The 280,543-nt window shown below is 43.3% G+C and overlaps 18 protein-coding genes, 1 long non-coding RNA gene and 4 gene segments (V, D, J or C); 12 read left to right on the top strand and 11 right to left on the bottom strand.

The window, feature by feature from the left end:
- Positions 1-2,067: 2,067 nt before the first annotated feature.
- LOC131140348 (F-box only protein 46-like) lies at positions 2,068-4,621 on the top strand. Its single transcript, XM_058090675.1, has 3 exons — positions 2,068-2,268; positions 2,639-2,727; positions 2,816-4,621. The coding sequence occupies exon 3, from the start codon at positions 2,823-2,825 to the stop codon at positions 4,347-4,349; it is 1,527 nt and encodes a 508-aa protein (XP_057946658.1). The 5' UTR covers positions 2,068-2,268; positions 2,639-2,727; positions 2,816-2,822; the 3' UTR covers positions 4,350-4,621.
- Positions 4,571-6,785, bottom strand: LOC131140349 (bifunctional peptidase and (3S)-lysyl hydroxylase Jmjd7-like). Of its 2 annotated transcripts, none has more exons than XM_058090677.1 (9): positions 6,315-6,785; positions 5,912-6,065; positions 5,698-5,836; positions 5,524-5,608; positions 5,373-5,429; positions 5,209-5,304; positions 5,072-5,148; positions 4,818-4,977; positions 4,571-4,759 (listed from the first exon to the last, which is right to left on the bottom strand). In XM_058090677.1, the coding sequence occupies exons 1-9, from the start codon at positions 6,361-6,363 to the stop codon at positions 4,671-4,673; spliced, it is 906 nt and encodes a 301-aa protein (XP_057946660.1). In that variant the 5' UTR covers positions 6,364-6,785; the 3' UTR covers positions 4,571-4,670. The 2 variants fall into 2 exon arrangements, with proteins under 2 accessions (XP_057946660.1, XP_057946659.1); XM_058090676.1 differs by having other exon boundaries at positions 5,524-5,638; positions 6,315-6,783.
- Positions 6,390-22,005, top strand: LOC131140697 (microtubule-associated protein 1B-like). Its single transcript, XM_058091363.1, has 11 exons — positions 6,390-6,411; positions 6,456-6,647; positions 9,078-9,173; positions 9,801-9,883; positions 10,564-10,698; positions 10,757-11,249; positions 12,635-12,721; positions 13,537-15,719; positions 15,950-16,097; positions 16,166-16,383; positions 16,646-22,005. Exons 1-11 carry the CDS (start codon positions 6,390-6,392, stop codon positions 16,799-16,801), a joined length of 3,813 nt encoding a protein of 1,270 aa, XP_057947346.1. The 3' UTR covers positions 16,802-22,005.
- Positions 22,006-22,832: 827 nt separating this feature from the next.
- On the top strand, positions 22,833-25,672 carry LOC131140192 (growth arrest and DNA damage-inducible protein GADD45 beta-like). The gene is made up of 4 exons (XM_058090389.1): positions 22,833-23,044; positions 23,941-24,042; positions 24,139-24,355; positions 24,967-25,672. The coding sequence occupies exons 1-4, from the start codon at positions 23,001-23,003 to the stop codon at positions 25,069-25,071; spliced, it is 468 nt and encodes a 155-aa protein (XP_057946372.1). The 5' UTR covers positions 22,833-23,000; the 3' UTR covers positions 25,072-25,672.
- Positions 25,673-27,320: 1,648 nt separating this feature from the next.
- On the bottom strand, positions 27,321-35,193 carry gng7 (guanine nucleotide binding protein (G protein), gamma 7). Of its 3 annotated transcripts, none has more exons than XM_058091171.1 (4): positions 35,079-35,193; positions 33,176-33,278; positions 31,069-31,184; positions 27,321-30,928 (listed from the first exon to the last, which is right to left on the bottom strand). In XM_058091171.1, the coding sequence occupies exons 3-4, from the start codon at positions 31,147-31,149 to the stop codon at positions 30,803-30,805; spliced, it is 207 nt and encodes a 68-aa protein (XP_057947154.1). In that variant the 5' UTR covers positions 31,150-31,184; positions 33,176-33,278; positions 35,079-35,193; the 3' UTR covers positions 27,321-30,802. The 3 variants fall into 3 exon arrangements, with proteins under 3 accessions (XP_057947154.1, XP_057947153.1, XP_057947155.1); XM_058091170.1 differs by lacking the exon at positions 35,079-35,193 and adding an exon at positions 34,688-35,031; XM_058091172.1 differs by lacking the exon at positions 35,079-35,193 and adding an exon at positions 34,800-35,031.
- A 10,557-nt stretch (positions 35,194-45,750) lies between these two features.
- Positions 45,751-60,426, bottom strand: diras1b (DIRAS family, GTP-binding RAS-like 1b). Of its 2 annotated transcripts, none has more exons than XM_058091187.1 (3): positions 60,106-60,426; positions 49,009-49,339; positions 45,751-47,941 (listed from the first exon to the last, which is right to left on the bottom strand). In XM_058091187.1, the coding sequence occupies exons 2-3, from the start codon at positions 49,315-49,317 to the stop codon at positions 47,654-47,656; spliced, it is 597 nt and encodes a 198-aa protein (XP_057947170.1). In that variant the 5' UTR covers positions 49,318-49,339; positions 60,106-60,426; the 3' UTR covers positions 45,751-47,653. The 2 variants fall into 2 exon arrangements, with proteins under 2 accessions (XP_057947170.1, XP_057947169.1); XM_058091186.1 differs by having other exon boundaries at positions 60,156-60,424.
- Positions 60,427-62,466: 2,040 nt separating this feature from the next.
- On the bottom strand, positions 62,467-69,506 carry zgc:101744 (Receptor expression-enhancing protein 6-like). Of its 2 annotated transcripts, none has more exons than XM_058091123.1 (6): positions 69,362-69,506; positions 69,149-69,282; positions 66,854-66,947; positions 65,334-65,472; positions 63,652-63,842; positions 62,467-62,863 (listed from the first exon to the last, which is right to left on the bottom strand). In XM_058091123.1, the coding sequence occupies exons 2-6, from the start codon at positions 69,261-69,263 to the stop codon at positions 62,857-62,859; spliced, it is 546 nt and encodes a 181-aa protein (XP_057947106.1). In that variant the 5' UTR covers positions 69,264-69,282; positions 69,362-69,506; the 3' UTR covers positions 62,467-62,856. The 2 variants fall into 2 exon arrangements, with proteins under 2 accessions (XP_057947106.1, XP_057947105.1); XM_058091122.1 differs by having other exon boundaries at positions 63,674-63,842.
- Positions 69,507-70,719: 1,213 nt separating this feature from the next.
- Positions 70,720-71,316, top strand: LOC131140577 (Ig kappa chain V region 3547-like). The segment is given in 2 exon segments: positions 70,720-70,870; positions 70,938-71,316. Coding segments are annotated over 2 exon segments (363 nt in total).
- A 4,834-nt stretch (positions 71,317-76,150) lies between these two features.
- Positions 76,151-76,669, top strand: LOC131140219 (Ig kappa chain V region 3547-like). The segment is given in 2 exon segments: positions 76,151-76,212; positions 76,280-76,669. Coding segments are annotated over 2 exon segments (363 nt in total).
- A 2,062-nt stretch (positions 76,670-78,731) lies between these two features.
- Positions 78,732-80,796, bottom strand: LOC131140696 (Ig kappa-b4 chain C region-like). The segment is given in 3 exon segments: positions 78,732-79,164; positions 80,199-80,274; positions 80,764-80,796. Coding segments are annotated over 3 exon segments (438 nt in total).
- Positions 80,797-80,810: 14 nt separating this feature from the next.
- Positions 80,811-81,377, top strand: LOC131140253 (Ig kappa chain V region 3547-like). The segment is given in 2 exon segments: positions 80,811-80,874; positions 80,942-81,377. Coding segments are annotated over 2 exon segments (363 nt in total).
- Positions 81,378-82,478: 1,101 nt separating this feature from the next.
- Positions 82,479-91,819, top strand: LOC131140461 (excitatory amino acid transporter 5-like). Of its 2 annotated transcripts, none has more exons than XM_058090916.1 (11): positions 82,479-82,746; positions 84,275-84,354; positions 84,443-84,658; positions 87,355-87,397; positions 87,480-87,693; positions 87,759-87,858; positions 88,819-89,052; positions 89,119-89,313; positions 89,393-89,527; positions 89,612-89,759; positions 90,583-91,819. In XM_058090916.1, the coding sequence occupies exons 1-11, from the start codon at positions 82,498-82,500 to the stop codon at positions 90,727-90,729; spliced, it is 1,761 nt and encodes a 586-aa protein (XP_057946899.1). In that variant the 5' UTR covers positions 82,479-82,497; the 3' UTR covers positions 90,730-91,819. The 2 variants fall into 2 exon arrangements, with proteins under 2 accessions (XP_057946899.1, XP_057946900.1); XM_058090917.1 differs by having other exon boundaries at positions 82,599-82,921.
- Positions 91,820-92,670: 851 nt separating this feature from the next.
- Positions 92,671-101,893, bottom strand: elavl1a (ELAV like RNA binding protein 1a). 2 transcript variants are annotated; one of them, XM_058090928.1, is made up of 7 exons: positions 101,552-101,893; positions 100,767-100,826; positions 99,258-99,444; positions 97,752-97,855; positions 96,056-96,209; positions 95,751-95,976; positions 92,671-94,476 (listed from the first exon to the last, which is right to left on the bottom strand). In XM_058090928.1, exons 2-7 carry the CDS (start codon positions 100,800-100,802, stop codon positions 94,167-94,169), a joined length of 1,017 nt encoding a protein of 338 aa, XP_057946911.1. In that variant the 5' UTR covers positions 100,803-100,826; positions 101,552-101,893; the 3' UTR covers positions 92,671-94,166. The 2 variants fall into 2 exon arrangements, with proteins under 2 accessions (XP_057946911.1, XP_057946912.1); XM_058090929.1 differs by having other exon boundaries at positions 99,258-99,438; positions 101,552-101,888.
- Positions 101,894-102,864: 971 nt separating this feature from the next.
- LOC131140462 (serine/threonine-protein kinase PAK 2-like) lies at positions 102,865-120,346 on the bottom strand. Of its 3 annotated transcripts, none has more exons than XM_058090918.1 (15): positions 120,036-120,346; positions 113,513-113,706; positions 111,628-111,734; positions 110,827-110,974; positions 110,725-110,741; positions 110,546-110,656; positions 110,193-110,316; positions 110,042-110,105; positions 108,870-108,918; positions 107,515-107,627; positions 107,307-107,424; positions 105,615-105,714; positions 105,276-105,472; positions 105,045-105,182; positions 102,865-103,900 (listed from the first exon to the last, which is right to left on the bottom strand). In XM_058090918.1, the coding sequence occupies exons 2-15, from the start codon at positions 113,688-113,690 to the stop codon at positions 103,814-103,816; spliced, it is 1,551 nt and encodes a 516-aa protein (XP_057946901.1). In that variant the 5' UTR covers positions 113,691-113,706; positions 120,036-120,346; the 3' UTR covers positions 102,865-103,813. The 3 variants fall into 3 exon arrangements, with proteins under 3 accessions (XP_057946901.1, XP_057946904.1, XP_057946902.1); XM_058090921.1 differs by lacking the exon at positions 120,036-120,346 and adding an exon at positions 115,806-116,078; XM_058090919.1 differs by lacking the exon at positions 120,036-120,346 and adding an exon at positions 115,714-116,077.
- hltf (helicase-like transcription factor) lies at positions 119,689-132,871 on the top strand. Of its 8 annotated transcripts, XM_058090910.1 has the most exons (27): positions 119,715-119,740; positions 119,953-120,145; positions 120,964-121,163; positions 122,001-122,167; positions 122,230-122,354; positions 122,891-122,973; positions 123,866-123,937; positions 124,876-125,067; positions 125,138-125,212; positions 125,294-125,318; positions 125,392-125,440; positions 126,549-126,616; positions 126,685-126,726; positions 126,805-126,918; positions 128,053-128,147; positions 128,249-128,392; positions 128,496-128,634; positions 128,804-128,875; positions 128,965-129,100; positions 129,249-129,428; positions 129,499-129,614; positions 130,242-130,423; positions 130,489-130,611; positions 130,687-130,799; positions 131,747-131,927; positions 132,484-132,564; positions 132,646-132,871. In XM_058090910.1, the coding sequence occupies exons 3-27, from the start codon at positions 120,969-120,971 to the stop codon at positions 132,787-132,789; spliced, it is 2,913 nt and encodes a 970-aa protein (XP_057946893.1). In that variant the 5' UTR covers positions 119,715-119,740; positions 119,953-120,145; positions 120,964-120,968; the 3' UTR covers positions 132,790-132,871. The 8 variants fall into 8 exon arrangements, with proteins under 8 accessions (XP_057946889.1, XP_057946888.1, XP_057946896.1 ...); XM_058090906.1 differs by lacking the exon at positions 119,953-120,145 and having other exon boundaries at positions 119,689-119,740; positions 126,685-126,720; XM_058090905.1 differs by lacking the exon at positions 119,953-120,145 and having other exon boundaries at positions 119,689-119,740.
- Positions 132,872-133,927: 1,056 nt separating this feature from the next.
- LOC131140463 (glycogenin-1-like) lies at positions 133,928-141,637 on the bottom strand. Its single transcript, XM_058090922.1, has 7 exons — positions 141,476-141,637; positions 139,373-139,508; positions 138,462-138,636; positions 137,273-137,435; positions 136,740-136,866; positions 136,347-136,584; positions 133,928-135,086 (listed from the first exon to the last, which is right to left on the bottom strand). The coding sequence occupies exons 1-7, from the start codon at positions 141,615-141,617 to the stop codon at positions 134,892-134,894; spliced, it is 1,176 nt and encodes a 391-aa protein (XP_057946905.1). The 5' UTR covers positions 141,618-141,637; the 3' UTR covers positions 133,928-134,891.
- On the top strand, positions 141,265-156,727 carry pls1 (plastin 1 (I isoform)). Of its 2 annotated transcripts, XM_058090914.1 has the most exons (18): positions 141,265-141,759; positions 142,295-142,564; positions 143,364-143,657; positions 146,609-146,684; positions 148,235-148,395; positions 148,462-148,591; positions 149,302-149,434; positions 149,520-149,601; positions 151,193-151,358; positions 151,443-151,585; positions 151,671-151,763; positions 152,919-153,114; positions 153,194-153,272; positions 154,731-154,845; positions 154,919-155,052; positions 155,854-155,977; positions 156,038-156,171; positions 156,249-156,727. In XM_058090914.1, the coding sequence occupies exons 3-18, from the start codon at positions 143,652-143,654 to the stop codon at positions 156,385-156,387; spliced, it is 1,911 nt and encodes a 636-aa protein (XP_057946897.1). In that variant the 5' UTR covers positions 141,265-141,759; positions 142,295-142,564; positions 143,364-143,651; the 3' UTR covers positions 156,388-156,727. The 2 variants fall into 2 exon arrangements, with proteins under 2 accessions (XP_057946897.1, XP_057946898.1); XM_058090915.1 differs by lacking the exons at positions 141,265-141,759; positions 142,295-142,564; positions 143,364-143,657 and having other exon boundaries at positions 146,680-146,705.
- On the bottom strand, positions 153,846-156,779 carry LOC131140468 (uncharacterized). Of its 2 annotated transcripts, XR_009132418.1 has the most exons (4): positions 156,204-156,779; positions 156,041-156,139; positions 155,879-155,935; positions 153,846-155,787 (listed from the first exon to the last, which is right to left on the bottom strand). It is a non-coding gene; the product is annotated as an uncharacterized LOC131140468 (long non-coding RNA). The 2 variants fall into 2 exon arrangements; XR_009132417.1 differs by having other exon boundaries at positions 155,879-156,139.
- Positions 156,780-157,123: 344 nt separating this feature from the next.
- Positions 157,124-182,896, top strand: atr (ATR serine/threonine kinase). Of its 4 annotated transcripts, none has more exons than XM_058090903.1 (48): positions 157,124-157,311; positions 157,446-157,537; positions 159,266-159,418; positions 159,490-160,361; positions 160,708-160,850; positions 160,915-161,091; positions 161,164-161,321; positions 161,434-161,586; positions 163,512-163,710; positions 163,785-164,041; positions 164,384-164,571; positions 164,664-164,764; positions 165,273-165,444; positions 165,527-165,685; positions 165,818-166,012; positions 166,096-166,191; positions 166,274-166,363; positions 167,204-167,299; positions 168,028-168,158; positions 168,245-168,388; positions 168,494-168,587; positions 168,656-168,781; positions 169,622-169,828; positions 171,937-172,050; positions 172,125-172,240; positions 172,317-172,437; positions 172,527-172,664; positions 172,740-172,905; positions 173,050-173,234; positions 173,305-173,469; positions 173,546-173,637; positions 174,835-174,926; positions 175,352-175,529; positions 176,508-176,693; positions 176,918-177,077; positions 177,143-177,322; positions 177,391-177,533; positions 177,660-177,757; positions 177,839-178,068; positions 178,144-178,278; positions 179,318-179,518; positions 179,586-179,729; positions 179,933-180,083; positions 180,163-180,319; positions 180,377-180,530; positions 181,085-181,236; positions 182,447-182,552; positions 182,627-182,896. In XM_058090903.1, exons 1-48 carry the CDS (start codon positions 157,259-157,261, stop codon positions 182,798-182,800), a joined length of 7,794 nt encoding a protein of 2,597 aa, XP_057946886.1. In that variant the 5' UTR covers positions 157,124-157,258; the 3' UTR covers positions 182,801-182,896. The 4 variants fall into 4 exon arrangements, 3 of the variants coding, with proteins under 3 accessions (XP_057946886.1, XP_057946887.1, XP_057946885.1); XM_058090904.1 differs by having other exon boundaries at positions 164,384-164,580; positions 173,068-173,234; XM_058090902.1 differs by having other exon boundaries at positions 164,384-164,580.
- A 335-nt stretch (positions 182,897-183,231) lies between these two features.
- Positions 183,232-199,425, top strand: LOC131140464 (endophilin-B1-like). Of its 3 annotated transcripts, none has more exons than XM_058090924.1 (12): positions 183,232-183,707; positions 183,817-183,958; positions 184,699-184,827; positions 184,907-185,040; positions 185,107-185,199; positions 185,436-185,519; positions 185,585-185,608; positions 185,685-185,774; positions 185,959-186,059; positions 186,721-186,794; positions 193,668-193,753; positions 199,312-199,425. In XM_058090924.1, exons 1-12 carry the CDS (start codon positions 183,651-183,653, stop codon positions 199,408-199,410), a joined length of 1,113 nt encoding a protein of 370 aa, XP_057946907.1. In that variant the 5' UTR covers positions 183,232-183,650; the 3' UTR covers positions 199,411-199,425. The 3 variants fall into 3 exon arrangements, with proteins under 3 accessions (XP_057946907.1, XP_057946908.1, XP_057946906.1); XM_058090925.1 differs by lacking the exon at positions 199,312-199,425 and adding an exon at positions 195,547-195,633 and having other exon boundaries at positions 183,234-183,707; XM_058090923.1 differs by lacking the exons at positions 193,668-193,753; positions 199,312-199,425 and having other exon boundaries at positions 183,234-183,707; positions 186,721-188,762.
- On the bottom strand, positions 188,200-192,670 carry LOC131140465 (decapping and exoribonuclease protein-like). Of its 2 annotated transcripts, none has more exons than XM_058090927.1 (7): positions 192,527-192,670; positions 192,163-192,455; positions 191,863-192,089; positions 191,572-191,788; positions 190,026-190,161; positions 189,862-189,956; positions 188,200-189,786 (listed from the first exon to the last, which is right to left on the bottom strand). In XM_058090927.1, the coding sequence occupies exons 2-7, from the start codon at positions 192,447-192,449 to the stop codon at positions 189,678-189,680; spliced, it is 1,071 nt and encodes a 356-aa protein (XP_057946910.1). In that variant the 5' UTR covers positions 192,450-192,455; positions 192,527-192,670; the 3' UTR covers positions 188,200-189,677. The 2 variants fall into 2 exon arrangements, with proteins under 2 accessions (XP_057946910.1, XP_057946909.1); XM_058090926.1 differs by having other exon boundaries at positions 188,201-189,786; positions 189,862-189,959.
- Positions 199,426-200,723: 1,298 nt separating the features above from the next.
- Positions 200,724-201,821, top strand: LOC131140264 (pentraxin-related protein PTX3-like). The gene is made up of 2 exons (XM_058090526.1): positions 200,724-200,892; positions 200,989-201,821. Exons 1-2 carry the CDS (start codon positions 200,760-200,762, stop codon positions 201,558-201,560), a joined length of 705 nt encoding a protein of 234 aa, XP_057946509.1. The 5' UTR covers positions 200,724-200,759; the 3' UTR covers positions 201,561-201,821.
- Positions 201,822-203,592: 1,771 nt separating this feature from the next.
- Positions 203,593-207,441, bottom strand: LOC131140263 (solute carrier family 35 member G2-like). Its single transcript, XM_058090525.1, has 2 exons — positions 207,210-207,441; positions 203,593-205,746 (listed from the first exon to the last, which is right to left on the bottom strand). Exons 1-2 carry the CDS (start codon positions 207,233-207,235, stop codon positions 204,360-204,362), a joined length of 1,413 nt encoding a protein of 470 aa, XP_057946508.1. The 5' UTR covers positions 207,236-207,441; the 3' UTR covers positions 203,593-204,359.
- Positions 207,442-280,543: the final 73,102 nt, after the last annotated feature.

Genomic DNA, 280,543 nt, shown 5'->3' with positions numbered 1-280,543 from the left:
TCATGTTTCTTTAAAAACAATCACATCGTGACACAATGTGTTACTACATTGGAATAGAAAAGGACGGTCATGTGATGTACTGCTATGGCGCCATTTATCGTGTCGTCGCCTCTATTCCACGAGGGGGCGCTATAGCACTTGTTTTTACATGAGTAACAAAGGTTAACCTTCCGGTTGGCAGACTAACCACAAGGAACAAAATGGATCTGAAAAGACGACTAGAAACATTAAAAAGGTTGATTGCAACGTTGATGAAAAAGCTACAGAGAAGAAAAAGATAATGAAAAGGCAGGAAGGTTGGCATAGACATTTATTGTGACATTTACAGTATGTCACAAAAGTGAGTACACCCTTCACATTTCTGCAAATATTTTACTATATCTTTTCATGGGACAACACTGAAGAAATGAAACTTTGCTACAATGTAAAGTAGTCAGTGTACAGCTTGTATAACAGTGTAAATTTACTGTCCCCTCAAAATAACTCAATACACAGACCTTAATGTCTAAACTGCAGGCAACAAAAGTGAATACACCCCTAAGTGAAAATGTCCAAATTGGGCCAAAAGTGTCAATATTTTGTGTGGCCACCATTATTTTCCAGCACTGCCTTAACCCTCTTGGGCATGGAGTTCACCAGAGCTTCACAGGTTGTCACTGGAATCCTCTTCCACTCCTCCATGACGACATCACGGAGCTGGTGGATGTTAGAGACCTTGTGCTCCTTCACCTTCAGTTTGAGGATGCCCCACAGATGCTCAATAGGATTTAGGTCCGGAGACATGCTTGGCCAGTCCATCACATTCACCCTTAACTTCTTTAGCAAAGCAGTGGTTGTCTTGGAGGTGTGTTTGGGGTCGTTGTCATGTTGGAATACTGCCCTGCGGCCCAGTTTCCGAAGGGAGGGGATCATGCTCTGCTTCAGGATGTCACAGTACATGTTGGCATTCATTGTTCCTTCAATGAACTGTAGCTCCCCAGTGCCGGCAGCACTCATGCAGCCCCAGACCATGACACTCCCACCACCATGTTTGACTGTAGGTAAAACACATTCGTCTTTGTACTCCTCACCTGGTTTCCGCCACACACGCTTGACACCATCTGAACCAAATAAGCTTATCTTGGTCTCATCAGACCACAGGACATGGTTCCAGTAATCCATGTCTTTAGTCTGCTTATCTTCAGCAAACTGTTTGCGGGCTTTCTTATGCATCATCTTTAGAAGAGGCTCCTTTCTGGGATGACAGCCATGCAGACCAATTTGATGCAGAGTGCGACGTATGGTCTGAGCACTGACAGGTTGACCACCCATCCCTTCAACCTCTGCAGCAATGCTGGCAGCACTCAGGCGTCTATTTTCCAAAGACAACCTCTGGATATGACGCTGGGCACGTGCACTCAACTTCTTTGGTCGACTATGGCTAGGCCTGTTCTGAGTGGAACCTGTGATGTTAAACCGCTGTATGGTCTTGGCCACCGTGCTGCTGCTCAGTTTCAGAGTGTTGGCAATCTTCTTATAGCCTAAGCCATCTTCGTGTAGCGCAGCAATTCTTTTTTTCAGATCCTCAGAGAGTTCTTTGCCATGAGGTGCCATGTTAAACTTCCAGTGACCAGTATGAGAGAGTGTGAGAGTGATAAAACCAAATTTAACACACATGCTCCCCATTCAGACCTGAGACCTTGTAACACTAATGGGTCACATGACACTGGGGAAAGAAAATGGCTAATTGGGCCCAATTTGGACATTTTCACTTAGGGGTGTATTCACTTTTGTTGCCTGCAGTTTAGACATTAAGGTCTGTGTATTGAGTTATTTTGAGGGGACAGTAAATTTACACTGTTATACAAGCTGTACACTGACTACTTTACATTGTAGCAAAGTTTCATTTCTTCAGTGTTGTCCCATGAAAAGATATAATAAAATATTTGCAGAAATGTGAAGGGTGTACTCACTTTTGTGACATACTGTATGTCGGTGCCTGCCAAAATTATACTGAAGGGGGCGGTAATGTACCAAAATGATGGATAGCAACCTCAATAAAACCGAAGAAGAACTCGATGTCATCAAGACGCCGCAGTTCCAGCTGGACGTCAGTCAGTGCCCAGAGCCTTAGCTATGTTTACGCCGCCATTTCTCATTTAAATACATTTAATACAATTTACTCACAATCAATGACAATTAATTAGTATCCAAGAACGATTGTCAGAGGAGAACAGTCTTTGTCAAGCGAGGTTTTAGAACTCTTACACAGACTTTAACTCAAGTCAGGTGAGTTCGATTGCCCTCTTCTGCTTGTTAGCTTCTGATGCTAAATAACAAAATGTTACGCAGGCGGATTTACTCAAACTTGCCTTTTACGTCGACACTGGCGTTCCTGTCGACGCCGTGCTTTCCAATGCACCACTTAGCTGCGGATGCTAGTCAGTTAGCTAGGTTTCATGCTAGGTTACGGTAGCATTGGTGCTGGCAAACGCGGAAGTGTGTTGTTTTCTCGTGAAAATGCGCAAACTCAAACTGTGACGACATAACGACTAGAGCTAGCTAGCTAGCTATTTTTCCTTGTTGATGTAGTTTTTTTAAAATTTATTGACTTTGGAAAAAAAAATGTTGTAACGCTTTTGACCTTTGAACCCTCCAGGTTGTCTCAACTTCTGAGCGATGTGAAGACCTGTCCGTCAAGCCAGGCCACGCCTCCTCACTCTCAGTCAATCAAGGCACAGTCTGCAGGTAAAACCCGCCCCCTTCAGTGCCCAGCACACCATTGTCCAAGTCGATGGCCGTGCTGTGAAAATGTACTTCTGCTTCCTGTCGTCAGGACTGTCATGCACATTAAGCACGGGGCGCCGCCGCGGACCATCAAACACGCCAAAGGCGTCATCTACAACGACACGTTGTGGTACGGTACAGGGGCAACGCGCGGTCTCAGAGCCCGGCTGCCATGTTTCACTTTGTACTCGCCACCAGCCGAGGACACCGCCGCCCTGCTGGACAAGTGGGCTGTTATCAAGCCGGGACACGTCCGCGAAAAGATCGCCATTTTCGCTTTGGCGGCAGGGCGAACTGTAGCTGCCGGAGAAAGAAACCACGCCCTATCTTTGGGGGTGACACGGGCTGGGAAGGTCAAGAGTGGGAACGCCAAGCGACTGAGGAGATCTGTAAGCAACCTGACCCTCCAGCAGAACCAGAACTGGCCCGTCCGAGTGCCACCCTACAGCGCCGCTCGGCGTCCAGGAAACGGACACGTGGATGTGGAGGGGGAGGAGTACAACGTCTCCGTGGGCGAGATGGTGACGTTCCTGGAACGGCGAGCGAGTGAGCGCCAGGCTGACCCCAAACCTGTGCTCACTCTCCACAGGAGCTCCGCGGCCCCACCCCCTCAGGACAAAGGGGAGGAGCCAGAGTGTGTCAAGGTTTCAGACATGGTAGCCAAGCTTGAGTCCAAGTGTCTGCGACGGAGAAACGAGGGAGGCGTGTCCAGAAGCGACACACTGGGGAGGACGGTGGGGCGTGTTCTACTTGCTGCCGCCCAGCATTGCCCCGCCCTCTCTCTTCATTTACCATCATGTCTGCCTGGGGCCTCGACACAGGTCACGCCCCCCTCCATCTTGTCAGCTGTGGTGGAGTCGGGCGCAAGTTGGGGTCTTGAGGCCCCGCCTTCGCTGCCCGAGGAGGCGGAACCGCCTCCTGGGTTGTTGTTTCGGTCTCCGCCTCCTGCTGCTTTCTCGCCGCTGACATGCACGCGCTTCGTCTCCACTGCTTTAGTATGCACAGATTTGACATTTGACCCCGACACCAACATCCAATCAGAGAAGTCCTTCAATGTTGACGTTGAAGAGAAGGTCAGTGTTGCGAGCGACGGCGCGGTGTGCCGTGCTCCGACATCGCATGCTTTTCTGGAGCTGCGGCAGAGACTCAGGCAGCTTCTGGAGCCGCCGTCAATGGCGGCGCTGCCGCTGTCGGCGCTGCCGCAGGACATACTGGTCAACATCTTCACGCTGCTGCCCACGCGCACGCTGGCGGCTCTGAAGTGCACGTGTCACCAATTCAAGTTCATCATCGACAACTACGGCGTGCGGCCCGCCGACTCGCTGTGGGTGTGTGACCCTCGTTACCGCGACGACCCCTGCAAGCAGTGCAAGCGGCGCTACGCGCGCGGGGACGTGTCGCTGTGCCGCTGGCACCACAAGCCGTACTACGAGGCGCTGCCCTACGGCCCAGGATACTGGATGTGTTGCTATAGCGGCCGCAGGGACGCGCCTGGATGCAACTTGGGTCTCCATGACAACCGCTGGGTGCCGTCCTTCCACAGCATCAACGCTCCAGTCTGCGGCGGGAACGCGGGCAACTGAGCTGCTTGCAACAAGTCAACTTTTTAGCTTCCTTTAACAGGTCGGCACACAGGCAAGCTGTCTTGTGGCCTTGGCGATCAACCGCCAGAGTGGGAGGAGTCTCGAGCAGGACTCACCCACATTGGAGGCGCTCAGAGCAGGAAGTCTTATGAAACGTGAGGCTGATAGACATTCATGAAGTGGTTGCCTTGGAGACAGTAAATATTTTAAATAAGTAAGATTAAAAAAACAGTTTGCTTTAATAAAGAGCTTTTCATCACTTCCTGTTTGACTCTTCATCACAATCACGACCTCGTCTCGAGTTCATGTTCCACTCGGAGGTCACGGTGGATCTGTGAGGTCCGACAACGCGTCTAGAAGCTGGAAGTAGTTGTACTTGATGTCGAAGTCCATGTCGTACCAGAAGTTGACTGCAACACAACAGCGTTTCTCACAGATGTCCTGTCATGTGACCTACTGTTAGCGTACCCGCCATGCAGCCGTGCGACTGTTGGACGTGGTGGAACCACAGTGACGGCAGGTACAACATCTCGCCCGCCTTCACGCTGCAGTGGAGCGGCCGTGCTCTCCTGTACATCGGATAGCGCTCCAGATCTGGATTCAGGGGGTCCAGAGGGATCCAGGGCACCTGGTGGTTGGGGGGTTGGGGGGTTGGCGGGGCCGGGAGCAGCGGATGTGAGGACAGAACTAACGCAGGGATGACGCATGACGTGTGAACGCACCTTGTCAGAGTCCCTCTGGTCCACCACCTCGAAGTCACCGTTGTCCTGTTGACGGTAAACGGCAGGTTGATAGCGGCCTGGAGACACGCGGTTGCCATGGTTACCGGATGTAGATTTTGTGGCGTTATTACAGTTACCGTAAGGGATGAAGGGTCGGTCAGTTGGTGGCAGCAGGATAAAGTTCTTCTGTCCGGAAATCACACAGTAGATGTTCTCGTAGTGATCCTTATGCACTGGAACAAGAGTACGGGAATTAGCCGCTTGTTCCTTGTCGAGCGTCGAACAGGAAGTCTGATCTTACGCGACGTGATGGCGTCAGCTTCGCCCAGCCAGAAATTAACCGCATCGGGTAACTTTCCTAAAACACAGGAGGAGAAATCAGCTTTGTGTGCTCTTGTCGACAGGAAGAGAAGACGCGAGCAGCACACGAGCGCACGCACGCACCCACCCACCCAGCGCCGCGCTCATCCAGGGAATGTGCACTTCCACATCATCCGTTAACTCGGGAAGTTCATCCAGCAGGTTGGAACACTGCTTCTGAACGTAAAACACTCCTCGCTGCTTCACCTGTCACGAGGAAATGATGAATGCGTACAGGATATGCTGCCGGGAGACGCCGTTCTCACCTTCCCTTCGAGGATGTCCAGCACGGCGGAGAAGGTCATGCGGCGTTCTTCCGCCATCACAAAGCGATCGTCTCTCACGGCGTCGGCATAACCGTTGGGAGTCACCGCAACGCTGATGACCTTTGACCCCACCTTTTCCCTGCAGCGTGGGAGCAGTCACATGATACGTGGACAGCTTCACGGGGGGGGGGGGGGGGGGGGCGGAGCTTCTTACCTCAAGTACGCCGGCGTCCACCTGGACAGGGCCGCCCAATGACTGAAGGCCTTGCGAATGATGCAGGGTTTGTTTGGACCAATCCAGTGGCGGTAGAAGTGCAGCGGGTCAGGTGGTCCGTCCACGTGATCCACTGATTGGCTCAAATACAAATCTGAAAGGTCATTGTTTTTTTTTTTTAAATATTGTCTCTTTGTACCCAACAATAACGTTACATTGCAGTATTAACAGCAATACTGTAGTTCAATAACACTACTTACTACTACTACTACCCACGTAAATCATAGTGTAAATAGAATATTGTAAGTAGTAGTTTTAACGTGCACGTGCTCAGTCGTCGCTAATACTACAGTAAATAGTACTGTTACATCGTGTACGTGCTAATACTGTTGGTAGTAGTCACCATGAGCCTCCAGTGAGAAGTCAGCAAGTCGTTCCTTGACGGCGTCCATCTTATTTATTTACTAATCCATACACGATGTGTTCAATAACGATCAAGAGTTTCTGTTCGGTCTTCCTTCCGTACTCTTGTGTTGACAGGCAGTCGTGCGCCTGCGCACTGCGTCATTGACCGAATCGCTTCCCGGCCGGCTGCGGGAGAGGGAGGTCCAGCAGGAGGCGAGACACTGCGTGGACTTGAGTCTCCTCCAGCGCAACAAATACTCGCTGCTCATCATCATTGGACGCACGGCTCACCACCGACACGCACGACACGTCTGCCAACACATCCAGACAGGTATTTCCACCACATTTTACACACAAAGAAAAGGCTTTAATTCTTCTCAGCATTGCGGCATCCGATTGACCATGAATGCGTCATATGGCCACCAGCCAGTGTGTCCTTTATTGGACATCGCAGCTTGAAAAACACGCGTTATGTAAGTTATCTATGTATGGTTTTATTCATTGACGAATAGAGGGACGGATGGATTATGGACGCCATTTTCACTGAAAATGTTCAGTAAATAAATATAAATGTCTTGTTTAAGTCTCCCCACAGGCCTCACTATTAGGAACACCTGCGCTGTGTCATGCGATGCAACATATCACAACATATTGCTCAGAGATATGACCATTATTTCCACTCATTTCAACCTGCTAAAACACTTGGGAATAATTAATAAGCAGGTTGTTAGGTGCAAAGCTCAAAGACGGGTGCTGTTATGTCAAAAGTGAGCCCAAAGCTTGACTTATACAATAGAGGAGCAGGGGTGTTCAAAGTGTGGCCCCGCACAATAAAACTGTCATTTCCATAGAATGTGAAGTGCGTTTTAAATTAAGTGTATTATTATACATGTAACGTCCTGCTCGGCCATTTTTTTAAAATTTCACCACTAACTACTCCCACAGTTTTCAAACGATTTTGCACAATTCTGCATTTCCTGAGACATTTCTCCATTGAAAATGAAAGTTCCAAATTTCTTAACCGATTCAGACCACGTCCAAGACAGAATATTCTTTTCGGCCTGGGCCACAGCGTTTTGGGAATTTTCTTTCAACAATCCCTCAGGTGAGGCTGTACAATACGAGTTAGCTTTTTTGTTTTTTTAAGGGTATAGACTTATGTTTTTATTTTCTGTGTTAGCTGGCTAACTATTAGCATGCTAACATTAGCATATCAGCTATTTTCTGATTTTCTTTTTGCCTATGTAGACAGTGTTTGGTGTTAACAGCAAGAATGTTACCATTATTAGCATGCTAAAATTAGCATATTGTTTTTTGTTGCTATTTTCAAAACTATAAACTTACATAGTGGTTTTATGTTAGGTGTTAGCATGATAACTATTAGGATGTTAGCATTGTCAGCATGTTAGCTATTTGCAAAGGTATAAACTTACATAGACAGTGTTTTCTTGTTCAATGTTAATATGCTAACAGTATACAAATGTAATACTAATGCTAACAGTATAGTAATGTTAGCATGTTAGCATATACAACATTTTTATATGTATAAATTAATGGAATCAGTAAGTGCTATTATGCTAGCATTTTTAAAATGAGCATGTTAGCTTTCTTCTTATTTTCAAAGTTATGAACTTATATAGACAATGGGTTTTTTACATATTACTTTTTTGCTATTTTCAAATCTATAAACTTACATAGACAGTGGTCTCATGTTAGTTGTTAGCATGCTAACTATTAGCAAGATAACTATTAGCATGTTAACTTGTTAACATGTTAGCTATTTCAAAGGTATAAACTTACATAGACTGTGTTATGTTAAATGTTAACATATTAACAGTTAGTGTTGTTAATATGCTAATGTTAGCATATTAGCATTTGAGACATTTTATATGAATAAATTTATGTAATAAGGCAGTGCTATTTTGATAGCATGCAAAAATTAGCATTTTAGCTTTATTTTTTATTTTCAAAGTTATGTTTTCATATTGGGTGTTAGCACGTTAACCGCAAGATTTTTTGCATTATTATTAGCTTTTTGCTATTTTCAAAAGTAGAAACTCAAATAGACAGTAGTTTCATGTTAGGTGTTAGCATGCTAACAGTTTGCATGTCAGCAATGTTAGTATGCCAACATTGGCATGTTACCATTTTTTTCAGATATTATCTTTCAGTGACACTGGTGCTATAATGCTAGGCATTAACATGCTAACCGTTTCCATGCTAACTACAGCATTATCAGTTCTGCGTCAGCTGGTTTAGATTTGTTATAAAAAAGTATAGCAATAGTATAAAACTATTTATTTGACGTTTTATTAAAAGTAAATACAAAAACGTAAAAATGTATATTAAAGGCCCCGAGAGAGGTTGCACAAAGCTTTATTTGTAATTAAGTTGGTTATTTGGTTGTTTTATTATCCGAATGTTTCCGTTTTTTAGGCAGTAATGAATCAACTAGCGCTACTAGATCGCTGTGTTTTCCATCCAAACAGGGCGTACTTGAGTGAAAAAAGGATGAGAAGCACTGCATTCCATTGTGTAGGGGTACCTAATAAAGTGGAAGCCAAAGAGGAGTCACTCTTCCCCTCCCGGCCTGTGAAAAGCATTTTCCACCAACGCATCAACTTTTAATGACTTTCAGCTTAAGTGCTTTTGAAATGTAATTAAAAGCTCAAACCTTCAGCCCACTTTGCTGCACGCCCTCAGTTGAGTATTTTAGCGTCTTGCCGCATCATCATGTGACCTCTCCCGTCCGGCCTGCAAGGGATTCGCTCGTGGGGCGTGGACTTGGAAGACTGCGACCTGGACGTTTACCTGCAGGAGTTCCTCTCCCATCACACTGCCTCCTTCAAGGGTGCAGGTACTGAAAAATCATGTAAAGAAACAAACATGGGTTCTGATGTTGCCTCAGTAACACGCCAGCTTGGCTAAGGGGGAAGGAAGGAAGGAAGGAAGGAAGGAAGGAAGGAAAGTGAGGGGCAGCGGGTAGGTGATTGTTAGAACCTTAGGACACAAAAACAATAGACGCCCACACCCCTCCAGTGCACAGAGGAATATTTACATGCTTACGTTACATGAAAATGAATGTGTGTGTCCTCGGTTTTTCTACCATTCTGAGAATTCCGGGGGAATTTTATGGATTTATATTTGGTCACAATTAAACATTGCATTCTGTGCAATAAGTAGCACAACTAACATACGCTGTTATCACAGCGTTAAGATTGAACCTATAGCACCCCCGCTGGTCACAGCCAAGTAGGGCACACCATTGCTTCAAGGCACCATGCATCAATCAAAACTCTATGAATCTGGCTTTAATGCATCCACTTCCTCTTCTCATCCTGAGTCAACCTGGCATGTCATCCCGGGGGCTCTCCCACTTTCATCTGACTTCCTCTGCTCCCTCCACTTCTTTCCTCCTGTCCTCATGTGCCTTGACCGTCTCTTGCATTTTTGTCTTCTGCTTCTCATGTCTTTTCCACACAAGGACACAAGTGTCTGCGCCACAACGGCCGAGGGTTGGACATTCATGTTGTGATCGCTCCATCTCAGGAACAGGCCCACTCGGAGGTGAGAGATGGAAGGAAGGAGAACAACAATTAACTGGGAACATGCAGTACAGGAGTGGTCAAAGGAGACACTTGCTCATGCTATTAATTGAGAAGGTGTCTCCAAACTTTTGAGTGGTGCTGTAAATTGGATAAAAGACATCTCACACTACTCCTGATGCGTGTTGGCCCATTGATTTCATGTTTGCATAAGGCGACATGACTCATTTAAGTAGCAGGGCAGAAAGTACAAAGAGGGAGTTGTCAACATTAAACACATTATACAGTCATTCAACTATAAAAAGTATTTTAAAAAGAAACAAAAGACATGAAACAATTGACTGTGCTGAGGTTTGCTCCGTGTTGGTGATGAGTTCTGCCAATCGCAGTCCAGTAGTTTTGAACTCGGTAAAAAGAAAGCACAGTACTAATATTGGGTAATATGAATGTAAGGGTGTATTTCTTGTCTAGAGGGCTGTAACAATGTTAATAACGACATTTAAAAGGTTGTCAACAGGTTTATTAAGCTCTACTACTAAAATATTCCATAAGGAATCCTACTTGGTGGAAATTCACTTATGACAGGAAACTGGTTCGGGAATTGTATTCCTTTCCGGTTGATTTCACCGTGTACAATAAAGATGGTGTGTCTCACGTCTTGACGTCTTGACGTCTTGACGTCTTTCCTTCTCACCTGGTCAGGTGAGCGCTTTGTTGTCCCGGGAATCGGCTCACAAGCTGCTGATCTTGGCTGGCCAGAGTGTGGAAGACAGCGGCGACCTTCTCTTTCACCGGGGCCTTTTCTCCCCCAAACAGCTAAAAGACATACTAGACCAGGTAAAACTGTTTTGGACAATCACATGCTTGCAACTAGAACTAATGGTGGGAGTTTCAGTTCCCAGATGAAGACCACCTTGCCTGCCGGAAGCTCAACCTGACTCTGTGCTGCCCCAACAACGCAGCCCACTGGAGGAAGACCCTTCAGCCTTGTCGGGGTCCTGTCACACTTCACATCAACCCCCCAGAGGTCCTTCCTGCCATGTCTGCCTTGGGGGAGTTCACCTCCTTCGTCTCTGGTACCCTTTCCCCCTTGTCACCATTCGAGCTCCTGCCCCCCCCGGCCACCGTTGGCTTCCTCAAACTGTCCCGCCCCTGTTGCTATGTCTTCCCCGCCGGGCATGGCGACTGCGCCTTCTTTGCCGTCAACGGCTTCACGATGCTGCTTGACGGCGGCTCAGACCCGCAGGCATGCTTCTGGAAGCTGGTCCGCCACCTGGACCGCATTGATGCTGTTGTGCTGACGCACGTGGGCACGGAGAACCTCACTGGGGTCAACAGCTTCCTGGAGAGGAAGGTGGCAGAGTCGGAGTTGGCTTCTGATGTCAAAGGTGACGTATGGCTTATCAGTTGTTTAACTCAACTTGAACTTGAACTTTTAAAGTGCAGACTTTCAGCAAGTCTTTCGGTGGCAAAAATGGCTCTAGTAAAACCATATTTTTGATCAGCAACGTTGGACGTGATTTCATGCAAAGCAGTGGTTTGAAAGCGGAAGTCATCAGGCAATAAAACCTTGCACCGTCTTTCTATTTGTGGAAAAAGAACTTGTCATGACCGATCAGTTGCTAAACCAAGTAAAGCCAACTGAAGTGATGACGTTCATCATGCTTTGAAATGACACTTCAGTGTAATTGCATAGTTAATAAATGGCATCTATTTATAATGGCTGCACGGCGGCCAAGTAGTTAGCGCACAGGCCTCACTGCTAGGAGACTCGACTTCGATTCCACCCTCGGCCATCTCTGTGTGGAGTTTGCATGTTCTCCCCGTGCATGCGTGGGTTTTCTCCGGGTACTCCGGTTTCTTCCCACATTCCAAAAACATGCTAGGTTAATTAGCCACTCCAAATTGTCCATAGGTATGAATGTGAGTGTGAATGGTTGTTTGTCTATATGTGCCCTGTGATTGGCTGGCGACCAGTCCAGGGTGTACCCCGCCTCACGCCCGAAGACAGCTGGGATAGGCTCCAGCACCGCCCGCGACCCTCGTGAGGAAAAGCGGTAGAAAATGAATGAATAATTAGAATTTCACTGTTTGTGACATTTCAGTTTTTGAATTATACATTTTATATTGGCATTGTAAGTTAGAAGGTTTTTGTTTGACATTTTTACACACAAAAAAAGTCTGTTTTGCCTCATGGAATTTTTTTCTTTTTTTTGCGGTAACAGCTTGCCTCCACAGAGCAAAAATTGGTTGGATATGCAGCATTTAATTTCCATCTTCAACAATGATCCGTGGTGTTTTTTTAAAAATAAAATGCTAATATCCGGTTCTAGCTAATGTTGCTGGAAACTAGAGCTGACAGTTGATTCAAATATTTAATTGTGATTAACTGCATTTTGGAAACGGACTAAATACTAAATACTGACTTAATCTAAATCCATCACAGATAGAAATACGGTTTTTTAATCTATGATAAGTAGCAATGTACGGTGAGTGAGTGGTTAGCATGTTGGCCACACAATCAGGAGATAGCAAAGCCCTGTGTTCGATTCTCCGCTTGGGCATCTCTGTGTGTACGTGGGTACTCTGGGTACTCCAATTTCCTCCCACATTCCAAAAACATGCATGTCGATGTAGACGTTAACCGTAAAAATAAAGATGCCAAGTCCATAAAGGTGGCATTCTTACAGTAGTTTCAAATGTGTAACCAGATATAAAGGTAAACACAAAAATTTGTAATTTTGTCTTTACTGGATGTTGTGGTTGTGAACAGAGGACTCGTCCAAGAGGCTCATCTCCCCAGAGCTTGGAGTTGTGTTCTTTAACGCCCCCAGTAAGTTGCAGGTGGAACAGCAGCCTTGTGAGTATCAAATTCAACCTGAATATGTAAAGGAAAAAAAAATATATCAGTAATATTTGATGGTATATTCATAAAATCATGAAAATAACTTTGTAGTTACAAAATGACATTTTCTGCGAATATTCCAACGGAATTCTCATGATGTGAAGACCATTGCAGCTTTATGTAATAAGATAAATAACATTATTCCCAAGATATTACCACTAATTTTTTTCTTTGCATATTTTGGCTTTATTTTTATCATCTTAGAATTATTTGTAATTATGTTTTTTGTTGAAAGTTAACATTTTTTTTAAATCATATTCACTGGAAGGATTTTTTTTGATCGTCAACATAGGACTTCTGTGATTTTTATGATAAATAATGACTCTTTTCTTCATAACATGACTTCTTTATTTTTGAGTGAAAATGTCTTTTTTCTCTATATATGACATTATATGGGAAAAAACGTTGTTGTGTTACACCATGAAAACCAACATAAAACAAAAGCTAAACACAACACATATGTGTTCATTCCACCACAGGAGATATGTCATGTCTACATATTGGTATCGGCTCATATCCGTAGGGGAAATTGATAGTTGGACAATATCAGCATATCGGACATCCTGAGTTATAACTTTTTTCTCATTTAACAATTAAAAAAATTCTACTTAAAATGAAGTCATAGGACATTTCTATGATTAAAAATATGTAATAAATAAACTAAAAATAAACAAATATATATATTATAAAATAAATAGAGTAGACCTACGTACATTTGCATGCAGGGTCATCGTAGTCGTATGACGTCATGGTGTCCTATGTCTCATCAGGTGTGGACAGTGTCCTTAAGAGCACAGACCAGGCAGCTCTCACCGTACACTTGTTGAAGAGGTTAGACATCCGACCCCAGCCTATGTTTCGACCTGAAGGGGTCGCCCCCGAGCCAATAACCCTGTTCCAAAAGATGGGAGTGGGGCAGTTGGATTTATATATCCTCAACCCCGCCAAAAACAGCCAGGAGTACCAGACGTTCATGCAACACTGGCCTGACCCTGTGTCATTTGGACCCCAATCCCAAGCGCTCCCTCTCACCGCCCTTGAATCGGTGTCCGCCCTGCTTGTGTGGCATCCAGCGTGCCCCCAGGAGAAGGTGGTCCGAGTGCTGTTCCCCGGTGTCACTCCGCAGGCTAAACTGCTGCAGGGGCTAGACAAGCTGAAGACTCTTGCCTTCCTCCAGAAACCCACAGTGACCACCGGGGAACTGGAGAAGTTGGCGGACACGGGGAAGACCAAAAGGGCCGAGAGCCAGAATATTGTCAACTCTAATGGGAAGGAGGTGCCTCCCAAACATGGGAAAGACGCAAAGGTGAAATCAATTCATGGAGATTTTGATAAAGCCAAAAAGCAAAAGGTAACAGAGAAGAATAGTTTAAAGAAAGCTAGCGGGAACGACGGGAAGAAGAATGGAAAAACCAACAGCAGGGAAGAGAATGGCGTGGTGAGGAATGGTACAGGGAAGAAGGAGTTGCCCATCTCCAAACCAAAGAATGACAACAAGCAAAAAAAGGAAGCGAAGAATGACTCCAAAGCAGGACCCAAAAAGACCCAGAAGTTACCCGGCAAGAATGTACACAGCAAGACTGAATCAAAACCTGACAATGAGGCGGCAATGGAAGTCCCAAAGCCAGATGGCCTCGGTGCGCAGGAAGATCCTATGAACGAAACTCGTGCCTCAAAAATATCTACCCCTGAGGACATGACTGCTGATTTTCTCATCCTTGGAGAGGAAATGGAGAAAGAGGCGGGGGACAAGGCAGATAAAGGGAAGCAGACCGAAAATCAGAAACAACTCGGATGTTCGGGTGACCAGACTGTAGTCCAGTCAGGACTTTGTAAGAAACCAGCCAAGGTGGTAGGATTCCCATCCCCATTGAAGGAGACGCCAAAGGACGAGCAAGACATTCAGTTAGACTTGACCCCCACTGAATACACCCTCCTGGACGGAGCTTTGAGAACCACCCCTCCATCACGATCCTCCCCAGAGAACCAGGCAAGCCCAGATGAGGAAACCGTAGAGAACGCTTCCCCGGATTCAAGACCCAACAGTGCAGGTCACACGCCTTACTGTCTGTCTCCGGATGACGTGTGGTGCAACAGAGACACTCTTAGCAGGCTACAAGCCCAGCAGGAACCAACTGAAGTCACCCAGCCCAAGAACTGGCCCCGGAATGCTCCAGAGAACCCACAGAACCCCAGAGAGAAACACCTAAGTTTCTCTCTGGGTTTCTCTCTGGCTCCACTAAAAGACGGAGCCTCCGACCCATCCCCTTCTGTGGCCAACACCTCCACCTCCACCCACTCCATGCCGGCGGAGGTTAGCTCGCCTCAGTCCACAGAAGTGGACGAGTCGCTGTCCATGTCTTTGGAACAGGGGCCAGCTATAGGGAGTCAGAGAGAGCTAGACGACGGCATTCATCACCCTCACACCAACGGAGGACAATTTGTACCGCTACCCATGAAGAAGCCCGTAAGGTCTTTGGGTTCGGAGATGGGGCGTCCTCCGGCCCCTAGCACCCTTCACTTTGAGGCGTCTGCAGTTCACGATGTAGACCTGTGTCTGGTGTCCCCGTGTGAGTTCAAGCATTTCAAAGCATTCGACTCCAACTCGGGTATCAGCGAAGCCTCCAGAGGCGCTTTTGGACCACAACATCACAGCAGCAACCACAACACCACCCCTGCAAAAGACGTGTCACCCAGCGAATCAAACACCCCGGTCTGCATGGAAGATTGCCCGTCCACAACGGCGGATGGAGTCCTGGACTCCGATGAAGAGGAGTCGTGCAGCATGCTGCCACACCTCCGCAGCAGTCAAGCTCTGCCCCGTGACCCCCTTCCGGCCCGGCTCAGGGATAGCCCACCCCCGCCTCCTCGTCCGGATGCCACCATGCCTGTTCCGCAGTCTGACGCCGCAAAGAAGGTTAAATCAAGTTCAGTGCGCGGAAAAACAGCTGGGGTGAGTTTGATGTGAATATCAATAAATAAAATATATATATTCATTGACCTCAGAGGATTCTATATTGATCTATACACACGCAAACGAGTACATGAAGTAGTGCGTGACTTCATTGTGCCCTCTGGTGGTTGCTGCCATGTACTGAAATCTGCTATATCTTCAGACCCTCATTGATTGTTGGTGTTTCAACCATAAAGAAACATTTGATAGTCAAGCCCCGTATGTTTCAGGTGATGGAAGGCTCCCAAAGAGCAAGCTCATTTAAAAGCAAGGCAGGAAGTGGCGTCCTGAAAGGCAGGAAAGACAATGCTGTACCATCACGCACGTCCTCCGCCAGCAGCCAGCGCCCAGCACCAGCGAAATCCTCCGTCAATGCAGGTATGATCGATCACCTGAAACGTCTTCTTGCTGCCTTGTTTATGGACTCCTTTGTGTTCCCGTTCCAGACTCCAAGCTGGTCTCTGCTGAGGATGTGAGCGTCTATGTGGACTTGGCCTACGTTCCCTCCGGGGCTTCGTCCCCAACAGTCAGTGTGGACTTCTTCAAAAGCGTACGCTCCTCCTGTTACATCATCAGCGGCGACTGTCCTGAGAGGGAGGAGCTTATGAGGCATACGCTGGACGCTCTCCTTGATGGCAAGTCGTGCTGGCCTGGCGCCATGCAGGTGACAACACACACATCTTATATTGCATCATGATGTCAGAAAGGACTTGTTACATGTTGCTAGGTAGACTTCATGACAGTATCATGAACCCAGTTCCCTGGTAACATGGGGCAGAGGCTTCTACTGCCTCACATAGTATAGAAAGGAGATGGCGAAGCGGCAGTGAGAGGAAGTTGGATACACTAAAACAGTACAGCATTGTAAAGATTCAATATAGAATCAATGGCGAGACGTCACCTGTCTTTTGGTCCGCATCCACCAGGTGACGCTCATCCCCACGTTGGAGTCCGGGTCCATGCAGGACTGGTACCAGCAGACCCTGGAGAGGCAGAGGGAGCTGGGAATCGTGGTCCTGGGGTCCAACAGCACCGTGGCCATGCAGGATGAGACCTTCCCGGCCTGCAAGATTGAGTTCTGAACAGTGAGCAAAATGAGGATGAGGACGTACATTTTTACATGTTTACCTCCAAAAAGCCTTCATTTGCTTCCATCCCAAAGCACTCTTTTACCGACGACAATAATAGGATTGCATGATCTTCTGGTCCGGTGACCCTGTGCTAAACAGAAGAGGAACACACACACACACACACACACCAGGAAAAGACAAGCCAGAAATGTCTTTTTAGCACCGAAGGCTTTTTTTTAAAAAAGGCTTTCCAATAGCAGGCAGGCTTTAAGTGTGTGAAAGCATCGTTTTTGCTTTGTGCGTCTAAATATCAATATAAAAAAGAATAATGCATCCATGATGACATCACATGAGCACTCGATAGTCTGATGTTGGACATGTGATTCCAAACAAGCCAAATGAGTTCCTGTTATCCTTCAAGAAAAGGAAACTTTCCAATGACATGAAGGAGAATATGTGGATGTTTCTGCCATTTAGTGGAAGGCCATATACGTACTGTCGTTATACGTGGTGTAAAGATACATTATTTATACTCCTCATTTTTAAATGAGTGGAATTGACAACCATTCATTAGCGCTCACGTGCCGAGGCACATTGGTTGGGAATCACAACCGCATAGGAATATCTGATAGTGGCATTTTTGCCAAAAACTGATATTGTCCAACTCTCAATTTCCGATACTGCTATCAGCCGATACCGATATATATAACATGACATATCTCCTGTGGTGGAATGAACATGTGTGTTGTATACAGAATTTTTTTCATCTCAGTTTTCATGATCGGGGGAAAAAAATCCAATACCGATTTCGCATTTTTATGCTGATATTGGTACCGATAATTGTCCCTCCGTCCCTCCAACAGCTGACTTACATGTAGTAATTATTACTTAAATTAAAGATGGCATTTTAAGAAAATAATTTAATTAGATTATTTAAAGAAAAAGAAAATGTTGAATTTTTCATGACAACATTTCTTAGCTAAATTTCCAGTGGAAATTGACTGGATTTTTCCCCCCCAACTGCTTTTGCATTCCTAGCTGCTTGTAGCTTCATCTGACAGTGTCCATAAGCTAAATGTAATGATTTATTTTTGTTCTGTGGAAAAAATGATTTTAATATATAATAGTGTATTCATTTATATAATAGAATAAGTATATTTTATATATATTAAATTGTAATCATTAATCAAATTAAATTAAAGATCACATTGAAATACTTGCTTACTTTAAATTTTCATTTCATTTCAAAATTTGAGAGTTAGAATTTTTTCATTTCTTTAAATATGACCTACAGTATATAAATTACAGCACAAATAATTATAAAAAATATATAAATGTTTTATTAAAAATTGTCCAGTACTGACAAAACAAAATATGAACTCTGCCACACTTTTTTTTCATTCTCAGGTGTCCAAATTGGAATATTTCCAAAATTCCTCTGCTAAATTTCCCATGGAAATTGATTGGAATTTTTTTCTCCAACCAACTGTGCATTCCTTGCTGCTTGTAGCGTCATGTGACAGTGTGCATATGAATAACGTTTTTTTAAGTTAATTTTAGTTTATAAATTGGATTTTATTCAAATGTAATTAATGTTTAACGTGAGGGTAAGCGGCAGAAAATGAATGAATAAATATAAGACAAAGATGTATAAATGACAGCAAAATTAATGGTAACAAATGAAAATATTATTTTCTCAATTAGAATTTCCCATGGAAATTTACTGGTCTTTTTATCCAACACCATTTACATTCCTAGCTGCTGGCAGCATCACCTGACAGTGTGCATAATTGTAATTGTAATTATTTAAATGATCGTTTCAATGACTTTAAATGGAGCATAAAATATTGAGATCAAAGCTTGATTCATCCAAATGAATTCCACATGTTTCATTCAAAAACATGACCTGCTCAATGCCAAAAGAAATATTTATACTTCCACAATTTCTCAGCTAAATTCTGTTTAGGAAATGTACAGGATTTTTTCTTCCAACAGACTTTGCATTCCTATGTGCTGGTAGCATCACCTGACTAGTGTGCATCATCTACATACTGTAATCAGCGGTCTGACGACAACATCACAGCATGTGATGAAATGAAAGCGCATTGTTGTTCTAATCACAGGCGGTACTGAGGGTGTAATCCACTTTACCGCGGGTGCTTGAGCCAGGCCTGGATTGTATCACAAGAGAAAGTGATAGCGTGCGTAGATGACAGTGAGTGGTATTTGGTATGGGCGCTCCAGTTTCGCTTGATTTGACACTTTCCTGAGGGGTTTCTATTGGAACATATGATCTAATTCCACTTCATCACTTCCCACCACCTTCCACACATGGCACTGCGAACACGGAAAAAGCTTCATTTCCTTGACTGTTGATCAGGGCGTGGACAGACACCCGGAAACGCCTCTGGATTTCTTACACTGCCGGTTAAATAAATGGAGCAGGAGATCTGATAAAATAGCAGCTTTGTCCTCATGGGAAAAAGGATGAATCATTTCTAATCGTTTTTGTTTTCCTTTGTTTTGTTTTTATGTTCTATGCTTAAGCCACAGCTTTAAGTCTTACGCTTGAGCCACAGCAATCAATCAAATCAAATGTACCTTATTTTCAAACACGAATGTTGCCAGGTGTGGCGTGAAGGTGAAATTCTTCAAAAGGCCTCTACAAGGAAGAGACTTTCTATAAATTTAGAATTAATTTTTCATGTTTGATGTGGAAAAAGTGTTTGCCCACTTCCCGAGTTCTTTTTTTTTTTGCATGTTTGCCACGTTTAACAGTTTCAGAACATCAAACAAATTTCAATATTAGTCAATGACAATACAACTGAACGCAAGATGCACTTCTAAAAGGAAACTTTATTTTTAAGGGAGAAAAACTGGTTGGGCCACCCTTAGCGGCAACAACTGCAATCAAGCGTTTGTGGTAACTTGCAATGAGTCTCTTACAGCGCTGTGGAGGAATTTTGGTCCACTCATCTTTGCAGAATTGTTGTCATTCAGCCTTTTTAAGGTCATGCCACAGCATCTCAATAGGATTCAGGTCAGGACTTGGACTAGGCCACTCCAAAGTCTTCATTTGGTTTTTCTTCAGCCATTCAGAGGTGGACTTGCTGGTGTGTTTTGGATCATTGTCCTGCTGCACAACCCAAGTTGCTTTCAGCTTGAGGTCACCAGCAGATGGCCGTACATTCTCCTTCAGCAGAATCCATGCTTCCATTTATCACAGCAAGTCTTCCAGGTCCTGAAGCAGCAAAACAGCCCCAGACCATCACACTACCACCACCATATTCTACCATTCATATGTTCTTTTTCTGAAATGCAGTGTTACTTTTACGCCAGATTTAATGGGACATACAGCTTCCAAAAATGTTTAACTATTGTCTTGTGAGACCACAGAGTATTTTCTCAGAAGTCTTGGGAATCATCAAGATGTTTACTGGCAAAATGTAAACCTTTTTGTTCATCATGAACACTGACCTTAACTGAGGCAAATGATGCCTGCACTTCCTTGGTTGTTGTGGGGTCTTTTGTGACCTCTTGGATGAGTTGTCACTGCGCTCTTGGGGTGATTTTGGTTGGCCGGCCACTCCTGGGAAGGTTCACCACTGTTCCATGTTTTCACCATTTGTGGATAATGGCTCTCACTGAGGCTGGCTGAAGTCCCAAAGCTTTGAAAATGGTTTAGAGCCTTTTCCAGGTTGATAGAGCTCCATTAATATGTTGAGTTGTGCTGTTATTGACTTATATTTTAATTGGTTTGATGATATGAAACATTGAAGTGTGGAAAACCCCCCAAAAAACTAAACTAAAAACTAAAAAAATGTCATTCTATTGTAATTCACATTTTTGTTGTGCAATGATTTATCACTCTGTCTTTTTTAAAACATAATTAAATCTGCTATTTAACCAGATGTCTATGTATTGCAGGTATAACTGTGTGTGTGTGTGTGTCATATATTAGACCAACACACTGTATGTTGTTTCATTTCATGATATTCATGAGGCGAGTACAGGCCGTGATGATGATGTGTATCTATGTTGTAGGGACAGCTGGAAGGATGTACCAATAATAAAGGTGATGATAATAATAAAGAATGCTTATCACAGGTTTTGCACATTCAACAGCTCTTCCTTGTTGTAGTAGTTATGAGAGATGACATCATTTTATACATTGATATAATCACAGTATGATGTCATCTTAAATCCAAACAAGCAGGAAGGTGATACTACATTGATTCCACTGATGTGTGTGTTTCTGCTATTTAGTGCAATATTTTGTTGCTGTCCAGTGAAATAACTAAAAAAAAACCCCAATACATCCATCAATTTTTTTATGCCGCATATCCTCACTCACCCTGGACTGGTCGCCAGCCAATCACAGAAAAAACAATACATAATACAAAAAAACTACATTCATTTTCTACCGCTTTTTCCTCACAAGGGACACGGGGGTGCTGGAGCCTATCCCAGCTGTCTTTGGGCGAGAGGCGGGGTACACCCTGGACTGGTGGCCAGCCAATCACAGGGCACATATAGACAAACAACCATTCACACTCACATTCATACCTATGGACAATTTGGAGTGGCCAATTAACCTAGCATGTTTTTGGAATGTGGGAGGAAACCGGAGTACCCGGAGAAAACCCACGCATGCACGGGGAGAACATGCAAACTCCACACAGAGATGGCTGAGGGTGGAATTGAACCCTGGTCTCCTCGCTATGAGGTCTGCGCACTAACCACTCGACCGCCGTGCAGCCCAAAAACTATATTGTTTTTTGTTTTTAAATGAAACTTTGAAAAAAAATTACTTAAAATTTACCATTAAAAAGTGCCAAGAGTCATGAATTTATGAGAACAAAGTCACAAATCTACGAGATAAAAATCATAAATTTATCAGAATAAAGTCAGACTTATGTGACCTTTGGCCTTGGTCAAAGTCTCCCCTTTCCACAGCTGTCTCAGGCAACACCTCCTATTAAAATAATCAGAGATTTAGAGAACATTTACATGGTACATTTACGACAAAGTCATCAATTTACAGCTATGGAAAGCGGGGGACTTATGTGACTTTTGTTGGCGCTCAACCGCTCTGTTTTGCTGCCATGTTATAAATAAAAGTTTGTTGGAAGCAAAAGGAAAGCTTCCTTCTTTCCCGAGACTATTTTGTCAATGAATGACAACATTTTCTTGTAAATTTGCTACATTCTCATAAATGTACGGCTTTATTGTATAATAAATCATTTATGTATAATAAAAATCGTATATTAATCATTTTTTCTCGTACATTTACAACTTTGCTTGAATATTTACAACTTTACTCTTGTAAATTATAGCTTTATTCATGTCATATGACATTTTTGTCATGAATTCCCCACTTTATCTGTGTAAATTTTAATCATAATATTATGATTGTTTTTGTCATACATTTACGACTTTACTCGTAAATTTACAACTTTATTCTCATAAATGTACGGCTTTATTCTTGTAATATTATGACTTCTTTCTCATCAATTTACCACTTTATTCTCGAAATCATTTCCCCCATATTAAAGCACTATTAATGAAGTGAAAATGTCACACTATTTTGTGTTTTTTATTTAAATTCATAAATTAAAATGTATTTATCTGATCTATTCCACTGTAACCTGATGCATGCATTAAATTACATACAAATGAAATACATACAGAAATTATTAATATTGTAAATATTATTGAAAGAAATGTAATTAGGATTTATTCATGATTTAAGTTTATGGACCACTACTACTACTAATAATAATAATAATAATAATAAATGTGGGTTACAAAAATGCCAATGCCATGTTTTTAATACTGTGAAAAATAGTCCAGATGTCCCGCCTCGTCCTTTCATGGCCGCTGTATTCCCCATTTAGCATCCAACGTCGTCTATTTTTACAAACCTTATTCTTCTGTGGCATCACATGACAGCGTGACTAATGAAATCACCCCAACAAAACAAAAACAGCCAAGCCCTTCAGTTTCTGATTGCATGCATGCAGAGTCAGGAGGGAGACGTTGACGTTTTCCCGGCAGCCAATCGGAACACGCGGCTGGTTTCGGTCCCGCCCACCACCCCCTCTCCTTCGGGCTAAAGCTCTGCGAAGTGTCGCCACACGCGCCACTACACGCACACGACTGCACGCGAGGACTTTAGTCACTCTCAGCTGATGTTTTTGTTGTTGCGAGAATGATTCCCGAGGAGAACTTTACTTCCAGCGTCATGGAGAACAGGTGAGCTCAAGCCGCCTTTCATCCTCTCTTGCCGGGCTAAAGGCTGGCGTTACTGACGAGGGGCGCCGTGTGGAGGCTGAGGCGTGACATGTGCCTTCATGTGCATTATTTCCCACAAGGAGAGTGAAACGCATGTTATAATTTGCTGCAGTAGATGAAAACGTGTGCAAAAAGCATGCATGGGTGCACTTGCATGTTGCACACGTGCACTGGACACTATGGAAATATTATAAACGTCAAATTATCACCCAAGAAAAAGGTTTTGCTGCATTATTTACTGTTTATTTTCTACTTTAGCGGCATTTTCCATTTTTTTATTGAAGAAGATATTTTTAAATCATTAAATTTTACGATATTATTTTCCCCCTTTTTATAGCATAGTGAGGCATTGTAACCAGATATGGTTTCATGCAGATTTGATTGAATTTTTTTACAACTGATTTTATTTCATACCATGTAGCTGTGGCTATTTAATATTTTTGCAGGGAGATTTGACAGCGAAACTCTCAACTTGCAACAAAATACGAATCCATGCAGGCTGAAAGCATTATTTCATTTTTATTTCATTATTCATGTTTGCCCCTTTTTATGAAAATTAATTATTCATCATATTTAAATAAATTATTTAATTGTAGTCATTACAATTTATTATAATTGTATTTATGAAAATTAAATGAATATATTATTTAATTGTAATAAATTTTTGTTTTTTTTTTTAAATAAAGTAATTAGTTGAATTTAATTCAACTGCTATTATTTATTATTTTCGCAGAGAAATTCTTCTATTATCTCATTGTTGGGCCCTTGTGACCAAACACGGTACCATGCATTAGCCTGCATGCCCTCTTGTTGCTGCACAATGCACGGTGCTAACAACTTTTTGGTCCGTCTTTTAGGATGCAATCAGCAGGTCTGGCCCTGGAGGAGCTTCTAGTGACGGCTCAGAAACAAGACTTTCTGACTGTCGGCATCTATGAGTCGGCTAAACTCCTCAACGCGTGAGTTGCCTGCCGGTTACATAACGCACAACAACACGACTCTCCTTGTTACCTAAAGCTCACCACGCTGCTCCTCCTCTCCCTCCTCCTCTCCAGGGACCCGGACAGCGTGGTCCTGTGCGTCCTGGCGACTGACAACGAAGACGATGTGGCGCTGCAGATCCACTTCACCCTGCTGCAGTCGTTCTGCTGCGACAGCGGCATCACCATCCTGAGGGTGTCCGGTGTGACGCGGCTCCGCCAGCTGCTCGGAGCTGTGGACGGCAACCGCAACCAGGAAGAGCCCAAAGACCTGCACTGCATGCTGGTGACGGTACGATGACTCAGACTTGTTTTTTAAACCGGGCTTGCGTCTGCTGCAACAGAACACATTGCTAACCAAAAGTAGAAGTAAATGAGTTGGCACGAACTTTGTCATTTTTAAAGCAAATAGTTGACCACTTTTCATATCTGTGATTTCTTGTTGAACAATTTGGAATGCACATTACTGCCACCTACAGGACTGTAGTGGAATACTTTTACTATAATTTACTATATTTAAAAAAATTATTTACCATACAATATTTAGTTTTATTTTTTTTTACAATTTATTATTATTTTTTTAATCACATGGCTTCTTTGTTAGTCGTTCTGATTTGTAGGGCTCATTACTGCCACCTATGGGACCGGAGTGGAACAATTTCAACCACAATTTTTAAAATTAATTTACGACTTAAACTACTAATAAAAAAAATTGGGGGGAATTTTTTGTACATTTAGACTTCGTACATTTAGTTGTTTTAAAGCATTTGAATGCACATAAGCGCCATCTACAGGACTGTAGTGGAAGTATTTTGCCTGCAATTTACGATTCTAATTGTTCTTGTCTATGACTCAAATGTTAGCCTCATTTTCTTATGTTTTTTTTTACATTTCTCCTCGCAGAACCCCCAGGCTGAGCACTGTAGGCTCCAGGAAGTGGGGATCTACTGCCAGGAGAGCCGCCGCATGAACCAGTGGGTGCCTGAACTGGTCCTGCAGGAGCGTTGAAGTGCTCCCTAACACCACAGCAAAAACGGAGGAGCGCTTTCTGGGTTCACGTACAGATGATGAACTGTACAGATGAAGATGTTGCAGCTCTGCAAGGGGACGGCACAGCGTGGCCACGGCTGTCCCGATTTATGTGAGAGAAGCTGGAATGAAGGACACACGACGAGCTTGGAGGATCACATTTCCAGACTATTTGTTATATGCAGGCCAGGTTGTCCTGAGACTGTCTGTACTTTGTGCTGCTAATCAGCTCTCGCCGCCTGCTCGGTGCAACATGAGGGCTGCTGAGAGGAGAAATTCCACACCCCAGCTGGTTTCTGGAGGGGCCGCGTGGTTTCTTGGAACCAGACAGGAATGTCGCAATGCTGAAACTATGCCGAGCATTCCTGTGTGTTGCTACGGCATGGAAGATTCCTTGCAGAGGAGTGTGCTTTGCAGTGTCAGAGAGGACTTTGCAAGAGGAATTGACTCCATGGAAACAGAAATGGTGTTCACTTTCTGAGTATTGGGTATTGACACCTTGATGAACTAGTGAATAGTACATGTATTGTCTTTGTTGATGGAGTTATTTATGCCTTCAACTCTTGTTAATAAATGATTTTGTTCATATCAGCTTGACTGTCACAATTGAATTGAAATAACATAATGCATAATTGCACTGTTGCTAAGCTCCATTGCACCTGCATGAGCGTTTTTATGCACGCAAGCCCCATTAAAACACATTCCTTTGTCGCCATGCAGTGCAAAAAATGCAGCAAAACTGCCATAATACAGTTATACAATGGTCCACGACTGGGAGACCATTGGTTGCTGAGCTGTTTAGCTTGATGGTGGCCATGTTTTTCCATCAATTTTGCTCAAATTTAGCACACACGTGCTTGTCGGCCCCCTTAAGGTGTGCACCAAATTAGTCAGTAGTCCGGCTAAAGGTGTTTTGTAGTGCTGCATGAGAACTTTCAAACCAATCTGACTTCTGCAGGTAAATAATAGCGCCACCATGTCGTGTATTTGTCAGAAAAATAATAGCACAGGCGACACAGCAGGGGAGCATGTTTTGGCAAATTTGTGGCGGTTCAAGAGGAGAAGAGTTAGCTTTCATGAACAAATACAGTCATTAAAAAAAAAGGCAGGCGCCTAATGCTGAGTCATGGAGGTTGAAGTCATGGAACAAAATAGGAATAGGGTTTCCCCCCACCTGTAAACAAGACAGAACCGTGGGCGGAGGCAGAAACTCCCAATCAGGCAAAGCAAGCTGATGCAGATCAGCCACTCCGTTCCTATTTCAGCTTTTTGGTTTTGATGCTTTTGCAGAAATTTGCATTTGCTAATTCCTCAGGGCGTGATCCTTCTGCCCACAGAACACGGTATATTGACACCGTGTTCCTACGGGATCCTCTCATCGTCCCTCCTTGGTGCCGCTCCCCACCCTTACCGCTCACGTTTGCTCACTGATGTGAGGCCGTGCAGCCGGGAGAAGGGAACACTCCAGCACATGCGCCTCTCGTTTGTTTACTATCAGACAGACAGGAGGGGGAGGGACTGCACCCGGGGAATCTGAGGTCTGATTGGCTCCGGCTCATCCGCCCTGACTGTAGTTTGAAACTCTGTTGACCGGTGTCTCGCACGCGAACAATGACATTCCAGTGAGCAAACTAAAGCGGGAGGCCTCGCCTTGCTGCTCTTTTGTGGCTTTCACAGGAGAAACAATCACAACACAACACTTCCATACAGTATCTTGCAAAGAGCAGTACAACGCTCATGTTTCAGCCACACATACAACTACTATCCAGTGAAAATGCTAGCAAGGAGTGAGATAACGGTGACTTGCCGACAGCCAAGCATGCTAGTGATATCGTCACTGGCTGATGAGTGCTGCTGGCACTGGGGGAGCTGCGGTTCGCTGAGGAGAAACATGAACTCCAACACGTACTGTGACATTGTGAAGCAGAGCATCCTCTCCTGCCTGAGCCAAGATGAACCTCTGGGTTTCTCATCTGCTTTTCTATTCAACTCCAAATGTTCTGACAAATACTGTTTGAAAATGGATAAAGAGGCTAAAATGCTTGCATGCTAACACATAGCACCCGAAACGATAACCCTAATTCTAACCCAAACTCTAAGTTTCAGGGAGTTTAGGGGACAAAAAAAATCCCTACTGTGAATTGGATAGAAAATGGAGTGTCATCTGCTGGATCTGTTGGGTCACCACCGCCCACCCATCGCACACAAGTCACCACTGAAACACAAACGTCGTTATATCATCTTTTTATTAATGTTATCTACTTCTCAATATCTTTTTTTTCTTTAACAGCGATATCCACAAAATATTAACAGTGTGCAAGAAAAACAAGAGTTATGGCACATCAGAAGACAGTTACCGAAAAATAGAGAGATTTTCCGTCATCAAGGCAAAAAGGAAAAACACAGAATGTCATAATAAAAGGAGATCCAAACACAAAAATAAGATGAATCTCAAGGCGGCGCTTCCCAGCAAATGGCGTGGCTGATATGAAAAGTGTGAAATGCTTTGTTTTAGTCTCCGCTGTTTGGTCGCTCTGTTGAGTGGAAGGACATACGACGACAAACACCCAGCACGAGAAGGCAGATTCACGATGAACCAATCAGAGAGCTCAGACAATGGGTGTCTTTCTCTGATTGGAAGAAAAAAAAATCTTAAAAATGTCGGACTGCTTCAGGACAACACGTGTGTGTGTGTGTGTATGCACTATATGCATTTCTTTGTGGATGCTAACTCTTTCTGAAACGGTGTACGCAAAGGGCTGAAAATGTGCCAAAAAATGCACCCCGACTGTGTTGCCTGTGCTATTATTTAACTGACAAATACGACACATGGCGGCGCTATTATTAAGTCGATTTGACTTTTTGAAATTTGAAATTCCTCACACAGCTCTACACAACACCCACTGCAACGTTAATGTGTTTCAGTGAATCACCACCAAATCTGGTACACACCACTAGGACGCTGACAAGCATATGTGTGTAAAAAGTTTAAAAGCGTGGCTTCCAGTAAGCAAAACGTCCTACCAACTTGACCCATAAGTCATTTAGCATTTTTGACCACAACCCAAGGGGGCCGCCACTAATGTCATTGACCGTTGTAGAACCATCTCGTAAAATTCCCTCTCATAACATTATGACTTTAATTTAAATTCAATTTCCTCCAACCTAATTTGACAAAAATGACAACTTTTTGTGTCATGTTTGTGTGTCATAATAGCACCAAAATAATATCTTAATGCAGTAGTTCAACTATATGCTGCTAAAATGGCATTATTTTTATTATTGTTGTAAAAACACACCCCTTTGTCATTATATTTGGACTTTATTCTTGTTTGATTGCTGATGATTTTGACATTTTTGCTGTATTTTTACTGTCAAAATGTTTTTTTTTGCTTAACCTAATTTCCGCCCAAATTTGTTTGGTTGTTTTTCATAATATTACGACTTAAAAAAAACATATTATGATATTATTGTTGTAAAAATACACCTTTCTCATTAGACTACAAATTTTCTCATAATATTTTGTCTTTTGTCTGGTAAAATTACTGATGATTTTTCCAATTTTGGAATTTTTCATTTGTAGAATGTGTCGCGGGCAAATAAAAGGGGCCATTTCTGGCCCAGGCTGCCCTTTGGAGGCAATTGGTTTAAGACAATGCTGTCTAAGGGAGTGGAGGCCATTAGATGACATGTTTTGTAGACTCTGAAGACACTTTCAAGTGCAACTTACATGTGAACTTAACCTACAGGCTTATGGACTGTGGGAGGAGACAAGCACAGCGAGAAGATGCAAATTCCAGCAGGCCAGGCCCTTCTTATTGTGAGGCGACAATATAAACCACTAGATCACTATGCTATTGATCAGTTTGTTGGCCAAATTGCAGCTCCTCAACAGTCTGTGTAAAACCGATCGTCGGGTCATCTTCACTCCTGTCCGAAAACCCCCAAATAATCATCGTTTCCAGCAAGCGACTGCCGCATGCCTGCACCTCCCGACGCTAGGCTTCCCAACAATGTTGACCTCTAGGCAATCATTGCTCTGACCTACAAAGCTGTTCCAACTATGTTTGCATGTGCGTGTGTTGTCCTGGTAGTCACAAACAGACATTTGAGAAGAAAAAAAAAAGACAGAATGAGGTCAGTAAAAAGTTGAGACGCCGCTGTGGGAAAGTCAATGACAAACAGATAGGCCGAACTCTGACTGACAGAGTAGAGAAAAAAAAATCCACATCTGGCATTTCTGCGTTTGAGATTGTGTATCTTCCAAACACTATACAGGGTAATTCATGAATACTCAAGTGAGCAGGTTTCATTTAAAAAGAAGAAGAAATCAAGCCAAAACAGCTACTCTTCAACTTATCACATCTGCACACAGCGGAGGAAAGAAAGTTTGTACACACACCTTCACCTCTTTTTTGTTTTGAAATCATCTTTCGGTCTTCCTCTTCTATTTCCATCTCCACTTTTTACAATCAGCTTTTTTGTTCAGAGCGGAGGAGATCAGCTCCTATTCAAATGTTTCTGTATTCAAAGGAATGCTGGTTCTCGTTAGGGACAACCTACAAGCAGGAAGTGGGGTTGTATATTTCTTCCCCAGGAGAAGGTGGCTTCTTTTGTTTACTTTGTTACAACTTTCTTCCAAAATGAAAGTGCTGGTCGGCAGTAAAAACCTCCCAGCATGGCTCTACAAACAACTTTGCTCATTTAAAGATGGACATACACTGTAGGAATGTACATAAATGCTCCTATGAACACCTCTACAGTCTCCTAGGTAGGCAACCTCCTTACGTTGTTTATTATTAACTCCACAAGGTCTATGCCTTTGAAGTATCATCAGCTTTGTCCACCTCTACATGCGCTTTAAAATGTCAATTGTGCTACAAGCAGTCGGTGCGAAACTCTCGCCATTGACACACAAATGTCAACATTTGCATTGTAAAAGAAAAGATATGTTCTGGGAAAATATGGGAAATTCTCATCTTGCACAGGCAGAAAAACAAGTAAAAGGTGAGGATGCCAGGAAAGGAGGGCAAAATAAATTAGCTTCTTGGTTGACCGATATGTATTGACAACCGTTTGAAGCTGAGTGGAACATTACGCAACCCAAAGTCGGCTGCTGGCGCACTTATGAAATCTTACAGTGTATGCTCAGCCCGAGACGACATTAGCGCATCAACGGAATACCAAAATGGCACATAAAAGTCCAGAAAAGGATACATCACTGTGAGCATCGAGAGATGACCGCAGTGTTGTGGTGGGAGGCTTTGGGTGGGAACACGCCCACAGAGTGCAAAGCTCTGTTCATCTGTTCAATTTTGGAAGCAGTAAAAGATCCTCTCCGTGGACTTCCTGTTGTCCCTCCACTTGCCCCCAAACCCCCCGCCCCATGCTGCTCCTCCAGTTAAGATGACACTTGTTAGATAGTTTACCAGCATTATGTGAATATTACACCAAAGCACCTTAGCTCACACGGATCTCAGCCACTGTGAGGACAAAAAAAAAGACCAACACCTCCACATTCCTCACTCCGGCTGCAGGTTATGGCGCTTTTCCAGAGAGGCTATTTTGGGACTGTGTGTGTGTTGGTTTGGGATTTAATGGCCATATGTGTGTGTATCTATCTATATATGTATATATAAGTGTGTGTGTGTGTGTGTGTGTGTGAGAGAGAGAGAGAGAGAGAGGGAGAGAGAGAGACGGTGGAGAGCAGCTATAGGATGATGCAGGGCTTCTTGTCCTTAAAAGGGTTTTCGGAGGTGGGAACGCCGACCAGCAGAGGGTCGCTACGAGCGTGCTGCTCACAGTAACTCATCAGGTCGGCGGCTGCTTTGGATACCTGACAGGTGGCAGGTGGGTAGGGAGTGAGTGGAGGTGCGTGGAGAAGGTGGAAGAAGACAGAAATAGTGAGCCAAGAATGACACGAGTGAGCAACATTACCGTATTTATCTTTCAACTAGTCAGGGCGTTGCGGAGTACCTTAATCCGTTCAATACCCGCCTCGATCCTCAGCTGTTCCACCAGTTTCCTGGCCTGGGCGATATTATTAGTGGTGGACATACTGATCCATCAGAATGCACCAACTCTGGAGAAAACTGAATAAGAGTCAAAGTCAGCATATACATGCACCTCAAATGTATGACATTGCAAAGATAATAAAGACAAAGCCCATCTTTTTTCAATGACAGGTGCCCTGTGCTGCCACCGCTGGGTTATAGCGCCGCTGTGTGGTGACTACACAAAAGTTCACAACATAAGTCATTCAAAATGAATGAAAAAAATAAAGCATGCGCCCACGGAACACACAAGTCAAGACTGGAGGAAGGCATCTCAAATAGCACCAAGATAAACGTGATCAAAATGAGTTGTTGTTCCATATGAAGAACAGATGCATTGTTGGCAACCTCATAAAAGACAAATGTAACATTGTCATGTGCTTTGTCATGTGTGTGTTTAGGCTCTGTTATAACTGCATTATAGACACATTTAAAATCTAAATTAGGGGTTTAAAGGAAAACTGCCTATCATCATATCAACCTCTAATGTTTCAGGTCATCAAACTAATTCAAATATTAGTTACTGACAACACAACTGAACACAAAATGCAGTTTTTAAATGAAACTTTTTGTTATTAAGGGAGAAAAAAATCCAAAACTACTTCAAGGCCCTGTGTGAAAAAATGATCAACACCCCCTCCTCCACAGTAATTTAACTCGGGTCAATAGAGATCTATCAGTCTGTAAAAGGTTATAAAAGCCAATTCTTAAGCGTTGGGACTCCAGCAAACCTCAATGAGAGCCATTGTCCACAAATGGCCAAAACATGGAACAGTGGCAAACGTCACACTGTTCGCGCAGCGACGACTCTTCCAAGAGGTCACAAAAGACCCCACAACAACATCCAGAAATGCAGGCCTCATGCCTCAGTTAAGGTCAGTGGTAATGTCAGACCTGGAAGACTTGCTGTGATAAACTTGCAATGAACATTTTGAAGTGGCCTAGTCAAAGTCATGACCTGAATCTTGTTGAGATGCACTGGCATGACTTTAAAAAGGTGCTTCATGCTGGAAAGATATCACAAACGCTGGGTGGGTTGCAGTTGTGACTGCTAAGGGTGGCCCAACTAGTTGTTAGCTTTCAATCACTTTTTCACACAGAGCCATGTAGCTTTGGATTTGCAAGATAGACCAAAAAAATAGTCTTCAGGCTTAGGCTTCTTCGTGACATTTAACCTTCCTGGTACATTGTGCTGTCATGCTTGGTGTTAACATGTTAATGTTAGCATGTCAAAATGCTAAATGTTTTTAGCATTGCTAACATGCTTACATGAGCATACTAGCATTTTTCATGAATATCAACTCAAGCAGACACTCCGAGCCGTCATGCTCGGTGTTATCACGTTAATATAATTAGACTTATATTATCGGGCTGCACAGCTTGGAGACCAGGTTCAATTCCATTAATTAATTGGCGACTCCAAATTGTCCATAGGTATGAATGTGAGTGTGAATGGTTGTTTGTCTATATGTGCCCTGTGATTGGCTGGCCACCAGTCCAGGCTGTACCCCGTCTCTCGCCCGAAGACAGCTGGGATAGGCTCCAGCACCCCCGCGATCCTCGTGAGGATAAGCGGTAGAAAATGAATGAATGAATGATATTATCCAAGAATTATACATATTAGCATTTTCAGAGGTAGGCACTTATATAAACAATTAGTAGTATGTGTTAGCATACTAATATTAGCATTTTAGCATTGTTAGCATTCTTCAAGTCAGAAGACTCCAGCATACTCCACGTCCATAGTGAGTACAAGCGGTACAGAAAATCAGTGCATTATTCTAAACAGGATGGGAGAATCTCTATGGATGTTCTGAACTCCCATTGCTAAAGAGTGCTTGGAGCTCATAAACTGATGCCACGTTGTTCTTGTAGTGGTGACTGAATCAACATCGTGCCTGCTGGGTGCAGGCAAGCAGTGCATTCCATTTTCCTACCACTGACAAATCAACCATGTAGTTTTATGCCCATCTCTAGCATGTGTGGTGTACCAAATGTATCTGCGGCAGCGAACGCATGGGAAAGGCTACCTGAATGATAGCAAGAAACAGGACCGTTTGGATGGAAATGCAGGAGATGATCAGTCAGCGGGATACATAGACGGCCAACAGGTGCGCTCACACTGATGTCTCCCTGCAACAAAGTAGAAACACGGTGAGTTGACACCTACTCGTCATTTTTATTAGGTCTGAATGGAGTAAAAACTGCAGTACTTTGCAATAATGTGTTGGATTCATTGTTGTAATATACTTAAGGAGGCGGGTGAGCCACACTGGCACAAATACACATTCATTGATCCCACAGGTGGGATCTCCTCTTCCCTGCCAAGTTGTCACACAGCACAGTTACGATATCTGCCTTTGCATCCTCACACTCTTTTTTTTCTTCTTCACTCCTCACCAAGAATGCTACACAGGCAGCCCTCGCGCACACACTATTTCCTTCTACGTGTACAGGTGTACTCGCTGCATGCGTGGTGTCTCTCACGTCGTGTCTGTCACCCTCTCCAAACCCAAGGGGAGAGTCCAGCTTTAATTACTCCCCTCTGTAGTGTGTGTGGCCTACTGCCTCAATGATGTGTTTGTGTGAAATCATCATCCCAATGTTAATCTTGACTCGTAGCTATAGCGAGCATTCAACGTACTTGACTTGTGTGAATGTACACTGGGAACTTATGACTTACACCCTAATTGTACTGCATAGAACAGCAGGTTTGCTGTTCAAAATCTCACACGGCAAGGGGCATTTCTTGGGCACAGCCCCCCCTTCAGGTCACCACATTGACTTCGGATTGGATTGAGGTCTGGGTTCTAGATGGGCCATTCCAAATAGTGCTAAAACAGTTGCATGCATCATTATTTTGTCATAATTATTGTGCTCAGCCTGTTGATTTTTTGCTTTTTTTCTCCAAACTTTCTCTGTGCTATCATAAACTGGCTGGGCTTTGAGACATACAAGCAATACAGATTAGCAACACAGCAATATAGATTTTAAATATAATTCAAAAATATATTATTTAAATATAATCTGAAACGTCAAAACCAAAATGCATGTTGTTTGAACTTCCAACACCAGCAGCTCTGCTCTGCACAACGCCCCACGCAGAGAGCCAAGGAAGAAGCACACATTACTGCTGTCAAGACAAATGCATCAATCGTGTATCGATCCAATCCGGCCTCCGAACCGATGTGTCAGTGCACACGCAGGCCCTGCTCGCCTGCACTGGCTTGTGCAAAGGAACACGATGCGGGGTTTTCGTGGCTAGAACAGCGTGTCCTCTCGCTTAACAGTCGATGTCCACGCATACGTAGACACACACACACACACACACACGCATAAACACGAGTGGAGGTTGTGCACACATGAAATAAAGTGAGCTATTCTTCCAATTTGAGAAGGTCTGCAACAGGCCCTGATGGGTGCAGGGTGCTGACACGTTAAGGCAGCGGGGTGCAGCTCTAAAGCCAGACATCTACAGCAGCAACAAGACCGGGGAACACATGCCTTCATGTTCGGCTGTTATGCAAATGGTCCCGACCTACTTGAGCCACCTTCGAGAGTCCAGTCCGGTCCAGTCAGCCCAGCAAGGAAGGCACTTGAGCAAAAAGGGGGGAGGAGGGTACAGTAAATAATGTAAAAAAATCTTCCACTGACCCAATCCCCAGTACTGTCCGGCCCACCACCACTATCACCACCCTCTCTTAGCCGGGAAAGCGTTGGGGAAATCCGGCTTCGTGACACCGATGGAGTCCGCCTCCGCTGCAGCCGCCCTCGGTGGGGAGAAGCCGGGCATGCAAGGGTGCTACTGCTGAGGGTGTGTGTGCGTGTGTGTGTGTGCGTGCGCGCGCGCACACAGCACGCACAGGGAGAACCACACGTACACTAAAAAAATGAAAAATTACAAAAAAATCCCGATTAATGTTCGCAACTCACCTCGGAATGCGCTGGGTTGATTTAAAGGGCCAGTCCGCTGTTTTGTCAGCCTCTCTGCTCTCTTGCTGGCCGTCGACACTGAGCCAAACGCCTCCCTCCTCCTCCTCCTCCTCCTTCCTCCTCTCCCCCAGCGACTGTCCACTGCACTCCCCTCCCTCCTTCCAAGCCAAAGGGGCTCCAGGCTACAGCATTTGCAACATAGCAACCTGCATGCATCCACAAAACCAAACCTTACTGAATATATTCTCCCCCTCCCACTCATAATGCAACATGCAGCTGCATTTGCAAGAAAAAAAGTCTTAGCCTCGTGTCATCTACAAGAGATGATGGCGGGTGCAAGATGGTGAATGAATACTTCATCTTACCACACATCTGACGTTAGGGCCATTGCAGGCTTCCTTAGTCACATCACAGCCTATCACAGCAACCCCTCATAGAACAGGACAATGTTCCAATCACATAAACACTGCAAGAGCAAAGACAAATGCAACACAATTAATACAAATATCACAAAACACACATACAAAAAAGCAACATAAGAAAGTTCATTCGTATTTCTAGGATGTTTCGATAAGACCAAAACATTATTGGTGTTGCTGAGTTGAGTAATCACGAAGTACGTCGCCTCTTTGTTGCCAGGGAGAAGAGAGACGTTGGTGCACTGCAGGTATTTTTTTATTGTCATTTATACAGTGGTACCATGGCATACGAGTGGCATAAAATGCGAGCCATCTTGGACTTGGAGCTGTTAGTTACGGGCAGGCATAGCCAAGGACTGCTACTTGAGGGCTTGTGTCAAGAATGAATATAAATAGCATTAGCAGCACGCTAATCGTCACCGGGCAAAGTTTTCAACACATCAGTATATGTACATTATAGTGATCTTGATGATCTTATTTATCATGTATTGTGCAAAACTATGACAACAACATCTCATTAAAAGCACAAAATGAATACAGACATACCGTCCACCAGTCTGAGCCTGGACTTTGCTTTTTGGAGAGGTGAACTACATAAATATGCATATTGGCACTCAAAAAGGTCATCAAATCTGACCTTTATGCATTCCCACATCGTATCTCTCTGTAAATAATTAGTAGTTAACTATGGACAAAATGCAATTCATCACGAGTAAATATTTGACAGCCCTAATTTCTCAATTGTTTGACTTTTTATGTATTTTACTCACTTTTTGTCCCAGCCACAACCTAATTTGTCGCTCCTACAGCACATTTAGCCCCCCCCAAATGTTGAATGAATGCTGAGAAATACGTATAAATTCACAGCAATGTCAAACAACACGTGTAAATGCTGACAATCAAGCACAATGACACTCATGTGAACTATTGAGTATTAGCATTGACATATACGTATGTACACTAGTGTAAATGCTGACAACCAGGCACCCTTATACGAGCTCCATGACGGACGTAAGTCTGAATAACAGCATCCGTATTACTGCTTGAATCCCAGCATTGACTACCAGCAACTTTTACAAAGGCGCATCAACAATTGCTTTTTCCATCCAACCCTGACTTGATGATCCCCGGATGAACTGTTCACTATGATCTCCCACAAGGGGACGCTATGGCCCCACTGGCGGTGCTTATCATCCTGCCAGGGGGGAGGGTGCGGGCCGCTCCTTCTATTCCTGTCAGGCGCAGCACAAACACATTTAGCTTCCACAGCATTTGGAGTGCTGAGAGACCATGGAGATGAAGGTGGACTCTCATTTTCACATCTTTGGTGTTGACAAAGAGTGAGACGGGGGGGTGGAGGTGTGCACACAATCCATATTTTGTGGCTTCCTGGACACCTTGCCCAGCATTTTCTTGTAAGCACATAGCATGATGGTGTTGGTGGGGCTTATTTATAAGCCTGTATACCGCATTGGCCTCATTTCCACTGATATGTGACGTGATGCCTGTACATTGCGCCTTCCTTCCTTCCCTCCTCACCTTTGCTCTCATCCCCTCCATGGAATGCATTTCAGCTCATATTTTCCCACCATCCCTTATCCTCTTGTAAATGATGCTGTAGGGGATTACACCTTAGTTTTCAAACAAAATGAGCGGTGGAAGCCCCCTGCCCCATGACTCACCACTAAAAAGATGTACTGTATGTCTAAAAGGGTCACTCTCCCCCGCCTATGCTGCTTTTTTGGTCTCTCGCTCAAGTCTTTCCCAGATGTCTGCAAGCACAAGTAGATGATCTCATTAAGATCCAGGAGGAGGGAGCGATGATGGTGATGGTGGGGGCAAGGGCCAAATCCCATCCATCCTTCATTCGGCGTCCACCTACGAGCAGGTTGGGAGACCTGTGCGAGTGTGTCGTAACGCATCCCTGTCCCCAGCGGGGTCATGCTGCGCACGCATGCGACCACGTCACGCTGTCTCCATGGCAACGGCACCAGGCTCCGGCATCAGCGAGCAGATGTTAGGGGTTAACAGGAGGAGGAGGAGACGGCGAATGCGTGGGCTCTCTGTGCCAGCACAGAGCTGTGAATTCAGAAAAAAAATGGGATGATGACATCGTGGAGGCCCTTTTTCTGCACATTCACATGATAATGACTTTCCAAACCTTCTGACTGGGCTCCTTTTGTGTGTCTATCTCTATGTTACAATACAACTTCCTGTTTATATCACAGAACGCCGATCAGTTTGAATAAAGACTGAGAGAGGGTGATGTTCTGCATGACAATTTGGATTTTTGGTTGGGTTATCGCTCTTTCTGCAGTTGTGCCTGTTTGGCGATTTTATTTTGCTTGCTGTCTGTTTCCTATTCGGACGGAATGCATTACCTTACTCTGATGAGAGAGGGCTGGGGGGCACACCTGCCTATGATTTGTAATTACGGTTCTATTTAGTTCGGTTGGAGCTTCTCCTAAGTGCAGGTTCCCTGTGCTACGGTTTTCTTGGTATTAATCTTAGTTCCCCCCTCCCATGGTGAGTTTCATGTTTGCCTTTTGGTGTCATACCATTCCGCGTGAGCTTGTCTTTTTTAACCGCAGTAAATCTGGTTCTTGGGACATGAAAGGAGCCCGAACTTGTGCCCAAACTTGTGCGAGTTTGAGGCATTCCGACCTTGTTCTACTCTGGAGTCGCTGCAGGGGAGAGGCGACGAGCTGGTGTGGACTTATTAATAACAAGAGGGTTATTTCCCAACTGTTTTGGGGAAAGGGACCTGACTGTCGTTTGTGCATATGCAGCAGGACAATACCACCCAGAGGGGCGTGATTGGGAGGAATGGCATCCCTGATCTGAAACCGTGCGTTGTGATGTTTGTAACATAAGAATGGCACTTGGCACCAGGACGCCCGAGGCCACAGGTCTCCGATCGACACGTTACACAATACGTCCACATGTTCTGGGCACACGGGTGAAGAGAGAGGCTGAGCTGTCAAGTTGGATTAGATGGCGGGGGAGGATTCTGGACAGACCTGGGAAACCCAAACGTCTGGACATCTGGAAGAGTCTCCAATTTGGTGAGTCTTCAACTCTTACCTCTGGCAGAGCTTCACCTGCATCCAGGGGGAGTACCGGGATATTGAGTCCGAATGGGCCATATCCTGTGTCTTCAACCAATCGGAACTGCAGCCGCAAGGTGATCGTGGCAGTTGTAGTGGTGTCCCAAACCCAAAGGTGGACACCAAAGGTCAGGGCTGCCGTCAAGCTGAAGAAGGAGTCTTATCAAGCATGGATGGCCTGTGGGACTCCTGAAGCAGCTGACAGGTCAGACGGCACACAGCTTCGGCGATGGTCGAGGCAAAAATTTGGGTCTGGGAGGAGTTCGGTGAGTCTACAGAGCACTACTTTTGGTTGGTCTTGAAGAGGTTAGTCTCAAAAAGGGGAAGCAATGCCCGGTCCACACATTTTACAGTTGGGACTGGGGCCTGCTGACCACGACTGATGTCATCAGACGTTGGAAGGAATACTTTGAGGCTCTTCTCAATCACACTTACATACCTTCCATAAGCAGAGCAGAAGCAGAAGTGGAAGTAGAGTCCGAGGATACGTACTTTGGAGGGAGCATGAACATTTTTGTCTCATCTGACCACATGACATTCTCCCATGACCCTTCTGGATCATTCAGATGGTCCCTGGCAAACCTTAGATGAGCCCACATTGCTGACTTCAATAATCATAAGTATTTACACCACCTGCGATTTTGCAAGTTCTCCCACTTAGAAAATAGGAAGGGATCTGAAATTTTCATCATAGATGGATTTCCACTCTTAGAGACATAATCTGAAAAAAGAAAATAAAAAAATCACACTGTATGATTTTTCAATGATTTATTTGTAAATTCCTATGGTTCACAAGTATTTGTGCTAATATTAATATTTAGTGCAGAAGCCGTTGTTTGCAGTTTCAGAGGTCAAACGTTTCCTGCAGTTCCTCACCAGGTTTGCACATACATCAACAGGGATGTTGGCCCACTCCTCCACACAAATCCACTCTAGATCGGTCAGGTTTTGGGGCTGTCGCTGAGCGGTTTGGAGACTGGCTAGGCCACTCCAGACCCTTGATGTGCTTCTTACGCAGCCACTCCTTGGTCATCTTGGCTGTGTGCTTGGGATCATTGTCATGTTGGAAGATCCAGCCACGACTCATCTTCAGTGCTTTGGCTGAGGGAAGGAGGTTGTTGTCCAAAATCTGGCGACACAAGGCCCCATTCATCCTCTTTTTTTAATACAGTACAGTCGTCCTGTCCCCTTTGTTGAAAAGCACCCCCAAAGCATGATGTTTCCACCCCCATACTTAACAGTAGGGATGGTGTTCTTGGGGTGCAACTCAGCCTTCTTTGTCCTCCACACACCACGAGTGGAGTTTGAACCCAAAAGCTACATTTTTGTCTCATCTGACCACTGTCCACTCCCATGACCCCTCTGGATCATTAAGATGGTCCCTGGCAAACTTTAGACGAGCCCACATGGGCTGACTGAAACACAGGGGAACCTTCTATGCAACGCATGGTTTTAAAACATTACGCCGTAGTGTTCTACTGACAGTAGACTTTGAAACTGTGGTTCCAGCTCTCTTCAGGCGATTGACCAGCTCCTGTCATGTAATTCTGGGCTGATTCATCACTTTTCTAATCACGAGTCATGCCCCAAGAGCAGGGATCCTACACGGAGCCCCAGTCTGAGGTAGATTAGCAGTCATGTTTCGCCTTTTCCATTTTCTAACAATTGCAGCAACTGTTGATTTATTCTCACCAAACTGCTTTCCATTTGTTCCGTAGTCTTTTCCAGCTTTGTGGAGCTCTTTAATTTTGTCTCTGGTGTCTTTGGAAAGCTCTCTCGTCTTGCCAATGGTAGCAGTTGGATTATGACTGACTGTGGGGGTGCACAGGTCACATTGATGAGCTCAAAGGGGGGGTAGGTGGGGGGATACTCGGTGGGTAAAGGTGGACTTTTTTAGGGTGGACTGAGCGCTCCTTCATTCATTCATTTTCTACCGCTTATCCTCACGAGGGTCGCGGGGGTGCTGGAGCCTATCCCAGCTGTCTTTGGGCGAGAGGCGGGGTACACCCTGGACTGGTGGCCAGCCAATCACAGGGCACATATAGACAAACAACCATTCACACTCACATTCATACCTATGGACAATTTGGAGTCGCCAATTAACCTAGCATGTTTTTGGAATGTGGGAGGAAACCGGAGTACCCGGAGAAAACCCACGCATGCACGGGGAGAACATGCAAACTCCACACAGAGATGGCCGAGGGTGGAATTGAACCCTGGTCTCCTAGCTGTGAGGTCTGCGCGCTAACCACTTGACCACTGTGCCTGCCACTGTCCCTGAGCGCTCTTTGAGAGTCAAAATATTGCTGATTCTCAAGGGTGCAAATACTTGTGAACCATAGGAATTTACAAATAAATCATTAAAAAATCATACAATGTGATTTTTGGATTTTTTTTAGATTATGTCTGTAAGAGTGGAAATGCATCTATGATGACAATCTCAGATCTCTTCCTATTTTATAAGTGGGAGAACTTGCAAAATCGCAGGTGTGTAAATATTTATGACCCTCACTGTATCTGGGGTAGTCAAAATGCTCCTCAATGGCAAAGCTCCATAGGTGGACGTGTTTTGCCCTGAATTCCTCAAGGATCTGGATCTCCCAATGTAGTAGAAATAGTCCGTGAAAATACGCCCTTTAAGACACAGATACAACTTGTCCTTCAGTGTGCTGCAATAAATGCATTCCAGATGTTTGCAGGACAGGAAGTGACCTCAGGGGTTCAGAGCTGAGTTTTACCTCAGTCTGGGTTGCGGCCACAACGGTAGCCTGTGTTGTTATTATGATTATGATATTATTACTGTGCCTGTTGGACAATAATTGAAACCTGCAATAAAAGCCTGTAATTCTGGCGATCATGCCTGACGCTTATGTTTCACCAAACATTACTGGCACCTTGTGACCAGTATAGAATGCTACATACCACAATTTTCATTTGTATGTTAGTTCACTATATGAAATGTAAACTATTAGGCCGTATTCAACCATGACACAACATGATTCATATTAATATACAGTTAATATATATAACAAATATTTACATTTTATTCTCTCCCTTTAAACTCCAGCTTTACAGATGCCATACCTGCGCTATGTGTTGTGGTGAATATGTCTACTGTGACACATGGTGAAAGTGGACGCAGTACTAATCTATTGAAGAGGAAGTGACACATCATTCAATCATTCAAAGTATGTAGAAACATTTGACATAAAGTATGTGACATTTTCATGATACAAACTGTGATGTCCAATGTTTAAAAAGACAGAAGACACGGCTAAGTTCACAATTTTATTAGAAAAATCATTTTGCAGATTTGATTATTATCATCTATATACTGTATATATTATTTTCAGTTATTCAGAGGATGCATCAGCACAGTATATCTTAATAGGAAGACTATTGCTAGAATAAATATCTATACATTATAATTAGTTAAATTATTCTCTTTTTCTTAAAAAATAAAAAGCCCAACAGAAAAAAAAAATACAAAAAACGTTGAATGCCAAAAGAAAGCAACCATCCGCAAAAACCAAAGCCGTTTATTTCTTTAAATGTTGCTGAGGAGGAATTTATTTTAGAAAATACAAAGATGATTCACAGTTTGTGTCCTTGTTCTCATGCTGGCAGGAACACCAATGGGGGACCATGCAGGAATGAAGGGCCAGAACCACACGATCCGACCAGAACTTCACGCGGAGACCACACGCCGCCCCGATTTTACACATCCATCATCGCCCCGGCAACCGCATCCTCGCAGCCCTGTGACGCTGCATTCGATGCGGCGGGCGGGTGAGCGTGGGAGGGGGGCTCTAATGCCGTAAAATGGTTTCATGGAACCTCAGAAATAAAAACCAAGGAAAACCACACCACATTTCCTGCGGACTCTAACCGACCGTCCTTTGTGTTATTTCCCATCCAGCTTTGGAAGAACACATTGCATCTTTTTCTGCACCCTCACGTCACTCAATAACATTTGTTATTCTGTGTAGAATTTTTCCACTAGATTCCATCTGGTCGTAGCACCTTCATCAAGCCTCTGATTTCATTTGCACACTATTTACAACTATCTACAATTAGATGTGAGCGGTTCGCCTCTGCCTTCGCTCTTTTTTTCCAGTGCAACCAAATATTTGTTCAAAAAAATAGATAAAGACAAGAGGGATACATGTGAGGAACATCGGAATGAATGGTCATGTGTTTCTGATGAATGTCAAGATGTGTGTATGTGTGTGTGTGTGTGTGTAGATGTGTTGGTGACTCATGCAGTGGAAAGCATTGAATAGGCAACAACAATAGCACACATACATACACACACACCAGTGCACAAACAAATGTAGTAGGCTGAGCGTGTACACATGGAAGTGAACATCACAAATAGAAAAATAAGACGAACAAAGGGCAGTGGCACTGGTGAATTAGGGGCAAGTGGGCCAGTGCCCCACCTCTCTTTCCGACTAGTACTTCATATTTAATACCAAATTCAAGCTTTGAAAGTGAAATTATTCTGTCAAGAATCACTTCCTGTTCCTGCCGACTCTCCCTGATCCCTGGTGATTACTCCCCGACCATTCTGCCTATCAACAAGACCATTCAAAAATGAAAAAAAATGAAAAAAAAAATGAAAAAAAAATTGATGGCTACCATATTTCTTGTTTTTTGCAACAGTGGCTCGTTTACTTCCAAACAAACAACAAAAACTCCTTTATATATATTTTTTATCTTTACATATATTGCACCCTACCAAATTTGGCACCGCGGTGAGCACACCCCTACAACCTGCTATCTTCGTTGTTTGCTTTATATTGTCACTGACGAATGAACAGGACGTTTAAAACAAAGAAAAAAATCCCATACACTGCCTATGCCCCTGCAAGCATCACCGGCCAGGTCAGGTTGGCTTTGATGCCCTGGTTCTTCTCATGTAGCCAAGTCGCAATTCGGCCTTATTCATTAGTTTGTGGGTGGAGTGTTCACATTCATTAATGGACTTTTCTTTTCATTTGTCTAATCACGTGTATGAATGTACCGTTCAGTGATGTGCAACAATAAAACAAGAAGTCTAATAAAAAGAATGATAATAAAGAACAAGGTGACTTACAGTATGGGAAATAAGCAAGAAAATCTCAATTCACATTTTTTCAGTATCGTGCTAAATAGGTGATGAGTGTCACGTCTCCTCAGAAAATCAGTTCAGTGAAGAACTACAGGGCAGATTCATGAGGCATCTGTATTTGGTGACCGCCACCCAACCACCCCCAGCTGTGCCACTGGACCCCGCCTGCACCTGCAAGCCAGTGTTGATTTTGGCAGCCATTTTAGTTTTAGTCTTATAGATAATGCTTCTTGTTTTAGTCATTTCTATATGCGATAGTTGTAGTTCACATTTAGTCAACCAAAACTCAAAAAACTTTTTAGGTGGCGAAAACTAAAAATGTTTCAATCACTTTTAGTGAAAAAAAAATAATAACTTAAAACAATAAGTATATACATGCATATTATATATTAATGTCAATAAGTACTGGAGATTAGACGAGTAAAAAACATGACTCCCTCTGTATACAAAGTACCCCTGAAAAGTATATCTTAACAAACGTACTGCCCGCAATGTAGGCAGAAATGTCATGAATTGTAAATGTCTGGTAGACTAGGGGCTGAAAAGTTTCGGCAACCAAATAATGACGTCATCAAATGTTCACGGATTTTAAAGGAGTATTTGTTTACTGTTGTTTCCTGTGTATTGCTAAATGAAAGATAAACATTAAGAGAGTAGTGTAGCTGCCCTTCTACGTATGTAGTCATTAAATAAACGTCTCGCACATGTGAGTGTAGGCTCTTCTCGATATTTTCACACCACGTCTATTCATAGCTCCCTCTGCTTGTTCTCTAAAAACGCCGTCTCACGCTGCTGCTGTTGCTAAGGCATCACTTCTAGACAACAAATACGTAATATGGCGCGCAATCTGGTTGGGCCCAGCTAACATCTAGCGAGAGGCGACCAGAAATAGCATACACAGCTAACACAAGCACATTTTAGTCATGAACCCCCTCATGAGTCAGCATTAGCTTGGTAATAACAGACAAAACTCACCTCCATCCTCTCCAACGAACGGTTTCATTGACATTCGAGGAAAATCGAGGCATGGTTTAGCGTAGGTTGTCAGACGGTCGTCTAGCGAATTTGAGCCTCATCAGTGCGGCTGCGCGAGGTGCGTGCATGAGCGCAATCACATAAAATTATGACTCGTGCCACTGCGCTCGGGATTAATTATGACATCTGTTGAACCTTTTACATGACTTGAAAAAACAGTCGATAAAGTCAGAGTAATATGAACTTTTTTTACTTATCCGATTTTCCTAATTATTTTTCATGAATACTTTCACTGCAGTTTTTTTAGTCAGGGCCTTACTTTTGATCACATATTCGACACAAAGCTCGTGAAAACAGCCTCTAAATGTCCCCATATTGTCTTTCGCAGTCTTGTTTTCCATATAATAATCAGTTTAAAAAAACAAAAAAGGGCAAACATAGTACATCTGAGCATCCCTGGTATCTAACAGGTAAAGGGTACGACATTTATTATTATTATATTTTTGGACTTTAAACAGGACCTCACGTTATAGTGCAGAAAAATACAACACTTTCAAAAAAGTAACCAAAAAGTCACATTTTATACTAGTATGATTGGTCAGTTGTGAGAAGTGGACATGCATGTCCAATACAATTATATTGAATAAGGATATTATATATATATATATATATATATATATATATATATATATATATATATATATATATATATATATATATATATATATACATATATATGTATATATATATACGTACATACATATATATGTATATATATACATATATATGTATATATATATTACAGTACATTGTAACATCAAACCTCCTACTACTGGTCTATTTTTACATGGGTAACGTCTTACTTGAAGCTCTCGTCCCATGGCGTTATGCATATTTACAATAACTACACATACTACAGCTTTGGGGGGCGTGAATAACAACGCAGGCTGATTCATAAGCTAGTCTTCAAGTAAAATGTCACCCTAAAGTGCCCCATTGTTGATTCTGCTGCACAAGTTTAAGAAAAAACAAACAGCTGTGCTTTCATTTTTCTGGTGGTTTGTGTGTGTGTGTGTGTGTGTGTATGTGAGATGATCCTGCAAGCCCATCCGTCCGCTCTCTCTTTTATAGTATGTATACCCTGTTGCTCAGCAGAAAACAACCTCATTGTGCCATGTGGCGGGAGGGAGACCTATGATGGTGATTGTTCCTCAGGAATGGAGACTAAGGAAGTGGGGAAAACCAAGAAAAAGAAAGGTACAAATCGGTAAAAAAGTATTGTGCTTTGGACTGCCCTTCTGTGAGAACAACGTGCAGAATCCTGTGCCAAAAAGTGGTGAATGGACGGTATTGATGTTTTAATATGAGTGTGTGTTTATGTAATAAAGTGCAATGTGAGGGCATGTGGATGCGGGTCATTTGAGTGCATGCTGAGATACTTGGATGGGAGGGGCACCAAAAAAACCAAAACAGTACAGAATCAGGTTGCACAAAAAAATACATTTCTTTTTTTTTGTTAGACTCGTGTGCTTTTTCAGAGTGTGTTTGGAGTTTACAGCAGGGGTGTCCAAAGTTTGGCTCTTCTAACCCGGAGCTCGTTTGCTATCGCTCTAATTTGCTATGTCACTTATAACACAAATACAAACTTGTATGTAAGTAAAGGTTTATGTAATGTATGTAAAGGTTTTCTTGGCGTACTGGTGCATGTCAATAAATGAGAATATGTTGCACAAGTCATTTAAATTCAGACTAAGAGAGCAATTACAGGCTTAAAGGATGGTTTTGCAGACACTGGTAGTTTACAATAGCTAACTTTTTGACCACTAACACATTTTATGATATAATGACTGAGGACATTTTATTAGTTGTAAGCAAAATCATTCAAAATATGAAGAAAAGCACTGTTGAGATATTTCACTCTGCGTACAGTGAATATGTAGCAGTATTAATAAACACATTATAATAGGACTGAATGTAGCTGGTGGTTCCAACTTTGCGTCGTAACACACCTGTTCTGCTAGAGAATAAGAAGATGTAGCAGGAAGGATAAATGTACTCTGGTTTTATTGGACTCTTTTGGAGAATCTTAACATGAAAGCATGTATTGCTCTTCTCAACGAGCAGCAGGTGCTGCCCCCCCACCCCCCACTCCACCCATATGGAAAAAGTTTGGACACCCCTGCTTTACATAAACCCAAAAAGCATCGAAAAGAAGGCAATCCAACAAAATAAACTTCCCCGCAAAAAACAGACATTCTTGAACCTCCCAACCAGAAATCCACATCCTTTGAGTCTCACCGGCTTGGCAATAATAATAATAATAATAATCAGAAGAGAGGATCATCCTCTCAAACGAACAAGCAAGCAAGCAAGGCCAGAGCGCCCCCCCCTCCCCCAATGTGGCCTTCAGAGAGTCTTTAAAAGGATTGTTGCGTCATGGTATGTGTGTGTGTGTGTGTGTTACCACTTTTGGGGGCTATTGATGAAGGATCTTTGTTGTTTGTCGTATGACATTGAGGCTGGGGCGCCTGTTTTTCATTGTGGGAATCTGGTGAAGGTGAGATGAGTGGGGATGAGTTGTGGTTTATTTACATCCTCAGGAGCTTCCTTTCCGATGCCGTGTGGCGTTCATGCTCTCAAACCTCAGAGGACAAAGGAGCTCTTTGACACTTTGTATAAACGTCTTCCACATGTGTTATGACAAAAGAGATGCGGTCAGGACGAGGGAGGTTCCGTCTGTATTTCCCAAAAGGAACGCCGAGGGGGAGAGCGAGTCGAGTCTGTGTCTTTTTTTTCCCTTCCTGCGTGCATCCTAGATCCTAGCCTTTCATCACCACGGCGACCAGCCTCCTCTCTGCAGCTGAGTCATGCTTGGGAAGGATGTGAATGACGGGATTCCTGTTCAGTCTTCCTCTCTCGCTTCCTTCTTCCTCTCGCCCTCGCCCTCGCCCGGCCCGCCGCCTACATGATGCTGCACTTGCCCTTCAGTCTCTCGGCACGCGACTGCTTCCCTGAGCGCTTGCCGTCGATGTTGAGGCTCATGTTGCGCTTCTTGTCCAGGTTGAGGAGCTCCTGGAAGAGCTCGGTGACGTTGTGGTTGGTCTTGGCCGAGGTCTCCATGAAGGCGCACTTCCACTGGTTGGCCTGGGCCTCGCCGTCCTTGGTCTCCACCTCGCGCTGGGTTTCGTCGCTCTTGTTGCCCACCAGCATGATGGGGATGGCCTCCACGTTGCCCTTGATGGCCAGGACCTTGGAAACCGGTCGGGGGCGGAAAGAACACAATGGACCAGGACTTGATGAGTTGGTCCACTATACGGTTTGTCAACATAAATGAGACTCGGTAGCCGAGTACAGCACACTACAGATAATGGTTGAAGACACTATACACTGTCTTGGTACTTATTCAGCATTTTGCTTCTAACAATGAATACTTCGTATTTGTAGCTGTTTTTCCATGAAAAACACCAAAAAGAGTACAAAATTTAAAAAAAATCAAGATTTTATTGAGTTAAATAAAAAGTAAAGTTATATTAATTTCATTTAGCACTACATTTAAAAAAATATTAAAATGGGATGATTTAAATAATTGAATAATTGTGATTAAAGAATAATGTAAATAAATGTTTTTTTAGATTTTAAAAATATATTTTATTACTTCTTTTACAATATTTTATTCAGCAATTAATTAAGTGTTAAAATATTTAGCAGTTTAAATTTGGCAAGAAAATGAACTAATGACACTTACCATAATTCCAAACAATTTGACAATTCAAGGATTTCTTAGTTTGAAAAAAATATTTAATGATATATTTTAGACTATTTAATTCAGCAATGAATCATTCATTCAGTCGCAGGGGGTGCTGGAGCCTATCCCAGCTGTCTTCGGAGTAATAAAATATTTAGATGTTTCATTTGGCATAAACTTCACTAATTACAATATATACAATAATGATTCAATTTTTTTGTATTAATTCAGTGAACTAAGTATTAGAAATATTTAATACATAATTTAATACATAATTTAAATGACTTCGATTACTTTTCCTTTTTTGGTTTTAGTCCAATTCCTACTGAATGTTTTCACTCATCAGCCGCTTTCACACTTTCACACCACTTTCAAATCTCAGGTGATCCAATAAAATAAAGTCCGCCTTTAAGAAAAAACAGTAATTGACTGTTTTAATTGACTGACGACAGCAAAGGACAAGCCTGGCAATATACAAGCTTGGATACTGGTTACTATGTTGCTGCTGTGAATACCCACACACACACACACACACACACACACACACACACACACACACACACACACACACCTGTTGGTAGATGGGCTTCAGCTCCTCCAGGGACTGCTTGCTCGTGATGGAGTAGACCAGGATGAAGGCGTGGCCTTTGGAGATGGACAAGCGCTGCATGGCGGGGAACTGGTGGCTCCCGGTGGTGTCGGTGATCTGCAGCGTGCACACGCTCTTGTCGCAGCTGATCACCTGGCGGTACGTGTCCTCCACGGTGGGAATGTATGTGTCCCTGAAGGTCCCCTTGACGAAGCGCAACACCAGTGAGCTCTTCCCAACTCCCCCTGCCCCGAACACCACCACCCGGTAGTCGTTGCTTTGCTCCGGCATTCTGGCCCCCCTTCAGTCACACCTGTGTGGAAGGAGTGAGGAGAGCGGGTGAGAAATAGGCTGGCAAAATACCAGGAATTGACCTGTCTTTCCCGAACACTTCCCATCTTCAACCAAAGTCACAAAATGAGAACGCAGGGGAACAAATGTGAATACACAGGAATTTACCAGGAATAGAGAGCACCACCCAAAAATGTTGCACTATTTAAAGAGTCATCATCCATCCATTTTCTATGCCGCTTATCCTCACTACGGTCGCGGGTATGAGTCATCATGTGCACTCTAATTTCCAAACACTTAATTTCACCAAAATGTTCATAAAAACGGGCATCTAAAGTTGCAACAGTGTGAGCTGTTGCTCGCTGCCAATACAGCACCATAAACAATAGCTACCCATGCGACTCTGAACACTAACCCTGACAAAACCCACAACGCCAACAAAATGCTCTGCACCCAAATAGCATAAGAACCCAGCCGGACCAAAGGAAGGCAGAAACCACATGGCCGGAACCCCAGACAGACCCAAAGAAGGGAAGTCCCCCGGCTGGAACATATGAATCCTCGGCTCACTGAGTATGTTGTGGGAGGAATAAACATGATGGCAGATGCAACACACTTCAACAAGGACACAAAAACGTCACAGCCGAACGAATGACAACCAAGTAGGCTGTTCATAAAAATTCTAATTAAATTGAAACTTTGACAGTGTTTCAGATAAAAATGTGAGGACATGTTAATGCTTGTCGGAGAATAGTGTATGAAATTTATGGTGAGAGGTTTCACATCCTTAAAACATACAGTATATAATCACAGTAAACAAATAAAGCTGGCTACTTCGCAGATTTCACTTAATGTGTTTCACTTAAGCTGTATCTAAAGCTTTGAGACTCCAGAGAACGACAATGAGAGCCATTATCCACAAATGGCAAAAACATGGACCAGTGGTGAACCTTCCAAGGAGTGTCTGGCCAACCAAAATGACCCCCAGAGAGCAGTGACGACTCATCCAAGAGGTCGCAAAAGACCCCACAACAAACATCCAAAGAAGTGCAGGCCACACTTAAGGTTAAGGTCAGTTAAGGTCAGTGTTCAGGACTCCACCATAAGGAAGACACTGGGCAAAAATGGCCTACATGGCACAGTTCCAAGACCAAAACCACTGCTGAACAACAACAACAAAAAGACCAAGGCTCATTTCATCTCAGTTTTGCCAGATAACATCTTGATGATCCCCAAGACCTTTGGGAAAATACTCTGTGGTCTGACGTCAAAGCCAAAGTAACACCGCATTTCAGAAAAAGAACATCATAGCAAAAGTAAAATACAGTGGTGGTAGCGTGATGGTCTGGGGCTGTTTTGCTGTTTCAGGACCTGGAAGATTTGCTGTGATAAATGAAATCATTAATTCTGCCATCTGCCAAAAAAATCTGACCATCTGCTGGTGACCTCAAGCTGAAAGCAACTTGGGTTGTGCAGCAGGACAATGATCCAAAACACACCAGCAAGTCCACCTCTGAATGGCTGAAGAAAAACCAAATGAAGACTTTGGAGTGGCCTAGTCCAAGTCCTGACCTGAATCCTATTGAGATGCTGTGGCATGACCTTAAAAAGGCTTCATGCTGGAAAAGCCTCCAATGTGGCTGAATGACAACAATTCTGCAAAGATGAGTGGGCCAAAATTCCTTTTTGCAAGTTATCACAAACACTTGATTGCAGTTGTTGCTGCTAAGTGTAGCCCAACAAGTTATTAGCTTTAGGGGGAAATCACTTTTTCACACAGAGCCATGGAGCTTTGGATTTTTTTCTCTCCCCAAATTTGTTTGATGATCTTAACATTTAAGAAATCATGTAGGTGCATTGTCTCTTCCCCAAAATTTTGAATTTCACATATTTATTCATGAATAACGTGGCTCAAAATTCACATCAGGAGAATTCAGAGGAAGTAATGTGACTATACAGGACTTTACCAGGAATAAAGCAGACTACCAAAACAATGTCGGTGTATAACATTTGTAGAGAATCTTCCTCCTTTCCAAATAATTCCTAATTTCATCATTCTCTTGTGGAAACGACGCCTCTAAAGTCACCTGAGGAGAATGTATGGAACTGAATTGTTGACAGGTTTTTTGGACAAGTCTGTTTTGGCACACGTGTACTTTTGCTTTCAAAGCAGGAGCCTTCCTACATACCAATAAGAAATAACGACAATGACAAATGAGAAAAATCACGCCGTATATTATTGATCATAACATGAGCGATTTACACCACTCAGAGACTCCAATGCAGAATGAAGTCAGATACGAGGCTGTGGACTGCTCAGTGCATAGTGTTGTTACATTTTTGGAACAGTATTTCCATAATTCCTCACGGAAAATATGTAATCTGTCGATGAACAAACATTTTCTCCTGTTGTGTGTTCACACCTTAAAGCGCACTCCACACAAGCAAGCAGCAGCCATACACATATAGATTCATGCTAAACCCACGAGACACTCCCCAGAATGTCCATTTATTCTCCAGCCCTCCACTGATATAATCCAGAACGCGGGCCAGGCAATTAGAGGCGGCGGCAGTCCATCAATAGGGCGCTCAGGCGGGCGGCGGGCGTGTCAGAAATTCACTTGTTCCACGGAGTACTGATGTCAATCTAGTGTTTCATTACAGTCTCTGCTTAGAGAGCATCTCGAGATCACGGCTGAAGGAGACTCCTATTATGGGACTTTAAAGCAAGTTGGAACCACCGCATAAATAATGCAACACACACACAAGGTGTAATCATAAGCACGCTCTCAAAGAGTGTTATGTTGTAAGTGTGTAGAGTCCTTCAATGGATATGCTGGGTTCTATTACAGCGGTATGTTAGGTGTTTCAAATATACATATGTAGTATATATATATTTGCCATTGGTCTATAGTTTTTCAAGCCACACAAGAGTGATTTTTCTGATTATTTTTTTAAATGAATGAAGGAAACAAATTAAGTCAGCCCTTTTGTCGGTCACACAGTCACTTCGTCTCAATGGGTGGAGGCGGGGGCGCGAGCGTACACATGGAGTGCAGAAGAGTGTGGGCTGGTGAGGGGCAGTGCAAGGTATCACAGTAGAAATGAAATGAGTAGATTGCTATATATTGTATATATCCCCCCCACACCCCCACATACACACAGCTTGTTCTGCTGACACCGTCGCTATCATTTTGCTTACCTTAACAAACTATCTGGTCGTCTCATTTAATTTATTTCTCATTTACATATTTAATGTATTTTCTATTACTCAGAACCCGCCCCCCCTGCAGTCCTGCTGCTGTTGGATCAATAAACGAAGGCTTCTGTGGCTCTGATCGATGGCACCTTGTCTATCTATCTGTCTGGCTGACTGCCTCCCATCCTCCTGCTTGGGTTGCCTTTTTTTTCCAGAGTCAGCTCCGTGACGACAAGGCTGCTGCTCATCAACACCTACCTCCTCTACCCCCTCCATTTTTTCATCAAGCTAAAATTAGCCATCTCTGTCTTTCTCACACACACATGCACACTCACAATCACAGGTGACACGCATCAGAGCTACAGGCCTTTAAACCCACCAAGCCATCCTTTGACTTCACAAAACTGCATAGCCGGAATGGATTGATGGTCCAAATGCATTTTGTGGCAGTGCAGCCCACCTCCATTAGCAGATCACTTTGGCACAAAGTGAGGCCTCCTCCTCCTGCACCTCCACCTCCTCCTCCTCATCTTTTTATCACCATCCATCCGTCTCCGCGAGCTTACTCCTAAAGCGCCGCTGGAATATGTCACCTTCCGCGACTGCAAAATATGCACATAATTTGCCTGGAGAGAGCGAGCCACTCACACGGCACCACAAAAGGAAGCGAATTAAGCAACATCAAACACAATATCGTCAAACAGATCAAGAGCGTGATTAAGCAGACAGTCGTGCCGAGGTATCTGTCCGGGATAATCGGGATATTGGAATGCCGTGAGCGTGGCTATTTGGCCACGAGCAATCAAACAGGATCAACAGATTTAGGCCTGAGGGCACACACACACACACAAACATGCAACGTCACGTGATCATCAAGCTGCATTCTGCCTATCTTTGTGCAGCATTGTCTTTCACGTTCCTCCTCATGGACATATTTTGGCTGCCCCACGCCAAGAAACACGCTAAGATGCGCTCCTTTCACACCTTTAGCCCAGACCGCACAGAAGGTTTGGCTAGTTTGGGCGCACCCAATGGCACCCAGGCAGGGCACACTTCTTTGGCCACGAATGGAAGAGATGGACCAGGGTCCGATATGATTCCATGCACACGCAGAACGACACAATAACAGAAATGACATACAATTACTCAAAATGCTGAAAAAGTCAAAACCCACGGCATACTCCCTCACCGCTTGACTACACGTGATCAGCCCTATTATTAGTCATTAATGACAGCGGGGATCTTAAATCTTAATAAATAATCAGAACAACTCCAAATAAGACTGGAAATATTCCGCAAAGTGACAGAAAATTCCGTAATACATCAGAACAGAACATGTCAATCAATGTGACACCCCACCCCCCCATAGAAATTGCTGCAATACGTCAGAATTGAAAATGTCATTTTGTTATTGTGATCGTTCCTCTTGCAAGCAACACCTTGGGTGCATCCTTTATCACAACAGCAACAGCAAATACTGTAATCAAAACATCTCTAAATAAGATTGGAAATATTCCACACAATCAGAGAGTCATAATACTTCAGAATAGAACATATCAGTCAGTGTAATATCCCCTACTAAAACTAATTGATGACAGTGGAAACATTGTGCAAAATTAATAATCAAAATGATTCCAAATAACGCTGGATTATTTCCAGCATTATTTTGATTATTTCCTTGCACTATCCACAAAGTCATAAAAATTGCAGTAATGCATCAGAATGTGTCACTTAATATGTCACTTAGTTGATCCGATTGCCCCCATCGCAAGTGATTAAGGCCCGCTGCAACTTTGTGCAAAATAAATAATTACAATGACTCCAAATGAGACAAAGTGGATAGTGGAAACCTGTACAATACAAAATCAACAAAACGCCTCCCAGTACATGGAAATAATCCTCAAAGTCATAAGAATTACAGTAAGACATCAGACATCAGAAACGTGCCATCTTCACCCATCTTGCAAGAAAATGAATCCCAGTGGCAACCTTGTTCAAAATAATCACAACACCTTCAAATGAGACTGGAAATATTCCGCAAAACCAGAAAAATGTGATTGTAGTGTCACTTAGTTCATGTGACCACCTCTAGTGCATGTAATCAATGACAGCAGCAACATAATCCGAACAACTCCAAATAACACTGGAAATATTCTAAAAAGTCAGAGAAATTGCAGTAATGCAGCACAGGGGAAGCCAGGTATGAGTAGGAAATCACAGTCCCACCTATGGACACCTTAGGTGTCTCCAGTTACCTGTATGAGCAAGCCAGAGTGCCTGGAAACAAGAGAGGTTCCAAAGGCAAGTAGAACCCAGGGATCCTGACTGTGAGGCAGTGTGAGTGCACCAAGGGACTCATGAACTCCCAAGCCAATGAGGATATGAGAAAGGAAAAGCCCACTGACATTATGACAGCAGCTAGGTAAAATATGATTTCCATGCATGTGTGCGTGGGGGAGGAAGTTCATTGTTCTGTCATTTTGGATTCAAGTCCAAAGGCACTATCCAGAACCTTCTCCAATGGTGAGTGTGTTGTCTTTGTGTGATGCATCGTGTCCATGACAATAGCATGGCTTTACTATGAGGTCTGGAGCGCACCTCTCTCGCTATTTTGGTTATTTTTCGGTGGAATACATCAAAGGCTTGTCAGAAACGGGTCTGTCCGTGTAGCTCAGAAAAGACCACTGATTCAGGCAGAGTGTAGCCTCTTTTTCAAGGCGGCCCGCCCGGGGGAGGAATGTGTGATTTTGGTGAGTCACAGTGAGTGTTTTCATCAGGTTGAGGCGAGCTAAAGCCGTCATGCCGCTGCAGTGCTGCCTGCTGCGCTCCCAAACACACTTGCAGACCACGCATACACACACAGATATCAACCTGCTGACTGTGGACAATTATGCACGGCAGCCATTGTTTTGCTTCGCCCATGTTAGTATATTAGTGACGATGATGCGTGAAAGGAGGAATATGCCAATATAACATAAGTCAAGTATATTTACCTTGACATGTTTCCAATGTCATCTGCAGTCTTCTTTGTAATTGTCACTTGACACTTATTAGCTGTACTTCCTAGGTGTGGCCAACCCGATAGACCTGACAGACCCACCCGCTTAGCCACGCTGTCAGGTCTATCGGGTTGGCTACGCCTAGGAAGTCCAGCTGATAGTACAGATAATAAGAGACACCTGAAAAAATATATATATCCACAAAGAGGACAATATGAACGGAAGAAACATCTTGGAAAATGTGGAGGGAATTGGCTTATGATATAGCGCCCTCTGCTGGATTCATAGCTGCAGATAGTGCCATCTTAATTAATAACCCCTTAATTAATATGGGCATCCAATCTCGAGCATCGATGGGACCCGGGACTAACATTCCCATTTTCCCGGGATCGTTCAAATGTTATTTCGATTCCTCTGTCAACTTTGATTGGCACTAGTTGAGATAAAATATTAAAATTATTTTATTTAAAATGAATTTAAATTCACAAATCAGGGAATGAGTTAAAGTGTTTTTACACACTATTTCGTCTCTCCTACGGGGTTCTGCTTTTTCCCTACAGTATCTGTTACGTCATATGCAAATGATATGCAAATTTAGCAATTACGTCACACTGTGACTTCCAATAGCCAGTCGCCTCTTTTCTATCCCAAGAGTTGCCAACACCAGCGAAGAAGAAAAAAAGCTTGCCTTAACTTAATAAAATAGAGCGGTGGGTTCAGTTGAACGTTTGCAACGTAGCTGCTGTCAGACAAGGGAGGGTGCACGATCAACACGATTACATATACACATACATTCATGGTAGAAATAACACAGTACCTTGCCTTTGATGCTCTCCATTGGACTTCCTTCAGAATCACGAAAGTCAAACAATTCATGACGTCTGTCTCATACCTAAGTAACTCGGGGTTTCAGGATGCTAGTTGATGCTAGCTGATGTGGAAGTTAAAGCTACGACTACGGCTAATTTGCAGTAGTAGCCTTTTAGTAACAGTCAAGGAACATTCTCAACTACACACTTCTGGCCTTCACAATAAGAGCGCTTTGAGTTATGTACTGTTTAGTCATGTTAACAAAATAATGTTGTCATCAAAAAATAGTGTTTGCCACTGCTGAGGCAATACATATAGTATACTATACTACTTTTTAAATGGTTGTGTTGTTGCGAATCACTGACATTGTTTTTTTCGTCAAATGTTTTGCATTTTTTCAGCAGCCCTTGAACACAACATCACGTCAGGTCAAAGCATCTTCCTGCTGGAAAATGTTGACAGTCAGTCCGTGCGTGTGTGTTTGTGTGAGTGTTTTATAGTAAGGAGGTTGCAACACTATGGTCTTGGCTTAGTCACTAATCATCAAGCTTAACCTCCTCTCTACTCTTGGCCTGCTCTGCATTGACCCAATTCCGGAGACTTAAGGTTCCGTTGGCGTTCCCCTATAAGACGAAGCGCTAATATGGCCGCTACAACACACACACAAACACACACATGCACAAGTGTTGAGATGCACAACAACATGTTTTGCACCTATCAAAAGTAAAAGGCAGTGTTTACCACACATAAACACAAACACATTAATTGCCGTTGACGAGACGGCACATTTTTTTTACATTATTTCCTCTGATTTCAGCTCAACATTTACTACAAAATGTTACTGTTCCAACCCCAATAACACAGGACGCTAAATAGTTGACAGCAATAGCACTCCCTGTGTCTCTTTAATTGTTCGCTAGCAGCACAAGAAGCTAGCCTGCAAAGTAGTTGACACCAATAACACTTTCATTCTCTCTTTAATTGCCATGGTTCGGTAGCAAAGAAGGAAGCTAGCAAGCTAATAGTCGATGAGAACAACACACACCTTCTCTCTTTGACATTGTTTTCTAGAGCCAAAAGAAGCTAACACGCAAAAATGGTCAAAGCCAGTAACATGCTGTCTCTCTTTAATTGCCATTGTTCACTAGCGGTAAAGGACTCTAAAAAGCCAAACAGGCAGTGCTGATGACAATACCTTCTCTCTCTGATTACCGTTGTTTGCTAGTGATGAAAGAAGCTAACGAGCTAATAGTCGAGGCCAATAAAACTCACCTTCTCTCTTTAATTGCTGTTGTTTGCTCGACAGAAGCAAAGAACAGAAAGAAGCTAACGAGCTAAATAGTAAACGCCAATAACATTGCCCATCTTTCTTTCATTGCCATTTTTTCTAGCAATGAAAGAAGCTAACAAGCTAATAGTCAAGGCCAATAAAACTCACCTTCTCTCTTTAAGTGCTGTTGTTTACGCATAATGAAAGAAGCTAACAAGCTAAATAGTCAAGGCTAATAACAACCCCCGTCTCTCCTTAATTTGTTTGCCACCGACAAAGGAAGCTAATAAGCTAATACTCTCTTTGACTGCCATTGCTCGCTTACGACAAGGGGGTTGAGTACACATAACAGGTCTGTGTTTGACCCTGGAACAGACTATTGATATTATTGGAAGAGTTGATAACTAGACAAATGAAAGCAATGGGGTGTGTGAGTCTTTCTGGGGGAGATTCATTGCAACAGGTTTTTGACGGGGGTGCGGTGTAATTAGTCTGGAAAGTGCGTATTAGCGCCAAGTATTAGCCTGACCAGGGGAAGCCTGAGCATCTCCGTCTGGCCTTCTCGATAAGAAGCTGCTAATGCCGCAGCTTGGCCTGATACAGCTATCTTCTTGTTTGCTCTGCATCACATATTTCATTCCCCCACCCCACTCTGCCTCATCCAATCCAATCTATTCTTAGGACGTGCCTGACGCACCTGCCCGCAGTGACAGATGGGGAGGCAAGGTGGAGCGTTTGGATGCACTCGGCTGCTTTCAGCTTTTGTTGCTAATGCCGCTTGATCCAAGTCTGAATGCAGATGGCCCAGCAACAAAGAGGGAATCCTGCTACAGATCGCCTGTGACGTACCCCCCCCCCCCCCCCCCCACACACACACACACACGCACACGCACAAGGCCATGATGCAATTGGGATTATACTCTTTACATGCACAGGAACATCTTCATCGTGTTTAAATGGCTGCTGATAGTTGAACCACAATAATACAACAGAACATCACAGTACAACAGTACGTCACCCTCATTGGTCACTCCATTAGGCTCACTCCATTCATGCCCTTGTTCTATGGGTATGCACAGAGTGACCTCTTGAGGAAAACAGACGGCAAAATGATCCTATTCTTTTTCATTTATTGTGTGATTAATAAATGGATGGACTGTCGTCTGACACATTAACATTTTTTTCTTCATTTTTTTCCCCCACATGAGTAAGGTAAGAGTATTGGACATTTTTGTTTCGTTTAATTAATTTTTTTAATAGAAATGTATTTTAAAAAGATAAAAAAGATTATTTAAAGGATGTAACAATTATTTCTTAAGAAATATAAATAAATACAAAATATATCAATGAGAGTATTTTTTATTACATTTTTAAACAAAATATATTTTAAATGACATTTTTTGAAAATACATTTTGAAATAAAACATTTTCTCCATCAAATCTGTCCGTCAACTATTTCTATTCAACTATTTTAAAACCAAATGCTACGTTTTGATCATTAGATTTTTCCTGATCAATGAGCTTTGTGAATGTTTTGTCTTAATTTCTTAATTATTCTTAATTATTATCATTTATTGTGTTACAAATGTTGGTTAAAAAAGGGATTCACAATCATTCTCTCTCATCCGTTCGTGTTGGGCCACCACAAATTTGGTATAGGTAATATGACAGTAAAGTCATCCACTTTGACCTCCTTACTTGAATGCATCATCATCACTTTCTATGGTGTGTGTCTGTGTCTGTGTGTGTGTGTGTGTGTGTGTCTGTGTGTGTGCGTGTGCACTGAGTCACTTCTTTGTCCTTCTTGGAATTATGAGTCCTTATGCAACCCCTCCACCCCCACCCCCACCCCCACCCTGCACCGCCCGAAAAACTATGTAACTATGTAAGGCACATGAACGCACCACCAGTCACTTTGAGAGCTTCAAGCTGGATCATATCTTCTATTGCAGCCCGCCCACACGCACGCACACACGCGCGCGCAAACAGGAAGTTGAGTCACACCTACACACACACACACACACACACATGCATAGAGGAGGCTAAACGATGGAGAGTGGGATGGTGGTGGTGAAAGAAATCCATCCAGATGGAGGATTATGGACGGCCTTCACCACCACCGCCAGCATCAGCAGCTTCATGCGTCACGCTGGCGTCATGAAGGCCACTGTGATGCTTCGCTATTGACGTATCTGCATGCGCAAAGGAGGGATGGAAGGAGGAGGAAGCGAGACAGAAGGAAGGGGGCGCCATTACAGACAAACTTACTGCTGGTTCATTCATAAATACCACAGGAGCGCCATCTCACAGAGGTGCCATCATTTTGCGGAGGCAGCCCCCCCCCCTACCCCCTCCCCTCCCAGAAAACATCCATGATCCCCCCCCCCCACCCCCACCACTCACCCTCCCTGCTCCAACATGGCTGTGCATGCACACACTCACACAAACACGCTAAACATGGAAGCTACACGGAGGATTCATGTAAAATCAATACATCAATCAAAAAGCACCTCATCAATGTACGACATCATCATCGTCATCATCATCATCATCTTCATACCTGGAGCACGTCAAGTGTAGCTTCTGCTCGTCTTCGTTTCACCTCAAAAAACCAAAAACAGAGCGGCCAAGCGGCGGGAAATGAAGCACTTTGTAATTAAAAAAGGTGAAGTAAAGAGAGAGGAAGGGGGGGGGAGATCGGCTTTTTAAAGCATTTTTCACGGCGAGCTCATGTCGTCCCGATTTCCGCCACGGTAGACTCCCCCCACCATCACACCATCACCACGACCGCCACCTCCTCCTCTACCTCTCTCCCTCTCTCTCTCTCTCTCTGGATGCCTCACCCCCTCCAAAGGGAGGACGTGGGAGGCGCTATACGTCCTTTCTTCCTTTTTACTTTCACTTCCTAGTCAGTGCAAGCGTCATCACATTATCTACACGGTGATATACACATTATGTAATAATGGGATTCTTTCATTATACAGCCTACCAGCGAATGGGGAGGATTTTTAACAACACAAATGTAAGAAATACAAAAAATCTGGAAAAATGGCTTCCATTTTCTGGTGAAACAAGTATTTATGGTACTGTTATGGTACTGTACATTTTCCACTGTTTAATCTTAAGGTGGCACTTCCAAATGCTATAAGTGAGACAAAAAATGTTTTAAAGTGAAAAGTTTAAGTCAATAGTTCCAAAAAAGCCTAACATAGAAATAAAAAATGAGTTTGGGTATGCTTGTATCCACCGTTTGACGCCCTTGCACCGTAGTCCCATTGAAGGACCACGATGCTGCCCCCTCCACTGTGCCGTGTGTAAAACATCTCAGGTGGGATCTCCTTGTCATGCTAGTTTTTCCTCATCAGAGAATAAGACTTTCTTCCACCTTTCAGTGTCCCGTGTTTGGTGCTCGCTTGCAAATTCCAAACTCACTTCCCCCGGCACCAGTAACGGCCTTCATTTAGGCCAGGGTGGTCCTGTGTCTTGACAAACTGCCAATGGGCTCCGGCTGGCATTTTTGGGGGTCTACTGCTGGACTTTTTTGTTCCATAACCCTCAGGGTCTTTGAAGAAGTTTCAAACGACATAGAACGTTATATGATGTATCATATAACGTCTCAGTGGGCTGACATTCTGGTAGAAAATTGAGCTGGGTCGCCAGTAATCACTTCCGGTCGATTTAGTGTCGAATCAGCACCACCGAGAGCAAGCTTTCAGTACCATGGAGAGGGGGATATCGGGTGGGAGTGGACATTATGTCAGATCAAGGATGAGATCATCTCGAGGTTGCAATTAGAAAGACGTGACGTGTATATCTCGGACATACAGTACCTGTACAAACAATATGTTGACCAATGCATGACTCACCAACACGACCAGCGGCAGCCATGAGCGTGTCGCTCTCTGCCGGTGAGCCCAGGTACTACAACACAGTTTGGTGATTGCATTCATTCATTCATTCATTTTCTATCGCTTATCCTCACGAGGGTCGCGGGGGTGCTGGAGCCTATCCCAGCTGTCTTCGGAAGAGGCGGGGTCTACCCTGGACTGGTGGCCAGCCAATCACAGGGCACATATAGACAAACAACCATTCACACTCACATTCATACCTATGGACAATTTGGAGTGGCTAATTAACCTAGCATGTTTTTGGAATGTGGGAGGAAACCGGAGTCCCCGGAGAAAAGCCACGCATGCACGGGGAGAACATGCAAACTCCAGACATGGCCGAGGGTGGGATTGAACTCGGGTCGTGACTGCAAGCATTAAATAAAAGCAAGTAATTATTTACATATTTTAAGTCTTAATTTGGGCATAGACCACCAACATATGCAAAGTGTTCAGTAAAGCCCCCGCCCCCTTTTAATTTTATTTTCCTGTCCTTGTATGTCCAGTCAGAGGTTCATTCTGGTCTAGGTTCTCATCTTTTCAGCTCTGCCGCTTCAAGGACTTGGATATCAAGCCCACAGCACAACACACGCTTTGTAATCTGCGTCTCATTTGTGTCTAATCAATAACCTGTTGTGTGGACCAAAAGCCAGGCAGGGAGTCATTTTGGAAAGACAAGGCGACGGCAGACGCCTCTTGCACACAGCAGACGTATGCGCATTGGTGCTGTTGTGTGTTTGTGTGTGTGTGGTCTCTGTCCACCATTTCCTCTGCAGTGTCCCTAACACAAAGGGCAGCCCATTCAGGGCCTCTCAAGCGTGAACAAAGCCAAACACAAATTAAAGTCTGGGCGGTTAGGCTGTCTGAATGACCATAAATGTGCTCTCAGGGTTGACGGGACGTGAAGGGTTTTCTTCCTGCTGCTTCAGTTAAAAAAACAAAAACCCACCACACCTTGGTTAAAAGTGAAATATGAAGTACCCCTGCGTTATCATGGTGCAGTTTATTGCATCTTCATTATGAGAAGATATACATTAAGACATTTTGGAAAGACCTTTGGCACACGAGGACTTTTTTTTCTTGCAAAGTTCATGATGTTCAGAAGAAAACAACGCCAACAGGCTGATGATGATGATGTGAGATGATGAAATGTTGACGTGTTTCCAGTCTGAAATGGCTCAGGACAGTGTGTACCGCACACATGATGACAGACTTCATTTGTGCCAGTCGTACCGACCATGGACATTCCCGTCCTTCAGTTCCACATCAGAAGACAAACAAAAACACACTCATTCACATACACACAAACACACACACACATACACACAACCTTCCCATGTTCATCACTGGTCCTTGCCATGGTTGAGGGCCCGATTAACAGCTGAAGACAAAGAGAAAAAAAAAACACTAAAATATTTGTCTTGCATATAACTAATTTAGAAATATCCAGTTTCTTGTAAAAGCAAAAAGCAAGCATCTTTATGACAACTATCTTCAAGGGTAAGCCATCTTGGGGTAATCTGTGTCCAGCTTGTAGAGCGGTATATCTTCACGAGCCACTGAAAAGGAGTCAAACACAAAGCTGGCATATCACCACCACGTTGGGTCTCAGTGGTGGCAGCACCATGATCTGGGGCTGCAAAGAGTGCTGTGGTTCATTGAGGAGGAGACGTGAATGCCAACATGTACTGTGCAACATGATGAGGAGCCCAAACACACCTTCAAGGGGATCAAGAGCCTTGCTGAGGAAGTCTCACCTGCACCTGTATTGAATACCTCTGGGGCATCCTCAAGCAAAAAGGAAGGAAGGTTGATGCCATCATGGATTACAGTAACAGCCTTCTCAATTCCACATCCAAGAAGATTAAGGCACTGCTAGATGGTGCTCACGCAAAATATTCCCACCAAGGACACGAGTCATTTTCAGTGGGTAATAAATCTAAACTGCTCAACAAGGTGAACACAGACTACTCTATAGTATACCCATGTTTACTGTATGCAGTCTATGTAGAAGAAAATGAGCTGTGTGAAAGGAGCTCTGAAAGTGAGTGTGGCTTTTGGGCGTTTGGAGGGGGTGGGGTGCATGTTGAGTCTTGCATGCAGGGTCGGTCAGGCTCCTGCGGTTGCTGCATGCTGGAGAGTACGGTATATAAATGTGGCGGTACTTGCATGTACACTGTCGGTATCTCACCCTCCTTTCTGACGCTCTCAGACACACTCGTGGCCTTGGCACTCAGGTCGCTCACCACGCTGTCCATGGCGGCCTGGTGCTTCAGAAAGAAGGGCCGGATGACGCGCTTGTACAAGATGTCAGAGCCGTTCCACGTCACCGGTGACATGCACCAGATGAGGAACATGCACTGAAGAGAGGGAGGAGGGGTACGGAGAAGCCTTCATAGTTAATGGCACTGATGAAGCATTTGGCAATCCTGTCCAGGCTCTATGTTCTAGAATGAGGGTGGACAAGTAACATTGTGGCCGGGGGACGAACAATTCCATGAAATCAACCTTGACACTAATGATTATTTGGCTTGTTAGTGTTCTTTGTTGCTAATGAACAATAGCTAATTAAACAGAGGCTCATGGGAGCTCAGTCACTTTATTGCAAATGTTGGATGAAACCACAACAAGTGGTCTCCACACAGGAAATAATGTACAAAAATCCACCCAATCATAGCCCTCAAGACCCATGTGACAACATTATATTTCATAATAAGCTACCGAGGATTGCAGGCACCTCAACGTGGGAACATAAAAACAGGCTCTAACTCGCCTCCTGAGTACATTTCTTTGTTTTACATTTCATTATTATTTATATAGGAGCAGAATGGTAGTAAGGTTATTGAAAGACAAAGTTGCCTTCAGCCTCAACTTTTATTGTGTTTTTGTTTTAGTCAGCATTAGTCCCTCATTTATTGTGGCTAATTGGTTCAACCGTGGAAAGTGGATTTCCACAAAGTGGAATTCGTAGTTATGGCATAGAATACCTGTTTACAATTCAACATTACTGTACTTGAGCCTTCTAGACATTAAAAATCACCCCTAGAGTCACCTTTACATTTGTATCATTCATTTTCTACTGCTTATCCTCACAAGAGTCGCAGGGGTGCTGGAGCCTATCCCAGCTGTCTTTGGGCAAGAGGCGGGGCCAGCCAATCACAGGGCACATATAGACAAACAACCATTCACACTCACATTCATACCTATGGACAATTTGGAGTGGCCAATTAACCTAGCATGTTTTTGGAACGGGGGAGGAAACCGGAGTACCCGGAGAAAACCCACGCATGCACGGGGAGAACATGCAAACTCCACATAGAGAGGCCGAGCAGGGAAACCAACCAGGTCTGTGTCGCCAAGAATAAAGTCAAATTTTCTAAAAAATGCATTTTTTTAAATGAACAATAAACATCAAACAGTCATTATTTATTTATTCCTTTGTGGCAAACCGCAATAGAGCACGGGTGCGATGTAGGAACTGTAAAGTAGCGCTATTAATTTGTTTTTAGCCATTTTTTTGAAACGCAGCGATTGTTCCTATAAGACATTATTATAATCTGAGGGAAAATGTGATTCAGAGATCACCCAGGTCTTCAGAAGGGATTGTGTTTAACCTTTGAGGTTTCAACATACTCTGCTTTGATCCTATTATTATGCTACTGCACTGTCAATTTCCGCTTGCACTCCCAATCTGACATTAGATGCAGTGTCCACAAGAGGGTGCTGTCGAAACACACAAGGATGTGAATGCATCATCATAAGACCGAGGTTTGACTTCTGAATAAATGAAAGACAAGGCCGACGGGTTCATAGTGATGACGTGTCAAGAATGAATCAATATATACACATACCTTTCCGGCATAGTAAAAGGGGAACCAGAAGAGGAAGATGTCAGAGAAGGCTTCAACAATGCTGAAGAGTCCATATACAACCCAGTAGGTGAGCCACTGCGTGTCGTCATCCTTCACCCTGCTCTCAATGGCTTTAATACTGTATGATCAGGACACACATCACAAGTCAACATTTGAAAACCAAAACAGAAAGAGCTGTGTCGATACGTCATCTCAACGCGTTGATGATTGACTGGCTGATGCCGACGTTACAGGAAAAGCTGAAGGGATGTTAAACAAATCATCCTGAGAGCTTATGAACATGTCAGACTAATTACACCATAATCCAGCCGCTGGTGATTAACCTCGGGGATGAGCAAAGTCATTAGGATTCGTGCCGACGTGGAGGCAAGCGGGGGTTACTGATCTCATTTCAAGGCCGTTCGTCATTCCCGCGGCAAATATTGCCGCCTGCTGTAGCAGGAAGCGCAACAAGAGTTACTTGTGATATTTAATCATTAGACAAAGGTCGCATTCCATCTCCATGTGCCCGTTCACTGGTTCCTCGTGCAGTCTTGGACGGGGGGGGAGGTCATAAAAAATGCCCCTCTAGTCTGTGGTGAAAGGTCAGTACATTTACACACCGTATTTCCTCATACATTGGGGCATTTATTCACTCAACTGAAGAGAGTACAAGGCAGCTAGGCTTATTTGTAAAAATGCATTTTTATGGTAAACTCCACCATAAATGCTCCCATTAGGGAGGACTATATTTGGAAATATTATTTCATGGCTCTTTCAATTCAGGGCTTTAATAAAGTTAAACGTTTTTAGATAATCATAAACAGGTTTGTATGCCATAAGTAGAAAAATATTCAATTTATTCATAATGAATGCTAGTTGTGGAGATTCGCTTATCTTGGTCGGGTCTGCAACCAATTAATCACCATACACGCTGGAGGACTGTAATATCGGTATAAAAATTATGTTCATTCATTCATTTTCTGCCGCTTATCCTCACAAGGGTCGCGGGGGTGCTGGAGCCTATCCCAGCTGTCTTTGGGCGAGAGGCGGGGTACACCCTGGACTGGTGGCCAGCCAATCACAGGGCACATATAGACAAACAACCATTCACACTCACATTCATACCTATGGACAATTTGGAGTGGCTAATTAACCTAGCATGTTTTTGGAATGTGGGAGGAAACCGGAGTACCCGGAGAAACCCATGCATGCACGGGGGAGAACATGCAAACTCCACACAGGCCGAAGCCGATGGCCGAGGGTGGGATTGAACTCAGATCTCCTGGCTGGGAGGTCTTCACACTAACCACTCGACCACCGTGCAGTCTAAAAATTATGTATTATGTATTTATTAATTTGGAAAGGTGACCGAAAATACGCGAGAACCACTGCCGTAGATGTAATTACAGCCAACCGTGACACGACCTGTACATGTGTTATTCTGTGGGGGAGGGGTCACTATTAGAGGAAATGTAATATGCAGTGTAGGTATGTCAATGTCTTGTCCTCATACGTACGAGAAATACGCTGGGTAGACGAAGCCGATGAGGTTGCACAGCAGCGAGGCTCCGTATCCGAACAGGAGATAGAGTGCGACAAAACCAAGAGCACCTGCGGGGAAGAAGCAGAGTGGTGATGAGAGCAGTCACACAGGAAGTGGTGGTGGTGGTGGTGGTGGTGGGGGGGCATGTTATTCAGGGACTTGACTAACACTTCCAGCAGTGAGCCACATTGATCTGTTTTATAGCAGGATGTCACAGGGCGGCTCAGCAGCAGGATTAGGAGGTGCACCAAGTAAAGTGCAAACACTGGCATACACAGACGGCCGTCGGAACGGAACAGGCACACAACACACTCCAAATGTCACTTTGTGTGCAAAATGTATGAGAGTTATGTTTGAACTTAAAGCCACCAACAAATTGACATAATGAAGCTGCTGCTCAATTGTAAATATTTGACAACCGCCTCTGGAGAAAGACACAAGAGCATGAGGCAGCCCGGAGGTGCTGAAACTTGCTTGAAGGCCAGAATGCCTCATAATGTTGCCTGCATGACCATGAATTTCACTGAGTGCTATCTATGTAAAAGGCAGGCTTGACAACACTTCGCCTCATACGACACCATTGCTAACCAGAAAAACTGGTTCAGCTGCAGGACCCCAAAGAGATCAGATGATGTTCCGTAAGGTAAAGCTTTGCATATAGAAAGCAGAAGCTGATGGCTTTTTTTCATTCATAAAGAGCAAAACTTTGATGTATTCATACAGTAACATTATTGGCCTTGAGCGGAGTCACATGCATGCATGGCGTCCAAAGTATCAAAAGGCTGTGGCCCTGCATGCCGGAGGACATTTCTGGAAGCTCAGTAGAGGTGACGTAATTGGAACTGCTGCCAGTTTCAGGATAACAGTATTTGCATACAAGGTGCATTGCAGTTTGCAGGTGTTCTACAGTGGAACCGAGGGTACCAACATCAACGTTTTTCACTTTCACAGCATAATCCATCAACAACAATCTGCTGCAACGACTATATATGCATGCCAGACCAGCAGTTGGCTGTCGAAACACCACACACATGCATGCAAGAAAGCAGGTTCACGCTGTGAATTTGTTATCAGCACCTTGGCATGCTAGTTCCATAGAACAATGGCATGAATGGAGTCAGCCCTCTTTCCAGTCATACAGTATCATTTCTAGTTTTTCATTCTACTTTTCTTGTTCTTGTAGACGCAACCTTGTGTACCAGCTCATCTCATGACACCCCTTCTGACAGATCTCAAATGAGAGTACAACCCATTTGATTCCTTGATATCTTCCAATGAACTTGGATATACTTTAGAGTAGTCCGTGTACAGCAGTATAGATTAACTATCCACTGAAAATGACTCAACACATAGCCAGTATTAAGCCTACAGTGAATATGGTGTTGGTATTGTCCTCGTCTGAGGCTGCATGAGTGCTTCTGGCACTGGGGAATCTATGGTTCATCAAAGGGAAACACTAAAATCAAAACACTACAAATCTGTGTCAAGCCATTTCACTTCAAGTGGGTCTGAAAGGAGGTCACCCGAACTGACAAACTTCCAGGGCAAAATGTTGCCAACGAAGTGTCGGGTGTGTATGACCTTTACTGTGTAAACAATATTTTATCCTATTAATCCTATTAATGCTGTCTATCTGCATGCTGCGTTGGATAATATTTCGGGGCTGTGTAAAAATACTCCCGGGACCAGCTGGCTGTGGGCTGTGGCCTGGGTTATTAATGGGGGTTCAATGTGCAGAAAATAAGTCGAGTACATGTATAGATGTCCTCATACATGTACATGCTTACAAGTCCTCCCTCAGAAATGTGTTTGCTTACAAATGGCCCTTTAGCTTGGAATATGTGGCTTACATTTGTGGGTTATTGGATCGTGGCACGTTTCCCGTTACATTTGCTTTATAGTGTATAGTCCTTTATTGCCACGCGTTTGCTCCTGAGTGGCCACCGTATGAAACTGATGATTTGTTTTCAGAGGACTGCTGGGGGTAAAACAAAAAAATGTTTTAGGTTAACATTGCATCAACTTCCTTGTCATGAAGAGAGAACTGATTAATAGTGTAGTTAGACAGACGGGATGTGAAAGAGGGCAGAATATTCCAGAATATCAATATCAAACTACCGTGATGTCATCACTACCAACTAATTACCCTCGAGGCTCGCTGACTTATGCTAGCTAACGTCCGGTAAACAACGGACAGTGTATGTATTTTTTAAATGTTAACATCAGAAGTCGGCCAGCAAGGTGGGTAACACCGAGATTAGTAACGTACCCAAAGTGATATATTCTCTCTTCAGTCCCGTTTTTTGTTCCAGCTTCGCCAGCTGGTCAGTGACAAAGTTCCTCTCATGGAGCAGAGCCACAAAACGCTCCTTGAAATGACTCATTCTGGGGTTCTTCTTGAGCCTAAAAGTGACACACAAAAAACGAAAGTGTGACAAAAACACAAACTTTGCAAACGCGCATAAGTGGTCGTTTTACTGACCTTTATTAGCTATTAACCCACAAAAAAGTAGATCCCCTGGGAAGGGAGCAGAAGCAGCAGAGGATCGTTTTGCCAGCAGGAGGGAGGACTCATAATAACGTGTGGCCAATCAAGGCACTGTGACGGAGAAGGAGGAGCTTCTGTGACGCCTGTTGGCCAATCAAAGACGAGAGTAACGTTCACAGCGGCAGGTGAAAAAAAGAAACGGTTCATGAGCTTCTCAATAGTGCCAATAATTTACTCGGCTCTTATAGCTCGGATCACTAAAAAGAGTCGGCTCCTTAAATTGTTTTTTGTTGTTGTTTAAAGGAACATGGTTAAAAGGAACCGCGTTAAAAGGAACTTACTTATGTCCAAAACATACCGTTCATGCATATGGTTCCCGAAATGAAAGTGCTTCATACTTTTAATGGGAATTCTGGCTTTTTAAAAAGAGCCGGTTCTTTTGGCTTGGCTAACAAAGTGGCTTCTGAGATTCTTTTTATTACTGCAAGAATTGCTCAATACTTAAATTTAATCTAAATTGCTAATATGGAGAACACATGTTCCTTGCTTGGTTCGAGAAGTGCTGCATAACAGTGAGAGGACCGCTGCTTTTTGTCACTTAATTAGCTTTATTACCAAAAATAAAATAGAGTAAAATGTATTACCAATGTGTAAAACACGGTTTATGTATGGTTAATCGTTTTTGAAAACATAATCAACGAAGTTGTGGTGAACGTGAATTACCAATAGAGGGCGCTCTCGTAGGCCCTTTGTGGCCAACTCTGCAGCGACAGAAGGCGCAGTAAACAAAAGCCTATTTCTCATCCATTTCACAGGTGTGACATGTCAAGATGCTTTTTAGTCAGCATGATTACAGGTATGACAGGCCACAATAAAAGGCCCTTACAACATGAAATAGAATTGCTTTGATTTTTTCAAACATGCATACAAATGCATAGATGAGTGCACACATCACACATCATATCATCACATCTGAAAAGGAGTAGAAAGGAGCAGATCTTCCTTAATCCTACCCCTTCTTCGTTCACATCAATCATTAATACTTTTTATTACTTCCTGCCTTCAACAGGCCCCATGTTCAACATTTTTCTGTTGCAAAAATTGCCATATTACCAAAAATAATGTAAGGTTATGTATTAAATGAATTACCAATGTATAAATAATACGGTTCATGCATGGGTCGTGCTTCTTGAACTTCTTGTTTTGCTAAAAGAAGTTATGGTGAAAGTAGATTGCCTGTGGAAGGCGCTCTTACCAGCCCTTTGTTGCCACCTCTGCAGAGTCAGAAGTTTCCATGTGATGGATCAGCAACAGGAAGAGGTTCTGGCTCTCACTTTCACAAAGACAGGTGCCTTCGCAGCTCATTTGCATGAGCGGTCTGCTTGGCCGCACCATCACGTCTTCATAAGCCTGGACTCTTTTCACACACTGGGCTGGAAAAGTGCATCAGGATGTGGCCTGCACCAGTGCTTCTGCTCGTCCAGGCGGCTCTGCTGATTCAAGGTGAGACAAAGACTCTTTCAAGTGCTCCCTAAAGGAAAAGCATCTCATCATCAACGTCTCCTTTCAGGATCTTCCGCCAATGATTTTCTGACCCAGACAGACAAAGTCAAGTCTGTCACTCTTGGTGGGACGGTGACCATCGGCGCCACAGGGAGTTCAAACATTGGTGATAATCTCAGTTGGTACCAAGTGAAACCTGGACAGCCTCCCAAACCTCTGATCTACTGGGCATCATCCCGCTCCTCTGGAACACCATCTCGATTCAGTGGCACACAATCTGGCTCTGACTACACTCTGACTATCAGTGGTGTTCAGGCAGAAGATGTCGCTGATTACTACTGTCTTGGCTATCATGGCAGTGGAAGGTATACACGGTGATTGAGAGCCGTACAAAAACCTCCTTTGGTTTGAGTGAAGTGAAAGTGGAGAATGAGGATGACTGGTCCACTGAACAAAGATCACCAAGCAGAACCACCACCAATCTGTACAGTCCAACACACTGACAACTTCACTTTTATTCGGGGTTCATGTCAAGGATTCATCCTTTCTTCAATAAAAGTGTCCTTCTGTCTGTGGAGCTCAGCCAGGCGTGTCCACAGTGCGGCGCAGGGCCCGTTTGCAATTGTTGAGATTGCCTGGAAGAAAAAGTTGAAATCAGAGAAAATGATGTCATACCAATACTATTAAGTGTCTTCAATAACACCAAGTTGAGCTACTTCTCACTGTCGCTAATGGGGGTTGTAATGCACATGCTAATTCAAAATGTGGGCAAAACACTTTAAAAGGTGCAATCCAACCTACCTCATTGTTCCTATTGTTCTTTCCATCTGACTCAAACAGCTGCATCCGACTTAATGTTCAAACAGAAGCTGCAGTAATTCCACATTTGATCAAAGTTACTCACCATTTGTCAGATCAAAACATGCAGATGTTTGGACTTGTCTACTTCTTTAATCACAGAGAGGTTCTATTTACACCAACTTCATAACACATGTCATATAGTACAAGACACACACAACACAAGTGATGTGTTGTTTTCTAATTTGCTAAAAAAAAATAAAACAGCTAAAGTAGTTACAAGCTTTCAAAATGGAGACAAACATCAACTTACAAATTATCGACCAGTTTCCTTATTACAACAATTTTCTAAAATTATGGAGCAGCTATTCAATAACAGGTTGGACAAATGTTTTAGTAAGAATGAATTACTCGCAGATAGTCAATATGGAGACAGAGCTAACATTTCAACCTCCATGGCACTGATCAAAATTATGGAGGAAATAACTAACACTATAGACCACAGAAAGTGAGCAGCTGCAGTATTTATGGTTCTTAGAAAAGCCTTTACAATACAATTAATCACAGCATCCTACCTCCAAAATTAGAAGGGTTTGGATGCAAGATGCACAGCTCTTTTGTAGTCACTTTCAGTGACACACGTTGATTCAATTGTTTTTTGTTGGCTCTGATATTCTTTTCATTTATTTTTTTTTAATTCTTGTGGCTTTTATGAATATTTTTCATGTTTAGTTTCCAGATGGCGGCGCAGCAAGGTTTCAGAGCTTCATTAGACAGCACCTCGGAGCACGACAGGCAGACAGGTTGAACGTTGGCCTCTGCTTTTTCAATTTTTCTTTTTACACCCGTAATCCGCCGCTCCATTTTTCCCGCCACTAGATACTACGTGCTCCTCCGTTAATGACCCCCTGGCATGATGACCAGAGAGCTACGTTCCGATCATAAACTGTATAAGGTTCCTAAAATATTGTGACAGGTCAATAACAGTCAATAGGTTATTACTTAGGCTTATACATATTTTTTTTAAACTCATGCAATAAATATTTTACAATAAAAACAATTTAAAAAATAATATTTGCAAAAATTAATCATATTTATATGATTAAAAATATGCCCACCTCATGCCCACCTCATGCCCACCTTCAGTACCCCCACGGCCCACCAGGGGGTCGCAGCCCACACTTTGGAAATCACTGCACTAGAGCAAATAAATGAAATAAATGATCTTTGAACCAAAGTAAATCTAAAATAACGCTATTTGGTAAGAGCAGACAGGACATGTACGAGCAAATACAAATAGACAAAGTGGACATTGAAAGGGGATCATAGAAGATGAAAAATGAGCTGGAAATCTCCCATGAAAAATAGACAGCACTCCAAAAAATAATTCAGAGTATCTTTTGACACCACTTGATTTAATACATAAATGCAATGTAAAAAATGTAATTAATTGATTTAGATAAACTTTCCAAGTTGCTAACTTTATTTTTTTAAGTTATGTTCAAATAATAATGTTGGCTATTACATGAACTTATTTAGCATGTCATATACACTCAAATTTTATTGTTGGTAAGCTTAAAACAAAATTCAAGTTGCCATGACTTAATAAAATTAGCTTGGTAACATCATTTTTCTCAACATTTTAAGTTCCATCTCCTACAAGACAAGACAGTGCAGGAGACTGAAACAACATTTCATGGTGAGTAAAATGTATTTCTAATTGTTCTACTGAAGTGATGGCTTTAAATTAGTCACAGTAGACTTTCATTGAGATAAGTAAAACTTAGCTTGTTTAAACATGTGACTGCTAGCTTGTATAGCACTGTAACCAAATGTTAGTTGTATTCTTCCCCTGAGCTAGTTTAGCCGTGTAACTGCGACCTACAGCAACTGTTACCCAAGTGCCACAGCCACATTTTTTCCGGAAAAAAAATATATTTTGTTCATTCACATGTGCAGCTGGACTTTCCCCCAAATGGTGATCTGATGTTCTGAGAGGAATCAAAGTAGTAAGTACATTCTTTATCTTGTCTACCTGTTTAAATCTGGAGGTGGAAATGTATCATCATGTAAATGCAATGATGTAATCTTAAATTACTTTAATCAGATTTACATTTGTTAAATGTGTCATTGTTTTGAAATATGGGTTGTGAGTGCAAACTTTGTAGATTTGAAACTTCTACACAAACTGGGTTGCTAAGACACTACAGGTTGCGTCATGGCCATGGTGGGGAACGTCTGCCATGCATTCACCGGCACTGTTTTTGTTCATTTAAAACATGGGGTAGCCTGAGATCCCATTTATCAAGAAATCACTCCCGTGAAGCTCAGCAAGGTGTCAGGTCAGAAACTCTTTCCTTCACTTGCCAGCTTTCATTCTTTTGCAGTTTGTCTCTTGCCATAACATTGGACGAGTTGTCTTTTGCTGTTATATATCTATGAAGACTTTGTATGTGGTTATTTTGAGCTGCTCACACAAACATACATAAGATTTACAAACTTTTGTCACAGAGGAGCAGTTGAAATGTAAGATTGTTTTCTTACTTTCTTTTTGCAACGCTCGCGTTCAAAATAAAAATATGCAGCTAATTGCACAAAAGCAGTGGTTGAACTGTCTTTCTTGAAAGTACAAAAAATACCAAAAAGAAAAAATGAAGTATATACATATATATACATATATATATATATATATATATATATATATATATATATATATATATATATATATATATATATATATATATATATATATATATATATATATATATATATATATATATATATATATATATATATATATATATATATATATTAAGTTACTGCTACTTAAAAAGCTGTGTGCATTGTTATTATAATTAAGTAGACAACGAATTAAACTACTTTGAATAAAATGATGAAGTCAGTTGACTCAACATACTTTTTTGAGTTACGAACTTAAAAACTTGTCCCTATGACAACAATTATTAAGTAAGCATTACTTAAAATAAGCTTTGAGTGAAGAGGAAAAGCTATTTTGTGCAATGCAATATTGTTTGTTGGTTCAAAGCAATTTCAAATTAAGTTGTCATAACTAAGAAAGACGAATGGAAACTGTTGCGTTGATTTTTTTTGTTGAGGCTAAACATTTTTTTTTTGAGTGTATGGTTATTCAATATCGAATAAAAATCTTGATAAAAATCACTCCATACTCTTTTCTGCTCTCTGGTTCAACCGTATCCCATGATGTAAATAGACAAAGATAAGTACATGAGGGGTACAAGACTTAAAAAATAGCCTCCTGGCTAACAATGAGCTGTAATAGTTCAACTACAAACTACATTACAACTACATTACAACTACATTACAACTACATTACAGTAATTGCCTATGACAAAATACATGTCAACTTTATAGAGCGAATGATGACACAATAAAGGAAATATTGCATTATTATGATATATTGTTATATATTATGTTATATTCACTATTATTATAGAATACCAAAAGGGTGGTTTATTTGGTCTATAATATCATTTGATATTTGTGGAACAATAAACATTTCAAAAAGCACCTGCATTGTTTTGTGACACGGTTCAGTTTGTTTGTCAGTTTGTCCAGTCATATTTTTTCATTCTAACTTGTACGGTCAATAGAAACCTCGAGACCATGTTTTTTGTCATGATTTCCTAAACTTCATTTTAATCATACAAATCATTTGTTTAGGTATACGCAAACAAAAATCTAACGCTTCAGGAGTGAAAAGAAAAGGGGGGCTGCTGAGCCGGGTGGTTCCCATGCTGTACGACTGGCACGGCAAAACTGGTCCTGCAGGTGTTGACCGGGAGCTGTCCCTTTCCCTCTCCTGGACACAGTCTATCATCAAAAGAGCCGGTGGTGTTGTGACCATGCAGGTTTCTGGCTCCTGGCTATATCACGTATATCACGGCCTTCACCGTACCAAGTGCCCCGAGACAATCATGTGATAGACGTGGCATGATGCTGTTCACTGGACTAACAATGCTGGCCTTTTTTGGGCCTTTATAGGCTTTCAAAACCTTCATCCACAAATTATGCAGACACCCATTTAGTATTGCGTACATGTGTATTTTGCTCCACTTTCGCAGAGACCATCCCATGTGCAGTGAACCATGACATGACAACTCATTGTTATCTCAACTACCCGAGCACTAAGTCAACAATAAATCCACAAGGTACAATTACAACCCCCCTACAAGGACAAATATGCATACATTTCTACCTCACACTTTCTACTGACTGTCACTACACATTGTACAATTTGGAGATGGATGTCTTCAAACGCCCTAACACAAACGTCAAGAGTTTCCATGTGATGGATCAGAAACAGGAAGAGGTTCTGCCCATGCCTCCCTCTCACTTTCACAAAGACAGGTGTGCTCGCAGCTCATTTGCATAAGCGGTCCGCTTGGCCGCACAGCCACGTCTTCATAAGTCTGGACTCTTTTCACACACTGGGCTGGAAAAGTGCATCAGGATGTGGCCTGCACCAGTGCTTCTGCTCGTCCAGGCGGCTCTGCTGATTCAAGGTGAGACAAAGACTCTTTCAAGTGCTCCCTAAAGGAAAAGCATCTCATCATCAACGTCTCCTTTCAGGATCTTCCGCCAATGATTTTCTGACCCAGACAGACAAAGTCAAGTCTGTCACTCTTGGTGGGACGGTGACCATCGGCGCCACAGGGAGTTCAAACATTGGTGCTGATCTCAGTTGGTACCAAGTGAAACCTGGACAGCCTCCCAAACTTCTGATCTACCGGGCATCATCCCGCTCCTCTGGAACACCATCTCGATTCAGTGGCACACAATCTGGCTCTGACTACACTCTGACTATCAGTGGTGTTCAGGCAGAAGATGTCGCTGATTACTACTGTCTTGGCTATCATGGCAGTGGAAGGTATACACGGTGATTGAGAGCCGTACAAAAACCTCCTTTGGTTTGAGTGAAGTGAAAGTGGAGAATGAGGATGACTGGTCCACTGAACAAAGATCACCAAGCAGAACCACCACCAATCTGTACAGTCCAACACACTGACAACTTCACTTTTATTCGGGGTTCATGTAAAGGATTCAATGACGATTAGTTGCAGCAAGACGGAGTATATGTGTGAGAATGAGAGCAACCCAAGTGGAAGAGTGCGGTTACAGGGAGAAGAGATACAAAAGGTGGAGAATTTCAAGTACTTGGGATCAACAGTTCAGAACAATGGAGATTGTGAAAAGGAGGTGAAGAAGCGTGTGCAGGCAGGATGGAACGGGTAGAGAAAAGTGTCAGGCGTGATGTGTGATAGGAGAGTTTCAGCTAAAATGAAAGGAAAGGTATACAAACTGTGGTGAGACCAATCATGTTGTTTGGTCTAGAGACAAGAAGCAGAACTGGAGGTAGCAGAGATGAGGATGCTGAGGTTCTCATTGGGAGTGACCAGGATGGATAGGATCAGGAAGGAGTACATCAGAGGGACATTACATGTTAGAGGCCTTGGAGATAAAGTCCTTTCGGCCAGACTGAGATGGTTGGGACATGTCCAGAGGAGAGCGAGTGAATATATTGGTAGAAGGATGCTGCCAGGTAGGAGGCGTAGAGGGAGACCAAAGAGGAGGTTTATGGATGTAGTGAAGGAGGACATGAGGGTAGTTGGTGGGAGAGAGACAGATGCAGAAGATGGAATGAATGAATGTCCAGGAAGGTTATCAAGTATAATTTGACATCTCCATCAAGAAATAAAAATGTCCTTGACAATTTGTTTGTAATACAGCACATTTGACATGCACTGATAACAATAACATCTCGCCACTGGGGGACGAATAAAGCTATATCAAATTGAATCTAATCTAATCTACTCATTTCATTTTATTTTAGCACAGGGGTTTTTCGAATTTTAACACAGTGAAACTCGGGTTCAGATATACAGGTGTCCCTCGTTTATTGCCGTTAATTGGTTATAGACCCGTCAGCACAAGTCAGCAGACATAATACCTCATGCCTAGATCGGCATGATCCAATGAACCAATTTTAGCCATGAATCATTACACAGCATGCCAGAGGCCTGGCACACAATGAAGCATATAAGATGGGAAAACATTGAAAATACTTGGTTCACTGTGGTATACTTGAACCTTTGTGAGCAACCTCTAAATATTGGTTCATGTTCCGAAAATTTTGCCAACACTTTTTTTAATTCATCCTTGAAAAATAAGGACCACATACCACATAGTCACCTTTCCACTCCTTCATTCATTCATTCATTCATTCATTTTCTATCCCACTTATCCTCACAAGGGTCGCAGGGGTGCTGGAGCCTATTCCAGCTGTCTTCGGATGAGAGGCATTTTATTTGGCGATATCATGTCAATAAATTAGAAAAGGATGAGAAAGTCAACTGATTTCAGAAGTTTCATTCAGACTAAGAGAGCAATGAAAAGCTTCAAGGAAGTTTTGCAGTTCATTAGCTGATGAGAGCTTGAACCAGTAGTTTACAACAGTCAACCTTTTGGCCATTTTTCCACATTTTATGATACTGAAAACGATGAAGAAATGTCACTCTGTGTGTCAATCTGTAGAATAGAAGAGCTCCACTTTTTCAAATAAATGATCTTTTCAAAGATATTGTACTTTATTGACATACACCTGTACTTTACCCTTTAAACATAACTGAAGTTAGCTTAGCGGGTTTGCTTTTCTTTATGTTTCTTAAGCTGTTGGCGACTGAAGACCGCATGGGCGGCCCACCTCACACTTTGAAAATGAGCATGTATCATTTGGTTTGATATTTTTGGACCCCTTTCTGACTTTTGTGATTTGTAATGTTATATTTTACACATTTTTATCATTTTTTTCAACTGAATGTTGAGGACAATTTTGAAAGTATTTTGAGATGAGCTTCAAATGTCAAGTAATGTATGATGAAATATATTATTATGCATTCATATGAGTGCAAACTAGAGTTGGATGAGATTCTAATCCTCATGGTGAGGTGTGAGCGGGTCGTACTTGAGAAAGCAGATTTGCTTCCTGGAGAAAAAGACGCTGACTCGTCATGATAGTCCACATTTTATTGAACAATGCTTAAATGTTCTCCACCAAGTTCTCCAGCATCAAACAGGAAGAAACAGGAAACAGAAGCGCAATCAAAACAACAATCGACGTCGCAGGTTCTACTCCGAGCAGCGGCCCGGGTCCGTCAGGGTCTGGGTGACGGGGTTCTGCCCCTGCATGGTGGCCTCGCAGACCACCGAGCCGGCCGTGCTCCACCGGTCGGCGGTGAGGCTCAGGGTGCTGGTCCAGCTGTAGCGGCCGCCGCTAGTGGCCTCCTCCGAGCTGTGTGACACCCCCGAGGTGCTGCTGCTGCCCCCCACCTTCCAGCCCAGTTTCCAGTCCGGGGGGAAGCCTCCGCTGGCCACGCACACCGCCGTGGCACTGCCAGTCTGCAGCTGCTCCTTGGAGGGGGGGAAGATGGTCAGCGTGGGGGGCCGCACCTCACCCGCTGTGTTGGTGGGGGGGGGGGGGGGGGGCAGAAGGGTGTGGACATGTTAACATAGACACTTTCAATGTCATATAGCTCATGTTTTAGACCTGTCAATCAACATGACAACACCTCCTGCAACACAAGTAAGGAAACACTTAAATCACTCGAGTCATCGTTTTACAACATGGGTGGGGTCAAATATGGTCAGGATTTGACAAGTAATTCTCAAAAGGAACTAAACGCACCCCAAAAAGAATCATGCAAAAGCTTATGAGACGCAATATTTAACATTTTCTGCAGCACCCAAAAAATATGGACAATTTTCTTTTAATGGCGGCCATATTTTTTTTACCAAACAAGTGCTTGTCAGTCCCCTATGCGTACCAAATTTAGCAGTGATTCAACTAAGCACCCCAACGTTACAGTGGGTGTTTTGTTGATCTGTGTGAGACATTTTAAGTCAATCCTCCTAATGGGGATTCTTAACAGCACCACCTTGAGGTGTATTTGGTTGAAAAATAATAGCACCAGCAACACAGTAGGGGTGCATGTCTTGACACATTTTCACCCTTTTGTGTGAAGCCGTACCTGAGCAGAAGCGATGTGGCTTGGGGACCTCAGTTTATTCTTTCTTTTGAAAATACAATTACTAAAAAAATGAGGAAGACAAAAAAGCAAAAAAAAAATCTAACAACACAAAGCTTACATGCTGGCTGTTTTCTTCTTTATATCGACTGTATGTATAACATAGTTGGACACACATATTATTTTAAAATTACTGATTTATGTTATTATTTTATAGTTTTTCGGCTTTAAAAACATTAAAACACAGATAGTGAAAAAAATATCAATATTTGCTGAGACATGTAGAAGGACTAGGATTAAATGCCCTCTGCTTCTTCCTACTTCGGACGTGTTGAGCACTTACTTTATGTAACTTTGTCCAGCATGTCAGAAACCAATCAAATCATGAGCATTACTGTTACAATAACAACATAACAAGGAAGTTGACAACAACACTTGGCTGAAAAATAAAAGTGTCTGGTACTCACAGCCGATGACGACTTTGGTCCCTCCACCGAAACTCCACCACAGTGATGCAAGGTCGTGAGGTGGTCGTACAAAAACCTGGCCGTACCAGAGAGATCATTTTCTTGAGAGGAGGCTTTGCGTCACAGCTGACTGACCTTGCTTTATGCTCCAGTTCCAAAATATGCAACGCTTCAAAAAGTTCAAGAAACATAAGAATGGCAGGTGACACCGTGATGTGGTGCTTTTTGTAGCAGAAATTCTACTATTGAAACCATTCAGTAAGTGCTTCAGCCTGGGAGGTCCAAAGTGCCGGCCGCAGCTCTCGCAGGTGTATTTCATTGGCTGAACCTCTCTGACGAGAACCAACTACAAAGAACAATAAGGAATAAAGAACTTTTGAAGCCCCAAGCAGTAAAGGTTGAAAGTGCAGAGTCAGAAGGAGCAGACAGATGTGCGACACAAACGTCAAGAGTTTCCATGTGATGGATCAGAAACAGGAAGAGGTTCTGCCCATGCCTCCCTCTCACTTTCACAAAGACAGGTGCGCTCGCAGCTTATTTGCATGAGCGGTCCGCTTGGCTGCACCATCACGTCTTCATAAGCCTGGACTCTTTTCATACACTGGGCTGGAAAAGTGCATCAGGATGTGGCCTGCACCAGTGCTTCTGCTCGTCCAGGCGGCTCTGCTGATTCAAGGTGAGACAAAGACTCTTTCAAGTGCTCCCTAAAGGAAAAGCATCTCATCATCAACGTCTCCTTTCAGGATCTTCCGCCAATGATTTTCTGACCCAGACAGACAAAGTCAAGTCTGTCACTCTTGGTGGGACGGTGACCATCGGCGCCACAGGGAGTTCAAACATTGGTGCTGATCTCAGTTGGTACCAAGTGAAACCTGGACAGCCTCCCAAACCTCTGATCTACCGGGCATCATCCCGCTCCTCTGGAACACCATCTCGATTCAGTGGCACACAATCTGGCTCTGACTACACTCTGACTATCAGTGGTGTTCAGGCAGAAGATGTCGCTGATTACTACTGTCTTGGCGATCATGGCAGTGGAAGGTATACACGGTGATTGAGAGCCGTACAAAAACCTCCTTTGGTTTGAGTGAAGTGAAAGTGGAGAATGAGGATGACTGGTCCACTGAACAAAGATCACCAAGCAGAACCACCACCAATCTGTACAGTCCAACACACTGACGACACCCTTGAATTTTCAAACTGTCAGCCTCTGTCTGTGCACAGTCAAAGTGAAACTGAACAGTGGGGATGAGAAGTAATTTATCGACATTTAAAAATGATCGTTTTCACAGCAAAAACTCATAATAATGTCTTTTTCTAAAAAAAAAAGACAAAAACCCAGACACTATGTATGTGTTTGTGCACGGTCACTCCTGAGCAGCTTCACACAAATGGATTTAAATTCGTCAAAACATGCACCCCTATGATATTACCTTTCTGACAAATACACCACAGTTTGGCAATGTTGTTAAATCCCGTAAGTGAGATCGAGCTTAAATTTGTCACACAGCCTTTAAAACGACCACTGTAATTAGTTTTTTTTGTTGCTGGATCACCATGATATTTGATTGGAAAAACATCCCTTAGTAACTAACTGGCCATTTTAACCGCAACCCTGAGGAGTCAGTCAGTATACATACACACACACACACACACAGATACCAACAAGCAGGACTACAGGCACCTTGGTGGTGGTGGTGGGGCGGGGGGAACTGGGTTCAAAATGTTGTTCCGGGTTCCAAGTCATAAAAGCGGACTTGTGTCACATGCATTGTTCCTAATAAGGATTACATGTTATTGGATTGGTCAGCAATGACGTGGGCGGGCACTGTCCACTGAGGCCAGTTTAGGTTTAGTTGCCGGGTCAGGGAAGGCAAAGTGACATAGGAAGACTTAATAAGACATGCTATGGGGATAATGGGGATTGCAGAGAGAGGCGTCATGCAATGAATGAATGACCCATGATGAATGATTTTATTTAAATGTTTTACCTGCTGGCAGTTTGCAGTTTATCTTAAAAACAATTTAAGATGTTTACACAAAAGCTAAGCAGTTCTGCTTCCTCAAATGAACTGAATCACAATCTTAAAACCGAGGTATGTACTGAAATGTGTCGATGCCGCCCCCTTACACTACTAGAGTCTAGTATAGTACATATCGTACATTGACAAAAGCCTCCGGGTACATTTAAGTCAAAGCAGTTGGTGTAAGAGCTCACAGACGTCAACAACCTGGCCGATCTCTTTGTGAATGGAGAGGATTGAAGGTTGGGGTGATTGAACTCTCTAATGAGCTATGAATGGAATTGGTCTTTAGCCCTCTTAAGCCTGTGCAGCGGCAAAGGACGGAGTCTCTCTTGGCATGGAATGGGGATAATCCCAGGAGAGAACACTTTACCTGTAATGAGCCAGCGAGAACACTTGCTGTCCTGAGACTGAATGAGCACATCAACGGTGAGAACGGACAACCAACGGCGACTGTGGTCCTTCTTGTCGACTCTACTGGACGGCGGCTCTCGCTCAGGGGGACGCAGAGGGCGGGGTCCCTGGTGAGTTGGGATGGAGTGGTGTAAGAAAATGTTGGCCAACATGATGCCGATGAAGATCAGAGCATTCGTGAATGACTACTGCAAGAGAAACGGCCTACTGACGCTCTCTGTGTTTGCGGTGGTGACGGGCTGCACGCTCGGATTCCTCCTGAGGTCATTTAACCTGTCTACACAGGTAAGGATGGATGGATGGACCAGTTGACAGTTGGACAGATGAACGGATGGCTGGATGTATGACAGATGGATGGTTGATTTGGTGCATGGTAGGCAGTTCTGGAGGATGGGAGTGATGAATGGTTGGAGTGCCAGATGAAGGGAGGGACAAAGGGAAGTATAGGCTCATGGATGGTTGGTGGTTGGAGTGACGGACAGATTGAGTATAGTTTAAAAGGTGGCTGTCAAGAGATTAGATTTATGGATTGGTCAACCAAAGGATGACTGGGTGGATGAAAGGACATTCAGCTGCGTAGTTGGAAAGACTAGTGTGAAGGGAGAATAGTAGTTCATTCGATAGACGGAACGGCAGAAAGATGCATAAATGGGCGGATAAACGACTACAGTGAGCACTGGACGGGTGGATGGTCAGATGTATGAACAGATGAATGGAAAGGAGCATGGATGAGTGGCACTATGGTCAGAGGCATGGATTGATGAGTGGTCCATGGATGGACTAAAAGATGGGGAAACATGGATGGGAGGCAGTATAGTATGCATGGATCAGTGGTAGTAGAGGTTGGTAAGGATCTTTCGACAGAAGAAACGGAAGGATGGCTCGGTGGATTGATCGCTACTGGAATACAAGGTGGGTTAAATTTCCATGACTTTGTCAAGCTTGAGCTGGAAAGGAAAGACATTGAGTTGGGGCCTTTCCTTTTGTCCAACACACAGCTCCAGATATCTTCTGGAAAAGAGTGCACCATAAAGCTCACATGTTCTCATATTTGAGAAGGTTGAGTTGGAAAATTCCTGTCATTTTTGTCATTGAGGGGTGTTGGAGGGTCCCACAGAATCACAGAACTAAAGGATGGATGGATGTTTAGGCAACCAGAGGGCCAGATTGATTACTGGACAGATTAATGATTGAGACTGATGGACAATAGATGCTTCTACTGACAAACAAATGGAATAGCATAAATAGACAGACTGACAGATTAAATGATGGAGGGGTAAAAGGATGGATAAATGCCCCAAGACACCAAGGATCACTGGACAGACGAACCGATGAAGGAGTGGGCTCAGTTGGTGAATGGATAGCTGAACGGACAGATGGGTGTTGGATGGTCGGACTGGATGGAAGGATACGTGGATGGAAAGGTGGTAGTGTCGAGCCAAGGCACAGACAGGTGGATGAATGGAAGGCAGTGTGGGCAGAGGCTTGGTAGGATGGATTGTACAACACAAGGGCGATGGTGTTGAGGAAACCAACATTTAAGAATTAACTCGTCTTGTCTTTTTTCTGCCTTATTGAAATGTATCCACTTTTCCATCAAACATCAGTTTCATTTTCTGATCTTTCTCCCTTGCACAGGCCAAGATCTACTTCTCCTTCCCTGGGGAACTGCTGATGAGGATGTTAAAAATGCTGATTCTGCCTCTCATCACATCCAGGTACATAATGCTCTTACCTGCATGTCTTCAAATCATCCAACTTCCAAACCTAATCGCTAACCTTGCGCCTCCCTCATTCGCACTTCAGTCTTATGTCCGGTTTGGCAGCCATGGACACGAAAGCCAGCGGTCGTCTGGGGGTCCTGACCATCACCTACTACCTGTGGACAACCTTCATCGCCGTCATCGTCGGCATCGTGCTTGTCCTTATCATCCACCCGGGTACAGGCTCCGAGAAGGACGGCCACCACATGAGCACGGGTCCTGTTATGACTTCGGCTGATGCTCTTCTGGACCTCATCAGGTAAAATGTCTTTGGTTGACATGGCTACAGCACCATAGATTGGGAGAACGGCTCGGCTTCTTTTTTGCCAGTGTTCACAATCCTTTGTGCTCCACAAACCGAAAAAAAATGTCATTCGTCAGTTGAATAGTTGACTGACATTAGACTGAGATAAGACATAGTCCTAATACAGTAGTAAAACAGCAAAAGGCTCCTTTTATATAGAGGATTCTTGGCTAGCATCTTTTTGCAGTTCAATTCCACCCTCGGCCATCTCTGTGTGGAGTTTGCATGTTCTCCCCGTGCACGCGTGGGTTTTCTCCGGGTACTCCGGTTTCCTCCCACATTCCAAAAACATGCTAGGTTAATTAGCCACTCCAAATTGTCCATAGGTATGAATGTGAGTGTGAATGGTTGTTTGTCTATATGTGCCCTGTGATTGGCTGGCCACCAGTCCAGGGTGTACCCCGCCTCTCGCCCAAAGACAGCTGGGATAGGCTCCAGCACCCGCGTGAACCTCGTGAGGATAAGCGGTAGAAAATGAATGAATGAATAAGAATAATAGTGGAGTGTCCTATGCCTGGAGGGTGTGTTGCCTCTTGTGCAGCTTTGCTATTTTAGCTTCATGTTCAGACAAAGTGGCGTCAAAAATAGCCTTTTCCATTGTTTGGTCCACAGTTGGTCACTTTTTCTCATGAGGAACAAATGTGTTGCTTTTCTGTTAAGGTTAAAATTGTGATCAAAAACAGCATTTCCAACACATTTCAATGGGGCATTTTTTGTCACAAAGATCAAATGTGTTGCTTCTTGTATAGTTTAGCCATTTTAGGTTCATGGTAATATGAAAGGATGATCAAAAACTGCATTTCCAGTGGTTTTCAATTCGACATTTTTTGTCACGAGGACCAAAGGTGTTGTAGTTTTACCATTTTAGCTTTAAGTTCAAACTGTAGTATCACAAATAGCATTTTCATCAGTTTACAGTGGGACGTTTTTTGTCACAAAGAACACTTTTTGTGTAGCTTTGCCATTTTAGTTTCAGTGGGAAGTGTGATCATAAATGGCATTTCCTACAGATTTCAATAGGTCATTTTTTTGTCTTGAGGAGAAATGTTGAGATGTTGTTTTTTGTGCTTTCCCATTTCAGCATTAAGTTAAGACAAAAATTGTAATCAAACATAGCATTTTCAGTAGTTCAGAGTGGGACATTTTTTGTCATGAAGCAAAACGTAAACGCAAAAAATTGCTGGCATTTTGTTAAAAGGGACAAATGTGTCAATTTACTTCTACTTGACGGAACAAAGATGATGATTTTATTGTTTTATTGTTCGATATTTCATGGCAAATGTCACATATCTTCCTTCAAAACAGCCAAAAGTGGCTTGAAACCCCCCCCAATTGAAATGGCACAAAATGACGCTTGGTTCTTAGAAGTAAAATAGTTGCAGTGTAATGTCTAAGAATAGGAAGCCACTTATTGGTGATCTGTTAATCCTGCACTTTCTCGACAGTGGCTTGTGTGTTTGTGTGCGCGCTGGCTTAGTGCAGCCCCATTCATGGAAGAGCTCCACTAATAAACTCCTCCGTCTTAATCTGGTTATTCAATCGGCGCTGCGACCGGCCTTTGGCTGCGCGTCCGTCCCTGTGAGCCAAAGGTCAGCATGTCTTCGCCGGCATGTCTTCATGCGTTCGCCATCACTGACGTCCTGTCGCATGATGCTGTTTGGATCTTTGCAAATACCTCGCCTCCTCTCACATCGCTGCATTTTAACTCAACAACTTAACCACATCATTACCATTAACATAATGTTGTTCAAACATTATTATTATCATTAAGTTAGCCATATTGTACTGAACAGCCAGGACAGAGATGGTTTCTTGAAAACACCAGAGCGCTCTTGTCACATAGAGAGGATCTTTGCCTCGTGTGTTTGCAATAGATGCTGAAAAACATCAGAGCACTCTTATCATATAGAGGATCTTTGACTACTTTGTTGTGCCAAAGTGCTTAAAAGAAGTAGAGCACTCCTGTCACATATAACGGATGTGCTTTAAGTGCTCATGTCACACATGTAAAGGATCTTTGACATGTGGTTTTTTTTCCATAGGTGCAAAGCATTCTCATTTTGAGGATCTTTGAATAGGGTTTTTGTAATGGGTTCTGAACAGCAGGGCGCTCCTGTCATATATAGAGGATCTTTTTGAGGATAGCATTCCTGTCACATGTAGAGGCTCTTCCACTAGCAATTTTGTAGTAGGTCTTTAAAACTAGCACGGCGCTCCTGTCATATATAGTGGATCTTTGAGTTGCACTTTTATAGTAGGTCTTAAAAACATCAGCATGCTTCTGCGGAGCATTCTTGTCCTATAGAGGCTCTTTGACACATTTTTAACAGTAGGACCTTAAAAACAGCAGTGTTCCTGTCACATGTAGAAGATCTTTGACAACACAAAACTCCTTTCACATATAGAGGATCTTTGACATGTGTTATAAGAGTAGGTTCTGAAAAACAACACAGCACTGTTGTCATAAAGAGGACCTTTGACTACGTTTTTTGCAATAAAGAGTTGTTACAGAGAGGATCTTTGACCAATGTAAACAGTGTATGAGTTTTCATGTCTGACTAATGTGTATTAGGCATTTGGTAAACTTTTGAAGGTGTAGCAGAGCCTTGCATTAATGTGACAAAGAATTTGAGCTTTATTGTGTTTTACAGGAACATGATCCCTTCCAATCTCATCGAAGCAACCTTTCAGCAGGTGAGCAGATAAAGTCTGTGTCTTGTTCATCAACCAGCAGTTAAAAATATCTCACTCCAGTGCGCTTCTTGTCCGACTACAGTATCGAACAGACCTGGTGCCCATCGTGCAGAACTCCAACATCAAAGAGTCACAGGCTAACTACGTGTATGTCATGCCCGACTACCACAACCCTCGCCTGGGCCACCCGGTCTTCCTGGAGATCACCCCGGCACCTGAAATCAACTACAAAATCGTTCCCAGTACCAGCAAGGGCATGAACGTCCTGGGGATAGTCATCTTCTCAGCTGCCATGGGTGAGGACGAGAAGGAGTTGATGGGCTAAAAAACAGGGGGTGTGACCTTTCCGGCGTGTCCTCAGGTCTGCTGCTGGGGAAGATGGGAGAGCGAGGAGCCCCGCTGGTCAACGTGTGCCAGTGCATAAACGAGTGCGTCATGAAGATCATTAACGCAGCCATGTGGTGAGGTCACACTCTCATGCAGGGACACACACACAGCAGTGAAAAATAAACCACAGCCAGATTACTTCTAAAGATAAACGTCACACAGCAGCTCAGCGGCACATGAAGTGTCTCTGCCAGGAAGGAAAAACGATGTGTACTTTCATGGAGAATCCTTTTAAAAGCTTGGACTTTCCATTCATCTGTTCCAGGGTCAAGCTGCAGCTATTGGAGCTCTTCATTAACAGTGCTGGTATTTTAACATTTGGAACAGTCCCACCTAGTCACTAAAAATAAACCGATGACTAAGGCTGTCCTACCTAGTCAGACCCACTTTATCCCTCCTAGTCACTGAATATAACCTGATGACTAAGGCTGTCCTACCCAGTCAATTTGTCCCACCTACTCATCGTGTATGTATGACATGATGACTAAGGCTGTCCTGCCTAGTCACGCCCAGTCAGTTTGTCCCACCTCGTCACTGAATATAATCTGATGACTAAGGCTGTCCTACCCAGTCAGTTTGTCCCTTGTACTCATTGAGTATGGCCTGATGACTATAGCTGCCCTACCTGGTCAGACCCAGTTTATCCCACCTAGTCACTGAAAATAACCTGATGACTAAGGTTGTCTTATCTAGTCACACCCAGTCAGTTTGTCCCACCTAGTCACTGAATATAACCTGAGGACTAAGGCTGTCCTACCCGGTCAATTGGTCCACTCTACTCACTGAGTATGACCTGATGGCTAAGACTGTCCTACCTAGTCAGACCCAGCCAGTTTGTTCCACCTAGTCAGAGGGGTGTTGACATAAACGGGTTGCACTGTATATAATGCGCTTTCACATTTGCATTCCGATTAATGTGTCCTACAAAAATAGGAAACAAATAGATTTTTTTCTTTTTTTTTGGGGGGGGGGGGTCAAATTGAGCGACTCAAGCTGCAGGAACATTGCAACCCTGTGGTCATTGTCTCCCACAGGTACTTCCCTTTTGGAATCGTGTTTTTGGTGGCGGGGAAGATTCTGGACATGCATGACCCAGCCCACTTGGGAGAGAAACTGGGCATGTACTTCATCACGGTTCTGTCCGGCCTCTTCGTGCACGGCCTCATCTTGCTGCCCCTCTTCTATTTCTTCTTCACCCGCAAAAACCCTTTCCCCTTCATCAGGGGCCTCCTGCAAGCTCTGGTCATCGCCTTGGCCACCTCTTCGAGGTGAGTGGTCCAACCAGGAGAACAGTGGTCCCATCGTTGGTTCCTGACATAATTCTTATCTTTCAGCTCGGCCACTCTGCCAATCACCATGAAGTGTCTGTTGGAAAACTGTGGAGTGGACCGGCAAATTGCTCGCTTCGTTCTACCCGTCGGAGCAACCATCAACATGGATGGCACGGCCTTGTACGAGGCGGTGGCGGCCATCTTCATAGCTCAAGTCAATGAGTATGACTTGGACTTTGGTCAGCTGGTCACCATTAGGTACCTAGGGCTATACCAGTGACATACATCCATGTTTGGTGTTTTTAGATCTCTCAAATCCTGGTTTCTTTGTTCATAGCATAACCGCCACAGCAGCAAGCATCGGGGCAGCAGGCATACCTCAAGCTGGTCTGGTGACCATGGTGATAGTCCTGACATCTGTGGGCCTGCCGCCTGCTGACATCTCCCTGATTGTGGCCATTGATTGGGTTCTGTGAGTCCACACACGACAAGGCACTTTGGATGACAAAGCTTATGAGGTTGCTTTTTTAAAGTCTGGTCTGGTTTCGGTTTCCAGCGATCGCTTCAGGACCATGATCAATGTCCTCGGCGATGCCTTAGCGGCCGGTATCATGGCGCATGTATGCAAAAAAGACTTTGAGAGGGCGGCTGCTGCTACCATCGGCGCTTCGTCCGTTGTCAGTAATGGAGGAGGATCCAAAAGGGTAAGCTTGAGTTTTGGATTCTGAGTTTGTCTACCTTCTACTATGTCATGGCTCTTAAGTTAGGTTAAGTCAGGGTTGTCACACTGAGAATGGAGTTCTGAGCGAGAAGTCTAGTCTCTGGGTTTGAGCTCAGTGCTCTTGGGTTAGTTGGGGGTTCTGGCTCCAAGTTTGAATCAAAGTTTGGCGTTTGAAGTTGAAAAATTGACTAAAATTGGCATAGCTGAGTTTTACGGTCCTGGAGGATGGTAGTTCTGTGCTTGGGTCAAGGTTTGGGGCTTGAGGTAAGAGTTCTAGGTTAAACTGACTGTCGTGGATTTGGAGTCTTGGGGTGTTTTTGTACTTGGGTAAGGAGTTCTAGTGCTTAGTCAGGTCATGGGTAAGACTTTTGAAGTTGAGGGAATGGTTTGGCATTAAAAGGGATGGAGGTCTCAGTTCGGAGAAGGTGCTCAGATGCTCAGGTCAAGGTTGGGGGAAGGTCCTGAGTCAAAGCTTTAGGGTTTAGGTGAGGGTTGCTGGTATGGCATTTTTGGGGTGAAATTGGGGCTCTCACTCTGGGTACTTGTTTGTGTGTTTGGGTCAGGGTACAAGCTTAAATAAAGAGTTAGGGTTGCGGTGAGGATTCAGTTTAAGGAAGGTGGTTTTGTTCTTAGGGAAGGAGTTATTGGGCTCCGTCAAGTCTTGGTTCAAACTTCTGGGGGTTGGGGTTTAGGTGCTTAAAATAAGTATTCTAGGGAATAGTCAGGGTTCTGGATTGTTTTTGACATATGGATCTGGGCTCATGTTTGGGTTCTACTTGTAAAATCTGCTTGCATCTTTTCACCAGAGAGACACAGTGATCTCGGTGGGAAACCAGAGCGTGACATTGTCTGATGCGCCCCTGATGGCACACCGCTGCGACTTTGTATTTGAGGTGGACGGGGACAACATCCTGGAGAAACCTATGACCTGCTATAATCTCTGCCAAGTCTAGAGATACCTACTCACGTCAGCGGGGCCCTGCTGCGAACCAAACACTAACCTGAGACCCAAGTTTTTGCCAGTGCCGTGCCTAAGAGAAACCTTCACTACTTGATGTATATTGTATTGAAACTGAATGGCTGATAGTTTAGACCAGAGGTAGGGAACCTATGGCTCGGGAGCCAGGTAGGGCTCTTTTGATGACTGTATCTGGCTCTCAAGCATTTACCACAATAAAAATGTATTTTTGCTAACATTTTAAAGTAAACCATCACAGAAATGACTGTTGAAAATAATATTCAAAATCAACAACTTTCTTATGCATTTTAATTCGTCCATCTATTTTCTACTGCAATACGGCCGACCATATCTATCTTTCCTGATGATATTTTCCAGGTCAAACACCAAAACTTGATTATTACTGGGTAATGCTGTAGTCTACCTCGGTCATTGAGATGTCAAAAAAACATGTAAATGTAAACTTTCCTCCTTTAGTCAAATAGTCACCTAGCTAAAGCTGCAGAACCAAGCCTTTTGACGAAGATGGCCAAAAGAATGAAATATACTGAATACGGTTCAAAACTATGCAGCAGCAGAAGTTGCATTAATGGCAGCAAGTATTTGATTTATTATTAGACACTGCGCTGCTCACGAAAGTGTGCTGGCCACACCCCATTGGCGTGGGGTAGTGTGCCTGGTCTACGTAATTAGAGCCCATTATATCTAAAACTGTTGGTCTTACATAAAAATGCACACATTTTATTGCATTCAATGTTTAAAAAAATGTATATGGCTCTCACAGATACACATTTTAAAATATCTGGCCTTCATGGCTCTCTTAGCCAAAAAGGTTCCCGACCCCTGGTTTAGACTTTCACCGTAGGGAGCTTTCCTATTTAGACTCCAGTCAAGTTGCCTTAAGGTGATCTCACTAACACTGAGACCGCAGCAGCTGATCGACAAGCAGTATCAATGTTAATTGTTTGACCTAGAACAGTCACAATAGAAAACAAAAACAGCACCATTTTTCTAGACAACTCTTTTTATACCAATGCTTATTTTTTGTGCTTATGTTTTACAATTAAAATTGCTTTACTAACCTGTCAGATCATAGCTTCAATTTTGTCGAATGTTTAGGCAGAATGTGTATATTTCAGGTCATCTGCACCTTGATTTGATTATTCCCAGGCTTTGAGTGATGTTCTATCTATAATGTGTCCCCAGAGCCTAGTTATGAAGCTTTCTGTGATGTGAAGGATGGGTCACACCGCCTGTGACCAAACCCTAGAGAGATGAGCACGCAGAGATGAGCAAGCATGTATACAGCCAGCTTCACTACACATCTTAAAACAATGCCGGCAGCTCAGACAACTATCTTGTCAATCCGCTGTGACGTGGGAGCTGAAACTCTTTCCACGGTGGGGGCAGCAGGGAAAGCCAGCTCCTCCCGACTGATCCTGATTCTACTGGTCAGCCGGGGCCTGAACACCTCCCTGCTCTCTACTACTGGATGACAGTGCTTCTCAACTCATCTCTGAGAACTCAGCCACCTTGCAGAGACCACCTTTCACCCAATCGTTACCCACGATCTTGTCCTTTCAGTCACGATAACCACAGGAGGGCTGCTTAGAGAAAAATGTAAGTATGCGGAGGGCCACTTTCATTTTTAATTTACCAAAAGAAAAATACTTTAAATTTACCTGCAAAGGCAAAGCTTTGTTATAACGTTTTCTTTAAAAACATTTTTACATGCTGATCATATGACTCCTAGGCTGCTAAATGGCCTGTGCAGACTTTGGACAATCATTTTGTAATTTTTTTGTTATCCTTCAGTGAATAGGCTGAGCATGACACAAATATGCTAGTATTGCACAGTCCTTACACACATAATAGTAAAAAGTGGTTGGGGAAAAAAACCTCCCCCTTTGAAAACACACAAGTTCATGCTTTCAAATAAAAGCCACCATAGTTTTATTGAAATGATCCAATGTTAGAAGACATTTTAACCGGCTCCAAGAGGTCATTTTGCGCACACACACGTCAGTAATTGTGACCACATACATTAACAAATAAATACTCAGTGTACCTCCGCCAAGGAACAACACCCAGCCTCCTCATTAAATTAAGGCTGAGAGCTACTCAGCAAAAATCAATCCCCTAAAAAAACAAGAAGCAGTGGCAGCTGTCAGTAGAAAAAAGGAAAAAATATATAAAAATAAAGATGATTAAAGTACAACAGATTTCTCTTGCCTGCCTTGAGCAAGTCAGCACATATTGCACAAGTTTCAACACTACGAGGAAAAAAAATAAGACTGGAGAATCTCCTTTCCAAAACAAAGCTAGATTTGCAAGAAATGTGCATTGCTGCCTTCGAAAAAAAGCAACATATAAATCCTTAAAACATGCCTAAATCGCCCCAGAACGCAGCTTCATCTCACTAATGTATTGATCCATATTTAATCTTTTATAAAGGATTGATTTTTTTTCATGATTAATATTTAACTAATCACTTTATTTGGGCCGAAAAAGCAAATAAAATGTGAAAATCAAAATGTGAAAAGAAACAAACCAAAGCAAATTTCGCAAAAGAAAAGTAAATTTATTGGTTTAAATTGAAAGGGAAACAACTGAAAGAAACAAACTCGGTAACAAAGGCCATTAATTTCACTCCAAACTTTAGATGAGCACTTGTTAAAACAACAAATTAAAACCTGTCTGCCTCTACAAAGAAATAAAAAAAACAAAGACAAAACACAAACAAATGCATTCAGTCAGTCTGATAGATCTTAGTACCGCTCAAGAGAAGGAACAAAAAAAAAAGAAAAAAGCAAACCAAAATTAAAAAAAAAAAGGCTACTAATTAACCGTGTTTGGTCCGTCACATTTCCCTCCTCGTTGACTTTAGCACAAATAGAATAATCATAATAAGACGCACAGAGTGTTTCTGGTCATGTTTCAATCTGCAGGGAGGACCAGGCAAGGTCACATCCAAGAGTGATTGATATTTAGAACAACCAAGAAAGGAAAGAGAGTAAAAGTGCTTTGCTCTGGTGGATTCAAATTGAAGGCCTCTACGTACGTCTGCATGTGACAAGGATCCAGGACCGCGTGCTGCTTTTCCTCGGGACAACCACGTCGCCCACAGCCGAACACGACGCCACACATAGACAATAAAGGCCTGCGTACGCACATTGGCCAAAGAAATGTGGACACAATTTGACTGCTTCCCGTACGCACACATTGCCAGAGGTAACTTTTTGCATGTTCGGATTTTTGACGCCCGTGCTCCAAATGTGAAAACCAACAAACAAACATGAAAAGTTCCGAAACACTTTTAGACAAGGTGCAGAAGAGTGAACATCTTAACCGTGTGAAACACAGACCAGACTTGCAGACAATGGCGGCCTATTTTCCGCTTGATTGTCCACACTCCGATGTCCCGCTTTCCCTCTACTTGTGGCCCTTGCTGGTCTTGAAGGACACTTGCAGTGTCTTATCTCCGAGCCGGTAGCCGTTGAGGCTGGCGATGGCCATAGCCGCCTCCTCATAGTTGGTCATGGTGACGAAGCCGAAGCCCTTGCACTTGTTGGTGTTGAAGTCGCGGATGACCTTGACGTTGGTGACGGCGCCGAACGGCCCAAACATCTGCCACAGGACGCTCTCGTCGGCGTCCTGGTTTAGGTTGTAGATGAAGATGCACCAGCCGGAGGCGGGGTTGCCGGGGACGCCACCCATGTGGTCCACGCTCATTGGGGAGAATCTGCAGGCGGCCACCGAGCATAAGGCATGACAAGTTAGTTTCGCCCACATTTGCAGGTTGGACTATGGCCTGTTTTTGGTCAAAAATGTGCAGATAAAAAATGCATGTAACTTGAAAATGATTGAACTAAAATAAAATAAGGCACTCAGAAGACATACTGTACTCATGCATTCAAAGACAACACACATCCATGTATCATCCAAAATGTTGAAGCATTTTCACAGGTTAGTGATTGTGTGTAATTATAATGTACAAGTATGTATACTAAGTAGGCCTGTCACGATCGATTTTGCTGGTCGATAATTGTGTGATAACTTCAATACTCAATATTATCTATTTATGCATGCACATAAGAAAACCTTGCACGCAGGCAGGTCGCAATGGCAGAGGAGGAGTATATGACCCTTGCGTGTGTTGCACGTTCTAAAGTACATTGAGGATGACTTCCCCAGCTATATACTCTGGTCCTCGCATGTCCGATATTAATGCACCTTACCCAGCTACAGTGTGCGGCTCTTCCCGCTGTATGCTCTGGTTCCCCAGGTCACGATAGCCGTAGGTGCTGTAGGAAGCCAGTACTCCCATCTTGCAATCAAAATGTGTCGGCTGCATGAGCCTCGTACGATGCCTACACATGCACGACCCCAGTGAGTGAAACATGCGACAGCCTTACAAGGAGCACAACTAGCTAGCAACTAGCACGCACTGACTGAGGCATTTGCCTTAAAAACTATTGCTTTTGTGCTGTCATGTTAGCTATACTGACGCATGGGTAGTAGCTATAGACCCGCCTCCAAAACGATGCTGAATGAGATCAGAACCCACTCACTCATTCCACAATAAAACCAATGCTCACTGACAGCCTCTTGTCATCCAGCCAGTGTGGCACACACAGACAAGCAACACGTGCATTACAATTTATTGAGGATTCATACTGCTGTTTTTTTTTTAATTGTTCGATAAATCAATTTATCGTGACAGGCCAATACACAAGTATTACTGCTATATACATGCATTCCCCCTCTGCGACCAGGCTGCCCACACGGTTTTCCTACATGCCCTCAGAAAATATCCCAATTTTCTTCCTACGGCCTTGTGTGCCGTCTGCGGGTTTGAAAATATGTGCGCGTCTCATTTTCCCATTTTTGCACGCTGCCAGCACAGTTCCGGATGTAACACACCCTTTTAGTCGTGTGAGCGCACAAGTGTGTTAATAATGAGATGTGGTGTGCCCATCATTGCCCCAAGTGTGGTGGTGAGCCTGAACAACCCACCTGAAGCGCTGGGCCTGGTGGTGCATGGGTCCAGGGAAGCGTCTGGACTGGTTGTGGTAGAGATGGGAGATGATCTGAGTGTTCTTCACCTGGTTGGGGTTGGCAGCAAACCTCACCGCGATGGGGTCCGAGGCCCCGTGCGGCTTTTGACCGTTGAGGTGTTTGACCGCCTCCTCGGCCTCTGATCGCTTGTCGAAGCGGATGAATGCCACCCCACGGGACATGCCTACAAAGGAAAGGGCAAGGAGGGGAGAATGCAATGAGCTTGTGAAACTGCAGTTGGGGGGGGCTTGCCGCTGTCGTACCTGTGGTCTGATCAACGAGCACGCGGGAATTTATGATGCGGCCATAACGTGTAAACATGTCCTCCACATCCTTTTGGTTCAAGGACCTGGGTAGGCCGCTGATATACAGGTTGGCATCCTTGATCGTATCAGAACTGGGCCGTGCGTACGACACCTGCAATAGGAAGCAGCGGTGGCACAATGAAACCTGGCTGATATCTGGGACGTTAGCACTAGCATGGCTCAGTGTTTCTATTTGAACAGCTTGTATTCATAAGAGCCTAAGTCTTCAAACCCTCCAGAAAGAAAGTGTCAAACAAATTAATAAAAGTGTAGCTGCAAGGTGTTTATTATTTTTTTTCCCAGGTATGGCGACCTCAGAGTAAAAAAACATTTGCACGACGCAGCAAACAAGCTATGGCAACAAGTGAGCCGTGGTTAACAGTGCAGTGTTTCCCACGGGACTTCAGCCTATTTTTTAAGCATGTGATGTTTATGGACCCCATGGGAGAAGAACAAAAATCACAAAAAGTAAAACAAAATGTGTTTAGAAATACAAGTGAACTTTCTAATGTTGCTTCTTTTTGTGTTTTATTTCACAAAAAAGATGAAGCCCTTATGTTTTCAAGTTAGCCTCCACAAATGTCCAATAAGACCAGAAAAATCTTCGCCATTTGCTTTTTTTGAAAAAACAACTTGCTAAATTTGCAATGTGGTCCATCCTGCTACATCTGATTCTCTGGCCGGTTGTATTAGGAATGGGTGAGAGGATGAGGACAGGAAATTAGCATGTAGACTAATTAGTCTAGAGAGAGCAAAACAGTACAAAGTACAAAGACAAACTACATTGTGAGAGTGGAATGTATCAAACTAGTGATGTGCGGATCAATACTGAAATATCGATACCAGCTGTTCATGCTTGAAAATCAATTCTCACATCAAAATATTGGTACTTCTCATAAACTATATAAGTTTGGCATTTGAGTTAATGTTAGTCTAAAACGGTAGCTGATACTGATAACTGAACAGAGCTGTGTGTTGTGAATTAGCTTTTCGTTCTTATAGTTCTTAATCCTTCATTTCAATTGTTTGGACGGACTTGTTCAATATATGTTCAAGACACCGTAATCACATATTTTATGATTTTGTCCTGTTTTTTGTTGTATATTTGCTTGGCTGCATTGTCAGTAGTCTCCATACCACCTGGACTGGTTAAACTTGAAGGCTGAAATTACATAAATAATGTAATAATTATGAAATTATACATTTAAATGAGTTTAATCAATTATTTAATATCAAATCAGTATCACAGTACCATCCTGAAACGAAATCAGTGGACTCACAAATCACTACAGAAAACCAGAAATGACGCAATGTTACCGTCTATGTGAGCAGCCAAAGAAGAAGCCATTGCTGTCTGTAGAAGTGCAATATAGAGCGTATAGCTACATGTATAGTATGTAGGGCATGTCACCCATCCTTGGTGTGTTTGTGTGTGAGGTGTATGAAGAGAGAGCGTTGCGATGTCATCTATTGCCAAAAAAATTAATGTATGGGGGGGAAAATGAACGCTTGGGAAACACTGCAGTGAAACACTTCTGATACGTACTAGCTAGCTGGTTAGCGCCCAGAGCAGGAGCCAATGGTGTGTGTTTGCAAGACATGACATATCGTTGGCATCTTTTTGACAATTGTAGAACACCTTAGTGCACGTTACCTTGATAGTTTTGGACTGTAGCCTTAGTCCGTTCAGTGATTCGATAGCTCTGCCTGCATCACTAGGGTTAACATAGTTAACAAATCCGTACCCTAAACTGTGGCCTAGAGAAAAAAAAAGGAAAACAATAAAATAAAACAAAAAAACGTGTAAAGTCCCAACCCTCCCCCAAAAAACCTGCAAACAAATATCTTTTGAAAACAAAAAACAAATCTTGACATTGCATGCTCAGGGCTCCAGACTAACGTTTTTTTTTTAAGCCACACAGCGGCCATTTTTGGAGCACAAGCAGAAAATGTAGGGGTGCACACCAAACTCCACTTGCAGAGTAAATACTCACATTTCCTCTCAACTTGTCTTCTATATCCACACTGTTTCTTTCTCTGGCTTCTGGAAGGCCTCATTGGTGGCATCATTTACATGACAACTCTGATACCGCCCTGTTTCCTTCTTTGGGGTTTGTCTCCTTGCTTCCTCTTTAGGAGTTTGTGGGTTGGCAAACTAGCTAATTTGCACATTACTCTCAATTACTGGGCCGAGGTGTGGAGCATTATCTGGTAATGTTGCCAACTTATGCACAAATAATACGCTTTATTTTAATGTTTAATTTTGTTTTATTTTATGTTTAACCAAAAGAAAGTAGAGGTGATCTATGTGACTGCCAACATGTCAAGCTATTTTATTAGCAAAGCACATCTCCACTCAGTGTGCGCATTGTTTTATGCTATTTTATGCTCATTTTCCATTAAATACAATTATGTCTGAATTGAGTTATAATAAATACTTTTAAGACTTTAAAGCAACCATTCTTTGGCAAGCTCCTGGTAGTTCACAAGCTACTACATATTAATATCCCGTGATACCATCACTATTTTAAAGCTGGACACACAACATGCTTATGTTAATCAGCTGAAGACACACAACTTGTGTTCTGAAGACAAGACAATTTATCATAATGGTAACAAGGGAGCAAGGTCAGTAAGTTAGCACATATCCCATGACCGTGACAGCCATTGTAGCTTCCCTGTGGGACAAAATGAGTGCCAAACAAACCGCATTTCTTATCATTAAAAAAAGTGACATCATGACTCGAAGAAACACGTTTCACTGACTATTTTCCATTCTCCCTTGTCAATTCAATAAGGACATGGATGTTGATCTGGTCACACATGCGAGTAGATCAAAACTTGACTTGCAAAGTCTCATATTTTAGTCGCAAAATGCGACCATTTAGTTGCAGTCTGGAGCCCTGATGCGAGCCTAAAATAAACAAAGAAAATATTGACAGGTTATCAGGGCTGTTTAAACGAATTACGCTCGGGGATGTTCTTCCTTGAATACAAAATCAGCCAGCCCCTTGAGAAAGTGAAGAACAAGTTCTAGATTGGATTGAACGAGAGGCAAGAGACGTAAATGAAGCTGACCTACATCGGGCATATACAGTGATCTCCGCTTAACCAATTCAAACAAAAGCCTGAGTCCCCCCCCGGGACGGTCCCTGCATACCTCCAACTTTATCTCGAATGAGTTTGGCTGATTCCACCTCGCCGACAGTGCCGAAGAGGTTGCGCAGGTCCTCCTGCGACATGCTCTGGGGCAGGTAGTTCACAATCAGGTTGGTCTTGGCATCCTTGGCGTCCTCCCCTGCCATGTGATCTTCGTAACCGTTGGACATGTCGTACACCTCCTGGTGCTCAGAAACAACACACAGAATGAAACATGAAGCGAGCCATAAGCCACAACTGGCCTCCGCTGACTTTATTAGCTTACATGCGCAAAGTTACACTGCTATTCATTTTTTTAAATAGCCGCAGAGGGTCTCTAATTTTCCTTTAAAACACATTGCAATTAAAACCTGTGGCTGTAGGTTTAAATAACCAACCATCCCTTGTTGGTCCATTTTTTCCTGCAAAGATTCCATATTGATAAATTGAATACTTTCATAGTTTGAGCGTAGAAAACCTATTTACAACCTTGTAAACGCGTTTAGGGCTATTAGAGCCTTTTAGACATGACATAACACCCCTATAGTCACGGTACACACTTATTACCCAATATTATAGATATAGTAGTCTCATCAATGAAATATTGCTGACCAGTGTAGAATACTACAAACCACATCATGTCTTTTGATGTTTTTCTAACTGAAAACACTTAATTTAGACCTAAAAACATTTTGCATAAACATGCTTATTTTTTAACTAATAATTGGCTACAGTCAACCCCAAAACAACAATAAATGGTTTATTTTCCAGATATTGTTGAGAACCCCAATAGTGAAGCTGTGAACCGCGATGTGGCGACGACTGCATTTAAAGTATTGTGAGTGGTCAGCATCCATCTGCTTCATCTAGCTCTGCGTGCGCTTTAAAATGCTGCTGGTGGGAAAACTCATGTGTCCCACACTTGTCGTACAATGAACTCATCAGCACTTTTAATGCAGTGTTGTTCTCCATACAGTCACTATGCGGCCTGCCACAAATAAGTACTGCCACTAACAGATTTGATGGTACCCATTCCAAAAGAGAAAAGAAGAGGGTTAATATTGAGATTATTTCCAGTAAGCACATGGCTACAGTTATGAATTCAAGACAGCACCGTGACAAAAATTGTGCACTCAGGATCTAAGTACACACTTAACTGAAGTGTACAGAAAGTATTTTGAGACACAGCACTGCATATACTTCTAGGGCAGGAGACTGTTGGCTACTTAAGAATGCGTGTTTTGATCTTATACAACCTAATGTTCCCTTTAAAACTCTTGTGACCAAGCTGTGCAAAGTGGGCAGATTTGTGTGAATCAGTTTGCTGTTAGCCAACACACAATGAAGCCTGAGTCGAGATGCAGCCATGTCACAGGGACAGAGCTCCATTGAGGAAAGCCAAGGCATTTTGCTGGGAAGCAAACTGACTCGATGGTCACATTCTCCTGTCTGGTGACGCCTACATAACTGCCGAGCATCGATGCTTTGGTGGACGGGACATTTTCAAGCTTAAAAAGTACTGTCAACTTACATCCAAGTACTGAACGTGTCCTCTACGTACTGCCATGAAGACACTTCACTGCTCCAGAGGCTGAATAAGGATAGGATGAAATCAATACAAGAGCATCAGACATTGAGCCAAGACACAAACAGTATTCAAGGCTGATGCGATTAAGCCAGCAAACATAAAAGGCATGCAGCCATGTTAGCGGCAGTCGAATGTTATGTCAGCAGCACAGGAATTAAATATGCAGCTATTCTGATAAAAGCTGAGCCATCTTGTTTGATTCCATTCATACCACTCTGACGAGCAATTGTGGATTCTCGCATCGATAGCCGTTATGTACGAGTATTTAAGCATCATTGCGAGCGCGTAGCAATGGGAACCACTCACAACTGACATGCATGATACATGCCAATAATAGATAACACAGTAAACGAAAAAATATTTAAACGTACTGTGTCATGTTATGTTACAGAATAACCGAGAATATGTACCACTTACTAGCTTTAGCAACGATGCTAGCGTTTGCTGTACACGCCGGTGAAGAATCAATTGAATGCATGTGTTGCGTCGCAAATGGGTATTAAAATCAAATACTGTCCACGTTGCGTAAATCGTTTTTTCTGTACGCACCGGGGCCTCCATTTCGATGAGCGGCGGTTCCGCGGCCTTGTTGCTAAGCAGGCCCCGGAGCCTACCGTTAGCACTGGCTAGCTTCAGCTAGCCCGCGACGTTCACGCGCACGCCGTTGAAAAGCACACACAAAGGCAGTCGATCTATCTTTAATACTAATATGTGATTTTATATCTTACCAATTTGTGAGGATGTGTTTCAACCTTTCTCTTTAAAAATGTTTGACCCTTATGCGGCTCCTTTCGATCCAGGCAACGTTCTCCTTCCCTCCAGGTTGGTTCTCTCAAGGACCTTGGTGACGCGGCCTACCACGCCCCCTCTGCCCACCTCTGACGGTTGAGGACCCGGTAGGAGACGCCGTCCTCCACACGAAACGTTTGGGAATAAACGCAACCAACGTCGCTTGTAGTGTACTTAAACGCGATGTATTTTTTTAGATGCGATAACGTTTTGCGAGGATATTCAAGTAGACGTCACAGTGCTTGAAGAAATAGTGTGTCACGGTAGACCGATCCCAATATCGACAGTGTCGATGCCAAGGGTCGTATCAGTATCGGGTAGATACTGTACGTGCGTTTTGTTGTGCTCTTGGATAGAATAGGGCAAAAGCCTACGGGTTTTTGATGAGACAGTCGTTTTTGATTGTATTTGTCAACACGGTACTATACTATAGTGGTAAATACTGCCCTCTGGAGGAAGAAAGGATAAAATAACCAACTAAGACTCAAGACAATGTAATTCAATATTAATAATTTATCAAACATTTTATTCCACTCCAGTCACTTGTTTCATGATAAACCACTTTTAATTATTCCATCAGTCACACAGAAATATTTTGGTCTATAGCCTAATGTTGTGAGTTATGTGCAGCTTTTACTACACCAAAACTTTGATTGTCCAAACTGACAGAAAGATGAGGTATTTTCAGGGCTAAATTTGTCATTTAAGGCAGGTAAAATGAAATATAATGTCTCATTGCTCAATGTTTTCCGTTCCGTATTATACATTAAAAAATCCAGTTAAGCACATACATTTTCACACTTTGAATTCCACGACTCATCCCATTTTAAGACAATTGGAGGGTTTTTCTGGGAAGTATCCAAACGTTGGATGTGTTTGCAGTTCGCATGGCTCCTAACGTTAAAGGGGACCCATTATGCTTTTTCCACTTTTCTGACTTATAAATGTAGTTAGAATGTTGTATTCTTGTGTTAAATCATGCCAAAGTTTCAGATAATATGGTTTGCGCATTTTGAAGGGAGCCCTGAAAGAAGTTCAGAAGGTGAGGTTAAACTGGAGTTTTGTGATGTCACACATAGGCCGCTTCCTTATATGGGCGTGCGCTGTAGGCCAGATACACTCTGCCCTTCCCCAAGCTCTGCTTCTGTGTTGACGGTGTTAGTAATGGCTCCCACAAAGTGTTTTTTCAAATGTAAGGGAAAGCTGCATTTGTTTACAATTCTTAATGACACAAACAGTTGGAGTTCCTGAATCTTGACCAGCAAAAGGAAACGATTTTAATCTATGAATGGCATATCACAATGGGCTGTTTCGTGAACATGGGCCATTTATTATCAACTATAAAGTTGGGTTGGGCAGCTATCCGGAAGTCCTCCTGAGCACTTGGGAGTTGACCAACCACAGCTGAGTGGGTGTGCCTGGAGGCAGGCGGTGGGTGGAACAAAATGGCGGCCTGTTTTCACAGGAAGCACAAAATCCAAAGAAATACAGCTGGAATAGGTACATACATGGAAGTTCTAGAAAGCTTTCTGTTCTGGTTATTGTGTGTAACTATATATACAGAGCTGAAAAATGAGAATAATAGGTCCCCTTTAAAAAAAAATCATATGCTATGGCTTAATTTACCACCAAAACAGCACTGACATCGCTGCTCTCAGATGGTGTCTAAAGTGTGGCCCAAGGGCCATTTTAGTGGTGGTAACTCAGTACTTTTTGGGCCAGATTCTGAAAATTAAACAAATACATTATTAGATATTATATATTTCATATTATATTTCATTTTTCTGTATGCAGCCCTCCATGGGGAAAGGTTTAGAGACTCAGTCTCAGGCAAACCTTGCTACAAATTGTCCAAATTGTTGCTTTGTGCATGTCATCTGACACCACTGAATCAAATGTAACCGAAGTAAATGAGTGGGTGAGGGCTATAGGGGCCAATAAAATGCATGTACAGTAATTCCACTTTGTTCACTGCACAAGTATGTGTGCTGGTATTTCACCACGTTTGATCCTTGGATATAATGACATGTGCCAGTGTGGATGTGAAGCAGGGTTAAAACTAACAAGGCACAAAGGTGATGTGAGTTCAACCAACGGGAGAGGAATGCCGGCAGAAGTAAAAAAAAAAACAAAAAACACCGTCACTGATGCTAGTCAAAGGAGGATGGTGTTCTTGGCATGCCCTCCTCTCCGACATCCACTTAGCGGTTGCTCCTCATGGCCTCCTTTGCCGCCAGGATGAGGGGAGTCATGCTGGACAGAGGCTTTGCCAGCTTCAGGAAAGGATGCTGCAGACACACACGCAAATATGCTATGTTTTATGGATGGGCATAAATTATTACATTTTACACATTGATTGTTGATTCATTGCATCTTGAAGCGACAACTGTGACAAGCCGGGGTGCACTAAATCTCAACTGATTTAATTTACGTTCCTCATTTTTCAATGTTACACATTCCCTTCAATTACTTAAAAACTCAGTCTCAATATAAACGCTTTGGACAGTAAATTCGTCAGCCTCCCTCTGGTGAACAGAGGCAACATTGTAGCACCATCCATCCATTTTCTATGTCACACTAAATGCATTATTGGGTAAACTTTAAAATTCTAATCTTGGATTGCTACATGTTTGTATATTTCATAGGTATACATTTTGTGTGTTAAGTTGCTGTGGAAGATATCCATTTTCCAACAGGTTGACAGGTGGTTTTGAGTTTTTTCAGAGTTCACGATTGGTTCATGTAAAATTTCTTAATGATGTTGTTGTTGTGTAGGTTCCCAAGTGACAGTTTGTCTATGTTTCCGTTTTAGATGCTCTTGTTTTGTATTTGATTTCCTGTTTTGCCTTGTCTGCCTTGGTTGTGCTTATCACCCACACCTGTCCCTAATTTGTTCTGTCTATTTAGTTCAGGTGAGTGCTTCTCCCGAGGTGGGATCATTATCATTTGTCCGTCTGCTTTCTGAGTTGCTTTATCCTGCTGCTGCAATTATTATCATTAAATTCAACATTTTACCTGCATTTGGTCCTGTTCTCGGCATCCTGGGGTCCAACCGTAAAGCTCTCAAGCCCGACCGTGACAGTTGTAACAGTAATTTGTGTCCCAAGAGTTTGTATATGAGCATCAAACTGGAGAAAAATCTGTCACCTCCCTCACTTGTCGGCTCCACTTGATACACATGATGAGCCGCCCTTCTATATGCCACCACGCAGAGGACATCTTTTTAAAATATACCCCCCCCCCCACCCGAAATAAAGGCCTTGCTACACATCTAAAAATAATCAGTAAATCACACAATAGCGCTTCTTGAACACAGGCACATTCTTGGACAAACTACAGACAGACAAAAGACACACAATAATACTATAATGTATAAGCCTTCATAGCCATATTTGGTGTGTACAGTGTTTTAGTAGGCTTCTGCTGTCGTACCTGTAGCAGTTCTCTGCCCGATCCTCGTTTCTCCACGTCCATCTCCAGACAGCGGGACAGGAAGGACTTGAAGACAGGGGACAGCTTCTCTGGACTCTGCAGCTCAGGAGTCCCGTTGGTGGCGATTAAATACAACGCCTGAGTGCAGTGTAGCGGCAGAACAAGTAAGGAATCATGGCCCAATGAAGGACATTTGCTCAATAAACACATGGGTGGCTTCCATCCACTCACCCTGAGAGGGTTCTCGTTGAGATACGGGGGCTCTCCCTCCACCATCTCTATGGCCATGATGCCCAGTGACCAGATGTCCACTTTGGGTCCATAGGCTTTCCGGGTCACCACCTCTGGAGCCATCCAGTATGGAGTGCCGACCATGGTGCTGCGTTTGCTCTGTTCTGGCGTGATCTGAGCGCAGAAGCCAAAGTCGGCTGGAAAGGGACAGGAGGAGAGACACGGTTTAAGATACAGGTCCTATCAACCAAGTGCTCCATAGTCTGAGAGTCAAGACCTGTATCTAAAATCCTGGCTTTACAGTACTACACACATACTATCTTGCATGTGTGTGCTTACTGAGTTTGACTGATCCATCCATTCCCAACAGCACGTTGTCGCTCTTGATGTCTCGATGGATAACCTGATTGGCATGAAGAAACTCCAGAGCCTGGAGGACCTGGATGTAAAAACGTGACACTAATTAATCAATGACCTATCAGATGGATTATCTTCTCCGCGTCAGAATGACACAACACATGCTGAAATTTCCCCCAATGAACCACAGCTCCCAAGTGGCTGCAGCACTCATGCAACATGAGACCACCACCGCGCAGTAATTGTGAGTGAGTGAGTGAGTGAGTGAGTAGTAAATCTATGCTACTATACAAGCTGTACATTGACTACTTTGTCAAGAAAAGGGCAATGCTCTGCTTTACAATCTCAATGAACTGCGGCCTTCCAGTGCTGGCAGCACTGATGCAGCCGTGGATTGTGACCCTGCCAATAACATGCTTGACTGTAGGCCAGACACAACTCTGTAGGATAATCATGGCTGTGTGCTGAGTTTCAGTGGACTGTAAATCTACACTGTTGTATAGGCTGTACACTGACTACTCTTAAGTACTGTAGAGTTGATTCCCAAAGTGTGGCCCCAGGAGCTGTTTTTTTATTGACCTGTGGCACATAACATAACACGAAAACTACCAAAAAAACAACAGCAAAAATGTAATTTTACAAGAATAAAGTCAAAATATTAAGAGAAATAAGTTCAAATCTAACGATAAAGTCTTAATTTTACAAGAATAATGAAGAAAAAAACAGACATAAAGACATTATTTTTAAAGTTGTAGTGTTATGACAAACAAAACAATATGGAAAGTTGCAAAGCATAAAGCTTTATGCTTTCCAAAAGTTGGAAAGTCATAAAGTCATGAATATTATGGGACTAAAGAAAATTAAAAAGTGGAAAGATGAAATGCTTTTGAAACATGTAATTTGTAACATGTAAAGATGAAAAACATGTAATTTTACCAGAATGAAGTCAAATTATGAAGAGAAAAAAAACAATCTAAGAAATCATAGGAAAGTTGAAAAAATTGTAAGAAAGTCGTATTCTTCTAAAAAAAATCAAAATTTTACGAGAATAAACTTGTAATATTATTAAGAAAGATATTGTCATTTTAGTAGCATAGAATGAAGTATTATATATAATGTGTTATATATAAAGTATTATATATAAAGGTTATTTTTTCAAAGTCGTATTAATATGAGAAACAAACTCAACAGAATACATTTTTAACAAAGGAGGCTGGGGAAGAAGTTATAATATCATAGGAATAAACTAAAAATATTATGGAAATAAAGTCATAGACAAAAATTTGCGAGACAAAATTTAAAAGAAGGAAGTTTAAATGGTTGGAAAATTTTAACAGCAGAAAATGTCAAAACGGCTTTTGCATCCTTTCATTTTTCACTGGGCCTTGCTGGAAAAACGTCGGTCATATACATAGTGTTGTCCCCTACTGGAATAAAAATGCCTGTGCTGCTTCTGTCTGAACTAAAAAGGCTGTGTGTGTGTGGAGCTTTTCCATGACGACACTGAAGCGCCGTGGTTACAAACGGAGGACAAAGACTGCTGTGAATCACTGACACGGCCGAAGATGCTGCACTATTGGAGTGAGATCATTTTCCAGAAGCTTTGTGCTGTTTGTGTTGGCTCACGTCAACTTGCAAGTTAAACTTTTCTGAATTTGTGTTGGTATCGCAAACCTCTCTGCACACGGCAGCGATCTGAGCCTCGTCCATGCACGTCTCCGTCACCACGTCCGTAAGGGAGCCGCCGGCCAGGTACTCCATCACCACAAAAAGCTCCTCTCCAACCAGGAAGCTACAAGACACACATGCACACATCACCAAACAGCTCCAGTCGTACGCCTGGTGGCTGCTACTTTGGATGTTTTTTTGTTTTGTTTTTAACCTGTCTACAAAGTTGACAATGTTGGGATTCTTCATCTCCTTCATGACCAAGATCTCGTTGATGATGAGTTCTTTCTTAGGCTGCTTCTGCAAGTTGATCTGCTTGATGGCCACCTGCAAGGAACAGCAAACACCTTCACAGATTCATCTGGAAATGCTCTCATTTGAGCTAAAGTGTTCAGAGGACAGGGTTGTATATTAGAAGCGAAAATTGGAGAAAGGCTGTTCCAGTAATCCCTCGTTTTTCCCTCCTTCATAAATGGAATATTTTTGTAGTGATGGCATAGGAAACCTGTTTTCGATCTTCTAATTATAGTTTTTAACATTACTAGAGCACTATAAACATGAAATAACACCCCATATCACCCGGTTTACACTCGTACAACCCTATATGAGTAAATAAGCGATTTAAGACATAAATAAGCAAAAAATATATGCAATTTGCTTAAATTTGCTTTTTTATTTACAAAAAATAGGCAATCATGAAATAGAAACAGCAATCATATACTCATTCATTAGTGAAAAACTGCAACAGTGAGAGAGCTGTGACATTTTTTTTACTTGGTTATCGATTTGGAGTGTATGGGGAAAAACAAACACAGCTTTCTTTGACCACATTAACCATATAGTATGCGGCACAACACAGCAGCAAAAGAACCAATCTTGTAATAACAGTGTGGTGCAAACTGCTCAGCTAGCATTATTCGAGCAACATACAGGGCTCTAATTTTGTAGGCCAGGTGTGTCGCGTCTACGTCAGCACATTTTGCAATTTTCGTGATCAGCACAGTCCTGCGCAGCTCAGCGCAGCTACGCCTCCTTCCCTGCCACCAGCGCAGTGGTAAAGAGGGAGGAGAGATTAACCGAGATTAATCTTGACCAATCAAATGAATTCCTCTCATTGCCTTTAAATGTGCATTAGAGGCCGCAATGTTACATTAAACAGTTACATTAAACACTGCATCAGGCTAATCCAGGCGGGAACCTTTGATGGTATATTTGCAGTATCTTGTCCTCATCCTCCTTGAGAAAAAATGAACAGTAAAAAAATACATCAGAAAGTCAGACAACTTTATATTAATCATTGTTTTTAGTTGTTATTAATTATCAGTTGTCTTATGGGTCACTTTCCACAAAGTCCGCGCTGCTTGTTGGCTCATTTGAATACTAATAGTTGCTTTTTGACTCTCTTGTAGCCCATCCCAGCCTACTGCTGGTCAACAATCTTGTATCTGATGTTCTTAGACAGCAACAAATACTGATTGCCCCCACTGTAAAGTATGGGTTTGTCATGCATTAGTATGTAGAAATGTGTCCCAACGTTTAACTGGTAGAAAAACAAGATAAAGGCCATACCTCTTGTCCCGTTGCGACATCTATGGCTGTGTAAACAGTTCCAGACGCCCTGGAAGTTAAAAACAACATTTAACTACTACTACTTCAACTACTAGCACAATTTGATAATCATTAAGGCTGAAAGGCAAAGCTCTCAATTTACAGGTCAATTGACGTGCCTACCCTCACCTAAGGTCATGAACTTTGGGTCGTGACAGAAAGGACATGATTGCGGGTACAAGCGGACGAAATGACTTTTCTTCGTATGCTGACTGGGTTCTCCCTTAAAGATAAGGTGAGAAGCACTGTCACCCGGGAGAAACTCAGAATAGAACCGCTGCTCCTCCACGTTGAGAGGAGCTAAATGAGGTGGCTTGGGCATCTGTTCAGGGTGCCACCCAGACGCCTCCCTGGGGAGGCGATAAGGGCACGTCAGTCTGACAGGATGTCAACTTCAGTTCTGATCAAAAATACCAAATGTAAAATGATTTTTTTACGTGAGGAAAAGCAGTAGAAAATGAATGAATGAATTTTAACAAGCTAAATGCCCATTTCATTCTATGATGTCACTGTTTTTGATTAGAAAAATACATACAAAATTAGTCATTTTCCATATCATGAATGTTAGGGGTTTGGGTATATCTTAAAAGTCAGGCTTAACCATGCATAACATTAGTAATAGACCTGTCATGATAATCGATAAATCAATTAATGAACAATTAAAAGTTGATAACTTTGTCGCCTCTATGAATTGACATGTGCCTGTTTTCCTCGACCACACAGGCTGGATGACAAGAGGATTACTCTGCATGTGTCAGTGAGCACTGGTTCTATAGTTGAACGAACGGAGACAGTGAACCCTCCTGTCAGCCTCTTTGTCCCCCAGTATGTGGAGGCGGGGCTACTAGTGAGTGGATACACTCGGTGTGGAGGTGCAGCGGAGCAGTCAACACTTATTGAAGCATTTGATCGACAAAGTAAATATAAAACAGACAGTGTCGCTTGCTACCTTAAAATTGCCTGGGAGAACGTTTGTCAAATATCAATAACAGCAATTCTCGAACTGTATAACCGAGTAAAACGGAGATGTGTTGAAGGACATCAGATATGTGGCACAGCTCAGATATGAAGCTCTCAATTTAACGGTCGATCTATTGTATGTTCCCAGCCTCAAAGCAAATATTTTGTCTTACCCTTGTCCGATCTTCTCGTATCGCGTGTACTTCTTCTTAGGATCCCCGATGCTGACAATAGTTCCTTTTACACACACAAACCCAAATATTACTTCGGGTTCTTGAACTATTTAGCTATTTAGTTATTTCAAAATGAACGTGAGACACTGACTGAGTTTCTCCATGATCTCCTCATCCGTCATCTTGCCTCCTTTCTTCTTCTGTCTGTCGGCCGCCTTGGAGGCTGCGTCTCCCTCCGGAGGCGGCAGTGGGTCGATCACCGACCTTGTGTAAACCTGATGAAAAAACACAGGAAATTTTAGATTAATATATCAGTATGAACCTAAAAATAGGATTTATTATTATACTTGTCAATAATAATAATGATAACAACTTATTTTGAATATTATTATTTACAAATTTATGACTATTAATAATAATTTCACCAATTTCCCCTACCAAAACCTTGAGAATCCCCCTAACAATGACCTTCTATTAGCAAAAAATGACATTTGAATAACCCACTGATTTTGTGTGTTCTGGCCTCGGTGCCACAATTGGCGGAGGGGCATCGTCGTCATCGTCGTAGTCGCCATCTTTTCTCCCCGGCGAGGTGGTCGCGCTCTGCTTGTCCGGCTGCAGCAAGTGCACACATGGTGTCAGACTGACCAATGAAAAGATAGGAAATGAGTTGGACTACTCACCGACTGAGAATCTTTATCTGAAAGGAAACGAAGCAAATGAGTGAAACGGCGCATGCGCGAGTTCCAAACACGTGACGTGTGAACTCGGGGAGGAAAACCGACCTGAGGCAGAGAAACTGAGGTACTTCTGCTTCCCGCTGGTGGAGTCGTAGAACTTGAGGATGTCGAGCACCGCCTGGGGATTCTGCTTCTGCTCTGATTTGCTGATGTTGGAGGTTTGAAGGAGGCGGGCCCACTGCTCCGGCATGCCCTGGACAGACACACACAAGATCTCATTTCAAGAAGGGGGTGTCCAAAGGCCGGGCCATGAGCTTTTCTTGAGGCCCTAAAGTCCTTGATATTGAACTGCTTGGCCCACATTCACCTTACGTTACATTGGTTTTCAGCATGGAATTAAGAACAGAAAATATAATAAATATAATAATATCCAGTGGAAACCCGTTATTATCATTATTAGTAAAAAGTGCCTGCTTAAGTCGACGAGGACATACAGTACGCGGTTGACCGTTTTTCTCGACATAAAATATGAGACCCAAGGGGGTCATTTCTATGAAAACTATTCTGTATATGTTGACATGTGTTGTAGCAGTTCTTCCCATACATGAATTTACATGTGGCGGCCCGCCACAGATACATTTGGACAGCCACAAATCCATTTGGTGCTATGTTTTTACACATTATAATGCACCTGGTATGCAAAAGAATAATTTTTCATGCAGGGATATATAGGTTTGGATTTTGTTTTCCCTTCTCAATAATAAATTGTTTCCCTTAAAAACTGCATTTTGACATTCCATTGTCACCCCTACACTAGTATTACCGAATTTAGTAAACAAAATTAAGATAGGGATATAATAATAATAATACCAAAAGCATTACAATACGTGTATAAACATGTCTTACTGTGAACTCTCCAGTGACTGCATCAAACCCCACGTGGATAGTGTGCTCAAAGTCAGACGGGGAAGAGATCTCCGGCCTGTCCTTGTCCCGGTCTTTCTTCCTGCCTCCTGCAAAGCAATGTTACATGTTAAAGGTCCCAACTTGTGCAAAAATGACTTTCATGACGTACTTGAGAGTATTTGTCTCTAGAGCAGGGGTGTCCAAGGTGTGGGCCGGGAGCCATTTGCAGAAAAAATTGGAAAATCAGCAGTACTGGTAACTTTACAACAAAAAGTCAAAATATTAAGAGAAAAAAGTTGTAATATAACAAGAAAAATCTGTAATTTTATTATTTTGAAAATAACCTCATTTTTTATGCATAATGCATTTTTAATGTTAATGTACAAGAATAAAGTCAAAATATTATGAGAATAAAGTAGGGGTGCTCCGGACGATTGGCCACAGATTGGTATCAGTGCAAAAGAACAGTATCGACATCGGCCGATAATTGCTTTAAAATGCGATGCCCTCCACCGATCCACTAGAAGCATGTCTGCCGTGTGTGGGACTTCCTGTCTTTGTCAGAGTCATATAAGTTCTGCAACCTTGGTGACCCATAATATAGCCAGTAGTATATTGAAACACATTTAAACAATAATGTGATTGGGATTGGTATCGGTATCGGCTGATTTCCCTCATGGATTATCGGTATCGACAGCATAAAATCCTGATCGGATCATACCTAGAATAAAGTCATAATTATTAGAAGAGAATTTACAAGAAAAAAAGTTGAAACAATTACATGAATAAACAAAATATGAAGAGAAGAAAGTTGGATTCTAATGAGGAAAAAAGGCACCCTTTTACGAGATCATCGTATGGTGTGGAAAAATAATGTAACTTTCGTAGCATAGAGTTGAACTTGGTAAAATAAAGTATTCATAATAAATAATATTAATACGTTTCATTTTGATTTGGTGGCAGAAAAAAAATTAATATTACTAGAATAAAGTCAAAATATTATGAGAGACAAGAAAGAAAAGAAAAACAGTTGCTATTATTTTACGGCAAGAAAAGAACAAAGGTTGACACTAACACTGGGCTTTTTCACCCAATAATGTTTGGTGGTGGAAAAAATTATGTCACTACAATAAAGTCAAAATATTATGGCAATAAAGTCATTATTACAAGAAGAACATTCACAAGAAAGTTGAAATTGTTTTAATTTTTTTTATATAGCTGTAATTTTACCAGAATAAAGTCAACATATCAAAACAAGCAAATGGTCGCAATTTTACAAACATAAATTAATATCTAATATCATGAGGAAAAATAACATTCGTTTTTTTTAAATACTTAAAAAAATTTAGTATTATGAGAAGGACGCACAGTCAAGAGATCGGGAAGACCTGGGTTCGATTCTCCGCTTGGGCATCTCTATGTGGAGTTTGCATGTTCTCCCCGTGCATGTGTGGGTTTTCTCCGGGTACTCCGGTTTCCTCCCACATTCCAAAAACATGCTAGGTTAATTGGCGACTGCCAATTTGTCCGTAGGTATGAATGTGAGTGTGAATGGTTGTTTGTCTATATGTGCCCTGTGATTGGCTGCCGACCAGTCCAGGGTGTACCCCGCCTCTCGCCCAAAGACAGCTGGGATAGGCTCCAGCATACCCTAGTGAGGTAGGATGGGGTAGGGTGAGTGAGGATAAGCAGTATAGAAAAGGGATGGATGGAGGTTGGGGGAAATATGTAAATATTACAAGAATCAAGTCATAATCTTCAGAAAAAGTATGCAGACTGTTAAAGAAAAAAGTTGAAATATTTGGAAAATAAAAACAAAATGGGACAAACAACAAAGTTGATACTAATAATGGGCTTTCCTTTGTGCACGTGCATGTCTTCTCACCTTTCTCAGAGGCAAACATGGAGATGATCTTGTTCCTGGACTTCCGCTCCTCCGGCACAGACGGAAGTGGCCGAGAGCTGTGGTTGGTCGACTGGGGGTCTTTGGCTCCTCCTCCTTGGCTGCTCATCCTGACAGGGGGGGCGGGGGGCTTGTCCTCACACACTCCGCTGTCGCACATCTACACACGCTTGGACCTGACGGGAGGCAAACAAACATTGAAAGCTTAAAAGAAATCGCAGCGGGGCAGGGCGACTAGTGACGAGTCGGGTCTCGTTCACAGCGGCGAATGAATGAGGAAGGAAACACGACCGGCTGTAGCAGTCTGGCATGAGGTTGGTGTGAGGGACACAGAAGTGATCTCGTCTTCATTGAACAGACGCCAGGAAATGACTTTTTTTAAGGAACTTACACTTTTCACTATTTCTATACAGTTTTCCATAGGGACAAAACATTAGGTCAATACAGTACTGGGATTGCCCGTGTAATAGATGCCATTCATCACATACAACAAATGTAGCATTGCCGGGAGGACACAAGCCTTAGCAAGACTAGCATGTCACGCTAGTGTGATGCAACACTCACATTTTAACAGCCACATCATGCTAGGTTAGCCTGTTTGCTGAAGAAAAAACAAATAATCAAACTTACAGCTCCACATCTGTAGCTGACAGGTGGAGGCTTTATTTTAAGATGTGTAGCGACGCCTGCTCTTTGACAAAGCTGTCCACTATGAAGTGGTGTATTGCATGTTGTAATGCATAACACATCTTCGCTGGTTGAAGATGTAGCCTACTATGTTAGCTCACACTAGCTAACCATCCAAACTTAGTTTAAACAGTGAGGGCCACACAGGTGGAAAAAAACAACAAAATGCATCATCAAAAGTAAGCAATGGCCACTTACGTAGATATTGCAAAGCAACGCATGTAAATATGCTAAGAAGTTATCTTTTTTTTTTTTTTTGCATCTCAGCTTTGCATCTTTTTGCCATTAAAAAATTCCAAATATTAAAGTTTTCTTCTGAAATATTTTTTGTAAATTTATTTTCGTAACATTAACATTACCGTACCCTGTGATTGGCTGGCGACCAGTCCAGGGTGTACCCCGTACACAGACAGCTGGGATAGGCTCCAGCACCCCCATGAGGATAAGCGGTAGAAAATGAATGAATGAAAAAACATCCTATTTTTTCTTTAATATTTCCACTTTAAGCTACTAACATTTTCCTCATAATGTTGAGTTTCATCAAATTGTGACTTTGTTGTCTTAACATTTAGACTTTATTAGAATAAAATGACAGCTTTTTTTCCATTTCTGCTCTTTTTGATATTTTCCCAACTATTTCAACTTTCTTGTAAATTTCCTTCACATGACTTTATTCCTGTAATAGTTTGGACTTCATTCTGGTAATTTTATATTTCTTTTCTGCAAGCTAATCTTCCATAAATAACTAATTTTGTTTTGTTTTTCATATTATGACAAAAAGAATATTTCATTTGTTTCAATATTTCAACTCTGTGACATGACATGATTAAAAATGACGTTTTTCCTCATATTACAATTTTATTCTTGAAAAATTGCAACATCTTTCTGATTAAAATACAATTTTTTCTCTAAATATCTTGATTTATACTAAAAAAATGCTGTTTTTTTTCCTCATTTTCTCTAAAAAAACCCTCCAGCTATTCCAACTCTGCATTTTAATTCACATTAGTAAGTTAATGAGTAGTTTATTGTTTTCAGTAGCTTAATAATTGACTGACAAACTTCTTTTTACACTTGTATGTCAGTCAAGAATAGGCCATATGGTGGTGACAAGGGGAAATTCAACTAAATGAAGGTATTGCTGTAGGAAAGAGGTGAAGACAACATGCTTCGGCCCGCTTACCACATTATGATGTTGTTATCACCACAGGGAATGTTTTACACAATAGACCACAAGTGAATCTTTATCTCAAGCATCTCTGCACCTTTAAAGACCACCTTTAGAGTCCAAACCTTCTTATGAACCGCAACATTCTCTCGGGTGCCATCACAAAGGGAAACAGGAAGCACTATGTGGCCAAGCACTGAAGCAGCACTAAAAAAAAAGGCTTTCATTCCACCTATGTCGGCTTCGGTACATTCTCTTAACAAGCAGTCCAATAATGTCAATGATGACCACTCCCCAGATGTTCTTCCACCCTGCACCCTGCACTCACCTTTCTGCTGCCTCTTCTGTGTCTTACAGAAGACCAGGAGCACACAAAGAGCAGTTGTGGTCCAAGCAAATACGCGTGACACTGCGTCTCACCTGCATTTGCCTCCAAACCGACTCAGCACCGTCCTGCACCCTTCACCCTCTGTCGGTCTTTTCAGGGCAGGTCTGAGCCGGCTGTCTCATTCCTCAGCGACAGTGCGAGGGACAAGTGTATTCTTGCCCAGGCTGGATAAAATGAGTGCCACTGCAGCTTGCCTTCATGTGCAATTTCAAACTCACCGTCTGCCTATGTGTGTGTATGTGTTTGTATGTGTGAGAATGCTGGTCAAGCTGGGACACGTTCTCTCCCAGTATAGGAATTTCACAGCTACAGGGTTATTGCTGCTAACGTTTACACATAGAGTACATGGATATTCCCTCAAATACAATCCAATAAACACAGGTACAGGGTCAAGATCAATTAAATTGAATACATAAACCTGGTTAAATGACTGCATTAACACCCATGTCGTAGTACATAAGCATGTAACACAAGCAGAACTTAGCCTAGCCTTAGTGTCCAAACCTTTCCCAGTGTGGGCCATGTAGATTATATAAGAAGGTATACGTACATATTTATCAACGATACACTGCCAAAATAACATTCTTCTTCTTAATAAGAAGAAATAATCAGTCTATTCTTGTAAAATTGTGACTTTTGACTACAGCTGTCTTTTCCCTTTGGTGGTGTTTAATTTTTCAACCATTTCATGATTCTTTGTTAAAGGGAGACTGCACTTTTGGGGAATTTTGCCCATTATTCACAATCCTTATGTGAAACATGAACATGAATTTCTTTCCCTTTCCTGTGCATTATAACAAGAGAGAACGAGTTAATATGGGCTAACTAACAAGGCTCGTCATTAGGATACACCTATTTCGACTATGAAACCCTCTAAAAAAACCTCTAACTGTGTTTTTTTGTTTGATATACATGCTGTGATAATACAAGAACAGGTACATTGATGATAAGTTGTAATACTTACAGTATCTTGCTGTATTTTGATGACTAAAAACATTACCGAAACTTCTTTCGTACGTAATCCAAGGCAAAGTTGTGGAGTACATTTTCAACGGGGTGAACACGAGGGTTGGGCATGGAGCATTGTTGGGAACCAGGATTAACATTTCGATACCTGCTTTCGGTGATCAACCAGCCCGCTGAGGGGAAAAAAGTGACAGCATATTCCACCAAGATAAAAGAAGATGGCGAACAACAAAGAAGCGGCAGGAAGCGTTTGTATTCATCCATTTCAACCATCGACAGTGTGTGACGGTGCTGGAAAGCTTGCACCACTCACATGATTAAACCCTTCCAGGTTCCCCGGTGTACAGAGTGCCCTGTTTTGACGTCCTACGCCAATGGCGGCCAACTGAAATATCCGCCTAACGTAAGGCTGTGTACTTTCAAACGACCTGACGTGAACGCTAGCATTAGCCAGGAAGTCGACCAGACCTTGCCTTAAAAGTGTTGCTCCATTTACGATACTTGTTTGATATTCTGCATACAGTTTAATTGGACTGACTAACACGGTTAATTTATACTTTGTTTTTTTGTGAGGTTTTCAAAAATGAAAATAATTTGTGAACGTATACTCCTATGCCAAGAGACTTGGAAACATTTATGTTTATTAAGTTCATTCATTCAATCATTTTCCTTCCTTATCCTCACAATGGTTGCGGGGGTGCTGGAGCCTATCCCAGCTGTCTTCGGGTGAGAGGCGGGGTACACCCTGGACTGGTGGCCAGCCAATCACAGGGCACATATACACTCATATACACAACATTCACACTCACATTCATACCTATGGACAATTTGGAGTGGCCAATTAACCTAGCATGTTTTTGGAATGTGGGAGGAAACCGGAGTACCCGGAGAAAACCCACGCATGCACGGGGAGAACATGCAAACTCCACACAGAGGGTGGAATCGAACTTGGGTCTCCTAGCTGTGTGGGTCTGTGCGCTAACTACTCCGCTAACCGTGCAGCATTTATTGGGTTCAATGGTTTGATATTTATATAATGGTAATAAATAGCCCTGTGAGAAATTCATAGTAAAGTCATTCATAAAAAGTTCAAATCATTAAAAAAAATAATGAAGACATTCAGACATTCCATCCCTCATTAAAACCATGCAAACTTTTATCACCCTGCCTCTGAAAAAAATAGGAATCGAGAATGGTTAGGAACCGGAATAGAAACGAGGAACCAGAACAGTCTCAAATTCAAATGATGCCCAAGCAAACTGGACGGCTCAGACTATCTCAGACTTTCATCATCATCACTGTGCTTTCTATTCCACCCCCATGTAGGCTGGCACTCATCCAAGAAAGCCCACTTCCTCAACACTGCACTTGCGAAAGCCCCCAACGAGGGGACTATTTTCCCTTCGTGGCGCTGGTCTTGTGTCTATGTGTGTGAACAATGCCAATTTGTATGCCGAGGTTTTTTTTAACAGTCCCACACTGTGCTCCTTCATTTAAGAGTCTAGTTTGGGTCCCCCCCATCGCCCAATCATCCCGTCCTGTCACCCCTTGTCTCACTGCATAGTATGTTGTATATGTATGGATGGATGATTGCACTATTTCACTTGTTCTTCTGTATAAGTGACAAGAATAAAGGGCTACATCATCATCATCATCATCATCATCAACTAGCAGGAGCACCACACACACACATATGCACACACACTTACGGCAAGCTGTTTACAGGAAGTGGACGGCAAGTCTTTTGTGTTCAGCTTGTATAAAAGGAAACCGCGTGGAGGTCTTCCTGGAAGGAGTGACGATGAAGCCACATGGGACACCCCCCCCAGACAGAAAGAAACAGTGTGAGCTCCTCTGACCACTCCTGTGATGTCTAGAGGTGAGTGAAGTGTAAACACACCTTCACTTCCTGTTATTTCAACATACTGAAGAATTTCACATTTGGCATCATCGCCCACCCTGGCGAATGCGCCAATTTAATTGCATTACAGAGGTCACCATTCAAGGACAACCCGCTGATCTACTAATTTATTGATAAAGAGGTGTGTGCAAGTTAACAGCGATCAAGGTACTAACAGGGTTTTTCCAACCTTGCTCATAAACACATAATAACGGGACTGAGAATGCCAGGTTAGAGCTGTTAGCTCTTCCATCTCACGTTCCCCATGGTGACAAACCATGATGACATTCTCTTCTCTATATCGGGGGCGGGGGGTGTTGTGTGACTCAATGCAAACAGATGCTCTGGAGCATAAAAAATGGAGCCATTTCTCGCAACAAGCAAGCTACATCTCTCGCTGCACACTTGCACAAGAAAAACAATACAAAATAAATATAATAAATACAAATAAAGCACTATAAAACACCCTCCCACATTCCAAAAACATGCTAGGTTAATTGTTGACTCCAAATTCTCCACAAGTATGAATGTGAGTGTGAATGGTTGTTTGTCTATATGTGCCCTGTGATTGGCTGGCCACCAGTCCAGGGTGGACCCCGCCTCTCACCCAACGACAGCTGGGATAGGCTCCAGCACCCCCCGCAAACCCTCGTGAGGATAAGCGGTAGAAAATGAATGAATTAAGATATAATCGGTGTTTGGTGGTTTACTAAGCCCTATTAATAATTTTAAAAAATGCATGTTTAAACCAATTCAATTTGTTCCGACAGGCCTGTTGCCTGTCTGCCAATGACTGACACCTAGTGACCGAGGTAGAATATTACAGTCACAATCTTCATTGCTTATATTTGTATTTTAGGTCTTTTAATGCTTGAATATGCTTCATTTAGGAAAAATAAATACATTTACTTAAGTGTCCTTTTTGTTACGTTGAATAGGCTGGAAACAGCCACGAAAACAGCATGATGTATTCATATATGTTTAAATAGTTGGAAAATGTCAATACTGCTATTTCTTCTCTTATTTCCGTTACAAAACGGTCACATGGGACCATGTTTAACCACAGGAAGCGAACTGATCAGCTGAGACACGGAGAAAAGGGTAGGATAAATAATCCCTGCTTCTTCCTACACCTTTTCAGGCATGTTGAATTGTAAATACGTGATGTTGTTCAATGCGACTTTTTAAAAGCATATTGGCAATAAGCTATACCGTTGCCATTAGAGGAATGACTGGGGTTGTGCTGCTCCAGTGGTTGAAAAGGCCTTTAAACTGGGCTAAAATCATGTCTAAAAATCATCTTTCTGATGCAGTCATATCACCAAAAGCGATGCAGCGGACGACACACACCAAAATAAGCATCTTGTAAGGAAGAGAATAACTAAAGGCAACTCACCCGTTCAGGTGTCAGCCGTAAAAACAAACTGGGTGCTCTCCAAGCAAACTCCGCCCCTTTTGTCCCCCAGACACGGAAAAGAAAGTCCAGACGAGATTGACGGCCAAAAGGTATTTAAACGACACACACAGCACGCTGTCTTTTTCAACACGCTTTTTGCTTCCGGTTTTTCTCCCCCGACCTCTCCCTGCTGCCTGGCAAGACTTTGCTCGGCCCGGGTGGGAGGAATTATTGCAAGAGGAAGCGGAACGTCGTACAATCAGAGCTTAGAGGCTTCCATAGAAGCAGAATCCGCGCGTAAACACACACACACAAAGTGGCGTTCAAGCGGCATCTGAATGGCCCATACTATTAGCCACAGGCCGAACGAGATTTTCAAAGTAAGTGTACTAAGCCATACACTATGAACACAATATGCTCCAAAACATTCCACCTAATGCGGTTACTAAACGTAATCGCTGATATATTACACTTAAAATTAAAACGTTACTTGCCGAATTCATTTGGACCTTGCAATTGTTTCCAAATGCCCATACCAAAATGTGTATTGCGAAGGTTATGGGCGGAAGTGAATGTTGGACAGTGACGTACACACGCAAACGCGGAAATAAAGACCCTCCATCATCACCCACGTCGATGCTGCTTTGAAAAGTCGACTGTAAGCCAGGGGGAATACAAAAGGAGGAAAGTGTTCATTACAAACATGCCGCGCACTTTATCGCCAGGTAGTTAGACGCCCTGTGGGACGTGCGTGTAGGGCCGCTTACCAACCCCCCACCTAAGCTAACGCTGCTACTGTCTTGTCTCTGCCACACTCAACATAGCTGCTAGCTAGCTTGGACTTAACCGTTTCTCCAAGCCATAACCTGCACTCGGTTTGTCCCCTTGCACTGACATTTGTCAATTTACTTTGCAAACATTCGTGCAGGCGTCATGGCCTTCCGGAGGAGCTGGTTCAGTTGGGACCGGTACAGCGAGGTGGATCTCTTCACCGACCGCTTCGACCAGAACAGCTCCCTCTCCCAGGCCATCAGAGCCGCAGCATCCGAGGAGCCGGACGCCGATGGCAATATGTTCTTCGGCCAAATACAGGGCACTGTTGTCGGCCTGAAATATTACGGCGGGGTGGTGAGCATCCCAAAGAACCACCATCTTGGATCCAATGCACTCAATTCCTACTCACCTAAACATGCTGTCACTATTCCAAAATGCTCACAATTGCTTTTTGCAACACAAATCTGTGCTAAACAGCTACAAAGACTGTACTGACCTGATTATAGGACGACACACTTCTGTATTACTTGTCCTCATGATCCCAGACAACTTTCATCAATCACAGATAGGGTTGCCGAGGATAACATTATTATGATAACAAGAGAGCCTTGTTGTTAGACATGCATTTACCTCCCTAAACCTAATAGCCACTTGTAGCATTCCTGTAGGACAAAAACAAGCTCCAAACTAGCAAACTAACAAATATCACTGCTAAAAAGACATATTAGACCAGACCAGAAGCTTGGCAGACAACACTAGCTAGTAGCTTCTGTTAAAGTGAGTCAGAAAAGGGGAACGGCAGTGAGATTGATAGGTGTGCAATCATACACGTTTAGCCTGTGACAAGCTGTCATCAATAAACTCAAATTTTGCAGACTACAGACGGTTTGATTCTTTCTATTATGGGACAAAGTGTGTCCCTTGTCAACTTAATACAAAGCTATTCTGTATTTCAAGACAACAGCCATTCATCCTAATAGACAGTTTGGCCTAACGTAATAAAAGACCCATCTTGGTACTAGTCTATATATTCAATTCAGGTTATTGTCTTAAACGAGCCAAAACTGAGTAAAACGGGTGCCCATAATAATTTGTGTAGGCATTAGATTGCATTTTTGGGTGATTGGATAAACATTCTTACACAAAACATCGGCTGCTTAACCGTGTGCTAACATGATGTTTTGTTGATAGGTCAACCAAGGCGAAATGGTCGGATTGGTGCGCGAGCCCCATAATCCGTACGACCGCAACGCTGTCATGGTCGCCAACATTTACGGCAGTCAAGTCGGGCACATCAAGCGGGAGCTGGCGGCCGCCATGGCCCACATCATGGACAACAAGCTGGCGAAAGTAGAGGGGTGAGATACGGTATTTGGTACAAGTTGTATTCCATGCATTCTAACCCTTTTTGTTCTTTCAGGGTGGTGCACTCTGGGTCAAAAAATAGATTCTCCATGCCGGTCATTTTGTCCTTCTGGGGGAAAGATGAGAACAAAAGTGGGGTGACTCAGTGTTTGGCACGCCACGGCTATAAACTCAGTACAGGTGGAGTTAAAGCAAAAACTACTCGGAAACACTACTGCACACAAATACTGGCCACTTTGTGTGCATTAGGTACACCTGCAACAGTGGATATGTTTTCTAAGCTCAGCATCTGAAAGGATCTGTGTAGTCAGGTCAAGTGTAGTCAGATAAAGGGATTCAAGTAAGCCCTTTTATATCTATTGTATTGGGTAATTTCAATGTAGAGGTGACTATAGGGGTGTTATTTCATGTCTAGCGGGCTCTAATAATGGCAGTGCTTTGCTTTAAGATGTGTAGCGATGCCTTTTTTTTATAACAAAGCTATTTTTCATGAAGTGATTGTATAAACATGATGTCAACTTCAAAAAGCGTCCGTTTGACCGCTTCCTCAAAAGTATAGCATACAAGTGGGGGAGGTGTTTGGTGCTCATAAACAGGCATTACTGTGAGATCGTCATTAAAATGTTTGTCCTATGCACATTGTGCAGGTGTACCCAATGCTGTGGCTGGTGGCTGTGCAGTCCATTCATGACAATTGTCTCTGCGTTTTAACTCAGGTGCAAGTCACAAGCCGTACAGCTTGGGTGCTGGGATGGCATCGAATAAAAGAGGCGTGACTGTCCCACTCACGCCAGAGGAGGTAAACCACTTTACTACAAGTTTCACTACAGATTTATTGACGCTACAACGGGGTGTCCGAACTTTGTTCCATCGAAGGCCACATACTGAAAAATGAACGCATGCAAGAGCCGCTTTGAACACAATGTAGATATGCTGACATGTTGTGTATGGCTCAAGAAAAAAAGCTACATTTCAGCTATGTGATGTAGGTGAAAAGGCCCTTATTTCTATGAGCTTTGGTTTTTGCTCTTTTTCATGTTCCAAATAGTTAAACTTCTTTCTGAAGTCCTGTTTTAAAATGATCTTTTTGTGATATTAATATTATAACCTTTTCCCAACCAAATTTTCTGAAAATTACAACTTTGTTTTGTTTGTTTCTTATGACTTTTTAAAAATATGCTTTTTCTGTAATATTTAATCACTGTTTAAAACATTATTTTTCCTCATATTATGAGTTTATTCTCATAAAATGTGGTATTTTTTCTCATAATATTTTGACTTTATTCTCAAAACAATTAGACATTTTTTCCGGCTCATGTCCCCTTTTGACTTGTTGACACTTTTGACTAATAATGATATAACTTTCCACATTGTCTAGTTTCTCATAATATTATGACATAAAAATGCCTCTTTTCTTTGATATTTTGCCTTTATGCTACTAATGTGACTTGAAATATTGTCCTCATAATATTAAGATTACAACTCTTGTCTCTTAAAATTTTGACTTTTTTCATGAAAAATTACTGCAGATTTTGGCAAATTGAAATGAACCTTTTCGAATGTACCACAAATAAAACAGCCACAGGCCACAAATTCACACTTGGTCACTTTGGACACCCCTGCGCTAGATGGAATTGCAGTGTGTTGTTTTTTGTCACAAGTGCTCAACTCTGGTCTGTCTTGTGTCGCAGCTGAAGAACGCCTTTGACAACCTCTTCGAAGGCTTGCTTGAAAGTAAAGATGGTGAAAAAGAAGCAGCTGAAGTATGTACATATGTCATGGTGTTTTTATTGGAGACAAAATTGGTGAAGTACGGTGCATACCATACATACAAGTATCCCAGTATCTCTGTACCACCGTTGGTTGGTTTAAGACTGCAAGGGAAGCTCAGCTTGCCCTAAAAAAATTCACGGTGCTTTAACACAATCTTGATTGACTTTGAAATAGTAGTGTAGGGTGGGTTGGTACACTGTGCAAAACTGGACGATCACTGGATGGATATATGCTGGGCATTGTCCCGTCCATCCCAAGCTCAGCGTCTCCAGGGTTTATGGGTTAGTGGCCTGTCCTGGACATGCATCTTATCTGGAGATTTTACCGATCCCTAGCTACTTTGTCTTTGTTAAAAACAACTAGTGTTGTGTTTGTCTTCTGTCATGCTGCAGTTTCTTTCCCCAACAAGCTCCGTCAGTTGCCCCGTGTAGCAGCTCCGGCTGCTAGCAAGATGCAGATCATTATAGATACTATAATGTGCATATAAATAAAAGAACACATTTATGATTTAGGCTGTAGAAAAATGACCAGCAGCCGCGACTGCTCTGTACTGCAATGTAATGAACCACATATACAAAAGACATGTCATTCAATAACTTTATTGGTCATGTAACATCATCTGCAAGGCCACTTGTTGCTATGCAAGGTTTGGTTCAGCGCCACAGCCTAGTAAAACCAGAGCAGATACCAAAACACTCACAATCATGTCAAGTTAAGCTAGAGGGCTCTTCTGGATCAGCGAAGCAAGGACGGATATGCGGCAGGAGCATGAAGTCAGACACACACGCACACTTCGGAAATGACTCCAACAGTCATATACTCAAAGATTACAAGATGTGAAAATTCAACCTCCCTGCTTTCTCTATTGAAATAGAACATATCCCGTGGAATCCCAATTGATCTGGAAGCTTCCCCATTTTATCTGCAGTCTGTGGCCACGCCACTCATGCCCCACCAGAGGCAGGCGCTGTCCTGGATGTGCGCTCGCGAGAACAAGTGCACCCTCCCGCCCTTCTGGGAGAAGCGAGGCGAGCTGTACTACAACACCCTGACGTGTTTCTCCGCCAAGGAAATCCCAGAGAGGGTCCTCGGGGGCATACTGGCGGACGACATGGGACTGGTGAGCGGCGCCTTCCAACGACCGCTTTATACCAGTGACATGTGAATGACCTTTTGGTGTTTATTTCCAGGGGAAAACGTTGACAACCATCGCCCTCATTCTCACCAATTTCCATGAAGGAAAGCCACTTCCTGTGTACAAGCGTGTAAGTATACCGGAAACAATGCATATACCAATGAAAGGTCCATTTCAGTTATATTACATGTTATGTGCTTTCAATGTGCAGGGGGAGCGGCCTTTGCCTGGAAAAGGTACTCACACCCGCTCATCAGACTTACATGGAAGACAACAGGAGTTCATGTCTGTTCTTATGTCCCCTTGCAGCTGACGGAGCCGGGCCCAGTGGCACAGCTCATTATCTACGCTCTGATCCGTACGTATGACGGACACTACTCTATGGCTATGGAAAATGAAAAAACACCTTGAACATTTGTTTGTATTGGATCCCTTTAGAAACCACAGCTTGTAAAGCCATATGTGCAGACATGGCATCTGTAAAGCTGCCCCTTTATGAGTTTCAAAATGTAATTGATTAACTGGTTCCAAATACAAGTAGAATTCCTTCTTTATAAATAGAATGTTTTTGTAATGAAGAGCATAGAAAACCCGTTTAAGACCATCTGAATGTTTAACACTATTAGAGCCATCTAGACACGAAGTAACAACCCCATAGTGACCTTTACACTCATTCATTCATTCCATTTTCTACCGCTTGTCCTAACAAGGGGGTGCTGGCGCCTATCCCAGCTGTCTTCGGGCTACAGGCGGGGTACCCCCTAGACTGGTCCCCAGCCAATCACAGGGCACATTAACAACCATTCACACCTTTACACTCTTATTACAAAATAAGAGGAAATAAGACATAACGTGGGGAGTGGTGGTTACTGGCTTAAATGATGCTCTGAGCGGATCAACACTATGATCATATGCATCCCATAATGCGGTGTACATAAAGTGATACTATAGCTCCATACCTTTATCTTTGACCTGTTTCTCCTCTATCTACATTGTGCACCTGATGGCTATGACTTTGTCTTGTTTTGTTTACACAAATGAACATATCATCATCTCCTACCATCACCCAACTAGGAGCCATATCAACTCACAATTCCCTCTTTATTTCACATTTTTGACATGAACCAACATGTTGGAGGCTCTTGAACTGCTATATAATGAGTATGATATAATAATTAAATGTGTTTTAATTTTGATCAATTGCAGTTGTAAGTTCCATTTTTTTACCTTATAATTACCTGAAGGCTGAGGTCCAGCGGCACCTGCCCCCCAAACATGCTTTACAAACGCACTCTCTGCAGTCGAGTAAATACCACCTCCTCTGGGGGAAATGCAGTGTATTGTGTTTTTCTGTGATTGGTTAAAGCCTGAACTGGTAGCTGATCCTTGAAAAACGTTGGCCCTCTTTTCATCCTTACTTTAAAGGATGATGTGATCTAAACATGACTTCATTCTATGTGTGCCAGGACCCAGATGGAGCAGCTGTACTCCCCCATGTTCAATGTAGTGGATACAGCAAAGGTGTCCGAGAGAAGTAAGAGCATTAGGTTTCTTTATCCTGGCTGCCCTGTGTGGTTGTCATCACCTTCTCGTGTCTTGCAGGCAAGAGAAGCACCAAAACTAGCAAGAGAAAATTTGGTAAAGGTAATAGTATTCTGTGTTTGATTATATATCTACTTGTATTGATTTTTTTAACCAATGTCGTCATCTCTGACGGTACAGAGTCCCCGCTGTTGCTGGAGGATGTAGACTTTGCCTCAGCGTTGTTTGGGGGCCCCTCATCACCTGCACACTCTTATAAGAAGAAGAAGAAAAAAAAGGCCAGTACAAGTCAAGGTGAGTTGCTACTTCTCTACACATTACATTGCTGTGCATTACGAATATTTCAATATGCAAAAAATATGGACTCAATCAGCCACTTCTGTGGGGCTATTCAAATAAATAGTCACATCAAAACCTTAAAAGGCCTTCACTGTATTTTTCCTATGATTGAATATATCTGGAAAATAAATAGCTAATGTAGCCATAATCAGAATAATACATTCATAATGTAAAGGTTCTCTATATGACTGCAGTGCAAAGATTATGACAGGAGCACATTTCCATGTTTAAGAACGTACTGCAAAAACACTACAAAGATCCACTATATGACAGAAGCGCTCTTCTGTGTTTAAAGATCCTACATCTGACATGAGTGCTCTGCTTTTTCTCAAGACTTATTATAAAAACATTGCTCACAGATCCTCGTATGATGGAATTGCTTGTGTGCGTTTAAGAAACTATTAAATCACTATAACTGAGAACTTACTCCAAAATGCCTAAAGATTCTCCACCTGAGCAGATGCATTCTGCTATAATAACAACTAACTTAGGACAGAAACAGCAGTCAAAGATCCTCTATATGACAGGAGCCATTTTCTGTAATGATAACTTACTCCAAAAATCCTAGTCAAAGATCCTCCACCTGACCGGATGCACTCTGCTGTAATAACAACTTACTACAGAAACAGCAGTCAAAGATCCTCTATATGACAGGAGCGCTCTTCAGTAATGATAACTTAGTCCACCTGACCGGATGTACTCTGCTGTAATAACAACTTACTGCAGAAACAGCAGGAAGAAGCGCCCTTCTTTTCTCAAGAACCTACCACTAAAAACACTAAAGATCTGAAGATATGATAGATATGAAAATATGACAGGTGTGTTCTGATGTAAGAACCTACTAAAAGAAGCAAACAAAAAAAACAAGTTAAAAGAGTCTCTACATGACAAGAGGGCTCTGCTGTTTCTAAGGACCAAGGATTCTCTCCATGACAGAAGCAGTCTTCTGTTAAAAAAAACAAAAAAACAAATCCTACTCCAAAAAACATTACTCAAAGATCCCCTCTATGACAGGAGGGCTTCTCCATGTTTAATAACCTACTACATTCATATCTTTTGAATATTTCTGATGGTGTTTGTGTTGAACAGTCACTGAGTACTACATCACAGACGGCTCCGGAGAGTCTTTATCAGCAACTGCCACCCTGATTGTGTGTCCGCTGTCAGTGCTCAGCAACTGGCTGGTAAGGTGGAGCGTCAACGTGTGTGTTGAAGTGCATCCTTCGGTTTTCACCGTAAAAGTCCGGTAAAGGCAATTTCACATTTAAAGCATGTGTGTTCTCAGGACCAGTTTGAGGAGCATGTGCGAGCTGACGTAAAGCTGAAAGTGTACATGTACCACGGCCAAGACCGCAACAGGAGCACCAAGTTCCTCTCCTCTCAGGACGTGGTGCTCACCACCTACAACGTCCTCGCCGCCGACTTTGGGGTGAGGTTTCCGCCATTGCGAATTTTGTTTCTTGGCATGATGTGAATATGAATAAACGGCGCTGAGAGTATTCGTGTATGTGAGTATGTTGTTTCCGCTTCAGAGCAAGAACAAGAGTCCCCTGCACGAGATCAAGTGGTTGCGAGTGGTGCTCGACGAAGGCCACGTGGTGAGGAACCCCAGCACGCAGATGAGCAAGGCCGTGCTCGACCTCAGAGCTGAGCGCCGCTGGATTCTTTCCGGTACACCTGCAGCCACACACACTCCCAAACAACAGACTAGCATATTCACAATTACCTCCGCCAAGTTACTTTGGTGCTAGAGCCATTCCATTGTCACACAAACTGTTGCTAATATGTATATACTGTGTATAATATGTAATAAAGGTTCTTCAAAATGACTTTTTTTCAGCTGTACTTTGCAGAGTATTCTTTGACTTGCTAGACAGGCAGCCACATTCTGGATTTTTCCACCTTGGCGGAGGTCTGCGCTCCTCTTGAGTGCCTTTGTAGTTCTCATGACTGTCTGCAATTGCCATTAACTTACTGCTTTGGTTTTCCACGTTGGTCCAGGCACGCCTATCCAGAATAGTGTGAAGGATCTGTGGATGCTGCTGGCATTCCTGCGACTCAAGCCGTTCGATGTGAGGGAGTGGTGGAACCGTGTAATCCAAAGGCCCGTGACCCACGGGGACAGGGCTGGTCTCCAGTAAGGCATCTTTATTTGCATATCCACACACATCTGTGAGCTACTTGTCAGCCATTCAGCCTTGATTTACATATAATTTCAACAGAACCGCTCCCTGTGTTGGTAAATGTTTGATTGAAATGTAATAACACACTATACTGCGCTTCAGGAACCTTCAGACCCTGGTGAAGTGCATCACTTTGAGGCGCACCAAGAACAGCGAGGTAAACGGGCGCCCCCTGGTGACGCTACCAGAGAAAAGCGTGTGTGTGGAGCAGGTGGAGCTGAGCTCTGCCGAGCGGGAGGAGTACGAGCTGGCACGCAATGAGGGGCGACACACCATTAGCAGGTGAGCAAACAAACACACTCGTCCTCTGTGGAATATTGAATGCCCTTTTTTTATTCTTTTGCCTGACCAGATACGTCACCGAGGGCACGGTGTTGAGGAATTATGCTGACGTTCTGGCCATCCTGATGAGGCTCCGACAACACTGCTGCCACCCCGACCTTCTGGCAAACACCTCCGCAGATTCAGGTACATCTTCAAAAAACACACACAGTCCTCACATATTTGAATGCATCAAGTCATTGAAAGAAACTGTTGGGTGATTGGCTGCCTTTTTCCTGGGAAGTGGGGAAAGACTAGACACCTAGTAGCCTCAATAATTCATTGAGTTGAGCTTGTTGCAACGCAGTTAGGCACACAATTGAATTAATACAGAGCTTAGTGGATGCTTTTTGATATGCTCCTGCCTTGTAGACTGTAATTAATGTGTTCCTATAATTACAGTACAAAATGAATTTTCATTTTGCAGTGTTTGATCTTAAAGTTGCAACAATTTTGATCAGGAGTGTACATGATTGAGATGCCGTGTGGAGACAACAGTGTTGCTTAATGAGTATGTTTGGTTGGGTGATTGTAGCTGCTGTGGCTTGTAGCTAACCAAATACACACCTGTCATTTTCAGCCATTATGTTTGTTTTATTCCTGTTCATATTTTACCGTCTGTAAATGAAAGTTGAGTCATTTCTCAAAAAGGTTTAAAATCAGGTAGGTTGCCTACAGCCACAGCTTTTTGTTAAGATTTGCTTTTGTAAACCACTAGAGGTGCCAATTAGAGCGTTTGTGCTAACCGCCATTTTTTCTCGTCAACATCGTTAGGCATCGCATCCACGCCCGCCGAGTTGCGAGAGCGCCTGATCGAGAAGCTACGCATGGTGTTGGCGAGCGGCTCGGACGAGGAGTGCTCCGTGTGTCTGGACTCTGTCCGCCTGCCCGTCATCACGCACTGTGCCCACGTCTACTGCCGGCCCTGCATCGCCCAGGTCATCGGCACGGAGCAGGTGAGCCCGGCTGCATTCGCCACTCGTTTGACTCTCCCAGCTAACTTGTCATGTGCCACACGCAGGAGAGCGCTCGCTGTCCTCTCTGTCGAAGCGACATCAAGATCAGCGAGCTGGTGGAGTTTCCGCAGGAGGAGGCGGGGGAGGAGAGCAGTGGTAGTCCTGGGAAGTGGAGAACCAGCTCAAAGGTCACCGTCACGGTCCACGACACGTGTCTCGACAATCACGACGTGGTTTCACATGTCAACCTTTTGTCTGCGCAGATACAAGCGCTGATGGGAAACCTACACAGGCTGCAGCGGGAAGACAGCAGCATCAAGTGTCTGGTCGTCTCGCAGTTCACTCGCTTCCTCACCATCCTGGAGACACCCCTCAGGTAACACGCACGAACGCCAACCACGTAACAAAAATGACTTGACTTGGCATCCAAGCTCGGGGTGTGAATCTCAGCACTGAGGACGATTCGATACACATCTCCATGCACTGCCAGCGATACGATACTTTAACGCTACATGGAATTTTCTGACAATACGATGCGATAATCATTTTAGTTCAAATCAATGCAATCCGATATGATATGGTACAATTTATTGCGATATGGTGCAATTTGACATGATGTAAATAAGCAAAGGGAAAAAAATGGAATTCGGGGGGGGGGGGGACTTGTTGCGGGGATGGACAAATAGTTCCTGGACAATTTGGAAAGCAGTGGAAGATCCACTGACCTGATTTGCTTGGTTCTTCCCCGGTGTCCAACGAGGAAATAGACGGGGAGGCAGCGGTAGACTTGTCCCTGTTGTGGTGTCCCCTTTTTAAGGGGGATCAGTTTGTTGTGCTGCCGTTGTACGGCTTTTTAGCGCGACATTCTTTGCAAATGACGGACGTTTTGTCGAGCTTTCTGTCGTTCTTTGCGAATCCGTAGTGTTTCCAAACATACCATTTAAACGTTGCGGGGGGGGGGTTAAATATAGAAACTTCCTCGCTGCTGCCTGCTAGGAACGTCCATGCTGTTTTACTAGTAGTTGTATGTGCCTTACGGCTGCCGTCCATATTCAATACAAAAGGCCAAATAATGATTATTCATTGCGCCTGGGCAACAGCATATGGGGTGAAGATGAACATTAATAAAACAGCACATGCATCGGATTTTACCGATGCCCACAAACGCATCGCAATGAATCTAGATTTCACCTGTCAATTGCATCCATGCCCGGTGAATGAGCCGATGCACTCGCGTTGCGCGCATGCGCATCAATGTATCGATTAATATCGATTATTTTCCACACCCTTAATCCACGCTGACCCACGTCTCGTCCCCATCAGAGAGCAAGGCTTCTGCTTTGTGCGCCTGGACGGCACCATGAGCCAAAAGAAGCGCACCCAGATGATACAGGAGTTCCAGAGCACCACTGCCAGCAGCCCCACCATCATGCTCCTGTCGCTCAAAGCCGGAGGGGTGGGGCTTAACTTGACAGCTGCATCCCACGTCTTCCTCATGGACCCGGTGAGTTCTGACCTGACCTTCTATCCCATCTTTTAATTGATGGAGACGAATGCCATCCAATTCACACAAATCATTCCAGTCACATCATTTATTAAACTTTAGCTTCAATTTGAATTTCACTTCAATTTGTGGAGTTATATGAACAGATGGCGGAAATGCTCCTATCTCGCCATGTTAAAGAATACGTTTTAAAATTCCTGGATCCAGACGGTGATCCAATTCCTGAAAATTTACATTCAGAACTTTTCAATTTTGAAAGCGCTGGCTTGTGCTTTGCCGTGCATTTTCCATTTTTGATATTTATCAAATTAAATATAAATCATATCATTATGCATGTGATTTTAAAAAAATGTACAATAATTTGTTTACTTTTTCTTATTTGACAGGCTTTGTTTGGAGTTTGTTTCCGTAAAGATGCAAAAAAAAGGGATGATTTTTGGGGGGTGATTTGTCCATTATTGTCTATTATTAAACTGCAATAGCCATTGTTTTTCCAGTAGAGGGCAGCAACGTCCACATAGGTGCTTTATTTTACATACGGTATCTGTTATTCCAGGCGTGGAACCCAGCCACCGAGGAGCAGTGTATCGACCGCTGCTACCGTCTGGGTCAGAAGAAAAAGGTCTTCGTCACCAAGGTATGAAAGAGCATATTTTCCATATATTATGTATATTTTCTAGTGTCACACTTATGTGTGTGTGTGTGTGTATGCGAGCAGTTTATTGTGAAGGACTCTGTAGAGGAGAACATGGTGAAGATCCAGAAGCAGAAGCAGGACCTGGTGGAGGCGGCGTTTGGCTCCATCGGCACCGACAGGAAGACGTTGCGCATCAACGATATCAAGGCGCTGATGGAGTTGTAGTTTTGTCGTTTTACAGCTTCTACACATTCTAAATCTGTTTGTTCTTACATTTGTGTTTTAGGATAAAGCCCGCTACAGTAAATGAGTTGTTTTATTTCATGACATTCATTAGGGCAAGGGGGTTGGGCAACCTGTGGCGCGTGGGCCAATGACAGCCCAAAATCACTTCAGGATTAAAATTAACTCATTTGCTACCAAAGATGTACAGTTTTTCAACCCGACCAGTCACTCCAGTGTGACAGGCACAAAGACGTAATGATGCAACTCTACAATTGAAGAAAGTGCATGTGATGCCGTTTTAAGCCCCCCAAAAACAACCACAAGGTGGCAGAGGTGCATTTTATAAGAACTCGGCCTGCATCTCTTCCATTGACATACACGTTTGTAGTTGAGAAGTGATATTTTGCTGAAACTGAGCCATGTTATACTGCTGATTACTAAACTGGAAAAGGTAGACGCAAACCTTTCAGCTAATCTGTGCTCAACTGCTGTGTTTTGCTGAAGAGGAAAATTTCCTTCCTTCCTGAAGAGCTATGCTCTATTTTCCCTGAGACACGGATGGCACCTAAAATTACCACTTGATTCATGACTCATTTTCTTCTAAATGTAATTTTTTTCAATGTGGCAAGTTAGTTGCATGCATCACTTTCAGGGGCTGCACGAGTGCTGCCACCAATGGGGGAGATGTTCACTGCGGGAAAGCATGTGATGGAATGACTTGCAAGCTTCTCCCACAGGGGATCTCATGGGGACAAGCAGCTTCTTGGTGCAGTGGTGGCCCAAAGACATGGCTCATTTGACATAGTTGTCAATGTACCATATGTGGACAAGAGTGCTGTGAAGGATGACACCCAGGGGTTGGGACCATGGCATCCACCAGGGGCGCTTGGTTGAAAGTGGAATATTCCGCTTCTCTCAAGACAAAAGCAGAAAATAGAGTACGTGTTCGCCAAACGTGCTGCCAGCTCTGGGGAAATTTAGTTCACTGAGACATGTGATGTGACCGAATTGCCTGCGAGCTTCTGCCACAAGGTCCAGTGAAAACTGGCCCAGACCCCCTGTGGTGCAGTTGTCGATGACCAGCGTGTTTGGAGGTGTGAAAGGTGAGGCGTTCAAACCTCAAGCCAACATATTAAAAACAAAACATTTGTTTTGTTCGTGGTTCTTTATTACCCGCAACAAGGATTTGCCGTACAATGATCCACTTGTACACTTTCTTTTTAGGGAGGTTTTAAGCACACAGACAAGATCAGAAAGTTGAAGACTTTCCCTTGGACCTCGCGAGCGTGGAGTGCATCAAGTGGCGGTTATGTCGAGTGAGGTGTTGTAAACAGTAAATACGGCAATATAAGGCAGCTGGTTGGGACAGGAAGTGCAACACGGGACGTGACACAAAAGCGGACGCCAGAGGGGAGAGGACGTTCATGCATCGGAGGACGAGTGGGGGTGGGACTGTGCTGCCGTGTTTAACGCAAAACGACGCCCATAAGACACACGAGATGGAACAGGACGTCAAAAGCGCAAAGGAAAGGGGGCACATTTACACGTAAAAACAAAGAGAAAACAGTTGTGCTACCGTTTTGGCGTGCAGGTGTGCCGGATGACCTTTTCGGAAGACTGAGGAACCCAAAACACTTACACAAGGATGCATGCCATTCGTAACTTTCCAAACCTCCCCTGCCCCTTCTGTCCTGAACTTATCCCCCTTCTGAGCAGTTGCCAGACAACCAGCCAAAAACTAGCACAGCACACCGCGCCAAGAACAAACTCAGCATACATGACCCCCGCTCCCCTCCTCTTCTGCAAGCCCGTTCAGTATGAGTGACCTTTATCAACCTTCCTACTGTATCCAGTGCTTATGCCAAGATGCTAATGCTAAATCATTTCAGTTAACAGTGTTTATTTTGCCTAAGACACATATACATCTCTCTCTCTCTCTCTCACACACACACACACACACACACACACAAGGTGCAATTAGTGAGGCTCAAAGACACCGGGAAGGCCAACCTTCTAATTAATCTTCAGTGATGAGCCACAGGGGGTTGGGGGGGGTCCATCCCTGAAAAGGCCTCTCTGTCCATTCAGGGCCTGCCCTGCCGCTACTTGAGGAAGGCGTCCAGTTTGCGCTCGATGTTGACGAAGGAGTCGTCGCCCATGTAGTCGATCTCGCCCGCTTCCCAGCGCTGCTTCCTCTCCTCAGAGGAGATCTGGCGGGGGACAGGCATGTCGGAGGCTCCAGCTGCTGAGGAGGCGGTGGCGGACGGCTGCTCTCCTTTGTCCTCCCCGAGCTTGTCCTGCATGACAAGGATTTTTTTTTTTTTACTACTTTATAAGGATTTGTTCCTCCGGCTATGCAGACCGCGGACACATTCCCTTAGGACCACTTCCTGCACACCCAGGCATTTCATAAGAGTCAAAGTGCGACGTACTGCACATTTTGCAACAGATAAGACACCGTGATGCAAGTCCTTTATGGGCAACGTTTCGAAACAGTGAGCGTTACCAGCACTGCCGAGACGACTCACTCGTGATTGACACCCATCAGGTTTAGCATTGTGGTTGGAGTATCTGTTCCTAATTACCTGACCCCTTATATTGCACGACCACAGTGTATTCCACCAGGCATGCTCGTCTTATAGTAAGTGAACAATACAGTCGTCCATCTCTAAAAACAACGCTTTAAAAACAAATAAAAAACGAATCACTGCTTCATGGTTGACTATGGCCTATTAGTAAAAAAAATATTAGACAAGCCATGCCGCGTTCTTGTCATAGGGATCAGTAACGTTACGTTGATGAGACATTACCTTACCTTAAAAGATAGTCAGACATGTCATGTCCAATATGATTGATACAATGGAAAAAGCTCTCCTCCCATTTAGTGTGGAAGGGGTTCCTTTTTGGCAGCTCCAAGTTGGAGGCCCGCTAGCATCATGTACCGGCCCATGAGTGTTGGTGACTATAGGGGTGTTATTTCATGTCTGGAGGGCTTCAATCGTAAAAGGCCCATTTAGAAAGTCATACTGGTTTTCCATGGCCTGAACTGCAAAAATATTGCATTTATTAACATTGAATCCAACTTTGAGTGAAGAACCAATTAAGAACAATAAACAAGAGATGACAGTACCAACATCAATACAGTAATATTTTTAAGGACATTGGGCATTATTTGAGTTAGTACTGTATACACGTGTGAATAAACATGGCACCTGTACGCCTCCCATTTTATGAACCATTTAAAGAAAAACCCCAGAATTGGCTCTGGAGGTTGTTTGAAAGCTAGAATGTAGCTGGGATGGCACCGGTTTAAATCGCTTCAGCCATGTGTTGTAAACGATCACACGTACTGTATAATTATCTGACAGGATGTAGTATAATCTGATGACAATCTGCAATATCCCACCTTTGCCGGGTTCTGTGTAAAAGTCACAGGTGGATAAATGTCAGGTCTACTGTTCGGAACATTTTGAGGCATGTCTGTCTCACAGCAGATAAAGGACAGGGAGACTTGGCAGGAGCAGGAAGCGACTGCCAGAACAACAAACTGCACTCACATCCTCTCCGGCCTCCACAAAGCCGCTGTCAAACGGTGCGTCCCCGTAGGCCTGCTGCAGCAACGGCATCACCGCGGCGCCGTACAGCTGCCACCACGCCTGCAGGAAGTTCGGCTGCAGGCAGCTCGAGTCCGGAGCCTCGGAGCGGTCCGTCACCTCGCCGCTCTGGGCGTCGTACGTGTAGTTCCAAGGCTTGGTCTTGCCCAGGAAGTGGACCACCTTGGTGTCACGACCAAAGCTGTGTGGAGGTTGTAAAAAGGAAGGTCACATCAAGGGCAGCCAACATTGTGACACACACAGACCACCTTTGAGCTGACCTTAGATAGGGCCTGACAAGCAAACACGCTTAATGACCCACTCTACTACATAATCACTGCACGTGTGTGTACTGACTGTTTAACAGCAGGCAGGTAGGAGTAGACGGCGCTGCTGCTGACATTGTAGATAAAGGGGAGGTGCTTGGAAATGTCAGCGGTGGCCCACGTACTGAAGAAACTGTTGAGCACCCCTTGATCTCCACCTGTGTACACCAACGTTTTAGATCAGTTCAATCAACTGAGGCCTGATATGAGAAAAGACCTTTTTTAGTCAATACAAGCAGGTAAAGAATCCATGTGTTATACCATATTGACAGCAAAGAAGTACAAGAACATTACTCTAAAATCACTCTTTTTTTTTTTTTTTTTTTAAAGGGAGTCGGGAATGGGGAGGTTGTGGTCAGTCATTTATTGTTGCTATGATTAACAATGTTTGTGAAGGGGCACCACACTTTACAGGTGTGACCTTCACATGGCTCAAGAGGGCCAAGGGTCAGAGGCCCCCCCCAGCAGGGTCAAGGATGGAGTCTGTCACAATACAGACTACCTCCATACAAAACATAAGATTAACTTTACCCCTTTTGTTGTACCGATTTAGAGGAATCTCACCGTCAAAGCTGCCGTTCTCGTCGCAGAACGCCAGTAGCTTCTCGTGTGTCTCCTTGGACGGCCGGAAGACAAACACCCCCGAGTTGAAACAGTCCGGCCAACCGGGATCGGGCGCGGCTGATAGCTCCTCTCGCTCAAAGAGCTCGTCAATGTTGGCGAGTGCCTACGTTTGGACCAAAATAAACATTTTAAAAAGTGGAGCAATACTGTAAATCTTTTATTTGTTTTTTTAAAGCTATATATTTAATCGAGCAAAAAATAGATTTTATTAGATTAGAATTTTCAGTGCATCAATAAACTATATCAAAAAACCACCTTCCAGTCCGGTTACAGAGCCTTCCATAGCACTCAGTCTGCACTTAAAGGGTTTTTAATGACTCTTTTAATGATTCTGGCGCTTCAACCATTTTAGTTCTTTTAGGCCTGACTGCTGATTTCCACACAGTGGATCACACTTTTTTTCATCTCGTCCTGTCGGTGAGATATACCTTGCTGTGGGACCTCATCCACCAGCCCCCTTGATGGTGTGTCCATCAGAGATCAATTCTTGGGCCCATCCTATTTGCCCACTTAGTGCAATATTTAGAAAGCGTGGCATCTTTATAGAGATGACTGCCAAATATATTTCCCACTTGTAAAAAAATGACCATGCACCACCCTGACAGCCCTTCTTCAGTGCTTAAGTGACGGCAAGGTCTGGTTGGCTGAAAATCTTTTAAAGCTTAATGAGGGGAATACAGAGGTTATCCTCCTTAATCAGAGTGGTACCCATTTGGACCTTGGACCCCTCAAAAACCATCCAATGGCCACCAGCCTTGGCGTCAGTACAGATAGTGATCTTAAGCTGAAATCAACGTTGTTGTAAAGTCCTGTTTTCATCATCTTCGTCTTATCTAAAATCATTTTTATCATTGCGACTTTTGAACAAGTCATGCAAATTGGTTTTGTTCAAGGCATTGAATGGACTGGCCCCTCAATACATCTCAGACCTCACTCAAATTAAGATTGCATTCATTTTGTAGTTTTACTTATTGTTTTTACTAGTTTGTGCAGCACTTTGAAAACAGTCTTTATAATATGTGCTAAATAAATAAGGTGGATTGGATATTTCTAAGTATAGAAATATGTTTGTGTATATGTACAATACATTTGATTACATCACATAATGCAATACTTTAACCGGTCTCACCAGTGTGTCGGCATCCATGAACACACACTTTGTGTATTGTGCGAGCGTCCAGCAGTGCAGTTTGGTCAGAGTGACTCCCAAGTCGGGTCTCTTCATCAGGGCCAGGTGGGCCGTATCACCAGAGTCTAAGACGTCCACCAGGCGCACCTCATCAAAGATGGAACGCAACACTTCTCTACAGAGAAACGGGGAAATTAGTGCAGACCTCCACAAGGGACAATACGATAGAAGGTAAACTTGGATACCCTCTATAGAATAGTCTGTATGCAGCTTGTACAACAGCGGTATACATTTGCTTTCCACTGAAAACCATACAAAGACATTATTGGCTGAATAGCTGCCACCACTACAGTCAAGCATCATGGTCTACAGCAGGTTTGCACACACTTTTTCATTCAGCCGGTGAGCTACGCGCCACAAAAAATATCTCACCGGGGTAACGCGTTAAAAGGCTTTACTTTTTTGCATAATACTTGGTAGTCTTGCCATCAAACTATGTAAACCCACATCTAAAGTCTCCTTAAAGAAGGTGTCTCATCCTCCAAGTTAAAGCAGTGATACATACATCTAGGTTAGACTTCAAATTGTCCATAGGTATGAATGTGAGTAAGAACCGTTGTTTGTCTATATGTGCCCTGGGATTGGCTGGCCACCAGTCCAGGGTGTACCCTGCCTCTCGTCCGAAGACAGCTGGGATAGGCTCCAGCACCCCCGCGACCCTCGTGGGGATAAGCGGTAGAAAATGAATCTTCTCTTCAAAAAGTAAGTCCAACATGTTTTGGGCCAAATGGCGATTTTATGCTTCCCTTTTTCATATCATTATAGCCAATGGCAGGGGTGCAACCATTTACACTAAATCTATGTGGTCAGTATTGGCTGATTCACTTCAACATCTGAAGTGATGGAATTACCTGCAAGGTTCTGCCACATGTGGTCCGATGAGGACGACCAGCTTCTTGGTGGTGTGGTGTTCTCGTAACGACTGGCCGAGAACCATGGCTCCTCTGGCGTAGTTATCGTTAGTGGCCAACGTCACAAAGGCTTCGTCTGATGGGGGGGAAACTATTATTATTATTATTAATAATTACTAATATGATCATATTTGGAAGCGCTTCTTGTTAGAATATTCCAAAATAGACATGTTTAATGTTTACTGCCAGTCATAAGAGCCGTGACCTCTTTACGATCATTAGGTTGGAGAGTAAAGGAACTCCATTGCCTCAGTGTAGCCACTACTCCAGCTTCCTTAAAGTATTTCATAGTTTTTGGGCTGTCAAATGATTACAAATTTTCATCTGTTTTTAAATTTAAATCATGATTAATCAACCATGTCTGAATGATGCCCATTTTTACTGTATTTAACGAATAGAAAGATAAATGAAAATGTGTATATATGAAGAGCTGTAAATTAACTGAATATGTCAAACTATTTGTACATTAGTCTCTTTAATAGTAGCAGAAGAGTCACACTTTAAACCGTATTATTATTGGCAATGAGGGGTTGCATTTTCCATCATACTTACAATATAGCAATTTGTACATCCCAATTAAATGTTACGGAGTGATAATATCCACTTTGTGTTTTTATCTTCATGTTTATTTACACAAAACAACTTGTTTTTGTGGTGTTCGGAGTGTCCCTGAATGCATCCCACGTTCTTGTAATGACAATAAGGAAGTGTGGTTGCCAGAATGAAGGTACGAGAGATGTGTGGGCACCCCAATGTAGGGCATTGAAGGGAATCAAGAATTCCAAGTAGGGATGCGCCGATCGATTGGCCACCGATCAGAATCGTCTGATTTCGTGAAAAAGCATGTGACTGTTAGCTGCCGTACAACGCCGATCACCTGTACCATGTAGCGCTCACCCGCTTCCCTTCACACTGTATGGTTGCCAGGTTGTGTTTGAGTTGGAGATACATACAGCATGTGGTGTTGGACGTGTACTACTGCCGTTGATGTGTTCAGGTCAGAATGAAGTTATAATAGAGCTTCAGACTGTGTGACGGTGTCACTGTGCTGCTGTCTGTAATCATGGCAGAGAGGCGTGCATGTGTTAATTACACAAAAAAAACTAAACATAATTAATGAAATAAATGAGTCACCGCCGTTAGTTATTTTTGAAAGCCCTAATTCATTTAGAACATATTTCTTACTCATTTCAGAATTTTTCTCATTTTTAATCAAGCGAGAGTAAGGTGCGATGGAGAAATGCTGCAGCGGTGTTGATGCAACGTGAGCCATTTCCACTTTTGTAACCATTAACACTTCCACATTGATGATCCGTAGCACTTGGTTCCCAAATTGGCATCTTTACTCTATATGATACACTCCTGATCAGAATTTTAAGACTAGTTAAAAGCATTTACATTTTGTACTGTTGGATCTTAAGACCTTTCTAAGTAGAGCTACCAAGTATATAAAGAAATGGGAGTTACACAAAAAAAACGTGGCAAGGAATTTATGGCAAGCAAGCCCTTTAAAGCGAAATAGGTTGATCAAAAGTTAAAAACCTAGTCCAGGAGCCTAGTCCTCTGGCATTGTGATGAGCAACATCCCTGGACTAGACCATGCCAGAGGTTGCGGAAGCCATTTTGGTTTGGGGTGTTCTGAAAGTTTTGGATATTGAGTGCAAGTGGCAGAGAGTTCGGTTATTTTACTGTGAAGCGTTTTTGCGGCTCGACACCAGTTGCCAGGCTTACGCTTTAACTTTGAAAATCCTCCCAGGAAGTAGTGGGCTTCACAGCGGACAACTTCACTATGGTCCAAACCGCTGCTGCTGCACCTAATCAAAGTAGCCATGCGTACGACGTGCAGCACTTTTCCTGGTTGAATAGCCATCATAAATGAGTTATTTTCATGTACACGTTACACGGCCCCTATACTGCTGGTGGAGCATTTTAAAATAATGACTTCAAATGCCAGAACAGAACCTGTTCGGCAACAGCTAGCTAGAACCGAACCGGATGGAACTTGTGAATCTTTGTTGGAGCTCGACTCTGGTCTGCACTTACCCAACATGGTGCACTGGAGGGAGTCCGCCCGTGGCTCGGGGGTGCAGACGGGGAACGTGGAGAGTTTGCACCGCGAAGGGCAGCGTCTCAACAGCTGGGAGCAATCCAGCACAGGAATTAAAGACCACATTTTCCGGGTCATGTGACCTATGACGCAAGACACGCCCCCTCCACGCTTTTCAAACTAGACGTCAAAGATGGCGTCCCGACTGGAACAACTGGCAAAGACTTGAACCTACACGCAACATTTTTCATTTCTAAGTGTAAAAATGTATGTATTAAATGTGAGTAAATATCCTTTTTCGCATTAGAGGTCGTTTAGGTCGCCAGCCTCCACGGCTGGGGGCGTGGCGTGCCTGACCGCAAGGTAAACTGGTTCCATTGCGTGATTAGTTCGCTTTGTTCAACCAAAATGTCAACGATATTGATTTATTAGCTAAACCTGATACTTTAGTCATAGGTCACATAGACACGCAACTGGGAATGAAAAATGCTACTATGAATAAAAAATGCCAAATGAGTAGCAGGTGTCACGTCAAGCCAACAGTGCCTCTCAGTGGTCAGAAGTGCGCATTACAGCTGCCTATTTCACGTCACATTCATTCATTCATTCATTCATTTCAAATTTTCAATGACTACTGCATGAATCAAAACAAATGAATAAAACAAGGTGAATAAAATAACCAAATAATTAAAAACCTCTTTATGTGCAGGTCTGCCTAGTTGTGCGACTAGTGAGTGCACTTCATAATCACATTAAAAATGTCAAGCATTTACACTCTATATTTGTGATCTTGTCTACATGCGCATGTGCTCCAGAGTGCCGGTTGTGAATAATGCACGCAGGCTCATACCAACGTCTTTGGCCCGCTGCTGCTGTTCTACTTCCACACAAACTGATCTGGGTTCAGAACCTGTGGTCTGTGCCGCCACGAGCTGGCTGGTGGAGAGCTGTCCCAGGACCAGCCATTATTGCCGGACGCCTGGTAACCGGAGAGCAACTCTTAGAACAAAAAGAGCTGATCGTGTGTCCCACAAAGGAGAGAGGAGCTCAACGGGAAACACGGAAGGCTTGGAGGAAAAATGGAGGTATGGAAATGTGTGTGTAAATTCAGGGGACTGGATTGTGGACTTTGTCATATAGATTGTGTATAAGCTGCTTAATGGAGTAAGCATCAGGTGTAATGCTTAGTGTGAAACAATTAATGTTATTAAGCAAAAATAAGAAAAATCAATATATATAGTTAATTAAGCATTTTCAAGCATGAAAATGGTTAAATGAACCAAAATACAAGTATAGGGCATTCCAGAAGACACATTCAAAGACGTATGCAGTATTGTACACTGGTCACTAGGTGTCGGTAATGTTACTTCAACGTTGGATGAGACACACAAGCACCAGACTTGATCGGCGGAAAAACAGGCTTTTATGCAAGTTTGAATGATCTCACAACAGGCACATTAATCGCCAACCTACAACTCCACTCTGAGCCCAAGGTTTCACATCCTGCCCGCCGCCTGAGCTCCCCTAGCACAGGAACATTTACAGCAATGCACACAAACACAATGTTAACATGTGTGAGTCTGTATATTGGTTAATACAAATATAAAGTTGACTATAGGGGTGTTAGTTCATGTCTCCAGGGCTCTAATATTTAAAAAAACATATTTTTTGAAGGCTGTAAAAAGGTTTTCTATGTTCTGATTATTGTATTGGTCTCTGTTTTTATGTGTTGTTATCAACATTTCACCGAGTGGCTAATCATGACCGACATTGGATTATTTTAATGTGTTTAATCATCACAATTGTGAAGAAGAGCAAAATCACCCTTGCAAAGTTTCAACACGTTTGCTCATCCTCACGTTTTTCCTCTTCTTTTGACTGCAGGTTTATGACACATCATACGATCCGATGTATTCGCCTGTCAGTAGATGATAGCATCGCCGCACAGGTGGTTGCGAGGTGTTAAAAGTTAACTGCGCAGTCGACGCCCTTCCCAGGGTCCAAAAAGACCAAAGGTCTGCAGATTTGTGAACTCCTCCTCGGAGAGAGATAAGCTCCTCTCTGGGTTCCAGGTTCCTGTCTCAGCAGGCTGAAGACTGATCGGGCTGCGGAGGACACACTGGGAATCGGTGGGCGGGGGATTTTTTAAAACCTGACCTCACTTCGCTTCCAATGAAGGTAAATGCTTTTCTTTTCTCCTGGAACAAAAATGAAAAAAAAATCATATTCACGTATGAGGAGTTAAAGGTGTGTTTTTATAGGTGACGGCCCCTCGATGAAAAACGGTTCATGCGGGAAACTTTTTCATTTCAACGCTTATTTGTCCCGAGGTGATACCTGAAGTCAAAGATCAGATGAGGTGCTTGCTAACTAATCGTCCTCCAAACACTTGGTGTCCAAAGTGCAGCATGGGGGCCATTTTCAGCCCGCACCTCATTTTTTTATTGGCCCTCAGAATATTCTAAAAAGTCCTGAGGAAATGTTAGCCAAAATCAGGTTTTAGGCAAAATGTCCAAAGGAACCTCAAATGCACTTGTGATGAGTCATTCACGAACAATCCGCCTCTTGGAGTTTGGGTCTTTGAAGTCAAACAAGGTCTTTCCTGTTAAATCTGCACGGTATGGATGATCATGAGTGGTTGGCGTGTAGGCCACACAGTCAGGAGATCAGGAAGACCTGGGTTCAATTCTCGGCCTGATCATCTCTGTGTGGAGTTTGCATGTTGGATGGCTAGATGATCACTCAACATGGCTACATGAACTAAGCATTCCAATTGTGAATGTATTACAACATTATCCACTGGGCCACAATGTTTGGTGAGACAGGCACTAGTCAGGTCACTGAGGTTCCCTAGGGAACACATTTACTATGATACTGCTTGAATTAGTGTATTGAAGTCTTAAATGGCTTGATTACTCTTCAACTATATTGGGTAATGCGAGTGTAAAGCCATTTAAAGCCGCCATTACAATACTTTGAGAATACAACAGCCGCAGGAGGTACGCTGTCCAGAAAAAAAATAGCAAGACTTGCTAATGTGTGCGTATGTTGTCTTATTTATGTCTAATATGTCTTATTTTCTCTGGTTATACTTTAGACTTATGTGGTATCTTTTAGCTTCCTGTCCTGTCATTTATCTTACTCTCATTAAATACTGTCAAAATGGACATATTCAGATTGTTGCTAATGGTGATTAATCATGTTGAATTAATTTCAAAACTCTGATTAATCTAATTTTCAAATGTTATCATTTGACAGCCCTGTATTAGAAATCCAATCCCTTTCATATGTTGTTTCTTTTTGTGTGTGTTTTTGTAATGCCACTGAGCCATACCTGCGTGCATGTTAGCCTCCTAAATGATTTTGTGGCTTGTCGCTTTTTTTTTTAAAAACAGAATCTCTTGGGTTCGGAATACTTGATAAATAGAGAGACACAGTTGAAAATACTGGTCCCTCCTGCTACGTCTTCTTATTTTCTGGCAGACCAGGTGTGTATCAGAAATCAATAAAATAAATCAAGTCATTTTAGTAGCATAAAGTTGAAATATCAAAGTAAAAAAACAAACAAAACAACAGATAAAATAAAAAGCATTTTTGGAAAATTAGGCCAGCTGCAAAAGTGTGTGAATGCTAGGAAAATAAAGTCAAAATGTTGTGGGAATAAATTAGTTATAATTACTAGAAGAAAACTTACAAGAAGAAAGTTGACATAATTAGAACATTTATTTATTGTGGTTCAATCATCGCTTCCTTGTCCTTTCAGAAATTACTGAATGAATAAATGATGGCTGTCTGGTGGTAAACTATGGTCTATTAGTAGTCAAAATGTGATGTAGTATTCTGGTTACTAGGTTGCAGTAATAACACAAAACATTGAGACATTATCTTACATTACATTATCTTAGCACTGCAAGAAGTCCTGACGGCAGCCATGGCATGCTATCCTGCATGCTAGAGTGAAAAGAAAGCTCTCCCATTTTGTGTTACGTGGTAAGTTTTGGATTCTTAAATTTAGAAGAAATAGATGGCAGAAATAAAACTCGCTTGGCTGTCTCAAGTCAAGAGTTGCAATGCGGTGTGAGCAATGAATAGGAGTGTAAAGGTGACTATAGGGGTGTTATTTCATGTCTACAGGTCTCTATTAATGTTATAACTGTATGTAGAAAGTCATAAACAGGTTTTCTATGATCTAACTATGAAAATATTCCTCACCATTCAATCCTATATTGCAGAAATTCATTTCACACAGTCGGGTCTGCAGCCAATTCACCACTATAAACGAGGGACGACTGCGATAAGCTTTTTCACCTCTATCCTGAAGCTGAGATGCAGTTATTTTTTGACATATTTGTAACTTCTTCGCATCGTAAGAAACATCAAAGTGGCAAAGTGTGGATTGTTTTTGTCAGGGGTTATCGCATCATATCAAACAAAACAAGTGTCACTGTCATAGCTAAGTGCCTCCAACACCTAGGAGTACATTTCTACCCACTCTCTTCATTTCAGAGGTAGAGATAGCTGAGGTTAAAGGTCAGACCAGAAGGTAAGTTTCGTCTTTTTTCAGGCTTGTAGAATCATAGCAAAACAAGCAAAAAAAACCTTTTTCCTTAGTGTAAAAGCAAGAATATTGTTGATTTTAGGCCAGCAGGTGCATTTGTATGGATTGTCCGGGAACCCTACATCATATTTTTCCTCTGGATGAAAGCAAGAACCCTATTATTTTAATACTGATTGCCCCAGGAAAGAGGTTTTGACCAATCCTCTTTAAAATGTAGCCAATGATTGACCCGTATCACAGCAAGAATACTGATCCACAGGGATGGAAGTAACTGAGGGCCAACGTCAGATCAACAAAGTCCAGAGGTCATAGCATGACATCAAATCAAGAACCCTGTTGATTATAGGGCTATTTGGCACAAGGTGACTGGTGTAGCTGAGGTCACACTTTAGACTTTTTGTCCAAGCGAGAATCCTGGTGCAAGAGGTGGAAGGTCCATTCCCGCGGTGACACTCTGGAGGGATTCCAACAAAACGAGCTGGACTGGCCAGCTTCTGTGGCTCCATCCTGCTCGTGTATCTTTGCAGCTTCCTCCTTATTCATTCATATGCCGTGTATTTGTGTGTTTCAGGCCGCCATGGACAAACGCGTCACCCACATTTCCAGAGAGGACCTGGAGGAGCTCCGAGAGGCGTTCAACAAAATCGGTCAGTTCCTCTAGCTCAGAGGTAGGGAACCTATGGCTCGGGAGCCAGGTAGGGCTCTTTTGATGACTGTATCTGGCTCTCAAGCATTTACCACAATAAAAATGTATTTTTGCTAACATTTTAAAGTAAACATCACAGAAATCACTGTTAAAAATAATATTAAAAATCAAAACTTTCTTATGCATTTTAATTCGTCCATCTATTTTCTACTGCAATACGGCCGACCATATCCATCTTTCTTGATGATATTTTCCAGGTCAAACACCAAAACTTGATTATTACTGGGTAATGCTGTAGTCTACCTCGGTCATTGAGATGTCAAAAAAACATGTAAATGTAAACTTTCCTCCTTTAGTCAAATAGCTAAAGCTGCAGAACCAAGCCTTCTGGTGAAGATGGCCAAAAGAATGAAATACGCGTACTGAATACGGTTCAAAACCATGCAGCAGCAGAAGTTGCATTAATGGCAGCAAGTATTTGATTTATTATTGGACACTGCGCTGCTCACGAAAGTGTGCTGGCCACACCCCATTGGCGTGGGGTAGTGTGCCTGGTCTACGTAATTAGAGCCCATTATATCTAAAACTGTTGGTCTTACATAAAAATGCACACATTTTATTGCATTCAATGTTTAAAAAAATGTATATGGCTCTCACAGATACACATTTTAAAATATCTGGCCTTCATGGCTCTCTTAGCCAAAAAGGTTCCCGACCCCTGGTCTAGCTCAATCCGGAGTTTTACAACCACTTGTAAAATGTATTTTTTTATTGCTTGGCTTGTGTTGACACTTGTACTTTCCTTCCAGATGCAGCCAGGCAGGCTGCCAATCAGTTAATCATCAATAGAAGTGATATTAGGGGACTTACTGGATGCACAAAGTGGCCATCATGTAGCTCTGCATGACACTTAGGCTTACAAATATGCAGAATACTGTACCATAATGGTAGTAACTGCACTTATAATGGATGAGGAGAGGCGGAAAATCACGAGTACTTGTTATTAAATCTTGAAATTTTATTTCATGTTATTTATTTCATATCTTTTTCAGGAAGCAACATGTAAAAATAGACAAATAAACATCATTCATTTATTTTTTCAACTTGTCAAAAAATAAATGAATGATGTCTATTTTAAAACATTGTGTTTTCATAGGGACTATTGGTAATATACATAATCTATTCCAATGTGAAATTGTCACCTTCTGCCCTGCCATTATTGGCTGGCGATCTTCCAGGGTGTGGCCTGAAGACAGCTGGGATAGGCTCCAGCATACCCTCTACCCTAGTGAGGATAAACAAATTAATTAATAAATGTATACAAAATAATGAAATTGTCAAATATAGAAGTTCCGTTGAGTATGAGTTTGCTGGGGGTTGCTAGCAATAAAATAGGTTTCTAATTCTAATTATCCGATAATCAAGCATATAATATTGATTGGTAAATATTGACCAATCTGCTTCATATTTGACCTGCCAGGTTTTTATTTGTGAAGCAAACTTGACTCATGTGTGCTTTACTTTGCTCTGCCTTCATTGGATCGCTCCCAGATATCGATAACAGCGGCTACGTGAGCGACTTTGAGCTTCAGGAGCTCTTCCGGGAGGCCAGCTTCTCCCTGCCAGGGTACCAAGTGCGGGAGATCATCGAGACCTTTGTTGCCGGGGACACCAACAAGGATGAGAAGATCAGCTTCGAGGAGTTTGTCTCTGTGAGCTCCTGTCTTCTTCGCTCATGTCTGAACATCCCAACTCACCTTCTCCGGTCTCTTGTGTAGATCTACCAGGAGCTGAAGAGCAAGAAGTTCAGCGAGACTTTCCGGAAGTCCATCACCAGGAGAGATGGCATCCGTTCCTTTGGAGGAATGTCGGGAATATCCAGTGTAGGGACGCAGCATTCCTACTCAGGTACGCAAAATCACACTCAAAATCACACTTTATGACTTGTTGTTGTTTTTCTGGTAGCTCAAGATCAAAACAGGAGGTACGAGAAATGCTCCAATGCCTCCATTGAATTAGTATCCTATAGTTTCCAAATAGCCACAAGTAGGGAGTCAATAAGCACCAGCATCAACAGCTGTGGCTGTAGGCAACCTCCTGATATATTTTTAAAAAATCCAGCAGCTTTATCTGGATTTACTCTACCTCTGCATGCTTCTTATTGCTCCTTATTAGTGCTGTTGATGCTGTATTGTGCAATAGACTTGTTGTTTTTCGAACACACAAAGTAGCAAAGTCATTATGTTAACTTATGTAAAATAAAGCTAATTAGTCATTTCATTCTCACATTCACGTATGTAAGGTGTCGGGAGTAGAATTTGGGAGTAGAATAGTCAAAAACAGAAAAAGGAGACCGGCAAAAATTTAATTTAATTTCTGAAAATGTATTTATTAAAAATATTAAAATCAAATTATATGAATATGAATTGAATCTACAGAAGAGTCATTTTATGTACATACTTTTCACATTTGGTAATTGAAAAATGAAAAAGGGCAAAAAGAGGGTGGCTATGTACATGAACTGGTTCTCTTCCTGCTGGGTTTAAAACCTCCATGAACAATGAACTGATGTTAAATGGAGAACCATTTTGCATGTCAATGGATGTGTGTGTGTGTAGATGAGGAGAAGGTGGCGTTTGTCAACTGGATCAACAAAGCGCTGGCGAAAGATTCTGACTGCCGGCATCTTCTGCCCATGAACCCTGATGACGAAAGCCTCTTCACCTCTGTTCGTGATGGCATCCTGCTTTGGTGAGACACACACATAAACATTGACTTCGGGTGGTGCATCCACAATGCACGCACCTGTACGACGTGCTCGCCTGCTCTCTTGCAGCAAAATGATCAACCTGTCTCAGCCAGACACCATCGACGAGAGGGTCATCAACACCAAGAAGCTCACCACCTTCACAATGACTGTGAGTGTGTGCCGCCACATGCCAGCCGATACAAGACCACACATGAAATCTTACAATCATTATCTTCTTTTCAGCCTGTGCAACTCTCCAGAGCACAAAGTCAACTTTATATGCACCGCATGTCAACAATAAGTCAATACCCGTTATGGTAACCGTGATGGACGTAAAGCTGGCGTCTGCAAATAATACTGTCAAATATTAACCTTTATTGTTTAATTCTGACATTTGTATATGCACCAGTGTCAACCTGTACCCATTTTTTAGTGGATGAAAAAGTGAAGTAAAATTAAAGTAGAATGAAGCAAAGCAAGGTAAGGTAAAATAACAGAATGCAAATGTTATTATTTCCATCTATAAAAGAGTATAGAAATAAAAGTAAAAAAAAAGTGTAAAAGAGTTGGTAGTGGAATAATGAAAAAACAGCAAAAGAAGTGTGGTCAATGAAATAAAATAATTACATTATAGTAGGTCGTAGTAATACTGATAGCCAATTTACAATCTTCAATTATTCATTAAATTCTCACATTTTGTTTGCCCACTTCCTGATTTCTTATTTTTTGCTTGTTTTGCTTGCTTCACAAATCAGTGTTTCAGGTCATGAAACAAATTCAAACATTAGTCAATGACAACACAACTAAACACAAAAGGCAGTTGTTAAATGATGATTTATTATAAATTATTATCAAGGGCAAAAAAGTGTGAAAACTGGGAAGCTAATAACTAGTTGGGCCACCCTTAGCAGCAACAACTGCAATCAAGCGTTTGTGATAACTTGCAATGAGTCTCTTACAGCGCTGTGGAGGAATTGTGGCCCACTCATCTTTGCAGAATTGTTGTCATTCAGCCACATTGGAGGCTTTTCCAGCATGAAGCCTTTTTAAGGTCATGCCACAGCATCTCAATAGGATTCAGGTCAGGACTTGGACTAGGCCACTCCAAAGTCTTCATTTGGTTTTTCTTCAGCCATTCAGAGGTGGACTTGCTGGTGTGTTTTGGATCATTGTCCTGCTGCACAACCCAAGTTGCTTTCAGCTTGAGGTCACCAGCAGATGGCCGTACATTCTCCTTCAGAAGAATCCATGCTTTCATTTATCACAGCAAGTCTTCCAGGTCCTGAAGCAGCAAAACAGCCCCAGGCCGTCACACGACCACCACCATATTTTACTGCTGCTATGATGTTCTTTTTCTGAAATGCAGCGTTACTTTTACGCCAGATTTAATGGGACTCTGCCATGCAGAGTGATGTTTTGAGTGACCAAATGTGTCAGTAATCAGGCCTGAGTGTGGCTTGACAAATTTCTTAAACAAATTGAACCACGGTTATCACACCTCACATTTTCACACAGGGCAATGTAGGTTTGGATTTTTTTTCTCTTCGAATAAAACTGCATTTTGTGTTCAGTTGTGTTGGCATTGACTAATGTTTAAATTTGTTTGATGATCTGAAGTATTTAAGTGTGACAAATAGGAAATCAGGAGGGGGGCAATTAATGAATAATATGAAATTTTAATATGCATGTTTTTAGAGAGAGTATCTACAATTACTGTATATACAGTCATTACATTTATTTTGTTTTTGTTGTATTTTTAGGAAAATCTGGTCCTGGCACTGAACTCTGCCTCAGCCATCGGCTGCACAGTGGTGAACATTGATGCCCTTGATCTGATGGTTGGAAAACCCCATCTGGTTCTGGGATTATTCTGGCAGATCATCAAAGTCGGCCTCTTTGCTGATATAGAAATCAGCCGGAACGAAGGTCAGCAAGCACACACACACTTGTTTGTGGCCCAGTGATGGCTCCATGTCACTGTTGATGCATATGATGCATCTGTGTTTGTAGGCATGATTTGCCTCCTGACAGAGGGAGAAAGCCTGGACCGCCTGATGTCGCTGTCTCCTGAGGAATTGCTCCTCCGCTGGGTCAACTATCACCTGCACAACGCCGGCACAAAACCCATCACCAACTTCAGCGAGGACATCAAGGTTCCTCTTACAACACACACAATTTTACACTCACAATTGTCCCTGTTGGAAAGTAGCCTTCTTGCTTGTGCTGCACCGCATGCAGGATTCTCAGGCATACTTCTACCTGCTGGACCAGATTGCTCCTCATGGAGAGCACGACTACAGGAGCATCAAGATTGACATGAGCGGACTGAATGTGAGTCACAAAGCATGCGCGAACACAAGTCAAAGATTCTCTATAACAGTGGTTCTCAGTTGGTGGGTCGGGACCAGCAATGTCGGGCTGCACGGTAGAGCAGCGGTAGAGTACACAGCTAGGAGACCCGAGTTCGATTCCACCCTCGGGCATCTCTGGTTGGAGTTTACATGTTCTCCCTGTGCGTGTGTGGGTTTTCTCCAAGTACTCCGGTTTCCTCCCACATTCCAAAAACATGCTAGGTTAATTGGCCACTCCAAATTGTCCATGGGTATGAATGTGAGTGTGAATGGTTGTTTGTCTATATGTGCCCTGTGATTGGCTGGCCACCAGTCCAGGCTGTACCCCGCCTCTCGCCCAAAGACCTGAGACCCAAGTGAGGATAAGCGGTATAGAAAATAAATGAATGAATGAACTTGCAATATCCAACCAATGTTAGAGATGTCTGGCTCATTTTTTATTTTAAATGTAAAATTAGGCCCGCACGGTGAACGAGTTCATGTTGGCCACACAGTCAGCAGATCAGATCTCTGTGTGGACAGATCTCTGTGTGGAGTTTGCACGTTCTCCCCGTACATGCGTGGGATAGGCTCCAGCATTACCCCCAAAACCCTAGTGAGGATAAGCAACATAGAATATGGATGGATGGATGGCAACCAGTCCAGGATGTTCCCCGCCTCTCGCCCGATGGAGAGAGGGATGGATGTAAAATTTTGCAATATTTTTGTATGGTATATATTCGTACATGCAAATTGTTTTCAAGACTGCAAAAACGCATGTCAAAGATCTTCTACATGACAGGAGTTCTCTGATGTGTTTAAGGGCCTCCTGCAAAAACGCACTTCTAAATTAGATGAATACGCTGCCTTTTAAATTACAATACGCTGCTGTTTTCAGGACTTTGCCGCAGAAACGTGAGTCATAGCTCTTCTACATGACATTCATGCTCGGCTGTTTTTAAGGACCTCCTACAAAAATACCAGACAAAGATTCTCTATGGAGGACCTATTGCTCTATATGACAGGGGTGTCTGCTGCAATTTTTAGGCATTCACTAGAAAAATGTTAGCCACCCGTAGATTGTGCTTGGAACCCCACCAGATCTTGCCGGTGGTATGGTCTTAATTTATGGGATCTGTTCTTGGGGATGTCATAGGAACGAGACTTGAACCAAAGGGCCGAGCTGATGCTGCGTCAGGCGGCCCGTCTGGACTGCAGGCAGTTTGTGAGCCCTCAAGACGTCACGTCCGGGAACAGTAAACTCAACTTGGCCTTCGTGGCCAACCTGTTCAACATGCACCCAGCTCTGCAGAGGGCGCAGGTCAACGGCATGGAGGCCGCTCGTCTTGAGCGTAAGTCGGCGTCATGGGGATCAGTGGATCAGCTTCACGTGCAAACACATTGCAACGTCCTGTTTTTATGTTTTAACAGCCGAGAGCAGAGAAGAGAAGACCTTCCGCAACTGGATCAACTCTCTGGGTGTGAATCCATACGTGAACCACATGTACCAGTAGGTCACCGTCACCAACTTATTTTCATTTTGTAATCATTATTAATTCTGCTCATGGCAGGTTTTATTTCTTTTTTTTACTCCTATACACTTGTTGGCGTTTTTTCCAACAACACCTTCCATTCTTTATTTTTTTCTTTATCTCAGGGGTCTTCAAAGTGCAGCCCTAAGGCCATTTTTGGCCCATGGGTGTTTTTTTCTTGGCCCTATGCAGCACGTTTGAAAGTGAAAAAAAATGCAGAAATTAAAACATTAGTAGTAATTTTGCAACCATAATGTAAATTTTTTAAGACAAAAAAAGTTGTAGTCCAACAAGAAAAGGTAATTTGATGAAAATATCATTGTAACATTATGTGGGGAAAATATATATATTTTTGTAGCATTAAGTATAAATGTAGTACTAAACCAAAAAAATGTTATTCTTTAAAAGTTGTATTATGAAAAAAAATGTAAACAAATAGTTGTTATTATTACCCCCGCGACCCTCGTGAGGATAAGCGGTAGAAAATGAATGTAACATATGTAAGCAAACTGATGAATCATCAAGGACCCTTTGATGTTGCTACTGGAATAAACTCCCTTTGATTCCAGCTGTCTCCGACATGCTTTCCTTTAATATTTAACAATGACCCATTGACTCTTTGTTACGTGTCGGTGCCCTCATATAAATCAATGTGAAGCTTTATTACAGGTCCTCACCTTTCACTTGTTCTGCTCATTCTAATTGCAACTACGCCACCAAATACACATACACACAAGTTCTTTACATATCATACAATGTCGGACATCATTGTCCTTGAATCATTCATTATGTTTTAGATCACTGTCTTGCTGGTATTTCCAGCCGTGGCCGAGCTGGAGTTTCTCAGAAAAGTGTATCGACTGTATGGCGAGGGGTTTTCCAGCCTTAAAACACATATATAATTATAAACAAATAGTGTTGGCTGGTTCGCAGATTTCACTTATTGTGGCCTATTTTGGGAGCCTATCCCCTGCGATAAACTAGGGACCATGGTGCTTTATATACTTGAAGGGTTTTCTTTTTGTATTTGCAGACCACACCGAGTTTTGTTTGTTAGAGTGTGTTTATGAGGTTTTGCCATGATTTTAACTGCATGTCTGAAACGGGCTGGACGGCTGACGAGTGGTTAGCATGCAGGCCACACAGCTTGGAGACCCGAGTTCAATTCCATACTCTGCCACATTCCAAAAAAATGCTTGGTCAATTGGTGAAATTGTCCATAGGTATGAATGTGAGTGTGAATGGTTGTTTGTCTATATGTGCCCTGTGAATGGCTGGCCACCAGTCCAGGGTGTACCCCGCCTCTCGTTCGAAGACAGCTGGGATAGGCTCCAGCACACCCGCGACCCTCCTGAGGATTAGCGGTAGAAAATGAATGAATGAATGAACATGTCTGAAACAAACAAAACAATTTGTCCATCTCATGTTCCGCACAGCGACCTTTGCGACGGCCTGGTGATCCTCCAGCTCTATGAGAAAGTCAACGTTCCCGTCAACTGGAAGAAAGTCAACCAGCCACCTTACCCCGCCCTGGGGGCAAATATGAAGAAGGTTAAGACATTGCCAATGTCTAATTGGAGCAATCGGTAAAATAAATGAGACATTGTTTTGTTTGATTTTGAAGCTGGAGAACTGCAACTATGCCGTGGGCCTGGGCAGGAACGTGGCTCACTTCTCCCTCGTTGGCATCGGTGGGGAGAATTTGAACGAGGGAAGCCCCATGCACACCTTGGCGCTGGTTTGGCAGCTCATGAGGAGGTGTGTGTGATGTCGAGAATTGTCAGCGGTTGCTTTGCAAGTTTGTTTTTCCTCAGGGGGACGTTTTTATGATTTACTTTTTACTTTATGATTTACTTTAATTATTTTTGTTTGTTTTCTCCAATAGTGGACGGATCTTCATTTAGTGTCACCTACAGCCTCATAATTGATCTCAATTTAGCAAATATAAATTGTTTGTGTTTCAATAAGGCACATGGACAGAAGACGTTGAGGGAGTCCAGTTCTGGGGCCTTAGTATCTCATCTCTGCTATTGCAGACGATGTGGTCCTGATGGCCTCATCGGGCTGTGACCTTGGGCTCTCGGTTGGAAAAGGGTGGATTGCATCCTCTGGGTTGGGAATGAGGTCCTGACCCAGATACAGGGGTCTTGTTCAAGAGTGAGGGAAGGTTGGAGCGTTGGAAGTCAATGGACGGCTCAGCGCAGCATCTGCACCAATGTGGTCACTGCACCATACTGTCGAGGTGAAGAGCAACTTAAGCCGGAAGGCCATAGTGTTTCCTCCACAGGGTGGTTGGACTCATTCTCAGAGTAGAGCCGCTGCTCGTTCACATCAAGAGGAGCCAGGTGAAGTGGCTCGGGCATCTTGTCTGGATGCCTCCCGTACACCGGTGAAGTGTTCCGTAAATGGCCAGACGGGAGAAGACCCCGGAGCTGACCGAAGACGCTCTGGGGGGAACTGTATCTGGATTTCCCTCATTTGAAATGCTCAAACCTGAATACCAGAAACATAGTTTAAAAAGTCTATCCTGTACATTTTATTGTTTTTACTGCATCACAGATACACAATGCTGGTGTTGTCGGACCTGGGTGATGGAGAGAGAGTCGGAGAGCAGATCATCCTCAACTGGGTCAACACCACACTGAGTCAAAAACACAAAGATACTCAGATCAGCAGCTTCAAGGTGTGTGTGTTAAAGTCCATTGTGTGAGGGTGAATGATGGCTGACACTGTGTTTCCTCAGGACCTTGACATCAGCACCAGCCTGCCGGTGATCGACCTGATCGACGCCATCGCTCCGGGTACAGTCAAGTGGGACATGGTGAAGAGACCAGAGAGAGGAGTGCTGAAGAATGCAGACAAAGTCAACAATGCCAAGTACAAGTCAAAGTTCACACAAGTCCACTTACATCACTGTCGTCATCTCATTAATGACCTCTCTTGTCCGGTTCCAGATATGCCATCTCATTGGCTCGCAAGATCGGCGCTCGTGTTTACGCTCTTCCAGATGACTTGGTGGAGGTGAACCCCAAGATGGTGCTGACGTTGTTCGCCTGCCTCATGGGCTATGGTTTAAAAAAGGCCCACCGCTGAACCCCACCCAGAAACAACTACTTAGATATGTTTCCTCTCAATTTGCCATTTCTGCTTTGATTTATTTGAATAGTCATTAAAAACTAACAAACGTAAACCTACACTGCATTATTAGAATCATGTCTCATCCATTTAACAGCGGCAGTTTTCATTCCTTTAATTTGATGACAATGTGATTGTGATAGTTTTCTCAGTTTTATTTCATTTGAATTTGAATTTTGTAAAAGTTTTTATATAGTTGGACATAGGCGGATAAGACAAATGCAAATTTAGACATCTGCTGGTGAAGCTTTGTGTCCATAAGTGTTGAACACGGCATCAAATAAAAAAAGAAAATACACCCAATAAATTATGAAAAAGTACTGTCACTTGTTATTTGGAGTGGAATTGTGTGCCAATATTTATTTACATTACATAAGATACAAATAATACTGCACATAATAATGAAACTCAACATTATTCATAACAATATGAAAATATCTAAATATAATTACATTATATAATTCATTTATTTTCTACCCCTTATCCTCACGGGGTAATATATTAAATATAATTACTATGTTGACGTAATAAACTCCAAAGTAACCTAAAACGTAAATCGATACAGACAAAATTAATTGGTTATTAATGACGACAGAGCGTATTCAAAATACGGTAATTCGTGCATTATTGCGGCGTGGCAATGTACACATTTAGGCATACGCATTTACCTTTTTGACCCTCTGCGGTACCCGTACCAAAACAGAAACGTCATCATAGAGCGGAACGTTTGACAGACCGTCTGCGGGTGTGCTGTTTCATACCTTAGTGATTCTTGAATATGGCGTCCAAAATTTGATTTAAAGTGCATAAAACATTTGTTTTGCTGGCCATGGAGGGGCTGGAGATGTCTGCGATGATCCCAGCGCTCCAGGAGCTTGCGAGGTAAATCACCGACTGGTGGCTAACGGCTATGCTACCAAAATCACACTCTCGAATGTCGGAGTGAACAAGTGTTGAAAGTGCGTTTGAATTGCGACACTCATTACACAATCATTGTACAATGTATGTCACTTTAGTGCCACTGCGTTTGAATACGACGAAGCAGTGCAGAAGCCGCGACAGATCCTGTGTCAGTTCATCGACAGGATACTGACCAACGTGGATGCAGGTGAGTCCCAATAAATTCAACCGTACCTTACCGTATATTGGTATTATTGTCCTGAATTGTGATTATTTGCCATGTTTAGTTACTTCAGTTGCACTTTTCAGGATTAGTCTACATGGTGCCTGTGAAAGTTGTGACGCCTTCCCGGCGCATAATTATGACGTCATCAGTTGGCTGTATATTACAACATGTTAATATTTAAACTACACTACTAAAATTACATTATTTTTTTATTCTGGTAAAATTGTAACACTTTTTCATTTTACATTGAAAAATTTTTCACGTTTGTTTTTTTAATCCATTTCAATTTTTTCTTTCTTTTTGCTTTTTCTGACTTTATTCCTATAATATTCTGACTTTATCTTATCATTATTACTTTTTCCCAATTTAATTTTCAAAATTACAACATTGTTGTTTGTCGTTTAGGCCCTATTACTTATTAAATTTTTTTTTCCTTAATATCGTTAATATTTATTTAATTGTATGCAACAAAAAAAGTTTCCTCATACTATGGTATTCTCGTAAAAAAATGACTTTTAGTTTTTGTGACGTTATTCTTGTAAAATTACTGCTGATTTTTCTTGTTAAATTATATTTTTAGAATGTTCCACTGGCCACACTTTGGACACCCTTATTATCACATACTACAGTGTTAATTGGCCCTGTACCCGAGAAACGCCCATGAATGATACGGGAAAAGGCCGAAATGATACTGTGTCAAAGCCCAGGGCAGTGATACTGATAAACTATAGCGTTTAACCATGTCAGTATCAGCCCCCGTAGCTGTCCAATCAGAGCGCGCTGCTCTGGTATCGTGCCCGTGAAACAACCAATCAGAGAACAGCGCACGAGTGTTTGTTTTGCTGCCGTCTGTGCTCTGTCAACATGTCAGCGGTTGACACTCCCGGCGAAAGACAAATAGGGAAAATAGCAAACAGAATATTAGAAATGGAACGTTTTATCACTCTTGAAATGATCGAAAAAACTAAAAATGCAAATACAAGTCGGAAAACCAAGGGCGACTGCAACTGCAAGAACGAACGAAGACTGGTAGAAAGTACTCCCCCGCCTGAGTTGGACAAATACGTGTCTATGTTTATTGTAACGTCGTTGCCGACGCTATGGAAAGGACACGACTGTGATCGCTAACAAGCTTTTATTACACAACAATACTGGCTACTGTCGGCCGTAACCACGCCGTTGTAACCACTGCCAGCAACGCAACAGTGCTTCCTCAACACGACACGCCCCCACCCCTGGTGCATTCACAGTCACGCGGAACGTCACGTCAGACACTCAAGAGCACAACATGTCAACATGAACACGTCAGGGTCGCTACATTATTTTATCAATCAGAAAAGAAAATGGGGATGAATACGAGCCTGATTCTCTCAAATCAAAATTCAACTCTCTGGCACGTTACATGATGGAAAAACAAAAGTACGTGATAATAAGCTCATGATTAAATAGTATGTGATAATAAGATCATCACATGGTTTGTCTGGTATCAGGCCCAGTATCATGCCCCCGCGTGTTAGAATCGACCTTCGGTCTCGGGCTGATACTGACACTTGGGGGCATGATACCAATTGAACATGTTGGTGTCAGTCAATGAACGCTTCACATATTGGCTATTATTAAGAAGTATTCAAAATCCTGGAAATCCTGAAATCCTGGATGCCTCGTCACACATGTTATCTTTCTTAGGGAACCATGTTTGTTTCTTTTCAGTGTCTCTGGGGCTGAACAAAAAATCCACGTCAGAGCCCGCCTGTGTCATGCTGCTGGACTTTGTGCTGCACATCATCAAATCGTCATCGCTCATGTTCGCCAACCCTGCCTGCCAGCCTGCCGAGTACCCCGACGCCACACAGAGCTGCACCGGTAGGAGACCAGCTAAACAGTTTGACAAGGGTAATTAGTGACATTCACTCTCGTCTCCTTTTTGTCTCCAGACTTCAGCAAGTGGGTGGTGGTGCGTTTGCTGCGCGTGGCAGCCGCTCCAGACTGCGACGCCATCCATGGCCGCGTCTGCTCTGTGCTGTGCTACATGATGAACTCCCTGAAATTTAGGGCTCCATTCATCTTTAGCCGCCTCGCACGGGAACTCATTCTCCTGACACAGGACCTCAATGACATTTTGTACGCTCACATCACTTCCCTCACCGTGAATCGCACCCCCAGCCAATGGCCCATGGCGCTCGCCGCCTTCACTGTCTCGTCGGCGTGTGCCTACCTCACCCCTTCACCTCTTGTACTCAGCTCACCTTCAGCCTTGGAGACGCTCACCACTGTGACAATGAGAGTTTTGACCGACACCACGAGGGGAGTTGTTTCCCCTGGCGACCTCAGGGCTTCCTGGGAAACCTCTTGCTCCATCCTGGCCAACGGCACCGTCCAGCTGAGGAAGGTTGCCATGGTGATGTTGAGGCAGCTGGTGGAGCTGGTAGGGTTTGCAGAGGCGCAAGGACACGAGTTCTTCGCCGCCTTCCTTCATGTGCTGGAGACGAACATGTGCACAGCGAGTGCACAGCAGCCATACGACGGAGAGCTGCTTCTCCTGACACGATGCATGTTTCGCTCGCCGAGTGACACTTGCACGAACTTTGAACCCATCTTCCTCGCACAGCTCTTTGAGTGCGTTTGCACTCTCGCCGAGGAGGGTGCCACGCTGGGGACGGAGGTCGTCCAGTCGCTGTGCCACTTGTTCGACTTCACGCTGTCCGTCACGGCAGGATACGAGAATGGTGGGCTTCCACGGAGGCAGCGGGTTGTCCAGGTCTGCAGGGTGCTGGTACGCACTGTGGGTGCAGAAAACCAAGCTGAGGTGTTGTTTCTTCTTTTTGTTGGTTCTGTTATTACTAGGCTGTAACGGCACTTTATTCGTAATTGGTGCAATACTTTTTTGTTATGAATATACGGTTAAGACATTACTTTTTTTTTTTTTCAAACAGTGGTTCTCATTTATTTTCTCTAATATCTCATCTAGGGTACAGAAATGTATTCACGCCTGAAATACTAATGAGAACCTGTAGAATTAATTTATTTGTTTGTACAAGCCACTGTGAGTTGTGTGGGCACCACCTTCTGGGGCTTGTCCCACTATTTGAGAAGCACTGGTTTAGAACCTTGACTCTTTTATCTTGCTTTAATGTCTTTTCCGTGTCTCGCAGTGCGCCGAGGGCTTTCTCCAAGCTGCGCTCAAAGCAGAGGTTGCCGTGGTGACGCGGCAAGTGGAGGATGAGGAGCCGGTTTCCAAGAAAGTCTGTAAAGTTTCCACCGATGCATCCGGAAAGACAGCAAAAGCATTGTCAAAGTGAGTTGAGTAGACTTTTTGGGAGAAGAAAAGTCAAATTAAAGTCGATGTTTGTGTCTTTTAGCGAGGTAGACATGTGTGCTCGCAGTCAGGTTTGGGCTGTGGTCAGCAGTCGACTGGAGGAGCTGTTAACGATCTTGAACTCTGACCCTGGTGAACCTGAGACCATGGAGATTCTCTCTGCTCTGCGGGGTCTGGCGTCCATCCTCCGTCTGGCGGCCATCTGCTTTTCACCCAGCAGGTAAAGCAAAAACAAACACACTGGCTCATCAGAAGACTCGAACCATTGTTCTCCCTTCCTTGAATCACTTAGACCTCTCCTTTGGGTGTCGGCTGAGAACCTGGGCAGATCTCTAAAGAGCTGCCAGTCAGTGTTGGAGGGCGGGGCTAAGCCAGTCTCGAACCAGAACTACTACCAGTCTGCTGTCCAGATCACTATTGGAGTCCTTGACTGTGTCATCTACCTGACTAGTAAGCATACAAACACATTGAACATTCCCATTTGTGAATAACTTATTTTCTATTGGGTGGCTCTCTATTGTGTACCTAATGAAATGGCTGTGCTGTTTTTTTTTACGTGTAGGATGCAGCCATGGTGAGGATGGCCTCCGGCGTCGTATGTGTGCACTTTTGTCGCTCCCATGGGTGCCGGACCTCAAGTCGGCCTCTGCCTTCAAAGGTTCCGGGTTCCCCTCCTGGGTGCCCGTCTTGGCGCAGAGACTCCACTTCTGCTTCTGTGAGTACAATGCAGGGATGTCATTAAATATATAATACACTCCTAATCCAAATGTGAAGGAAATGGCAAGAATTTACATTTTGCACTGTTGGTTCTTAAGGAGGTTCTAAGTAGAACTTGCAAAAAATGCAAAAATGAGAGACAAAAATGTTTTTACTAAACATTTTTTTTCCAAACAAGCATTAAAGTGAAATACGCTGTTCGCCAGCTGATCAAATGCTTAAGAGCACAGCTTTTAAAATCTTTGCAAAAATGTCGATTAAATGTCATTTTCTGTCAGGTATTCACATTGTCATGATCTCTTGACCAGTCCATCAGGCGACAGGCAGGGCGCCTGTAGACTCCAGCATACCGGCAACCCTAGTGAGGATAAGCAGCATAGTCTTGGCAAAAGCAAACAAGCTTTCTCTCCTCGAATCTGGTCAGATTGTTGAGCTGCATAAGCAAGTCCTGCTGAGGCTGGATGCAGTAAGACGGTCATTTGAAATTTCAAAGATCCTCAGGGTTAGGGACAAGTGGTAGACCCCAAAAGAATGTCACCGACTTGATCCAGATGATCCCAGTGGCTGTCCGTCAAGGCACAAGACCATCCTCGGCCCAAATGAAGGTTGTTACTGGTGCAGAGTGCAGTCCCATAACCATCAGACGGCATCTTCCAGAGAAGGCTTTTGAGAACACAAAACGTCTTCTTCAATGTCACAAACTTGCCTGACCTTGACAGTCCTGATGATTTCCAAGTGGTTACTGGCAGGACATGTCGATCCCACCTGAGATGATTTCCACACAGCCCAGTGGAAGGGGTGCCATCATGATTTTTCAATGGAGTTTCAGGTTGCGCGGGGGTGGCTAACGGCATATGGCTATGTGGACTATGTGGTCATGACTGAAGGCCCTCCTCTGTGTGGTAATGACTGGCTTTTTCAACAGGACAACGCTGGACTTCTCAATGTCAGCCTGACAAAGGAGTTCTTCCAGAGAAATTAGCTCACTCTAAATCCAATTGAGAACATTTGGGGATGGATGATCCTATATCTGCTGACTTCGGCCGAGAGGCGGTGTACATCGTGGAGTGGTCACCAGTCAATATTATGTTAGAATATATATCTTTTTATGAAATGTTTCTATTTTAGGGTGGTTTGGGGTTCTTTTGAGCTGTGGTATTAAACCTTTGATGGGCTGATGAACAGCCTATTTCACTAGAAGTTGTTTTCGATCCATCAATTTTCTGTACAGCTTATCCTCATGAGGGTCACGGCACACTCACATTCACAACTATGGACAATTTGTAGGTGCCAATTAAGCTAACATGCATGTTTTGGGATCTTGGGAGGAAACCGGAGTAGCCGGAGAAAACCTACGCACGGGGAGAACATGCAAACCACACAGCGATGCCCCAGTGGGGAATCAAACTCCGATGTCCCCTTTTTCTTTTTTGCATTTTGACTCTAATTGCAAAAAAAAATTGTCGATAATGCAATGTGAGTGAATTTGTTCCAGTTTTCCAGTTGTCATTATAAAACCTTAGCTTACTCCACTTGCAATATTTTCATTCCCATTTTAAATGTTTCATAATGTTGTACAAATGCGAATTAGCGAATTTTCCCACGGGGATGAATGTACCTACCTACCTACCTACAAGTGTGTAAAAATAAATTAACCACTCTATAATGAGACTAAATAAAAGAAAAATAAATAAAACTACTTCACTTCTACTTAAAAATCACATTTGCTCACAATGTACCAGCCAGACAGTTCAACTTGCTGTTCTATGGTTGTCATCACACTCTTCACGGCTACTTTCTGTGCTGAAATCAACAATTTTTAAATTGACTTTTGATGCATATTTATCTGGAACATATTGGTTGAACATTGTATTATTGCGCAGGTTTGTCTTATGTATGTATGTTGTGTGTGTGTGTTTCTAGCGAGCGAGGTACAGGTGCAGTGTGTCTTGCTACTGGCTCGCCTACGTCCCGGTGTGTGCGAGGGTTGGCGCGCCTGTGTCTTTTCTGCGGCGCTGCAGGGTCGAGACGAGGCGGGGAGAGCAGCGGCGGTCAGAACCTTCCCTCTTCTTCTTCACCACATGGGAAACGCCCACCGGAACCTCATGGACACCGCTCTACTGTACATTTGGGTTTGCTTTCAATTCATATGTCCCTCCAGTGACATAATGTGGGTACATATGTGTCTATCTTCAGTCCCAGGCTGGAAGACAGTTCAGAGCAGGTGAAGAGAGAACTCGCCAGGATAGTCGGTCAGCTGAGCTGCATACAGTCTGGCCTCTCGCAGGTCGGCAACATGTGCTCCAAAGCGACTTGTCTGGAAGAGCTAGTCTGCACCCGCCTGGATCTTGCGGCAGAGCATGCTGGGAATGGTCTCCCATCCCTGAGGGCGTCATTTTTGAAACCCTTTCTTCCTCTGCTCCAACCAGTAGCCGCATGTAGCGTAAAGCAAGGTGCTTCACAGACATTTCACACACAACACCTTTTAGTACAGTACAACATTGCTTCTGTTCTTGCTGAGGTGTGCAATATACTTGTTAGTAAATGGCCCTAACCACTTTCTCATGCACTCCAAATCATTATTCACGTTAAAAAATATGTGTTTAAATTGAAATACTGTGTGTAATGTGTTTTCACATCTGGGAAATAAGTTTCTCTCCAATTAACACCACATCCTCTTTGCAGTTGGCTTTACACATGGCTGTAATTACAGCAGTCACTGTATTTATCAATGAAAGGCTTTGGTTACCTCTCCTGTGTATAATATATTTGTTTCTCTGCCATATACTGTATAGCGTTCCTGGAAGCACTGCCTCACTTCTGCCAACATGTCAGTCTAGCCGGAGATGACGGCGACTCCCGGGAAGTCCTCTGCGCCCTAATTGGCCTCATGGAGGATTCCAACGCGAGGGTCAGAACCAGCTTCAGCCAGTCGGTGCGCTTCCTGCTCACTGAGCCCACACAGAGCTCCAATGACGGCCTAGTGAGTGAGGTAAGACCAACAAGTATTTAGGGTATTTTATGCAAGACTTTGCTTCTTTGACCAAATGTTCTTGGCCCCTGTCGCTGTTGTAGCTCCTGGTTGCTTGTCTCCAAGAGGCCTTCAACAAAGCAAAACTCAAACAAGACGAGGACCTGCGGCACACTCTCATCCTCACTACTGGGGAGATCGGCAGGTACAGTATACTATATCATATTGACCCCAAGACTGAATCCACAAAGTATGATTCCTTATTTATGAGTCAAATATTTTCATAGTTAGAGCATATAAAACCTATTTCGACATGGTAAATACAGTTTTTATTATTGGTGCTCTCTAGACATCTAATAATGACTGTGAACCGCAAAGATGACTGTATATTTAATATGTAAATATTATTATTGAATTTTTATTTAATTTTAGATTTTTCATGTGTTTTTCTATTTTGTTTTTTTAACATTTGGAAAGTCATTACATGAAATTTTTTCTAATTTGAATAATGATTTCGAGTGCATGCAAAAGCGGAAAAGTCCACTATTGCACAGTGCAGCAGCAACAGAACCAATGTTGCAGTAGCAGTAAGACACAAACTGCTCAGGTTAAATGTCTAGATGTGACTTTTTCAGACTTTTTTCCGCCCAGGGAAAAATACTTAATGTCCCATTTTTGTTTTTTCACTTTGCCTGGCGCTTGTCCTTCTTCAGAGCCTCTCAGGGTAGTCTGGTGTCCTTCTCCCTCCTGCGGCTGCTCCACTGTTTGCTGTCCAAGTCGTCTTCCGTATCAGTTGCCGCATACGCTCAGATCAGAGCCCTGGCCTCTGCCAAAGGCCTGAAACTCCAAACTCTCTTCAGTCAGTACAAGAACCCCATTTGTCAGGTGAGGACTCTTGTGCATATTTATACATATCAGCAAATAGAACCCACTTCAACTTGCTCTTACTCCCCGCGCATGCGTTCAGTTCCTGGTGGAGTCGCTGCACTCGCGTCATGCCTTGGCCCTGCGGAGCACACCGGATCAGAGCGGCAGCGTATCGGCCAATCAGAGGGAGCTGGCTCTGGACATCCTAGCTCAGATTGCACATGCTTTTGACTTCCCAGACCTCCACCTCTTCCTCTCTGTACGTACGTTAAGATGTAATGAATGCGGTGTATCCTCCACTCACTTAGGGCCAAAATGCTTTATTTAGCCTTGTCACAATATAAGAAACGGCTCTGCGTATTTATGGTTGTATGGTTGTTTGGCATCATAGCGGACGCTGCAGGTACTCCTGCCCTACTTGGCCGCCAAGGCCAGTGCAACAGGCTCCGCCCTCATCCGCACCCTGGCCAATGAGCTGAAGGCAAACCGGCGGGAGATCCTGATCAGCAACTTCAAGTACATCTTCAGCCATCTGGTCTGTTCCTGCACCAAGGAGGAGCTGGAGAGGGCCTTCCACTACCTACAGGTAAAAAATAAAAAAAGATATATGCTTATATTATGTACACCTGCACTCATATCCTCACGTGTAACCTTTGTACTGTGCCTAAGAGCGAGACTGATATCGAACTGGGCTCTCTTCTGCGTCAAGACTTCCAGGGTCTTCACAATGAGTTGCTGCTGCGGTTGGGAGAACACTACCAGCAGGTTGACATATCTGTTTTCTTCTTTCTTCAAAGTCTTCCCTAAGCTTGAATGGTTTATTCACTGACACACATTTTATTCTTAGGTCTTCAACGGCCTGGCCATCCTGGCCTCCTTTGCTTCAAACGACGACCCCTATCAGGGTCCCCGTGGCATCACCACCCCAGAGCGCATGGTACAAAACACATTTACTCTTATTTTTACTCTTATTCCTTATTTGTGCTTTTTTTTAATGAACAAATAAAGTATTTTATATTCATTATTTTTAGTTGCATGGAAAATCAGTTGCATAATCTACACAATATAAAAAAAATCAACATAATATAAATTATAATTAATAATAATAATTTCAGTGTTTTTTATTAATACAGTTTTATTAATATAAATATTTTACTTTATTTAATGTTATTTTATTTAACATTTTTTTATTATAAATTATTATTGATGCAAATGTTTCATATGATTTATTTACACAGAGAAAAACCAGAAAATCATTTGTGTAACCTATCCAATAATTTTGCAAGAATATTTTTAGTACTTTTTACATATTTTTTATATTTGTTTTATTACAATTTTAATGCAATTTTTATATTTACTATTAGTTATTTATAGTTTCAGTGACAAAATCTCAAAAAGTTGTTGCCGACACAATACAAAAAGAAAATCAACCTATAATGTTATTAATTTAAATTTTTTTTACTAAAATTTTTTTGTTAATACAATTATTTTAAAAGAAAATTATGTAACTTTAGAAAAACTAATTCTTCGCAACAAAACTGTAAAATTAAATGACATAGTTTGATGTGGTCTGATGTTTAAAGTGCGCCTGAAAAAAGGGACATGGGAACATACAGCTGATAGTATAACACTTTTACAGATACAATTAGACAAATTATTCAAGGAAAATTATAAGCATAAAATAGTGTGTGTGTGTAAAAAAACTCCCAACAATCATATTAACAATGTGATTTTAGATGTTAAATTTAAATTTGCTATGTCTCTTTTCTAAATGTAGGCGGACTACCTGCAGCCAAAGCTGCTGGGAATTTTGGCCTTCTTCAACATGCAGCTGCTCAGCTCCAGTGCAGGAGAGAAAGACAGGAAGAAGCTGGTGAGCAAGCAAAAATAGATACTATAAAAACTGTGATCATAGCCTGGGCCTGCCGACGCCGCACGTTCGTTTCCGAGCCCCAACACCCAACCATTGGAGATGTTCAGTAGCTGTCCATTAGGATAATTGGATTATTTCTGGAATGTCATCACTCATTCTATAAGATGAGTTCATTGTTTAATTCAAATAATGATGTGGAGAGCATGAGAAAGTGTAAAGGAAAACATAGCTCTCTTTGACACAGGAACATGTATATTGGACAACACAGTAGTAACAGAACCAATGTTGCAATAGCGGTCAGGAGCTGAACTGCTCAGTTAGTGTTAATACTAAGGGTGGTCCAGTCTCTCTTCAAAAAGTGAGTCTAATATGTTTGGTCTAAATGAAGGTAATTTTGTGGCTCCTTTTATCATGTCCTATAGCCAATAGTATGTTTAAAAATGTTCACTTAATCCATGTGATCAGTATCATTTCACTCATGGATAATCAGTATCGGAATCGCCAACATAGAACCCTGATCGGAGCATTCCCAGTTAATGATGAGTTTGTTGGAAACGACAGTTTAGTGCAGCCAGTGTTACACATGTTGCCAGATGCTGACTGCTCGTGATAATAAATGTTTTTAAAACTATTGAAGTTGCTTACAGCCACAGCTGTTGATGGCAATGTTTCTTCATTGTAATTAGGGTACTTAAGAAACAGCTTTAAGTGTATTTTCCCTTGTGTAGGTGCTGACCAGTGTGATGGCCTTGATGCAACTCATGGGCTCCAAACACATTAGCTCAGTCAGGGTGAAGATGATGACCACCTTGCGAACAGGCCTGCGCTACAGAGAGGACTTTCCCCTGCTCTGCTGCCAGTCAGTGCTGTCTTTCTATCTTTCCTTTTCCATTTCAATCCAAAGCCTTTTGTTCAATTCTATGGTTTATGCGGCATGGTCCACAGAGCGTGGGACTGTTTTGTGCGGAGCGTGGATCCCGCGCATTTGGGGCCTCTCCTGAGTCATGTGATTGTGGCGCTTCTCCCGCTAATCGCTCTGCTGCCCAAAGAGACTGCCGCCATCATCCGCTTCCTGATACTGGACAACAGGTTAGCTCATTCTGTAATTGACTCGTGGCCTCCACTGTAATAGTATGATGTAATATGATGTCATTTAATCCAATAAGTGCTCATATTTACCACCATCCCTCGCAGGGAAGAAGTCAAGGACTACCTCCATGAGATATACTTCCTGCCGGACCACCCTGAGCTGAAAGACATACACACTGTCTTACAGAACGACAAAAAGGTACAACCCTAATAGGGATATTGGAACACATATGCATTCACACAGCAACGCTTATTGTTTTTTCTTAGCTGACAGCCAGCAACAGTGACCTAGCGTCCGTCCTGCAGCTATCCATGAGAGCCGTTCAGCACGAGAATGTCGACGTCCGCATTCACGCGCTCACCAGCCTGAGAGACATGATGCACAGCAACCAGGTTTCAGCTATTTTAGTTTTTTTTCCCAATTCTTAGGAACACATCTTAGCAGACATGTTATACAGATATCCTCAAAGCCTCATAATTGCTGAGTGGTTAGCATGTAAACCACACAGTCAGGAGATCGGGAAAACCTGTGTTCGATTTTCTGCTTGGCCATCTCTGTGTGGAGTTTGCATGTTCTCCCCGTGCATGCGTGCGTTATCTCCGGTTACTCCGGTTTCCTCCCACATTCCAAAAACATGCTAGGCTAATTGGCGACTCCAGATTGTCCATAGGTGTGAATGTGAGTGTGAATGGCTGTCTATATGTGCCCTGTGATTGGCTGGCCACCAGTCCAGGGTGTACCCCACCTCTAGCCTGAAGTCAGCTGGGATAAGCTCCAACATATCCCCATGGCCCTAGTGAGGATATGCAGCAGCATGGAAAATGGTTGATGGAAGGTTTTGCATGCATAGTCTGCATTTAGAGGTGTAAACAACATGAAAAGCAGAAAACAAAGCAATTATATAGACAGACAGACAGACAGACTTTCTTTATTGTCATTGCAAAATAACACAGCAGTGAAATTGCCAATGAAATGTCGTTGCCTGGCTCCCGTATAATAATAATAATGTGGTGAATAAATAGATGACCTCAAATAAGAACAACAGTGTTTTTAAGCAGCGGACTATTAAGTTCATTAGGGTATTTGTGTCATATCCAGTGAGTATATTGCCTTCAGGACTTTTATCAATTGATTTATACACTTGATTATGCATTTTTAATGGCCAGTGTAACCACATTTGAAGCTCCATTCCCATAAAAGCATCACAATACTTACTGAGTTTGTAATACCAGGACTGGCTGCTGAGGCAGGTTTGCGCCAGTGAGGCGGTGGAGCCGGTCATTTCCAGCCTGGTGTCGGTGCTGCTGAAAGGCTGCCAGGACTCGTCCCCAGAGGCCAGACTGCTTTGCGGGGAATGTCTCGGAGAGCTGGGCGCCGTGGACCCCGGACGCCTGGACCTGACGCAGTCCCACACCCACGGCGACCGCAACACGTTTGTGGTAAATAATCCTCTGTGTCATTGGATTGCAATGTAACGAGTGAAGCAAGCTGGTGTTTACGGTGCTATTATTTTCACACAAAGAATGATACAGTCTGATGGACAAAGACATCAGCAATCAACTGAAATAATGACCTTCCTTTTTACTAACATACTATACCTATTTCAAGCATCACGGGTGCATCTTAATCGCAATATAAATGACAGTCAATTAGTCCATCCATCCATCCATTTTCCTCCGCTTATCCGGGTCCGGGTCGCGGGGGCAGCAGTCTTAGTAGGGAAGCCCAGACTTCCCGGTCCCCGGCCACCTCCTCCAGCTCCACCGGGAGGACACCAAGGCGTTCCCAGGCCAGCTGTGAGACATAATCCCTCCAGCGTGTCCTAGGTCTGCCCCGCGGCCTTTTCCCGGCTGGGCATGCCTGGAACACCTCACCAGGGAGGTGTCCGGGAGGCATCCGGACTAGATGCACGAGCCACCTCAACTGACTCCTCTCGATGTGAAGGAGAAGCGCCTCTACTCTGAGCCCCTCCCGGATGACTGAGCTCCTCACCCTATCTCTTAGGGTGAGTCCAGCTACCCTACGAAGGAAACTCATTTCAGCCGCCTGAATCCGCTGGATCCCTCTGGATGTTGAGGGACTGTCTTGGCTGACATGTCTCTTCAACATTGCATGGAAGTCGGGAACAGTACCTTTTGGATTGGCAGACCGGGGTGGTGGTCCCCCTTTTCAAGAAGGGTGACCGGAGGGTGTGTTCCAACTACAGGGGGATCACACTCCTCAGCCTCCCTGGGAAAGTCTATTCCAGGGTGCTGGAGAGTAGGGTACGACCGTTGGTTGAACCTCTGATACAAGAGGTCCAATGCGGTTTTCGTCCTGGTCGTGGAACACTGGACCAGCTCTACACCCTCACGAGGGTGCTTGAGGGTGCATGGGAATTTGCCCAACCAGTCTACATGTGTTTTGTGGATCTGGAAAAGGCATTTAACCGAGTCCCTCGTAGCGTCCTTTGGGGGGTGCTCCGGGAGTACGGTCTATCTGGTCCTTGTACAAACGGGGCAGGAGTCTGGTTGGCATTGCCAGTAGTAAGTCAAGCCTGTTTCCGGTAAACGTTGGCCTCCGCCAAGGCTGCCCTTTGTCACCGATTCTGTTCACAATTTTCATGGACAGAATTTCTAGGCGCAGCCAAGGTGTTGAGGGAGTCCAGTTCGGGGGCCTTAGAATCTCATCTCTGCTATTTGCAGATGATGTGGTTCTTATGGCTTCTTCAGGCTGTGACCTCCAGCGTTTACTGGGACGGTTTGCATCTGAGTGTGAAGCGTCTGGGATGAGACTCAGTACCTCCAAATCAGAGGCCATGGTTCTCAGTCGGAAAAGGGTGGAGTGCTCCCTCCGGGTTGGGAATGAGGTCCTGCCCCAGGTGGAGGAGTTATCACAGAGTCTTGTTCACGAGTGAGGGAAAGTGGGAGCGTGAGGTCGACAGACGGATCGGTGCAGCCTCGGCAGTAATGCGGTCGCTGTACCGGACCGTCGTGGTGAAAAGAGAGTTGAGCCGGAGGGCAAAGCTCTCAATTTACCAGTCGATCTATGTTCCCACCCTCACCTATGGTCATGACCGAAAGAGTGAGTCAATTAGTCAATTAAATAAAAAAGTGATAGATTTCTATTGATTTCTCTGCCACCAGACATATTTCCTAATATGAAGAAAAAAGTTTTAATCTAACGAGAAAACACCTGAGGAAAAATAACACATTTAGTAGCAAAGTTGAGATATTTTTTAAAGTTGTAATATGAGAAACAAACAAAACAAAATTAAGTTGTATTTTTGTAAAATTACATTGGGGAAAAGTTGAAATATTTAAAGAATGAAGTCAAAATACGGTAATAAAGTTATAATTCCGAGATGAAAATGAAAAATAAACTAATATTATAATATGTAATATTCTGAGAAAACATAAATATTATGGTAATAATATGACAAAAAGAACATTTACAAAGGATATTTAAGGAGGGGGGGGGGGGGGACCCCAGCAAAATAACCAATATCGGCCATGCCTATTACAGCATGTTTCAAAAACAAATAAACCATGCTCCTTACCACAACCAGAGTGGAGTCGAAGACCCCAACTTCGCCTATGAGCTGCTGAATGAGCTGACGAGAACTTTTCTAGCTTATGCCGACAACGTCCGAGCGCAGGATTCAGCTGCCTATGCCATCCAGGTATTCCCCCCATCTCCCCAAAGAAAAATCTTTTGTGTGTGCTGTTTTTGGTGTTCACTGTACTGGCATTATAGGAGCTGCTCTCCATTTTTGAGTGTCGCGAGGGTCGCCTCGATTCGCCCGGGCGCCGTCTGTGGAGGAGATTCCCAGAGCACATCCAGGAGATACTGGAACCCCACCTCAACAGCAGGTTTTAAAAAAAATCACAAATTACTTCATCTCATCATCTATTCACTTCCCCTACTCCTTCCACCTCTGTGGTACAGGTACAAGAGCAGCCAGAAGGAGGTGAACTGGTCCAAACTGAAGAAGCCGGTCTACCTCAGCAGCAAGGGTAGCAAGTTTTCAGATTGGTCCGCCACATGGGCCGCCTACCTCATAAGCAAAGTAAGTTGCCTTGTATTTTCGTAAGCTTTTTGTCTGTTTGCACAACCCGTCTGTTTGGTCACGAGAATGAAAGTGGTAACGTGTTCCAGGTGCGACATGAGTTGGCTAGCCGAGTGTTCACCTGCTGCAGTTTCATCATCAAGCACGACTACAAGGTCACCATCTACCTGCTGCCTCACATCCTGCTCTACATGCTGCTGGGATGCACTCCTGCAGAGCAGAAGGAGGTGTGGCACTCCTACATGTATACTATGTGAGGGGTGAGTGGAGAAATTAGTTGTATTGTAAATATCGTCCTGTAGGTGGCACAGGAGATGTTGACGGTGTTGACAGAGGGGGAGGGGCCAGGAGCCGGGCACTGCCAGGAGACGGCCTCCAGCCTATCACAGCTCAGCACTCAGACCGTGTTCAGCATCTTGTCTCACCTCACCCAGTGGAGCCGCCATGTCCTCTACGCCAAACACAACGGTAACCATGCGTTCCACTTCGGTCCTATGGGTGGCAGTAATGCACCTTACAGTTTAGATTGCAACAGCTAAATAGATGACGGAAAGGTCAAAATGAATATGCCTTTGTTGGTATTGATACAGAGTGATTTATTTATTTGTGTAGAAATGAAAAATGTTACAGAAAATGGCGAGTACCAGCGTGTGGTGGCTTTCCTCAAGGGAATTCCTCAGGACGTCATGGCCAAGGCCTCGCTGCGCTCCAAGGCGTACACTCGGGCACTCATGCACTTTGAAGCATATATCCTGGAAAACAAGGAGAACATCCAGGACCACCTCACATTCCTGCAGGTGCAACAGACAGAAAAAAATGCTGCTTTCCTGGTGATTATATTTGACTATTCTCAACATTTTGCCTCAGACACTGTACGCCGCCATGCACGAGCCCGACGGCGTGAGAGGAGTCAATGCCCTGAGGCGGGAGGAGCCCTCGCTACGGGAACAGATACTGGAGCACGAGAGCATCGGCCTCCTCCGGGATGCCACCGCCTGCTACGACCGGGCCATCCAGCTGGAGTCGGACCAGGTTTTACTCCTGATTCGGAAATATTCCATCTGTATTCAATGTGCACATTGTTTATTGTAGTCGTCTACACCGCCAGATCGGTCACTATCACGGGGTCATGACATCTATGCTCGGCCTGGGCCAGCTGTCCACAGTCATCACGCAGGTTAATGGAGTGCTGGCCGACAAGTAAGTGCTGTCAATGGACATTATATGGGGGTGGGAAGGACACAAAAACCAGACAGGAATATCCTGATTTAACATCATGATTTGCAGTGGAAGTCAGTATTGATGTGCTGTTTGCAAAATACTCACAATATGTCTACTATATGAATAATATTGACCATGTACCACGAACAAACATTACTTTTCGTGTCCGCCACCATCACACGTGCCTTTTGTTTTACTTCTGGCTGTAAAGAAAGCAGCTAGGCTATTGTTATGGTGCCAAATGACTCCACATGAATAAAACGGCATTCAATTATTATGTATTGATATTAACAATCACGTGGTGTCCAATCATCATGACCGTTATCTCCAACATGAATGTTTTGTGAGTGCAAGAGTATTTTTTCGCTATATCGTGAAAATCAATTTTACAGAGTCGGGTCGGGAAACAAATAATCAGGAATGACTGTATTGTTTTTTTGTGTTGCTGATATCATCCCTTATTGTGAAGCTTACTTTGCACTGAAGGTGAAGGTTTAATACTGTGTAACTCGACAGTCGTTTTGTTACTAGTGTGGTGCATGAAGTTAATACTCTACAACAGTGGTTCCCAAAGCGGGGTACGTCAATTGCCACTGGCCGTGAATAAAAATAAACAATTAGCGCCTAACACTCAAAATTACGAGTGTGCCTGAACGCCTCAAATAAGTAAGTTCAAATGATTACTTTGTGCATTAACAGTTTTTCATCTTGAACATTTTATTTATATTGGAGTTCCAATTCATTCCGCCTGGCCCCAGCGGTGAAAACCGGGCACTGTGTTGTATTGTTGGTTTATGTATGTTTGCATTTCAGATACTACTAAGAAGGGGGTAGTGGTTCTTTTAGAGTTGGGACATCATGGAAAGATTCCAGTGTTGTGGAAAAATCATATCATCCTAACTAGGAAAGAGAATGCCTGAAATACCTGTAAATACAGCAGAGCTCTTCAAAATATGTCTCATCCTCTGTCCTGGGCATGTAGGAATGTAATCATCGTCGCAAAAGTGTGCACTGCACACACAAAGCTGTTTCTAGCCACTCTGCTTCCCACGTTATAGCCAATGGCAAGCAGCCAAAGTTTTCTAATAGCAATATCCGTGGCAGGAAAACAATGTACTCACTGGACATTGATTAGGGACACCGCAGTAATAAACATATCTTTATGTGTACATTTAGACACCAGTGGACTTCGGAGCTGAACATGTACAGAGTGGAGGCCGCCTGGAAGCTGGGCAAATGGGACCTGCTGGAGGACTACTTGGGTTCGGGTAATGAAATGAGCGCGGCAACAAACTGAATATATTTACTGTAAATGTGCCAATGAACTCCCTCATTCGATGAACCACCAAGACTTATATTCGAAGAATACATGGTCTACAAAAGCAAACAACCCCCAAGGTCTCCAGTTAGCGCCTAGTCAAAAAAGCAGTCGTGGCTGTAGGCAACCTCCTGAGGTTGTTTTTTTTGTTAACCTAATATAAGTCAGCATCCAGCATCATTATCTACCTCTGCATGCGCTTTAAAATTTGGAACTTGTGTGTGTTGCACGTTCAGTTCTGTTGTTTACAATGAACTAATTTGCGCTATTATTGCTGGCTCAGCAGATTGCTCCTGGCCACTAGTACAACATTGCTTCTGTTGCTACTCTATGCTTGTTTCAAAAACTCAAAAAAGCTTGTTTTCCTTCTTCCAGACATTCAGTCCAGCACATGGGGAGTACGGATGGGCCAGTTGCTGCTGGCCGCCAAGAAACAAGATGCTGGTACCTTCTATGAGAACCTGAAGTTGGTCAGGAAGGAGCAGGTGGTCCCTTTGTCCGCCGCCAGCTATGAGTGCGGAACCTACCAGAGAGGATATGAATACATTGTCAGGTATGTCAGCTTGTCCAGGGAGCACTATTGTGCACTTCATCCACTTTCTGCACTTGTCCAACATAATGGATGCCGTATATGACATACAACAATAATAATAGTAAGGAATGGGACAGTAGGGCACAAATGCAAGCACAAATCCAGCATAGCTATGTGATGCCTCGATGCTAGGGTGGCCTGTTTGTGGGGAAAAAGCTAAATGATCAAACTTAGCTCCCCCATGTCTTGTGAAAGGATAGTTCGGAGTATTTCGGAGTCATTCTTTAAGTTTAAGATGTGGAGCAAGCCTGTTTTTAAATTTTTTATTTTACAAATCCTTAAATAAATCTCCTAAACAGACTCTTGGGACACATGACTTTTGGAATGACATTAAAAAAGCCAGTTTGTAGAATGTGGTTGTATATGCAGTCGAAAACAGATACACATGTGCATGGCAAATTGATCAGTTGAGTTTCATTCATTTATTGTGTGCTTAATTTAGTTATTTATTAGTGTCCCAGGCCTAGTGCCTACAAAGTATAATTTTTTCTGAATGAGAAATCTCGTCACGTTTTAATCTCATAAGATATACTTAAGACATACATAAGACTCATGTTTGTGTGTGTTAGTGTAAATGTAGTGTAAGGACAGGAAGCGTGGGTTACGGCTACCACAATAGTCCGTGTTTTTTTTATTAGAGGTTATTGTGCCTGTTGTGAGATAATTCAAATCTGCAATAAAAGCTTTTTGTTCCAGTCTGGTGCTTGTACGTCTCACTGAACATTACTGACACCTAGTGACCAGTGTATAGAACACTACATGTCTTTGAATGCATCTTCTGAATGTTCACTTGCAATACATAAAATGAACTTAAATATGCATATTCTTTTGGCTAATAATGGCCATATACAACCACAAAGCAGCATGATTTATTAATGCATTTTTGAGTGAAGCCGTGAAATTGGAAATGGGATGACTGTAAACTGTTTTCATGATTAGGTTGCACATGCTCAGCGAGATGGAGCACACATTCACAGAGCTGCAGAAACAGGAAGAAGGCTCTGCCCCCAGCCTCAGACAGCTTCTTTCTCATTGGGCGGATCGGCTGGAGATGACTCAGAAATCCTTCCGGGCCAAAGAGCCCATCCTGGCCCTCCGTCGCGCCCTGCTCAGCCTGCAATCAAAGTAAGGATGTGGCATTTGTGTATTTAAGTACATATAGATACATATCTATATGTGCCCTGTGATTGGCTGGCCACCAGTCCAGGGTGTACCCCGCCTCTCGCCCAAAGACAGCTGGGATAGGCTCCAGCGACCCTTGTGAGGAAAAGCGGGAGAAAATGAATGAATGAATGAATGAATGTAGTACAGTCTGGTTGATGGTGCAAATCCCCTGACTTTGTGTCCAGGCCGACGAGCCATGAGCTGGTGGGCGAGTGCTGGCTCCAGAGTGCTCGGGTGGCCAGGAAGGCCGGGCATCACCAGACGGCTTTCAATGCACTTTTGAACGCAGAGAACACACACCTGGCCGAGTTGGTCACCGAGAAGGCCAAGTGGCTTTGGTCCAAGGTGAGACACTTTTAGGCAGTGGGACATCTTGGAGAACCATCACATTCAACTCTTGAGTCTCTCAGGGAGACGTACACCAGGCCCTCATCGTGCTGAAGAAGGGCGTCACCCAGTGTTTCCCCGACAATTGCCCCCAGTCGGACCCTCGCAGTCTGCAGACCAAAGGCAGAGCCATGCTGCTGGTGGGACGCTTCATGGAGGAGACGGCCAACTTTGAGTCCAACGCCATCATGAAGACATATAAGGTGGGACCCGTCAGGGCCATACCCGCATCCAAGGAGTCGGTGATGCTTAATCATGCTTTCTTTTTTAGGATGTGACCAACCTTCTACCCGCATGGGAGGATGGCAACTTCTACCTGGCTAAATACTACGACAAGGTGATGCCCATGGTGACCGACAACAAGCTGGAGAAACAAGGCAACCTCATCAGATACATTGTCACTTACTTTGGAAAGTAAGACTTTGGACCTGAACTTTAGTGGTTCTTTCCTTTAAATATAGGGCACTGTGTTTTATGTATTAACAATTAACAATCCTTGATGGTAGATATCCGCTGTTTCCTCTTATCTTCCCCACCCAGAGCCTTGCAGTTTGGCAACCAGTACATCTACCAGGCTATGCCTCGCATGCTGTCCCTCTGGCTCGACTTTGGAGCTAAAGTGTGTGAGTGTGAGAAATGTAGGTGTCACGTATGTACTAGTATCATTGCCATTTGCTATGCGCACATACTGTAAATAACATTGACGTGTCCACATGTAGCCGGGCGGGCCGACAGGCAAATGCGCCAGGAGCTGTCCAAAATCAACACGGCAATGAGCGAGCACTGCGCTAACTTGCCACCCTACCAGTTCCTGACCGCCTTCTCACAGCTCATCTCCAGGGTCTGCCACTCCAGCGATGACGTCTTCAACGTCCTCATGACCATAGTGGCCAAAGTTTTCCTAGCGTACCCCCAGCAGGCCATGTGGCTGATGACGGCTGTGTCCAAGGTACTAATTCCTCCATGCTTGTAGGTGGACATTTAGGAACATGCTCTTTGGAGGCGTTCTGGTTTTCTCCCCCAGTCGTCCTATCCCACTCGCATGAACCGCTGCAATCAGATCCTGAAGAAGGCCATCAGCCTCAAGCAGTCGCTGGAGAAGTTCATCAGCGACGCCAACAGGCTTACCGACAAACTGCTGGAGCTCTGCAACAAGCCGGTATGCACCAAATACTCACAAAACTATCCCATTATGGACGTTTGCTCTCTTTGTCATTGTTTCCCACATTTTAAAATACAGTATTTTCCGCACCATAAGGTGCTCTGAATTCACTTCACTTGGTTTTCACAGGAGAGATAGAAGCGGTGTTGTTGGACCGCCCCGGAGGCGTGGTGGACGTTAAGATACATGTTGTATGTAATACGTGTAGTTCTCTGATTGGTTTATTGCTGCCAGCTTAGTATCACGTCCCTGTGTCAGCAGGAAATGGTGTGCACTCACTCAAGCAGAGCACTAACCCAAGTAGAACAACATTTTTACAGATTTTGGAACACACATAAGGCGCACCACATTAAAAGGCACATCATCGATTTTTGAGAAAATTAAAGACTTTCAAGTGCGCCTTATTGTGCGGAAAATACGTTACATTAAAGTGTACATTGTAATCTTCTTTTTTGTTCTAATCTTTTTTTTTTCCATGCTCTAACTTAATGTAATGGTTGATTTTGTAAAATTACAAAAAACAAAAAAATCACATTATTCCTAATGTTCTGATTTAATTTAATGATAGATTTTATTCATTCATTCATTTTCTACCGCTTATTCTCACAAGGGTCGTGGGAGGTGCTGGAGCCTATCCCAGCTGTCTTCTTTGTATGCCCTGGACTGGTCGCCAGATTCATACCACATTCATACCTATGAACAATTTGGAGTCCCCAATTAACCTAGCATGTTTTTGGAATGTGGGAGGAAACCGGAGTCCCCGGAGAAAACCCACGCATGCACGGGGAGAACATGCAAACTCCACACAGAGATGGCCGAGGGTGGAATTGAAATTGGGTCTCCTAGCTATGAGGTCTGTGTGCTAAGCACTCGGCTGACGTGCAGCCCATGACAGATTTTAGCTATGTGAACAAAAAAATCATATAATACTTATACCATATAATAATAATTATCCAACACATGGATTTGCAGCCAAATTTCTATGTAACAAATTATTTGTATTATTCTGATGATGTATTCATAATGGGTTGTGCAGGTGGACGGTAACTGCACCACCCTGACCATAAGCGTCCACTTCAAGCAGCTGAAACGTCTGGTGGAGGAGCCCACATTCAGCCAGATCCTGATACCGCTGCAGTCTGTTCTCATCCCAACACTGCCCTCTACTGGCGGGGCAAACACACATCATGACGCCTTTCCGGGACACTGGGCCTACCTGGACGGCTTTGAAGACTCTGTAAGGAAAAAGTGTTATCTGTAATTGTAACGTTTTAAAAACTGTAGCATGATATGTTTGCATGTAGGTGGAGATCCTGGCCTCCTTACAGAAGCCTAAGAAGATCAGTCTGATGGGGTCAGATGGGCGGAGCTACACCATGATGTGCAAACCTAAAGATGACCTGAGGAAAGACTGCAGGCTTATGGAGTTCAACTGCCTCATTAACAAGGTGCCACAACATGCTTGTTCTGAATGCTGCAGTCTGGGCAGAGCTGATCAGTGGAGGAGGATCAGTGTTTTAAAGAAAGTATCGGACGATATTGATAACGTGCTTTTTTGCTGATATTGGTAGATACTGATTGGTGGCCGATCGATCGGAGCAACCCTAAGAGCGACCTTTAAGCAATATTTATTGTTCTTATATGCGCTTAGTGCTTACGGAAAGATGCAGAGTCGCGCCGGCGGGAGCTCCACATCCGGACTTACGCCGTCATCCCCCTCAACGAGGAGTGCGGCATCATCGAGTGGGTCAGCAACACAGCAGGGCTTCGGCACATCCTCACCAAACTGTACAAGGAGAGAGGTAGGCTTTTGGAACATCAGCTGTGAACGAACGAATCAGTGGATGAATATACATAATTTGCAGACTGTGTGATGTTCAGGTGTCTACTTGTCGGGCAAAGAGCTGAGGAAGCTGATTTTGCCTAAGACAGCCCCGTTTGAGGAGAAACTTCGAATACACAAGGAGGTGCTATGTGTTCGACATCCTCCCGTCTTCCATGAGTGGTTCCTCCGCACCTTCCCCGACCCTACGTCATGGTACGAGCCTTTTCTGTTGTATACACTCCAACCATATTTATCGTATGTAGTCAACAGGTACAGAAGTCGCTCCGCATACTGCCGCTCCACAGCGGTAATGTCCATGGTGGGGTATATCCTAGGCTTGGGGGATCGCCACGGAGAAAACATCCTCTTCGACTCCTTAACGGGGGAATGTGTGCATGTGGACTTCAACTGCCTCTTCAACAAGGTGTGTATTGCCTTGTATCAAGCATCCTGTTTCAGGGTTGCCTGCGGCCTACTACTAGTCAACGATACGCATATTAAAGCTAATGCTCCATATTTTTTGCATAAATTAAGCATTGTCAAGCATAAAGAAGGCAAAATTAACTGAAGGAATTAAGAAGTCGCATTGAAATTATGAATATAGCATTCTACCTTGGTCACTAGATGTCACTAATTGTTCGGCAAGACAAGCACCAGACTTCATCACCAGGCTTTTATTGCCTCTTTATCTCGCAGGAGGCACAACAATAGTGTAATAATCAGGATAATAAATAAAAACGCGGGCCTTAATCCAGCTAAAACTCAACTCTGAACCCTTTGGCTCGAATCTTGTTTATGTCTTAAAGTGGCTCATTTTCTATAATTATGTCTACTATATTGGGTATTACGAATGTAAAGGTCACTATAGGGGTGTTATTTAATGTCTACAGGACTTTAATAATGTTAAAAAACATAGGAGCTTTGGACACTGTTATGGATTCAAATTGATGAAACATCTTTCCCATCCATCTCCACCAGGGGGAGACATTCGACGTCCCCGAAGTGGTTCCTTTCCGCCTGACCCATAACATGGTCCACGCCATGGGGCCCATGGGCACAGAGGGGCTCTTTAGGCAGGCTTGTGAGGTCACACTGAGGCTGATGAGGGACCAGAGGGAGCCGCTGATGAGGTACCAACACACCAGCATATTTGTGAAACAGGCTACATATTTTAGGCATCAAACCACATAGATGTTTGGACTTATCTGCTCCCCTAATGACACAACGGTTCTATTTATGCTTGTTACCTTTGGCTGACCACCAACTCTACAAGCTCGCTATATTATATATATAAATATGGTCGCTATATTTAGTGAGTAGGGTTGTGCATTAAAAGTGAAAGACAGGAAGTGTTTCTTGCGTCATGCATTTATTCAGTAATTAAATACAAGCGGTCAACAAAGGTGAAGTATCTGCCGTGGAGGTGAGGGGCAGTGGAGCTCCACATACGCACCGTTGTACAATGCAGGTCTGAAAGCTGTAAAAAAATACAAAAAACTTCCATGATGCAAACCAGCCTATGACCAGCAAAAGGGCCAAGAAGGCAGAGCTTGGACACACTCCTCTGTCGCCTGGCAACACCTCGCCCTCCTGACCAGACTGGCATTGGTGTCCAAATTGTGGTGCAGCGGTCATCTGCACCACAAAAAAAAAAAAAAAAAAAGAAAAACAGAGCAAAAATCTCAAATGTTGTGATTTAAATGTGTGTTTTTTTTTTCATTACGTTTTATTATAAATATCACCTGCACAGTCTTGACATGAACAGACATAAACAGTAAGCTGGCATTGCTCAACTACAAGCTGAAACAATTTCAAGAAATGCTGCAAATGACAGTTTGACAGAGACAATACATGTCACAAACGCCAATTAACCAACTTAGCAGAACGAAATATGACATATTAAAGGAAACATTGCATTGTTATGATATATCATTTATATTTCATATTCCTATCGAAATAGTGGTTTATTGGTTAATATTGTTTTGCGTCAATTTGTGGGACAATGAACATTTCAAAACACAACTGCATTGTTTTGTGACCTAGTTAAAAAAAAAAGGTTGTTTGTCCAATCATATTTTCAATTGTTTAAAAAAGAAAAATTCTCATCTTGTGTGTTGTGACACCCTATTTACTAAAATTATTTTTTCACCGTAACAAAAACATTTACCCTACCTAGATGTAAGGTATACTCTGGAGTTGTAAAAATAACATCTTACCATTTTGAGGAAATACTGATGAATTAAATTTAGATTTTCACTTTAAAATGTAATAAATATCTTGTTTTGTTTTATTTTGTAGGATTAACAGATAATTCCTTTTCCATTTTTTTCTTCTCCTCAGTGTCCTGAAGACCTTTCTCCATGACCCTCTGGTGGAGTGGAGCAAGAAAGGCAAAGGACTGTGCAAAACGCAGGCTAACGAAACTGGAGAGATAGTAAACGAAAAGGTGCAATTTGCTAATCTCATCTCGGAACTACATTTTCTTCATTTTTATCTAACATCTACTCAACCCCACCTCAGGCCAAAACTCACGTGTGTGACATCGAGCAGCGTCTTCAGGGTGTGATTAAGAGCAGAAACAAAGTGCTGGGGCTGCCATTGTCCATCGAGGGACACGTCCACTATCTTATTCAGGAATCCACAGATGACAAACTGCTGTGTCTGATGTACCTGGGCTGGGGGCCTTACCTGTAAAGTGCACTTTTTTCACATTTAGTTCAAACAGCTATGTTAGCATTCACACTCATGTACATGTTGTTGTAATAAATGAGGATTATGTTTTGTATGTTATGTATGTCTCTGTGTGTATTGTGGGTCAGAAATGTGCCCTAATCTTGTTAACCCTCCTTAGAGTCAGACTGTCACCTGGTTTAGTTTTAATCCCCTCACAAGCACCAGTTGGAGTTAACAGTTGGAGTGCTGAAGTTTTGTAACCCGACATGACTTTAATAACCCAGAAAATGACTGTATTTGTAGTCATTGCTTTTCTACTTTTTGTTAATGCCTGGCTCTTGCTGCAGCTGTATTTTTTTATTTGAGGCTGCATAATGTTGGTGAAATACTTTTGTTTTGTTTTAAAATGGGAGCAAAGACAACATCTTCTGCTTCTGCTTCATCATTACAAAATGTGACAACATTTTTCTAACAATGTCCAGTAATCCACCACTTCCGAATACGCTTTTATTGTATTAGGTTTCAACCGGAAGTGGCTGTTACAATCAGATGCGTCATCTTGGAGCTGTCAAACAGCACCGAGTGAATGCTTTAAATGTAACATATTTATATTTTCCACAAATAAATGTTGTATTTGTAGCCATTTTATAGCAACCTAACCGAAGTATAAGCGAAAATGGAAGAGGGCTAAACTGGCAACACGACATTGTCATTTTCGTGGGGTTGGTTTGGCAACTTTGACCCATGGCGAGGTCAGCCGGCGGCTGCCTGTAATTCACCGGGCTCACGTAGGTCGGTTTGCGGGTAGTCTGTCCAGTAGCGCTACCGGAGTCGACCGACGGACGACAAGCTCGACCTTGAGGACATCGCCATGGATTTGACGCGGTTGGCGGTGGACGCTGGTCAGTTCATCAACCGGGCTGTCCAGGTGAAGAAAAAACCCCTACCATAATGTTCTTTGGGAAGTAGCCAACAGAAGCGAGCGAGCATTTCTGTAGTAATTTATTTGTTGTGGCGTGTTTCCTGTTATGCTTTAGTTTACGGGAGAGAGTCTTGGCCAGGCCGACAAGACTGAGTTGGACCCCGGTCTGGAGGAGCTCCTGACCAGGGCGGACGCCACCAAGACTTGGACAGACAACATCATCTCACAGACTGAGGCCATGCTGCAGCCCAGCCCAGGTAAGTTTGTTTAGGAGAAGGTCGAGTACTGACCGAGTCGTTCAAAACTCGCATTTTTTAAAAACTGACTCGCGGGTATTCGTCTCTTTTAACTCATTCGTTTAACCCTGCTCCCGTGCGCTAAATTAAAAAGCAACATAACATGACATACATCGTGCAACTTGTACTCTAACCGCATGTGTCGAAATGTGCTAACCCCGTGGAAAAAGCAACACAGCTGAACCTTGTCTGTTCTCATCCGACTCGCTCGCTAATGCCAAGCAGAGCCCAGCCCTCGAAGACCCAGGAACTCTCGAAGCTAGACTCACTTGCCAACCCGGCCAAAAGGGTGCCCACAAGTGAATCGTGAACCTGTGGGTTCAGTGAGTCGTGTAGGTGGACTTGTTACGCATATGCGAGTTTCTTTGTGACTCGTAAAAACTCGAATTCTTAAATGGAATCGCATTTCCCATCACTTGTATTTGTATGGAAGGTCCTTGAAGGTCACTAAAAGACGACTTTGTTAGCCATACAAACACATTTAGTATGTTTATAGACTTGTATTAGTGTGTATATATATGTATAAATCTATCAATTTACATATAAATATTTATCTCTCTATATATCTATTTATAAATATTGATCTACTGTATGCTGCTGGGCATTCGTCTTCTTTTTTTTAATGATGCATTATTTGCGCCATGATACATATCCTTTTGTGCCTCTAACAATTTGTTTTGCATTTATTCTGTAATGAGCAGCAGCACGGCTGGAAGATCGACTATACGAGCATCTGGACTGGCCTGCTCCCCTTCGTCCCCATGCACATGAAGTCCTTGGAGACCAAATGACTCAAGCCGGATTAGAGATGGGGACCAACACCCCTTATGGTGAGTGCCCCATCGATTTTCTTACCATCTTACCACCCTACTGTCAATTTGAAAGGTAGCGTCTGAATATCTTGATCAGGAACTGCGTTAATGAGGTGTGGTGAGGCTCAGAAACAGCTTGGCGAGGCCCAAAGACACTTTGTCCAAAGCACCAACATCCACTTTCTCACTCCACTCCGCCGCTTCAGTGGAAGTGAATACAAAGCCATACAGGTAAAGCGTCCATGACCACACAGAACTGAAACTGTGTGTTACATTTTGACCCCCATTTGCCTTCAGGAGGAGTGCAGAATGTTGCTGAACAAACGTTTGGACTTGGACATCGCCAAGAGCAGACTGACAAGAGCGCATGAGGCTGAAGAGGAGTCCACAGTAAGTCTACATTTTTTCCTAGTGAGTGACATTGTGGTCCAACCATTCCTTTTCGGCTAAGGGTCTCAGTAGAACAAAGGATAGGGAGGACTTATATTGTTCCACAAAACTGTTTGTCTGGTGAAAACATAGTTTTGGTGCATCTGATGGTTACCATGGTTACCCATCTCTATCCAATGTTGATATTTTCAGGTAATGGCGTGATTTTAATGGACTGTGTCCTCTCTATGTGTCAGATTCTGAACTCAAACCAAGTGGAGGATGACTACTTGTCCCAGATGTCCTACATGTTGAGATTTGTGCGCGTTCGCTGGCTGAAGGTGCGTAAGCTTCTCATTCGAGGTCGTGTATTGGTCTTCACCATCTGTCTCTCTTGTCCAATCAGATGTGGGCGCAAGAAATCTCTCAGGTGAGGGACCCGCGACATGTTGCTGTTTCCTAAAAAGTCCAAGGCAGAATTTAAAATATATTTTCTGTTTTTTAAGGCGGAGATGGAGCTGAGGATCTGTCAGTCGTTGTTTGATCGTCAGTCGGAAGTGACGCGTCAACTTCTGGGAGAGCTAAACCACACCCATGTACGTACAAACACAGCATAAACACAATGGAAGTCACACTTGCTGCCATCTTTCCATACTTATCGTGCAAAATGAATGTGTGTGTGCATGTGTGTGCATGTGTTGCCCAGAAACATCTTTGTGTCGCCTTTTCAGTCAAAAGCACCAGCTTTTTTATTTCTTCATGTCCCCTCCCCGCCCTTAGAGCAACCACATGCAGAGTCTGACCGACTTTGTGGATGCTCAGACGTGTTACTTCGCCCAGTGCAAACAACATGCCCTGGACCTGCAGAAACAACTGGCGGGGTTGGTATTTGTACACACTATGACATGAAACAATACTTTACTTCACATATGATCATTTATCATGTCTGAAGACACAATGGTGGATTTCTTTGCCACATTTTTCACATTTATTTTCTCTTTTGAGGACTAGAAAGTGGGTGAAAGTGCTTAAAATGAAAGTAATTATTTGTATCACTCATATGTATTAAAACACATTTTAACCTGAATTTGTATGCTTAATTTGTTCATTTATTTAGGTCTTTTGATATAAAACCCCACTTTTTTAATTATGATGGGTAAAATATAGATATGCATCTAATTAATACAGTTCCAAATTATACAGTCAATGTGTTATTTTTATTTTATTTTTTATTTTCTTAGTAAATCAGTCGCTATACATGTATTTATTTGAAAGACATTTTGTTTTGTATTCAATATAAATGTATTAAAATTACGGCTGTCAATCAATGAAAATAATTGATCGCGATTGTCAAGATGGGCTAGGTGGTCTGGATGTGACACAAACGGACCAGGGCGACTGCATCAAAGAGGAGAAGATGGACAATCATGAGTAGATGTGCTATTGTCGCACTGTATAGCCTTTAGCCATAGCGCTACTGTATATCTACATGCCAACTCTTAGTGTCCTACTGTGTGTTTGTCTGTCTTTTTTTTGAATTAGCCTAACAGAAAACTGCACACAAGAGAAGACGAGGGATCCAATACAAAAGCTGTATCAACAAATCTGCATTTGGAGTAAGTCATCGCAATGCTCAAGTTCATGTTTCCATAACCTTACTTCGCCGCCTGAGAGGGTTCAACTCATCGAAAACAGCTCTCCGCAGGATGCTGCACAGTTCTACGTCACTTTAACCGCAGCTACATCAACAAACATGGTTCATTGGTACAATCAAAACTGTGAATTGCTTGTCTCTCCAAATGCAGGATTATTTTAAATACAGATTTTGTATTGGATTGTGCAGGTGCAGCGGTTGCCCATTTTGGTTGAGGTCATCTTCCATTGTGTGTGTGTGTGCGCGCGTTTAGACGTCAAGAAGCCAAGTGAGGCGAAAAGGATCACACACACACACACACACACACACACACACACACACACACACACACACACACACACACACAATCACTTATGTAGGAGAAACACCTACAAAAACAACCACTGTTTCACATGACTTACTCAGCTAGTTGACTACTTACTTCGCCATTTTGGATGCATAGATCACAGATAAATATCCTACATTTAGCATGGTCTCACTCGTGGTCACAAAAAGGGCACGTTCACTTTCAAATAAATATACAGCGGAACCACTGTTTGTGTTATTAATGTCAAAAAACGGATGCGAACCAAATACATTTTTTTTCCATAAGCAGTAACGTCAATATAGTCAATCTGTTCCAGAAAGAAATTTATAATTACAGTTTAACATGCCGGAAACAATTGGTTATTTTTGCCTTCATTGAAGACACGATTCCAGACCCAAAGAGACAATGTGGCAGCAAGATCAACCAGCACCTTCCCGTTTTGCCATGGGTTATTTCATTTCAAATTCAATAGTGTTTCTCACATCATCAACCCTATGTTGACAACATAGCTGACTTCCAGTTTGGGTTGTATTTTACCATTAGTGATTTTGAGTAACCGTGACAGTATATTTCAGTACAGTCGCCCACCTGTCACACTTTCAGCCTTGCGTTAAGGCATATATTTTGTGAAGAACTGTTTTGTGCATGACAGCAGCTTATGGTTTGCCAATCAATATTTAAGCAAAAGCTTAAGAGTGCCTCATTTGCTTGTCGCCCTACTGCTATACATACACTGTACATATATACAGTAAACCTCTGATATATCGGATTCAATTGTTCCCACTGGTTTTGTCCGATATAAGCGAAATCCGTTATATGCGTTTACCGGAAAATGTCCGTTTTACGCATATATCGGATTCACGTATATCCGGTATATGCGTAAATGGGATTTTATCCGTTATAAAAAGGCACTTCCTTGACTATGTTTCCAATGTACCTGGACGCGCAGGCAACGCTGCAAACGCTGCAAATGACGTCGTATAGCGGCCTGTCACGATTCGGCGAATCGGAGCGCCACGATGCGGCCATCCGATATATGCCAGGGAAATTTCATGGAAATGCATTGGAACGGGACTGGAGATTTTGTCCGAAATAGGCAAAATCCGTTATAAAAAATCCGATATATGCAATGAATTTTTATTGGAAATGCATTACAGAAAAATTGGTTCTTTTTTTATCTGTCCGTTGTGAGCGAATTTCCGATATATCCGAGTCCGATATATACGAGGTTTACTGTACATGTATACAGTGATATGAAAAGGTTTGGACACCCCTGGTAATTTTCAAGATTTTCCTGATAATTCACTGGTTGTTTGGATCAGCAATTTCAGTGAAATATATCATACAGCAGACAAACACACTGATGTATGAGAAGTGAAATGACGTTTATAGGATTTACAGTGCAATAATTATTTCAATAAAAGTAGGCAGGTGCTCTTGTTGTTTTATTGATTTGAATAACTTTCACACAAATATTTGTTTGGTAAGCTGATTGACCCTTAACCTGCATAAACAGGTGAAGGCAATCTTTAGAAATGGTATTTAAGGTGGTTTAAGGGTATTTAAGGTTAAGTTGTTCTCCTCTTTGCATCTTCTCTGAAGAGTAGCACCAAGGTAGCCTCAAAACAACTGTCAAATGACCTGAGAGCAAATATTGTTCAACATCATGGTCTAGGAAAAGGGTACAAAAGGTCGCTGAGGAAATGGAAAACCACAGGCACAGTTCTAGTTAAGGAAAAATCTCAGATAAGCAGAAACAAAGGATGGTGAGAACAGTGAAACTCAACCCACAGACCAGCTCCAAAGACCTACAACATGATCCTGGTGCAGATGGTGTCACTGTGCATTGTTCAACTATTCAGTGACACTTCAGGGGATGCTCAGGCACCAATCTTACTAAACCTTAGCCAATCCTCATTGCTTATGTGGTTATCTCACCCCCTCCCTTGTCACTCTGCAACACACTTCCACTGCGCTGCAGATGACTGATGAAGTCGGTGATATATTTTTAGGCGGCTTCAGTAACGTGCAGTAACCTGGTGTCGAAAATGGTAACAGCGTTATGCTGACAGTAAGAGTAATTAGTTAGATTATCTATTACTGAAAAAAAGTAACGACAACTGAACTCCTAGGACCATTGGGACACGGAAAGGTGGTAGCTCAAGGAGGAGACAATATGCACTTAAAACGTGAATTTAACTTAAATTACCTGGCGCCTTCAAACGCAACCCTTCTTATTTTAGTAATATCAGAGGGTCAATTACATTTTTCCAATTAAGAGGCACTGGAATCTGTCCAGAAGGAGGACAACACACAAGAGTTAGTCAAAAATGTGTAATTGTTCAAACGTGTACATGAGATGAAAACATTGCAGAGAAGAACACCCAGGTGTAAAATGAATCAATTACAGTATATACGTATGAAAGCCTGCTAGGAACTATGTTAGGAGAGTGAAATTTGCAAAATTTGTAAAATGTACTTGCACCATTTTGTTTCATTACATGCCACAGCATAAATTAGTACTGATGGTATGAATCTTTAAATCATTTCATTCACATACCAGTCTGGCAGGAAAGAATAAGAAGAATCCTTGTGTACAGTGTAGGTCACGTTGGAGCGAGGGTCCTTTGAGAACAGATACACCACCCTGCGATAGTGTGAATACATGTTGGAAACCGGCAATTTTTTTTAATTTTTTTTTTTTTTTTTACAAAGAACTCACCGAGGATCGTCTTCGATGACCTCACGCTTTACAAAAGACAGGAAGTCACAGCAGAAGTTCATGCAGATGTTTGGCTTCCAACAGTTGACCTCAGTCTGCTAAAAAAAAAACATACTTTCTGTTCAGCCGCACTACGTTGACACATAACAGTAACAACAATGCACCTCTGCAAGTTTTGGAATATTGTTGACTTCAAAAGTCTTCACAGACTCGACAACTCCGTCGTCATTCCGGAAGCCTGCAACAATGCGAGGGACTCCGACGAGGACAGACTGTGCCCACCATAGGAGGAGCTTAAACCTAATGAGGAAAGAACGTCACATTTGAATACAAGGCAGTGCAAGATGAGGTTTTCTATTCGGCGGCAATAACATTTGTGTCCCGAATCATTACTGCGTAGCGTTCGTGACATATTATCTGTCATAACTCTGTTACCGTCGTTCCTTGTTTATTTCGGTTAATTGGTTGCAGACCCAACCGTGATAAGATATAAGATGTCTTAGACATCTTGGACTTAGACATTACATACACTCACACGTTGCATTGACAGCATACTTCCTGTGGTGGCTATTGTCCGATATAACCTTACTGACACCACCTCTAACCTTACTGATATAATGTAGGCTAATTAATGGTCATGATGGTGCTGTTTAAGGCTAAGGAGAGACTCACGATGCACTTGAACATATCTGCAGTGGACATTCACACAACATGGCTTCACAAAGACTTTCCTGCTAACACACACTAAACGCAGTCAACTCTAGCTAGCTGATGTCACACACATCAGTCGCAGTCACATCAGGCCCACACAACAAGTTTGAGATATTGCAGCACATATCATTTATTTTTGTTCATTTAGGCGTCTGTATGCTTGAAAATACTTAATTTACACCAATAATCAATCCATCCATCCATCCATCTAGCATGAGGGCATGATATTGGAATGGTGATGTAGTGAAGGACAATTGTATTTCAAACCAGAATTTGCTGGGTTGAATATGTATTTTCATATTCTGCTGTATTTACCAACTTGGATATTAAAAAAGCTTGAAAATACACTTTTGAGAGATACAGAGGGTGGATAAATTTAAGCATTTGGGATCAACAGTTCAGAACAATAGAGATTGTGAAAAGGAGGTGAAGAAGCGTGTGCAGGCAGGATGGAACGGGTAGAGAAAAGTGTCAGGCGTGATGTGTGATAGGAGAGTTTCAGCTAAAATGAAAGGAAAGGTATACAAACTGTGGTGAGACCAATCATGTTGTTTGGTCAAGAGACAGTGCCACTGAGGAAAAGACAGGAAGCATTGGGAATGACCAGGATGGATAGGATCAGGAACGAATACAGAGGGACATTACATGTTAGAGGTCTTGGAGAAAAAGTCAGAGAGGCCAGACTGAGATGGTTGGGAGGAGAGGAGAGAGAGTGAATATTTGGTCGAACGTAGAAGGTAGAGTTGGTAGAAGGATGCTGTGTTTAGAGCTGCCAGGTAGGAGGCGTAGAGGAAGACCAAAGAGGAGGTTTATGGATGTAGTGAAGGAGGACATGAGGGTAGTTGTTGTGAGACAGGCTTGGATGGAGGAGATTGATTTGCTGTGATTTGAGTTAAGTTTGCATTCACACCTGTCATGTTTGATTTAATTAAAAGTGCGTTTGCTCTGCCACTAAGCTTCGTCAGATCGAGACTGAAAGTGATCTTAGGCTTGTCGTACCTGCGGAATTTGCTACGCTGGTTGTCGGAGAGGATATTGTTTGCTGTCTTCAGCTCAATGTAGCAGGCTGGAGGATCCGAGGTATTGGCTTTATCCCGACAGTCCACTTCTGCAGAGAACAGAAGTCTGTGGTCTTTGAGGCTGGTTTGGACCACGGTGTAGAAGGCCTCGTTAGAGTTGACGACACCACTTGAATCCGGTGAACCGTCAATTGTGTCTTCAGGGACAAATATTTTATTAAATGTTACAGAACAGAACCCGAGTACAAAGCCATCAAATAGCCCATCTTACCTGAGCAAATGTACTGTTCAAACTTGTACCCCCAGTATATGTTCTCCTCATGAGTCTCAGTGCGGTTGTTGCGTGCTATGCGGGCAGCTTCTGTTTCCACTTCATTGATGTAAAGTATTCCTTGGAACTTTGTGACTGCCAGCAACCAGCTTGACAGGTTCTCATACGGTGTCGTCAGCACTTTAGTCAAGCGGCCACGGGAAGTCACAAAGTCAACATCTGAAGCTCTGAGTAGAGGAAACAGCAAGATACATGAACGTCTCAAAAAAACAAAATAGTGCGTCAGCGTTGTAATCTTACAATGAAGATGACGCCCTCTTCTTGAGATTTGACTTGTTGGCCAAGATCCAATGGAGGACGTGGGTCAGACCTTTCTTGAAATTCTCATCTCTCTTTACATATCGGTCATTATAGCCGTCCCTCAGGTCAAAATTTGGAACTTGGTCAGGTTCCACGTAGTATCTCATCTGGCTCTTGTCATGTATGAATTTATGCTCTGAGTCGAGGGAAAATGAACCCACCTCAACTCTTTGATTGAATAGAGGGACGCCTCTTGCATAATGGTCCTTTCGGGTACTCAAAGTCATTGTTCTCTGAAAGGGAGAAAAGTCCAAATAATTAATGTAAAGGGGTACCTTTACATCAAAACCCTTCAAAAACTCACCTCAGTCTGGTTGGAGTGTCGAGCTGCTGCTGCTACCACTGTGTAATACCAGGGGCGTTGCCTTGCAGGGGTTTTGCTTTTAGTTAAGTGTAGTTTTCACTTTCATTTCTCAGAAACTTGAGTTTCACTTTTCAAAGGCCAGTCCAAATGTTTTCCCACTTGCAGCCCGTGGCTCATTTTTTCTTGGCCCATTGCACATTGTAGAAAGAAAATTCAACAAAACTGAAAAATGTGTGGATTCTTCCTCTTCATTCGGCCTCTATGGCCAACAATGTAATGGCAATACCCAGCATGTCGCACTAGTTCTTCATTCATGGTGGTGTTGAATCAGTGGTGGTGGAATGTTATGATTTCATTGTTGGATGTTTACAAACATGTTTCTCATATTGGATGGACATATTTGTGCTTCTTTGAGGCACAACTTATAGCATTTTGTTCAGCAGAACTGGAGGTAGCAGAGATGAGGATGCTGAGGTTCTCATTGGGAGTGACCAGGATGGATAGGATCAGGAATGAGTACTGAGGGACATTACACGTTATAGAGGCCTTGGAGATAAAGTCCTTTAGGCCAGACTGAGATGGTTGGGACATGTCCAGAGGAGAGATAGCCAATATATTGGTAGAAGGATGCTGCCAGGTAGGAGGCGTAGAGGAAGACCAAAGAGGAGGTTCATGGATGTAGTGAAGGAGGACATGAGAGTAGTTGTTGTGAGAGAGACAGATGCAGAAGACAGGGTCGGATGGAGGAGATTGATTTACTGTGGCGACCCCTGAAGGGAAAAGCCCAAAGACAAAGAAGAAGAAGCGTCCTTCACGTCCCAGTAGTCTGAGGCTCCCTGGTGAGTCTGATGGAGAGGGGGATTCCCCCAACAGCTCACCAAACTCTTGCATTTCCAACAACAGCAATTATGGATTTGGAGGACTCGTGTCCTTTGCTAGTAAGATTACTTTTTATTTTATTTTTTCCATTTTGCTAACGTTACAAAAAGAGTGTATCCTGTGTGTGGGATTTAATGCTCGAAATGTAGATGTGTGTGGCATATTTATGTATATTTTATATGAGCTTTCCTTTGTTTAGCTCAAGTGATACCTCTTTGAATTGCAACCACTTTTTCATGATATCTTTATATATTCCATACAGGTCATCTTTACAAGAATCATGGCACCATCTTGCTCTATCCAACAAAGCTGCAAGAGAAAAGTCAACACCTTTCCCCAGCCTCAAAGGTATGATAGCACTGCCAGTTACACCCCTTTAAACTCTTATCTGCCATCATTAATAAATGTGTTTGTATTGTCAATATATTAGTTGATCTTCTGATCCACCACCATATTTATACCTCGTCATTGCTTTAGATGAATGCACCGAAGATGATAAAATAATGATTCAATCTTAACAGGTGTTAATGTGGTTGTAACTACAGTACATACATAACATAAAAAATGAATATTCATCAATTACTAAGTAAAGTTGAGTATTCCTTGATATTTATTTTTTCATAAAAGACAATTTGAGTTTTGATATTGAGGACGAGATGGACCAAGCAGGTCGGTCTTTTCTAGCCTGACATACATGGACCCGCATCACGTGATGTTGATGTTTACGTTATACTGCACATGTAGACCAGAGACTGGAATATTCCTTTCCATGTATACCATTGTTTTCGGAAAAGTCATTCGGAAAGGGGAAAAACTCCTCATGTAAACGTAATGAAGCAGCTTACATCAATGTCCCACTATTCCTTCCTGGCTTTGATGTACACTTGACACGCTCCCCGGGATAGACATCGCAGCATGTTCTTTGCAAACCGCCTCAGCCATAATTCTTGCCCTCTTTGTTCTTAATCTTAATCATTTGGTTAAGAAAATGTTGACTCCCATTTCACAAAATCCTTGAAATTGCTGCAAATGCGCTAGGGAGAACACAAACTGAGCCAATGTTAATTTCCGTAGCAGCTTTGGTAAACACATGTCAATGTGTGTGACGACATGGTTTTGCACTTTCCGGATGCTTTGTGTTCGCATGGAAAATCACATTTCTTTGGGTAATGTGAACGACCACATCAACACCGGGTGTTTCCCAAACAGTTGCATACCGTACCTTTACCCAGACATTTCAACTGAAGCCATGTACCCCCCTACTCCTACACACTTCAGAAACATACACCTTTTGTCTTAATTAACTTCAATTAATTAAATCAAAGTCAATTAAAGTCATTCTGGGTCAGAAATTTTGCAAAACACATTTGCACGGTCACATTTTGCTAATATTTCACCGAGCACTGATAAAAAGATCATCCTCCATAGCTTTTATTCCAGTCTGATGTACACAGACCAGTGAACAACTTCATACTCTGGCTCTTTCTGCTCCTTTCAAGTGTGGCATTCCTGCACACTTGTAATGCTGAATATTAGGGGTAATTGTTTGGATTGATTTTTTATTCATGTACCTCCTACTCCAAGTGGTGTACCCCCAAGTATACATGTATCTCACTTTGAGAACCTAGAACATAAAAGATAGACAAACAACCATTCACACACACATTCATACCTATGGACAATTTGGAGTCACCAATTAACCTAGCATGTTTTTGGAATGAATATTTTCCTCCAGGAGAACATGCAAACTCAAACCCAGATCTTCCCAATCTCCTGACTGTGTGGCCAACATGCTAACCACTCGTCCACCATGCGGCACTTCACATTATGTGTATTGTAATTATTAAGGCATCCATCACAAGCATCTTAAAAGTGTGGGAAGTGTCACGCCCTGTGTGGGTTCCCAGGTGACAGTTTGTCTATGTTCCCTGTCTGGGCTTTAGTTTCCGTTTTGGACACTCATATTTTGTATTTGACTTCCTGTTTTCCCGTGTCTGCCTTGGTTGTCCTTATCTCCCACACCTGCCCCTAATTTGTCCTGTCTATTTAGTTCAGCTGTGAGCTTCTCCCCGCATGGGATCATTGTCGTTCGTCCGTCTGCTCCCTGAGTTGCTTTTCCTTCTGCTGCTATTATTCCACAGAATAAATATTTTTACCTGCATTTGGTCCTGTTCTCCGCATCCTGGGATCGCACCGCAAAGCTCTGAAGCCTGATCGTGACAGGAAGGATTTAAAAACACATGTGATATAAACACAGGGAAACTGCACCAAACACTGTACAGGATGTTTAAGGGTAGTAAATTAAAAATAACTCATAACTCCGCTGTTCCCTTTTTGTACTGCGTCAACACTCTCAATGGGGTTGGGCCTAGTTCCTACTGTATTTGTTGCATAACACTGGCTACTATTGTATCTGCACAGTTGTTTTTTTATCTTCAGAAAACAAAACCTTGGTTAATCCAAGCTTAAGGTATAAAATATATGAATCATTATTTTTTTTTGCTTAGAATTGAGATTATCATTCTCTGGGGTGATTTTTACGCACACACACATCACAATCTTGCCCCCTTAGTGCTCCCAATAGGTGAAATGGGTCTGAGTTTCCACATCCAGATGGAGTTAATTTTCCCTCATAGAGGTAGTTTTGTAGTGTGGGTCTGCTCTGGGGGTCTGCATGGAAAGGCATCTATGCACATGATGTCATGTTTCTGCAACAGCTCCACATCACGTAAAAGACATACGTGTGTGTGTGTGTGTGTGTGTGTGTGTTTGTATAGGCCCACTCTGTTGCTCACACTGTTGTAGCGCTCTCTTGTACAACATAGCTGATGTCAGCGCCCGCTCGGCTGGCATTTGTGAAAGTGTAAATAAATATGCAAACAGTGACGTCAAGCTCTGTCCAATTTTCCTGCGTTTGTGTTCGGTTTGAGTCAAACCTTCTGACCTCACAATTGCCTCGTGTAGGTTTTAGTTAGCCAAGAACCTCCTTGATACACTGCAAACATTGTGTAATATTTAATTTAATAATTGTAAAATGTAATGAAAAATAATATGAATAAATATATAAACAACATTTAGTGAAAATATCAGAAGTAATAAATATATGTAATTAATTCACACATTTAATTCATTAAAATTAATTGAAAATATATACAAGACTATATAATCATTTTGCATATTAAGTAGTTGTTGCCAATATGAATAAAAATAATATGAAACCAGTGAAGATTTTCATTTGAAATATTTAGTAGTCACGTGTAATTATAAAGTATGTATGATAACAGCATTAAAATCTGTTATTAAATGAATAAAAACAAAAATATCTGCACGAGTGGCGGCCAGATACAAGTGTGATGAAACTCTTTTTCCTCTGACTCAGCAAAACCAGAATTGATATGCCAGGTCTTCTAAAATAGATTTCCCTCAAAGTGTCCCTGGCGACTGTACCACACTGCAGTGACATTTCCTGTCCCACTTTTGAGGTTGTTGTGATAGCATGCTAGAAAGACCTTCATGAAGCAACAACGAACAATGAAACAACAATGGCTGCCATTGTCATCAGGTAGTTTTTGTTTGTTCCACATCAAAATAACAATGTATTATCTAACACAATGGACTGTTTACAATTGTCACATTTGGAATTGAACTGCGTGTTTGCATGCGTTAAAATTTCCCTACATGCCTAACCTTCTGCACGCTATGCTCCTCCACGCTCTCTCACTTCCTCCTTCCTGTTGTGGGATTTAGTTTTTGCTCTCATCAAATACACTTCTTCCACCTTGTGACTGTATTTATGGCTGAAAATGGCTCTGAAGTTAAATCCATTCGTGGAGAGTTGCGTCATCACCTCTTTTTGATCTTTTTGAATAAGGTACACAAAAATACAGTACTTACTGAGGAACTAATGACGGACTAATGATTAAGGCACATACATTTTGAGTAGTTACTGAGAATTCATGAAGAAATAAATGACTAATTCACGAATGCACATAAATTTAGAGGAGTTATTGCGGAACTAATGAAGAACTAATGAGTAGAGTAGTTATTGAGGAACAAAGGCATGTGCATTTAGAGTAGTTACTGAGGAACTAATGAAGAAGTAATGATGAACTAATGCACATGAATTTAGAGTAGTTAATGATGTAGAGCAGTTACTGAGGAACTACAGCACATACATTTAACATAGTTACTGTGAAACTAATGATGAACTAATGAGTAGAGTAGTTATTGAGGAACTAAGGGACATACACGCAGAGTCGTTACTGATGAACTACAGCACATAAATCTAGAACAGTTATTGAAGAACTAATGAGGAACTAATGCAATAAGTAGTTATTGAGGAACTAATGAGTAGAGCGGATACTGAGGAACTAAGGCACATACATTTAAAGTAGTTACTGTGAAATAATGAGTAGGGTACTTATAGAAAAACTAAGGCACACACATTTAGAGTAGTTACTGAGGAACTAATGAGTAGAGTAGTTAATGAGGAACTAATGAGTAGAGTAGTTAATGAGGAACTAATACACATAAATCTAGAGTAGTTGTTGGGGAACTAAGGCACATACATTTAAAGTAGTTACTGTGAAATAATGAGTAGAGTACTTATTGATGAACTATGACACACACATTTACAGTAGTTACTGAGGAGCTAATACACATACATTTAGAGTACTTGTTGGGGAACTAAGGTACACACATTTACAATAGTTACTGAGGAGTTCATGCACACACATTTAAAGTAGTTGTTGGGGCACTATGGCACACACATTTAGAGTAGTTACTGATGAACTAATGAGTAGAGTAGTTACTATGGAACTAAGGCACACATATGTAGAGTAGTTACTGAGGAACTCATGAGTAGAGTAGTTACTGAGGAACTAATGCACATAAAGTACATAAAGTATTTGTTGAGGAGTAAAGGCACATAAATTTAAAGTAGTTACTGTGTAACTAATGAGTAGAGTACTTATTGATGAACTAAGGCAAACACATCGTTACTGAGGAACTAATGAGTAACATAGTTACTGGGGAACTAATGGACATACATTTAGAGTAGTTGTTGAGGAACAAAGGCCCGTAAATCTAGAGTAGTTACTAATAAACCAAGGCACATACATTTAAAGTAATTACAGAGGAACTAATGTGTAGTCGTTAGCATTAAGTAGATCCATTGCTCATTAACTACTATGATTTTGTGTACCTTATTGTAAAGTATTGCCAAAAACTTAAAAGATGTCTAAATACCTTGTTGGGATTGGTCGTTCAAGAATATAAATATGCCTTTGTTATTAAATGAGTTAAAAACATTTTTACAGTATCCCAAGGGCCTATAAAATAAGTGCTGTGGGCCAAAGATGGCCCCCGGTCCACACTTTGTGGGATCCACCCAAGTAGGACATGACACAGTGCTGGCTGGCTGGTGTCAGTGTTACTCTATGCTTTCGACGTGATCAAAACCATGTTGCAGTATTTCCTTTTTTTCTTTTCCATTGTCCTATTTTCTATTCCCCCCCACTTGCATTTCCACCGACGTCACAGCCAAACATAAGGGAATAGTTTTGAAATGTATTTGCTCTCCAAAAATTCCACATTCATCACCTCTCCCCCTGGGCTGTCCCATTTCATTTTTTCTTGGTACGTTCTCATATTCTCGTCACCTCTCAGCAGGGAGTGTTATTGTTGTAGGTGTGTCCTACAGGTGTCAACTCAGCCACAGGGTGTTTTTGACCTACATTACGGGTGTCCAAAGTGTGGCTTGGGGGAAATATTCCATCCACTACCTGGTTTTTATAGGCCCTCGCCTTGGAGACTTGGAGAATTCCTCTTCTGCCATTGTGTTTTGTCCTCTGCTGACCTTGACTTTGCAAACGCTGAAAGAGGACAGATTTTATTTGTTGTCGTAGATCCTGGGGTTAACAGGTGTCAGGATTGTCAGGGAAAGCACCGCTACCATCCTGTGTGGACATCAGCCAGTCAGCGGAGGAGCACATGGTCCACTCTGATAGCAGCTTGATGTCAGGAAGACCGACAACGTGACAACCGAATTGACGTTTGTCAGCTGTCACAAATTGTCCATAACCAACAAAGGTAAGAAATATAAGCGCAATTTAATTGACGTTAATTTAAAAAGTTTTAATAGTTTTAAATTTTTTTAATAATTATACTAGAATTTAATTATAATGTATATTGGAAAATGTCTGTTAAAACTTCATCCATCAATCCATCTTCTATGCCGCTTATCCCCACGGGGCCTGTTAAAGACAGTAATAAAAGTACAATTATCAAATACAATACACTAAAAATATACAATAATGATGTCATTCACAACACATAAATATTAGCCCTGCATTTATTTTGTCAACACATTTTGATTCCTTCACCATGAAAACATACTGTCATACCGCTACTGACGGCCAAAAACAAGCTTTTATTACAAGCGATAATGGCTTGTTTTTGACCACAGTCGTGTTAGTTCCATAGCATCAGTGACAATGCTACATTGGTGTCAGAAGTTAAAAAAACAGACGGCATGACGGCTTAGCGTCTTGATGGCGGCAGCCGCCCGAAAGTTAAGGAGGAGGAGGTGGATGCTCTTGGCAGTATGATGCGACGTGGGCTGACGTGACCGTGCTTCAGAGCACACTGCTCGACTTCACCAGGCAGCCAGGCGGCTCACAGAACGATGAGAGGTACGCGGAAACGGAGAGTGATGACGATGGTGGCGCTCATGGCAGCACCAATGGCTGCCAGCAGCATGTGAAGACGCCGAAATACAATGGAAAGGCAAGATTAGGAAGCAATCCACGCCCAGTTTGAACTGTTGGCATGGGCTGTTGGCTGGTCAGATGCTAATAAAGCTTTATAGCTTGCCTTGTGCCCACTGATGAAGCTTTGTCATGTTTACTGCTGCTGAGCCCGGCTGAAAGAAATGACTATGGGGCCCTGGTGGGTGCACTACAGCGGCATTTTGGACATTGCAGCCACCCTAGCATTCTGCACTCCGAGCTGACAAACGGGCAAAGGCAGGCTGGGGAACCACTCAGCATATTTATTCTTAGGGGAATGGGATCAAGTCATGTGATCTGAGATATGAATGGATGTGGGACACAAATATTTAAGCCCCAGTGACCTCCTCTAGTTACTCTGACTTTTTTGACATTACTTCCACTGAAGCATTACTCTCAGTGCCCTCCTCCTCCCACACCACGGTCCATGCAGCTCTGGCACACCCCCATGACCTCCCCCCTCCTTCCGCCGCTCCATTTATAAGGCAGCATTGGCTCACAGTGAATAGTTTTCACTGAAGACCAGCTCATTGCGTGTAGAAGAAGTTTGGTGGCCGTGCTGACGAATGCTCCTCAGCCCCATCATGGGTGCGTTGAAGGTGTGGCAGCTTCTGTGTGTGCTGAGTTGTGTGGGTGCATCACTGCATTTGAACCAGGTGGACTACATGGACGTCTACGACAACGATGTACCCCGAGAAGGTACAGTAGGTTCTGTTGTCCAGTATTGTTCAGGGTGTTTTTGGTCCAGAAACATTTTCATTAATTGTCGACTGGACTTATGATTGTCATCCTCAGAGGAGTCCCAGCAAACGCCATGCCAAGCTGCAGAGCTGACGCGATGGGACAAGCTCTTCATCGCACTGGAGAACTCTCACATGAGGCAGAACATGCTGCTGGAGTCCTTTGAGAAATGTTGTGGAGGAATGGCGCCCCTCGGGGCGCAGGTGGACCACCTAGCCAGGGTGACATCCCGACTGTGCTCCACCTGCTTCGGTCAAGCAGAGCAGGCTAACCTGAAGATGCTTCATCGGGGCCTGGCTGAGCTTCGGGAGGAGGCGGATGCGAGGGAGAGGAGGGTCAACACCACCTTGCAGAAGATCCTGGACAGTTTTCCAGAGGAGGATGGCGGCAAGGAGGGACACCTTCCAACACAAAGACCCGAGGGTGGCTTGGCGGCGGCTCTCGGGTTGGGGATGAAGCCTTTCACGTCTGGTCTTAAGGAGCAGGAAGTGAATTCACCTCTGGACATGGCCTCAGTGGAGAAGGCCTTGGTTGCCATAGCAACTGAGCTGCAGCAGGTTCACGTGCAGCTGAGCAGAATGATTGAACAAGCGGGCACGTTGAAGAAAGACAGAGGAGACACATGAAGATACAAAAAACACAAGAGTGACAGTCTGGCCTTGACACTTTTGCACTTCATCCTTTTAAGGAGTGGACTGTCAGTGTACTTTCATCAATAAAAACACATGACAACGGCCTCAAGATGCCCACAGCCCATAAGCCCTTTTGTCCTTGCTGTGCACGTGTGGAACTGGACACACAGAGATGGCCAAGAGTGGAATCGAACTCTGGTCTTCTAGCTGTGTGGCCTAACCACTAGACGGCCGTGCAGCCTTACATTTAAAGAAATAAACAATACCGTAATAATTACATAGTTGGCAAATGTCCTGTTTTCTGAGAACTTGACTCCTTTTTTTTTAATACGTCAGAGTTATAGCTACAGCTCATTTATTTTTCACATCTTGTTATCTTTATTTGGTTTTATTGCAAACAAAGTCAAAATGACCTTGAAAAGTCAAAACAAAAACAGTGAGATGCAAATGAAAAAAAGTGGAATGTGAGCTTGAGTATGTTTTTCTTGTTAAAAAATGTTTAAAAAAAAAACATTGACTGTCCACATTCTTTAATAACAAGATGTGTGTGTGTGTGTGTGTTTGTGTGTGTGTGTGCGTGTGTGCGTGTGTGTGTGTGTTTGCATCTCAACTGTGTTGAGTTGTTTTTGTCTTCACCAAGGTCACAACTAATGAGATGCTTTGGTGAATGGAGGCTTTATGATGTCATTTTGGTGTTGCTGCTTTAAGCAGCTTGCAAAAGACACACTGATAATGTGAAAAAAATAGAAAAGCATGTGGCTAATGACGAGGAAAACGCTGTGGGGAAGAAGCAGTACTTATATCACTGCATTCCCGGCCTTATTTTTTCCCGTTTTTGTAAACTAGCTGCTCCCATCTGTCAATTCTGACCTTTTACTCATCCCTCTTTTTATTTATTTGTGTTTCTATTGTATTGTGTCTGTCGATCCTTGATGATGTCAATGACCGTGACGCTTGATACCATTGCTGACTGTGATCCCTGATGGTGTGGCTCTGTAATGGGGTAAGTCACTGGCAAGCCACTCATTTTTGTTGGCACAGTTCCTTGATGGCGACAACCGATGGTGCCAATCCTTGATGGCGTCACGCCTTGACGTCAATCATTGATGCTGCAGTTCCATTACGTAACTTCTTGATGCTGCCAAAGGCTGGATTCTTGATTTTTGGTGATCCATGATGTGGATACTTGATGGTGTCAATCATCAATGCCTGCTGGCATTGATCCTTGATTGTGTCAATTTTAACTGACGTCCAAGCTGGATGCATGGATCATGTTGATGCTGTGAATCCTTATGCTGTTCATCCTTGATGATGTCAATGATGGTGATCCTTGATGCCTTTGCCAGCAATCCTTGATGGTGTGGATCCCTAACGAGGCAAGTCATTGATGTGTTGGCACCGTTCCCTTGATGGCAACATTGATTACAATGATCCTTTGTTCCATATATTCTCTATGGTGTGGTTCCTTGATGGCGTGGTGCCATAATGTCAAACCTCGAAGGCATCAATGGCTGTATCCTAGATGCCATGGATCCAAAATAGTGTCCATTGTTGTTGTCCATGGCGTTAATCCTGACCCCTGCTGGCGTTAATCATGGTGGTGTCAATTGTTGCTGATATCAGTCCTTGTTGTGTAGATTATTAATGGTGTTGATGTTGTGGATTCTAGGTAGTCTATAATGTGGATCCTTGATGATGCACATCCTTAATGGTGTTGATGCCATGGATCTTTGGTGATCTCTTATGTAGATACAAGGACCCCTTGATGGCATTGATCTTTGGTCCCTTCTGGTTTTGATCCTTGATGGTGTCAATCATTGATGAGATCAACCCTTGACGGCATCCATCCTTAACTTGATGGCGTTGATCCTGGACTTGATGGTGTCAATCCTTGATGATGTAGATCCTTGGATTGCATGATGAATCCTTGATGATGGTGATTCTTGATTTCCTGGATGGTGTGGATCCTTGGCAAGCCAATATCTGAGCTGAAGTCATGATTGATCTGACTTGGAGAGCCAAGCAGTTTGTTGATCAGCCATACTTTAATGTCACAACATCAAGTGATAACACACAACAACCACTTTGGCACTTCAAATAACAAAGGTAACAAAGAGGACGCAACAGATTAGTTGAGAACGGCACTCTGAAGTGGAAAAAAAAAAACATTTACTATGTATGCAGGCTACTTCCTGGTTCATGGAGGTTGCTATTTAGAGTCTGGGCTGGACTGTACCACTCATGACTTAGTCGAGGGCTATTCAACTGGTAAAGAAAGTAGACTGGCCACAAGAGGGGACAATTTTTCCAGTAGATTTCTAAGAAAAATTTCTACTGTCAAATAGAAGACATTGAATGGGTGTTTTTACAGTCTGTCTGCTCTCATATAGAGGATCTTGAACTTGAATTTTTTTCTTTAGATTTTTAAAAACAGCAGCGCTCACCTTTTGGTCATTAGCACTGTCAGTTGGTCCTTAAAAAGAGCAGAATGTTGTTTTCATATAGCGAGTGAATAACATTTTTGGCAGTATGTTTTTAAAAACAGCAGTGCAGTAGTCAAGGTTTTGACTAGTGTAAACATTGCTTGTGTCCCCCAGAAGAATTTAGTTGAATAGCCCTGCCAGTGTCACTCAAGTGATGTTTTTCCTTGGCTCTCCTCTACAAAGTTGCATTGAACTAGCCGATGAAAAAACAGATGGTGATCAATACATAAACATTGTGCTTGGCATAGGTAATAAAGCTCCAATCAGCATTTAGCAGTTGAAATATACAATAGAGAGAGTGTATAAGTGTCTATTTAATGGGTGAGTCCAGAATCTCCTCATACTCCTCCCGGTGGCGCCGCCCAGCCCCGCGTGAGGGAAGCAGCTTCACAGCCACCAACCAGCCGACGCTCAGCATCACCATCGTGTTCCCGACCACCTCCGCAGCGGTGGGCGCCATCGGCAGCAAGGCCAGATGCACTACTGTGGCGACCGCCACCTCCAAGCTTTGGCAGGCCGATACCAGTGCCGGGTGGAGGCGGGTGAGGCCGTGCGTCACCCCTATAAAGGCAGTGGCTGAGCAGGCCACCAAGCCCAGGATCAGGCCCCATTCAAGGGTGCTCTCGGGCCAAGACCAGCCCTCCTGGAGCAGAGCCAGTGGCGCCGGTGTCAGCAGGCAGCCCGTCCAGCTCACTGTGAAGAGAGCTGTGACCACCCCCACTCTCTCCTTCAGGGAGCGGTACCCAACCAAGGCTAGGGCCATCCACAGCCCGGCAAGTGCAGCCAGAGACCACCCAAAGGCACCCCTCCAGAACACAACCGGGTCAGTTGGTGAATCAGAATTGCTCTCATCTGCAGCAGGTAGTAGCAGAACTCCCAAACCACACAGCCCCGCCGCAAGGGTGATGCCATCCACCAAACTCAGACGCTCCTCCAGCAACAGGAAGGCGAGCGTTGCCGACAGCACCATGGTTGCAAGGCGCCAGGTGGTGGTGGCATTGTCAGGAGAGACAAAGGTCAGTGATGAGTAAGCACAGCAGAGGGAGAGGGAGTAGGCCACGCCATAACACAGCAGACGGAGTCGGTAACCTTCTGGTCCAAAGGGGTTCTCCCCCTTGTGGAGTGGTACGGCCACAGAGAGGAGCTGCACGATGGACCGTACCAAGAGAAGAAAGAGGGGACCCAGACTGAAGTGCTCCGAGGCCACACGAGTCAGAATAATCACACATCCGCTACCCAGCGCTGCCCCCAAGAGTCCAACCCAGGTGAACCGGGACGCGGACACAGACGCCTCCCCAAAGCTCGCCAGCTGTTCCCCAACCCCTTTCCCAGGTCCCTTTGCAACTCTGGCTCCCCCTTCGACACCATCGCCACTCCCGTCCGCCTGGAGTGTCGGCGTGCCCCCCTTGTCCTTGTCTTTGGCGGCAAACAGAGTCAGAGGCCACCTCTTGGCTTCTGTCAGCTGCTTCTTGTCTGATGTCTCCTCTAGGAAGGAGCCAAAGTCCTCGAATGAGGGTGCATCGTCGTAGCCCTCATCACCAGGCTGAGGGAAGTGTGTGTGGATGCCAGCCTGCGGGGAGTAAGGGCCGTGCGTGGCATATTTGGCTGTGACGGTGTGAGGGTGGATCTTCACTCGCTTCTTAGCACCACCCAGGAGGTGGGTGGACTCCATCGTCAACGTCGAGCAGAGGACAAACCTGCCAGAGGATAAGGAGGATTGTTCGTCAGTGGTTGTCATACCACCTCAAAAAGATTTCATTTGCAAGTACGGTAATTCCTCGTTTATTGAGGTTAATTGGTTCCAGAACCGACTGTGACAAGTGAAGCACAAGTAAATGTACATAATAAACTCGTAATAAGTGTTTTGTGCATGTGCATGTGTGGGTTTTCTCCGGGTACTCCGGTTTCCTCCCACATTCCAAAAACATGCTAGGTTAATTGCCGACCATAGGTATGAATGTGAGTGTGAATGGTTGTTTGTCTATATGTGCCCTGTGATTGGCTGGCGACCAGTCCAGGGTGTACCACGCCTCGTGTCCAAAGACAGCTGGGATAGGCTCCAGCACCCCCGCGACCCTCATGAGGAAAAGCGGTAGAAAATTAATGAAAGAATGAATATTTTCTTTTAAAATTGTGAATTACCAAAGTAATTTTGTTGTTTTAAGCATACATAATATTAATCACTAATGACTGGTAACTTATAAAAAAAAATATCTAAGTATAACAAGTGTCTTTCAATGTCGTATAGTAATTGACATCATACATAATTTTTATGTAATTACATAGCTTGCAAAAGTAGAAAAAAGTATTATTGCACTGCAGTCATTTTAATCATACAGTAAAAATATTTTAAAAATTTGATTACCAAAAAAAAGAAATTCTAATGTATTACAGTCATATTAATCATACTATATGATACATATTATATTATAAAATATGAATTTTAAATGTATTGTAAAAATTTGTTTCACAATTTACAATAAAATTTTAATCATACATTAAAAAATGTTTTAAAAATGTGAAAAAATATATAGTAATTTTAATTATCCATAATGGAATATTTACTTTTTTTTTAAGTTTACCTAATTTTTTAGTGCTTTTTCTTGACAAGAGTGGACCAATGGCTGATATTTCTGCTCATTTGAGAGGACCTCATCCATCACCTGGGTGGGTTCCTCTTTGGTTCTTGCTATTATTATGCTCTCCCTCTGCAGTAGTGCTCCATACGCCCGTAAAAGGAGATAGATATAGATACATACTGACACTGTGCAAGGTGAACATCTCTTGGAGGACAGGATGTACCAATCTGGCATACATACAATACGGATGGTGGTTTATGGTGATGGTGGTCTACAGCTTATTGTAGCAGCATATTCTGTGTGTGTGTGTTGTTATGTAAATGTGTGTCTGTCTGACTGGGTCATGAGATTCTCAAGGTTATCCTGGGTGCACCCTTGTTACAGCGGCTGCTGTGATGACGACAAGTGCATTTATTTATATTACAATATGAAGATCATTTGCATGCAAGCAAAAAGGTGACCTCTGTTGTCTTGCAGCAAGCATGTGACCCATTTATGAATGGAGACCGGCACCCCATAGGTGTCCCAGTTATTGCCTGCGGCATTGTCAGTAGGCTTATTTCAATTGGAATATTCCTTACCTGAAAACTCTACCTCGTTGGTTCATTCACAAGAGCATCTCTGCCGCTCCATCTTCGCCTCTTTTCCTGCCCATTTTCACTCCACCTTCTTTTCAGCCCGCCCTCCTCCTGCATGTGGGGACTGGAATCACCAAGGGACCACCCCGAAACGGACTGGAGCGATGCTGAGATCGGCGATGTGTGTTTTATGGTGACCTGCTGCTCTTCCATCACTGTCTGATGCAGAGGACGTTCCGCCTCACTTGAAAAGGAGAGGGAGAGAGGGGGAGAGAGAGAGAGAGGGGAAAAGGGTGGGTGTCGCTCATCATGGAGTCTGAGCATGCGTCAACACAAGCAATGCGAGATGCTTCTTTTAGGTGCAATGTTAGACAAAAAAGCAGGTAAGACTTTATTAGAATTATCTTATTATTATTTGCAGTTTTTGTTTATTTGAATGATGTACTGTATGTATTTATATTAGCATTTATATAGCATTTAGTACTCTTCGGTATTAATTCATTCATTCTATTTGTATCAATACAGTACATGAACTTACTCCAGTAACAATAAAAACTTAGTAAAATAATAGAATGTAATAAAAAAACATTAATAAGAAGTAAAAATGCTTTAAAGATTATCAAATAAATGAAAAAGTATTATGTTTTTTATAAAGTCTGATAGTATTACTATTATATTATAATATATAATATAATATAATATAATATAATATAATATAATATAATATAATATAATATAATATAATATAATATAATATAATATAATATAATATAATATAATATAATATAATATAATATAATATAATATAATATAATATAATATAATATAATATAATATAATATAATATAATATAATATAATATAGGGGGCGGCACGGTGGTCTAGGGGTTAGCGCACAGACCTCACAGGAGACTGGTCTAGGGGTTAGCGCACAGACCTCACAGCTAGGAGACCAGGGTTCAATTCCACCCTCGGGCATCTCTGTGTGGAGTTTGCATGTTCTCCCCGTGCATGCGTGGGTTTTCTCCGGGTACTCCGGTTTCCTCCCACATTCCAAAAACATGCTAGGTTAATTGGCGACTCCAAATTGTCCATAGGTATGAATGTGAGTGTGAATGGTTGTTTGTCTATATGTGCCCTGTGATTGGCTGGCGACCGGTCCAGGGTGTACCCAGCCTCTCGCCCGAAGACAGCTGGGATAGACTCCAGCAAATTTCAGATTATTTTGTCATGACTGAAAAAAGAAATCTGGTACATTTTTCAATAAATTAATCTTTCTAATTTGAAAAAGTCACCGTGCTAAGGTAATAGTCTTCTAATTTATCACCAAAATATTCTGGAGTTAAAACAATTATTTAGTATAACAATTTTAATATTACCATTGTACATTATCCCTTCTTATTCCACTTTTTTTTGGTGATAACGTGCAAATTTCTGCAAAAATGGCAGCAAAACCATTCACTTTCTACTGATGCCGTCATGCACATTTTATTCACGCAAAAGTGAAGTGGAGTTAAAACGGGCTGTTAGAAAGTGGTTCAACCCAATTGGCTTGACATTCTTGCTCCCGTAATAACCTTCATCAAATGCAGCAGCCTCTTCGCTGTTTGTTCGCACTCATATGAAGCATTCGGCTCAGGAGTACTGCGGTACACACATCCCAATAAGATGTAACAGAAACCACACAACTAGAAAACACGCTTCCAATGGAGGTGTCGGAACAGCCGTCGGTTGGCGATGATGACAGATGGCGATGGCGAGGAGGCGTTCAGCAGAGGAAGTGATAATATTTAAAGAACAAACCAGCGGAACATAATCAGATGATCTGAAGGGACTAAAAAATTGTGAATGATGGTGTGTGTAAGTGATGACAGGATGTGATAATAACCACAACAGAGTCTTCAATATGCAAGAAGCCATTGCAATTTTTTCACAATCCTTATGTGAAACATGAACACTTTTCTTTTCCTTTTCTGTGAATTCTAGCGAGAGAAAACAAGTTAGTATGAGTTTGCTACCAATGCTTGTCATGGGAGGTACCTATTTTGATGCTAACAAAAAAAACATTTTCCATTTATATTTAATTCCTTTTATATTAACCAAGCTATTTTGCTATTATTGTTATTCGAGCAGCTAACATAAAAAACTATATTTATCTGGCACAAAGCGTCACAAGCCATTCGTCACAGCGACGGAAGAGTGGATACCTAGCGCTCAATCTTGCTACAAAGACTCAACAAGACGTTCGTTTGCCTTCACCATTTTGTTCACACGTCTTGTGCTGGAAGACACAGCCATCCAAATGAGAGCGGATACTGTAACTGTCATCGTTGTTTCTCGGCTGCAGTTGTTGATGGAAGTAGTGTAAGCTCTTGGGCTAAGGTATACACTTTTTTCAATGAGACTTCTTTCTGAAGTTTTTCCACAGAGCTTTTTTTCCTATATATGTATCAAATTTTCCTTTAGCAATTAATCATATTTATTGAACTTCTTGTCTAAATTTCCCCCTATAGTTAATTGTATAAAATAATTGTGTAAATTTGTGCAGTTTTCCTCATTACCTCCATACTATACTTCTTTTCAGAATTTATTGGAATTTATTTTCCAAAGCCTTTCCCCTGCCCCCGGGTCCTGTTCTTCAAAATGTCTTTTTGTCATTTGTACAACTTTTTTGTCACAACATTAAGACTCTTGTGGTCATTTTTCGAGTTTCTTCTCGTATATTTAGAAAGTCTTTCTTCTAAAGTTCTGACTTTATTGATGTATATTTAAAACATTTTCTTCCAGATATCATGACTTCTTTTGGTTGTCATTTTTGTTGCAATCACCCCAAAATAGAAAAGGTTGAATGTGATCACCTTTTCTCATTCTACATGAACCAAGGACGTAGCCATATGATTCTTTTCCCACATGTGTTTGAGGAATATCATTTTCCCAATTTTCCCCCTTGTATTCTTTTTTCAGATTGTTTTTCACGGGCCTTTTTCCTCATCCGACTTCTTGTCTAATTGCTTCTTTTTTCACTACAGTTGCAATGTTATCGGTGTAAATTGACAATGTTTTGCACATGCTTTTTTTTTTTCCTTGCCCGAGATTCAAATGGATTCAAACTTCTTCCTTCAGATAGTTTTTGTTGGAAATCACCAAATGCAAGTTTGAGTTTCTTTCATAAACAGAGAAGCAGAGCCTGGGGGAGGACAAAGATTTAATATATAAGGAAGTCCGTCCCTCTGTGACATCACAGAGGGGCAGTTTTACCACGCCTTTTGAAACCGAGCATTTTGAGTGATCCCAAATTTCTTTCAGGGCTCACTTCCAAATGCGCAAACTTCATTATCTGAAACTTTGGCATCGTTTAACACAGGAATACAACATTCTAACAAGATTTATAGGTCAGAAAAGTGGAAAAAGCATAATAGGCCCCCTTTAAGACTCATTCATTCATTCATTTTCTCCTGCTTATCCTCACTAGCCCAGCTGTCTTTGGGAGGGAGGCGGGGTACACCCTGGACTGGTGGCCAGCCAATCACAGGGCACATATAGACAAACAACCATTCACACTCACATTCATACCTATGGACAATTTGGAGTGGCCAATTAACCTAGCATGTTTTTGGAATGTGGGAGGAAACCGGAGTACCCGGAGAAAACCCACGCATGCACGGGGAGAACATGCAAACTCCACACAGGGATGTCCGAGGGTGGAATTGAACTTCGGTTCCAAGCTGTGAGCCATTCCCATATTTACTTATTTATTTGTTTATTTTTAGTCATTTTTAGTGTGCTCTTGTCAGAGCACACGCTGTTGCTCAACCAAGCAATCTGTGATAATTTTGGCAATTTGTTTGCATTTTAGCCTTGGTGGAGGTCACTTGAGGTTCACCCATGGAACAGAATGGTGGTGATGTTGTTGCATAATGACCCCTTGCTGAAAATAAGAGCCTGACAAAAACCCCCCTTTCCCCTCCGATTCCTCTCCATCCTCTACTTCATGCATTCGCTTCAGGAAGATCTGGCTCGTGTTTCCATGGTGACGGCGGAGAGGAGAGTGCTGGCCGCTGGTTATTTAGGGCGCACTGGTAAAAATCACATTGATGACTCTGCAGCCCGGCTATTTGTATGGGGAGAGAGTCCATATGCAGGTACCCTCCTGAGATGGGCTTGATAAGATGCTATGGTTGGAAGGGATTACCGTAATTATGCAACACAAAGGGCAACAAAAAGTTTGGAGTATGGTGTTCAGGCTGGTTAAATATTGGAGGGTATTTTTCAACAGAGTACAGACATTCTCTTTGACCACTTGGTCATTTATGAACAAACATATTACACAACACCACAGCAAGAGAACCAATGTTGCAATAGCGGTAAGGTGCAAACCAGCACGAGCCAGCAATATCTACCACGGGCGAGTTTCGCCAGTACAGGCATGAGATTCGCACCAGTGGCTGAGTATTGCCAACCGTCGCTTTAAAGCGCATGCAGAGGTAGCTAAAGCTGGTTCTAACCACCCATCACACGTCAATGCAGGGGTCTTGCGCAGGTACTAATTTGCTGTGGTAGAGGAGACACTACGGTTCATTGAATCAAGGCATTCATTGGCTCACCGAAGACTGTGGTTTATGTCTTATCTTGGCGCATATACGACGAAGATGGTTGTCATGAATCAAGTTGGAATCCTTGGATGTTGGAACCATTCACCTTAAAAGCCCAGCGGTGAAGTGCAATGCAGCTCATTCATCACAGGTAGGAGGGCAGAACCAAGGCCAGGAAGCACTTCAAAGGAGAAGATTAAAACTGGGCAGACATCAGCTACATAAAATGGAGTGTGTGTGTTTGAGAGAAAGGTCAAGACACACCACAATACCCTACATTTTGTATGTGCCAACCTTCTTTATGTAACTCCTCGGTAAAGATAGAAGGTTTGAAATGAGCCAGTGCAGCCCTCATTAAAAAGATAACACCTCCTCAGGCCTGTTTGGTCCCCATCGAGCCACGTTTATCTTCTCCATCATTGACGTTTGGACCTGTGTTGTGATGTCTAAAAAGGAAAAAGGAGAGGGGATGTATGTGCTGCTGTTCTGATGCTTATGTTGCCGTGGTTACAGTATCCCACAGATGGAAGATATGCCCAGACAAGATAAATGTGTGTGATTTTTCAAAATAAAAAGAGGCTTCAGTGGATGGCACGCTCTGGCGCTTATGTAACTATGCGCTGCAGCATGGCTGCTGCAAAAATGACGACGCTGCCCGCCAAACGTCCTCGCTGGAAGCGGAGTCAGATGATATGATGATATTTTTTTCTTTTTTAGCCAAAAGGGAGAATCAGACGCTTGAGTCTGGCATTTATCAATGAAACTATATATTTAGTAGTGTGACACATAATTTAATGTACAGTATATTATATATTTATTATTACACATAAATATTTATCATATTATGATAAATGCCAAAACATAATTAACATTGTATGGCTTAACAACACAATCATTGCAGGGGAAAACATCCTGCAGGGACGGGAGGCAATTACCTGCTGGAAAGTAATCATGTAACGTGCAATAACAAAAATATCACAAACACACAAACCGTATTTGGCCAAGAGTGTACACAAGCAATTCTAATACAGACGCCATTGGACGATGATACTTATAGGTTATCATCTTCGGTCTCGGGCTGATACTATCACCCTGAGATGATCTTATTATCACATACTACAGTATTAATTGGCCCTGTACCCTAGAAACCGCCCATGAATGATACGGGAAAAGGCCGAAATGATACTGTGTCAAAGCCCAGGGCAGTTATACTGATAAAATATAGAGTTTAACCATGTCAGTATCAGCCCCCGTAGCTGTCCACTCAGAGCGCGCTGCTCTGGTATCGTGCCCGTGAAACAACCAATCAGAGAACAGCGCACGAGCGCAAACACACAGTTTACACTGTTTAGATATAATACATGTAATAAACTGAAAATTTTCTGGAAACAAAATTGTCTTTTGATTAAATAGTACGTGATAATAAGGTCATGATTAAATAGTATGTGATAATAAGATCATCACATGGTTTGTCTGGTATCAGGCCCAGTATCATGCCCCCAAGTGTCAGTATCAGCCCGAGACCATTTAATCAAAAGACCATTTTATTTCAAGAAATTTTTCATTACATGTATATGTAAACAGTGTAAACACAATAATTTCAACAACATTTCAACAATTTATCAACAGTCATGTGTGTCTCCATCCATCCATCCATTTTCCTCCGCTTATCCGGGTCCGGGTCGCGGGGGCAGCAGTCTTAGAAGGGAAGCCCAGACTTCCCGGTCCCCGGCCACCTCCTCCAGCTCCACCGGGAGGACACCAAGGCGTTCCCAGGCCAGCTGTGAGACATAGTCCCTCCAGCGTGTCCTAGGTCTGCCCCGGGGCCTTTTCCCGGCTGGGCATGCCCGGAACACCCCCCCAGGGAGGCGTCCGGGAGGCATCCGGACTAGATGCCCGAGCCACCTCTACTGACTCCTCTCGATGTGAAGGAGAAGCGGCTCTACTCTGAGCCCCTCCCGGATGGCTGAGCTCCTCACCCTATCTCTAAGGGTGAGTCCAGCTACCCAACGGAGGAAACTCATTTCAGCCGCCTGTATCCTCGATCTCATTCTTTCGGTCATGACCCAAAGCTCATGACCATAGGTGAGGGTGGGAACATAGATCGACTGGTAAATTGAGAGCTTTGCCCTCCGGCTCAACTCTCTTTTCACCACGACGGTCCGGTACAGCGACCGCATTACTGCCGAGGCTGCACCGATCCGTCTGTCGACCTCACGCTCACACTTTCCCTCACTCGTGAACAAGACCCCGAGATACTTAAACTCCTCCACCAGGGGCAGGACCTCATTCCCAACCCGGAGGGAGCACTCCACCCTTTTCCGACAGAGAACCATGGCCTCTGATTTGGAGGTACTGAGTCTCATCCCAGCCGCTTCACACTCAGATGCAAACCGTCCCAGTAAACGCTGAAGGTCGCAGCCCGAAGAAGCCATAAGAACCACATCATCTGCAAATAGCAGAGATGAGATTCAAAGGCCCCCGAACTGGACTCCCTCAACACCTTGGCTGCGCCTAGAAATTCTGTCCATGAAAATTGTGAACAGAATCGGTGACAAAGGGCAGCCTTGGCGGAGACCAACGTTTACCGGAAACAGGCTCGACTTACTACTGGCAATGCGAACCAGACTCCTGCCCCGTTTGTACAAGGACCGGATAGCACGTAGTAACGGGCCACCAATCCCGTACTCCCGGAGCACCCCCCAAAGGACGCTACGAGGGACACGGTCGAATGCCTTTTCCAGGTCCACAAAGCACATGTAGACTGGTTGGGCAAACTCCCATGCACCCTCAAGCACCCTCGTGAGGGTGTGGAGCTGGTCCAGTGTTCCACGACCAGGACGAAAACCGCATTGGACCTCTTGTATCAGAGGTTCGGCCAACGGTCGTACCCTTCTCTCCAGCACCCTGGAATAGACTTTCCCAGGGAGGCTGAGGAGTGTGATCCCCCTGTAGTTGGAACACACCCTCCGGTCACCCTTCTTGAAAAGGGGGACCACCACCCCGGTCTGCCAATCCAAAGGTACTGTTCCCGACTTCCATGCAATGTTGAAGAGACGCGTCAGCCAAGACAGTCCCTCAACATCCAGAGCCTTGAGGAATTCTGGGCGGAACTCGTCCACCCCCGGAGCTTTGCCACTGAGGAGCGTCTTAACGACCCCAGATACCTCAGCCACAGTGATGGTACTGTCCACGTATGTGTCCTCAGACTCTGCTTCCTCTATGGAAGGTATGTCAGTGGGATTGAGAAGGGCCTCAAAGTATTCCTTCCACCGTCCGACTACATCCCCAGTCGAGGTCAGCAGGCCCCTGTCTCCACTGTAAACAGTGTGGACTGGGCACTGCTTCCCTTTTCTGAGGCGCCGGATGGTTTGCCGGAACCTCTTTGAGGCCGACCGAAAGTCGTGCTCCCGAGTTTTTGCCTCGACCACCGCCGAAGCCGCAAACCGTTTGGCCTGACGGTACCTGTCAGCTGCTTCCGGAGTCCCACAAGCCATCAAGGCTCGATAGGACTCCTTCTTCAGCTTGACGGCAGCCCTGACCTCTGGTGTCCACCATCGGGTTCGGGGCCTGCCACCGCGACTGGCACCGACCGCCTTGCGGCCGCAGCTCCGGTCAGCTGCCTCAGCAATGGAGGCACGGAATATGGCCCATTCGGACTCAATATCCCGGTCCTCCCCCGGGATGCAGGTGAAGATCTGCCGGAGGTGAGAGTTGAAGACTCGACGAACGGGAGACTCTGCCAGACGTTCCCAGCACACCCTCACTACTCGTTTGGGTCTACCAGGTCTGTCCAGCATCCTCCCCCGCCATCTAATCCAACTCATCACCAGGTGGTGATCAGTTGACAGCTCAGCCCCTCTCTTCACCCGTGTGTCCAGAACAGGCGGACGCAGGTCTGATGATACGACTACAAAGTCGATCATAGACCTGCGGCCTAGGGTGTCCTGGTGCCAAGTGCACTTATGGACATCCCTATGTTCGAACATGGTGTTAGTTATGGACAAACTGTGGTTCGCACAGAAGTCCAATAACATCACACCGCACGGGTTCAGATCAGGGAGGCCGTTCCTCCCAATCACGCCCCTCCAGGTCACACTGTCATTGCACACATGAGCGTTGAAGTCTCCCAGTAGAACGACGGAGTCACCAGCTGGGGTGCTCTCCAGCACCCCTCTGACGGACTCCAAGAAGGCCGGGTACTCCGAACTGCCATTTGGTGCGTACGCACAAATGTGTCAGGACCCTTTCCCAGCCCGAAGGCGTAGGGAAATGACCCTCTCGTTCACCGGGGCTGACTCCAACACAGAGATACCAAGCCGGGGGGCTATTAATAAGCCCACACCAGCTCGCCGCCTCTCCCCTGCAGCAACTCCAGAGTAGAACAAGGTCCAGCCCCTCTCGAGGAGTTTGGTTCCAGAACCCAAACTGTGGGTCGAGGTGAGTCCGACTATGTCTAGTCGGAATGTCTCAACCTTTCGCACAACTTCAGGTTCCTTCCCCACCAGCGAAGTGACATTCCATGTCCCAAGAACCAGATTTGGCCGCCGAAGACCAGGTCGTCTACGCACCCGCCCTTGACCGCCACCCAACACACAAAGCACCGGACCCTGATGCTTGCTTCCATAGGTGGTGGGTCTACGAGAGGGAGATCCCGTGTGGCTTCTTCGGGCTGGGCCCGGCCGGGCTCCACGGGTGAAGGCCCGACCACCAGGCGCTCGCCTGCGAGCCCCTCCCCCGGGCCTGGCTCCAGGGTGAGGCCCCGGTATCCCACATCCAGGCGAGGTACGGTTCCTCCTCTTGTTCTTGTTCATATGGGTCTTCTGAATCACTCTTGGTCTGTCTTGGGGCATATAGCCTCAGACAACATAGCTCCTCGGATCACTCGGGCATTCAAACCCCTCCACCACGATAAGGTGGTGATTCACGGAGAGGACTGCTATTACCACTTACACTAAATAAGAGAACTAGGGTAGGCGAGACATGGGTCTAGAAGGGTGGGGTCTTATCCATCCCAAAAGACTCAGTCCCGTCTTTTTAATGCAACACACAGCATAGGACAACACATCTGTTAATTTAAAAGATGAGTTAACTGAACACTAATTGCACAGAGCGTTTTCGCGATTATGGGGCACAATTAGGGTGTTGTGATTGACTGGCGACCAGTCCAGGGTATACCCCACCTCTCGCCCCAAGGCAGCTGGGATAGACTCCAGCACCCCCGCAACCCTCTTGAGGAAAAAGCAGTAAAAAATGAATGAATGAATGTTAGAAAATGCACTGTTTTCGTTGAAAAAAAAAACTATGGGCAAATGACGTTTCGGCAGCCCCCCGCGAGCCAGCGGAAGGTGCCAGGAGGCTCATTCCAAGTGTGCCTGACGCAGTTTCGCATCCCCTCATATGTCAAGCAGTTTCAGGTGGCGCTGCTGTGGAGTGAAAATGAGGCAAAGTGTTTCACTCGCTCTGATAATGCATTTCAAGCACGCTACAGGCTGTGTGGTGAAACTTTTCTCCACATGTAGCGCATGTGTGCAACGTCACAAAAAGCACTCCACTCGCTCCGTGAAGGCCTCCAAAGAGCGTTTTGGCACTTATGGGGCACAATGATGTGCTTCATTGCGTTGGCATACACAAAAAACCCGTGTGCAAAGGAAGTTACGGCGGCCCACTGCGAACCAGCGGAAGGTGCGAGGATGCTCATTCCAAGTGTTCCTTACGCAGCTTCGCATCCCGTTCTATTTGCAACAGTTTCAGGTGGCTGAGAAGCACTGCTGTGGAGTTGAAGCGAAAACTTGAAAATTCCCGCGGAAATTTTGATGGACTGGCCACCTGTGCTGTGAACCTCGGGCCCGGTGTGCCAACGGCTACCGCGGTAGCACCTAGCAAGAAAGCCTCATGTACGGAAAAGGTTGATGCAGTACCATAGTGTCCCCACATCATGCCAAGTGTGTATTTGCCTTTAAACTTGAGTAAATTAGCTAAAATGCTAACATGATAACAGTCATCATGCTAGCACCTAGCCAGAGGGCCTCAAGTTTACAAAGTACCAAGGTTGTCCTATAACCTCCCCACATCATGACATGTGCTTAGTAGCTTTTAGGCATGAGTAAATTAGCTTAAATGCTAACATGCTAACAGTCATCATGCTAGCACTTAGCACTTAGCCTTATGTTAAAAAAGTGCCTGGGTTGTCCTGTAACCTTCCTAAATCATGCCATGTGTGTATTATCCTTTAGACATGAGTAAATTAGCTTAAATGCTAACATGCTAACGGCTACCCTGCTAGCACCTAGCAAGATGGCCTCAAGTTTAGAAACTACAAAGGTTGTCCTATAACCTCCCTATATCATGCCATGTGTGTATTTGCCTTTAGACATGAGTAAATTAGCTTAAATGCTAACATGCTAACGGCTACCATGCTAGCACCTAGCAAGAGAGCCTCAAGTTTAGAAAGTGCCAAGGTTGTCCTATAACCTCCCTACATCATGCCATGTGTGTATTTGCCTTTAGACATGGTTAAATTAGCTTAAATGCTAACATGCTAACGGCTACCATGCTAGCTCCTAGCAAGACAGCCTCAGGTCCCGAAAAGTTTGGGGCAGTCCCATAGTGTCCCCACATCATGCCACGTGTGTATTTGCCTTTAGACATGAGTAAATTAGCATAAATGCTAACATGCTAACAGTCATCATGCTAGCACCTAGCAAGAGGGCCTCAAGTTTAGAAACTGCCAATGTTGTCCTATAACCTCCCTGCATCATGCCATGTGTATATTTGCCTTTAGACATAAGTAAATTAGCTTAAATGCTAACATGCTAACGGCTACCATGTTAACACCTAGCAGGAGGGCCTCAAGTTTAGAAAGTGCCAAGGTTGTCCTATAACCTCCCTACATCATGCCATGTGTGTATTTGCCTTTTGACATGAGTAAATTAGCTTAAATGCTAACATGCTAACGGCTACCATGCTAGCACCTAGCAAGAGGGTCTCAAGTTTAGAAAGTGCTAAGGTTGTCCTATAACCTCCCTAGATCATGCTATGTGTCTATTTGCCTGTAGACATGAGTAAATTAGCTTATATGCTAACATACTAACAGTCATCATGCTAGCACCTAGCAAGAGAGCCTCAAGTTAAGAAAGTGCCTGGGTTGTCCTGTAACCTCCCTAAATCATGCCATGTGTGTATTATCCTTTAGACATGAGTAAATTAGCTTAAATGCTAACATGCTAACGGCTACCCTGCTAGCACCTAGCAAGAAGGCCTGAAGTTTACAAACTGCCAAGGTTGTCTTATAACCTCCTTGCATCATGCCATTAGTGTATTTGCCTTTAAACATGAGTAAATTAGCTTAAATGTTAACATGCTAACAGTTATCATGCTAGCACCTAGCAAGAGAGCCTCAAGTTCAGAAAGTGCCAAGGTTGTCCTATAACCTCCCTAAATCATGCCATGTGTGTATTATCCTTTAGACATGAGTAAATTAGCTTAAATGCTAACATGCTAACGGCTACCATGCTAACACCTAGCAAAATAGCCTCACGTCCTGAAAAGTGTGGGGCAGTCGCAAAACAGCCGCAGGTCCTGAAAAGTTTGGGGCAGTCCTACAGTGTCCCCACATAATGCCAAGTGTGTATTTGCCTTTAAACTTTAGAAAATTAGCAAAAATGCTAACATCCTAACGGCTACCATGCTAACACCTAGCAAAACAGCCTCAGGTCCTGAAAAGTTTGGGGCAGTCCTACAGTGTCCCCAAATCATGCCATGTGTGTATTTTCTTTTAGACATGAGTAAATTAGGTAAAATGCTAACATGCTAACAGTCATCATACTAGCACCTAGCAAGAGGCCCTCAAGTTTAGAAAGTACCAAGGTTGCACTTTGTGCTATTTTTAGAACAGCTCATGCCAGAGAAAAGAATGAGAATTTACAGACTTTTCACAGCCTTGTAGCTCAGCCATAGGCCACGTAGAAATGTGATTGACGGCTCGTTTTTTTGATAAGCTTCTGAACTCTCTCTGTGGCTAAATGCTAATTGCAGGCATGTTAGCATTTAAGCTAATTTACTCATGTCTAAAGGCAAATACACACATGGCATGATGTAGGGAGGTTATAGGACAACCTTGGCACTTTCTAACCTCAAGGCTCTCTTGCTAGGGGCTAGCATGCCTGTTAGCATGTTAGCATTTAAGCTAATTTACTCATGTCTAAAGGATAATACACACATGGTATATTGTGCGGACACTATAAGACTGCATCAAACTTTTCGGCACCCGAGGCTGTCTTGCTAGGTGATATCATGATGGCTGTTAGCATGTTAGCATTTATTCTAATTTGCTCATGTCTAAAGGCAACTACACACATGTCATGATGTGGGGACACTGTGGGACTTCATTAAGACTTTTGGGACTTGAAGTTATGATGCTAGGTGCTAGCATGGTAGCCGTTAGCATGTTAGCATTAAAGCTAATTTACTCATGACTAAAGGCAAATACACACATGGCATGATGTAGGGATGTTATAGGACAACCTTGGCACTTTCTAAACTTGAGGCCCTCTTGCTAGGTGCTAGCATGGTAGCATTTAAGCTAATTTACTCATGTCTAAAGGCAAATATACACATGGCATGATGCAGGGAGGTTATAGGACAACCTTGGCAGTTTCTAAACTTGAGGCTCTCTTGCTAGGTGCTAGCATGATGACTGTTAGCATGTAAGCATTTATGCTAATTTACTCATGTCTAAAGGCAAATAAACACGTGGCATGATGTGGGGACACTATGGGACTGCCCCAAACTTTTCGGGACCTGAGGCTGTCTTGCTAGGAGCTAGCATGGTAGCCGTTAGCTTGTTAGCATTTAAGCTAATTTACTCATGTCTAAAGGCAAATACACACATGGCATGATGTAGGGAGGTTATAGGACAACCTTGGCACTTTCTAAACTTGAGGCTCTCTTGCTAGGTGCTAGCATGATGACTGCATGTTAGCATTTAAGCTAATTTACTCATGTTTAAAGGCAAATACACCCATGGCATGATGCAGGGAGGTTATTGGACAACCTTGGCAGTTTCTAAACTTGAGGCCCTCTTGCTAGGTGCTAGCATGTAGCTGTTAGCATGTTAGCATTCAAGCTAATTTACTCATGCATAAAGGCTACTTAGCACATGTCATGATGTGGGGAGGTTATAGGACAACCTTGGTACTTTCTAAACTTGAGGGCCTCTTGCTAGGTTCTAGCATGATGACTGTTAGCATGTTAGCATTTTACCTAATTTACTCATGTCTAAAAGAAAATACACACATGGCATGATGTGGGGACACTGTAGGACTGCCCCAAACTTTTCAGGACCTGAGGCTGTTTTGCTAGGTGTTAGCATGGTAGCCGTTAGCATGTTAGCATTTTTGCTAATTTTCTAAAGTTTAAAGGCAAATACACACGTGGCATGATGTGCGGACACTGTAGGACTGCCACAAACTTTTCAGGACCTGAGGCTGTTTTAATAGGTGTTAGCATGGTAGCCGTTAGCATGTTCGCTAATTTAATCACGTTTAAAGGCAAATACACACTTGGCATGATGTGGAGACACTGTAGGATTGCCCCAAACTTTTCAGGACCTGAGGCTGTTTTGCTAGGTGCTAGCATGGTAGCCGTTAGCATGTTAGCATTTAAGCTAATTTACTCATGTCTTAAGGCAAATACACACATGGCATGATGTAGGGATGTTATAGGACAACCTTGGCACTTTCTAAACTTGAGGCCCTCTTGCTAGGTGCTAGCATGGTAGCATTTAAGCTAATTTACTCATGTCTAAAGGCAAATATACACATGGCATGATGCAGGGAGGTTATAGGACAACCTTGGCAGTTTCTAAACTTGAGGCCCTCTTGCTAGGTGCTAGCATGATGACTGTTAGCATGTAAGCATTTATGCTAATTTACTCATGTCTAAAGGCAAATAAACACGTGGCATGATGTGGGGACACTATGGGACTGCCCCAAACTTTTCGGGACCTGAGGCTGTCTTGCTAGGAGCTAGCATGGTAGCCGTTAGCTTGTTAGCATTTAAGCTAATTTACTCATGTCTAAAGGCAAATACACACATGGCATGATGTAGGGAGGTTATAGGACAACCTTGGCACTTTCTAAACTTGAGGCTCTCTTGCTAGGTGCTAGCATGATGACTGCATGTTAGCATTTAAGCTAATTTACTCATGCATAAAGGCTACTTAGCACATGTCATGATGTGGGGAGGTTATAGGACAACCTTGGTACTTTCTAAACTTGAGGGCCTCTTGCTAGGTTCTAGCATGATGACTGTTAGCATGTTAGCATTTTACCTAATTTACTCATGTCTAAAAGAAAATACACACATGGCATGATGTGGGGACACTGTAGGACTGCCCCAAACTTTTCAGGACCTGAGGCTGTTTTGCTAGGTGTTAGCATGGTAGCCGTTAGCATGTTAGCATTTTTGCTAATTTTCTAAAGTTTAAAGGCAAATACACACGTGGCATGATGTGCGGACACTGTAGGACTGCCACAAACTTTTCAGGACCTGAGGCTGTTTTAATAGGTGTTAGCATGGTAGCCGTTAGCATGTTCGCTAATTTAATCACGTTTAAAGGCAAATACACACTTGGCATGATGTGGAGACACTGTAGGATTGCCCCAAACTTTTCAGGACCTGAGGCTGTTTTGCTAGGTGCTAGCATGGTAGCCGTTAGCATGTTAGCATTTAAGCTAATTTACTCATGTCTTAAGGCAAATACACACATGGCATGATGTAGGGATGTTATAGGACAACCTTGGCACTTTCTAAACTTGAGGCCCTCTTGCTAGGTGCTAGCATGGTAGCATTTAAGCTAATTTACTCATGTCTAAAGGCAAATATACACATGGCATGATGCAGGGAGGTTATAGGACAACCTTGGCAGTTTCTAAACTTGAGGCCCTCTTGCTAGGTGCTAGCATGATGACTGTTAGCATGTAAGCATTTATGCTAATTTACTCATGTCTAAAGGCAAATAAACACGTGGCATGATGTGGGGACACTATGGGACTGCCCCAAACTTTTCGGGACCTGAGGCTGTCTTGCTAGGAGCTAGCATGGTAGCCGTTAGCTTGTTAGCATTTAAGCTAATTTACTCATGTCTAAAGGCAAATACACACATGGCATGATGTAGGGAGGTTATAGGACAACCTTGGCACTTTCTAAACTTGAGGCTCTCTTGCTAGGTGCTAGCATGATGACTGCATGTTAGCATTTAAGCTAATTTACTCATGTTTAAAGGCAAATACACCCATGGCATGATGCAGGGAGGTTATTGGACAACCTTGGCAGTTTCTAAACTTGAGGCCCTCTTGCTAGGTGCTAGCATGTAGCTGTTAGCATGTTAGCATTCAAGCTAATTTACTCATGCATAAAGGCTACTTAGCACATGTCATGATGTGGGGAGGTTATAGGACAACCTTGGTACTTTCTAAACTTGAGGGCCTCTTGCTAGGTTCTAGCATGATGACTGTTAGCATGTTAGCATTTTACCTAATTTACTCATGTCTAAAAGAAAATACACACATGGCATGATGTGGGGACACTGTAGGACTGCCCCAAACTTTTCAGGACCTGAGGCTGTTTTGCTAGGTGTTAGCATGGTAGCCGTTAGCATGTTAGCATTTAAGCTAATTTACTCATGTCTAAAGGCAAATACACACATGACATGATGTAGGGAGGTTATAGGACAACCTTGGCACTTTCTGAACTTGAGGCTCTCTTGCTAGGTGCTAGCCTGGTAGCCGTTAGCATGTTAGCATTAGAGCTAATTTACTCATGTCTAAAGGCAAATACACCCATGGCATGATGTAGGGAGGTTATAGGACAACCTTGGCACTTTTAAAAATTGAGGCTCTCTTGCTAGGTGCTAGCATGATGACTGGTAGCATGTTAGCATTTAAGCTAATTTACTCATGTTTAAAGGCAAATACAGCCATGGCATGATGCAGGGAGGTTATAGGACAACCTTGGCAGTTTCTAAACTTGAGGCCCTCTTGCTAGGTGCTAGCATGTAGCTGTTAGCATGTTAGCATTCAAGCTAATTTACTCATGCATAAAGGCTACTTAGCACATGTCATGATGTGGGGAGGTTATAGGACAACCTTGGTACTTTCTAAACTTGAGGGCCTCTTGCTAGGTTCTAGCATGATGACTGTTAGCATGTTAGCATTTTACCTAATTTACTCATGTCTAAAAGAAAATACACACATGGCATGATGTGGGGACACTGTAGGACTGCCCCAAACTTTTCAGGACCTGAGGCTGTTTTGCTAGGTGTTAGCATGGTAGCCGTTAGCATGTTAGCATTTTTGCTAATTTTCTAAAGTTTAAAGGCAAATACACACGTGGCATGATGTGCGGACACTGTAGGACTGCCACAAACTTTTCAGGACCTGAGGCTGTTTTAATAGGTGTTAGCATGGTAGCCGTTAGCATGTTCGCTAATTTAATCACGTTTAAAGGCAAATACACACTTGGCATGATGTGGGGACACTGTAGGATTGCCCCAAACTTTTCAGGACCTGAGGCTGTTTTGCTAGGTGCTAGCATGGTAGCCGTTAGCATGTTAGCATTTAAGCTAATTTACTCATGTCTAAAGGCAAATACACCCATGGCATGATGTAGGGAGGTTATAGGACAACCTTGGCACTTTTAAAACTTGAGGCTCTCTTGCTAGGTGCTAGCATGATGACTGGTAGCATGTTAGCATTTAAGCTAATTTACTCATGTTTAAAGGCAAATACAGCCATGGCATGATGCAGGGAGGTTATAGGACAACCTTGGCAGTTTCTAAACTTGAGGCCCTCTTGCTAGGTGCTAGCATGTAGCTGTTAGCATGTTAGCATTTAAGCTAATTTACTCATGCCTAAAGGCTACTTAGCACATGTCATGATGTGGGGAGGTTATAGGACAATCTTGGTACTTTCTAAACTTGAGGGCCTCTTGCTAGGTGCTAGCATGATGACTGTTAGCATGTTAGCATTTTACCTAATTTACTCATGTCTAAAGGAAAATACACACATGGCATGATGTGGGGACACTGTAGGATTGCCCCAAACGTTTCAGGACCTGAGGCTGTTTTGCTAGGTGTTAGCATAGTAGCTGTTAGGATGTTAGCATTTTTGCTAATTTTCTAAAGTTTAAAGGCAAATACACACTTGGCATGATGTGGGGACACTGTAGGACTGCCCCAAACTTTTCAGGACCTGTGGCTGATTTGCGACTGCCCCAAACTTTTCAGGACCTGAGGCTGTTTTGCTAGGTGTTAGCATGGTAGCCGTTAGCATGTTAGCATTTAAGCTAATTTACTCATGTCTAAAGGCAAATACACAAATGGCATGATGTAGGGAGGTTATAGGACAACCTTGGCACTTTCTGAACTTGAGGCTCTCTTGCTAGGTGCTAGCATGATAACTGTTAGCATGTTAGCATTTAAGCTAATTTACTCATGTTTAAAGGCAAATACACTAATGGCATGATGCAAGGAGGTTATAAGACAACCTTGGCAGTTTCTAAACTTCAGGCCTTCTTGCTAGGTGCTAGCCGTTAGCATGTTAGCATTTAAGCTAATTTACCCATGTCTAAAGGATAATACACACATGGCATGATTTAGGGAGGTTACAGGACAACCCAGGCACTTTCTTAACTTGAGGCTCTCTTGCTAGGTGCTAGCATGATGACTGTTAGCATGTTAGCATTTAAGCTAATTTACTCATGTCTACAGGCAAATAGACACATAGCATGATCTAGGGAGGTTATAGGACAGGGGTCGGCAACCTTTACTATCAAAAGAGCCATTTTACCCCCTCGCTCACTGAAGAAAAATAGAATGGAGCCGTGAAACATAATTTAACAGCAGAATATAGGGGCTGCATAGCGGTCGAGTGGTTAGCGCGCAGACCTCACAGCTAGGAGACCCGAGTTCAATCCCACCCTCGGCTATCTCTGTGTGGAGTTTGCATGTTCTCCCCGTGCAAGAAATGTGTAGCAACATGCTCACATCCAGAGCAAATTGCGAGTCTCCCAAGATTTTGATTGACTGCCAGATTTGAAGGGAATTTTGGGGTATCAAAGTAGTTCAGAGGAGAAAAAGCGGAGTTGATCAAGTACTCTTGCTAGTATACGGTCTCACAGAAAGTCCCATTTTTTTCAAAAGTAATTACAAAGATGCATATTTTCCTCATTTGGGTGTTAAAACAAATATTTGAGCATTGCAAAGGGAGCCACAACAAAGAGGCTGAAGAGCCACATGCGGCTCTGGAGCCGTAGGTTGCTGACCCCTGTTATAGGACAACCATAATACTTTCTAATTTAATTACGTTTCAAGGCAAATACACACTTGGCATGATGTGGGGACACTGTAGGACTGCCCCAAACTTTTCAGGACCTGAGGCTGTTTTGCTAGGTGTTAGCATGGTAGCCGTTAGCATGTTAGCATTTTTGCTAAGTTTCTAAAGTTTAAAGGCAAATACACACTTGGCATGATGTGGGGACACTGTAGGACTGCCACAAACTTTTCAGGGCCTGAGGCTGTTTTAATAGGTGTTAGCATGGTAGCCGTTAGCATGTTCGCTAATTTAATCACGTTTTAAGGCAAATACACACTTGGCATGATGTGGGGACACTGTAGGACTGCCCCAAACTTTTCAGGACCTGAGGCTGTTTTGCTAGGTGTTAGCATGGTAGCCGTTAGCATGTTAGCATTTAAGCTAATTTACTCATGTCTAAAGGCAAATACACACATGGCATGGTGTAGGGAGGTTATAGGACAACCTTGGCAGTTTCTAAACTTGAGGCTCTCTTGCTAGGTGCTAGCCTGGTAGCCGTTAGCATGTTAGCATTTGAGCTAATTTACTCATGTCTAAAGGCAAATACACACATGGCATGATGTAGGGAGGTTATAGGAAAACCTTGGCACTTTTTAAACTTGAGGCTCTCTTGCTAGGTGCTAGCATGATGACTGGTAGCATGTTAGCATTTAAGCTAATTTTCTCATGTTTAAAGGCAAATACACCCATGGCATGATGCAGGGAGGTTATAGGACAACCTTGGCAGTTTCTAAACTTGAGGCCCTCTTCTAGGTGCTAGCATGTAGCTGTTAGCATGTTAGCATTTAAGCTAATTTACTCATGCCTAAAGGCTACTAAGCACATGTAATGATGTGGGGAGGTTATAGGACAACCTTGGTACTTTCTAAACTTGAGGGCCTCTTGCTAGGTGCTAGCATGATGACTGTTAGCATGTTAGCATTTCATCTAATTCACTCATGTCTAAAGGAAAATACACACATGGCATGATGTGGGGACACTGTAGGACTACCTCAACCTTTTTGGTACTTGAGGCTGTCTTGCTAGGTGCTAGCATGCTAGTTGCTAGCATGTTAGCATTCACGCTAATTTACTGATATCTTAAGGCAAATACACACATGGCATGATGCAGGGAGGTTATAGGACAACCTTGGTAGTTTCTAAACTTGAGGCACTCTTGCTAGGTGCTAGCATTTAAGCTAATTTAATCATGTGTAAAGCTAATTTAATCATGTGTCAAGGCAAATACACACTGGTATGATATAGGGAAGTTATAGGACAACCTTGGCACTTTCTAAACCTTAGGCTTTCTTGCTAGGTGATATCATGAGGGCTGTTAGCACGTTAGCATTTAAGCTAATTTGCTCATGTCTAAAGGCAACTACACACATGTCATGATGTGGGGACACTGTTGGACTTCATTAAGACTTTTGGGACTTAAAGTTATGATGCTAGGTGCTAGCATGGTAGCCGTTAGCATGTTAACATTAAAGCTAATTTACTCATGACTAAAGGCAAATACACACATGGCATGATGTAGGGTTGTTATAGGACAACCTTGGCACTTTCTAAACTTGAGGCCCTCTTGCTAGGTGCTAACATGGTAGCATTTAAGCTAATTTACTGATGTCTAAAGGCAAATATACACATGGCATGATGCAGGGAGGTTATAGGACAACCTTGGCAGTTTCTAAACTTGAGGCCCTCTTGCTAGGTGCTAGCATGATGACTGTTAGCATGTTAGCATTTAAGCTAATTTACTCATGTCTAAAGGCAAATACACACATGGCATGATGCAGGGAGGTTATAGGACAACCTTGGCAGTTTCTAAACTTGAGGCCCTCTTGCCGGGTGCTAGCATGATGACTGTTAGCATGTTAGCATTTATGCTAATTTACTCATGTCTAAAGGCAAATACACACGTGGCATGATGTGGGGACACTGTGGGACTGCCCCAAACTTTTCGGGACCTGAGGCTGTCTTGCTAGGAGCTAGCATGGTAGCCATTAGCATGTTAGCATTTAAGCTAATTTACTCATGTCTAAAGGCAAATACACACATGGCATGATGTAGGGAGGTTATAGGACAACCTTGGCACTTTCTAAACTTGAGGCTCTCTTGCTAGGTGCTAGCATGATGACTGTTAGCATGTTAGCATTTAAGCTAATTTACTCATGTTTAAAGGCAAATACACCCATGGCATGATGCAGGGAGGTTATAGGACAACCTTGTCAGTTTCTAAACTTGAGGGCCTCTTGCTAGGTGCTAGCATGATGACTGTTAGCATGTTAGCATTTTACCTAATTTACTCATGTCTAAAGGCAAATACACACATGGCATGATATAGGGAGGTTATAGGACAACCTTGGCACTTTCTAAACTTGAGGGCCTCTTGCTAGGTGCTAGCATGATGACTGTTAGCATGTTAGCATTTTACCTAATTTACTCATGTCTAAAGGAAAATACACACATGGCATGATGTGGGGACACTGTAGGACTGCCCCAAACTTTTCAGGACCTGAGGCTGTTTTGCTAGGTGTTAGCATGGTAGCCGTTAGCATGTTAGCATTTTTGCTAAGTTTCTAAAGTTTAAAGGCAAATACACACTTGGCATGATGTGGGGACACTGTAGGACTGCCACAAACTTTTCAGGGCCTGAGGCTGTTTTAATAGGTGTTAGCATGGTAGCCGTTAGCATGTTCGCTAATTTAATCACGTTTTAAGGCAAATACACACTTGGCATGATGTGGGGACACTGTAGGACTGCCCCAAACTTTTCAGGACCTGAGGCTGTTTTGCTAGGTGTTAGCATGGTAGCCGTTAGCATGTTAGCATTTAAGCTAATTTACTCATGTCTAAAGGCAAATACACACGTGGCATGATGTAGGGAGGTTATAGGACAACCTTAGCACTTTCTGAACTTGAGGCTCTCTTGCTCGGTGCTAGCCTGGTAGCCGTTAGCATGCTAGCATTTGAGCTAATTTACTCATGTCTAAAGGCAAATACACACATGGCATGATGTAGGGAGGTTATAGGACAACCTTGGCACTTTTTAAACTTGAGGCTCTCTTGCTAGGTGCTAGCATGATGACTGGTAGCATGTTAGCATTTAAGCTAATTTACTCATGTTTAAAGGCAAATACACCCATGGCATGATGGAGGGAGGTTATAGGACAACCTTGGCAGTTTCTAAACTTGAGGCCCTCTTGCTAGGTGCTAGCATGTAGCTGTTAGCATGTTAGCATTTAAGTTAATGTACTCATGCAGAAAGGCTACTAAGCACATGTCATGATGTGGGGAGGTTATAGGACAACCTTGGTACTTTCTAAACTTGAGGGCCTCTTGCTAGGTGCTAGCATGATGACTGTTAGCATGTTAGCATTTTACCTAATTTATTCATGTCTAAAGGAAAATACACACATGGCATGATGTGGGGACACTGTAGGACTGCCCCAAACTTTTCAGGACCTGAGGCTGTTTTGCTAGGTGTTAGCATGGTAGCCGTTAGCATGTTAGCATTTTTGCTAATTTTCTAAAGTTTAAAGGCAAATACACACTTGGCATGATGTGGGGACACTGTAGGACTGCCACAAACTTTTCAGGACCTGAGGCTGTTTTAATAGGTGTTAGCATGGTAGCCGTTAGCATGTTCACTAATTTAATCACGTTTAAAGGCAAATACACACTTGGCATGATGTGGGGACACTGTAGGATTGCCCCAAACTTTTCAGGACCTGAGGCTGTTTTAATAGGTGTTAGCATGGTAGCCGTTAGCATGTTCACTAATTTAATCACGTTTAAAGGCAAATACACACTTGGCATGATGTGGGGACACTGTAGGATTGCCCCAAACTTTTCAGGACCTGAGGCTGTTTTGCTAGGTGTTAGCATGGTAGCCGTTAGCATGTTAGCATTTAAGCTAATTTACTCATGTCTAAAGGCAAATACACACATGGCATTATGTAGGGAGGTTATAGGACAACCTTAGCACTTTCTGAACTTGAGGCTCTCTTGCTCGGTGCTAGCCTGGTAGCCGTTAGCATTTTAGCATTTTAGCTAATTTTCTAAAGTTTTTCTAATGTCAGCATTTAAGCTAATTTAATCATGTTTAAAGGCAAATACACCCATGGCATGATGCAGGGAGGTTAATACACACTTGGCAGCATGTTAGCATTTTACCTAATTTATTCATGTCTAAAGGAAAATACACACATGGCATGATGTGGGGACACTGTAGGACTGCCCCAAACTTTTCAGGACCTGAGGCTGTTTTGCTAGGTGTTAGCATGGTAGCCGTTAGCATGTTAGCATTTTTGCTAATTTTCTAAAGTTTAAAGGCAAATACACACTTGGCATGATGTGGGGACACTGTAGGACTGCCACAAACTTTTCAGGACCTGAGGCTGTTTTAATAGGTGTTAGCATGGTAGCCGTTAAACTGAGGTGAAAACCCTTTTTACTGAACGGATCAAGCGTTCCCAAATACCCCCTTGATGAGAAGCGGAGGGGGTATTAAACCTCCATTCTATGCCATCCTGGACCAGAACCTTTTGAATTCTGACATGATTCACAGCATCCAAACTCTCCTTTAGCTCCCGGTTAGCTCCAACAAAGTTTGTGCCATTATCAGACCTGAGAGTTAGGACAGGTCCTCGTCTGCAGATGAACCTGCGAACTGCATTGATACAAGAATTTGTATCCAGTGTATATGCTACTTCCAAGTGAACAGCACGGCTGGTCAAACATGTGAAAAGCACTCCATATCTTTTCAAAAGACTTCTTCCTTTTTTTACTTCAATTGGGCCAAAATAGTCCACCCCAACATCCGTAAAAGGAGCTTTGTCAGGCAACACTCTCTCCTCAGGCAAGTCTGCCATCTTCTGTTCAAGAAGCTTTCCTCTGTCACGTCTGCACACAACACAGTCTGATATGATTTTTCTGGCAGCAGAGTTTGCATTAGTAATCCAGTACTTCTGCCTCAATCTGGATAGCATGTGATTTCTTCCGGCATGTCCCAACTGATGGTGTATGTGCCGGAGAATAAGAGTGGATACATGCAGGTCTTTGGACAAGATAAGTGGATGTTTGGACTCTGCTGGCAGTGCTGCTTTATTCAACCGGCCGCCCACTCTGAGCATCCCATCATCCATTATTGGGTCCAATTTGTACAATGAGCTCTCTTTAGAAACGGTTTTAAACCCGTTCTTCAGTGATGCAATTTCAACCTTGAACCTCTCTCTTTGTTCATATTGCACAATTGCTTTCTCTGCTTTGTCATAATCCTCGGGCGTCAAACTCTGTCCTTTGAGTGTGACCTTGAAACTCTGCATTCTTCCTTCAACCTTTTGACATGGAACAGCAGAAAATTCCATCCTCTTCCTGCACAGAATCTTGAGAATCATCTTGATCTTTAAAAACCAAGCAACTGCAGTTTTTAGCTTCGTCCAACTGGAAAAGTAACTGATTAAGCTGGTTGTGGCATTTTCCTGGATCTTGATAACAGCATTCACCATCAGGTTCCTTTTAACCTCTGGATCATCTACAGGAACTCCATCAAGATCCACCTCCAATTTAGGCCATTCCTCTTTTGGCCTCCAGAGAAACTCTGGTCCAATTATCCGCCTCCTGTTTTTTAGGAAATCCTCAGCTCTCTCTAGAGGCTTCATCTGCCGGATTCTCTTTAGAGCTCACATACCTCCACTGATCCACATCAGTTGCTTCTCGGATGTAAGCTGCTCTGTTTGCCACAAAGGTGTGGAATCGGCTGGTTTCATTGCGTATGTATTTAAGGACTGTCGTGCTGTCAGTCCAAAAAACGGATTCCTTCAGTTGAAGCTGCAACTCCTTTTGCAGCAGCTTAGCAACCCTAACAGCAAGAACTGCAGCTACGAGTTCCAAGCGAGGAATTGTCATCTGCTTGAGTGGAGCAACTCTACCTTTTCCCAAGAGAAATGAAACATAAACTTTACCATTAGTTTGTAGTCTCAAGTAGGATGCTGTTCCATATCCAACCTCACTTGCATCGGAAAAGTGATGAAGCTGTGCAACGACGTGGTCTCCAAATTCTCTGGGCTTCAAACAGCGATCCACCTCAAACTCTGCTACCTTTTGAAGATCTTCAAGCCAGTTGGACCATTTCTTACGGGAGAACTCCATTATGGCTTCATCCCAGCCCAGGTTCCTCCGACATAGTTCCTGGAGAAGCAACTTGGCTGGTAAAATGAATGGAGCTAAAAATCCCAAAGGGTCATACAATGAGCTGACCACTGACAGAATACCTCTTCTGGTCTGTGGCTGTTCTTTTGCAGACGTCCTGAATTTGAATTTGTCAGATTCAATGCACCACTGTAGTCCCAGTGCTCGCTCTACTGGAAGTTGGTCTGTATCCAAGTCCAAGTCCATGATCTCCTTTGCTCTGCTGTCCTCTGCAATTGACATTAGCACTTTGCGGCTGTTGCTGATCCACTTGGAAAGATTGAATCCTTCTGTCTGACAAAGCGCAGTCAAATCCTTTACCATTTGCACTGCCTCTTCTTCCGATGCCATGGATTTCAAACAATCATCCACATAAAAGTTGCATTTGACTGTGTTCACTACATCAGAAGAGAAATGTTGTGCATTATCATCTGCTGTTCTCCGCAAAGCATAATTTGCGCAACTTGGTGATGATACAGCCCCAAACAGATGTACTTTCATTCGATGTTCTACTGGAGACTGTGCAGTATCTCCCTGAGGCCACCAGAGGAAGCGGAGAAAGTCAACATGCTTGACTGAGACACAAACTTGATGAAACATGGCTTGGATGTCTGCCATTACTGCCACAGGTTCTTGCCGAAATCGGAGGAGGACTCCAATGAGAGAGCTGGTAAGATCAGGACCCTGCAAGAGCTGGCTGTTCAAAGATGTTCCTTTATACACAGCTCCACAGTCAAACACAACTCTCAGTTTACCTTTTCTTGAATGGTGGACACCGTGATGGGGGATGTACCAAAGCGTTCCATCACTTTGTCTCATTTGGTCATCAGGTACCCTTTCTGCATATCCTTTATTGATCATGTCATTCAGGAATGCGACATATTCCTCCTTAAAATGTCCATTTTTATTGAACTTTCTTTTCAGGCTCTGGAGGCGCTGTTCTGCAACACAGCGATTGTTTGGCATCATGGGATTTTCCTGTCTGAAAGGTAAGTCGATGCCCTTTTCCTTTAGAAAGGTAATCTTATCCCGGTGTATTTTCACTTCAAACTGTGAGCACTTGTCCAAGGAATGACTGCTTTGAGAGCAAAACAGACAATTCTGCACAAAAGGTACTTTGGCTTGAGTTATTGTATGTTGAGATGTACCTCCATCTTGTACGCCAGTGACATTAGTGGCAAAACTGCTTTGCTTTTTCCTTTGGTTTGTGGGATTACTATTGGAAGCCTTGAAGTTGGTACGTTGCGAGTCTTGAATGTTGCCAAAAAGTGGATCCGAGGCCATTTTGACTTGTCTTTCAATGAAGGTGACAAGATCAGTGAATACCGCTCTTTGACCACGTCACTCCAGCAAATCACAAGCAACATTCCTCCATTTTTCCCGTAATTTGTATGGCAGTTTAAGAATGATGCTCCTCATGTTAGATGGTAAGTCCAGCTCTTTCATATACATAAACTGTTCTGTCAGATTTGAGCATCCTCTAAGAAAAAGGGAGAATGACTGTAGTGCTTTAACATCCTCACTTTTAACAAGTGTCCAGTTGAGATTTTTTTCCATATAAGCAGTGGCAATTCTATGCTCATTTCCAAAGTGTTCGGCGAGAAGATTTTTGGCTCTGCAATATCCTTGCTCCGCAGGTAAGTGCTGACAACTTTGCACTAGGTCTCTTGGCTGCCCCCTGGTGTATTGTTCAAGGAAGTGCAAACGATCGTTCCAATTAGCCGTCTTCTCCTCCACTCCATTTTCAAAGGCTCTAATGAAAGACCTGTATTGAAAAGGGTCTCCATCAAACACTGGGATATTTCTAGATGGAAGGGCCGAGGATAGATTCTGCTGCACCAGGAGGGAAGTGATGTCATTTTGTCTTTGCATTATGGTGGTAATGTCAGTTGGATGAGTTTGAGTTTCATTCCTTCTTTGTGCAGCTTGAGTTGGAACCTCAGCATTAATTAACATTTCATTCATTTGGGTATGTGACCTTTGTTTGGAACCAACAACCTGTGGTTGAGATATAGAATAAGGCATCAAAACGTTGTCCTTTGCTTCCTTTTTATTCGGCAGGAATGCGTCGGCATCTGGGTTGAGTTTACTTGTGCTTTGACAGTTCCTTTCAAAATAAGAGTTCATGCCATCGGATCGATTTGAACCACATTGAGATGAGTTGATTTCCAATACATGAAGTTTTGCACTTGTTGCTGCCAATTCTGTTTCGAGTTCCAGCTGCTCCTTTTGCTTCCTTAACTGTTCCTCCTGAGCTTCAATTAGATGTTTCCTTTTCAGCGCGGCAACACGCTCCATTAGTGCCGCTTTATCCGCTTCAGCTTTTATGCGTGCAGATGTTGTAGAAGAAATGCGTGATACCTGTGAATGCTTGGAAGACTTTGATTTTGCACGTGATATGTTAGAAGCACTGTCTTCAGGATTTATTTCCTCCAAATCTGCAACATCCTGATCAGGACATTCTTTATTCGGCTGCACATATGGATTTCCGGCTTCAATTAACCATGCCTTTACCTTGTCGGTAAAATCACAGTACATTGTCATTTTTGCTTGAAAATAACCCGTTTGCTTTGCAGCTTCATCTTCTGGTAAAGGTAAATCCATGAACGATTCATGCACGTCATGGGCGTCTTGATAACAACCAATAAACTTACAAAGTTCAGAATTAACTGTTTTCACGTTTTCGTTTGATTCCATCAACTCACGGATTTTTTCCATATACCCTTTGGCTTGTCTACATTTGACACTCCTTTTGTCTTGACACGTTTTTATGTAAAAACTCAATCCTTTCGATGTCCATTTAATATTCCTTTTTGTTGCTGGTATTTCAACATCGTTCTGAGACCCTGTATTAACATCAGACATCTTTAATCATATAGTCCGTCAACCATTCCATTTAATTCAGAAGGCGGGGGGGTAAAAGGCCAAATATAATCCTCACTGGCAGCACAGCCACTCTTGCAAGCATAGATGCGCACTGGAGTTGTAGATTTAATGGATGAAATACGCCAGCACTTCTGCGTAAAGTAGCGCTTAATAGCCAACTTAACTCCGAGTTATCACCGTTTTCCAATACAGCTTTTGCAGTAACACATACCAGTTTCTGATGGTCAAGCTGAGTGTGTCGCTGGTGTGGGCCAGGCGTAGTTTGAAGCTGACACGATTTCAGATGGGAGGTGAATAAAACAATTCGTGAGCTTCGTTCATCCAAGGTCCAAAAGAGTCCAACGAGTCCATTATTGATGGGTTCTTTCCTTTATCCAAGGGCGGGTTTTTGTACTTTTGTGTAGTGGCTATTTGTCCTTCACTAAAATAATAAACGTAACTTATAATCAAACGGCCACTGATGCACCATGGGTTTTGTTTTACGCAGGCAAAAGAGTAATTGTCCAAACAATCCTGTTCCGTTTCTTCTTTCCTTTTATTACCAAGCAAGCAAACAAATAAAAAAGGAACAAGGGCCTTTTCCTATTGCCTCTCTTGCGCTGGTACAAAAACCATAGGCCCACCCCGGTGCATGCTGGTCCTGTGAGCACCGCCTACCCAAATATATTGCAGGTGCCCAGGGTGTTATCCAATGAAATTAACTACTAATTAACCCCAACAAAATATGATAGATAAACAAATGAATAAATAACAAGAAAATATTATCAAGGAATCCAAACAAAACAACAACAACAAAAAATAAATCAACAGATATCAGAAACCTAGGAACACACCAATAAATAGCTCCTACACATTTAGTGTGATGTGCTTTATTGCTTGGCTCACACAACCGTTGTTCAAAAAAGCACTTTATTCGCTCTCAAATACATTGTGAGCAAAGGATGATACGGCGCGTCATTGTAAACCAGCGGAAGGTGCCAGGAGGCTCATTCCAAGTGTGCCTGACGCAGCTTCTCATCCCGTTCTATCTGCAACAGTTTCTTGTGGCTGAGAAGCACTGCTGTGGAGTTACAGCTAAAATGAGAAAATGTGTTTCTCTCGCTGTGATAATGTATTTCAAGCAACCTATAGGCTTTGTGGTAAAAATTTTCTCCATATATGGCACATGTGTGCCACGTCCAAAAAAGCACTCAACTCGCTCAGAGAAAAGCGTTTTGGCACTTATGGAACACATTTAGTGTGATGTGCTTTATTGCTTGGCTCACACAACCGTTGTTCAAAAAAGCACTTTATTCGCTCAATACATTGTGAGCAAAGGATGATACGGCGCGTCATTGTAAACCAGCGGAAGGTGCCAGGAGGCTCATTCCAAGTGTGCCTGACGCAGCTTCTCATCCCGTTCTATCTGCAACAGTTTCGTGTGGCTGAGAAGCACTGCTGTGGAGTTACAGCTAAAATGAGAAAATGTGTTTCTCTCGCTGTGATAATGTATTTCAAGCAACCTCTAGGCTTTGTGGTAAAAATTTTCTCCATATATGGCACATGTGTGCCACGTCCAAAAAAGCACTCAACTCGCTCAGAGAAAAGCGTTTTGGCACTTATGGAACACATTTAGTGTGATGTGCTTTATTGCTTGGCTCACACAACCGTTGTTCAAAAAAAGCACTTTATTCGCTCTCAAATACATTGTGAGCAAAGGATGATACGGCGCGTCATTGTAAACCAGCGGAAGGTGCCAGGAGGCTCATTCCAAGTGTGCCTGACGCAGCTTCTCATCCCCTTCTATCTGCAACAGTTTCGTGTGGCTGAGAAGCACTGCTGTGGAGTTACAGCTAAAATGAGAAAATGTGTTTCTCTCGCTGTGATAATGTATTTCAAGCAACCTATAGGCTTTGTGGTAAAAATTTTCTCCATATATGGCACATGTGTGCCACGTCCAAAAAAGCACTCCACTCGCTCAGAGAAAAGCGTTTTGGCACTTATGGAACACATTTAGTGTGATGTGCTTTATTGCTTGGCTCACACAACCGTTGTTCAAAAAAGCACTTTATTCGCTCTCAAATACATTGTGAGCAAAGGATGATACGGCGCGTCATTGTAAACCAGCGGAAGGTGCCAGGAGGCTCATTCCAAGTGTGCCTGACGCAGCTTCTCATCCCGTTCTATCTGCAACAGTTTCTTGTGGCTGAGAAGCACTGCTGTGGAGTTACAGCTAAAATGAGAAAATGTGTTTCTCTCGCTGTGATAATGTATTTCAAGCAACCTATCGGCTTTGTGGTAAAAATTTTCTCCATATATGGCACATGTGTGCCACGTCCAAAAAAGCACTCCACTCGCTCAGAGAAAAGCGTTTTGGCACTTATGGAACACATTTAGTGTGATGTGCTTTATTGCTTGGCTCACACAACCGTTGTTCAAAAAAGCACTTTATTCGCTCTCAAATACATTGTGAGCAAAGGATGATACGGCGCGTCATTGTAAACCAGCGGAAGGTGCCAGGAGGCTCATTCCAAGTGTGCCTGACGCAGCTTCTCATCCCGTTCTATCTGCAACAGTTTCTTGTGGCTGAGAAGCACTGCTGTGGAGTTACAGCTAAAATGAGAAAATGTGTTTCTCTCGCTGTGATAATGTATTTCAAGCAACCTATAGGCTTTGTGGTAAAAATTTTCTCCATATATGGCACATGTGTGCCACGTCCAAAAAAGCACTCAACTCGCTCAGAGAAAAGCGTTTTGGCACTTATGGAACACATTTAGTGTGATGTGCTTTATTGCTTGGCTCACACAACCGTTGTTCAAAAAAAGCACTTTATTCGCTCTCAAATACATTGTGAGCAAAGGATGATACGGCGCGTCATTGTAAACCAGCGGAAGGTGCCAGGAGGCTCATTCCAAGTGTGCCTGACGCAGCTTCTCATCCCCTTCTATCTGCAACAGTTTCGTGTGGCTGAGAAGCACTGCTGTGGAGTTACAGCTAAAATGAGAAAATGTGTTTCTCTCGCTGTGATAATGTATTTCAAGCAACCTATAGGCTTTGTGGTAAAAATTTTCTCCATATATGGCACATGTGTGCCACGTCCAAAAAAGCACTCCACTCGCTCAGAGAAAAGCGTTTTGGCACTTATGGAACACATTTAGTGTGATGTGCTTTATTGCTTGGCTCACACAACCGTTGTTCAAAAAAGCACTTTATTCGCTCTCAAATACATTGTGAGCAAAGGATGATACGGCGCGTCATTGTAAACCAGCGGAAGGTGCCAGGAGGCTCATTCCAAGTGTGCCTGACGCAGCTTCTCATCCCGTTCTATCTGCAACAGTTTCTTGTGGCTGAGAAGCACTGCTGTGGAGTTACAGCTAAAATGAGAAAATGTGTTTCTCTCGCTGTGATAATGTATTTCAAGCAACCTATCGGCTTTGTGGTAAAAATTTTCTCCATATATGGCACATGTGTGCCACGTCCAAAAAAGCACTCCACTCGCTCAGAGAAAAGCGTTTTGGCACTTATGGAACACATTTAGTGTGATGTGCTTTATTGCTTGGCTCACACAACCGTTGTTCAAAAAAGCACTTTATTCGCTCTCAAATACATTGTGAGCAAAGGATGATACGGCGCGTCATTGTAAACCAGCGGAAGGTGCCAGGAGGCTCATTCCAAGTGTGCCTGACGCAGCTTCTCATCCCGTTCTATCTGCAACAGTTTCTTGTGGCTGAGAAGCACTGCTGTGGAGTTACAGCTAAAATGAGAAAATGTGTTTCTCTCGCTGTGATAATGTATTTCAAGCAACCTATAGGCTTTGTGGTAAAAATTTTCTCCATATATGGCACATGTGTGCCACGTCCAAAAAAGCACTCAACTCGCTCAGAGAAAAGCGTTTTGGCACTTATGGAACACATTTAGTGTGATGTGCTTTATTGCTTGGCTCACACAACCGTTGTTCAAAAAAGCACTTTATTCGCTCAATACATTGTGAGCAAAGGATGATACGGCGCGTCATTGTAAACCAGCGGAAGGTGCCAGGAGGCTCATTCCAAGTGTGCCTGACGCAGCTTCTCATCCCGTTCTATCTGCAACAATTTCTTGTGGCTGAGAAGCACTGCTGTGGAGTTACAGCTAAAATGAGAAAATGTGTTTCTCTCGCTGTGATAATGTATTTCAAGCAACCTCTAGGCTTTGTGGTAAAAATTTTCTCCATATATGGCACATGTGTGCCACGTCCAAAAAAGCACTCAACTCGCTCAGAGAAAAGCGTTTTGGCACTTATGGAACACATTTAGTGTGATGTGCTTTATTGCTTGGCTCACACAACCGTTGTTCAAAAAAGCACTTTATTCGCTCTCAAATACATTGTGAGCAAAGGATGATACGGCGCGTCATTGTAAACCAGCGGAAGGTGCCAGGAGGCTCATTCCAAGTGTGCCTGACGCAGCTTCTCATCCCGTTCTATCTGCAACAGTTTCGTGTGGCTGAGAAGCACTGCTGTGGAGTTACAGCTAAAATGAGAAAATGTGTTTCTCTCGCTGTGATAATGTATTTCAAGCAACCTATAGGCTTTGTGGTAAAAAATTTCTCCATATATGGCACATGTGTGCCACGTCCAAAAAAGCACTCCACTCGCTCAGAGAAAAGCGTTTTGGCACTTATGGAACACATTTAGTGTGATGTGCTTTATTGCTTGGCTCACACAACCGTTGTTCAAAAAAAGCACTTTATTCGCTCTCAAATACATTGTGAGCAAAGGATGATACGGCGCGTCATTGTAAACCAGCGGAAGGTGCCAGGAGGCTCATTCCAAGTGTGCCTGACGCAGCTTCTCATCCCGTTCTATCTGCAACAGTTTCTTGTGGCTGAGAAGCACTGCTGTGGAGTTACAGCTAAAATGAGAAAATGTGTTTCTCTCGCTGTGATAATGTATTTCAAGCAACCTATCGGCTTTGTGGTAAAAATTTTCTCCATATATGGCACATGTGTGCCACGTCCAAAAAAGCACCTCCACTCGCTCAGAGAAAAGCGTTTTGGCACTTATGGAACACATTTAGTGTGATGTGCTTTATTGCTTGGCTCACACAACCGTTGTTCAAAAAAGCACTTTATTCGCTCTCAAATACATTGTGAGCAAAGGATGATACGGCGCGTCATTGTAAACCAGCGGAAGGTGCCAGGAGGCTCATTCCAAGTGTGCCTGACGCAGCTTCTCATCCCGTTCTATCTGCAACAGTTTCTTGTGGCTGAGAAGCACTGCTGTGGAGTTACAGCTAAAATGAGAAAATGTGTTTCTCTCGCTGTGATAATGTATTTCAAGCAACCTATAGGCTTTGTGGTAAAAATTTTCTCCATATATGGCACATGTGTGCCACGTCCAAAAAAGCACTCAACTCGCTCAGAGAAAAGCGTTTTGGCACTTATGGAACACATTTAGTGTGATGTGCTTTATTGCTTGGCTCACACAACCGTTGTTCAAAAAAGCACTTTATTCGCTCAATACATTGTGAGCAAAGGATGATACGGCGCGTCATTGTAAACCAGCGGAAGGTGCCAGGAGGCTCATTCCAAGTGTGCCTGACGCAGCTTCTCATCCCGTTCTATCTGCAACAATTTCTTGTGGCTGAGAAGCACTGCTGTGGAGTTACAGCTAAAATGAGAAAATGTGTTTCTCTCGCTGTGATAATGTATTTCAAGCAACCTCTAGGCTTTGTGGTAAAAATTTTCTCCATATATGGCACATGTGTGCCACGTCCAAAAAAGCACTCAACTCGCTCAGAGAAAAGCGTTTTGGCACTTATGGAACACATTTAGTGTGATGTGCTTTATTGCTTGGCTCACACAACCGTTGTTCAAAAAAGCACTTTATTCGCTCTCAAATACATTGTGAGCAAAGGATGATACGGCGCGTCATTGTAAACCAGCGGAAGGTGCCAGGAGGCTCATTCCAAGTGTGCCTGACGCAGCTTCTCATCCCGTTCTATCTGCAACAGTTTCGTGTGGCTGAGAAGCACTGCTGTGGAGTTACAGCTAAAATGAGAAAATGTGTTTCTCTCGCTGTGATAATGTATTTCAAGCAACCTATAGGCTTTGTGGTAAAAAATTTCTCCATATATGGCACATGTGTGCCACGTCCAAAAAAGCACTCCACTCGCTCAGAGAAAAGCGTTTTGGCACTTATGGAACACATTTAGTGTGATGTGCTTTATTGCTTGGCTCACACAACCGTTGTTCAAAAAAAGCACTTTATTCGCTCTCAAATACATTGTGAGCAAAGGATGATACGGCGCGTCATTGTAAACCAGCGGAAGGTGCCAGGAGGCTCATTCCAAGTGTGCCTGACGCAGCTTCTCATCCCGTTCTATCTGCAACAGTTTCTTGTGGCTGAGAAGCACTGCTGTGGAGTTACAGCTAAAATGAGAAAATGTGTTTCTCTCGCTGTGATAATGTATTTCAAGCAACCTATCGGCTTTGTGGTAAAAATTTTCTCCATATATGGCACATGTGTGCCACGTCCAAAAAAGCACTCCACTCGCTCAGAGAAAAGCGTTTTGGCACTTATGGAACACATTTAGTGTGATGTGCTTTATTGCTTGGCTCACACAACCGTTGTTCAAAAAAGCACTTTATTCGCTCTCAAATACATTGTGAGCAAAGGATGATACGGCGCGTCATTGTAAACCAGCGGAAGGTGCCAGGAGGCTCATTCCAAGTGTGCCTGACGCAGCTTCTCATCCCGTTCTATCTGCAACAGTTTCTTGTGGCTGAGAAGCACTGCTGTGGAGTTACAGCTAAAATGAGAAAATGTGTTTCTCTCGCTGTGATAATGTATTTCAAGCAACCTATAGGCTTTGTGGTAAAAATTTTCTCCATATATGGCACATGTGTGCCACGTCCAAAAAAGCACTCAACTCGCTCAGAGAAAAGCGTTTTGGCACTTATGGAACACATTTAGTGTGATGTGCTTTATTGCTTGGCTCACACAACCGTTGTTCAAAAAAAGCACTTTATTCGCTCTCAAATACATTGTGAGCAAAGGATGATACGGCGCGTCATTGTAAACCAGCGGAAGGTGCCAGGAGGCTCATTCCAAGTGTGCCTGACGCAGCTTCTCATCCCGTTCTATCTGCAACAATTTCTTGTGGCTGAGAAGCACTGCTGTGGAGTTACAGCTAAAATGAGAAAATGTGTTTCTCTCGCTGTGATAATGTATTTCAAGCAACCTCTAGGCTTTGTGGTAAAAATTTTCTCCATATATGGCACATGTGTGCCACGTCCAAAAAAGCACTCAACTCGCTCAGAGAAAAGCGTTTTGGCACTTATGGAACACATTTAGTGTGATGTGCTTTATTGCTTGGCTCACACAACCGTTGTTCAAAAAAGCACTTTATTCGCTCTCAAATACATTGTGAGCAAAGGATGATACGGCGCGTCATTGTAAACCAGCGGAAGGTGCCAGGAGGCTCATTCCAAGTGTGCCTGACGCAGCTTCTCATCCCGTTCTATCTGCAACAGTTTCGTGTGGCTGAGAAGCACTGCTGTGGAGTTACAGCTAAAATGAGAAAATGTGTTTCTCTCGCTGTGATAATGTATTTCAAGCAACCTATAGGCTTTGTGGTAAAAAATTTCTCCATATATGGCACATGTGTGCCACGTCCAAAAAAGCACTCCACTCGCTCAGAGAAAAGCGTTTTGGCACTTATGGAACACATTTAGTGTGATGTGCTTTATTGCTTGGCTCACACAACCGTTGTTCAAAAAAAGCACTTTATTCGCTCTCAAATACATTGTGAGCAAAGGATGATACGGCGCGTCATTGTAAACCAGCGGAAGGTGCCAGGAGGCTCATTCCAAGTGTGCCTGACGCAGCTTCTCATCCCGTTCTATCTGCAACAGTTTCTTGTGGCTGAGAAGCACTGCTGTGGAGTTACAGCTAAAATGAGAAAATGTGTTTCTCTCGCTGTGATAATGTATTTCAAGCAACCTATCGGCTTTGTGGTAAAAATTTTCTCCATATATGGCACATGTGTGCCACGTCCAAAAAAGCACTCCACTCGCTCAGAGAAAAGCGTTTTGGCACTTATGGAACACATTTAGTGTGATGTGCTTTATTGCTTGGCTCACACAACCGTTGTTCAAAAAAGCACTTTATTCGCTCTCAAATACATTGTGAGCAAAGGATGATACGGCGCGTCATTGTAAACCAGCGGAAGGTGCCAGGAGGCTCATTCCAAGTGTGCCTGACGCAGCTTCTCATCCCGTTCTATCTGCAACAGTTTCTTGTGGCTGAGAAGCACTGCTGTGGAGTTACAGCTAAAATGAGAAAATGTGTTTCTCTCGCTGTGATAATGTATTTCAAGCAACCTATAGGCTTTGTGGTAAAAATTTTCTCCATATATGGCACATGTGTGCCACGTCCAAAAAAGCACTCAACTCGCTCAGAGAAAAGCGTTTTGGCACTTATGGAACACATTTAGTGTGATGTGCTTTATTGCTTGGCTCACACAACCGTTGTTCAAAAAAAGCACTTTATTCGCTCTCAAATACATTGTGAGCAAAGGATGATACGGCGCGTCATTGTAAACCAGCGGAAGGTGCCAGGAGGCTCATTCCAAGTGTGCCTGACGCAGCTTCTCATCCCGTTCTATCTGCAACAGTTTCTTGTGGCTGAGAAGCACGCCTGTGGAGTTACAGCTAAAATGAGAAAATGTGTTTCTCTCGCTGTGATAATGTATTTCAAGCAACCTCTAGGCTTTGTGTTAAAAAGTTTTCTCCATATATGGCACATGTGTGCCACGTCCAAAAAAGCACTCCACTCGCTCAGAGAAAAGCGTTTTGGCACTTATGGAACACATTTAGTGTGATGTGCTTTATTGCTTGGCTCACACAACCGTTGTTCAAAAAAGCACTTTATTCGCTCTCAAATACATTGTGAGCAAAGGATGATACGGCGCGTCATTGTAAACCAGCGGAAGGTGCCAGGAGGCTCATTCCAAGTGTGCCTGACGCAGCTTCTCATCCCGTTCTATCTGCAACAGTTTCTTGTGGCTGAGAAGCACTGCTGTGGAGTTACAGCTAAAATGAGAAAATGTGTTTCTCTCGCTGTGATAATGTATTTCAAGCAACCTATAGGCTTTGTGGTAAAAAATTTCTCCATATATGGCACATGTGTGCCACGTCCAAAAAAGCACTCCACTCGCTCAGAGAAAAGCGTTTTGGCACTTATGGAACACATTTAGTGTGATGTGCTTTATTGCTTGGCTCACACAACCGTTGTTCAAAAAAAGCACTTTATTCGCTCTCAAATACATTGTGAGCAAAGGATGATACGGCGCGTCATTGTAAACCAGCGGAAGGTGCCAGGAGGCTCATTCCAAGTGTGCCTGACGCAGCTTCTCATCCCGTTCTATCTGCAACAGTTTCTTGTGGCTGAGAAGCACTGCTGTGGAGTTACAGCTAAAATGAGAAAATGTGTTTCTCTCGCTGTGATAATGTATTTCAAGCAACATATAGGCTTTGTGGTAAAAAATTTCTCCATATATGGCACATGTGTGCCACGTCCAAAAAAGCACTCCACTCGCTCAGAGAAAAGCGTTTTGGCACTTATGGAACACATTTAGTGTGATGTGCTTTATTGCTTGGCTCACACAACCGTTGTTCAAAAAAGCACTTTATTCGCTCTCAAATACATTGTGAGCAAAGGATGATACGGCGCGTCATTGTAAACCAGCGGAAGGTGCCAGGAGGCTCATTCCAAGTGTGCCTGACGCAGCTTCTCATCCCGTTCTATCTGCAACAGTTTCTTGTGGCTGAGAAGCACTGCTGTGGAGTTACAGCTAAAATGAGAAAATGTGTTTCTCTCGCTGTGATAATGTATTTCAAGCAACCTATAGGCTTTGTGGTAAAAATTTTCTCCATATATGGCACATGTGTGCCACGTCCAAAAAAGCACTCAACTCGCTCAGAGAAAAGCGTTTTGGCACTTATGGAACACATTTAGTGTGATGTGCTTTATTGCTTGGCTCACACAACCGTTGTTCAAAAAAAGCACTTTATTCGCTCTCAAATACATTGTGAGCAAAGGATGATACGGCGCGTCATTGTAAACCAGCGGAAGGTGCCAGGAGGCTCATTCCAAGTGTGCCTGACGCAGCTTCTCATCCCGTTCTATCTGCAACAGTTTCTTGTGGCTGAGAAGCACTGCTGTGGAGTTACAGCTAAAATGAGAAAATGTGTTTCTCTCGCTGTGATAATGTATTTCAAGCAACCTATAGGCTTTGTGGTAAAATTTTTCTCCATATATGGCACATGTGTGCCACGTCCAAAAAAGCACTCCACTCGCTCAGAGAAAAGCGTTTTGGCACTTATGGAACACATTTAGTGTGATGTGCTTTATTGCTTGGCTCACACAACCGTTGTTCAAAAAAAAGCACTTTATTCGCTCTCAAATACATTGTGAGCAAAGGATGATACGGCGCGTCATTGTAAACCAGCGGAAGGTGCCAGGAGGCTCATTCCAAGTGTGCCTGACGCAGCTTCTCATCCCGTTCTATCTGCAACAGTTTCTTGTGGCTGAGAAGCACTGCTGTGGAGTTACAGCTAAAATGAGAAAATGTGTTTCTCTCGCTGTGATAATGTATTTCAAGCAACCTATAGGCTTTGTGGTAAAAATTTTCTCCATATATGGCACATGTGTGCCACGTCCAAAAAAGCACTCCACTCGCTCAGAGAAAAGCGTTTTGGCACTTATGGAACACATTTAGTGTGATGTGCTTTATTGCTTGGCTCACACAACCGTTGTTCAAAAAAGCACTTTATTCGCTCTCAAATACATTGTGAGCAAAGGATGATACGGCGCGTCATTGTAAACCAGCGGAAGGTGCCAGGAGGCTCATTCCAAGTGTGCCTGACGCAGCTTCTCATCCCGTTCTATCTGCAACAGTTTCTTGTGGCTGAGAAGCACTGCTGTGGAGTTACAGCTAAAATGAGAAAATGTGTTTCTCTCGCTGTGATAATGTATTTCAAGCAACCTATAGGCTTTGTGGTAAAAATTTTCTCCATATATGGCACATGTGTGCCACGTCCAAAAAAGCACTCAACTCGCTCAGAGAAAAGCGTTTTGGCACTTATGGAACACATTTAGTGTGATGTGCTTTATTGCTTGGCTCACACAACCGTTGTTCAAAAAAAGCACTTTATTCGCTCTCAAATACATTGTGAGCAAAGGATGATACGGCGCGTCATTGTAAACCAGCGGAAGGTGCCAGGAGGCTCATTCCAAGTGTGCCTGACGCAGCTTCTCATCCCGTTCTATCTGCAACAATTTCTTGTGGCTGAGAAGCACTGCTGTGGAGTTACAGCTAAAATGAGAAAATGTGTTTCTCTCGCTAAGATAATGTATTTCAAGCAACCTCTAGGCTTTGTGGTAAAAATTTTCTCCATATATGGCACATGTGTGCCACGTCCAAAAAAGCACTCAACTCGCTCAGAGAAAAGCGTTTTGGCACTTATGGAACACATTTAGTGTGATGTGCTTTATTGCTTGGCTCACACAACCGTTGTTCAAAAAAAGCACTTTATTCGCTCTCAAATACATTGTGAGCAAAGGATGATACGGCGCGTCATTGTAAACCAGCGGAAGGTGCCAGGAGGCTCATTCCAAGTGTGCCTGACGCAGCTTCTCATCCCGTTCTATCTGCAACAGTTTCTTGTGGCTGAGAAGCACTGCTGTGGAGTTACAGCTAAAATGAGAAAATGTGTTTCTCTCGCTGTGATAATGTATTTCAAGCAACATATAGGCTTTGTGGTAAAAAATTTCTCCATATATGGCACATGTGTGCCACGTCCAAAAAAGCACTCCACTCGCTCAGAGAAAAGCGTTTTGGCACTTATGGAACACATTTAGTGTGATGTGCTTTATTGCTTGGCTCACACAACCGTTGTTCAAAAAAGCACTTTATTCGCTCTCAAATACATTGTGAGCAAAGGATGATACGGCGCGTCATTGTAAACCAGCGGAAGGTGCCAGGAGGCTCATTCCAAGTGTGCCTGACGCAGCTTCTCATCCCGTTCTATCTGCAACAGTTTCTTGTGGCTGAGAAGCACTGCTGTGGAGTTACAGCTAAAATGAGAAAATGTGTTTCTCTCGCTGTGATAATGTATTTCAAGCAACCTATAGGCTTTGTGGTAAAAATTTTCTCCATATATGGCACATGTGTGCCACGTCCAAAAAAGCACTCCACTCGCTCAGAGAAAAGCGTTTTGGCACTTATGGAACACATTTAGTGTGATGTGCTTTATTGCTTGGCTCACACAACCGTTGTTCAAAAAAAGCACTTTATTCGCTCTCAAATACATTGTGAGCAAAGGATGATACGGCGCGTCATTGTAAACCAGCGGAAGGTGCCAGGAGGCTCATTCCAAGTGTGCCTGACGCAGCTTCTCATCCCGTTCTATCTGCAACAGTTTCTTGTGGCTGAGAAGCACTGCTGTGGAGTTACAGCTAAAATGAGAAAATGTGTTTCTCTCGCTGTGATAATGTATTTCAAGCAACCTATAGGCTTTGTGGTAAAATTTTTCTCCATATATGGCACATGTGTGCCACGTCCAAAAAAGCACTCCACTCGCTCAGAGAAAAGCGTTTTGGCACTTATGGAACACATTTAGTGTGATGTGCTTTATTGCTTGGCTCACACAACCGTTGTTCAAAAAAAGCACTTTATTCGCTCTCAAATACATTGTGAGCAAAGGATGATACGGCGCGTCATTGTAAACCAGCGGAAGGTGCCAGGAGGCTCATTCCAAGTGTGCCTGACGCAGCTTCTCATCCCGTTCTATCTGCAACAGTTTCTTGTGGCTGAGAAGCACTGCTGTGGAGTTACAGCTAAAATGAGAAAATGTGTTTCTCTCGCTGTGATAATGTATTTCAAGCAACATATAGGCTTTGTGGTAAAAAATTTCTCCATATATGGCACATGTGTGCCACGTCCAAAAAAGCACTCCACTCGCTCAGAGAAAAGCGTTTTGGCACTTATGGAACACATTTAGTGTGATGTGCTTTATTGCTTGGCTCACACAACCGTTGTTCAAAAAAGCACTTTATTCGCTCTCAAATACATTGTGAGCAAAGGATGATACGGCGCGTCATTGTAAACCAGCGGAAGGTGCCAGGAGGCTCATTCCAAGTGTGCCTGACGCAGCTTCTCATCCCGTTCTATCTGCAACAGTTTCTTGTGGCTGAGAAGCACTGCTGTGGAGTTACAGCTAAAATGAGAAAATGTGTTTCTCTCGCTGTGATAATGTATTTCAAGCAACCTATAGGCTTTGTGGTAAAAATTTTCTCCATATATGGCACATGTGTGCCACGTCCAAAAAAGCACTCAACTCGCTCAGAGAAAAGCGTTTTGGCACTTATGGAACACATTTAGTGTGATGTGCTTTATTGCTTGGCTCACACAACCGTTGTTCAAAAAAAGCACTTTATTCGCTCTCAAATACATTGTGAGCAAAGGATGATACGGCGCGTCATTGTAAACCAGCGGAAGGTGCCAGGAGGCTCATTCCAAGTGTGCCTGACGCAGCTTCTCATCCCGTTCTATCTGCAACAGTTTCTTGTGGCTGAGAAGCACTGCTGTGGAGTTACAGCTAAAATGAGAAAATGTGTTTCTCTCGCTGTGATAATGTATTTCAAGCAACCTATAGGCTTTGTGGTAAAATTTTTCTCCATATATGGCACATGTGTGCCACGTCCAAAAAAGCACTCCACTCGCTCAGAGAAAAGCGTTTTGGCACTTATGGAACACATTTAGTGTGATGTGCTTTATTGCTTGGCTCACACAACCGTTGTTCAAAAAAAAGCACTTTATTCGCTCTCAAATACATTGTGAGCAAAGGATGATACGGCGCGTCATTGTAAACCAGCGGAAGGTGCCAGGAGGCTCATTCCAAGTGTGCCTGACGCAGCTTCTCATCCCGTTCTATCTGCAACAGTTTCTTGTGGCTGAGAAGCACTGCTGTGGAGTTACAGCTAAAATGAGAAAATGTGTTTCTCTCGCTGTGATAATGTATTTCAAGCAACCTATAGGCTTTGTGGTAAAAATTTTCTCCATATATGGCACATGTGTGCCACGTCCAAAAAAGCACTCCACTCGCTGAGAGAAAAGCGTTTTGGCACTTATGGAACACATTTAGTGTGATGTGCTTTATTGCTTGGCTCACACAACCGTTGTTCAAAAAAGCACTTTATTCGCTCTCAAATACATTGTGAGCAAAGGATGATACGGCGCGTCATTGTAAACCAGCGGAAGGTGCCAGGAGGCTCATTCCAAGTGTGCCTGACGCAGCTTCTCATCCCGTTCTATCTGCAACAGTTTCTTGTGGCTGAGAAGCACTGCTGTGGAGTTACAGCTAAAATGAGAAAATGTGTTTCTCTCGCTGTGATAATGTATTTCAAGCAACATATAGGCTTTGTGGTAAAAAATTTCTCCATATATGGCACATGTGTGCCACGTCCAAAAAAGCACTCAACTCGCTCAGAGAAAAGCGTTTTGGCACTTATGGAACACATTTAGTGTGATGTGCTTTATTGCTTGGCTCACACAACCGTTGTTCAAAAAAAGCACTTTATTCGCTCTCAAATACATTGTGAGCAAAGGATGATACGGCGCGTCATTGTAAACCAGCGGAAGGTGCCAGGAGGCTCATTCCAAGTGTGCCTGACGCAGCTTCTCATCCCGTTCTATCTGCAACAGTTTCTTGTGGCTGAGAAGCACTGCTGTGGAGTTACAGCTAAAATGAGAAAATGTGTTTCTCTCGCTGTGATAATGTATTTCAAGCAACATATAGGCTTTGTGGTAAAAAATTTCTCCATATATGGCACATGTGTGCCACGTCCAAAAAAGCACTCAACTCGCTCAGAGAAAAGCGTTTTGGCACTTATGGAACACATTTAGTGTGATGTGCTTTATTGCTTGGCTCACACAACCGTTGTTCAAAAAAAGCACTTTATTCGCTCTCAAATACATTGTGAGCAAAGGATGATACGGCGCGTCATTGTAAACCAGCGGAAGGTGCCAGGAGGCTCATTCCAAGTGTGCCTGACGCAGCTTCTCATCCCGTTCTATCTGCAACAATTTCTTGTGGCTGAGAAGCACTGCTGTGGAGTTACAGCTAAAATGAGAAAATGTGTTTCTCTCGCTAAGATAATGTATTTCAAGCAACCTCTAGGCTTTGTGGTAAAAATTTTCTCCATATATGGCACATGTGTGCCACGTCCAAAAAAGCACTCAACTCGCTCAGAGAAAAGCGTTTTGGCACTTATGGAACACATTTAGTGTGATGTGCTTTATTGCTTGGCTCACACAACTGTTGTTCAAAAAAAGCACTTTATTCGCTCTCAAATACATTGTGAGCAAAGGATGATACGGCGCGTCATTGTAAACCAGCGGAAGGTGCCAGGAGGCTCATTCCAAGTGTGCCTGACGCAGCTTCTCATCCCGTTCTATCTGCAACAGTTTCTTGTGGCTGAGAAGCACTGCTGTGGAGTTACAGCTAAAATGAGAAAATGTGTTTCTCTCGCTGTGATAATGTATTTCAAGCAACCTATAGGCTTTGTGGTAAAATTTTTCTCCATATATGGCACATGTGTGCCACGTCCAAAAAAGCACTCCACTCGCTCAGAGAAAAGCGTTTTGGCACTTATGGAACACATTTAGTGTGATGTGCTTTATTGCTTGGCTCACACAACCGTTGTTCAAAAAAAAGCACTTTATTCGCTCTCAAATACATTGTGAGCAAAGGATGATACGGCGCGTCATTGTAAACCAGCGGAAGGTGCCAGGAGGCTCATTCCAAGTGTGCCTGACGCAGCTTCTCATCCCGTTCTATCTGCAACAGTTTCTTGTGGCTGAGAAGCACTGCTGTGGAGTTACAGCTAAAATGAGAAAATGTGTTTCTCTCGCTGTGATAATGTATTTCAAGCAACCTATAGGCTTTGTGGTAAAAATTTTCTCCATATATGGCACATGTGTGCCACGTCCAAAAAAGCACTCCACTCGCTCAGAGAAAAGCGTTTTGGCACTTATGGAACACATTTAGTGTGATGTGCTTTATTGCTTGGCTCACACAACCGTTGTTCAAAAAAGCACTTTATTCGCTCTCAAATACATTGTGAGCAAAGGATGATACGGCGCGTCATTGTAAACCAGCGGAAGGTGCCAGGAGGCTCATTCCAAGTGTGCCTGACGCAGCTTCTCATCCCGTTCTATCTGCAACAGTTTCTTGTGGCTGAGAAGCACTGCTGTGGAGTTACAGCTAAAATGAGAAAATGTGTTTCTCTCGCTGTGATAATGTATTTCAAGCAACCTATAGGCTTTGTGGTAAAAATTTTCTCCATATATGGCACATGTGTGCCACGTCCAAAAAAGCACTCAACTCGCTCAGAGAAAAGCGTTTTGGCACTTATGGAACACATTTAGTGTGATGTGCTTTATTGCTTGGCTCACACAACCGTTGTTCAAAAAAAGCACTTTATTCGCTCTCAAATACATTGTGAGCAAAGGATGATACGGCGCGTCATTGTAAACCAGCGGAAGGTGCCAGGAGGCTCATTCCAAGTGTGCCTGACGCAGCTTCTCATCCCGTTCTATCTGCAACAATTTCTTGTGGCTGAGAAGCACTGCTGTGGAGTTACAGCTAAAATGAGAAAATGTGTTTCTCTCGCTAAGATAATGTATTTCAAGCAACCTCTAGGCTTTGTGGTAAAAATTTTCTCCATATATGGCACATGTGTGCCACGTCCAAAAAAGCACTCAACTCGCTCAGAGAAAAGCGTTTTGGCACTTATGGAACACATTTAGTGTGATGTGCTTTATTGCTTGGCTCACACAACCGTTGTTCAAAAAAAGCACTTTATTCGCTCTCAAATACATTGTGAGCAAAGGATGATACGGCGCGTCATTGTAAACCAGCGGAAGGTGCCAGGAGGCTCATTCCAAGTGTGCCTGACGCAGCTTCTCATCCCGTTCTATCTGCAACAGTTTCTTGTGGCTGAGAAGCACTGCTGTGGAGTTACAGCTAAAATGAGAAAATGTGTTTCTCTCGCTGTGATAATGTATTTCAAGCAACATATAGGCTTTGTGGTAAAAAATTTCTCCATATATGGCACATGTGTGCCACGTCCAAAAAAGCACTCCACTCGCTCAGAGAAAAGCGTTTTGGCACTTATGGAACACATTTAGTGTGATGTGCTTTATTGCTTGGCTCACACAACCGTTGTTCAAAAAAGCACTTTATTCGCTCTCAAATACATTGTGAGCAAAGGATGATACGGCGCGTCATTGTAAACCAGCGGAAGGTGCCAGGAGGCTCATTCCAAGTGTGCCTGACGCAGCTTCTCATCCCGTTCTATCTGCAACAGTTTCTTGTGGCTGAGAAGCACTGCTGTGGAGTTACAGCTAAAATGAGAAAATGTGTTTCTCTCGCTGTGATAATGTATTTCAAGCAACCTATAGGCTTTGTGGTAAAAATTTTCTCCATATATGGCACATGTGTGCCACGTCCAAAAAAGCACTCAACTCGCTCAGAGAAAAGCGTTTTGGCACTTATGGAACACATTTAGTGTGATGTGCTTTATTGCTTGGCTCACACAACCGTTGTTCAAAAAAAGCACTTTATTCGCTCTCAAATACATTGTGAGCAAAGGATGATACGGCGCGTCATTGTAAACCAGCGGAAGGTGCCAGGAGGCTCATTCCAAGTGTGCCTGACGCAGCTTCTCATCCCGTTCTATCTGCAACAGTTTCTTGTGGCTGAGAAGCACTGCTGTGGAGTTACAGCTAAAATGAGAAAATGTGTTTCTCTCGCTGTGATAATGTATTTCAAGCAACCTATAGGCTTTGTGGTAAAATTTTTCTCCATATATGGCACATGTGTGCCACGTCCAAAAAAGCACTCCACTCGCTCAGAGAAAAGCGTTTTGGCACTTATGGAACACATTTAGTGTGATGTGCTTTATTGCTTGGCTCACACAACCGTTGTTCAAAAAAAGCACTTTATTCGCTCTCAAATACATTGTGAGCAAAGGATGATACGGCGCGTCATTGTAAACCAGCGGAAGGTGCCAGGAGGCTCATTCCAAGTGTGCCTGACGCAGCTTCTCATCCCGTTCTATCTGCAACAGTTTCTTGTGGCTGAGAAGCACTGCTGTGGAGTTACAGCTAAAATGAGAAAATGTGTTTCTCTCGCTGTGATAATGTATTTCAAGCAACCTATAGGCTTTGTGGTAAAAATTTTCTCCATATATGGCACATGTGTGCCACGTCCAAAAAAGCACTCCACTCGCTCAGAGAAAAGCGTTTTGGCACTTATGGAACACATTTAGTGTGATGTGCTTTATTGCTTGGCTCACACAACCGTTGTTCAAAAAAAGCACTTTATTCGCTCTCAAATACATTGTGAGCAAAGGATGATACGGCGCGTCATTGTAAACCAGCGGAAGGTGCCAGGAGGCTCATTCCAAGTGTGCCTGACGCAGCTTCTCATCCCGTTCTATCTGCAACAATTTCTTGTGGCTGAGAAGCACTGCTGTGGAGTTACAGCTAAAATGAGAAAATGTGTTTCTCTCGCTAAGATAATGTATTTCAAGCAACCTCTAGGCTTTGTGGTAAAAATTTTCTCCATATATGGCACATGTGTGCCACGTCCAAAAAAGCACTCAACTCGCTCAGAGAAAAGCGTTTTGGCACTTATGGAACACATTTAGTGTGATGTGCTTTATTGCTTGGCTCACACAACCGTTGTTCAAAAAAAGCACTTTATTCGCTCTCAAATACATTGTGAGCAAAGGATGATACGGCGCGTCATTGTAAACCAGCGGAAGGTGCCAGGAGGCTCATTCCAAGTGTGCCTGACGCAGCTTCTCATCCCGTTCTATCTGCAACAGTTTCTTGTGGCTGAGAAGCACTGCTGTGGAGTTACAGCTAAAATGAGAAAATGTGTTTCTCTCGCTGTGATAATGTATTTCAAGCAACCTATAGGCTTTGTGGTAAAATTTTTCTCCATATATGGCACATGTGTGCCACGTCCAAAAAAGCACTCCACTCGCTCAGAGAAAAGCGTTTTGGCACTTATGGAACACATTTAGTGTGATGTGCTTTATTGCTTGGCTCACACAACCGTTGTTCAAAAAAAGCACTTTATTCGCTCTCAAATACATTGTGAGCAAAGGATGATACGGCGCGTCATTGTAAACCAGCGGAAGGTGCCAGGAGGCTCATTCCAAGTGTGCCTGACGCAGCTTCTCATCCCCTTCTATCTGCAACAGTTTCGTGTGGCTGAGAAGCACTGCTGTGGAGTTACAGCTAAAATGAGAAAATGTGTTGCTCTCGCTGTGATAATGTATTTCAAGCAACCTATAGGCTTTGTGGTAAAAATTTTCTCCATATATGGCACATGTGTGCCACGTCCAAAAAAGCACTCAACTCGCTCAGAGAAAAGCGTTTTGGCACTTATGGAACACATTTAGTGTGATGTGCTTTATTGCTTGGCTCACACAACCGTTGTTCAAAAAAGCACTTTATTCGCTCAATACATTGTGAGCAAAGGATGATACGGCGCGTCATTGTAAACCAGCGGAAGGTGCCAGGAGGCTCATTCCAAGTGTGCCTGACGCAGCTTCTCATCCCGTTCTATCTGCAACAATTTCTTGTGGCTGAGAAGCACTGCTGTGGAGTTACAGCTAAAATGAGAAAATGTGTTTCTCTCGCTAAGATAATGTATTTCAAGCAACCTCTAGGCTTTGTGGTAAAAATTTTCTCCATATATGGCACATGTGTGCCACGTCCAAAAAAGCACTCAACTCGCTCAGAGAAAAGCGTTTTGGCACTTATGGAACACATTTAGTGTGATGTGCTTTATTGCTTGGCTCACACAACCGTTGTTCAAAAAAAGCACTTTATTCGCTCTCAAATACATTGTGAGCAAAGGATGATACGGCGCGTCATTGTAAACCAGCGGAAGGTGCCAGGAGGCTCATTCCAAGTGTGCCTGACGCAGCTTCTCATCCCGTTCTATCTGCAACAGTTTCTTGTGGCTGAGAAGCACTGCTGTGGAGTTACAGCTAAAATGAGAAAATGTGTTTCTCTCGCTGTGATAATGTATTTCAAGCAACCTATAGGCTTTGTGGTAAAATTTTTCTCCATATATGGCACATGTGTGCCACGTCCAAAAAAGCACTCCACTCGCTCAGAGAAAAGCGTTTTGGCACTTATGGAACACATTTAGTGTGATGTGCTTTATTGCTTGGCTCACACAACCGTTGTTCAAAAAAAGCACTTTATTCGCTCTCAAATACATTGTGAGCAAAGGATGATACGGCGCGTCATTGTAAACCAGCGGAAGGTGCCAGGAGGCTCATTTCAAGTGTGCCTGACGCAGCTTCTCATCCCGTTCTATCTGCAACAGATTCTTGTGGCTGAGAAGCACTGCTGTGGAGTTACAGCTAAAATGAGAAAATGTGTTTCTCTCGCTGTGATAATGTATTTCAAGCAACCTATAGGCTTTGTGGTAAAAATTTTCTCCATATATGGCACATGTGTGCCACGTCCAAAAAAGCAATCCACTCGCTCAGAGAAAAGCGTTTTGGCACTTATGGAACACATTTAGTGTGATGTGCTTTATTGCTTGGCTCACACAACCGTTGTTCAAAAAAGCACTTTATTCGCTCTCAAATACATTGTGAGCAAAGGATGATACGGCGCGTCATTGTAAACCAGCGGAAGGTGCCAGGAGGCTCATTCCAAGTGTGCCTGACGCAGCTTCTCATCCCCTTCTATCTGCAACAGTTTCGTGTGGCTGAGAAGCACTGCTGTGGAGTTACAGCTAAAATGAGAAAATGTGTTTCTCTCGCTGTGATAATGTATTTCAAGCAACCTATAGGCTTTGTGGTAAAAAATTTCTCCATATATGGCACATGTGTGCCACGTCCAAAAAAGCACTCCACTCGCTCAGAGAAAAGCGTTTTGGCACTTATGGAACACATTTAGTGTGATGTGCTTTATTGCTTGGCTCACACAACCGTTGTTCAAAAAAAGCACTTTATTCGCTCTCAAATACATTGTGAGCAAAGGATGATACGGCGCGTCATTGTAAACCAGCGGAAGGTGCCAGGAGGCTCATTCCAAGTGTGCCTGACGCAGCTTCTCATCCCCTTCTATCTGCAACAGTTTCGTGTGGCTGAGAAGCACTGCTGTGGAGTTACAGCTAAAATGAGAAAATGTGTTTCTCTCGCTGTGATAATGTATTTCAAGCAACCTATAGGCTTTGTGGTAAAATTTTTCTCCATATATGGCACATGTGTGCCACGTCCAAAAAAGCACTCCACTCGCTCAGAGAAAAGCGTTTTGGCACTTATGGAACACATTTAGTGTGATGTGCTTTATTGCTTGGCTCACACAACCGTTGTTCAAAAAAAGCACTTTATTCGCTCTCAAATACATTGTGAGCAAAGGATGATACGGCGCGTCATTGTAAACCAGCGGAAGGTGCCAGGAGGCTCATTCCAAGTGTGCCTGACGCAGCTTCTCATCCCCTTCTATCTGCAACAGTTTCGTGTGGCTGAGAAGCACTGCTGTGGAGTTACAGCTAAAATGAGAAAATGTGTTTGTCTCGCTGTGATAATGTATTTCAAGCAACCTATAGGCTTTGTGGTAAAAAATTTCTCCATATATGGCACATGTGTGCCACGTCCAAAAAAGCACTCCACTCGCTCAGAGAAAAGCGTTTTGGCACTTATGGAACACATTTAGTGTGATGTGCTTTATTGCTTGGCTCACACAACCGTTGTTCAAAAAAGCACTTTATTCGCTCTCAAATACATTGTGAGCAAAGGATGATACGGCGCGTCATTGTAAACCAGCGGAAGGTGCCAGGAGGCTCATTCCAAGTGTGCCTGACGCAGCTTCTCATCCCGTTCTATCTGCAACAGTTTCTTGTGGCTGAGAAGCACTGCTGTAGAGTTACAGCTAAAATGAGAAAATGTGTTTCTCTCGCTGTGATAATGTATTTCAAGCAACCTATAGGCTTTGTGGTAAAAATTTTCTCCATATATGGCACATGTGTGCCACGTCCAAAAAAGCAATCCACTCGCTCAGAGAAAAGCGTTTTGGCACTTATGGAACACATTTAGTGTGATGTGCTTTATTGCTTGGCTCACACAACCGTTGTTCAAAAAAGCACTTTATTCGCTCTCAAATACATTGTGAGCAAAGGATGATACGGCGCGTCATTGTAAACCAGCGGAAGGTGCCAGGAGGCTCATTCCAAGTGTGCCTGACGCAGCTTCTCATCCCGTTCTATCTGCAACAGTTTCTTGTGGCTGAGAAGCACTGCTGTGGAGTTACAGCTAAAATGAGAAAATGTGTTTCTCTCGCTGTGATAATGTATTTCAAGCAACCTATAGGCTTTGTGGTAAAAATTTTCTCCATATATGGCACATGTGTGCCACGTCCAAAAAAGCACTCAACTCGCTCAGAGAAAAGCGTTTTGGCACTTATGGAACACATTTAGTGTGATGTGCTTTATTGCTTGGCTCACACAACCGTTGTTCAAAAAAAGCACTTTATTCGCTCTCAAATACATTGTGAGCAAAGGATGATACGGCGCGTCATTGTAAACCAGCGGAAGGTGCCAGGAGGCTCATTCCAAGTGTGCCTGACGCAGCTTCTCATCCCGTTCTATCTGCAACAGTTTCTTGTGGCTGAGAAGCACTGCTGTGGAGTTACAGCTAAAATGAGAAAATGTGTTTCTCTCGCTGTGATAATGTATTTCAAGCAACCTATAGGCTTTGTGGTAAAATTTTTCTCCATATATGGCACATGTGTGCCACGTCCAAAAAAGCACTCCACTCGCTCAGAGAAAAGCGTTTTGGCACTTATGGAACACATTTAGTGTGATGTGCTTTATTGCTTGGCTCACACAACCGTTGTTCAAAAAAAGCACTTTATTCGCTCTCAAATACATTGTGAGCAAAGGATGATACGGCGCGTCATTGTAAACCAGCGGAAGGTGCCAGGAGGCTCATTCCAAGTGTGCCTGACGCAGCTTCTCATCCCGTTCTATCTGCAACAGTTTCTTGTGGCTGAGAAGCACTGCTGTGGAGTTACAGCTAAAATGAGAAAATGTGTTTCTCTCGCTGTGATAATGTATTTCAAGCAACCTATAGGCTTTGTGGTAAAAATTTTCTCCATATATGGCACATGTGTGCCACGTCCAAAAAAGCACTCCACTCGCTCAGAGAAAAGCGTTTTGGCACTTATGGAACACATTTAGTGTGATGTGCTTTATTGCTTGGCTCACACAACCGTTGTTCAAAAAAAGCACTTTATTCGCTCTCAAATACATTGTGAGCAAAGGATGATACGGCGCGTCATTGTAAACCAGCGGAAGGTGCCAGGAGGCTCATTCCAAGTGTGCCTGACGCAGCTTCTCATCCCGTTCTATCTGCAACAATTTCTTGTGGCTGAGAAGCACTGCTGTGGAGTTACAGCTAAAATGAGAAAATGTGTTTCTCTCGCTAAGATAATGTATTTCAAGCAACCTCTAGGCTTTGTGGTAAAAATTTTCTCCATATATGGCACATGTGTGCCACGTCCAAAAAAGCACTCAACTCGCTCAGAGAAAAGCGTTTTGGCACTTATGGAACACATTTAGTGTGATGTGCTTTATTGCTTGGCTCACACAACCGTTGTTCAAAAAAAGCACTTTATTCGCTCTCAAATACATTGTGAGCAAAGGATGATACGGCGCGTCATTGTAAACCAGCGGAAGGTGCCAGGAGGCTCATTCCAAGTGTGCCTGACGCAGCTTCTCATCCCGTTCTATCTGCAACAGTTTCTTGTGGCTGAGAAGCACTGCTGTGGAGTTACAGCTAAAATGAGAAAATGTGTTTCTCTCGCTGTGATAATGTATTTCAAGCAACCTATAGGCTTTGTGGTAAAATTTTTCTCCATATATGGCACATGTGTGCCACGTCCAAAAAAGCACTCCACTCGCTCAGAGAAAAGCGTTTTGGCACTTATGGAACACATTTAGTGTGATGTGCTTTATTGCTTGGCTCACACAACCGTTGTTCAAAAAAAGCACTTTATTCGCTCTCAAATACATTGTGAGCAAAGGATGATACGGCGCGTCATTGTAAACCAGCGGAAGGTGCCAGGAGGCTCATTCCAAGTGTGCCTGACGCAGCTTCTCATCCCCTTCTATCTGCAACAGTTTCGTGTGGCTGAGAAGCACTGCTGTGGAGTTACAGCTAAAATGAGAAAATGTGTTGCTCTCGCTGTGATAATGTATTTCAAGCAACCTATAGGCTTTGTGGTAAAAATTTTCTCCATATATGGCACATGTGTGCCACGTCCAAAAAAGCACTCAACTCGCTCAGAGAAAAGCGTTTTGGCACTTATGGAACACATTTAGTGTGATGTGCTTTATTGCTTGGCTCACACAACCGTTGTTCAAAAAAGCACTTTATTCGCTCAATACATTGTGAGCAAAGGATGATACGGCGCGTCATTGTAAACCAGCGGAAGGTGCCAGGAGGCTCATTCCAAGTGTGCCTGACGCAGCTTCTCATCCCGTTCTATCTGCAACAATTTCTTGTGGCTGAGAAGCACTGCTGTGGAGTTACAGCTAAAATGAGAAAATGTGTTTCTCTCGCTAAGATAATGTATTTCAAGCAACCTCTAGGCTTTGTGGTAAAAATTTTCTCCATATATGGCACATGTGTGCCACGTCCAAAAAAGCACTCAACTCGCTCAGAGAAAAGCGTTTTGGCACTTATGGAACACATTTAGTGTGATGTGCTTTATTGCTTGGCTCACACAACCGTTGTTCAAAAAAAGCACTTTATTCGCTCTCAAATACATTGTGAGCAAAGGATGATACGGCGCGTCATTGTAAACCAGCGGAAGGTGCCAGGAGGCTCATTCCAAGTGTGCCTGACGCAGCTTCTCATCCCGTTCTATCTGCAACAGTTTCTTGTGGCTGAGAAGCACTGCTGTGGAGTTACAGCTAAAATGAGAAAATGTGTTTCTCTCGCTGTGATAATGTATTTCAAGCAACCTATAGGCTTTGTGGTAAAATTTTTCTCCATATATGGCACATGTGTGCCACGTCCAAAAAAGCACTCCACTCGCTCAGAGAAAAGCGTTTTGGCACTTATGGAACACATTTAGTGTGATGTGCTTTATTGCTTGGCTCACACAACCGTTGTTCAAAAAAAGCACTTTATTCGCTCTCAAATACATTGTGAGCAAAGGATGATACGGCGCGTCATTGTAAACCAGCGGAAGGTGCCAGGAGGCTCATTTCAAGTGTGCCTGACGCAGCTTCTCATCCCGTTCTATCTGCAACAGATTCTTGTGGCTGAGAAGCACTGCTGTGGAGTTACAGCTAAAATGAGAAAATGTGTTTCTCTCGCTGTGATAATGTATTTCAAGCAACCTATAGGCTTTGTGGTAAAAATTTTCTCCATATATGGCACATGTGTGCCACGTCCAAAAAAGCAATCCACTCGCTCAGAGAAAAGCGTTTTGGCACTTATGGAACACATTTAGTGTGATGTGCTTTATTGCTTGGCTCACACAACCGTTGTTCAAAAAAGCACTTTATTCGCTCTCAAATACATTGTGAGCAAAGGATGATACGGCGCGTCATTGTAAACCAGCGGAAGGTGCCAGGAGGCTCATTCCAAGTGTGCCTGACGCAGCTTCTCATCCCCTTCTATCTGCAACAGTTTCGTGTGGCTGAGAAGCACTGCTGTGGAGTTACAGCTAAAATGAGAAAATGTGTTTCTCTCGCTGTGATAATGTATTTCAAGCAACCTATAGGCTTTGTGGTAAAAAATTTCTCCATATATGGCACATGTGTGCCACGTCCAAAAAAGCACTCCACTCGCTCAGAGAAAAGCGTTTTGGCACTTATGGAACACATTTAGTGTGATGTGCTTTATTGCTTGGCTCACACAACCGTTGTTCAAAAAAAGCACTTTATTCGCTCTCAAATACATTGTGAGCAAAGGATGATACGGCGCGTCATTGTAAACCAGCGGAAGGTGCCAGGAGGCTCATTCCAAGTGTGCCTGACGCAGCTTCTCATCCCCTTCTATCTGCAACAGTTTCGTGTGGCTGAGAAGCACTGCTGTGGAGTTACAGCTAAAATGAGAAAATGTGTTTCTCTCGCTGTGATAATGTATTTCAAGCAACCTATAGGCTTTGTGGTAAAATTTTTCTCCATATATGGCACATGTGTGCCACGTCCAAAAAAGCACTCCACTCGCTCAGAGAAAAGCGTTTTGGCACTTATGGAACACATTTAGTGTGATGTGCTTTATTGCTTGGCTCACACAACCGTTGTTCAAAAAAAGCACTTTATTCGCTCTCAAATACATTGTGAGCAAAGGATGATACGGCGCGTCATTGTAAACCAGCGGAAGGTGCCAGGAGGCTCATTCCAAGTGTGCCTGACGCAGCTTCTCATCCCCTTCTATCTGCAACAGTTTCGTGTGGCTGAGAAGCACTGCTGTGGAGTTACAGCTAAAATGAGAAAATGTGTTTGTCTCGCTGTGATAATGTATTTCAAGCAACCTATAGGCTTTGTGGTAAAAAATTTCTCCATATATGGCACATGTGTGCCACGTCCAAAAAAGCACTCCACTCGCTCAGAGAAAAGCGTTTTGGCACTTATGGAACACATTTAGTGTGATGTGCTTTATTGCTTGGCTCACACAACCGTTGTTCAAAAAAGCACTTTATTCGCTCTCAAATACATTGTGAGCAAAGGATGATACGGCGCGTCATTGTAAACCAGCGGAAGGTGCCAGGAGGCTCATTCCAAGTGTGCCTGACGCAGCTTCTCATCCCGTTCTATCTGCAACAGTTTCTTGTGGCTGAGAAGCACTGCTGTAGAGTTACAGCTAAAATGAGAAAATGTGTTTCTCTCGCTGTGATAATGTATTTCAAGCAACCTATAGGCTTTGTGGTAAAAATTTTCTCCATATATGGCACATGTGTGCCACGTCCAAAAAAGCAATCCACTCGCTCAGAGAAAAGCGTTTTGGCACTTATGGAACACATTTAGTGTGATGTGCTTTATTGCTTGGCTCACACAACCGTTGTTCAAAAAAGCACTTTATTCGCTCTCAAATACATTGTGAGCAAAGGATGATACGGCGCGTCATTGTAAACCAGCGGAAGGTGCCAGGAGGCTCATTCCAAGTGTGCCTGACGCAGCTTCTCATCCCCTTCTATCTGCAACAGTTTCGTGTGGCTGAGAAGCACTGCTGTGGAGTTACAGCTAAAATGAGAAAATGTGTTTCTCTCGCTGTGATAATGTATTTCAAGCAACCTATAGGCTTTGTGGTAAAAAATTTCTCCATATATGGCACATGTGTGCCACGTCCAAAAAAGCACTCCACTCGCTCAGAGAAAAGCGTTTTGGCACTTATGGAACACATTTAGTGTGATGTGCTTTATTGCTTGGCTCACACAACCGTTGTTCAAAAAAAGCACTTTATTCGCTCTCAAATACATTGTGAGCAAAGGATGATACGGCGCGTCATTGTAAACCAGCGGAAGGTGCCAGGAGGCTCATTCCAAGTGTGCCTGACGCAGCTTCTCATCCCGTTCTATCTGCAACAGTTTCTTGTGGCTGAGAAGCACTGCTGTGGAGTTACAGCTAAAATGAGAAAATGTGTTTCTCTCGCTGTGATAATGTATTTCAAGACACATATAGGCTTTGTGGTAAAAATTTTCTCCATATATGGCACATGTGTGCCACGTCCAAAAAAGCACTCCACTCGCTCAGAGAAAAGCGTTTTAGCACTTATGGAACACATTTAGTGTGATGTGCTTTATTGCTTGGCTCACACAACCGTTGTTCAAAAAAGCACTTTATTCGCTCTCAAATACATTGTGAGCAAAGGATGATACGGCGCGTCATTGTAAACCAGCGGAAGGTGCCAGGAGGCTCATTCCAAGTGTGCCTGACGCAGCTTCTCATCCCGTTCTATCTGCAACAGTTTCTTGAGGCTGAGAAGCACTGCTGTGGAGTTACAGCTAAAATGAGAAAATGTGTTTCTCTCGCTGTGATAATGTATTTCAAGCAACCTATCGGCTTTGTGGTAAAAATTTTCTCCATATATGGCACATGTGTGCCACGTCCAAAAAAGCACTCCACTCGCTCAGAGAAAAGCGTTTTGGCACTTATGGAACACATTTAGTGTGATGTGCTTTATTGCTTGGCTCACACAACCGTTGTTCAAAAAAGCACTTTATTCGCTCTCAAATACATTGTGAGCAAAGGATGATACGGCGCGTCATTGTAAACCAGCGGAAGGTGCCAGGAGGCTCATTCCAAGTGTGCCTGACGCAGCTTCTCATCCCCTTCTATCTGCAACAGTTTCGTGTGGCTGAGAAGCACTGCTGTGGAGTTACAGCTAAAATGAGAAAATGTGTTTCTCTCGCTCTGATAATGTATTTCAAGCAACCTATAGGCTTTGTGGTAAAAAATTTCTCCATATATGGCACATGTGTGCCACGTCCAAAAAAGCACTCCACTCGCTCAGAGAAAAGCGTTTTGGCACTTATGGAACACATTTAGTGTGATGTGCTTTATTGCTTGGCTCACACAACCGTTGTTCAAAAAAAGCACTTTATTCGCTCTCAAATACATTGTGAGCAAAGGATGATACGGCGCGTCATTGTAAACCAGCGGAAGGTGCCAGGAGGCTCATTCCAAGTGTGCCTGACGCAGCTTCTCATCCCGTTCTATCTGCAACAGTTTCTTGTGGCTGAGAAGCACTGCTGTGGAGTTACAGCTAAAATGAGAAAATGTGTTTCTCTCGCTGTGATAATGTATTTCAAGACAGATATAGGCTTTGTGGTAAAAATTTTCTCCATATATGGCACATGTGTGCCACGTCCAAAAAAGCACTCCACTCGCTCAGAGAAAAGCGTTTTAGCACTTATGGAACACATTTAGTGTGATGTGCTTTATTGCTTGGCTCACACAACCGTTGTTCAAAAAAGCACTTTATTCGCTCTCAAATACATTGTGAGCAAAGGATGATACGGCGCGTCATTGTAAACCAGCGGAAGGTGCCAGGAGGCTCATTCCAAGTGTGCCTGACGCAGCTTCTCATCCCGTTCTATCTGCAACAGTTTCTTGAGGCTGAGAAGCACTGCTGTGGAGTTACAGCTAAAATGAGAAAATGTGTTTCTCTCGCTGTGATAATGTATTTCAAGCAACCTATCGGCTTTGTGGTAAAAATTTTCCCCATATATGGCACATGTGTGCCACGTCCAAAAAAGCACTCCACTCGCTCAGAGAAAAGCGTTTTGGCACTTATGGAACACATTTAGTGTGATGTGCTTTATTGCTTGGCTCACACAACCGTTGTTCAAAAAAGCACTTTATTCGCTCTCAAATACATTGTGAGCAAAGGATGATACGGCGCGTCATTGTAAACCAGCGGAAGGTGCCAGGAGGCTCATTCCAAGTGTGCCTGACGCAGCTTCTCATCCCGTTCTATCTGCAACAGTTTCTTGTGGCTGAGAAGCACTGCTGTGGAGTTACAGCTAAAATGAGAAAATGTGTTTCTCTCGCTGTGATAATGTATTTCAAGCAACCTATAGGCTTTGTGGTAAAAATTTTCTCCATATATGGCACATGTGTGCCACGTCCAAAAAAGCACTCAACTCGCTCAGAGAAAAGCGTTTTGGCACTTATGGAACACATTTAGTGTGATGTGCTTTATTGCTTGGCTCACACAACCGTTGTTCAAAAAAGCACTTTATTCGCTCAATACATTGTGAGCAAAGGATGATACGGCGCGTCATTGTAAACCAGCGGAAGGTGCCAGGAGGCTCATTCCAAGTGTGCCTGACGCAGCTTCTCATCCCCTTCTATCTGCAACAGTTTCGTGTGGCTGAGAAGCACTGCTGTGGAGTTACAGCTAAAATGAGAAAATGTGTTTCTCTCGCTGTGATAATGTATTTCAAGCAACCTATAGGCTTTGTGGTAAAAAATTTCTCCATATATGGCACATGTGTGCCACGTCCAAAAAAGCACTCCACTCGCTCAGAGAAAAGCGTTTTGGCACTTATGGAACACATTTAGTGTGATGTGCTTTATTGCTTGGCTCACACAACCGTTGTTCAAAAAAAGCACTTTATTCGCTCTCAAATACATTGTGAGCAAAGGATGATACGGCGCGTCATTGTAAACCAGCGGAAGGTGCCAGGAGGCTCATTCCAAGTGTGCCTGACGCAGCTTCTCATCCCGTTCTATCTGCAACAGTTTCTTGTGGCTGAGAAGCACTGCTGTGGAGTTACAGCTAAAATGAGAAAATGTGTTTCTCTCGCTGTGATAATGTATTTCAAGCAACCTATCGGCTTTGTGGTAAAAATTTTCTCCATATATGGCACATGTGTGCCACGTCCAAAAAAGCACTCCACTCGCTCAGAGAAAAGCGTTTTGGCACTTATGGAACACATTTAGTGTGATGTGCTTTATTGCTTGGCTCACACAACCGTTGTTCAAAAAAAGCACTTTATTCGCTCTCAAATACATTGTGAGCAAAGGATGATACGGCGCGTCATTGTAAACCAGCGGAAGGTGCCAGGAGGCTCATTCCAAGTGTGCCTGACGCAGCTTCTCATCCCCTTCTATCTGCAACAGTTTCGTGTGGCTGAGAAGCACTGCTGTGGAGTTACAGCTAAAATGAGAAAATGTGTTTCTCTCGCTGTGATAATGTATTTCAAGCAACCTATAGGCTTTGTGGTAAAATTTTTCTCCATATATGGCACATGTGTGCCACGTCCAAAAAAGCACTCCACTCGCTCAGAGAAAAGCGTTTTGGCACTTATGGAACACATTTAGTGTGATGTGCTTTATTGCTTGGCTCACACAACCGTTGTTCAAAAAAAGCACTTTATTCGCTCTCAAATACATTGTGAGCAAAGGATGATACGGCGCGTCATTGTAAACCAGCGGAAGGTGCCAGGAGGCTCATTCCAAGTGTGCCTGACGCAGCTTCTCATCCCCTTCTATCTGCAACAGTTTCGTGTGGCTGAGAAGCACTGCTGTGGAGTTACAGCTAAAATGAGAAAATGTGTTTGTCTCGCTGTGATAATGTATTTCAAGCAACCTATAGGCTTTGTGGTAAAAAATTTCTCCATATATGGCACATGTGTGCCACGTCCAAAAAAGCACTCCACTCGCTCAGAGAAAAGCGTTTTGGCACTTATGGAACACATTTAGTGTGATGTGCTTTATTGCTTGGCTCACACAACCGTTGTTCAAAAAAGCACTTTATTCGCTCTCAAATACATTGTGAGCAAAGGATGATACGGCGCGTCATTGTAAACCAGCGGAAGGTGCCAGGAGGCTCATTCCAAGTGTGCCTGACGCAGCTTCTCATCCCGTTCTATCTGCAACAGTTTCTTGTGGCTGAGAAGCACTGCTGTAGAGTTACAGCTAAAATGAGAAAATGTGTTTCTCTCGCTGTGATAATGTATTTCAAGCAACCTATAGGCTTTGTGGTAAAAATTTTCTCCATATATGGCACATGTGTGCCACGTCCAAAAAAGCAATCCACTCGCTCAGAGAAAAGCGTTTTGGCACTTATGGAACACATTTAGTGTGATGTGCTTTATTGCTTGGCTCACACAACCGTTGTTCAAAAAAGCACTTTATTCGCTCTCAAATACATTGTGAGCAAAGGATGATACGGCGCGTCATTGTAAACCAGCGGAAGGTGCCAGGAGGCTCATTCCAAGTGTGCCTGACGCAGCTTCTCATCCCCTTCTATCTGCAACAGTTTCGTGTGGCTGAGAAGCACTGCTGTGGAGTTACAGCTAAAATGAGAAAATGTGTTTCTCTCGCTGTGATAATGTATTTCAAGCAACCTATAGGCTTTGTGGTAAAAAATTTCTCCATATATGGCACATGTGTGCCACGTCCAAAAAAGCACTCCACTCGCTCAGAGAAAAGCGTTTTGGCACTTATGGAACACATTTAGTGTGATGTGCTTTATTGCTTGGCTCACACAACCGTTGTTCAAAATAAGCACTTTATTCGCTCTCAAATACATTGTGAGCAAAGGATGATACGGCGCGTCATTGTAAACCAGCGGAAGGTGCCAGGAGGCTCATTCCAAGTGTGCCTGACGCAGCTTCTCATCCCGTTCTATCTGCAACAGTTTCTTGTGGCTGAGAAGCACTGCTGTGGAGTTACAGCTAAAATGAGAAAATGTGTTTCTCTCGCTGTGATAATGTATTTCAAGACAGATATAGGCTTTGTGGTAAAAATTTTCTCCATATATGGCACATGTGTGCCACGTCCAAAAAAGCACTCCACTCGCTCAGAGAAAAGCGTTTTAGCACTTATGGAACACATTTAGTGTGATGTGCTTTATTGCTTGGCTCACACAACCGTTGTTCAAAAAAGCACTTTATTCGCTCTCAAATACATTGTGAGCAAAGGATGATACGGCGCGTCATTGTAAACCAGCGGAAGGTGCCAGGAGGCTCATTCCAAGTGTGCCTGACGCAGCTTCTCATCCCGTTCTATCTGCAACAGTTTCTTGAGGCTGAGAAGCACTGCTGTGGAGTTACAGCTAAAATGAGAAAATGTGTTTCTCTCGCTGTGATAATGTATTTCAAGCAACCTATCGGCTTTGTGGTAAAAATTTTCCCCATATATGGCACATGTGTGCCACGTCCAAAAAAGCACTCCACTCGCTCAGAGAAAAGCGTTTTGGCACTTATGGAACACATTTAGTGTGATGTGCTTTATTGCTTGGCTCACACAACCGTTGTTCAAAAAAGCACTTTATTCGCTCTCAAATACATTGTGAGCAAAGGATGATACGGCGCGTCATTGTAAACCAGCGGAAGGTGCCAGGAGGCTCATTCCAAGTGTGCCTGACGCAGCTTCTCATCCCGTTCTATCTGCAACAGTTTCTTGTGGCTGAGAAGCACTGCTGTGGAGTTACAGCTAAAATGAGAAAATGTGTTTCTCTCGCTGTGATAATGTATTTCAAGCAACCTATAGGCTTTGTGGTAAAAATTTTCTCCATATATGGCACATGTGTGCCACGTCCAAAAAAGCACTCAACTCGCTCAGAGAAAAGCGTTTTGGCACTTATGGAACACATTTAGTGTGATGTGCTTTATTGCTTGGCTCACACAACCGTTGTTCAAAAAAGCACTTTATTCGCTCAATACATTGTGAGCAAAGGATGATACGGCGCGTCATTGTAAACCAGCGGAAGGTGCCAGGAGGCTCATTCCAAGTGTGCCTGACGCAGCTTCTCATCCCCTTCTATCTGCAACAGTTTCGTGTGGCTGAGAAGCACTGCTGTGGAGTTACAGCTAAAATGAGAAAATGTGTTTCTCTCGCTGTGATAATGTATTTCAAGCAACCTATAGGCTTTGTGGTAAAAAATTTCTCCATATATGGCACATGTGTGCCACGTCCAAAAAAGCACTCCACTCGCTCAGAGAAAAGCGTTTTGGCACTTATGGAACACATTTAGTGTGATGTGCTTTATTGCTTGGCTCACACAACCGTTGTTCAAAAAAAGCACTTTATTCGCTCTCAAATACATTGTGAGCAAAGGATGATACGGCGCGTCATTGTAAACCAGCGGAAGGTGCCAGGAGGCTCATTCCAAGTGTGCCTGACGCAGCTTCTCATCCCGTTCTATCTGCAACAGTTTCTTGTGGCTGAGAAGCACTGCTGTGGAGTTACAGCTAAAATGAGAAAATGTGTTTCTCTCGCTGTGATAATGTATTTCAAGCAACCTATCGGCTTTGTGGTAAAAATTTTCTCCATATATGGCACATGTGTGCCACGTCCAAAAAAGCACTCCACTCGCTCAGAGAAAAGCGTTTTGGCACTTATGGAACACATTTAGTGTGATGTGCTTTATTGCTTGGCTCACACAACCGTTGTTCAAAAAAAGCACTTTATTCGCTCTCAAATACATTGTGAGCAAAGGATGATACGGCGCGTCATTGTAAACCAGCGGAAGGTGCCAGGAGGCTCATTCCAAGTGTGCCTGACGCAGCTTCTCATCCCCTTCTATCTGCAACAGTTTCGTGTGGCTGAGAAGCACTGCTGTGGAGTTACAGCTAAAATGAGAAAATGTGTTTCTCTCGCTGTGATAATGTATTTCAAGCAACCTATAGGCTTTGTGGTAAAATTTTTCTCCATATATGGCACATGTGTGCCACGTCCAAAAAAGCACTCCACTCGCTCAGAGAAAAGCGTTTTGGCACTTATGGAACACATTTAGTGTGATGTGCTTTATTGCTTGGCTCACACAACCGTTGTTCAAAAAAAGCACTTTATTCGCTCTCAAATACATTGTGAGCAAAGGATGATACGGCGCGTCATTGTAAACCAGCGGAAGGTGCCAGGAGGCTCATTCCAAGTGTGCCTGACGCAGCTTCTCATCCCCTTCTATCTGCAACAGTTTCGTGTGGCTGAGAAGCACTGCTGTGGAGTTACAGCTAAAATGAGAAAATGTGTTTGTCTCGCTGTGATAATGTATTTCAAGCAACCTATAGGCTTTGTGGTAAAAAATTTCTCCATATATGGCACATGTGTGCCACGTCCAAAAAAGCACTCCACTCGCTCAGAGAAAAGCGTTTTGGCACTTATGGAACACATTTAGTGTGATGTGCTTTATTGCTTGGCTCACACAACCGTTGTTCAAAAAAGCACTTTATTCGCTCTCAAATACATTGTGAGCAAAGGATGATACGGCGCGTCATTGTAAACCAGCGGAAGGTGCCAGGAGGCTCATTCCAAGTGTGCCTGACGCAGCTTCTCATCCCGTTCTATCTGCAACAGTTTCTTGTGGCTGAGAAGCACTGCTGTAGAGTTACAGCTAAAATGAGAAAATGTGTTTCTCTCGCTGTGATAATGTATTTCAAGCAACCTATAGGCTTTGTGGTAAAAATTTTCTCCATATATGGCACATGTGTGCCACGTCCAAAAAAGCAATCCACTCGCTCAGAGAAAAGCGTTTTGGCACTTATGGAACACATTTAGTGTGATGTGCTTTATTGCTTGGCTCACACAACCGTTGTTCAAAAAAGCACTTTATTCGCTCTCAAATACATTGTGAGCAAAGGATGATACGGCGCGTCATTGTAAACCAGCGGAAGGTGCCAGGAGGCTCATTCCAAGTGTGCCTGACGCAGCTTCTCATCCCCTTCTATCTGCAACAGTTTCGTGTGGCTGAGAAGCACTGCTGTGGAGTTACAGCTAAAATGAGAAAATGTGTTTCTCTCGCTGTGATAATGTATTTCAAGCAACCTATAGGCTTTGTGGTAAAAAATTTCTCCATATATGGCACATGTGTGCCACGTCCAAAAAAGCACTCCACTCGCTCAGAGAAAAGCGTTTTGGCACTTATGGAACACATTTAGTGTGATGTGCTTTATTGCTTGGCTCACACAACCGTTGTTCAAAAAAAGCACTTTATTCGCTCTCAAATACATTGTGAGCAAAGGATGATACGGCGCGTCATTGTAAACCAGCGGAAGGTGCCAGGAGGCTCATTCCAAGTGTGCCTGACGCAGCTTCTCATCCCGTTCTATCTGCAACAGTTTCTTGTGGCTGAGAAGCACTGCTGTGGAGTTACAGCTAAAATGAGAAAATGTGTTTCTCTCGCTGTGATAATGTATTTCAAGACACATATAGGCTTTGTGGTAAAAATTTTCTCCATATATGGCACATGTGTGCCACGTCCAAAAAAGCACTCCACTCGCTCAGAGAAAAGCGTTTTAGCACTTATGGAACACATTTAGTGTGATGTGCTTTATTGCTTGGCTCACACAACCGTTGTTCAAAAAAGCACTTTATTCGCTCTCAAATACATTGTGAGCAAAGGATGATACGGCGCGTCATTGTAAACCAGCGGAAGGTGCCAGGAGGCTCATTCCAAGTGTGCCTGACGCAGCTTCTCATCCCGTTCTATCTGCAACAGTTTCTTGAGGCTGAGAAGCACTGCTGTGGAGTTACAGCTAAAATGAGAAAATGTGTTTCTCTCGCTGTGATAATGTATTTCAAGCAACCTATCGGCTTTGTGGTAAAAATTTTCTCCATATATGGCACATGTGTGCCACGTCCAAAAAAGCACTCCACTCGCTCAGAGAAAAGCGTTTTGGCACTTATGGAACACATTTAGTGTGATGTGCTTTATTGCTTGGCTCACACAACCGTTGTTCAAAAAAGCACTTTATTCGCTCTCAAATACATTGTGAGCAAAGGATGATACGGCGCGTCATTGTAAACCAGCGGAAGGTGCCAGGAGGCTCATTCCAAGTGTGCCTGACGCAGCTTCTCATCCCCTTCTATCTGCAACAGTTTCGTGTGGCTGAGAAGCACTGCTGTGGAGTTACAGCTAAAATGAGAAAATGTGTTTCTCTCGCTGTGATAATGTATTTCAAGCAACCTATAGGCTTTGTGGTAAAAAATTTCTCCATATATGGCACATGTGTGCCACGTCCAAAAAAGCACTCCACTCGCTCAGAGAAAAGCGTTTTGGCACTTATGGAACACATTTAGTGTGATGTGCTTTATTGCTTGGCTCACACAACCGTTGTTCAAAAAAAGCACTTTATTCGCTCTCAAATACATTGTGAGCAAAGGATGATACGGCGCGTCATTGTAAACCAGCGGAAGGTGCCAGGAGGCTCATTCCAAGTGTGCCTGACGCAGCTTCTCATCCCGTTCTATCTGCAACAGTTTCTTGTGGCTGAGAAGCACTGCTGTGGAGTTACAGCTAAAATGAGAAAATGTGTTTCTCTCGCTGTGATAATGTATTTCAAGACAGATATAGGCTTTGTGGTAAAAATTTTCTCCATATATGGCACATGTGTGCCACGTCCAAAAAAGCACTCCACTCGCTCAGAGAAAAGCGTTTTAGCACTTATGGAACACATTTAGTGTGATGTGCTTTATTGCTTGGCTCACACAACCGTTGTTCAAAAAAGCACTTTATTCGCTCTCAAATACATTGTGAGCAAAGGATGATACGGCGCGTCATTGTAAACCAGCGGAAGGTGCCAGGAGGCTCATTCCAAGTGTGCCTGACGCAGCTTCTCATCCCCTTCTATCTGCAACAGTTTCGTGTGGCTGAGAAGCACTGCTGTGGAGTTACAGCTAAAATGAGAAAATGTGTTTCTCTCGCTGTGATAATGTATTTCAAGCAACCTATAGGCTTTGTGGTAAAAAATTTCTCCATATATGGCACATGTGTGCCACGTCCAAAAAAGCACTCCACTCGCTCAGAGAAAAGCGTTTTGGCACTTATGGAACACATTTAGTGTGATGTGCTTTATTGCTTGGCTCACACAACCGTTGTTCAAAAAAAGCACTTTATTCGCTCTCAAATACATTGTGAGCAAAGGATGATACGGCGCGTCATTGTAAACCAGCGGAAGGTGCCAGGAGGCTCATTCCAAGTGTGCCTGACGCAGCTTCTCATCCCCTTCTATCTGCAACAGTTTCTTGTGGCTGAGAAGCACTGCTGTGGAGTTACAGCTAAAATGAGAAAATGTGTTTCTCTCGCTGTGATAATGTATTTCAAGCAACCTATAGGCTTTGTGGTAAAATTTTTCTCCATATATGGCACATGTGTGCCACGTCCAAAAAAGCACTCCACTCGCTCAGAGAAAAGCGTTTTGGCACTTATGGAACACATTTAGTGTGATGTGCTTTATTGCTTGGCTCACACAACCGTTGTTCAAAAAAAGCACTTTATTCGCTCTCAAATACATTGTGAGCAAAGGATGATACGGCGCGTCATTGTAAACCAGCGGAAGGTGCCAGGAGGCTCATTCCAAGTGTGCCTGACGCAGCTTCTCATCCCGTTCTATCTGCAACAGTTTCTTGTGGCTGAGAAGCACTGCTGTGGAGTTACAGCTAAAATGAGAAAATGTGTTTCTCTCGCTGTGATAATGTATTTCAAGACACATATAGGCTTTGTGGTAAAAATTTTCTCCATATATGGCACATGTGTGCCACGTCCAAAAAAGCACTCCACTCGCTCAGAGAAAAGCGTTTTAGCACTTATGGAACACATTTAGTGTGATGTGCTTTATTGCTTGGCTCACACAACCGTTGTTCAAAAAAGCACTTTATTCGCTCTCAAATACATTGTGAGCAAAGGATGATACGGCGCGTCATTGTAAACCAGCGGAAGGTGCCAGGAGGCTCATTCCAAGTGTGCCTGACGCAGCTTCTCATCCCGTTCTATCTGCAACAGTTTCTTGAGGCTGAGAAGCACTGCTGTGGAGTTACAGCTAAAATGAGAAAATGTGTTTCTCTCGCTGTGATAATGTATTTCAAGCAACCTATCGGCTTTGTGGTAAAAATTTTCTCCATATATGGCACATGTGTGCCACGTCCAAAAAAGCACTCCACTCGCTCAGAGAAAAGCGTTTTGGCACTTATGGAACACATTTAGTGTGATGTGCTTTATTGCTTGGCTCACACAACCGTTGTTCAAAAAAGCACTTTATTCGCTCTCAAATACATTGTGAGCAAAGGATGATACGGCGCGTCATTGTAAACCAGCGGAAGGTGCCAGGAGGCTCATTCCAAGTGTGCCTGACGCAGCTTCTCATCCCGTTCTATCTGCAACAGTTTCTTGTGGCTGAGAAGCACTGCTGTGGAGTTACAGCTAAAATGAGAAAATGTGTTTCTCTCGCTGTGATAATGTATTTCAAGCAACCTATAGGCTTTGTGGTAAAAATTTTCTCCATATATGGCACATGTGTGCCACGTCCAAAAAAGCACTCAACTCGCTCAGAGAAAAGCGTTTTGGCACTTATGGAACACATTTAGTGTGATGTGCTTTATTGCTTGGCTCACACAACCGTTGTTCAAAAAAGCACTTTATTCGCTCAATACATTGTGAGCAAAGGATGATACGGCGCGTCATTGTAAACCAGCGGAAGGTGCCAGGAGGCTCATTCCAAGTGTGCCTGACGCAGCTTCTCATCCCCTTCTATCTGCAACAGTTTCGTGTGGCTGAGAAGCACTGCTGTGGAGTTACAGCTAAAATGAGAAAATGTGTTTCTCTCGCTGTGATAATGTATTTCAAGCAACCTATAGGCTTTGTGGTAAAAAATTTCTCCATATATGGCACATGTGTGCCACGTCCAAAAAAGCACTCCACTCGCTCAGAGAAAAGCGTTTTGGCACTTATGGAACACATTTAGTGTGATGTGCTTTATTGCTTGGCTCACACAACCGTTGTTCAAAAAAAGCACTTTATTCGCTCTCAAATACATTGTGAGCAAAGGATGATACGGCGCGTCATTGTAAACCAGCGGAAGGTGCCAGGAGGCTCATTCCAAGTGTGCCTGACGCAGCTTCTCATCCCGTTCTATCTGCAACAGTTTCTTGTGGCTGAGAAGCACTGCTGTGGAGTTACAGCTAAAATGAGAAAATGTGTTTCTCTCGCTGTGATAATGTATTTCAAGCAACCTATAGGCTTTGTGGTAAAAATTTTCTCCATATATGGCACATGTGTGCCACGTCCAAAAAAGCACTCAACTCGCTCAGAGAAAAGCGTTTTGGCACTTATGGAACACATTTAGTGTGATGTGCTTTATTGCTTGGCTCACACAACCGTTGTTCAAAAAAGCACTTTATTCGCTCAATACATTGTGAGCAAAGGATGATACGGCGCGTCATTGTAAACCAGCGGAAGGTGCCAGGAGGCTCATTCCAAGTGTGCCTGACGCAGCTTCTCATCCCCTTCTATCTGCAACAGTTTCGTGTGGCTGAGAAGCACTGCTGTGGAGTTACAGCTAAAATGAGAAAATGTGTTTCTCTCGCTGTGATAATGTATTTCAAGCAACCTATAGGCTTTGTGGTAAAAAATTTCTCCATATATGGCACATGTGTGCCACGTCCAAAAAAGCACTCCACTCGCTCAGAGAAAAGCGTTTTGGCACTTATGGAACACATTTAGTGTGATGTGCTTTATTGCTTGGCTCACACAACCGTTGTTCAAAAAAAGCACTTTATTCGCTCTCAAATACATTGTGAGCAAAGGATGATACGGCGCGTCATTGTAAACCAGCGGAAGGTGCCAGGAGGCTCATTCCAAGTGTGCCTGACGCAGCTTCTCATCCCGTTCTATCTGCAACAGTTTCTTGTGGCTGAGAAGCACTGCTGTGGAGTTACAGCTAAAATGAGAAAATGTGTTTCTCTCGCTGTGATAATGTATTTCAAGACACATATAGGCTTTGTGGTAAAAATTTTCTCCATATATGGCACATGTGTGCCACGTCCAAAAAAGCACTCCACTCGCTCAGAGAAAAGCGTTTTAGCACTTATGGAACACATTTAGTGTGATGTGCTTTATTGCTTGGCTCACACAACCGTTGTTCAAAAAAGCACTTTATTCGCTCTCAAATACATTGTGAGCAAAGGATGATACGGCGCGTCATTGTAAACCAGCGGAAGGTGCCAGGAGGCTCATTCCAAGTGTGCCTGACGCAGCTTCTCATCCCGTTCTATCTGCAACAGTTTCTTGAGGCTGAGAAGCACTGCTGTGGAGTTACAGCTAAAATGAGAAAATGTGTTTCTCTCGCTGTGATAATGTATTTCAAGCAACCTATCGGCTTTGTGGTAAAAATTTTCTCCATATATGGCACATGTGTGCCACGTCCAAAAAAGCACTCCACTCGCTCAGAGAAAAGCGTTTTGGCACTTATGGAACACATTTAGTGTGATGTGCTTTATTGCTTGGCTCACACAACCGTTGTTCAAAAAAGCACTTTATTCGCTCTCAAATACATTGTGAGCAAAGGATGATACGGCGCGTCATTGTAAACCAGCGGAAGGTGCCAGGAGGCTCATTCCAAGTGTGCCTGACGCAGCTTCTCATCCCGTTCTATCTGCAACAGTTTCTTGTGGCTGAGAAGCACTGCTGTGGAGTTACAGCTAAAATGAGAAAATGTGTTTCTCTCGCTGTGATAATGTATTTCAAGCAACCTATAGGCTTTGTGGTAAAAATTTTCTCCATATATGGCACATGTGTGCCACGTCCAAAAAAGCACTCCACTCGCTCAGAGAAAAGCGTTTTGGCACTTATGGAACACATTTAGTGTGATGTGCTTTATTGCTTGGCTCACACAACCGTTGTTCAAAAAAGCACTTTATTCGCTCTCAAATACATTGTGAGCAAAGGATGATACGGCGCGTCATTGTAAACCAGCGGAAGGTGCCAGGAGGCTCATTCCAAGTGTGCCTGACGCAGCTTCTCATCCCCTTCTATCTGCAACAGTTTCGTGTGGCTGAGAAGCACTGCTGTGGAGTTACAGCTAAAATGAGAAAATGTGTTTCTCTCGCTGTGATAATGTATTTCAAGCAACCTATAGGCTTTGTGGTAAAAAATTTCTCCATATATGGCACATGTGTGCCACGTCCAAAAAAGCACTCCACTCGCTCAGAGAAAAGCGTTTTGGCACTTATGGAACACATTTAGTGTGATGTGCTTTATTGCTTGGCTCACACAACCGTTGTTCAAAAAAAGCACTTTATTCGCTCTCAAATACATTGTGAGCAAAGGATGATACGGCGCGTCATTGTAAACCAGCGGAAGGTGCCAGGAGGCTCATTCCAAGTGTGCCTGACGCAGCTTCTCATCCCCTTCTATCTGCAACAGTTTCTTGTGGCTGAGAAGCACTGCTGTGGAGTTACAGCTAAAATGAGAAAATGTGTTTCTCTCGCTGTGATAATGTATTTCAAGCAACCTATAGGCTTTGTGGTAAAATTTTTCTCCATATATGGCACATGTGTGCCACGTCCAAAAAAGCACTCCACTCGCTCAGAGAAAAGCGTTTTAGCACTTATGGAACACATTTAGTGTGATGTGCTTTATTGCTTGGCTCACACAACCGTTGTTCAAAAAAGCACTTTATTCGCTCTCAAATACATTGTGAGCAAAGGATGATACGGCGCGTCATTGTAAACCAGCGGAAGGTGCCAGGAGGCTCATTCCAAGTGTGCCTGACGCAGCTTCTCATCCCGTTCTATCTGCAACAGTTTCTTGAGGCTGAGAAGCACTGCTGTGGAGTTACAGCTAAAATGAGAAAATGTGTTTCTCTCGCTGTGATAATGTATTTCAAGCAACCTATCGGCTTTGTGGTAAAAATTTTCTCCATATATGGCACATGTGTGCCACGTCCAAAAAAGCACTCCACTCGCTCAGAGAAAAGCGTTTTGGCACTTATGGAACACATTTAGTGTGATGTGCTTTATTGCTTGGCTCACACAACCGTTGTTCAAAAAAGCACTTTATTCGCTCTCAAATACATTGTGAGCAAAGGATGATACGGCGCGTCATTGTAAACCAGCGGAAGGTGCCAGGAGGCTCATTCCAAGTGTGCCTGACGCAGCTTCTCATCCCCTTCTATCTGCAACAGTTTCGTGTGGCTGAGAAGCACTGCTGTGGAGTTACAGCTAAAATGAGAAAATGTGTTTCTCTCGCTGTGATAATGTATTTCAAGCAACCTATAGGCTTTGTGGTAAAAAATTTCTCCATATATGGCACATGTGTGCCACGTCCAAAAAAGCACTCCACTCGCTCAGAGAAAAGCGTTTTGGCACTTATGGAACACATTTAGTGTGATGTGCTTTATTGCTTGGCTCACACAACCGTTGTTCAAAAAAAGCACTTTATTCGCTCTCAAATACATTGTGAGCAAAGGATGATACGGCGCGTCATTGTAAACCAGCGGAAGGTGCCAGGAGGCTCATTCCAAGTGTGCCTGACGCAGCTTCTCATCCCGTTCTATCTGCAACAGTTTCTTGTGGCTGAGAAGCACTGCTGTGGAGTTACAGCTAAAATGAGAAAATGTGTTTCTCTCGCTGTGATAATGTATTTCAAGACACATATAGGCTTTGTGGTAAAAATTTTCTCCATATATGGCACATGTGTGCCACGTCCAAAAAAGCACTCCACTCGCTCAGAGAAAAGCGTTTTAGCACTTATGGAACACATTTAGTGTGATGTGCTTTATTGCTTGGCTCACACAACCGTTGTTCAAAAAAGCACTTTATTCGCTCTCAAATACATTGTGAGCAAAGGATGATACGGCGCGTCATTGTAAACCAGCGGAAGGTGCCAGGAGGCTCATTCCAAGTGTGCCTGACGCAGCTTCTCATCCCGTTCTATCTGCAACAGTTTCTTGAGGCTGAGAAGCACTGCTGTGGAGTTACAGCTAAAATGAGAAAATGTGTTTCTCTCGCTGTGATAATGTATTTCAAGCAACCTATCGGCTTTGTGGTAAAAATTTTCTCCATATATGGCACATGTGTGCCACGTCCAAAAAAGCACTCCACTCGCTCAGAGAAAAGCGTTTTGGCACTTATGGAACACATTTAGTGTGATGTGCTTTATTGCTTGGCTCACACAACCGTTGTTCAAAAAAGCACTTTATTCGCTCTCAAATACATTGTGAGCAAAGGATGATACGGCGCGTCATTGTAAACCAGCGGAAGGTGCCAGGAGGCTCATTCCAAGTGTGCCTGACGCAGCTTCTCATCCCGTTCTATCTGCAACAGTTTCTTGTGGCTGAGAAGCACTGCTGTGGAGTTACAGCTAAAATGAGAAAATGTGTTTCTCTCGCTGTGATAATGTATTTCAAGCAACCTATAGGCTTTGTGGTAAAAATTTTCTCCATATATGGCACATGTGTGCCACGTCCAAAAAAGCACTCCACTCGCTCAGAGAAAAGCGTTTTGGCACTTATGGAACACATTTAGTGTGATGTGCTTTATTGCTTGGCTCACACAACCGTTGTTCAAAAAAGCACTTTATTCGCTCTCAAATACATTGTGAGCAAAGGATGATACGGCGCGTCATTGTAAACCAGCGGAAGGTGCCAGGAGGCTCATTCCAAGTGTGCCTGACGCAGCTTCTCATCCCCTTCTATCTGCAACAGTTTCGTGTGGCTGAGAAGCACTGCTGTGGAGTTACAGCTAAAATGAGAAAATGTGTTTCTCTCGCTGTGATAATGTATTTCAAGCAACCTATAGGCTTTGTGGTAAAAAATTTCTCCATATATGGCACATGTGTGCCACGTCCAAAAAAGCACTCCACTCGCTCAGAGAAAAGCGTTTTGGCACTTATGGAACACATTTAGTGTGATGTGCTTTATTGCTTGGCTCACACAACCGTTGTTCAAAAAAAGCACTTTATTCGCTCTCAAATACATTGTGAGCAAAGGATGATACGGCGCGTCATTGTAAACCAGCGGAAGGTGCCAGGAGGCTCATTCCAAGTGTGCCTGACGCAGCTTCTCATCCCCTTCTATCTGCAACAGTTTCGTGTGGCTGAGAAGCACTGCTGTGGAGTTACAGCTAAAATGAGAAAATGTGTTTCTCTCGCTGTGATAATGTATTTCAAGCAACCTATAGGCTTTGTGGTAAAAAATTTCTCCATATATGGCACATGTGTGCCACGTCCAAAAAAGCACTCCACTCGCTCAGAGAAAAGCGTTTTGGCACTTATGGAACACATTTAGTGTGATGTGCTTTATTGCTTGGCTCACACAACCGTTGTTCAAAAAAAGCACTTTATTCGCTCTCAAATACATTGTGAGCAAAGGATGATACGGCGCGTCATTGTAAACCAGCGGAAGGTGCCAGGAGGCTCATTCCAAGTGTGCCTGACGCAGCTTCTCATCCCCTTCTATCTGCAACAGTTTCTTGTGGCTGAGAAGCACTGCTGTGGAGTTACAGCTAAAATGAGAAAATGTGTTTCTCTCGCTGTGATAATGTATTTCAAGCAACCTATAGGCTTTGTGGTAAAATTTTTCTCCATATATGGCACATGTGTGCCACGTCCAAAAAAGCACTCCACTCGCTCAGAGAAAAGCGTTTTGGCACTTATGGAACACATTTAGTGTGATGTGCTTTATTGCTTGGCTCACACAACCGTTGTTCAAAAAAAGCACTTTATTCGCTCTCAAATACATTGTGAGCAAAGGATGATACGGCGCGTCATTGTAAACCAGCGGAAGGTGCCAGGAGGCTCATTCCAAGTGTGCCTGACGCAGCTTCTCATCCCGTTCTATCTGCAACAGTTTCTTGTGGCTGAGAAGCACTGCTGTGGAGTTACAGCTAAAATGAGAAAATGTGTTTCTCTCGCTGTGATAATGTATTTCAAGACACATATAGGCTTTGTGGTAAAAATTTTCTCCATATATGGCACATGTGTGCCACGTCCAAAAAAGCACTCC

Source organism: Doryrhamphus excisus, chromosome 13, assembly GCF_030265055.1.
Source record: "Doryrhamphus excisus isolate RoL2022-K1 chromosome 13, RoL_Dexc_1.0, whole genome shotgun sequence".
Lineage (NCBI taxonomy): Eukaryota > Metazoa > Chordata > Actinopteri > Syngnathiformes > Syngnathidae > Doryrhamphus > Doryrhamphus excisus.
The sequence above is the reverse complement of the archived record's forward strand: the minus strand, read 5'-3'. Positions and strand labels throughout refer to the sequence as shown.

What these genes read in the sequence shown, in the direction of transcription:
- elavl1a (XM_058090928.1), bottom strand. Translation starts at nt 100,802, where the DNA reads ATGGCAGTACGTAGAGGACACGTTCAGTACTTGGAT. An exon ending in GACACGTTCAGTACTTGGAT is followed by an intron (nt 99,445 to 100,766) that starts GTAAGTTGACAG and finishes GTTGTTTCTGAG; the next exon opens with CACCAGGAGGTGTACGACAT. An exon ending in CACCAGGCCCAGCGCTTCAG is followed by an intron (nt 94,477 to 95,750) that starts GTGGGTTGTTCA and finishes GGCCGCCTGCAG; the next exon opens with ATTCTCCCCAATGAGCGTGG.
- LOC131140697 (XM_058091363.1), top strand. Translation starts at nt 6,390, where the DNA reads ATGTGTTCAATAACGATCAAGA. An exon ending in GTGTTCAATAACGATCAAGA is followed by an intron (nt 6,412 to 6,455) that starts GTTTCTGTTCGG and finishes GTTGACAGGCAG; the next exon opens with TCGTGCGCCTGCGCACTGCG. An exon ending in AGGAACAGGCCCACTCGGAG is followed by an intron (nt 9,884 to 10,563) that starts GTGAGAGATGGA and finishes TCACCTGGTCAG; the next exon opens with GTGAGCGCTTTGTTGTCCCG.
- LOC131140463 (XM_058090922.1), bottom strand. Translation starts at nt 141,617, where the DNA reads ATGACCCGGAAAATGTGGTCTTTAATTCCTGTGCTGGATTGCTCCCAG. An exon ending in CATGTGGCAGAACCTTGCAG is followed by an intron (nt 138,637 to 139,372) that starts GTAATTCCATCA and finishes GTTTCTCTGTAG; the next exon opens with AGAAGTGTTGCGTTCCATCT. An exon ending in TCATGGATGCCGACACACTG is followed by an intron (nt 137,436 to 138,461) that starts GTGAGACCGGTT and finishes GTCCAAACGTAG; the next exon opens with GCACTCGCCAACATTGACGA.
- LOC131140465 (XM_058090926.1), bottom strand. Translation starts at nt 192,449, where the DNA reads ATGACTTTGAGTACCCGAAAGGACCATTATGCAAGAGGCGTCCCTCTA. An exon ending in TGAACAGTACATTTGCTCAG is followed by an intron (nt 191,789 to 191,862) that starts GTAAGATGGGCT and finishes TTGTCCCTGAAG; the next exon opens with ACACAATTGACGGTTCACCG. An exon ending in GTCATCGAAGACGATCCTCG is followed by an intron (nt 189,787 to 189,861) that starts GTGAGTTCTTTG and finishes ACACTATCGCAG; the next exon opens with GGTGGTGTATCTGTTCTCAA.
- atr (XM_058090902.1), top strand. Translation starts at nt 157,259, where the DNA reads ATGGAGGGGCTGGAGATGTCTGCGATGATCCCAGCGCTCCAGGAGCTT. An exon ending in ACATGATGCACAGCAACCAG is followed by an intron (nt 168,782 to 169,621) that starts GTTTCAGCTATT and finishes TTGTAATACCAG; the next exon opens with GACTGGCTGCTGAGGCAGGT. An exon ending in GAACCCCACCTCAACAGCAG is followed by an intron (nt 172,241 to 172,316) that starts GTTTTAAAAAAA and finishes TCTGTGGTACAG; the next exon opens with GTACAAGAGCAGCCAGAAGG.
- LOC131140348 (XM_058090675.1), top strand. Translation starts at nt 2,823, where the DNA reads ATGCACATTAAGCACGGGGCGCCGCCGCGGACCATCAAACACGCCAAA.
- pls1 (XM_058090914.1), top strand. An exon ending in AGAAATCAGCCGGAACGAAG is followed by an intron (nt 151,359 to 151,442) that starts GTCAGCAAGCAC and finishes CTGTGTTTGTAG; the next exon opens with GCATGATTTGCCTCCTGACA. An exon ending in TACGTGAACCACATGTACCA is followed by an intron (nt 153,273 to 154,730) that starts GTAGGTCACCGT and finishes TGTTCCGCACAG; the next exon opens with CGACCTTTGCGACGGCCTGG.
- LOC131140263 (XM_058090525.1), bottom strand. Translation starts at nt 207,235, where the DNA reads ATGAACCAACGAGGTAGAGTTTTCAG. An exon ending in CAACGAGGTAGAGTTTTCAG is followed by an intron (nt 205,747 to 207,209) that starts GTAAGGAATATT and finishes ATCCTCTGGCAG; the next exon opens with GTTTGTCCTCTGCTCGACGT.
- LOC131140462 (XM_058090918.1), bottom strand. Translation starts at nt 113,690, where the DNA reads ATGTGCGACAGCGGAGTGTGTGAGGACAAGCCCCCCGCCCCCCCTGTC. An exon ending in ATTGTCAACTTTGTAGACAG is followed by an intron (nt 107,425 to 107,514) that starts GTTAAAAACAAA and finishes TGTGTCTTGTAG; the next exon opens with CTTCCTGGTTGGAGAGGAGC. An exon ending in CGGGCAGAGAACTGCTACAG is followed by an intron (nt 103,901 to 105,044) that starts GTACGACAGCAG and finishes GTGTGTCTGCAG; the next exon opens with CATCCTTTCCTGAAGCTGGC.
- LOC131140349 (XM_058090676.1), bottom strand. Translation starts at nt 6,363, where the DNA reads ATGGACGCCGTCAAGGAACGACTTGCTGACTTCTCACTGGAGGCTCAT. An exon ending in CCGACCCTTCATCCCTTACG is followed by an intron (nt 5,149 to 5,208) that starts GTAACTGTAATA and finishes GCGTGTCTCCAG; the next exon opens with GCCGCTATCAACCTGCCGTT. An exon ending in ACCAGAGGGACTCTGACAAG is followed by an intron (nt 4,978 to 5,071) that starts GTGCGTTCACAC and finishes CCCAACCACCAG; the next exon opens with GTGCCCTGGATCCCTCTGGA.
- LOC131140464 (XM_058090923.1), top strand. Translation starts at nt 183,651, where the DNA reads ATGGATTTGACGCGGTTGGCGGTGGACGCTGGTCAGTTCATCAACCGG. An exon ending in AGGCTGAAGAGGAGTCCACA is followed by an intron (nt 185,200 to 185,435) that starts GTAAGTCTACAT and finishes TCTATGTGTCAG; the next exon opens with ATTCTGAACTCAAACCAAGT. An exon ending in GGGCGCAAGAAATCTCTCAG is followed by an intron (nt 185,609 to 185,684) that starts GTGAGGGACCCG and finishes CTGTTTTTTAAG; the next exon opens with GCGGAGATGGAGCTGAGGAT.
- LOC131140192 (XM_058090389.1), top strand. Translation starts at nt 23,001, where the DNA reads ATGATTCCCGAGGAGAACTTTACTTCCAGCGTCATGGAGAACAG. An exon ending in TCGGCTAAACTCCTCAACGC is followed by an intron (nt 24,043 to 24,138) that starts GTGAGTTGCCTG and finishes CCTCCTCTCCAG; the next exon opens with GGACCCGGACAGCGTGGTCC. An exon ending in TGCACTGCATGCTGGTGACG is followed by an intron (nt 24,356 to 24,966) that starts GTACGATGACTC and finishes TTCTCCTCGCAG; the next exon opens with AACCCCCAGGCTGAGCACTG.
- gng7 (XM_058091171.1), bottom strand. Translation starts at nt 31,149, where the DNA reads ATGTCCACCACTAATAATATCGCCCAGGCCAGGAAACTGGTGGAACAG. An exon ending in CGGGTATTGAACGGATTAAG is followed by an intron (nt 30,929 to 31,068) that starts GTACTCCGCAAC and finishes GCCACCTGTCAG; the next exon opens with GTATCCAAAGCAGCCGCCGA.
- diras1b (XM_058091187.1), bottom strand. Translation starts at nt 49,317, where the DNA reads ATGCCGGAGCAAAGCAACGACTACCGGGTGGTGGTGTTCGGGGCAGGG. An exon ending in TGAAGCCCATCTACCAACAG is followed by an intron (nt 47,942 to 49,008) that starts GTGTGTGTGTGT and finishes CCGGTTTCCAAG; the next exon opens with GTCCTGGCCATCAAGGGCAA.
- zgc:101744 (XM_058091122.1), bottom strand. Translation starts at nt 69,263, where the DNA reads ATGAGTCATTTCAAGGAGCGTTTTGTGGCTCTGCTCCATGAGAGGAAC. An exon ending in GAGAGAATATATCACTTTGG is followed by an intron (nt 66,948 to 69,148) that starts GTACGTTACTAA and finishes TCTTCCCCGCAG; the next exon opens with GTGCTCTTGGTTTTGTCGCA. An exon ending in TGAGAGCGTCAGAAAGGAGG is followed by an intron (nt 62,864 to 63,673) that starts GTGAGATACCGA and finishes CTTTGTCTTCAG; the next exon opens with CTGTTAATCGGGCCCTCAAC.
- LOC131140461 (XM_058090916.1), top strand. Translation starts at nt 82,498, where the DNA reads ATGGAATTGGTCTTTAGCCCTCTTAAGCCTGTGCAGCGGCAAAGGACG. An exon ending in TCGAAGCAACCTTTCAGCAG is followed by an intron (nt 87,398 to 87,479) that starts GTGAGCAGATAA and finishes GTCCGACTACAG; the next exon opens with TATCGAACAGACCTGGTGCC. An exon ending in CATCTTCTCAGCTGCCATGG is followed by an intron (nt 87,694 to 87,758) that starts GTGAGGACGAGA and finishes GCGTGTCCTCAG; the next exon opens with GTCTGCTGCTGGGGAAGATG.
- hltf (XM_058090905.1), top strand. Translation starts at nt 119,692, where the DNA reads ATGTTTAACCACAGGAAGCGAACTGATCAGCTGAGACACGGAGAAAAG. An exon ending in CAGTGCTCAGCAACTGGCTG is followed by an intron (nt 128,148 to 128,248) that starts GTAAGGTGGAGC and finishes GTGTGTTCTCAG; the next exon opens with GACCAGTTTGAGGAGCATGT. An exon ending in AGTGGAGAACCAGCTCAAAG is followed by an intron (nt 130,612 to 130,686) that starts GTCACCGTCACG and finishes TTGTCTGCGCAG; the next exon opens with ATACAAGCGCTGATGGGAAA.
- LOC131140264 (XM_058090526.1), top strand. Translation starts at nt 200,760, where the DNA reads ATGCTCCTCAGCCCCATCATGGGTGCGTTGAAGGTGTGGCAGCTTCTG. An exon ending in CAACGATGTACCCCGAGAAG is followed by an intron (nt 200,893 to 200,988) that starts GTACAGTAGGTT and finishes TGTCATCCTCAG; the next exon opens with AGGAGTCCCAGCAAACGCCA.